The sequence below is a fragment of the Leopardus geoffroyi genome, chromosome A2, assembly GCF_018350155.1.
Source record: "Leopardus geoffroyi isolate Oge1 chromosome A2, O.geoffroyi_Oge1_pat1.0, whole genome shotgun sequence".
Classification (NCBI taxonomy): domain Eukaryota; kingdom Metazoa; phylum Chordata; class Mammalia; order Carnivora; family Felidae; genus Leopardus; species Leopardus geoffroyi.
The window spans coordinates 6,668,504-6,956,861 of record NC_059331.1 but is presented as its reverse complement, the minus strand read 5'-3'; the positions used below and the strand labels follow the sequence as shown (position 1 = coordinate 6,956,861).

The 288,358-nt window shown below is 44.8% G+C and overlaps 12 protein-coding genes and 1 pseudogene across 14 annotated transcripts; 8 read left to right on the top strand and 5 right to left on the bottom strand.

Moving 5' to 3' along the window:
• Positions 1–6,862: 6,862 nt before the first annotated feature.
• LOC123604888 (olfactory receptor 7G3-like) lies at positions 6,863–11,079 on the top strand. Its single transcript, XM_045491043.1, has 3 exons — positions 6,863–7,152; positions 8,637–8,694; positions 10,093–11,079. Exons 1-3 carry the CDS (start codon positions 6,863–6,865, stop codon positions 11,077–11,079), a joined length of 1,335 nt encoding a protein of 444 aa, XP_045346999.1.
• A 3,812-nt stretch (positions 11,080–14,891) lies between these two features.
• Positions 14,892–16,750, top strand: LOC123604887 (annotated as a pseudogene).
• Positions 16,751–20,507: 3,757 nt separating this feature from the next.
• LOC123607374 (olfactory receptor 7G1-like) lies at positions 20,508–21,464 on the top strand. Its single transcript, XM_045496547.1, has one exon. The coding sequence runs from the start codon at positions 20,529–20,531 to the stop codon at positions 21,462–21,464; it is 936 nt and encodes a 311-aa protein (XP_045352503.1). The 5' UTR covers positions 20,508–20,528.
• A 7,320-nt stretch (positions 21,465–28,784) lies between these two features.
• Positions 28,785–29,756, top strand: LOC123607371 (olfactory receptor 7G1-like). The gene has a single exon (XM_045496543.1). It carries the CDS (start codon positions 28,803–28,805, stop codon positions 29,754–29,756), a length of 954 nt encoding a protein of 317 aa, XP_045352499.1. The 5' UTR covers positions 28,785–28,802.
• A 9,926-nt stretch (positions 29,757–39,682) lies between these two features.
• On the top strand, positions 39,683–40,636 carry LOC123607375 (olfactory receptor 7G1-like). Its single transcript, XM_045496548.1, has one exon. The coding sequence runs from the start codon at positions 39,701–39,703 to the stop codon at positions 40,634–40,636; it is 936 nt and encodes a 311-aa protein (XP_045352504.1). The 5' UTR covers positions 39,683–39,700.
• A 6,080-nt stretch (positions 40,637–46,716) lies between these two features.
• LOC123607373 (olfactory receptor 7G2-like) lies at positions 46,717–47,676 on the bottom strand. The gene has a single exon (XM_045496546.1). It carries the CDS (start codon positions 47,653–47,655, stop codon positions 46,717–46,719), a length of 939 nt encoding a protein of 312 aa, XP_045352502.1. The 5' UTR covers positions 47,656–47,676.
• A 10,799-nt stretch (positions 47,677–58,475) lies between these two features.
• On the bottom strand, positions 58,476–59,414 carry LOC123607377 (olfactory receptor 7G2-like). The gene has a single exon (XM_045496551.1). The coding sequence runs from the start codon at positions 59,391–59,393 to the stop codon at positions 58,476–58,478; it is 918 nt and encodes a 305-aa protein (XP_045352507.1). The 5' UTR covers positions 59,394–59,414.
• An 11,667-nt stretch (positions 59,415–71,081) lies between these two features.
• LOC123607378 (olfactory receptor 7G2-like) lies at positions 71,082–72,005 on the bottom strand. The gene has a single exon (XM_045496552.1). The coding sequence runs from the start codon at positions 72,000–72,002 to the stop codon at positions 71,082–71,084; it is 921 nt and encodes a 306-aa protein (XP_045352508.1). The 5' UTR covers positions 72,003–72,005.
• A 5,905-nt stretch (positions 72,006–77,910) lies between these two features.
• On the bottom strand, positions 77,911–78,849 carry LOC123607364 (olfactory receptor 7G2-like). Its single transcript, XM_045496534.1, has one exon. It carries the CDS (start codon positions 78,847–78,849, stop codon positions 77,911–77,913), a length of 939 nt encoding a protein of 312 aa, XP_045352490.1.
• A 20,576-nt stretch (positions 78,850–99,425) lies between these two features.
• LOC123607362 (olfactory receptor 24-like) lies at positions 99,426–100,367 on the top strand. The gene has a single exon (XM_045496533.1). It carries the CDS (start codon positions 99,426–99,428, stop codon positions 100,365–100,367), a length of 942 nt encoding a protein of 313 aa, XP_045352489.1.
• A 23,548-nt stretch (positions 100,368–123,915) lies between these two features.
• Positions 123,916–125,146, top strand: LOC123607361 (olfactory receptor 24). The gene has a single exon (XM_045496532.1). The coding sequence runs from the start codon at positions 124,160–124,162 to the stop codon at positions 125,144–125,146; it is 987 nt and encodes a 328-aa protein (XP_045352488.1). The 5' UTR covers positions 123,916–124,159.
• A 57,794-nt stretch (positions 125,147–182,940) lies between these two features.
• LOC123607344 (mucin-16-like) lies at positions 182,941–280,955 on the top strand. 2 transcript variants are annotated; one of them, XM_045496495.1, is made up of 56 exons: positions 182,943–187,697; positions 189,665–189,769; positions 192,999–193,109; positions 209,355–209,900; positions 211,790–211,903; positions 215,473–219,396; positions 220,515–220,639; positions 220,734–220,801; positions 223,208–223,380; positions 226,280–226,315; positions 226,521–226,586; positions 227,246–227,370; positions 227,467–227,534; positions 228,790–228,962; positions 231,399–231,434; positions 231,679–231,744; positions 234,990–235,114; positions 235,209–235,276; positions 238,259–238,431; positions 239,049–239,084; positions 239,287–239,352; positions 243,974–244,095; positions 244,452–244,519; positions 246,388–246,560; positions 246,894–246,929; positions 247,160–247,222; positions 248,730–248,854; positions 249,068–249,135; positions 251,231–251,403; positions 251,534–251,569; positions 252,038–252,162; positions 252,596–252,663; positions 253,254–253,426; positions 253,543–253,578; positions 254,083–254,118; positions 255,673–255,797; positions 255,892–255,959; positions 256,416–256,588; positions 256,875–256,910; positions 260,465–260,589; positions 260,682–260,749; positions 262,662–262,834; positions 264,390–264,425; positions 265,567–265,632; positions 266,996–267,117; positions 267,205–267,272; positions 267,431–267,603; positions 268,857–268,987; positions 269,332–269,399; positions 270,178–270,326; positions 271,412–271,575; positions 271,897–271,964; positions 276,292–276,458; positions 278,073–278,114; positions 278,317–278,396; positions 280,802–280,955. In XM_045496495.1, exons 1-56 carry the CDS (start codon positions 183,251–183,253, stop codon positions 280,895–280,897), a joined length of 14,151 nt encoding a protein of 4,716 aa, XP_045352451.1. In that variant the 5' UTR covers positions 182,943–183,250; the 3' UTR covers positions 280,898–280,955. The 2 variants fall into 2 exon arrangements, with proteins under 2 accessions (XP_045352452.1, XP_045352451.1); XM_045496496.1 differs by lacking the exons at positions 270,178–270,326; positions 278,073–278,114; positions 278,317–278,396; positions 280,802–280,955 and having other exon boundaries at positions 182,941–187,697; positions 276,292–276,402.
• A 2,137-nt stretch (positions 280,956–283,092) lies between these two features.
• LOC123607370 (methyl-CpG-binding domain protein 3-like 1) lies at positions 283,093–284,973 on the bottom strand. 2 transcript variants are annotated; one of them, XM_045496542.1, is made up of 2 exons: positions 284,849–284,973; positions 283,093–283,846 (listed from the first exon to the last, which is right to left on the bottom strand). In XM_045496542.1, the coding sequence occupies exon 2, from the start codon at positions 283,823–283,825 to the stop codon at positions 283,238–283,240; it is 588 nt and encodes a 195-aa protein (XP_045352498.1). In that variant the 5' UTR covers positions 283,826–283,846; positions 284,849–284,973; the 3' UTR covers positions 283,093–283,237. The 2 variants fall into 2 exon arrangements, with proteins under 2 accessions (XP_045352498.1, XP_045352497.1); XM_045496541.1 differs by lacking the exon at positions 284,849–284,973 and adding an exon at positions 284,433–284,842.
• Between the last annotated feature and the right edge of the window lie 3,385 nt (positions 284,974–288,358).

The window sequence follows — 288,358 nt, the reverse complement described above, 5'->3', positions numbered from 1 at the left end:
AATGATTACCAAAGTAAGTTCCAATAACATCCATCCTCACACATGGTTACACATTTTTTTTTCTTGTGATGAGAACTTTAAAGATAACATTTTTATATTATCTATGATATAAATGAAAGACCTGGATTAAGGCAAAAATAGGAGGGATCTTTGCTACTGGATAAACAGGGTTAATTTCCATTTCCAGAAACTGCAGTAAGAAAGGAAAAATTATGGGAGAGAAAGACACTGATGGGATATGCATTAAGGAAGTAAATAAAAGGGGAAATGGATCTATCTATGAATCTAAGCACAGAGCTTCACTATAATGACTTCCATGGACAATTGAAAAATTTTGGAATTAATTATCCCCTTTCTTTTTATTCATTATGTGTTCAAAGAGTGTTAAGCAGAAAAGATCATGTATGTATATTTTATCTTTATTTTTTGCTATTTATTTTTTAAATTTTTTAATTTAATTTATTTTTTAAATTTACATCCAAGTTAGTTAGCATATAGTACAACAATGATTTCAGGAGTAGATTCCTTAATGCCCCTTACCCTTTTAGCCAATCACCCCTCCCACAACCCTCCAGCAACCCTCTGTTTGTTCTCTATATTTAAGAGTCTCTTATGTTTTGGCCCTCTCCCTGTTTTTAAATTATTTTTGCTTCCCTTTCCTTATGTTCATCTGTTTTGTCTTTTATTTTTTTATTAAAAAATTTTTTTTTTTAATATTTATTTATTTTTGAGACAGAGACAGAGTATGAGCAGGGGAGGGTCAGAGAGAGAGGGAGACACAGAATCCGAAACAGGCTCCAGGCTCTGAGCTGTCAGCCCAGAGCCCGACGCGGGGCTCGAACTCACGGACCGTGAGATCATGACCTGAGCTGAAGTCGGACGCCCAACTGACTGAGCCACCCAGGCGCCCCTGTTTTGTCTTTTAAAGTCCTCATATGAGTGAAGTCATATAACTTTTGTCTTTCTCTGACTGACTAATTTCACTTAGCATAATACCCTCTAGTTCCATCCACGTAGTTACAAATGTCAAGATTTCATTCTTTTTGATTGTTGAGTAATACTCCATTGTACATCTTCTTTGTACATCTTCTTTATCCATTCATCCATGGATGGACATTTGGGCTCTTTCCATACTTTGGCTATTGTTGATAGCACTGCTATAAACATGGGGGTGCATGTGCCCCTTCAAAACAGCATATCCGTATCCCTTGGATAAATAGCTAGTAGTGCAATAGCTGGGTCAAAGGGTAGTTCTATTTTTAATTTTTTGAGGAACCTCCATACAGTTTTCCAGAGTGGCTGCACCAGTTTGCATTCCTACCAGTAGTGCAAAAAATACTCTCTTTCTCTGCATCCTCGCCAACCTCTGTTGTTGCCTGAGTTGTTAATGTTAGCCATTCTGACAGGTATGAGGTGGTATCTCATTTGTGGTTTTGATTTGTATTTCCCTGATGATCAGTGACGTTGAACATCTTTTCATGTATCTGTTAGCCATCTGGATGTCTTCTTTCAAAAAGTGTCTGTTCATGTCTTTTGCCCATTTCTTCGCTGGGTCATTTGTTTTTTGGGGTGTTGTGTTGGTAAGTTCTTTATAGATTTTGGATACTAACCCTTTATCCTATATGTCATTTGCAAATATCTTCTTCCATTCCATTGGTTGCCTTTTAGTTTTGTTGATGATTTCCTTCACTGTGCAGAAGCTTTTTATTTTGATGAGGTCCTCATAGTTAATTTTTACTTTTGCTTCCCTTGCCTCTGGAGATGTGTTAAGTAAGAAGTTGCTGTGGCCAAGGTCAAAGAGGTTTTTACCTGCTTTCTCCTCGAGAATTTTGATGGCTTCCTGTCTTATGTTTAGGTCTTTCATCCATTTTGAGTTTATTTTTGTGTATGGTGCAAGAAAGTGGTCCAAGTTCATTTTTCTGCATGTCGCTGTACAGTTTTCCCAGCACCACTTGCTGAAGAGACTGTCTTTTTTCCGTTGGGTATTCTTTCCTGCTTTGTCAAAGATTAGTTGGCCATACATTTGTGGGTCCATTTCAGGGTTCTCTATTCTGCTGCATTGATCTGAGGGTCTGTTCTTGTGCCAGTACCATACTGTCTTGATGAATACAGCTTTGTAGTATAGCTTGAAGTCTGGGATTGTGTTGCCTCCTGCTTTGATTTTCTTTTTCAAGATTGCTTTGGCTATTCAGGGTCATTTGTGGTTCCATACAAATTTTAGGATTGTTTGTTCTAGTTCTGTGAAGAATGATGGTGTAATTTTGATACATATTGCATTGAATATGTAGATTGCTTTCGATAGTATCAACGTTTTAACGATATTTGTTCTTCCTATCCAGGAGCATGGAATATTTTTCCTTTTTTTGTGTCTTCTTCAATTTGTCATAAGCTTTCTATAGTTTAAGTGGATAGATTTTTCACCTCTTTGGTTAGACTTATTCCTACATATTTTACAGTTTTTGGTGCAATGGTAAATGGGATCGATTCCTTGATTTCTCTTTCTGTTGCTTCATTGTTGGTGTATAGGAATGCAACTGATTTCTGTGCATTGATTTTATATCCTGCAACTTTGCTGAATTCATGGATCAGTTCTAGCAGATTTTTGGTGGAATCTTTTGGGTTTTCCATATAGAGTATCACGTCATCTGCAAAAAGTGAAAGTTTGACCTCCTCCTGGCTGATTTGGATGCCTTTTATTTCCTTGTGTTGTCTGATTACTGAGGCTAAGACTTCCAATATTATGTTGGATAACAGTGGTGAGAGGGACATCCCTGTTTTGTTCCTGACCTTAGGGGGGAAGCTCTCAGTTTTTCCCCATTGAGGATAATATTAGCATTGGGTCTTTCATTTATGGTTTTATAATCTTGAGGTATAATCTTTCTGTCCCTACTTTCTTAAGGGTTTTTTATCAAGAAAAGATGCTGTATTTTGTCAAATTCTTTCTCTGCATCTATTGAGAGGATCATGTGGTTCTTGTCCTTTCTTTTATTGACTTGATGAATCACATTGATTGTTTTTTTTTTTTTTTAAATTTTTTTTCAACGTTTATTTATTTTTGGGACAGAGAGAGACAGAGCATGAACGGGGGAGGGGCAGAGAGAGAGGGAGACACAGAATCGGAAACAGGCTCCAGGCTCTGAGCCATCAGCCCAGAGCCCGACGCGGGGCTCGAACTCACGGACCGCGAGATCGTGACCTGGCTGAAGTCGGACGCTTAACCGACTGCGCCACCCAGGCGCCCCTCACATTGATTGTTTTGTGGATATTGAACCAGCCCTGCACACCAGCGTATAAATCCCACTTGGTCGTGGTGAATAATTTTTTTTTAATGTATTGTTGAATCTGGTTGACTAGTATCTTGTTGAGGAGTTTTGCATCCATTTTCATCAGTGAAATTGCTCTATAGTTCTCCTTTTAGTGGGATCTTTGGTTTTGGAATCAAGGTAATGCTGGCTTCATAGAAAGAGTTGGAAGTTTTCCTTCCATTTCTATTTTTTGGAACAGCTTCAAGAGAATAGGGTTAACTCTTCCTTAAACGTTTGGTAGAATTCCCCTGGAAAGCCATCTGGTCCTGGACTCTGTTTTTGGGAGAGATTTTTGATTACTAATTAGATTTTGTTACTGGTTATGGGTCTGTTCAAATTTTCTATTTCTTCCTATTTCAGTTTTGGTAGTTTATATGTTTCTAGGAATTTGTCCATTTCTTCCAGATGGCCCATTTTAATGGCATATAATGGGTCATAATATTCTCTTATTACTGTTTGTATTTCTGCAGTGTTGGTTGTGATTTCTCCTCTTTCATTCTTGTTTTTATTTATTTGGGGCCTTTCCTTTTTCTTTTGAACAAACTGGCTAGGAATTTATCAATTTTGTTAATTCTTTCAAAGAACAAGCTTTTGGTTTCATTGGTCTGTCTACTTTTTTTTTTTTTTTTTTTTTGATAGCATTGATTTCTGCTCTAATCTTTATTATTTCCTGTCTTCTGCTGGTTTGGGAGTTTATTTGCTGTTCTTTTTCCAGCTTTTTAGGTGTAAGTTTAGGTTGTGTATCTGAGACCTTTCTTCCTTCTTAGGAAGGCCTGGATCGCTATATACTTCCCTCTTATGACCGCCTTTGCTGCATCCTAGAGGTTTTGGACTGTGATGTTATCATTTTCATTGGCCTCCATGTACTTTTTATTTTCCTCTTTAACTTCTTGGTTAGCCCATTCATTCTTTAGTAGAATGTTCTTGAGTCTCCAAGCATTTGTTACCTTTCCAAATTTTTTCTTGTGGTTGATTTCGAGTTTCATAGCGTCGTGGTCTGAAAATATGCATGGTATAATCTCGATCTTTTTATACTTGTGTAGGGTTGATTTGTGTCCTGGTATGTGATCTATTCTGGAGAATGTTCCATGTGCACTGCAGAAGAATGTATATTCTGCTGCTTTAGTATGAAATGTTCTGAATATATCTGTTAAGTCCCTTTGGTCCAGTGTGTCATTCAAAGCCATTGTTTCCTTGTTGATTTTCTGTTTAGATGATCTGTCCATTGTTGTAAGTGGGGTGTTGAAGTCCCCCACTATTATGATATTATTATCAACGAGTTTCTTTATGTTTGTGATGCATTTATTTATATATTTGGGTGCTTCATATTTGGAGGATAAATGTTTACAATCGTTAGGTCTTCTTGGTGAATAGACCCCTTAATTATGATATAATGTCCTTCCTCATCTCTTGTTACAGTCTTTATTTTAAAGTCCAGATTGTCTGATATAAGTATGGCTACTTTGGCTTTCTTTTGTCTACCATTAGCAGGATAGATGGTTCTCCATCCCCTTACTTTCAATCTGAAGGTGTCTTTAGGTCTAAAGTGGGTCTCTTGTAAACAGCATATAGATGGATCTTGTTTTCTTATCCATTCTATTACCCTATGTCTTTTGATTGGATCATTTAGTCCATTGATGGTAAGAGTGAGTACTGAAAGATATGAGTTTATTGTCATTACGTTGCTTGTAGAGTTGGAATTTCTGGTGGTGTTCTCTGGTCCTTTCTAGTCTTTGCTGTTCTTGGCCTTTTTTTTTTTTTTTTTGGTTTGTTTCATCTTTTCTCCCCTCAGAGAGTCCCTCTTAAAATTTCTTGCAGGGCTGGTTTAGTGGTCACGAACTCCTTTAATTTTTGTTTGCACAACTTTTTATCTCTCCTTCTATTTTGAATGACAACCTTGCTGGATAAAGAATTCTCGGCTCCATATTTTTCCAATTCAGCACACTGAATATATCCTGCCACCCCTTTCTGGTCTGCCAAGTTTCTGTGGACAGGGCTGCTGCAAACCTGATTTGTCTTACCCTGTAGGTTAAGGACTTTTTTCCCCCTTGCTGCTTTCATGATTCTTTCCTTGCTTGAGTATTTTGTGAATTTGACTATGATATGCTTTGCTGATGGTCGGTTTTTGTTGAATCTTATGGGAGTCCTCTGTGCTTCCTGGATTTTGATGTCTATGTCTTTCCCCAGGTTAGGAAAGTTTTCTGTATGATTTACTCACATAACCCTTCTACCCCTTTTTCCTTCTCTTCATCTTCTGGGACCCCTACGATTCTGATGTTGTTCATCATCATTTTTAATGAGTCACTGATTTCTCTGATTCTTAAATCGTGCTCTTTTGCCTTAGTCTCCCTCTTTTTTTCTGCTTCATTATTCTCCATAAGTTTGTCCTCTATATTGCTGGTTTGCTGCTCTGCCTTATCCATCCTTGCCACTGTGGCATCCATTGGAGTTGCAGCTCAGTTATAGCATTTTTTATTTCATCCTGACTAGCTTTTACTTCTTTTATCTCTGCAGAAAAGGATTCTAATCTGTTTTTGACTCCAGCTAGTATTCTTGTTATTGTGATTCTAAATTCTGGTTCAGACATCTTGCTTGTATCTATGTTGATTAATTCCCTATCTGTCATTTCTTCCTGCTCTTTCTTTTGGGGTGAATTCCTTCATTTCATCATTTTGAGGGAAGAAAAGGAACTAATAAGGTAAAAAAACTAATATTAAAAAATTAAAAACACACACACAGAAAAAAATCAAATAAATGTTACTAGATCCTGGGTGGTTTTGGTCTGGTTATTGGAAGGAGCTTGACAGATTAGAGAAAAAAGGGGGAAAAACAGAAAAAAAAGAAAAACAAGAAAAAAAAGGAAAACATTTGAAAATTTGAGAAAATGAATACAATAAAATAGAATAAAATGAAATGATGGAAGTAAAATAGAATTTGAAAATTTACAAAAAAGTAAAAAATATGGTAGAAAAAATAAAATATTTTAATAAAAATTGAAAATAAAAATAAATTTTTTCTCTTTCTGTACTCAAGAAAAAGAAATGAAAAGAAAAAAATAAAATTGAATAGATAGACCAAGACTAAAATATGATTGAAATTACATCGTTTTCTCCTAAAAGTCACTATGAAGCACTTTATAGTCCGTAAACTAAGCAGGTGGAGAGACTTGTGGTTCCTGAAGAGCGAGGTTGACCCTGTTGGGCGGGGCTTGGTGTAACGGCTCCGTTCTCCAGTAGGTGGCGCTGCTTAGTTTACTGGGGCGAATTGTGGTAGGTGTGTGCGCGCATGCGCGGGAGGGGTGAAATGGCGTCAGGCAGCTACCCGGGTTCTAGTATCGGAATGCTGTGTCTCCCGAGCAGCAATCGCGCACCTGTCCTTTGTCTTTGGCTTCCATCCACTCCTCGCTCTTTCCCTGTCCGTGAGCAAGCCATCAGGCTGCAGGCGGCACCTCCCTGCTGAGTTTTATCTCAGATGCGGCTTTGTTTCCCAACCCCTCACTTCTGAGGGGCTGCGGTTTTGTCCCGCTCACACCTTCTGGGGGAGGGTCTCACCGAGCAATGGCCGGTGCCGGTCGCACCCAGCACCGTTCGCGGGACTGTGCCGCCTCCGATGCCCAGAGACTGGCTGGGCGCCACCCGGCCCCGGAAAAAGCTCCCATGATCTGTAGCAGCAGCATTTCAGGGATTATGGAAAATCGCGACACGCGTCTGGCACCAGGTTTTCCCTTAACGCCCTTGTTCCGGCACCAGCGAGTGTGGTTGTTCTCCGGTCTGCTGGCACCTTTGCCTGTGTGGGGGCCGCACAGCCTCTACCGGCTGTCCTCCCAGCAGAGGAACCGCCTCTCCCCGTGTGGCCCGAAGCCCCCCGGACTCCACTCTGCTCCTGGGGATTCGCCCTTCCCACCAGAGCACCCCCAGGTATGGAACTGGAGAGTTTCAGACTCTGCGCTCCCCCTGTTTGTAGATTCGTAGTGGCATTTAAACCCTCTCCTTTCTCCCTTTTTAGTTCAGCCCCTGCGGCTGTTTCCACTTTTCCACTTTCTCTCCAGCTGCTTTGGGGGGGGGGTACTTTTCCCATACTCTCCCCCCATCTCTGTCCTCTCTGCACAAGCAAAAACAACTCCCTGCCCTCTGCGGCTTCTCTCTCCCCCAGTTCACTTCTCCATGTGGTGTACCTGCCGAGTTCTGAGTTCTGTGGTTCAGGTTGTGCAGATTGTTGTGTTAATCCTCAAATCAGTTTTCTAGGTGTGCAGGATGGTTCAGTGTTGATCTGGCTGTGTTTCATGAACACAAGATGCAAAAAAAACCTTTCCTGCTCTCTTTTATTTTTATTTATTAATTTTTTGGTGCAAAAAGGTGATTAAAAAATTCTTTTAATGTTTATTTATTTTTGAGAGAGAGAGAGTGTGAGCATGGGAGGGGCAGAGTGGGAGGGAGACAGAGGATCTGAAGCAGGCTCCAGGCTCTGTGCTGACAGCAGAGAGCCCGATGTGGGCTTGAACTCATGAACCATAATATCATGACCTGAACTGAAGTCGGATGCTTCACACTGGCTGAGCTACCCAGGTGCCCCAAAAGGTGATTTTATTAAAGCATGGAGACAGGACCTGTGGGCAGAAAGAGCTGCCCATGTGTGTTTATTTTAGAAATTACCAGTGAGGAAGAGGTAAGAAGCTTCTACAATTGTCATTTTTTTCTCCTGAATAGAAAGATAATTAGATAAAACACACTCAAATGTTATCTTTTACATGCACCATATCACACATTTTGCATTTATTATTTTAAATCCCAACATTACCCTGAAAGTGTAATTATCCAGGTGTATTTGCTTCTATTTCCTTCTTTTTCTTCACCAGCCTTTCTGGGGGCTCGAATGTTCAAGAGGCCTCCATATCAGGCAGGGTTAGCTAATTAAGAGATACTTTCTCTTTAGGACTATGAGGATGCACGTTTAACAATTTTATTTATTTGCGTAAGACCCCTTATATATCATTCTCTCTCCCACTATTCTGTTTAAAAAAAAAAGGGGGGGGGGCGCCTGGGTGGCTCAGTCGGTTAAGCGGCCGACTTCGGCTCAGGTCATGATCTCGCGGTCCGTGAGTTCGAGCCCCGCGTCGGGCTCTGTGCTGACAGCTCAGAGCCTGGAGCCTGCTTCGGATTCTGTGTCTCCCTCTCTCTCTGCCCCTCCCCCGTTCATGCTCTGTCTCTCTCTGTCTCAAAAATAAATAAACGTTAAAAAAAAAAAAAGCTTCACTCTAGCTTCAGAGAGGAACATTTGAGAAAATTGCAGCAATGTATTTTCCCAGCATACGTATTTTTCTTTCCCCTGTAGGCTAAGAATCAAGGAGTTTGTGAAACATTTTAGATCCACTGCTACCATGAGTAGCAAGGTCACATATTCCAAATGAGACAACTGCAAGACTGTGGGCCCCCAGCAGCCTGGTTCCCTGAGTGAGTGTGGCACGGGACCCCTGTGCCCAGTGTCTGTTAAAATCAATGACATATGCGCAGCTAATTCGTGACAGATTCACACAAGCCTCCCTCTGATCTGGCAGCATTTTCTAAACGTGGTTTCAGGCCCTGCAGATGTGCTCTGTTTTGATGTTAGCCAGTATACCCTACGAGGGAGCACACAGGCATGGGAAACTGAAGATCAAGGCATTGACGAGTACAGAGCAACTTTCATGCCTAACCCGTTAAGGGAGACCTGAATCTGTGAGGTTCATTTCAAAAGGACTCAGGAGGCAAGTTGAGGAGTGTTGACTGACCAAAGATGGTACATGATATACAATGTTCATTTTTGGATAATGCTGAAAAAGTTTATTGTTTGAACAAGTGATGAATGCAGGACTCAAGATGTATCCTGCCTTCTAAGAACACAACCCTCAGGGGACCACCTATTTAATTAGGGAGCGTTACTCTTTATGGAAGTATTTTAGCCAATAAATGAAGACAGAACTAGAATGTCAGCTTTCTGTAACTCCCAGCGGATTAGTGGATCCAGACAATAGTTATTTCAAGAAGCAAGACAGTATATATGTAAAGACATATGTTTGCATCCCCCCCCTCAAAAAAAATTGAGCCTAAATCTAATTAGGCTTCTAGACTAGAGGTAGGCAGACTTTTTCAGAAAAGAGCCAGATGGTAAATATTTTAGATTTGTAAGCCTCTGTCACAAGTACTCAACTCAGAGGTAGCATACAAGCTACATGGATGAGGTATAAATGAAGGTTATGTTCCAATAAACCTTTATTTACTATATCTTGCCCATAGGGCTGTATTTTCTCAAACTGTATTCCAGAGTACAACCTCAATGATTTTATTCTAATTTTTTTTAACGTTTATTTATTTTTGAGACAGAGACAGAGCATGAGCGGGGGAGGGTCAGAGAGAGGGAGACACAGAATCTGAAACAGGCTCCAGTCTCTGAGCTGTCAGCACAGAGCCCGACAAGAGGCTCAAACTCACGGACCGCGAAATCATGACCTGAACCGAAGTCGGCCGCTTAACCGACAGCCACCCAGGCGCCCCGTCAATGATTTTATTCTAGAATTATTTACTTGGAGGCATCTTAACAGGACTTTTCAGTCCTCTTTTCTACTCGTTAAGTACCTCTACTTGACAAAGAATTGATAGAATATAAGAACTTGGGACAGGATGGTGTGTGTGTGTGTGTGTGTGTGGGTAAGTGTTGAGGGAAATGCAAAGCAAGAAAGGGAGAGGAAAAGAGATGGGAGACAGGGACGCAGGAGAAACAGATAGATGTATTTAAGAAAGTTTCTCTTAAGTTTTGTTTTCTTGTCACCTCCATCTTTTCTATCAAACCCCTCAGGAACGTGAAATCGGGAAACTTCTCAGCTACTACAGAATTCCTCCTCCTGGGACTGTCAGAGGATCCACAACTGCAGCCCCTGCTATTCTGTCTGTTCCTGTCTATGTACCTGGTCTCTGTGTTCGGGAACCTACTCATCATCCTGGCCATTGTGTATGACTCCCACCTCCACACCCCCATGTACTTCTTCCTCTCCAACCTGTCCTTTGTTGACATCTGTCTCACCTCCACTACCATCCCAAAGATGCTTGTGAACATCCAGACACAGAGAAAATCCATCAGTTACACAGGCTGCCTCACCCAAATCTGCTTCGTCCTGACTTTTGCTGGATTAGAAAATGGAATTCTGGTAATGATGGCCTTTGATCGATTTGTGGCCATCTGTCACCCATTGAGGTACAAGGCCATCATGAACCCCAAGCTCTGTAGGCTGTTGGTTCTGCTGTCTTTCCTCATTAGTGTTCTGGATGCCCTTCTCCACACTTTGATGGCACTGAGTCTGTCCTTCTGCACAGACCTGGAAATTCCCCACTTTTTCTGTGAATTAGCTCATGTCCTCAAGCTTGCCTGTTCTGATATCTTCATCAATAACATCCTTGTGTACTTAGTGACCAGCCTGTTGGGTGTTGTACCTCTCTCTGGGATAATTATCTCTTACACTCAAATTGTCTCCTCTGTTCTGAAAATCCCATCAGCTAGTGGAAAGTATAAGGCATTTTCCATCTGTGGGTCACACTTAATAGTTGTTTCCTTGTTCTATGGGACAGGTTTTGGGGTATACCTGAGTTCTGCAGCTACTCACTCCTCCCGGAAGAGTGCAGTAGTATCAGTGATGTATACCGTGGTCACCCCCATGATGAACCCTTTTATCTATAGTCTGAGGAACAAGGACATGATGGGGGCTTTGAGGAAGTTCATCTCTAGAATATCAGCTTCCCATTAATGTGTCAGCTGCTTTGGGCTTACACACACTGCTGCAATTTGACAGAGAGAAATAATGTGCGATCCAGAAAGCCTGACCAACATTGAATATGTGAAACCAGAGGTCAAGTGGTGAGGGTAAGAATTTTGGAATCAGACCAGCTGGGTTTGAATCCTACCTCTGCTGAAACATAGCCATGTGACCTTTGACAATTTATTTTAACTCTCTAAACTCGGTTTCCTCATCCATAAAATTGGCATGATTATATTAGTTTATATTTGGAGGGGGTGTGAGATACTTCAACTCAATCAGTGAGGATGCATGCCTTCAACTATAATAAAGCAAAATTCTCAATTCCAATAGGGTCAGATGAATAAAACAATTATCTTTCCTTACAAAAACTTCAGGGATGGGGCGCCTGGATGGCTCAGTCTGTTAGGTGTCTGACTTCAGCTCAGGTCATGATCTCCCTGCTTGTGAGTTTGAGCCCCGTTGAGTTCGAGTCCCGGGTCGGGCTCTGTGCTAACAGCTCGGAGCTTAAAGCCTGCTTCAGATTCTGTCTCCGTTTGTCTGCCCCTGCCCTGCTCTCTCTCTCTCTCTCTCTCTCTCTCTCTCTCTCTCTCTCTCCTCAAATATAAAAATAAATAAATAGATAAAACTTCAGGGATATTGTAGGTCCAGGCAGAGAACCACAGGGCTGCATTTCACTCTGCCATGGGTTGGCTTTTGCCTACAGTCGTCTTCCTGGTGGTTCCTGATGCCTGCAACAGTGCAGAGACCTTTCAGACCCAGAAACGAAAACCAACAGCCTCTCCTTGGGTTTCTTTTCAACACAAACATAATCGTTCCAAGGAGACATCCAGAAGGCATTGTTTTTATCATGAGCCCAAATTGAGATAAGTGTCCTGTATTCGTTTCCTATTGCCATTGTAACACCTTACCACAAGCTTAGCAGCTTAAAACAACACGAATGAATTCTGTTGCTGTCTGAAACCAGCTACATGAGCTGAAGTCAAAGTGTTAGGTTCCTTGTGAAAGCTCTTTTGAGAAAAAGCTATCATTTAATTGGTACAGAATTTCTGCTTGGGATGATAAAAATGTTCAGGAGACAACATTGTGAATAGTCTTAATGCCATGGAATTGCACACTTAAAACGGCTGAAATAGTAAATTTTATGCTATACATATTATACTACTACTCCTCCCCCCCAAAAAAATTCATTCCAATGTACCAAAGCGTTAAACACAAGAATCAGAGGGATTAAATATTTCAGAAGATGATATAAGAAAATATTTTTATTACCACAGAGAAATTAAGCATTTCTTAAAAGAATGAGCACAATCCAAAAGGTAAAGACGAAGAAATTCAAGCACTTTGGGGCACCCGGGAGGCTCAGTTGGTTAAGCATCCTACTTTGGCTCAGGTCATGATCTCGCGGTTCGTGGGTTCGAGCCCTGCGTCGGGCCCTGTGCTGACAGCTCAGAGCCCGAAGCCTGCTTCAGATTCTGTGTCTCCCTCTCTCTCTGCCCCTCCCCAACTCACGCTCTGTCTCTGTCTCTCAAAAATAAATAAATGTTAAAAAAAATGTTTAAAAAGAAATTCAAGCACTTTACAAATGAGCCACTAAAGTGACTCATTAAATGAAAATTCAGAAATGTTCTTTCAATATCACAAGAATAAAGAAGCAGGGAAAATAAACTTCCCCGAAATATTTCCTGATGAGATCTTGCTCACCCTGCCAATATCAATATGATTTTAATAGCACAGACACACCTATTAATATATTCCAGCACAATAAAAAAATCAATTCTTTTCTTCCCTCCCCTGGTAACCACATTCTACTTTCTGTCTTTATGAATTTGCCTATTCAAGGTACCTTAAACTAAAATTATACAATATTTGTCCTTTTTTATCTGGCTCATTTCACTAATGTTTTCAGGGTTCATCCGTATTGTAGCACCTGTCAGGATTTCACTCCTTCTTATGGCTGAATTATGTATATATGGTTCACACCTACAATTCTCAGGCTTCCTGATATCATTGATTACATACAGATGCCATTGGTTCTATCTTAAATTTTTTTTTAATGTTTTTTCATTTTTGAGAGACAGAGACAGATTGTGAGCAGGGGAGGGACAGGGAGAGAGGGAGACAGAGAATCTGAAACAGGCTCCAGACTCCAAGCTGTCAGCAGAGAGCCCCATGCGGGGCTTGAACTCACAAACTGTGAGATCATGACCTGAGCCAAAGTGGACCCTTAACCAACTGAGCCACCCAGGTGCCCCCATTGGTTCTATCTTTAACAAAAGGAACACTGGGGGCGCCTGGGTGGCGCAGTTGGTTAAGCGTCCGACTTCAGCCAGGTCACGATCTCGCGGTCCGTGAGTTCGAGCCCCGCGTCAGGCTCTGGGCTGATGGCTCAGAGCCTGGAGCCTGTTTCCGATTCTGTGTCTCCCTCTCTCTCTGCCCCTTCCCCGTTCATGCTCTGTCTCTCTCTGTCCCAGAAATAAATAAATGTTGAAAAAAAAAAAATTAAAAAAAAAAAAAAAAAAAAAAGGAACACTGGAACTCAGCCAAGGAGGGCATGTCCACATTTGCAAGCTCTGTGATATAGATGTGAGCAGAAACAGTTAGAGAAATGAGTGGTGAACACCTAGACTCATAAGATCAACCATCTGGAATTCCTCATTTCTATTGTTTTAGTCTTAAGAGAATTTGCACTGCCTTGGGATCAGAATGACAATATAATTGTTTGGCTAATGAAGAGCTTTGGGTATTGATCCTCCAGAGGCACAGAGACTATAAATTGTTACATCCTCACTCAACAGCCCTGCCCCAGTAAAGACACAGCATACCTGTGTCTCATCCCAGCAATGATCCCTTTTGCCCAGGGGCCTGGTGCTTCAATTGGTCCCTTTCCTCTTCCTATGGATAGAGCTCTGGTCTCTATCATTCAACACCTAGCAGAGACGACCTGCATTATTCCACAGTGCTGTCACCTAGGTAAACCGATGTCCCATAGTGTTTAGAAATGAGGGCATGTATTTTACTACGTTTATCCAGCAGAAACTTTGAGAAGAGTACATACATAAAAGGATTAAAATCAAGATATCTGTTTGCCTCCTTCCTGTCTTCTATCTTGTTGACATGTTCCCTTGTATCTTTCCTCCAATCCCCAAATAGTTATCATTCTGCCAGTCCCCTATTCTCTCTGTATAAGGAAATACTATTTTCCTTCTCAGTAAGAACATGCTCATTTGCAAATACGGTGATTGTTACCAAGAGGTAGCTTGGGCATTTTCCCTCTTTTAATTCCTTATCTCTTTGCCAGGCTGTGAGGTCTCTGTGGAAGGAGCTGGAGATCCAGATAGACTTATCAGTCTGATTACCTGTTTCTTGTAATAAAGCTATCAAATGGTTTTGTATTTTATTTTACTTTTATTTTTTTTTAACATTTATTCATTTTTGAGAGACAGAGAAAGAGCATGAGCGGGGAAGGGTCAGAGAGAGAAGGAGACACAGAATCCAAAGCAGGCTTCAGGCTCTCAGTTGTCAGCACACAGCCCAACGTGGAGCTTGAACTCATGAATTGTGAGATCACGACCTGAGCCAAAGTCAGATGCTTAACCGACTGAGCCACCCAGGTGCCCCCAAATGTTTCAAATGATCAGAACAGAATGAGTAGTGTAATTTTAAAAATGACAACTCCTCAACTCTTTCCAGAATTCACAAATGTTGACTCGTTGCTTTACTAACTTTAAATCTTTCTTCAAAATAACAAAATAATATGCATAAAGAAGGCATCTCTCCATTTAAGTCTTTCCTTTCCCAACATGGTGCTTGCATTTGGTGATACTCCTGCTTGCCCAGGAATCAACATTTCATTGCCTTGTTACCACATCATTTCCATCAGATTCATCAGCAATGTGGAACTCAGAAATGAAACAAGCATTCTAGAATTTCTTCTCATGGAAGTGACAGAGAATCCAGAACTGCAGTCCCTCATCTTCAGCCTGTTCCTGTCCATGTATCTGGTCACCATCTTGGGAAATCTGCTCATCATCTTGGCTGTTAGCTTGGAATCCCACCTCCACACCCCCATGTACTTCTTCCTCTCCAACCTGTCCTTTGCTGACATCTGTCTCACCTCCACTACCATCCCAAAGATGCTTGTGAACATCCAGACACAGAGCAAATCCATCAGTTACTCAGGCTGCCTCACCCAAATCTGCTTTGTTTTGGTTTTTGCAAGTTTGGACAGTTGTATTCTTTCAGTAATGGCCTATGATCGCTATGTGGCCATTTGTCATCCACTGAGGTCAATGTCATTATGAACTCCCATCTCTGTGGCCTTTTGATTCTTCTTTCCCTGTTTATTAGCATCGTGGATGCCCTGGTGCACAGTCTGATGGTGTTGCAGCTGACCTTCTGCACAGACCTCGAAATCCCTCTCTTCTTCTGTGAGGTTGTTCAGGTCATCAAGCTCGCCTGTTCTGACACCCTCGTCAATAACATCCTGATATATTTTGCAACTAGCCTATTCGGTGGTATCCCTGTGTGTGGAATCATTTTCTCTTACACTCAGATAGTGTCCTCTGTTTTGAGGATGCCATCCGTGGGCAGAAAGTATAAAGCGTTTTCTACGTGTGGGTCTCACCTGTCAGTTGTGTCTTTGTTCTATGGGACAGGTTTTGGAGTCTACATTAGTTCTGCCCTTGCTGACTCTTCCAGAAGTGCTGCAATGCTTTCAATGATGTACACTGTTGTCCCTCCAATGATGAACCCTTTCATCTACAACCTGAGGAACAGGGCGTGAAGGGAACCTTGAGGAAACTGGTAAGTAGAACTTCTCTTCTGTGACTGTGTTATCTGCGTGGACTGGGGTTTCTAGAATGAGTCAAGGTGACAGAAATATTGGGTGAGCCAGAATGCCTGATTCTTGCATCCCCAAGTTCTTCTAAAATGACTATAGAACACGATGGGTAGTTTCATCTTAACTTTGGGTTGAAACTTTATTCGTTCTTTGTACAATTCTGTGATGTTTCAAGAATGAGTTCCATTGTCAAACTCAGTTTCTTTGGTCAGGTCCGTAAAGCTGAACCCAAGGTAGGGCATTTAGTGATTTTGTTTGAACACTCAAAGAAAAGAAGTTGGATGGATCATGGAGAGGATCCAAATAAGTCTGTTGTCATAGAGACAAAATTCTGCCAATTCCATAGATTATTATGCTTTTTGAACTGCGCCTCGAAAATAAGCCTGCTGTGAAACACAGGAGGAGCTGATCTTTTATACCTAGTTTGGCAATTGCCTGAGTGATCACTGGTAAACTGTATCTGTGCAAAGACACTATCAGCATCTATTACACTCAGTTTCATCACCTGTAAAATCGCTATAATCTGATTATCTCAGTGGTTTGAGATGATAGTGAAATGATTTATCTTAATTAGTAAACAAAACAAAACAAAACCCTTTGTTCCTGCTAAAAGAAAGTAACTGTGCCTCTAAAAGACACAAGCAATAAAGAATGTTATATATATATTTTTAAGTTTTTATTTTAATTCCAGTTAGTTAACATATAGGGTTATATTAGTTTCAGGCGTACAATATAGTGATTCAACACTTCCATGCATTACCTGGTGCTCATCATGAGAAGTGTCCTCTTAACCCCATCACTCATTTCACCCATCCTCGCCCCCCCACCTCCCCTCTGGTAATCATCAGCTTGTTCTCTATAGTTAATCTATTTCTTAGTTTGCCTCTCTCTCTTTTTTTCCCTTTGCTTGTTTGTTTTGTTTCTTCAATTTCACATATGAGTGAAATCATACAGTATTTATCTTTCTCTGACTGAGTTATGTCACTTAGCATAATATTCAAGTGCTCTGAATGGCAAGATTTCATTCCTCTGAAGCAGGCTCCAGGCTCTGAGCTGTCAGCACAGAGCCTAATATGGAGCTCGAACCCATGAACTGCAAGATCATGACCTGAGCCAAAGTCGAAATTGTGAATCTTGCCATTCATGGAGCCCTTGAATATATGATATGATATGATATGCTATAAAAAATATAATAATATATATAATATACCATGTCTTTATCCATTAGTCTATCAATGGACACTTAGGCTGTTTCCATAATTTGGCTATTGCAAATAATGCTGCAATAAACATCAGGGTGCATGCATGTATCTCTTTAAATTAGTGTTTTTGTATTTTTTCGGTAAATATCCCGTAGCACAATTACTGGATCATGGGGTAGTTCTATTCTTAACTTTTTGAGGAATCTTCATACTGTTATCCACAGTGGCTGTACCAGTTTGCATTCCCACCAACAGTGCATGACGGTTTCTTTTTCTCCACATCCATGTCAATGCCTATGGTTTCTTGTGTTATTGATTTTAGCCAAGGAATGTTATATTATTTTTTTTAATGTTTATTTATTTTTGAGAGAGAGAGACTGAGCATAAGTGGGGGAGGGGCAGAGAGAGGGAGACACAGAATCCGAAGCAGGCTCTAGGCTCTGAGCTGTCAGCACAGGGCCCGACGCAGGGCTCGAACCCACAAACGGTGAGATCATGACCTGAGCCGAAGTTGGACACTTAACCGACTGAGCCACCCAGGCGCCCCTGGAACGTTATATATTCTTAAAAAAATTTTTTTTAATGTTTATTTATTTTTGAGAGAGACAGAGACAGAATGCGAGTGGGTTACACTCTGTGTCAGAGACACAGAATCCAAAGCAGGCTTCAGGCTCTGAGCTGTCAGCACAGAGCCCAATGCAGGGCTTCAACTCACAAGCTGTGAGATCATGACCTGAGCCGAAGTCGGACGTTCAACTGACTGAGCCACCCAGGCGCCCCAGGAATGTTATATATTCTTGATAACTACTTCAGAGGTAGGGAATATAGAGGAAAAATTATTCATTTTTTCATATGGTGATTGTGTCTAAGGCTTGTTTCCATCACGGGCACTGATGGCTGCAACAGATACAGGCATCTTATCCAGATACGATGCCCGAAGACAGACATCCGTCGAACTCTGGCTCTAGTGTTACTTGACATTGCCTGGAATCATCCTGAATATATCCCCTTTAATCTATTCCCTGAGAATAGGATTGTATGCCATCCACTTAATGTAACCTTGGTGTGGCAAAAATAATTACTGATTGTATGAAATGTAACTCCTGCTGATGAGTCTACCCTCAAAAGCATTGTAAACACTTAGGACAACGCATGACGTGTAGCAAGTACTCCACAAGATTTAACTGTTATCATTGTGTTCCATATTTTACATGGCTTAATATAGCCTATATATTCTTTTTTTTCTTTTTGAAATTATAGCCTATATATTCTTAAGTCTTGTCTTCTCACATATTTTTACCGCTGCCTTTAGCAATTTGCTTCATTTTGTTATAGTTATTGTGGCTTTTTTTTTAATGTTTTTTTTTATTTATTTTTGAGACAGAGAGAGACAGAGCATGAGCAGGGGAGGGGCAGAGAGAGAGGGAGACACAGAATCCAAAGCAGGCTCCAGGCTCCGAGCTGTCAGCACAGAGCCCGACGCGGGGCTTGAACTCACAGACCGCGAGATCATGACCTGAGATGAAGTCGGACGCTTAACCGACCAAGCCACCCAGGCGCCCCTATAGTTATTGTTTTTTTTTTTTTAATTTTTTTTTGATGTTTATTTATTTTTGAGACAGAGAGAGACAGAGCGTGAACGGAGGAGGGTCAGAGAGAGAGGGAGATACAGAATCCGAAGCGGGCTCCAGGCTCTGAGCTGTCAGCCCAGAGCCCGACGCGGGGCTCGAACCCACAGACCGTGAGATCGTGACCTGAGCCGAAGTCGGAGGCTCAACCGACTGAGCCACCCAGGCGCCCCTAGTTATTGTTTTTTAATGTTTATTTATTTTTGAGAGAGAGAGAGAGAATGAATGAATGAATGAATGAATGAATGAATGAATCTGAAGCAGGCTCCAGACTTTGAGCTGTCAGCACAGAGCCTGATGTGGGGTTCGAACCCACGAACCATGAGATCGTGACCTGAGCCAAAGTCGGACACTTAACCGACCAAGCCACTCAGGCACCCCTCTTTAATTTCTTTCATAAGTATTCTATAGTTTTCAGAGTACAGATCTTTAACCTCTTTGGTTAGCATCATTCTTACGTATCTTACTGTTTTTGGTTTTAAATGTATTATTTATATCAATATATACGAAGTATACTTTCACAACTAAAATTGGTATCAGACTTACTGATGTCATTCTTTGGATAGAGATCCCTTCATTAATAGCTAAAAAAAAAAGCAGACTGCATTTCAATTAGTGAAGGATGGTGTACCTATATTTGCAAAGGATTGAAATGGAGATGAACAGACCCAGATGGACATGGTGTACACCTGGTCTTATGGGGTCAAGAAAGCACCGTCTGTAATTCCACCGTTCTAGAGTCTTGGTCTTTAAGGATTTACACTGCCCTGGGATCTCTGTGACACTAAAATTTCTTGGTTAATGAGGAGCTTTGGAAATTAAACCTCCAGGGATACAGAGACTGCAACCTGCCTGTGCCCACCTCGTTCAACAATTCCTCCCATGAAAAGTAGTAGCATAGCTGAGTCTCCTCCCATAGATGATCTGTCTTGTTAGGAGCTTGGGTCTCACTCAATCCCTCTGCCCTTCCTGAGGGCAGACCTTCCATACGGTACATCAGAGATGGCAGTCATCCTTCCACTATGATGCCAACCAGGTAACCTAACGCCCCTTACTCAATGTTTGGAAATGAGGGCAGGTGTCTGACTACAGGTTCATCCAGGGGAAGCTGTGAAGAGAGCACACACACCACATGATTGAAACCAACTCACCCAGGGTCCTCCCGTTTGTCCGTTGTCGTCTTCACGTGTTTCCTCGTGCTTTTTATTAATGCTCCATTTACTAATGTCATATTCACTCTCGAGTGTGGCCAGGACCATTTCTTCCTGAATAGAAATCTGTCTTTCAAAAAACATGATGACTGTTATAAAATTTTCTGACATTTACTTGCAGTTTAGAAGTGGTAAGAGGGCAGGAAGTTTGGAAAAGTTCACCTTGACATATGTGTGTATTATCTCAGTTGCCTGCCTATGACATCTCTGGGGATCCAGACAGACTCTTAAGCTGCCTCACCAGTTTGTTTCTCTTTATAAAATCACCAAATGTTTTAATAAACAGAACATCATAAACAATGTAGTTGGAAAAAATGACTACCTAGTCACCCTTTCCAGACTTAACAATTGTTGATGCTCTACAATATCAGCTTCAGTCTTTTTCATTTTTAAAGAAACAGAATAATACACATACAGAAGGCACCCGTATCTTATTCCTCTCTATTAGTCTTCATCCCATCCCAAGATGGTTTTTGCCTCCAGTGATGCTCCTCCTGCCAATCTTGGAAACACACATTTGATTAAATCTATCTTTTCCATCAGATTAATCACCAATATGGAATCTAGAAACGACACACATGTTTCAGATTTCCTTCTCATGAAAGTGACAGAGGATCCAGAACTGCAGTCCCTCCTATTCAGCCTGTTCCTGTCCATGTACCTGGTCACCATCCTGGGAAACCTGCTCATCATCCTGGCCGTCACCTCGGACTCCCACCTCCACACCCCCATGTACTTCTTCCTCTCCAACCTGTCCTTTACTGACATCTGCTTAAGCACAACCACGATCCCAAAGATGCTGGTGAACATCCAGGCCCAGAGTCAGAGCATCACTTATGCAGGCTGCCTCACCCAGATCTACTTTGTTCTAGTTTTTGCTAGTTTGGAAAGTTTCCTTCTTGCGGCAATGGCCTATGACCGCTATGTGGCCATTTGTCATCCACTAAGGTACACAGTCATCATGAAGCCCTGCCTCTGTAGTCTGCTGATTCTACTCCCCCTGTTCATTATCATCGTGGATGCCCTGGTGCACAGTCTGATGGTGTTGCAGCTGACCTTCTGCACAGACGTTGAAATCCCTCTCTTCTTCTGTGAGGTTGTTCAGGTCATCAAGCTCGCCTGTTCTGACACCCTCATCAATAACATCCTGATATATTTTGCAACTAGCGTATTTGGTGGTATTCCTTTATGTGGAATCATTTTCTCTTACACTCAGATAGTGTCCTCTGTTTTGAGGATGCCATCCGTGGGCAGAAAGTATAAAGCGTTTTCTACGTGTGGGTCTCACCTGTCAGTTGTGTCTTTGTTCTATGGGACAGGTTTGGGGGTGTACATTAGTTCTGCTTTTACTAACTCTTCCAGAAACACTGCGGTGCTTTCAATGATGTACACTGTTGTCCCTCAAATGATGAACCCTTTCATCTACAGCCTGAGGAACAGGGACATGAAGGGAGCCTTGAGGAAACTGATAAGTAGAACTTCTCTCCTGTGACTGTGTTATCTGTGTGGACTGGGGTTTCTAGAATGAATCAAAGTGACAGAAATATTGGGTGATTCTGAATGTCTGATTCTTGCATCACCAACTTCTTCTAAATTGACTAGGTAACATCATGGGCAACTTGATTGTAATTTTGGGTTGAAATTTGATTTGTTCTTTGTATAGCTCTGTTGTATTTCAAAAATAAGTTTTCATTCCTAAGCTTGGTGTTTTTGGTAGGTTCCTCACAAGCTGTCCCAAGGCAAGGGTTACACTGAAATGTTAAAAGAGAAGTGGGAGAAGTTGGATAGGTCAGGAAAAGGATCAAACAAGCTTGTGTTTTATAGCAGAGATTTGATTCTGCCTAATCTCATGGTTAGGGCCATGTGGATTATACTCCAGAGACAAACCAATTGTGAGACATGGGAGGAGCTGTTCTTTCATACTCCAGTAATTCCTAATACCTTGCACTGGTAAACTGTGTCAGAGCAGGGTAACATCAACATTCACTATACTCAGTTTTATTGTCTACAAAACTGTTATGTGATTATCTCAGTGGTTCGAGATTTTGGTTACACCTTTGATCCTGATCAATGAGGAAGCCATCGTTTCTACTATGACAAAGTAATGCTGATTGTAAAATGCCAAAATAATAGGGGCGCCTGGGTGGCGCAGTCGGTTGAGCGTCCGACTTCGGCCAGGTCACGATCTCGCGGTCCGTGAGTTCGAGCCCCGCGTCGGGCTCTGGGCTGATGGCTCAGAGCCTGGAGCCTGTTTCCGATTCTGTGTCTCCCTCTCTCTCTGCCCCTCCCCCGTTCATGCTCTGTCTCTCTCTGTCCCAAAAATAAATAAACGTTGAAAAAAAAATTAAAAAAAAAAAGATATTTGTATTTCCCTGATGATGAGTGATATTAAGAAATTTTTCATATGTCTGTTAGCCATCTGGATTACTTCTTTGGAAAAATGTCTATTCATGTCTTCTGCACATTAAAAATTTTTTTAAATTTATTTAAATTCAAGTTAACATACAGCATAGTATTGGTTTTAGGAGTAGAACCTAGTGATTCATCACTTACATGTGTCAACCAGGACTCATCCTAACAGGCGCCCTCCTTAATGCCCATCACCCATTTAGCCCATCCTCCCACCCAGCTCCCCTCCAGCAACCTTCAGTTTGTTCTCTGTATTTAACTTCTCTTATGGTTTGTCTCCCTCTCTGTTTTTATCTTAGTTTTCTTTCCTTTCCCCTATGTTCATCTGTTATGTTTCTTAAATTCCACATACAAGTGAAATCATGATATTTGTCTTTCTCTGACTAACTTATTTCACCTAGCATATTTTTAAATTGGATTATTTTGGGGGGGGGGTGGAGTTTTATAAATTCTTTACATATTTTGCATACTATCTCTTTATCAGATATGTCCTTTGTAAATATCTTCCCCCATTCCATAGGTTCCCTTTTAGTTTAATTGATTGTTTCCTTCACTGTGCAGAAGCTTTTTATTTTGACAAAGTCCCAATAGTTTATTTTTGCTTCTGTTTCCCTTGTCCAAGGAGACATATCTAGAAAGAAGTTGCTACAGCCAGTGTCAAAGAGGTTGCTGCCTGTGTTTTCCTCGAGAATTTTTATGGTTTCAGGTCTCATATTCAGGTCTTTTATAATTTTGAATTTATTTTTGTTTATGGTATAAGGAAGTGGTCTAGTTTCATTTTTTTGCACGTTGCCATCCAGTTTTCCCAACACCATTTGTTTTTTCCATTGGATATTCTTTCCTGCTTTGTGAAAGATTAATTCACCATATTGTTGTGGATTCATTTCTGGGTTTTCTATTCTTTTCCATTGATCTTTGTATCTGTTTTTGTGCTAGTACTGTACTGTTTTGATTACTACAGCTTTGTAATGTAACTTGAAGTTTGGAAATGTGATGCCACTGGTGTTGCTTTTCTTTCTTGTTTTTCATTTTACAATCAAAAAGAATGAAATCTTGCCATTTGCAACTACATGGATGGTACCGGAGGGTGTTATGGTAAGCGAAATTAGTCAGAGAAAGACAAAAATCATATGACTTCACTCATATGAGGACTTTAAGAGACAAAACAGGTGAACATAAGGGAAGGGAAACAAAAATAATATAAAAATGGAGGGGGACAAAACAGAAGAGACTCATAAATATGGCGAACAAACAGGGTTGCTGGAGGGGTTGTGGGAGGGGGATGCGCTAAATGGGTAAGGGGCACTAAGGAATCTACTCCTGAAATCATTGTTTCACTCTATGCTAACTAATTTGGATGTAAATTTTAAAAAATAAAAAATAAAAAAATTTTTTTTTAAATTAAATCCAAGTTAGTTACAATATAGTGTCATATTGGTTTCAGGAGTAGAGTTTAGTGATTCATCACTCACATATAACATTCAGTGCTCATCCCAGCAAGTGCCCTCCTTAATGCCAATCACCCATCTAATCCATTGCCCTACCCACCACTCCTACAATAACCTTCAGTTTGTTCTCTGTATTTAAGAGTCTCTTATGATTTGCCTCCCTCTCTGTTTTTAACTTATTTTCAGAATTCCTTTGGCTATATGGGATCTTTTATGGTTCCATACAAATTTTAGGATTGTTTGTTCTACTTCTGTGAAAAAATGCTGTTGATATATTGATAAGGATCGTATTAAATGAATAGATTGCTTTGGGTAGTATAGACATTTTAACAATATTTGTTCTAATCCATGAGCATGGAATGTCTTTCCATTTCTTTGTGTCTTCAATTTCTTTCATCAGTATATTATAGTTATAAAAGTCTAGGTCTTTCACCATTTTGGCTAGGTTTATTCCTAGGTATCTTGTTTTTAGTGCAAAACAAAATTGTAAATAGGATCAATTCCTTATTTTCTTTTTATGCTGCTTCATTATTGCTTCATATAAATGCAACTGATTTCTGTACATTGTTTTTGTGTGCTTTACTGAATTTGTTTATCAGTTCTAGCACTTTTTTGTTGGAGTCTTTTGGGTTTTCTGTTTAGAGTATCATGTCATCTGCAGATAGTGAAAGTTATTTCCTCCTTGCTGACTTGGATACCTTTTATTTCTTTTTGTTTCTGATTGCTGTGGTTAGGACTTCCATCACACACAAAAATAAACTGGATTGAAGAACTAAATGTGAGACCTAAACCCATAAAAGTCCTGGAGGAAAACACAGGCAGTAACGTCTTTGACAATGGCTGTAGCAACTTCTTTCTAGGTATGTCTCCTGAGGCATGGGAGACAAAAGCACAAACAAACTATTGAGACTTCATCAAAATAAAAAAGGTTCTTCATAGCAGAGAAAACAACAGAACTAAAAGGCATCCTATGGAATGGGAGAAGAGATTTGCAAATGACACATCTGATAAAAGGTTAGTATCCAAAATATATAAAGAACTTATAAAACTCAACACCCAAGAACTAAATAATCCAAACAAAAATGAGCGGAAGACATGAATAGACATTTTTTCAAAGAAGACATCCAGATGGCCAACAGACACATGAAAAGATGCTCAATATCACTGACCTTCAGGGAAATACAAGTCAAAACAACAATGAGATGTCACCTCACACCTGTCACAATAGCTAAAATCAGCAGCACAAGAAACAGGTGTTGGTGAGGATGTGGCGAAAGAGGAACCCTCTTGCACTGTTGGTGGGAATGCAAACTTTTGCAGCTACTGTGGAGAACAGTGTGGAGGTTCTCAAAAAGTTAAAAATAGAACTGCCATATAATTCAGCAATTGTACTACTAACAAAAATACAAAAAATACTAAACCAAAGGGATTCATGCATCCCAATGTCTATAGCAGCATTATCTACAATAGCCAAATTATGGAAACAGCCCAAGCGTGCATTGATTGACGAGTGGATAAAGAATACAATGAAATATTACTCAGTCATAAAAAGGAATGAAGCATTGCCATTTGCAACAATAGGGATGGAGGTAGAGAACATTATACTAAAGGAAATAAGTCAGTCAGAGAAAAACACCATATAATTTCACTCATGCGGTTTAAATTTTTTTTTTTTTAATGTTTGTTTTTTTTTTATTTTTGAGACAGAGAGAGACAGAGATAGACAGAGCATGAACGGGGGAGGGTCAGAGAGAGAGGGAGACACAGAATCGGAAACAGGCTCCAGGCTCTGAGCCATCAGCCCAGAGCCTGACGCGGGGCTCGAACTCACGGACCGCGAGATCGTGACCTGGCTGAAGTCGGACGCTTAACCGACTGCGCCACCCAGGCGCCCCTAATGTGGTTTAAGAAATAAAACAAATGATGGGGCACCTGGGTGGCTCAGTCGGTTGAGTGTCTGACTTCAGCTCAGGTCATGATCTCGCAGTCTGTGAGTTCGAGCCCCACATCAGGCTCTGTGCTGTCAGTTCGGAGTCTGGAGCCTGCTTCGGGTTCTGTGTCTCCCTCTCTCTCTGACCCTCCCCCCACTTGTGCTCTGTCTCTCTCTGTCTCAAAAATAAATAAAAACATTAAAAAAGAAATAAATGAGCAAAGGGAAAAAGGAGAGAGGCCAAACGAAAAACAAACTCATTTATTCTGTTTTACTTTTCTTCTTTTAAAAATTTAAATCCCAGTTAGTTAACATATAGTGTAATAATGATTTCAGGAATAGAATTTAATGATTCGTCACTTACATATAACACCCAGTGCTCATCCCAGCAAGTGCCCTCCTTAATGCCCATTGCCCATTTACAAACAACAAACCTTCAATTTGTTCTCTGTATTTTAGAGTCTTTTATGGTTTGTCTCCCTGTTTTTATCTTATTTTTGCTTCCCTTCCCCTTTGTTCATCTGTTTTGAAGAAACAGACTCTTAACTATAGAGAAGAAACTGGTAGTTACCAGAGAGGTGGTGGGTGGGTGGGGCTGGGTTAAACAGGTGATGAGGACCATGATGAGCACCAGGTGATACATGGAATTATTGAATCACTGTATTGTAAACCTGAATCTAATACAGTACTATATGTTAACTAACTGAAATTTAAATAAAAACTAAAAAAAAAAAATGGGAAAAAAAGAGTCTCTTCAACAAATGATCCTGGGAAAACTGGGCAGCCACATGCAAAAGAATGAAACTGGACCCCTTGTACACCATACACAACTTTCATGATTTTTAAGTATGCAATTTAATGGTAAAATTACATTCACAATATTGGGCAACCATTGCGTCTATTTTCACAGCTTTTCAGAATCAAACAGAAAATCTGTAGCCATTTAGCAATAACTCATTCTAATGTCACACAACCAGCCCTTGACAACCTCTAGTCTACTTTCTGTCTCTTATGATTTCTCCTACTCTAGATATTTCATATAAGACACATCATAAAATACATGTACTTTTGCATCTGGCTTATTTCACTTAGCATGATGTGTTCAAGGTTTGTCCATGTTTTAGCATGTTTCAGAACTGCATTCCTTTTTTTGTTGCTATATTTGTTTTATTTTTATTTATTTTTTAATTTATATTCAAGTTAGTTAACATACTTGGGGAGTAGATAAAGAAGATGTGGTATATATACACAATGGAATACTACTCAATGATGAAAAAGAATGAAATCTTGCCATTTGAAACAACATGGTTGGACCTAGAGGGTACTATGCTAAGTGAAATAAGTCAGTCAGAGAAAGACGTATATCATATGATTTCACTCATATATGGAGTTTGAGAAACACAACAGATAAACATACGAGAAGGGAAGGAAAAATAAGATAAAAACACAGAGGGAGAAAAACCGTAAGAGACTCTTAAATACAGAGAACAAACTGAGGGTTTCTGGAGAAGAGTTGGGTTGGGGGGATGGGTTAAATGGGTGATGGGCAGTAAGGAGGGCACTTGTTGGGATGAGCACTGGGTGTCTTATGTACGAGATGAATCACTGGGTTCTACTCCTGAAGCCATCGTAACACTGTATGTTAAATAACTTGAATTTAAATCTAAAAATCTTATTTAAATATATACATATAATATAGCATAAAATATATAATATTTAAGATATATTAAAATATATATAATAGATATATGAACTTGCACACTGTATTCTTACATCCCAAATAGGTACCAAAATTCTTGATGCCATTGATTAGAGAGCAATGTCTTTGTCCACAACTAAGACAAGAAGACTCTTATCCAATTAGAGAAGGATGGTGTGTCATTTACCAAGCATTTGAAATGGAGATGAGCAGACATAGGTGAGGAAAATTACATGGTGTGCACCTGGACACACAGGGTCAGGGAAGTCCTTCCTTCCAGAGTTTTGGTCTTGAAGGATTTGCACTGCCCTGGGATCTCAGTGACAATAAAATTGTTTGACTAATGAGGAGCTTTGGAAATTGAATCTCTAGGGATACAGAGACTGCACTGTGCATGTGACCACTTATTCCAGCAATCCTTCCTATGAAAAGTAGTGGCATATCTGAACCTCCTCCCATAGATGATGCATCTTGCTCAGGAGCTTAGGTCTTATTCAGTCCCTCTGCCCTTTCTGAGTACAAATCTCCCAGATGGTGCATTCGAGGGTAATGTCAATCATTATTACACTGTGATACCAGCCAGGTAACCTACATCAATGTTTGGAAATGAAGGCAGATGTTTTACTACAGGTTCATCCAAGGGAAGCCATGAAGAGAGTACATGTATTAGATGATTAGAACCAACTTATCCAAGGTCCTTCTGCCTCTGATAGTCTTCATATGTTTCCTTGTACTTTGCACCAATACTCAGGTGTCTCCATTAATTAATGTTGTATCCACTCTCTAGTATGGCCAGGACCATTTCTTCCTAAGTAGAAATCTGCTTTTAAAAAAAAACAAAACAAAACAGGATGACTGTTAAACAAGTCTGTGGCATTTACTTACAATTTTGTGGCAGTGAGAGGGCAGGAAATTTGGTAAAGTTTACCTAATCTTCCTATTCTTGGTTCTCGACATAATTGTATATTATCTGAGTTGCTTGCCTCCGAGGTCTCTGGGGATCCAGACAGAATCTTCAGCTGCCTCCCCAGTCTGTTTCTCTTCATAAAATTACCAAATGTTTCAAATAATCAAAATGGTATATTTAGTGCAATATTTGAATTGGCCTCCTCTTGATCCTTGTGGGAAATAACAATGGATGACACTCTGGTGTATCAGCTTCAGGTTCTGTTAAAGGAACAGAATCACATGCATACAGACGGCACCTTCTTCTTAATCCTCTCTGTTAGTCTCTGTCCCATCCTAAGACAGTGTCTGTCATTGGTGATGCTCCTCCTGCTGGTCTAGAAAACACACATGTGATTGTGTTGTCACTCCACCTTCTCCATCAGATTCATCGACAACATGGGACCCAGCAACAAAACAGCAGTTTCCGAATTCCTTCTTATGCAAGTGACAGAGGATCCAGAACTGAAGCCCTTTCTCTTTATTCTGTTTCTGTCCATATACCTGGTCACCATCCTAGGAAACCTGCTCATCGTCCTGGCCGTCAGCTCAGACTCCCACCTCCACACCCCCATGTACTTCTTCCTCTCCAACCTGTCCTTTACTGACATTTGTTTAAGCACAACCACAATCCCAAAGATGCTGGTGAACATCCAGGCCCAGAGTCAGAGCATCACTTATGCAGGCTGCCTCACCCAGATCTACTTTGTTCTAGTTTTTGCTAGTTTGGAAAGTTTCCTTCTTGCGGCAATGGCCTATGATCGCTATGTGGCCATTTGTCACCCACTGAGGTACACAGTCATCATGAACTCCCACTTCTGTGGCCTGCTGATTCTAGTCTCCTTGTGCATTAACACTGTGGATGCCCTGATGCACAGTCTGATGGTGTTGCAGCTGACATTCTGCACAGATGTTGAAATCCCTCTCTTCTTCTGTGAGGTTGTTCAGGTCATCAAGCTCGCCTGTTCTGACACCCTCGTCAATAACATCCTGATATATTTTGCAACTAGCGTATTTGGTGGTATTCCTTTATGTGGAATCATTTTCTCTTACACTCAGATAGTGTCCTCTGTTTTGAGGATGCCATCCGTGGGCAGAAAGTATAAAGCGTTTTCTACGTGTGGGTCTCACCTGTCAGTTGTGTCTTTGTTCTATGGGACAGGTTTGGGGGTGTACATTAGTTCTGCTTTTACTAACTCTTCCAGAAACACTGCGGTGCTTTCAATGATGTACACTGTTGTCCCTCAAATGATGAACCCTTTCATCTACAGCCTGAGGAACAGGGATATGAAGGGAGCCTTGAGAAAACTCATGGGTAAGATACCATTGTTTTTTCAGGAGTGTGTTGTTTAATTTCCCTATACTTGTTAGTTGCCATTTTTCCTTCTTATTTCTAGCTTCACACTGTGATGGTCAGAAAAGACACTGTACGATTTCAATATTTAAATTTATTGAAACTTGCTTTGTGGCCTTGATATGATCTATCCTGGAGAAGAATGGGTCTCGTACTGTGGTTGGATGGAATGTTTACATATATTGGTTTTGTTTGTTTATACTGTTTTTCAAGTTCTCTCGTTGATCTATCCAAGGGCACTAACCTTTGTGGAAAGTGATGTATTGAAGTCTCTAAGTATTATTGTGGAAATGTGTATTTCTTACCTCACATCTGTCATGTTTGCTTCATGTATTTTGAGGCCCTGTTGTTTAGTGTATGTATGTTTATAATTGTTATATCATCTTGATTATAGACCTTTTAATCCCTGTCTCTGTGTATCTATTTATTTTCCATCTTATTTTCTTTGTTAATTTTAATATTTTTGACTTAAAGTCTATTTTTCTTCTCTCATATTAGTTCTTTTTTGGCAACGAATTGGCTGGAGTCTATTTTTCTATTTTTTCATTTAAAACCTATTACTGTTTGTGGATCCATAGTGAGTGTCATAAACAACCTATATTCACATCATGTTTCCTTTTTTTTTTAAATTTTTATGTTTATTTCTTTATTTTGAGAGAGAGACAGAAAGAATTGGGGGAGGGCCAGAGAGAGGGGGAGAGAGAGAATCCCAAAGAGGCTCTGTACTGTCAGTTCAGAGCTCGACATGGGGCTGGAACTCACAAAGCATGAGATCATGACCTGAGCAGAAACCAAGAGTCTAATGCTAAACAACTGAGCTACCCAGATGCCCCATTCACATCTTGTTTCCTTTATCTTTCTTCCAATCTCTACCTTTTGATTGGAGAGTTTAATTACTTACTTTTAACATACTTATTGATAAGGAGATACTTAATTTTTCCTTGAAAAATTTTATTTTATTTATGTCTGATACCTTTTTATGTTCTCTATTTCTTCCATGATTGCCCTCCTTTCTTCCTTGTTGATTTATTGTAGAAATATTTTGGGATCCATTCTCGTTGTCTTTTTGGAATATATCCAAATAATTGTCTTTATGGTTATCATGGGCATTACATTTTATATGCTAAATTTATAAAAATATAGTTTGAATTCATGCCAGTTTTATTTCAATAGCATGTAAAACCTCTGCTCAAAACCTCTGCTCTTATATTGCTTGGTCCTTTCTTCTTTGTGTCACAAATTAAATATTTATCCATTGTTGCCAATAGTATAGATTTAAAATGTTTTACATTTTTTTTTTACAAACAATGGGAAATAAAAACTGGAATTATTAACCAAAAATACAGTACTGTTTTTTATTTGTCCATGCATTTATCTTTATCAGAAATCTTTATTTTTTTCATACAGCATTGAATTACTGTGTAGTGTCTTTTCATTTTAACCTGAAAGAATCTGTTAGATATTTTCGTAGAGCAGGCTTAGGGGTAATGAACTCTTTCAACTTCATTATTCTGAAAATGTTTTACTTCTCCCTCATTTTTGGAAGAAAAATTTTGTTAGATATGAAGTTGTTGGTTGACAGTTTTTTTCAGCACTTTAAATATGTCATCCCAATGCCATCTGGCCTCCATGGTTCTGATGATAAATTGGCTGTTCATCTTATTGAGGCTCTATTGTATGTGCAGAGTTGATTTTCTCGTAAGTTCTTGTACGTGATGAGCTCCTTTCAAGATTCTCTTTTTCCCTTTGGCTTTGTCAGTTTGATGATAATGAGTCTTGGTGTTAGTATCTTTGAATGATCCTCCTCGGAGCTCACTGGGTCTCCTAGATTTGTGGGTTCATTTATTTCATCATGTTTGGGAAGTTTTTATTCATTTTATCTTCAAATAGTCTTTTCACTTTCTCTTCTCCTTCTGGGACTCCCATAATGCATATGTTTTTTCACTTGATGATGTCCTATAGGTCCCTTAGGGTCTGCTCACTTTTCTTCCTTCTTCTTTCTTTCTGCTTTTCAGAGTCAATAGTATAATAATAGCTCCGGCTATCCGAATCTCCTCTTTTTCACAGTTTTATTGAGAAATAATTGACATACATCACTGTATAAGTTTAAGGTATACGGCAGGATGGAGTGCTTTATGTATATTGTGAAATGATTAGCACAGTAGGTTTAGTTAACATCCATCATCTTATACAGACATAATAAAAAGGAAAGAAAAATATTTTCTCCTTGGGATGATACTTCTAAGGATCTACTCTCTTAACAACTTTCCTATATATCATATAGCAGTGTTAACTATAGTCATCATGTTGTGCATTACATTTTTCACACCTATTTATCTTATAACCAGAAGTTTGTACTTTTTGACTGCCTTGCTCCAATTTTCCTCCACCCCCACCTCTCACCTCTGGTGACCACAAATATGATTTCTTTTTCAATGAGTTTGGTGTTTTGTTTAATTTTTTAGATTCTACATATAAGCGAGATCATACCGTATTTGGCTTTCTCTGTCTGACTTATTTCATTTAGCTTAATACCTTCAAGGTCCATCCATGTGTGTCCATTAATGGATGAATGGATTAAGAAGTTATAAGATACATATATATGACACACACACACACACACACACACACACACACACACTGGAATATTACTCAGCCATAAAAATGAGGAAATCCTACTATTTGCTCTTTAAAAAATTGTTGAAAGTGGCAGTAGTCTTTATAGGGACTTTCCTAGAGTGTATTTGCAAAGACTTTAATTATTTTTTTTAATTAAAAGATTAAAAAAATTTAATGTTCCTTTTTGAGAGAGAAGAGAGAGAGAGAAAGAGAAAGAGAGAGTGCACGCGCACAAGCGGGGGAGGGGCAGAGAAAGAGAGGGAGACACAGAATCTGAAACAGGCTCCAGGCTCTGAGCTATCAGTACAGAGCCTGAGCCTGGTGTGGGGCTTGAACTCAGGAATGGTGAGATCATGACCTGAGCTGAAGTCAGATGCTTAATGGACTGAGCTACCCAGGCGCCCCTAAATATTTTTTTTTAGTTTATTTATTTTTGAGAGAGAGAGACAGAGACAGAGAGAGAAAGCGCGCATGAGTGGGGGAGGGGCCGAGAGAGTGGGAAACACAGAATCTGAAGCAAGCTCCAGCCTCCAAGCTGTCAGCACACTACACTGATGTGGGGCTGGAACTTGTGAACCACGAAATCATGACTTAAGCCAAAGATGGATGCTTAATCGATTGAGCCAACCAGGTGGCCCGCAAAGAGTGTAATTCTTACTGTATGTGGTCATTGAAATCTATATTCCTTCTTTTGTTCAGCTAGTGCTTTGACAGATTTCCTTAAATGCCAGGAGTGATACAAACAAACAGCTCTCTCGGTCTTTGTAGATTGGATCTGTGCTGCAGTACTCTTTCAACACTTAACCAGGTTTGCACTGAATGTAGAGATCAATGTGAAAGTTTAGGATCTTCTTCTCTTTCAGAGTATATGTCTTGCCATGGCATGCATGTGGCTTTCTAAATTCTTCCATATACTTGTTTGCATTTAAAAAAAATGTTTATTTATTTATTTTTGAGAGAGACAGAGAGAGTGCAAGCAGGGTTGGGGCAGAGAGAGAGGGCCTAAGCAGGCCCTGCACTGTCAGCGCAGAGCCTGACACGGTTTGAACTCACGAACCATGAGATCATGACCTGAGCTGAAATCAAGAGTCAGATGCTCATCCAACTGAGCCACCCAGGTGCCCCTACTTTGTTGCTTTTAAACATTCTAGTTTCCTAAAGAAAAATTCTCCTGTTTTGCTCTTGGGCTTAGCAGAACTACATTACGTTTTGACTTTAATCTTTTACCATAGGTGTGTACAGGCCGCTAGTTTGTTTGGTGGTGTTTTTTTTTTGTTTTTGTTTTTGTTTTTTTAAGCTCAAAGAATTTTATTTTATTTTTTAATTTTTTTTTCAATATATGAAATTTATTGTCAAATTGGTTTCCATACAACCCCCAGTGCTCATCCCAAAAGGTGCCCTCCTCAATATGTTTGGTGGTGTTTTTGAACCATGCCTACTATCTTTCCAGCCTGAGGTCAGTCCTTGTGTCAGTCCTTCAGGTAGCTCCCAGACCAGTCATGACAGACATACCGAATGATTTGAAAAAAGGTCTACTCTGCCTCTTCACAATACCTGGACCCAGGTCTCGTACTGAGAACACGGGCTGGGACCTTTTCTGAACTGACTCTTGTCATGCCGGGGAAGGGGAGGGCAAGGACAGGTAAAAATGACACAACACTTTTCTCCCAGTTAGAAATTGCTTTTTTCTTCATTGAGCACTCACTTGGTTGCCATAATTTTTTTTTTTTTTTTTTTTTTTTTTTTTTAGAGAGAGAGAGAGTCCTAGCAGAGAATGGACAGAGAGAGGGAGAGAGAATCTTAAGCAGGCATCATGTCCAACATAGAGCCCAGTGTGGGGCTTCATCTCATGACTGTCAGATCATGACCTGAGCCAAAATCAAGAGTTGGACATTTAACTGACTGGGCTATGCAGGTGACCTGGTTGCTATAAATTTTGACTATTTTCAAGAGCTTTGTCAAAGTTGTGCCAATTCTGCTTGTTTTTTTTTTTTTTTTTTTTTCCAGTGTTTCTGTGAGAGGACAAGACCTTTGGGCTGCCTAATCTGCCATTTTGCTGAGGTTACTTTTCCATGCATAGTTCATTTTGATTATAGGGGATACATTAGAAACTACTGAATATAACATGTAGAAACAGACTACAATGAGCCATACATATAGTTAGTCTTTAGAATTTGCTTTTTAGGGTATACTGTATTATCATGCATATTATCTCTTGCATTTTATAGGTTATCTATCTACCCATCCATCCATCCATCCATCCATCTATCTTATCTATTCATCTCCATATAATATACCATATTTTTGAGTTTAAATGTCCTGTCTGTCCTCCTTAGATTGTTGCCATAAAGGGTGCCTTTGAATGTACCTTAGAAAACAAGGCTAGAATCCAATTACAGAAGGGAACTGCATCCATGTATAAAAGAATCTTGAAATGGATGTGAAAAGAAATAGGTGGACAGACAAGAATAACAAACATTTGGCCTCCTGGGATGAGGGAATTAGTCAGTTGTAAGTTGTTCCTTCTCTGAGCCTTGTTCCTTACGGATTTTTGCTACCCTAGGATCAGCAGAATAGCAAAAGAATTTGACTAAGGAGGAACTTTGGATATTGAACCCTGAAGGGCCACAGAGACTACAAATTGTCTGCCTGTGGCCACTCTGCTCAGGTCACTAAGTGGCACACGTGAGCCTTTACTCAGGGACCATCACTTTTGCACAACAGTCTAGTTCATTCTGTGTTTTCATTCTCCCTGAAAACAGGGCTTCTAATGATCTCCTTTAGTATCAAAGGGAAAGCAATGCTGAATGCCATTCCTTAGGCCTGGCGGCTAGGTACTCTGAAGTTCCCTAGTCTACGGTTTTCACCTAGGGAGAGGTGCTTGTCTACTAGTCCTTCGGGGCTGTGGATGGGAATATGCTGAAGATGCCCTGATCATATTCACCTGTGAAGTGACTAATTATTCATCATCTGACATAAATATGTTCTTTTGCAACAATACCTAATAGATCTGCTCATTTTCTACTCTGAACCCTAGGGGCTTTTTTCCATCCTCAGGAGAAAATTTCCCTGGCACAATTTTGTGGAAAGGTCTAGAATTCTCTAAAATGTGTCTTAATTTCAGACACAGAATTGAAGTGGATGGTCAGCATATGTTTTTCCTTCCATGTCTGTTTTTTTTATATCCCTTTGTAGGGATGACCATTGGTCTTGACACTGGTGCCTGTCGATGAGGATTCTGACACAGGAGATGGACCAGGATAAATCCTATAAACTACAGTGGTTCACGAGTTGAGGCCCCACATCCGGCTCTGTGCTGACAGCTCAGAGCCTGGAGCCTGCTTCGGATTCTGTGTCTCCCCTTCTGTCTGCCCCTCCCCCACTCTTTCTGTCTGTTTGTCTCTCTTAAAAATAAATAAAAATATTAAAAAAGGTTTTTTCAGTTTATTTATTTTGAGAGAGACAGTCTGAGTGGGGGAGGGGTAGGGAAAGAGGGAGAGAGAGAATCCAAAGCAAGCTCTGCACTGTCAGCACAGCCCCATGTGGGGCTTGAACCCACGAAGCCCTGAGATCCTGACTTGAGCTGAAACCAAGAGACGGTTGCTTCACTGACTGAGCCACCCATGCACCCCTGATGAACCTTTTTAAAAAAGTAATCTGCACACCCAGTATGGGGCTGGAACTCACAACCTAGAAATCAAGAGTTGGATGCTCTACCGATTGAGCCATCCAGGCAACCCCTGATGAGTTATTTACCCTGAAAGCATCATTAGAGAAATTTTTCTAAATCATTGCCTCATAAGAATTATAGACAATATATGGATGCACCCAGGACTGAGCCAGTTAAAGTCTTCCCTGTTTGGAAGAGTCTACCATCAATATCCTAAAAATATCTCCTCTTAATCCAGGAAATGGGAGTGTCCGAGAGTTGATGCTGGTGCATATCTTCTGAATACATTCAGGAGGCTCTGCCCAAAGCTGCCTGACCCAAGCTTTAGTGGGGCTCAATCAGAAAGAAAAAGGAGGAGAGCCTGGCTGGCTCAGTTGGTAGAGGATGTGACTTTTGAGGTTGTGAGTTCAAGCCCCATGTTGGGTTGTAGAGATTACTTAAAAATAAAATCTTAAAGAAAAAAAGAAGGAGGATTGAACTTGCACGGATGGGTTTTTTATAGTGTAACCATGACATAATCGACTAATTAATTTCTAAAAGTGCTTTATTTTAGAGATGATTGACATGTAAAAAAGCTATACATACTAACATATACAACTCAATGAGTTTGGGATAAGTGTACACTCATGAAACCATCACCACCATCAAGACCATAAACATATCCATCATTTCCCCAAAGTCTCCTTCCTTCCTCCCTCCCTCCCTTCTTTCCTTCCTTCCTTCCTTGCTCTTCCTTCCTTCCTTCCTTCCTTCCTTCCTTCCTTGTTCGTTCTTTCTTTCTTTCTTTCTTTCTTTCTTTCTTTCTTTCTGTAGCTATCCTATCATGTGTAAGGTGATTTCACGTTGTAGTTTTGATTTGCATTTCTCTAATGATGAGTGATTTTGAGAACCTTTTCTTATACTTGTTGGCCATTTGTATGTCTTTGGGGCAGAAATGTCTTTTTAGGTCTTTTGATCACTTTTAAATGGGATTGCTGTTTTTTGCTATTAGTTTGGTTAGTAACCCCTTAGCAAATGTATGATTTGCAAATATTTGTCCGATTTTGTGGGTTGTTTGTTCATTTTGTTCTTTCTTTCCTTTTGCTGTGCACGCTGTTTAGTATGATGTGTCCTAGTTGTTTATTTTTACTTATGTTGCTTGTGCTTTTGGTGCCCACAAACCCATTGCCAAGGCCATGCCAAGGGGCTTTATCCTTATGTTTTATCCTAGAAGTTTTACAATTTTAGGTCCTCTAAGTCTTTATAGTCCATTCGAGTTTATTTTTTTTAATGAAAAAAAATTTTTTAGTGTTTATTTTTGAGAGAGAGAGAGACAGGCAGACAGACAGACAGAGTGTGAGTGGGCAAGGGGTAGAAAGAGAGAGGGAGACACAGAATCTGAGGCAAGCTTCAGGCTCCAAACTGTCATCACAGAGCCTGACGCGGGGCTCGAACTCATGAACGGTAGAGATCATGACCTGAGCCAAAGTTGGACGCTTAACCTACTGAGCTACCCAGGTGCCCTGTCCAGTTGATTTTTTAAAAATATGTATCCCTTTATTTTACTTTTTTTAAATTGGAGTATAGTTGACACACAATGCTAGGTTAGTTTCAGGCATACAACATAATGATTCAACAAGTCGATAAGTCATGTCATGTTCACCACAAGTGTAGCCACCAGTTATCCTGATACCTTGCTATCAAAATAACATTGACTCTATTCCTTATTCTGTGCCTTTATTCCCATGACTTATTCATTCCATAACTGGATGCTTGTATCTCCCACTCCCTTCTCTCATAAATAGAGGAAAAAAGATAAGGAAGATGTGATATACACTCACAATGGAATATTAGGCAGCCATAAAAAATATGAGATTGTGCCATTTGAGACAACATGGGTGGACCTAGAGGGTATTATGCTAAGTGAAATAAGTCAGACCCAGAAAGACAAATACCATATGATTACATTCATAATTTTTTTTTGTAGGGTTAAGATATGCACCCAATTTCATTCCTGTGCATTTGGATATCCAGTATTTTTTTTTTTTAATTTTTTTTTCAACGTTTATTTATTTTTGGGACAGAGAGAGACAGAGCATGAACGGGGGAGGGGCAGAGAGAGAGGGAGACACAGAATTGGAAACAGGCTCCAGGCTCTGAGCCATCAGCCCAGAGCCCGACGCGGGGCTCGAACTCACGGACAGCGAGATCGTGACCTGGCTGAAGTCGGACGCTTAACTGACTGCGCCACCCAGGCGCCCCGGATATCCAGTATTCTTAACACCATTTCTTGAAGAGACTACCCTTTCCCTATTGAATATTCTTGGAACCCTTGTCAAAGATTAGCTGACTATATATGTGTGAGTTTATTTATGGGCTCTCTGTTCTGTTCCATTGGCCTCTCTGTTTTTATGCCAGTATTCTACTGTTTTGATTACTATAGCTTTGAAATATAGCTTGATATAAGGAAGTGTAATGGCTTCAGCTTTTCTTTTCTTGCTCAAGATTGCTTTGATTATTTGGGGTCTTTTGTGGTTCGATATATATTTTAGGATTTTTTTCCCATTTATGTTTATATATTGTATAGTGAATGGTATATATCCAGCCTCAGATTTAAAAAAAAAAAAAAAAAGGCAGTCATCCTGGATTCCTATCTCTGGAATCTTGGCCTTGAAGGATTTGTACTGCCCTGGATCACAGTGACAGCAAAATTACTTGGCTAATGAGGAGCTTTGGAAATTGCATCTCTAGGGATACAGAGACTGCAATCACCCTGGGACCACCTGCTTCAACAGTTCTTCAGAAAAGAAGTAGCACATCTGAGCCTTATCTCATAGATGATCCTTGTTTCCCTGGAGCCTGAGGGTCACTCAGTCCCTCTGCCCTTCCTGAGTATACCTTCCATATGGCACATTCAGAGGAGATGTCATATTATTCCAGTACAATACCCACCAGGTAATCTAATGACCCTTCATCAATGTTTGGAAATGAGGGCAGGTGTTTTACTATAGTTTCATCTGGAGGAAGCTGTGGAGAACATATGCATCAAAGCCACCCATGGTTTTCCTGCCTGTCTGTCATCTTCCTTGTGCTTTGCACCAATACTCAAGGACCACCGATTTACTAATATCATATGAATGTTTACTACGGCCAGGAACATTTTTGTACTGAGTAGAAATATGCTTTCTTCTCTAACAGGTTGGCTGTTATAAAAGTATTTGCAATTGGTGGTGGTGGGAGGCAGGAAGTTTGGTAAAGGTCACTTTATCTTCCCACTCCTGGTTCTTGACAAAATTATGTTATCTCAGTTGCCTGCCTCTGAGGTCTCTGGGGATCCAGACAGTCTTTAACTGTGACCCCAGTCTGTTTCTCTTCATAAAATTACCAAATGTTTCAAATAATCAAAATGGTATATTTAGTGCAATATTTGAATTGGCCTCCTCTTGATCCTTGTGGGAATTAACAATGGATGACACTCTGGTGTATCAGCTTCAGGTTCTGTTAAAGGAACAGAATCACATGCATACAGACGGCACCTTCTTCTTAATCCTCTCTGTTAGTCTCTGTCCCATCCTAAGACAGTGTCTGTCATTGGTGATGCTCCTCCTGCTGGTCTAGAAAACACACATGTGATTGTGTTGTCACTCCACCTTCTCCATCAGATTCATCGACAACATGGGACCCAGCAACAAAACAGCAGTTTCCGAATTCCTTCTTATGCAAGTGACAGAGGATCCAGAACTGAAGCCCTTTCTCTTTATTCTGTTTCTGTCCATATACCTGGTCACCATCCTAGGAAACCTGCTCATCGTCCTGGCCGTCAGCTCAGACTCCCACCTCCACACCCCCATGTACTTCTTCCTCTCCAACCTGTCCTTTACTGACATTTGTTTAAGCACAACCACGATCCCAAAGATGCTGGTGAACATCCAGGCCGAGAGTCAGAGCATCACTTATGCAGGCTGCCTCGCCCAGATCTACTTTGTCCTGGCTTTTGGTGGTTTGGAAAGTTTCCTTCTTGCGGCAATGGCCTATGATCGCTATGTGGCCATTTGTCACCCACTGAGGTACACAGTCATCATGAACTCCCACTTCTGTGGCCTGCTGATTCTAGTCTCCTTGTGCATTAGCACTGTGGATGCCCTGATGCACAGTCTGATGGTGTTGCAGCTGACCTTCTGCACAGACATCGAAATCCCTCTCTTCTTCTGTGAAGTTGTTCAGGTCATCAAGCTCGCCTGTTCTGACACCCTCGTCAATAACATCCTGATATATTTTGCAACTAGCCTATTCGGTGGTATCCCTGTGTGTGGAATCATTTTCTCTTACAGTCAGATAGTGTCCTCTGTTTTGAGGATGCCATCCGTGGGCAGAAAGTATAAAGCGTTTTCTACATGTGGGTCTCACCTGTCAGTTGTGTCTTTGTTCTATGGGACAGGTTTGGGGGTGTACATTAGTTCTGCTTTTACTAACTCTTCCAGAAACACTGCAGTGCTTTCAGTGATGTATACTGTTGTCCCTCAAATGATGAACCCTTTCATCTACAGCCTGAGAAACAGGGACATGAAGGGAGCCTTGAGAAAACTTGTAAGTAGGACACCTCCTCTGTGACCATGTCATTGGCATTGGACTGGGATTTCTGGAATGAGTCAAAGCGACCAAAATATAGGGTGAGACAGAATGTCTGAATTTTGCATCATCAACTTCTTCTAGAAATACAAGGTATCATAATGGCCATGTGCATTAGGAGAATGAATTTGCACTTTATCTAGCTCTGTTGTGTTTGGCAAGTGATTTCAAATCTCTAATCTCAGTTTCTGAGTTATATTCCCCAAAAGAAGAACCTGAGTCAGGCGTTCTTGTGGTAGTGATTTTGTGAGGTTTGTTTTCAGAAGAGAAGTGGAATAAGGTGGATAAGGCAGGGCAAGAATCTAAATGAGGATGTGGTGATTCTACCCAATTCCAGAATCATACTGTGAGAATTGAACTTCAGTGTCGGGACTCCTTGGAGGCCACATGTGGAGATTTTTACCCCAGTTCAGTGATCACCCAGTCCAGTCACTGGAAACTGTATCTGTGGAGGTCAACCTCAGCTTCCACTATGCTCAGTTCCATTAAATATACATTGACATTATTAGGTTATCTTAGTGGTTTGATATGATAGGGGATAATTAAACTTCATTAGTGAGGAAGTCTTTGATTGTAATAAGAAAAAGATCCCCTGATTCTAATATGCTCAAAACATGAAGTTTTTTGAGGTGAAGGATATGTTAATTAACTGTCTTGTGGTAATGAGTACTCAGTGTATACGTATATCAAGTCACCACCTTGTACACCTTAAATTTACCCAGTTTTGTTAATTATATCTCCATAAAGCTGTACAAAAGAGATGTTTCGTTGTAAGGACTTCAGAAGTAGGAACTGGACAATAAGTCTTCATTCATTGCTCCACATGGTGGCTTCCTCTTAGGTCTGGCTCCCCTTGTGGTCCAGATGGTTGTAACAGATTGAAGGGATCTATGGAAGAATGCATTTAGAATCTGGAATATGAGCATGTTTCCTAAAGTTTTCTTGTTAAAATATATACAAAATAGTATATAAAATGTACCTATAATTAAAAAAAAAATAGTAGCCTAGTGAAAGACATATACCTCTCACCCAGGTGAAGAAATAGTGCCACAAAGAATCCACTTGATGGTGTCCCAGCCACATTACCCTCTCTCTCCCCAGTGACAAGCACTGTATTACATTTTGTATTTATTGTTTTGGTTGATGTTCTTCTATGAGGTTGAATCCTATGAAGTTGTCAGTATTTGATCATATTTGCCCTGTAAAATGGGCAATGGGATTCAATGTTATTATCACCCATATGTATCCCTATCCATTTTGTCAATTTCCTTCTTTTTGAACAAGTTAAAAGTTAAATTTTAATGTATGCGTTTTGTGTCTTGATTCCTTTTCTATCTTTGTGTTTTCAAAGTGATTTTAGCAGTAATTTATTTTCATCTCTGTTATTAAGTGTCTGTGACAAGATAGGTATTCTTGTGAGGTTGAAAGATGTTTTGGTTGGTATTGTCTTCATCTATAAAGAAAATTGCTTTTCAAATCAGTTTGAATATTATCATAAACTTTTTTTTTTAATTTTAAATGTTTATTTTTGAGAGACAGAGACAGAGAGACATAGCATGAGCAGGGGAGAGGCCAAGGAAGGGAGACACAGAATCTAAAGCAGGCTCCAGGCTCTGACCTGTCAGCACAGAGCCCAACACAGGCTGGAACTCACAAACCATGAGATCATGACCTGACTTGAGCTGAAGTCAGACGTTTAACTGATTAAACCACACAGGTGCCCCTGAATATTATCATAAACATTTAATGGAGGAGAAAAGAATGTTTTATATTTGGAATAGATTATTATGTATATGAATATACTTCTTCTCCTTTAGATATTTCTTTTTTTTAAGTTTATTTATTTTGGGGGGGGGGAGGGCAGAGAGAGAGGGAGAGAGAGAGAATCCCAAGCAGGCTCCATATGGTCAGTGCAGAGCCCAACACAGGACTTGATCCCATGAACCATGAGATCATGACCTGAGCTGAAATCAAGAGTCAGATTTTTAACCAACCGCACCACCCAGGCACCCCTGGATATTTCTAAAGACTTTTCCTAAGTGATTGAATCAGTTAACAAGCTCACCAAAATTTCCTGGTGATGCATATCATCACCTGCATGTTTTCATTTATACTGATAATCTAGTAGGCATAAAATTCTTTTATTATTTGGCATTTCCCCTATCAATGAGGTTGAATATTATTTCATATATTTATGAACCATTTATTTTTACTCTCTGTTAAATATCTGTTTATGGGGGCACTTGGATGGCTCAGTTGGTTGGGCGTCCAACTGCAGCTCAGGTCATGATCTCGCGGTTTGTGAGTTCGAGCAGTTCGGGCAACCTAAAACACGCCACCAAAAATTTGCTAGAACTATATGTCTTCCTTAGAAAATATCTATTTAGTTCCTCTGCTAAATTTTTATTTTTATATAAATGTTTGTTTTGAGAAAGAGAGAGAACAAGCAGGGAAGGGGCAGAGGGAGAGGGAGAGGGAGAGGGAGAGGGAGGGAGAGAGAGAGAGAGAGAGAGAATGAGAATCCCAAGGAGGCTCCACACTGTCAGTGCAGAGCCCAACTCAGGGCTTGATGCCATGAACGGTGAGATCATGACCTGAACCAAAATCAAGAGTCGGATGCTCAACCGACTGAGCCATGCAGGCGCCCCTTCTCTGCCCATTTTTTTTTTTAATTTTTTTTTTCAACGTTTATTTATTTTTGGGACAGAGAGAGACAGAGCATGAACGGGGGAGGGGCAGAGAGAGAGGGAGACACAGAATCGGAAACAGGCTCCAGGCTCCGAGCCATCAGCCCAGAGCCCGACGCGGGGCTCGAACTCACGGACCGCAAGATCGTGACCTGGCTGAAGTCGGACGCTTAACCGACTGTGCCACCCAGGCGCCCCTCTCTGCCCATTTTTAAATCACAGTGTTTATTTTTTTTATTGAGTTATATGTTTTTTAAAATATATTTTGGCTATTAACCTCATCAGATAGATGATTTATAAGTATTTCATTCCATAGGTAGGCCTTTCATTTTGCTGTGCAGATGCTTTTTAGTTTGATGTAGACACACATTTATTTTTGCAATTGTTGCTTATGTTTTTGGTGTCATAACTGTTGCCCAGACTAATGTCAAGGAGATTTTCCCCTATGTTTTCTTCTAGGAGTTGTATGGTTTTAAGGACTTATGTTTAAGTCATTAATCCATTTTGAGTTAATTTTTGTGAGTGATGTAAGATAGGGGTTCAATCTCATTCTTATGCATGAGGATATATAGTTTTTCCAACACTGCTTACTAAAGAGATTATCCTTTCTCTTTTGAGTATCCTTGACTCCTTTGTCAAATACAAGTTGATTGTATATGTGAGGGTTTATTCTGGGTTCTCAGTTCTGTTCCATTGGTCTATGTGTCTGATTTAATGTGAGTATCACACAGCTTTGATCACTGTAAGTTTGTTGAATAGGTTGAAATCAGGACATCTGATGCCTCCATCAGAATTGTACAGAAACCAGGGCACCTGGGTGGCTCAGTCGGCTCAGTGTCTGACTTCAGCTCAGGTCATGATCTCACAGTTCATGAGTCTGAGCTCTGTGTTGGGCTCTGTGCTGACAGCTCAGAACCTGGAGACTGCTTTGGATTCTGTGTCTTCCTCTCTCTCTGTCCCTCCCCCACCTGTGCTCTGTCTCTCCCTCTCAAAAATAAATAAAACATTAAAAAAAAAAGAAGTGTATAGAAACCATTTCAGGCTTCCAGAGGAGCCCAATCAGGTTATAGATGCAGGCTTATTAGAGCCCATAACTTGGGCAACAGTTGGGGAAGTATGCAGTCAAACACATTACAGGAGAAAAGCGGGAGCCTTGTGTTTTCGCATCTTCCCTCTTTGCTGAGCCCAGGGGTATAACCACAAGAAATACTCATGTACCTGTGTAAAAACTGCCCATTGGTTTCCTGTGGTATCTGGGGACTTGTAATGCCAAGCCACATTGCTCTCAGAGCTAGATGATTTGGGAGCCAGTCCCTAAGGTTTACCATAAAAGTTGGTGCCCTATGTGTGTGGTCCTAACCCTTCACTCCTCAGGGATAAGCTGAGTCTGGGATTCTCTCCTGGTTGTAAGGTGCTGTCCCAGGGGGTGGAGTCGATGGTGTGAGCATACCTCAGCTTTTCTTACCTGTTTCTATGTAGGTCCTTTCTCAGTCCCCTGATATGTACGAGCCACCCAGCCAGTTTCTGAGTTTCTCTGAAAGGAAATTAATCTGTGTGTACCAGTATGGTCAGTGTAGGAACCTCGTATTCTGCCATATTGCTGATGTTGGTGAGAATTCATTAAGTTTAAACTTCTAATAAGGTCAATATAAGGTCAAATTTATTTAATTCATAGAATTGGGCAATGTTAAGGAGTGACAAAGACACATTAGGGTCCCATAAAAATGACAGTTTTGTGGGACAAGAATGATCAAATACTGGAAATCAAATACTGGCTGCATGAGGGGTGCCTGGGTGGCTCGGTCGGTTGAGCGTCCAAGTCTTGGTTTCAGCTCAGGTCATGATCTCACAGTTTATAGTTTCGAGCCCCCTGTCAAGTCCTCTTCTGTCCCTCCCCTGGTCACACTCTTGTGTGCTTTCTCTCTCTCTCTCAAAAGAAATAAATTAAAAAAATACTGGCTGCATCAATGTAATATCTGTCTCCACAGTCACATTGCTTCTTCCTTTCTGTGTCTCCTTCACTCCTATCTATTTTATAAGGAAACGTATCATTTATGGTTAGGACCCACCCATTTAATGCAGTATACATACATCTCTTGCAAAGGCCCTTTTTCCAAATAAGTACGTTCATCCTTTCATTATATACAAGTTACTTTACCTTTTTTAAAATGTTTATTTATTTTTGAGAGAGAGAGAGAGAGAGAGAGAGAGAGAGAGAGAGAGAGACAGAGCTTGAGCAGGGGAGGGGCAGGGAGAGAAGAAGACCCAGAATCTGAAGCAGGCTCCAGGCTCTGAGCTGTCAGCACAGAGCCCGACATGGGGTTTGAACCCATGAACTGCGAGATCATGACCTGAGCCGAAGTTGGACGCTTAACCAACTGAGCCACCCAGGCGCCCCCATTATATATGAGTTACTAATCACAAATTAAGGGGATTGGGATATTAGCCATATTGGACTGAGGGCCACCATTTAACCTCCACCAGATGTCTTTTGGTTGACTCCATCAAAAGGCCTATTATCATCTGACCCTGGGAAGGACAATTTTCTGTCTCTGGAAATCAGGTACAAGTATGGCATCCAGATTTGCTGCCACTATCTTGTGACTTGAAGAGAACCAGTCCTAGGACAAAGCCACCAAATGGAGAAGCAGAGTGAGGCCTACTCCCCTGTTCCTGTGCATTCCCTATCTCTAAAGTCCTAGTAATGACAAACGACTGTTTATCGTTTGACCATATTAGAGACAGGAATTTTTTCTTATTAGAACCGAAGACTTCCTCACTGATGAAGTACAAATAGCTCATAATTATTTCAGGCTGAGATGATATCATCATACCAATTTTATAGATAATAAAACTGTGTATAGTGAATGCTAAGATTGCCTCAAAAGAATACAGTCTACCAGCGAATGGTCTCTATGGTTACTAAATTGGGGTGTAAAAGGTGAACTCCCTTGCCTCACTGTAGGCCTGACTTTGGGTTTCCACTGACACATTCTATTGTGGGATAGATGGAAGCCAGTGTCTGGATCCGATCACAGCTGCACTTCTATCCTGTCTCTGAGCTATCCATATTCTACAGCTTTCCTTTTTCTGAGAATCATCCATATAAACATTATAAAACTTTAACTTCTGCCTCAGGTTCTGCTTCTATGGAACTGAGAAAAAAATTGAGGAATTGCAATAATTGGTCAAACATAACAAAGCTAAATAAACGTAAAAGTCAGGTTTCAATCCCAAGTCAAAATGTACTTGGCTGTTATGTTATCTAGTCATGTTAGAGGCATTTGATGAAAGAAGAATCTAGCATCCGAGTCCTCATATGACTCCTATAACTTTGATTTATTCTACACACGCAGCCCAAAGTGGATGGCACAATCACAGAAGAGAAGGTATCCTACTGACAAGTTTCTTCAAGACACCCTGCAGGTCACTGTTCCTCAGACTGTAGATAAAGGGGTTCATCATTTGAGGAATGACAATGTACATCACTGAAGCCATGTTAGTCTCCCTGGAAGAGTCAGTAACTGCAGAATTAATGTACACTCCAATACTTGTCCCATAGAACAAGAACACAACTGACAGGTGAGACCCACAGGTGGAAAAAGCTTTATACTTCCTGCCCGCTGATGGCATTCTCAAAACAGAGGAGAAAATTTGAGTATAAGAGAAAATGATTCCAGAGAAAGGAACACCCCCAAGTAAGCTAGCCATAAAATATACCAGGATATTATTGATGAGGGTGTCAGAACAAGCAAGCTTGACCACCTGACCAAGCTCACAGAAGAATTGTGGGATGTCCAAGTCCTTGCAGAAGGAAAACCGTAGCACCATCAGACTATGGAGCAGGGCATTGGCACTACTAATGAACAGTGAGAGCACCATCAGCAGACCACAGAGTCGGAGGTTCATGATAACGGTGTACCTCAGGGGATGGCAGATGGCTACATAGCGGTCATAGGCCATTGCTGCGAGAAGAAAATTTTCCAAACCAACAAAAACCAAGACAAAGCAGATCTGTGTGAGGCAGCCTGCATAAGTGATGCTCTGATTCTGTGCCTGGATGTTCACCAGCATCTTTGGGATCGTGGCTGTACTTAAACAGATGTCAGTAAAGGACAGGTTGGAGAGGAAGAAGTACATGGGGGTGTGGAGGTGGGAGTCCAAGCTGACGGCCAGGATGATGAGCAGGTTTCCCAGGATGGTGACTAGGTACATGGACAGGAACAGACTAAAGACTAGGGGCTGCAGTTCTGGATCCTCTGTCAATCCCAAGAGAAGGAATTCGGAAACTCCTGTTTTGTTTCTGGGTATCATGTTGTTAATGAATCTGATGGAAAAGATGGAGTGAAAATAAAATAAGATGAGTGGTCCCCGACTGAGTGGCATCAGCATCAATGGGGACCTTGTTAGAAATACAAATACTGGTATCACTCCAGACATGCTAGTGATAAACTCGGAGGTGAGGACCAGCGACTGATGTTTTGGCAAGCTCTCCGGATGAATTTGACATATGCCAAAGTTTGAGAGCCAGTACCTTCTAAAAAATGAAAATGGGGGCACCTGGGTGGCGCAGTCGGTTAAGCGTCCGACTTCAGCCAGGTCACGATCTCGCGGTCCGTGAGTTCGAGCCCCGCGTCAGGCTCTGGGCTGATGGCCCAGAGCCTGTTGCCTGTTTCCGATTCTGTGTCTCCCTCTCTCTCTGCCCCTCCCCCGTTCATGCTCTGTCTCTCTCTGTCCCAAAAATAAATAAAAGTTGAAAAAATTAAAAAAAAAAAAACTGTATTGATTTTAAAAAATACAGGGGCGCCTGGGTGGCTCAGTCGGTTAAGCGTCCGACTTCAGCCAGGTCACGATCTCGCGGCCCGTGAATTCGAGCCCCGCGTCAGGCTCTGGGCTGATGGCTCAGAGCCTGGAGCCTGTTTCCGATTCTGTGTCTCCCTCTCTCTCTGCCCCTCCCCCGTTCATGCTCTGTCTCTCTCTGTCCCAAAAATAAATAAACGTTGAAAAAAAAAATGAAAATGAAAAAAAATCTATTTAGAATCAATGTGAGTATTTCAATCTTTCCCTCTGCTAATTTTTCCCTCTATCATCTTCTTCCCTCTTTTCCCGCTATTGGCCCTTATATCACCAGCTCTGTTTCGCACACTGTGATAAGTGTGAATAAGAATCGTGCTTCCTTCAGAAGTATTTCTTGCCTTTGAACAAATAGATGAGAATAAAGTTATCCAATCTCTCCTGCAGAGTATGCTTCCCAAACTTTGACATGCTCAGAATCATCTGAAGGTTTGTCAAATTACTGATGACTTAAATCATATTATTGCTCCATTCTCCCCTGGGGACACTCAGGTGAGACGAGATTATATCATGGATGTGAAGTACACAGTGTGTGGAAAAGACTAGATCTGAGTTCAGGTTGTCTGACTGCTGATTTGACGGTCTTTTTTTTTTTTTTAATTTATTTAAATTCCAGTTAGTTAAATACAGTGCAGTTTTTAAAAATTTAAATCCAAGTTAGTTAACATACAGTATAATAATGGTTTCAGAAGTAGAATTCAGTGATTAATCACTTACATATAACACCCAGTGCTCATCCCAACAAGTGCCCTCCTTAATGCCCATCATCCATTTAGCTCAATCTCCCCACCCGTCTCTCCTCCAGCACCCTCAATTTGTTCTTTATATTTAAGAGTTTCTTATGGTTTGCCTCCCTCTCTGTTTATGTCTTATTTTTCATTCCCTTCCCCTCTATCTGTTGTGTTTCTCAAATTCCACATATGAGTGAAATCATGATATTTTTCTTTCTCTGACTGACTTATTTCACTTAGCATAATACACTCTAGTTCCATCCATGTTGTTGCAAATGGCAAGATTTCATTTTTTTGATTGCCAAGTAATATTCCATTGTGTGTGTGTGTGTGTGTGTGTGTGTGTGTATCACATCTTCTTTAATTATTCATTATTCATGAACATTTGGAGTCTTTCTATACTTTGGCTATTGTTGATAGTGCTGCTATAAACATTGGGGTGCATGTGCCCTTTTGAATCAGCAAATCTTTTATTCGAATCAGCAATATTTTATTGCATTTCAAATACAGTGCACTATTAGTTTCAGGTGCACGATACAGTGATTCAACATCTCCTCATAATACCAGGTGCTCAACACAAGTGCCTTCCTTGATCCCCATAACCTATTTGACCCATCCCCCCACCTCCTCCCCTCTGGTAACCATTAGTTTGTTCTCTATAGTTAAGAGTCTGATTCTTGGTTAACCCATATCTCTCTTTTTTGCCCTATGCTCATTTGTTTTGTTTCTTAAATTCCTCATATGAGATGAGTTGAATGTCTTGACCAATCATTGTTAATGCCTCTGGATGATACAGCATTAGCATTCTTAAACCATCTCTCATGTTTCATAATTGCCTTTTAAAATTTTAATATTTTCCTTCTGAAAAATGCCTCAAATCTTTTCCCTCAGCTATAAGGCATCTCCACCTGTACCCATGAAATAGAGTAGCAGTGTGAAAAAGTACAGTAGATCATGGCATCCATTCAAGTATATCCTCTGCACCTAAGCATAGATTTTAAAATGTTGCTTATAAACCTAAAACTCATAGGACTCCTCCATGGACATGTTAGTCACCTGTGTTAGTGACTCATTCTAAGAGAAACTGGACAACTATGTCAATGATGTTCTCCATCCTAAGGGGACTTTTCCGACCAAGGTGATAGGTAGGGTAACATTTTTTTTTTAATTTTTTTTTCAACGTTTATTTATTTTTTTGGGGGGACAGAGAGAGACAGAGCATGAACGGGGAGGGGCAGAGAGAGAGGGAGACACAGAATCGGAAACAGGCTCCAAGCTCTGAGCCATCAGCCCAGAGCCCGACGTGGGGCTCGAACTCACGGACCGCGAGATCGTGACCTGGCTGAAGTTGGACGCTTAACCGACTGCGCCACCCAGGCGCCCCGGTAGGGTAACATTTTTTAAAGAACAGCTAAATGAGAGAAAAAATCAAATGCATAGACTCTTAAGGAAATAGAGGGAAATCACAGCAGTTATTGACCCTTGGAAGACAAAGACTTTCAAGAGAGTACAGATTTATAAGATACTCGTAAGATAATCAAGTGCCCTAACAGAAATGTTTCTGTAAAGCAGTCATTCTCCCTTGCCTGGGGGAGACAGAAGTGGTCATGACAGCCTTTATCATTTGGTGTGTTACTTAGACTCAAACATTCTGAATTTAATCCAAACCACCACTTGCTTTGTGAATAGGGAAAATTGTTCAACGGTATGAGATGCCTTGGTGTCCCTGATGTAGAGTGGAAATTGTCAAAGTCTTATGGGGATGCTGCAGTGATGAGCAATGCATAGAAAACAAGCAGCCAGCACAGCACTGAGTATAGGGGACCCTCCTAATAACATTTCCTATTGTGTGTGTGGTGTTTGGTCCATGAACAACAGCACCTGGAATATTTCAGTTCTCAGAAGGAAGCAGTGGGGTGGGCAACAGAGGAAAGACAATAAAAAAAAAGAGTACATCCCTAGCATGATAACTGCAAATTTCAGGGAAGCATTTATGAGCTGAACCTCTAGCTGGGAACCTTCATTGTGTGGAAAAGGTATGAAATGAACACGAATGATATCAATATTCATTTGGCATGGACAGGTGATGAAATATATAGCAATTAAAATGAATTAAATAGTAAAATGAATCATATTTATAAGTTGAGAAAAAATAAAAACCTATATATTATGCTAAGTGAAATTAGTCAGAGAAAGACAAAAATCATATGACTTCACTCATATGAGGACTTTAAGAGACAAAACAGATGGACATAAAGGAAGGGAAACAAAAATAATATAAAAGCAGGGAGGGGGACAAAACAGAAGAGCTCATAAATATGGAGAACAAACTGAGGGTTACTGGAGGAGTTGTGGGAGGGGGGATGGGCTAAATGGGTAAGGGGCGTTAAGGAATCTGCTCCTGAAATCATTGTTGCACTATATACTAACTAATTTGGATGTAAATTTAAAAAATAATAATAAAATAAAAGCAAAAAATGTAAAAAAAAACCTATAAAAATTTATATGACAGAAAGTCTATAGCATGAGAAAACATGAAATATATATTGAAATTTCTCAGGTAGTAATCCATAATAAAAATAAACCCAAGCAAAAAATAGCAGAGATAACAACAAAGGTCCAGGTTTCCCACTGGTTGACATCATTAAATTTAGACACTTTACTGTCCTCATTCTAGGTGTTTTTATTGTAACATAATATAGATATAGGTGAAACCCCCACGTCATAAATCTGCACCATCAAATCTTGATTCTTTTCCTTCCCCAGGGGAACCACTACACTCACTTTATATACATTATTCCCTTGTGATTTTTACTATGATTGGTATTATCATTTTATGAAAATTACATTCTCTTGCATTTTAAAAGCTTCATATAAATGGAACCATACAGCCCATACCATGTAAAATGAGCATTCTTATGGAATTTATTTTCTGATTATGTTGGTATATTTATTACTATTTATTTCTCCATTCCCTATCAGATAGATATGATGTTAATGCCTTTTATCCTATACCTGTTTATGAAAACATGTGCAATATAAAGCCATGCATGGGGGGATGACATCATATTCAAGATTGTATTGTCTCTGAGAAGGGGAACAAAGAAGAACTGGGTAGGGACGTCTGGGTGGCTCAGTCGGTTGAGCGTCTGTCAACCTAGGTCATGATCTTGTGGTTCCGAGACCCACATCGGGCTCTGTGCTGACAGCTCAGAGCCTGGAGCCTGTTTTGGTTCTGTGTCTCCCTTTCTCTCTGCCCCTCCCCCACTCACGCTAGGTCTCTCTGTCTCAAAAATAAACATTAAAAAAAATGAAAAGGAGGTGTATAGAAAGAGGTGCTTTCTTTTGGCGTGTGTGTGTGTGTGTGTGTGTGTGTGTGTGTGTGTATGTGTGTGTGTGTATAACTTTATAAAAATGACCTGAAGCCAATACAGCAGAAAGTCAACATTTAAATGTTTACTAATTCTGGAATGAGTTGAAGGGTGATCATATGTTTTTTATTGTATATCTCTGCTATAGTTATATAAAATGATTGGTAATTTTACAGAGAAATATGTGTACTAGGAAGGTAGCCAGCTATATCTTTGTATCTTGTCTCTCCTTTGTGTCCTCAAGGAAGCTACAGGGATAATACACCCTTCTATGCAATGGTATATCAAGAACCAAGAAGGCAAATAAAAGGAAAAGCTGACCAAACCCATTCCCTACAACCACCACAAGAATTCAAGTAAATGTCAGAGAGTTTATAATAGTCATCTTGTGTTAAAAAGAGCAGATTTCTAAACCATCAAAATCCTAGAGAAGAACATAGGCAGCAACCTCTTTGACCTTGGTGGCAACTTTGTACTAGACTCGTCTCTGCAGGCAAGGGAAACAAAAGCAAAAATGAACTATTGGGACTTTATCAAGATAAAAGGCTTCTTGCACAGCAAAGGAAACAATCAACAAACTAAAAGGTAGCCAATGGAATGGAAGAAGATATTTGCAAATGACACATCTGATAAAATGTTAGTATCCAAAATCTATAAAAGAACTTACCAACCTTAAACTCAAAAAACAAATAATCCAGTGAAGAAATGGGCAGGAGACATGAACAGACATTTTCCCAAAGAAGACATCCAGATGGCTAACAGAAACATGAAAAGATGCTCATCAGGTAAATACAAATCAAAACCACAATGAGATACCACCTCATACATGTCAGAATGGCTAAAATCAACAACACAGGAAACAAGTGTTGGTGGGGATGTAGAGAAAGAGGAACTTCTTACACTGCTGGTGGGAATGCAAACTGGTACAGCCATTGTGGAAAACAGTATAGAGGTTCCTCAGAAAGTTAAAAACAGACCTACCCTATAACACACTAATTGCACTACTAGGTATTTACCCAAAAGATACAAAAATATTCATTTGAAGGGGCACATGCTGAGAACAGAGGGTTGCTGGAGGGGAGGTGGGGGGGAGATGGGATAAATAGGTGATGGGTATTAAGGAGGGCATTTGCTGTGATGAACACTGTGTGTTATGTGTAAGTGATGAATCACTATATTCTACTCCCAAAACCAATATTACAGTATATGTTAACAAGAAATCTAATAAAAATTAAAAAAAAAAAAAAGAAATTGAAAAAAAAAAAAAAAAGAAACCACAAAAGGACAACAAAAGTTACTTGTAAGCTTATACCTACAGGTGACTTTTCTTTACATTAGTATTACACATGCTGCTTTGTTTTTTTTTTTTTTTAATTTTTTTTAACAACTTATTATTGAGAGACAGACACAGAGCATGAGCAAGGAAGGGGTAGAGAGAGGGGGAGACACAGAATCCGAAGCAGGCTCCAGGTTCTGAGTTGTCAGCACAGAGCCTGACGCGGGGCTCGAGCTCACAAATCGCGAGATCATGACCTGAGCTGAAGTAGGACGCTTAACCCACTGAGCTACCCAGGCACCCCTACCCATGCTGCTTTGTAATTTACTTTATCCACTTGAAAGTATATCATGATTTGCTTCACATGTCAAATGTCCTTTTACATTAAAAAAAGCGGGGGGGGGGGGTGAGATTTCCACTCAGGAGGGAAACAGGTTCAGTTATTTTTTATTGTTCTGTCATTTTTAAGAGGGTTTCGGAGACCAGCAGATTGAGAATTGGGCGAGTGATCGGTACAAAGATAGATGGGAACTAGTCAACAGGAAGTCAAGCTGGAGTGCCATTGGACACTCGGTTCCCATCATTCCATGCATGCACACGCCTCATTGCTTCTTCTGGATGAATCTAGTAAAATACCTGTCCTCCTTACAGAAGCATTAACTAAGGGACTTTCATTTACCTGGCTGGCATCAATGTGGAATGATGTATGACATGTCACTGAGATACAAAGATTGAAGATCTGTCTTCTGGAAAGGCAGAGAGACCAAGTAAGGCAATGGGCTTGTGGTCAAGAAAGATCATTCCTGGATGGAACCTCAGGTGTGCTTCTTCCTGACTAGGCAAGGGCTGTTGAAAGAAGCTGTCACAGGCTGGCACTTTACAGTGTTGTATCTCTGGGGATCAATATCCAAAGCTCCTCATTAGACAATACTTTTAATGTCATTCTGATCCCTGGGCTATGAAAATCCTTAAAGACCAAGACCATAGAATAGAGGAATGCATGATGGCTAATCCTTGACCCTATTAGGCCAGGTGTATGCCCTCTATTTTCTCTACCTGCTCATGCTCACCCTCATTTGAAATACCTTGTGCACATATACACAGAATCCTTTTCTAATAAATTCTAGGTTTCTTTTTTTTACAGTTACAAAGAGAGGCATCACTATGTGATTAATGATGTATTGAAACCTGATTCCAGGGGCGCCTGGGTGGCGCAGTCGGTTAAGCGTCCGACTTCAGCCAGGTCACGATCTCGCGGCCCGTGAGTTCGAGCCCCGCGTCAGGCTCTGGGCTGATGGCTCAGAGCCTGGAGCCTGTTTCCGATTCTGTGTCTCCCTCTCTCTCTGCCCCTCCCCCGTTCATGCTCTGTCTCTCTCTGTCCCAAAAATAAATAAACGTTGAAAAAAAAAAATTAAAAAAAAAAAAAAAAAAAAAAGAAACCTGATTCCAATTTTAAGTGTGCAAATATTGTTTATGTACTGGGTATAAATACCATATTTGTGATTATAGTTAAGATATTGTAAAATTCAAACTCCTAGGCATATTTCACCTCTAGAGTCACTGAATGTTTCCTGTACCTTTTTTCCTTTTCTCCGTATTTTACATGGCAGCTTCTCATCTATCCTTTGTGATCCTTGTAGCTGCGATCAATGTAGATAGGCTTCATCCTCTCCTTTTAAACTTTCATAATCACTGGTTCCAATTCCACAAATGGGTTCAATGTATATTATTCTTCACACTGGGAGATTTTGGATTGAATTATGGTTCTTCATTTTTTTTAAGTTTGTTTATTTTTGAGAGACAGAGAGAGACAGAGCATGAGCAGGGGAGGGGCAGAGAGAGAGAGAGAGGGAGACACAGAATTCGAAGCAGGCTCCAGGCTCTGAGCTGTCAGCACAGCAAAGACAGCTGTGACAAAGACAGCTGTGACAAAGACAGCTCAGCAAAGACTTAGCTGAGGTCAAAAAATGATAAAGTTTCCCACGTACCACAAATAAACAAACAAAAAAACCATAATTGGTAGGTGGGCTGGAGCCAAGCAGTTCTGCTGATTTATGTAAACAGGTGAGTGGATACTAACTCTTCTGGGTAATGAGGATTAAAGAATGAAACTGGGTCCCAATCTTACACCACTCACAAAAGTCAATTCAGAATGGATCAAAAACTTACACGGAAGATCTGAAACTGTAAAGCTCTTAGGAGAAAATGTGAAGGATAACCTCACTGAGGTTGGTCTTGATGATGATTTTTTGGACTTGACACCAAAAGCAAAGGCAACAAAACAAAAACAAACATGTCAGACTATATCAGACTTAAAAGACTCTACACAGGAAAGGAAACAATCAACAAAATGAAAAAGCAACTTGTGGAATCCAAGAAAATCTGCAAAGCTCATATCCAATAAGGGGTTGATATCCCCACTATATAAGGAACTCATACAACTGAATGGCAAAAATACAGATAATCTGATTTAAAATAGGCAAAGGACCCAAATAGACAGCTTTTTAATTAATTAATTAATTTTAATGTTTATTTACTTTTGAAAGAGAGAGAGAGAGCACAAATGGGGGAGGGACAGAGAGAGAGACAGGGAGACACAGAATCCAAAGCAGGCTCCAGGCTCTGAGCTGTCAGCACGGAGCCTGACACGGGGCTCGAACTCACAAACCATGAGATCGTGACCTGAGCTGAAGTCGGATGCTTAACCAACTCAGCCACCCAGGCGCCCCTATTTTTTATTTAAATTCCAGTTCGTTAGCATACAGTGTAATATTAGTTTCAGGTGTATAATTTAGTGATTCAACACTTACAGCTTTTTTTAAAAAAAAGACATAGAAATTGCCAAAATGTACATAAAAAGGCTCCCAACATCACTAAACATAGGGAAATGCAAATACAAACCTCAATGAGATATCACTTTATACCTGTTAAGATGGCTATGACTAAAAAAGACTAGACAACAAATACTAGCAAGTACATGGCAACCATTTTACACTATTTATGGGAATATAAACTGGTACAGCTGCTATGGAAAACAGTATAGCAGGTCTTCAAAAAAATTAAAAATAGTCATAAAGAAGACCCAAATAAATAGAAAGAACACTCTATTTTCGGATAGATATATACAATAGCATAGAAATGTCAATGTGTAGGGCACCAGGATGGCTCCGTGGATTAAGTGGCTGGCTCTTGGTTTTGGCTCAGATCATGATCTCATGGTTCATGAGTTTGAGCCCTGCTTTGGACTCTGCACTCATAATGCAGAGCCTGCTTGGGATTTTCTCTCTCTCCCTCTCTCTCTACCCCTCCCTTGTTCGCTCTGTCTCTCTCAAAATAAATAAATGTAAAAGAAATGTCACTTTGCCTTAAATACCTTTATAGATTAAATGGACATTCTGAGATGTTACTGTATTTGAGGGACTGATTTTATTTTCTAATTATACTTTATACTTTTATTTTTTATTTATTTTTTTCAATATATGAAATTTATTGTCAAATTGGTTTCCATACACCAAGTGCTCATCCCAAAAGGTGCCCTCCTCAATACTCATCACCCACCCTCCACTCCCTCCCACCCCCCATCAACCCTCAGTTTGTTCTCAGTTTTTAAGAGTCTCTTATGCTTTGGCTCTCTCCCACTCTAACCTCTTTTTTTTTTTTTTCCTTCCCCTCCCCCATGGGTTTCTGTTAAGTTTCTCAGGATCCACATAAGAGTGAAACCATATGGTATCTGTCTTTCTCTGTATGGCTTATTTCACTTAGCATCACACTCTCCAGTTCCATCCATGTTGCTACAAAGGGCCATATTTCATTCTGTCTCATTGCCATGTAGTACTCTATTGTGTATATAAACCACAATTTCTTTATCCATTCATCAGTTGATGGACATTTAGGCTGTTTCCATAATTTGGCTATTGTTGAGAGTGCTGCTATGAACATTGGGGTACAAGTGCCCCTATGCATCAGTACTCCTGTATCCCTTGGGTAAATTCCTAGCAGTGCTATTGCTGGGTCATAGAGTAGGTCTATTTTTAATTTTCTGAGGAACCTCCACACTGTTTTCCAGAGTGGCTGCACCAGTTTGCATTGAGGGACTGATTTTAAAATTTATATGAAAGAGCAGTGGAGAAAGAATACTTGACTTGATGAGAGAGAAGAACAAAGTAGAGTAATTGCTTTCACGTCTATCAAGATTAATTATGGAGATACAGTAACTAAAATGGTGTGGTTCTGGCACAGACTGAAAAGCAGAACCAATGAAGCCTGCACACGTGAAGATTTATTGAGGACAGAAGCATTGGACAATTTACTTATGACAATGTGCTTTTGCAGGGGAAGGATGGTGTCATTCAACAAAAGCCTTTAGCTTGTAGGACTCAGAATATTTAAACAAATTGGTTAGCAGGAAGCTGGCACCACTGGAGTTCTTGTTATATAAGATTATCAGGATAATTGGTAAAGGAAAGGCGACCTTAATTTGCCAAATTCCTTCTCTTTCCTAAATTCACATAGGCTGATTATCTCACGCTGAGAGACTAAGAAATCTATGCTTTTCTCTCTACCTCCTTTTAAAATTATATGTTTAAGGTGCACATAATGATTTGATATACAATGGAATGTAATGGAATTATTACCATCTGCTTTGATGGTTCCAAAAAAAAAAAAAAAAATCAAGCTCAGAGTGTCCACATAAATTTTCAAAGATAAAAAAGTTAAAGAAAACAAAAGTTGTTTTTCAAACTAACTTGAGCTACTCTTATGGTATTTAACCACTGAAACTTAAGAACATAATGAAGGAAGGGTCAGACAATCTGACTCTCCCAATATTCCTGCACTTTGGCTCACCCTAGAAGCCCAAGACCAAGACAGGTGGTAACACAATAATAAAAAAGGAGATGTTTCTCAGATCAGTTTCCTCAAGGCTCCCTTCATGTCCTTGTTCCTCAGGCTATAGATAAAAGGGTTCAACATTTGAGGGACCACGGTATACATCACGGAGGCTACTGCAGTATCCTTGGAAGAATGAGTAACTGCGGAACTAATGTACACCCCAAAAGCTGTCCCATAGAACAAGGAAACCACGGAGAGATGAGACCCACAAGTGGAAAAGGCTTTATGTTTCCCCCCAGCTGATGGCATTCTCAGAATGGAAGAGACAATTTGAGTATAAGAGAAAATAATCCCAAGGAAAGGAATACCACCCAAAATGCTAGTCACTAAATACACCAGGATGTTATTGATGAGGGTATCAGAACAGGCGAGCTTGATGACCTGAGCAAGTTCACAGAAGAAATGAGCAATTCCCAGGTCTGCGCAGAAGGAGAGTCGCAGCACCATCAGACTGTGGAGTAGGGCGTCTGCAATGCTGATGCTCAGGGAGAGTAGAATCAGCAGGCCACAGAGGTGGGGTTTCATAATGACTGTGTACCTCAGTGGATGGCAGATGGCCACATACCGGTCATAAGCCATTGCTGCAAGGAGAAAGTTTTCCAAGCCTGCAAAAAACAGGACGAAGCAGACCTGGGTGAGGCAGCCTGTGTAACTGATAGATTTGCTCTGTCTTTGGATGTTCACAAGCATCTTGGGGATGGTGGTGGTGCTGAAACAGATGTCAGTGAAGGCCAGGTGGGAGAGGAAGAAGTACATGGGTGTATGGAGATGGGAGTCAGAGCTGATAGTCAGGATGACAAGTAGGTTCCCAAGCACAGTGGTCAGATACATGGTCAGGAATAGCCCAAAGAGAAGAGGCTGCCATTCTGGATTTTCTGAGAGACCCAGGAGGAGGAATTCTGTTACACCTGTTTGGTTTTCTGGTTCCATGTTCTTGATAAGTCTGATGGGAAAAATACAGGTGAGACAACACATAACAGAGAGGACACATAACAAGGATGCCTTATTTTAAAGTTTGTTTATTTAGAGAGAACGAGTGGGGAAGGAGCAAAGAGACAGGAGGACAGAGGATCTGAAGCAGGCTCTGTGCTGACAGCAGAGAGCCTGCTGTGGGGCTTGAACTCACAAAATGTGAGATCATGACCTCAGCTGAAGTCAGATGCTCAACTGACTGAACCACCCAGGCACCCCAGTGATGCCTTATTTTAGAAAATCCTGACATGAATCGAATTGAACTCAGGCTTCCAGACTTTGGAGCTGAACTCATAACACCATATGATGCAATCTCTGACTAGTGCAGATTTAGGTGTCCTAAAGCATTGATCAGACTTCATCGCTTGCCTTTTGGAAGTTTCCACTGGCATAAGACTGCAAGTGCTTTCCTGGTGCTTTAAGCTGTTATGGTTACTATTTTAATAGGATTCACTTTTCTCCTAACATTAGAGTATTTAAACACTCGCAGGGTGCCTGGGTGGCTCATTCAGTTAAGTGTCTGACTCTTTTTTTTTTTTAAGTTTATTTATTTTGAGAGAGCGAGAGCAGCAGAGGGACAGAGAGAGGAGAGAAAGAATCCCAAGCAGGCTCCTTGCTGTCAGTGCAGAGCCCAACGCGAGGCTCAGATTCACAAACTGTGAGATCGTGATCTGAGCTGAAATCAAGACTCAGACACCTAACCAACTGAGCTGCCCAGGCGCTCCAAATATCCAACTCTTGATCTCAGCTCAGGTCATGATCTCATGGTTTTCAGGATCGAGCTCCAAGTCAGGCTCTGCTCTGACAACGCAGAGCCTGCTTGGGATTCTCTTTCCCTCTCTCTCAGTGCCTCCCCCGCATTGCCTGCGTGCTTTCTGTCTCTCTAAATAAATAAATAAATAAATAAATAAATAAACGTTAAAAATGTTAAAAAAAAAAACAACCCATTCTTATAAGGTGATACATAACACATCTCTGTTTTTTTCCCCCAAACTGAGGAATTGGACGAAGGAGGAAATGCATGGGGGCCTTGAAAGAGAGAGAGAAAAAAAGCAAAAACAACAATTTGTTAGTATGTTAAAAGCAGAATCCTGGGATGACAAAGGTAAAATCTACGGGCACTAATGTTCAGGATGTTTGACAGGAGTATTGCTGCAGTAGTGAGAAGAGGAAGCAGATTGTCAAGTTAGCCCTAAGAGGGGAAAAGGAAATCAAGAAAGGTATATCTGGATGCCTCAAACCCCTTGCTGGTGGGACTTAAAAAGTTTAATCAATATAAATGGGAGCTTAGTTTTAGGAATGACTTACCTTCCCCCACCAGGGACAGGGACAGGGACACACACACACACACACACACACACACACACAGCAACAGCATATGAAATAAATACATGTACACTCCTTAATTGCCAGTCACATTTTTACATGCAAAACAATGGGAAAAGACTATAAACAAATTCCAATTTTAGAATAACAAGTGTGATCATTATCTTCATTAATAAGCAATTACTTCTAAATCAACTTTGACTGTTTTCCTTTCCAAGGTACCTTCTTGAGATCAGTGCCTTCTTTCGTTTTCCTCTTTTTATGGTAGCTTATGGACCACCCAGGCACCCTTCGTTTCCCTCTTTTTTTGTTTGTTTAAATACGAAATTTATTGTCAAATTGGTTTCCGTACAACACCCAGTGCTCATCCCAACAGGTGCCCTCCTCAATACCTATCACCCACTCTCCTCTCCCTCCCACCCCCCATCAACCCTCAGTCTGTTGTCAGTTTTAAGAGTCTCTTATGTTTTGTCTCCCTCCCTCTCTAACCTCTTTTTTTTTTCTTCCCCTCCCCTATGGTCTACTGTTAAGTTTCTCAGGATCCACATAAGAGTGAAAACATTCCCTCTTTTTATGGTAGTTTATAGAAATAATTAATCCCTTCCTACTCAGCAGTTTGATTTTCTGTTGCTTTTTGACAAACGACAACTCTGTCTCTATTGTAAAACAGATCATTTTAAGGAAAGACATGTTGAAAATCAATGACAGAAATTTAGATCATCCTCTTTCTATGTCTTTTAGGCCCCATCAAGGTCTGGGTCAGGCAGCATTGGCCAGTCGTTTCCAAAGGAATCTTTAGTTTATGTATCAGGAAGAACTCAATGACACTCCTATTTCCTGTATTATAGTGAGTTCCTGAGAATGATGTTATTGGATTACCTCAAACAGACAAGACATAATTGGCTATGTCCTGGGTGCATCAATGGACCTGCTAGATACTCTTATGAACCAAAGTTTTAGAAAAAGTCTAAAAAGTTTTCTTCTGTGAACAGTCCATTAACATACTATTGTTTAGAACTGAATGGCCCTAGGTAATCTCTGTCTCACCAATGAGAAAATATGAGCCCTTAGCATGAAGTCATAAAAACAAGCAACCGAGAGCATCCAGCAGTATTTCAGTTCGGACACATCTAAGTTTAATTCTGTCTCCAGTACTTGCTTTGTAAAGAAGGGCATTTTGTTTTTTCAACTGTGTGAGAAGACTTGGTCTCATTTGGATAATGTGAGACACTGTAAAACCTTATGGGAATGTTGCAAGAATTAGTAATGAGTAGACCAAATCACCAAGCACAGTGTTTGATATTTGAGACACTTTTAATACTTCCTATTGTGATTTGGTTCTGTCACAGACACAAGTGTACCACCTGGCATGATTCATTATAAAAGGGAAGTGATAGGTGGGACAAAGTGTAGGAAGAGAGGAGAAACAAAGGATATCTTTAGCATGGCAACCATAAAATTCAGGGAAAAATGGATGTGTTGAATCTCTTTGTGGAGTAATTGCTTACGTAGGGAAACAGAGGTGAACAATCTGAATGGACATCAATGGTTAATGCTCATTTCTCATAGACATGATAAAATGTATAGCAAATAAAATGAATACATTAGACCCAGATGTATCAACACAAATAATAAAAACTCCAAAGAGAAAGTAATTTTCCTAACAAGACCTATATCATGATCCAATTTAAGTGTTTTAAATAACACTAATCTTAAAACTTTAATTTCTTATTATAAAACATTTCAAGTATACAAAAAATATAGAGAAAACAAAGTCCTGGGTATCCACCACTAAGGACCACTAAATTAAAATGTATTGCCATATTTTAGTAAATATTTTTAAGAATTAAATTAATACACATTTATTTTCCTGTGTCCTCAATAACTTTTCCTTGCCCAAGGGAATCACCATATTGAACTTAGAATTCATTATTCCCTTGTGGTTTTAATATTTGAATAAAAATACATAAGCTTTTGTTTTGTATTTTAAACCTGACATATTGCGTTTGATTTTTGTTTATTTTTTAGGAAGTTTTTAAAATTTTAGAGCAAGAGAGCACATGTGCGTGAGTGGGAGAGAGGCAGAGAGGGAGAGAGAGAGAGAGAGAAAGAACCCCCAAGAAGTCTCCCTGCTCAGCACAGAGCCCATTGCAGGGCACAGTTCCATGACCCTGAAATCACAACCTCAGCCAAAATCAAGAGTCAGATGCGCAACCGACTGAGCCACCCTGGCACCACTACAGTTTGCTTTTAAAAATAATACATTTAAGGTCTTGGTACTTTTTTCTCTGGTTTATTAACTTTAACTATCTTACTTTATTCTAATGTCTTATTACATCACAATTTAACTTTTTTCCAACTGAGAAGCATTTTATTGTTGCCTTTTATACACCCCCCCCCCCCCACGCACACAATGTGTAAACAATTTAAATAACATGTGGAGAACAACCAAATTCAAGACTGTGGTTGCCTCTGGGAATGGAGGGGAACAGAAAGGGTATGCTGTCTTTATTTATATTATTTTGTTACCTTTTAAAGGTTTTTTTGTTTGTTTTTATTCCAGTATAGTTAACATACAGTGTTGTATTAGTTTCAGGTGTACAATTTAGTGATTCAACAATTCTACACATTACTCCGTGCTCATCACGATAAATGTACTCTTAATCTTCCTCACCTATTTCACACAGTGCCCCCAACCCCCGGCCACGTCCCTCTGATAAACACTAGTTTGTTCCATGTTATTTTGTTATTCAAGAAAAGAACTCTGTGTGAAAAATAGTATGGATGTTCCTCAAAAAGTTAAAATAGAACTACCGTATGATACAGCAACAGAGCTACTGGGTATTTACCCAAAGAATACAATAACACTAATTCAAAGGAACACACACTCCCTTTGTTTATAGCAGCATTATCTACAATAGCCGAAATATGGAAGCAGCTCAAATATCCATCAATTGATGAATGGAGAAAGAAGAGGTGGTGTATATGCCTACAATGGAATATTTTACTCAGACATAAAAAAAGAATGAAGTTTGCCACTTGCAACAACATGGATGGAACTAGAGGGTGTTATGCTAAGTGAAATAAGTCAGTCAGAAAAAGACAAATGCCATATGATTTTATTCATGTGGAGTTTAAGAAACAAAACAAATGGGCAAAGGAAAAAAAAATAAGAGAAAAAGGGAGAATAAGAAACAGACTCTTAACTATGGTGAACAAACTGATGGTGAACAAACTGATGGTTACAAGAGGGGAGGTGGGGGTGGTGGTGAGTGAAATAGGGGGTGGGGATAAAGGAGTGTCCTTGTGATGAGCACCAGGTGTGGTATGAAATTGTTGAATCACTAAATTGTACACCTGAAACGAATATTACACTGTATGTTAACTAACTGGAATTTAAATAAAAACTTAAAAGAACTCTGGTGGCAAAGTAATCAAGTCTTACTAAATCTCGAAGCATGGGTACATGCTTATTTGTTTTATTATTCTATGCTCTTTTGTCTTTTAAGTATTTCATAGATTACTAAAAAGAAACAGGTAGGCTGTGGTGTAGTTTTGGGATCTGCCTCATTCTCTACCTCCTCTTTCTCAGAATACTTACAACAGGAAACAGTGTCAAAACCAAATATTTCTTCTAGAAAGGAGTATCATGAGCCAGGAGTGGAAAGGAAAGGAGAGGCTGGCCATACATCTCTGTACTATGCCGAAGAAATTTTTAAAAATGTTAGAGAATTCTAGAATTGTATTCAAAATTGAGCAAAAGTAGATTGCTCTTGAGAATGGAAAAAGTACCAGGAATTTAGGATCGGAGTCGGTGATTAGCAGGATGAGAGATGGTCAAGCATTGGTGCAAAGGTGCAATCAGACAGGTGGAGAAGAAGATTGATGGACCATTAGGGAGGCACCTCAGAGGTGGCCCAATTCCCCTCATCTTCTGCGCGTTCTCATCTCAAAATCGCCAAATGGACCTGTAAACAAAGAACTGTCCTTATTGTAAAACATAAAGTAGGGGACTTGAGATTACCTGGGTGTCAACAGTAAGGAATAACATTCAGTTCTTCCTTGGGTGTGAAGAAGAAAAACGAAAGGCCTGTTCTCATTGAGCACAGAAAGATAGTGAAGCACTGGACTCCCGTGCAGAAATAATGGACCCTGAGACTAGCCCCGGGTGGGTGTGGCTGTTGAGTGGGGTGGTCACAGGCAGACTATTTGCAGTCTCTTTCTCCTTTGGGGGTTCAATATCCAAAGCTCCTCATTAGCCAAACTCTTTTACTCTCATGTGATCACAGGGCAGCACAAATCCTGGAGGATTGAGGCTCAGAGATGAACTCTGTTTTGTCTGATGCTCTCACTTTGAGTGGTCAAACATATGCTATCTTCTTCCTCCACAGTTCTTGGCTCACATCCATTTCAAGTCACCTACACACCCAAACACATCTTCCTTCTGTTATTAGATTCTAGTCTTTTTTAAAGGTCTGTTTGTTTTTTTCATGTTTATTTATTTACTTTGAAAGGTGGGGGAGGGGCAGAAAGAGAGGGAGAGAGAATCCCAAGCAGGCTCTATGCTGGGGACAGCCTGACACAGGGCTCTGTCTCACAAACCATGAGATCATCACCTGAACTGAAACAAAGATCAGATGCTTAACTGACTGAGCCACCCAGGAACCCCTAAAGGTATATTTAAATTCAACCCTGTTTTAATAACAATCTCAAGAAGACTTACACATACTACATTTGAGTTAAAAACATATAATTTCATTCCATGGATAGATAAATATTACCTGGATTAATACATGTGATAATGTAGGAAATATGCCCTAAAAATGCAAACACTAAGGGCTAATGTTATGTATGGCTCATCGAATGCTGATTTCACCTGTGTATATTATATTTAGCAGTTGCTGATATAGTCTATGTACTCAAGTGTAACAGACATTTGTTCTCTTTATAAAATTTCATTACCAACTTTTCCCAATTCAATATTAATGGCTTAAATACACTTTTTTTTTTTCACATCAAGGACCATGGGTTAAAATTATGGTTCTTGGCTATCCATATTGTTGCACTAAATTACAAATTATCAGACTAGCAGTCAATCTGTGATGCCATATGGCTCTGAGGATGTAATTGTTAAGATTTGGGGACTGTTTATTTGTTGGGGACAAGAAATTTTATTTTAGCTGTTAGGATACAATTTTTTTTTTTTAAAGTAGGCTTCATGCCCAACACAAAGCCCAAAGTGAGGCTGGAACTCACAACCTAGATCAAGACCTGAGCTGAGATCAAGAGTCGGACATTAACCGACTCAGCCACTCAGGCACCCCATGTTATGAGACAAATATTAAGACATTGACAGAGACAAGTGATCAGAAGCAACAGCCCAGATATGAACGGGCAACTTTTTTTTATTGAAGAAGTGGGCTTACAGTGAATGAATGAACTAATTAAAAGGTACAGGGACATAAAATGAATTTAGCTACTGATATCACATCATAGTCAAGGTCAAACTCCAGGTGGGTTCATGCCTCAAATGTACAAGCCAAAGCTATAAATCCTTTATTTTGAGGTAAGTATGGGTTATAGAAACAAGACTATTGAGAACAAACCACTCAAGAAAACATTGACAAATTCAACAGTAGTAAAACTAAGCATTTATGTTCATCCAAAACACATTGCAACTTATTTACAAAATAAAGTACAAAGTTTTTGAAAGAAATTTTCAATGTATGTAACTAAGAACAATTTACCATCTCAATTAAATAAAAACTCCTATGAACTAATAAGAAAAAAGAGGTAGCTCAATAGAAATACTATAAATAGATATTTCACAGAAGAGGAAAAAGAAATGGCCCATAATAAGTGAGTGACAAGATACTCTCTCTCAGAACAAGAGAAATCTAAATTATTGACATAATGTTTTATACAACCACTAGATTGTTAGAGTCGTGTTGGGAAGTGATGTGGATCTCAAGAAACATCATATGAGAATTAAAATTGACTCAGGGGCGCCTGGGTGGCGCAATCGGTTAAGCGTTGGACTTCAGCCAGGTCACGATCTCGCGGTCCGTGAGTTTGAGCCCCGCGTCAGGCTCTGGACTGATGGCTCAGAGCCTGGAGCCTGTTTCCGATTCTGTGTCTCCCACTCTCTCTGCCCCTCCCCCGTTCATGCTCTGTCTCTCTCTGTCCCAAAAATAAATAAACGTTGAAAAAAAAAATTAAAAAAAAAAATTGACTCAACCACTTTGAAAAACTTGTTTGAACCACCCAAAGGAGAATAGGCCCTTATATCCAATAACTTGGTTCCTAGTATAAAACTTTCCCTCGTTTTTGCCAGGAGATACGTATGAGATTATTCAAACTGTGGTATTCATAATAGTGGAAAACAAGCTACCAAATGTTCCATCCATGTAGGAATGGACTACTATTTTGTGATATCATCCTTCACAATGTCAAATTATATGATATAGAAAGTGAATAAATTAGTGCTATACCCCACAAAAGGTTTGAAACCCAATGGCAAAATGATGCAAAAAATAAGACACAGAATTCAAACTTAAAGACTAAACTTTTAATAAGTTCAAAAAGAGGCAAATTTATTTTAGAATATAGTTAACAAATGGTATAGGGATATATACAGGGTGATAGAAAGACTCAGTTGAATCCTATGAATATGTCTGTGTGTAGAGGAAACATGACAAAATACAGGCAATTTCATAGAATTCAATGGACTAAAACATTAAAGAAATGGTGCATATAGAATTCAGAATAGTGGTTACCTCTGGGATGGGAAAGGTGATGTGACTTGGAAACTCTTCGAGTATATTCTTTTTCTTTTTAAAAACATTTTTTTTAACGTTTATTTATTTTTGAGACAGAGAGAGACAGAGCATGGATGGGGGAGGGTCAGAGAGAGAGGGAAACACAGAATCTGAGGCAGGCTCCAGGCTCTGAGCTGTCAGCACAGAGCCCGACGCGGGGCTCGAACTCACGGACCGCGAGATCATGACCTGAGCCAAAGTCAGATGCTTAACCAACTGAGCCACCCAGGCGCCCCTCTTCAGGTATATTCTATGCTTTAACCTGGTAATGGGTATTATGTTTTCATCATATTACCATTTAAGAACTATAGATGTATTTTATATGCCACTTCATCTACGATGTTTTAACGAGTAAAATTGAAGTAAGGTCTTTCATATTCTGAAATACAAATATTTTCTTCCACGTTCTTTTCATATTTATGTCATGTTTCTCAGACTTTGGAGTGTATCAGAAATTTACAGAGTACTTATTTACAAACTCATCCTTTCGATGTCTCTCCAGTGATACAAAGTCAGTAGTTCTCAGAGGCAGATCAGAAATCTGCAGTGTGGACAAGTGCCTCAAACCATCCATCTGTGCAGATGTCCTGTGGGTGTCAATGGAGAGAGTTCTGCATTAGAAGACTCACCAGGGCAGCAGGCAGGGAGCTGTCCCCCAGCTGTGGTGCTGACACAATACCTCCTCAAGGAATGGCACTCCTTTGGTTATCCTGGGAGACCTCTGTCCTTCTCCCCTAATACACACATCCATAAAGATACTTCTGTCTGATGGCTCCACATTTTTGTACTTGTGGAAAAAGTGATGGCCCCTAATGCTACCAACTTCTTTTCTCCTGTCTTATTTTACACTCAACGTCTTCTCTGCAGAAACACTGTTTTCTTCATAATAACGCATGATAATGTTTTGCATAAAAGCCCTAATTTAGCAGCCAACTCTTTAAGACTTCAGTCATTGCATCAATTTTACTCAGTCATATATCTCTGTGTGGACCCCTCCTGAGATGAGTGAGAAATACTGCATGGAGAGGTAACTAAAGAAATAAATTAAAACACAGATAATTCTTTCATTTTTTTAAGGTACATTCTTAATACATCAAAGAGGGGCACCTGGGTGGCTCAGTGGGTTAAGCGTCTGACTCTTGATTTCTGCTCTGGTTATGATCTCAAGGTTCGTGAGATGGAGCGTCGTGTTGGGTTCTACACTGACAGTGCAGAGCCTGCTTGGGATTCTCTCTCTCCCTCTCTGCCCCTTCCCCTCCCTCTCTCTCAAAATAAGCAGGCTTTTTATTTTTTTTTTTATTTTTTTATTTTTTAAATTTTTTTTTTCAACGTTTATTTATTTTTGGGACAGAGAGAGACAGAGCATGAACGGGGGAGGGGCAGAGAGAGAGGGAGACACAGAATCGGAAACAGGCTCCAGGCTCTGAGCCATCAGCCCAGAGCCTGATGCGGGGCTCGAACTCACGGACCGCGAGATCGTGACCTGGCTGAAGTCGGACGCCCAACCGACTGCGCCACCCAGGCGCCCCAATAAGCAGGCTTTTTAAAAAATAAATAAATGAGAAGGAATCGAAGCAAATAGAGTGTCAGAAAAAAAGATGAACACCCATTATCCTACCTACTCAATAATTAATGATTATATTGCTCAGACCAGAAAAGCTGCAGTAAAGATAAACAAATATAAATGTAGAAACAGGTGGCAAAAAGATGTGAGTTCAAAAGGATTATTAAACTTACGAATACAGATAAGATATGAAAAACTATGATACCAGTTAGATGCTGTTGAGTTCCCCAGTATGTCAGGCATCGTATTAGGTGCTTGTAATAGTTATGACAGTTGATTGTCCAACAAGAATTAACCTCAGTCAGTCTAAGGCTTTGATTTTAATCATTTCTCCCACACCAGTAATTAGATTAAGAAGGAGCATATGATTCTCTTCTCAGCGATGAGACTTAAGGGGATATCTTGTGAATGATGCCATGGAAAGACCAATTATCAAATGGCTCAGGGAAAGACAGTTTTCTGTCCCTGGGCATCATGCTGAATATGACACCTGTGTCTGCTGCCACCATCTGATCTTGAATGAAGCCACTTCATCTAAAGCTAAATAAATTCCTACTCTCCCATCCATGTACATTCCCTATCTCTGAAGTCCCTGTACAAAAAATAGCTCCTGGAGAACCTGAGTGGCTCAGTCGGTTAATATTCTGGTTCTTGATCTCGGTTCAGGTGACAATCTCATGATTTGTGAGATCAAGCCCCAAATGGGGCTCTGTGCTGACAGCGTGGAGCGTGCTTGGGATTCTCTCTCCCTCTCTTTCTGCCCTTCCCTTCATGCTCAAGTTCTCTCTCTCTCTCAAAATAAACAGTAAACTTAAAAAAAGAAGAAGAAGAAGAGGGGTGCCTGGGTGGCTCAGTCAGTTAAGCGTCCGACTTCGGCTCAGGTCATGATCACACAGTTTGTGAGTTTGAGACCCACATCGGGCTCTGCACTAATAGGTCAGAGACTGGAGCTGGTTTAGGATTCTGTGTCTCCCTCTCTCTCTCTGCCCCTCCCCCAATTATACTCTGTCTCTTGCTCTCAAACATAAATATTAAAAAAAAATTTTTAGGGGCGCCTGGGTGGCGCAGTCGGTTAAGCGTCCGACTTCAGCCAGGTCACGATCTCGCGGTCTGTGAGTTCGAGCCCCGCGTCAGGCTCTGGGCTGATGGCTCAGAGCCTGGAGCCTGTTTCCGATTCTGTGTCTCCCTCTCTCTCTGCCCCTCCCCCGTTCATGCTCTGTCTCTCTCTGTCCCCCCAAAAAATAAATAAACGTTGAAAAAAATTTTTTTGAAAGAAGAAAAAAGCTAACTTTCTTGTTTGAGAATATTAAAGAAATTGTTCTTTTTATTATAAGAACCAAAGACTTTCAGTTTCAAGTTCACATATCTCACAACTGCCTAAAACCACTGAGATAATCAGATTTCACTGATGCTACAGATGATAAAACTGAGTTTGGTGGATTCTTATGTTGCTCCAGAGAGATAGAGTTTGATAGAGACAACTCTCAGTGATTACTGCGTGGGAGTAAGAAAGGCCAGCTTTCTTGCCTCACGGTGTATGCCTGTCTGGGGGAAGATTCTCACGGTCCTAGCTGTGGGATAAGGTGGAAGCTACTCTGTACCTGTAACCATGACGTTGCATATACCTTTTGCCTGCCCTATCCATCTTCTCCCACCTTATTCTGAACATGCTGTCCCCCAAAATCACTATAACAAGATCCCAGGATTCAGGTTCTCCCTCTATGGAACATGACCCAAAAAACTGAATTTAGACACTTGAAATCACTTGTCAAACATCACAAAATCAGATATGAAGCCCAAGATGATGAGGCCGTCATGTTATCTAGTCATTTTAGATGATCTTGGTGATAGATCTGAAACACCAGAATACCTTTTACTTTGACTCATTCTAAAAATCTGACCCAAATATGATGACAGAATCATTAAATAAAAATTATCCTACCTGATGATTCTTCTCAAGGCTTCCTTCATATCCCTGTTACGCAGGCTATAAATAAAGGGGTTCATCAATTGAGGAACCACAGTGTACATCACTGAAGCTACTGAAGTCTTTCTGGAAGAGTCAGAAACTGCAGAACTAATGTACACCCCTAATCCTGTCCCATAGAACAAGGAAACAACTAAGAGATGAGACCCACAGGTGGAAAAGGCTTTATAATTTCTGCCAGCTGATGGCATTCTTAAAAGTGAAGATAGAATTTTAGTATAAGAGAAAATGATCCCAAAGAGAGAAATACCACTCAGTGTACTAGCCATAAAATTAGCCAAGAGGGTATTGATGAAGGAATCCGAACATGCAAGCTTGATGACCTGTGCAAGTTCACAGAAAAAGTGGGGGATTTCCAAGTCAATGCAGAAGGACAATTGCAACACCATCATACTGTGGAGGAGGGCATCCATGATGCTAACATACAAGGGGAGTAGAATTAACAATCCACAGAGGCAGGGGTTCATGATAACCGTGTACCTCAGTGGGTGACAAATGGCAACATAGCTGTCATAGGCCATTGCTGCAAGGAGAAAATTTTCAAAACCAAGAAAAACCAAGACAAAGCAGATCTGCGTGATGCAGCCTGGGTAACTTATGTGCCGATTCTGTGCCTGGATGTTCACCAGCATCTTTGGGATCGTGGTTGTGCTTAAACAGATGTCAGTAAAGGACAGGTTGGAGAGGAAGAAGTACATGGGGGTGTGGAGGTGGGAGTCAGAGATGACAGCCAGGATAACGACCAGGTTTCCCAAGATGGTGACCAGGTACATGAGCAGGAATAGGCAGAAGAGTATGGGCTGCAGTTCTGGATCCTCGGTCAATCCCAGAAGAAGAAACTCTGATACATCCGTTTGGTTTCTGGGTTCCATGTTGTTGATATAAAATATTGGGTGACAAGAGAATAAAATGTATGGTCACTGGACCAACAGCAGCAGTACCTGGGAATTTGTTGGAAATTGCAATTTTTGGACTCCAGACTTATTGAGGAAAAGCTCCAGGGTGGGTTATCACAGTCTACTTTAACAAGCTCTCCAATGATTCTGACATATGATATAGTCTGAGAACTGCTGTTCTAGAAAAATGTTTATCTATATTGTGAACCTAAATGGATATTTGAATCTTTCCCTCTGTGTATTTCTCCCTGCATCCTTCTTCTTTCCCTCATCTTCTTCCCTCCATTCAGTTAATCAGCCAAAATTCTAATGAGCAATGAGTGTCTAACACATTGTGTCAAGAATGAAATGGAGAAGACATGGCTTTATTCCTTTAGAATTATTCTACACCTTCAAACAATCAGAAATATAAGAATAAAATTACAAAATCAGTCTCATCTTTAGGGATCTTCTTCCCCTAATACAGTAGGTGACGTATGATCACAAACAACAACAACAACAACAACAACAACAACAACAACAAATAGCCCAAGCTAAGTGGGAGAAAGGATGAAATGCATAGACAGATAAAAATAATAGCAATTTGTCTTTGGAAGACAGACTCATAAGATGACACTGGCACCAGGCATCCTAAGAAGCATGTCCCTGTGCAACAGTGGTTGTCTTTTCTTGTGGGACACAGTGGCCATCAGAGGATCAATCACTTGGTATAATACTTAGATCCACACACTCTGAACTGAATCCAGGCCCCAGTACTTGCTTTGTGAATAGGGAAAAGGTTTTAATTGTATTAGAATCTTGGTATTCTTGTGTGTATAGTAGGAACTATCAGAATACTTTATGGAGTTGTTGTGATGATCAAAAATGAATAGGCTTAAATCAGTCTGCACAGTGTTTAGCTAATGAGACCCTCATAGTGACATTCCCTATTGTGATTTTTTTTTCTGTCATAAACAATAGCATCTGGCATGTTTCACTCCTAGGATGGGTTGGGGCAAGTTGAGGAAAAAGAAAAGTAAGAAAACATCCTTAGTGTGATAATTGCAAATTTCAGGAATGGGTTTACATGCTGAAACTCCCTTTGAGAATCTTGATCATATTACAGGGGAAAGGGGGGAATATCAATATATCAATGTTTATTTGGCATGGACATAAAGCAATTAAAATAAATTAAATATTAAAAGAAATTGGATCTGTGAATCAATATAAGAAATGAAAACCAACAAGAGATAAAATTATTCATATAAAATACCATAAATATATACACACATATCATGTACATATACACACATACAACATGAAAGCATGCTTGCGGGACACCATTACACTGGTGTTTCCTCTGTGAGGGGGAAATAAGGGGTACAAGAAAAGAATGCCTTCTGCATTTACATTATTTTGTTAATTAAAAAAATAGACATGAGATGATATAGTAGAATGCCAACATGTGTTAATTCTGGAAATGGGTTAACGGTAGCATATTAAATTTATTGTTATAATATCTATGCCATTCTTATAATTTAAAATGTATGGTATTTTTATAAAAAGGAATGCGCAGATGAAGGAGATAGCCTGCTCTGTCTGTCTGAGTCTACACTTCTTTTTTCTAGGTCTTCACAACCAGGCTACAAATATAACACCAAGATTCTTCTGTATAACGTATGGGAGTTAAAATGAAGCTGATATCTCTCCCTTCCACCACCAAAGGATACAAGTAAGTGTCAGAGAATTTCATAATAGTCATCATGTTTGTGAAGGGGAGGATTTAAGCTCATGAGCAAAATGGTTCCTGCCATTAAATAGACGGAATAGAAAACTAGCAGAATAAGAGCCTCATTAGCATTGTTGAGGAGGTACAAAATAACATGTCAAGATGATGATATTCAAGCAGGAGTCCCATTGGGGATTTAGTACCGGTCATCTTAGGCATGGACTCTCCTCATGGCTATGCAGGGTTACAACTCTAGTAAACACCTTCCCTCATGTCCAAAGCATTGTCTAAGGGACTCTCTGTTACCTGGCTGACATCATTGCTGGATGACATTTGAAATCTTCTCTGGATTTGAGTGATGGGAACAGAAGGTCTGTCTCTGATAAGGGCAGAGTGATCGAGTGAAGCCCCGCGTTTCTAGGCGAGTGGGATCATTGCTGGGAGGTGCCTCACGTGTTGCTTCCTGACTGGGCAGGGCTGTTGAGTGAGTTGGTCATAGACAGACTATTTGCAGTCTCTGCATCCCTGAGGGTTCAATATCCAAAGCTCCTCATTAGACAAACACTTTTATTGTTATTTGGATCCCAGGACAGTGTAGATCCTTAAAGACTAAAACTGTAGAAGAAAAGAATTCAGGATAGTTGATCCCTGACCCCGTGAGGTCACACACACACACACACACACGCCATGCAGCTCTCTCCATCTGTTCATGCTCACCCCCATTTCACATACTTTGCATGTGTGGACACACCATCCTTCTCTAATTGGATTCCTGTCTTTTTTTTTTTTTTAACGTTTATTTGTTTTTGAGACAGAGAGAGACAGAGCATGAATGGGGGAGGGGCAGAGAGAGAGGGAGACACAGAATCAGAAGCAGGCTCCAGGCTCCGAGCCATCAGCCCAGAGCCCGATGCGGGCCTCGAACTCATGGACCGTGAGATCGTGACCTGAGCTGAAGTCGGACGCTTAACCAACCGACTGAGCCACCCAGGCGCCCCGGATTACTGTCTTTAAATTTTTTTATGTTTATTTTATATGAGAGAGAGAGAGCACAAGCGGGGTAGGCGCAGAGAGAAAGATGGAGACAGAATCTGAAGCAGGATCCAAGCTCTGAGCTGTCAGCACAGAGCATGATGCGGGGCTCGAACTCAGGAGCCATGAGATGATGACCTGAGCTGAAGTCGGATGCTCAACCAACTGAGCCACCCAGGCGCCCTTGGATTCCTGTCTTTAGATATAAGCAAGGGCATCTCTATCTAATTAGTGATATCAGGAAACCAGATTCTAACTCTAAGTGTGAAAACACAGTTTATATATGTGGGTATAAAAATATATATTTATAAATACAGATAAGCTACATAAAAATGCAAACAGTGATGATTTTTTCCAAGAGTCATTGAATGTTTCTTGAACATTAATTTTCATTCTGTATATTTCATATGGCAGATTTTAGTCTATAATCTGTAAACAATTTTGACTGTGATCAATAGAGACAAGACTTTAGAATTTCATAAACAACATTTTCAATTTCATCATGATGGTTTCAGTGTACATTTTTTTCACATCAGTGGATCATGGGTTGAAATTATGACACTTTTTAAAAAATAGAGTTATGGGAAATTACGATGTCATGGAGAAGGCAATAGTATGCTGGTTCATCTATATTCTCCGTGAAATGAGTGTGATTTCAGCCATAATTTAATAGGTAAAGATGCTGCTTCATGTTAACACTTAATTACAAACTTTCCATTATTTAATGAATTTAATATATTCATGCACTTATCAATTTATTTTTATCACATGTTAACTTTTCTATATAACTTCATTTTTAAATCAATAGAGTTCTTGCTCTAGTATTTGAAACCAACATGAGACAAGGTGGCATTTGAATGTCATCCCTTGGGGCACCTGCATGGCTCAGTTGGTTAAACATCTGGCTCTTGATTTCAGCTCAGGTCAGGATCTCATGGTTCATGAGTTCAAGCTATGCCTGGGGTTCCCCACTGACGTGCAAAGACTGCTTGGGATTCTCTCTCTTTCCCTTTCACTCTGCCCCTCCTCTGTTTGCACATGTGCGCGCTCTCTCTCTCTCTCTCTCTCTGTCTCTCTCTCTCAAAATAAATGGGTGAACTTAAAATAAGTAATTTCTTAAAAAAAAAAAAGAGAGAAGAGATAACATGTTGGCAAAGGTGTGGAGAAAAGGGAACCCTTGTGCACTGTTGGTGGGATGCAAATTGCTACAGCTACAATGGAAAACAGTATGGAGGTTCCTCAAAAAATTAAAAATAAAGCTACTATATGATCCAGCAATTCCACTTCTTGGTATAGATCCAAAGGAATTAAGATCAGGATCTTGTAGTGATATCTGCTCTAGCATGTTCACTGCAGCATTATTCACAATGGCCAAGTTATGAGAACAACCTAAGTGTCAGCAGATGAATGGGTAAAGAAAACATAGTATATATACAGCAAAATATTATTCAGCCATGAAAAAGTAAGAAATCCTGTCTTTTGTGACAACTTGGATGAACCTTGAGGACATTATGCTGAATAAAATGAGTCAAACAGAGAAAGACAAATACTGTATGATGTTATATGTGGAAAATCTAAAAGAGTTAAACTCACAGAAACAGCCACCAGGGGCTGGAAAGTGGGGAAAATAGACGTTGGTCAAAGGATATAAAACTTCAGTTATAAAATTAACAGATTCTGGGGATCTAGTATAGATCATGATAATTATAGCTAATAGCAGTATATTATATACTTAAATATTGATAACAGAGTAGAATCTTAAATATTCTCACCACTAGAGAAATGGTAATTAAGTGCCAGGATGGAGGTTTTACCCATGCAATGGTATAAAATCTGCACATTGTATACCTTAATTTTACACAATGTTATATATAATTATATCTCAGTAAAGCTGGGAGAAAATGACCAAATACTGGAAATTAAATACTGGCTGCATAAATCCAATTTCTGTCACCATGGTTGCATTGCCTCCTCTTTTTTTCTGGGTCATTTCCATTTCTGTTTATCTTATAAGGACACATGTGATTCTATTTAGGGCTACTCAGAAAATAGGGGAATAAGCTAATATACAAAGACTCCAAATAAGTACAATTCACTCTTTTATCACAAAATGTTAATACGTTAGAGGACTAAGACATGGACAAATTCTGTTGAGGACCACCATACAACCTGTTGCAGTTGTGGTTCTAGTTGACTCTTCTAGTTGACTCTGTGGAAAATTCTATAATCATCTGACTCAAGAAAGGACAGTCAGAGTTCTTTCTCTGAGAATCATGCCCAAATATGACATCTCCATCTGGTGCCACTACCTCATGACCCTGAGGAGAACCAATCCTAGGTCAATAGAACCCATGGAGGACTGAATGAATCTCTACTACTCTGTTCCTGTACACTCCCTGCCTCTAAGTGCCTGTAATGAAAGATAGCTCTCTATATTGTTGGTAATATTAGAGTTAGGGATTCTTTTTCTTATTGCAACTGAAGATTTCATCACTGATAAAGTTTGAATATCTCACAATCATCTCAAACCACTGAGATAATGTAATCACATAATTTTCATAGATAATACAATGAAATATGGTAGGTGATGAATTTCCTCACAAACGTACAGTTTACAGTCAACAAATTAATTACTAAATAGGTGTATAAAAGGTCAATTCCCCTACTGTATTATAGGTATAACTCCTAAGTGCAATTGCCATGGCCCTACATTGAAATCAGGTGGAAGCTAGTCTCTAGATATGACCACAGTGTTGCTTCAATAGTTTCCCTGTCCTATATACTTTCTTCAGTATTCTTTCTGACAGTGATCCAAAACAAAACAAAACAAAAAAACAAAACAAAACCGAAGAAACCGAACCCAAAAAACCATTATAACTAGAACCCTTGCCTCAGGCTCTGCTTCTGCATAAAACCCAAGCAAAGAAGCTGAATTTAGAGAATTGAAATCATGTGTCAAACATCATAAGACTAATCAAAAAAAGCAAAGTATGTTTCAACCCCAAGTTAAAATTAGCTTGAGCAATCTGTTGCCTGGCTAGCTTAGAAGAATTCGGTGATGGAAGAATCAAGAATTATGGCTCATCCAGGATTCCTATCCCTTTGCCTCCTTCTAGAAACCCAAGTCCAAAACATATGGCACAATCACAGCAAAGAAGGCATCCCATTGATGAGTTTTCTCAAGGCTCCCTTCATGTCTCTGTTCCGCAGGCTATAGATAAAGGGGTTCATCATTTGAGGAACCACAACATACATCACTGAAGCTACTGCAGTCTTCTTGGAAGAGTCAGTAACTACAGAACTAATGTACACTCCAACAACTGTTCCATAGAACAAAGAAACAACTGACAAGTGAGACCCACAGGTGGAAAAAGCTTTGAGCTTTCCCCCTGCTGATGGCACTCTCAAAACGGAGGAAACAATTTGAGTATAAGAGAAAATGATTCCGGAGAGAGGAATACCACCAAATAGGCTAGCTACAAAATATATCAGGATGTTATTGATGAGGGTATCAGAACATGCGAGTTTGATGACCTGAGCAAGTTCACAGAAGAAGTGAGGGATTTCCAAGTCCTTGCAGAAGGATAACCGTAGCACCATCAGACTATGGAGCAAGGCAACCACAACGCTAAAGAACAGTGAGAGTAGAATCAGCAGAACACAGAATTGGGGGTTCATGATAACGGTGTACCTCAAGGGGTGACAAATGGCCACATAGCGATCATAGGCCATTGCTGCAAGGAGAAAATTTTCAAAACCACCAAAAGCCAGGACAAATCCAACCTGGGTGAGACAGCCTCTATACGTGATGCTCTGATTCTGTGCCTGGATGTTCACCAACATCTTTGGGATCGTGGTTGTGCTTAAACAGATGTCAGTAAAGGACAGGTTGGAGAGGAAGAAGTACATGGGGGTGTGGAGGTGTGAGTCAGAGCTGATGGCCAGGATGATGAGCAGATTTCCCAGGATAGTGACCAGGTACATAGACAAGAACAGGCAGAATAGGAAGGGCTGCAGTTCTGGATCATCTGTCAATCCCAGGAGAAGAAATTCTGAAACACCTGTGTGATTTCTGGGTTCCATTTTGAAGAATCTAATGGAAATGGAAAAGATGGGTTAAAAATTAAATAAAGTGAATAGTCCCTGGATGAGCAACAGCAGCATCATCTGGGAAATAGTTAGAAATGCAAATTCTTGGTATCACTCCAGATACACTGCTGATAAACTCTGAAGTAAGGACCAGCAATCTAAGTTTTAACAAACCCTCCAGATAAATTTGATATACACTGAAGTTGGAGAGCCAATGCTTAAACAAAAAGAAATCTTTATGTATATGGTGAACCCAAGAGAATATTCAAATCGTTCAAATCTGCTAATTTCTCCCTTCATCATCATCTCTTACTTTTCTTTGCTCCACTCAAAGTTTTGCTTTGATTTTTATTGATCACCAACTCTTTTTCACACATTGTGCCTAGTGCTAAGACTGAAACAAAGAATAAACTATGGCACATCCTTCAGAAATATTCCTCATCTCAAACAAACAGAAAGACGAGAATAAAGTTATCCAATCTCTGTTAAGAGTTTGGTGTCCAAGCCTTGGAATGCCTCAGAATCAACTGAAGGGTTTGTCAAATTACAGATGAGTTACATCGTACCATCACTCCATTTATCTATAGGAAAACTTAGGTGGGGTGAAGTACACAGTGCCTGGAAAAGATAAGATGTTAAGTGGTTTGACAGCTCAGCTGACTGTCTAGACCAATTATTGGTAATGCCTCAGGATAATACAGAATTAGAATTCCTAAACCAACACCCAGATTTCATAAAACTTCCTTTAAAATCTTAATGTAGTCATCTTGAACAATGCCCCAAATCTTTTCCCTTGTCTACAGCACATGTCCATCCCTACTCATGAAGTATGGTATAGTAGGTGCACGACATCCATCCCAGTATCTGCTCTGTACCTCAGCAAAGATTAGAAAATGTTGCCTATATGGGTGTCTGGGTGGCTCAGTTGGTTAAGCGTCTGACTTCAGCTCAGGTCATGATCTCGCGGTCCATGAGTTTGAGCCCTGCGTTGGGCTCTGTGCTGACAGCTCAGAGCCTGGAGCCTGCTTCAGATTCTGTGTCCCTCTCTCTTTCTGCCCCTACTCCTGCCCACACTCTGTCTCTGTCTTTCTGTCTCTCTCAAAAATAAATAAACATTTAAAAAATTAAAAAAAAAAAGAAAATGTTGCCTGTAAACTTGAAGCTGATAATCCCCATGAAAACACTACTCACCTGCACTAGCAATTAATTCTAGGAGAAGCTAGGCAAATATCAGTGCATTCTCTACCTTATCCTAAGGAGACTTTTTCCCTAGGTGATGGGGGCAGGCATATCATTAAAAAACAAACAAACAAACAAACAACAGCTAAATGAGAGAAAAAGCATAGGCTTCTAAAAAATGGGTGAAAATAGGGGCACCTGGGTGGCTCAGTTGGTTAGGCATCCGACTTCAGCTCAGGTCATCTCGCAGTTTGTGGGTTCGAGCCCCGCGTTGGGCTCTGTGCTGACAGCTCAAAGCCTGGAGCTTGCTTCGGATTCTGTGTCTCCCTCTCTCTCTCTGCTCCTCCCCCACTCCTGCTCTCTCTCTCTCTCAAAAATAAATAAAGCTTAAAAATTAAAAACAAATAGGTGAAAATAGCAACAATTATTGGTCCTTGGAAGACAGAGAATTATAAGCTAAAACAGACTTATATGGTACTTACAAGATAATTGGGCATCCTTAACAAAATTGCTTCTGTAAAGCAGTGGTCAAGATGGAAGTAGCCATGACAACCTTTATCATTTGGTGCATTACTTAGACTTAAACACTGAATTTAATTCCGATCAGTACTTGATTGGGGGTAGGGAGAATTGTTCACCTGTATGAAAAGTCTAGTGTCCTCATTTGTATGATGGGAACGATCACAAAACCTCATGGGGAAGTTGCAGTGATGGAAATGAATAGAGACACATCTGACACAGTACTCAGTGTATGGGACCCTCATGCTAATATTTCCTATTGTGCGTGTGTGTTTTTTCCTTCCACGAACAACGGCACCTTGTATATTTCAGTCCTCACAAGGAAGCAGTGGGGTGGGGCCAGTTGAGGAAAGACAACAGAAAGGAAGAACCCTAGCATCATAACTGCAAATTTCAGGGAAAAGATTATGAGCTGGGGACATTTATCGTGTAGAAAAAGAATGAAGGAATCATCAACCATATCAATATTTATTTCAGATGAACATATGATGAAATATATAGCAATTAAAATAACATGATAAAATGTATTAGATATACAAATTAGTATAAATAATGAAAACCTATAAGAGAAACATTTTCAAGGGACAAAGTATACATCATTAGAAAAAAATTAATTTATTTTGTACTGTCGTAAGGAATAATCCATAATAAACATAAACTTAATGGTTTTTGTTTTTATTATGGATTATTCAAGTGAAAAAAAGACCCACAGAGATAAACGAAGGATGGTACCCACCAATCAACAGTATAAAATTCATACACATCACCATCTTCAATCTAAGTGTTTTTATTGCAATAAATATTACAATATTATAAATATGTGAAGCCCCACATCATGTATTTGAACAATCTTGATTCTTTTCTTTCCCCAGGGGAGTCACAACATGAACTTCATATACATTATTCCCTGGCATTTTTTTACTATAATTTGTATTATTGTTAATATGGTAACATAAACAACTACATTATTTTCAATTTTGAAAGTTTATATAAACAAAACCATATAGTACATGTCATTTACATTTGGCATTCTTATGTAATTTATCTTCTTTATTATTAAAATATTTAACCTCACTTTATTAATTTTAATTGCCAGAGAGTAATCCACTGTATTGTTATGTTATGATTTATTTCTCCATTCCCTAACTGATAGGTAATATGGTTAATGCCTTTTATCCTGTATATGTTTATGAAGACACGTACAATATAAAGCCATGTCCATCATATTCAAGATGATGTTGTCTCTGAGACGGGAGTAACAAGAACTGAGAATACAAAAGAAATGGCTTCTGTAAGCATATTATGTCATTAAAAAGACATGAACTTTGTACAGCAAAATGTCAACATTTGTTGATTCTGGAGCGCATTGGAGGGTGTTTTAAAATGTATTGTACTATCTCTGTTGTTCTTCTTTAAAATAATTGGTAATTTTATAAAGTGAGAGAGGTATATTAAGAAAGCAGCCAGCTAGACCTCTCTGTCTCCACTTTCTCCCCACCGTCCTCAAGCAAGCTACGGGGATAATAAGATTCTTCTGTGGAATGGTGTATCGAGAACCAGGAATGCAAATAAAAGGAAAGGCTGACCAAAACCCTTCCTCATGACTACCACAAAAATTCAAGTAAATTCCAGAAAGTTTCATAACAGTCATCTTGTTTGAGAAGGGACAGATTTCTGCTCAGGAGAATGACGGATGCTGCCATTTTCTAGGGAGATTAGGAGGCCAGCAGACTGAGAACAGGGTGAGTATCGCTGCAAACATAGATGAGAACTTGTCAGCAAGAAGGCTGGAGTGCCATTGGACACCAACACTCCGTTCCCATCGCTTCATGCATGCACACCCCTCATTGCTTCCCCTGGATGAATCTGTAGTAAAATACATGCCCTCCTTACAGAAGCACTAACTAAGGGACTTTAAGTTACCTGGCTGGCATCAGTGTGGAATGATATCTGACATATCACCTGAATATTGAAGACCAGAAGATCTGTCTTCTGGAAAGGCAGAGACACCAAGTGAGGCAATGGGCTTGTGGTCAAGAAAGATCATTACTGGATGGAGCCTCAGGTGTGCTTCTTCTTGACTAGGCTAGGGCTGTTGAATGATGTTGTCACAGACTGACTCCACAGTCTCTCTATATCCCTGGGGAATCAATATCCAAAGCTCCTCATTAGACAAATATTTTTAGTATCATTATTCTCACCAGGCTGTGCAAATCCTTAAAGACCACCACAGGAGAGGAAAGTAATTCATGATGTCTCATCCCTGATCACATGGGGCCAGGTACAGGTACACACCATGCTGTTCTCTCCACCTGCTCAATGTTCACCCCCATTTCACATACATTCATGTGTAGACACACGTCCTTCTCTAATTGGACTCCAATCTTCAGGTTTTAGAAATAGGCAAAGGCATCTCTATCTAATTAGTGACATCAGAAAGACAGATTCTAACTGTGAAAACATAGTTTTATATGTGGGTATAAAATATATATTTATAAATACAGCTAAGCCATGTAAACATGCAAACGAGCAGTGATGATTTTGTCTAAGAGTCATGGAATGTTTCCTGAGCATTCATTTTCATTCTGTATATTTCATACTGCACATTTTGACCTGTATTCTCTAACAATTCTGACTATGATCAATATAGACAAAACCTGAGAATTTCATAAACACCATTTCCAATTTCATCACTATGGTTTCAGGGTACATTTTCCTTCACATTCATGGATCATGAGTTGAAACTATGACACTTATTTTTTTTTCACTCTGCTACTCTTTTAAAAAGTTTTGCGGGGGGCGGGGGAGTGCCTGGGTGGCTCAGTCGGTTGAGCGTCCGACTTCGGCTCAGGTCATGATCTCATGGTCTGTGGGTTCGAGCCTTGCGTCGGGCTCTGTGCTGAGGCTCAGAGCCTGTGCTCAGAGCCTGGAGCCTGTTTCGGATTCTTAGTCTCCCTCTTTCTCTGACCCTCCCCCGTTCATGCTGTCTCTCTCTGTCTCAAAAATAAATAAACATTAAAAAAAATTAAAAAAAAAGTTTTGGGGGTACCTGGGTGGCTCAGTTAGTTAGGCATCTGACTTCAGCTCAGGTCATGATCTTGCAGTTCATGAGTTCGAGTCCCATGTCGGGCTCTCTGCTGTCAGCACAGAGCCTGCTTCAGATCCTCTGTCCCCCTCTTTCTCTGCCCCTCCCCAAATTTAGTTCTCTAAATAAACAAACAAACAAACAAACAAACAAACAAACATTTAAATGAATAAGTAAATAAATCATTAAAAAAGTTTTTATTGGGGCACCTGTACGGTTCAGTTGGTTAAGTGTCCTACTCTTGACTTCGGCTCAAGTTTGTGAGATTGAGCCCTGCATGGGGTTCTGTGCTGACAGTGCAGATCCTGTTTGGGATTCTCTTTCTCCCTCTCTCTTTGCCCCCACCCCACTCACATTCATTCTCTCTCTCTCTCTCTCTTTCTCAAAATAAATAAACATTTTTGGGGGCACCTGGTGTCTCAGTCGGTTAAGCGTCGACTTTGGCTCAGGTCATGATCTCACGGTTCATGGGTTCGAGCCCTGCGTCGCGCTCTGTGCTGACATCTCAGAGCCTGGAGCCTGCTTCCAATTCTGTGTCTCCCTCTCTCTCTGCCTGTCCCCTGCTTATGCTCTGTCTCTCTCAAAAATGAATAAATGTTTTAAAAAATTTTTTTTTAAAATTTTAAGTTTTTATTTAGGAGAGGAGTTAAGATGGCAGAGAACTAGGGGAACCCTGGGCTTTCCTAGTCTCAAACACAGCTGTATTGAGTCAGATCATTTGGGGCACCCAGAAAATTGATCTGCAGACTGGCAGAAGGATCTCCACAGCTGGAGGGAGACAGTGTAGCAGGTGCAAGGTGAGTGGATGTGAGTTGGGGGAGAGAAAAATGGAAGTGCTAGGAAGGGGACAGAGTCCTTTTCGTGGAGAGACAAAATGGAAAGAAAGAGAGAAGGGTTAAGAGAGTATGGCATCAGGGTCGCACCAGAGGAAAACCTCTCTGGACCACGGACTGGGGGAAGAGAGAAGTACTGAGTGTTGAGGGGTTTGTTTGTTTTCTGTTTTGGCAGATAGTGTTTTGAGTTCAAACACTGTTTTGGAAGTGCTCAACTTTATCACGAGGAGAGCTGTGGCACGCCCTCCTGGGGAGGAGAGAGCTGGTCCCAGAGTGCATAATGTAGGGATCTCTGGGGCACATTGAGAGAGAACATTCCCCTTCCTTGAGTGCTTTTGGAAGAGGGTATATTGCCTCCCCAAGGACAAAAGACCCTGCAGGTGCCAACAAAAGGGTTTTCATCAGCAGGGGACAGAGGCATACCCAGAGAAAATATAACCTTTGCTGCTTTTAGCTGTGCTACACCATAGATTCCACACACTGTGCAGGCATGGGACTGTTTTTCAGGAATGAAGGACTTCAGACACAGCGTGGAGATGCTCTACGTCAGAGGAGGGGGTGGGTCCGGGTGGTGTCGGGTCCTTTAAGACTTCAAGTTTTGGGTGGCTCAGTTGGTTGAGCGTCTGACTTCAGCTCAGGTCATGATCTCACGGTTCGTGGGTTCGAGCCCCGCGTCAGGCTCTGTGCTGACAGCTCAGAGCCTGGAGCCTACTTCGGATTCTGTGTGTGTGTCTCTCTCCATCCCTCTCCCCCTCATGCTCTGTCTCTTTCTCTCAAAAATAAATAAACGTTAAAAGAAAAAAAGACTTCAAGTTTTGAATCCCAGCTGCTCACCTAAGAAAAAGCTCATCAAGGGACGCCTGGGTGGCTCAGTCAGTTGAGAATCCGACTTCAGCTCGGGTCATGATCTCGTGGTCCATAAGTTCAAGCCCCACATCAGGCTCTGTGCTGACCGCTCGGAGCCTGGAGCCTGCTTTGGATTCTGTGTCCCCTCTCTCTCTGCTCCTCACCTGCTCGTGCTCTCTCTGTCTCTCAGAAATAAACATTAAAAAAATTTTTTTAAAAAGAAAAGAAAAAGCTCATCACAAGTGCCCTCTTTAATGCCCATCACCTATTTAGCCCATCCCTTCGCCCAACTCCCTCCAGTAACCCTCAGTTTGTTCTCTATAGTTAAGAGTCTGTTTCTTGGTTTGCCTCTCTCTCTTTTTTAGTCCCTTTGCTCATTTGTTTTGTTTCTTAAATTCCACATATGGGTGAAATCATATGGTATTTGTCTTTCTCTGACTGACTTTTCTCACTTAACATTATACTTTCCAGCTCCACCCATGTCATAGCAAATGGTGAGATTTCATCCTTTTTTTTTTCTTTTATAATAGAGTTATTAGCAATCTCAAGGTCACTGGCAAAGCAATAATATGTTGTTTCATTCATACTCTAGGTAGAATGAGATTTTAGTCCTAATTTAATAGGTGAAAATGGTGCTCCTTGTTAATAATTACATACTTTTCTTCAGTTAGTGAATTTAACATGTCGAAAAGAAAATAAAGAAGTACAGAATTCTGTACCCTTAATGCAAAATTAATATTTTAAACACATTGCTCGGTCAAGTTTTGTTGAATTAATGCTATTTGACAGGAAGGATTTGACAAATTAACTTCTGCCCTTCAAATCCTTCCTGCAATCTGTAGCAGAATCCATTGCAAATGTTGCCAACGTCACCAACCCACAGAGCTTCATGGCCCTCAGTCACCTCTGTGTCAATGCCGTTGACCAAAACTGATGAAGGTTCTTCCCAGAGCATCGTGTTGATCTCCAGAGCAGATGTTTATGTCGTGAGTCATGCCGTTGCAAGTGTCAGAAATGCTTGTGGCTAATGTATTTTCTTCTTTTTTCTTTCTTTTTTTTTTTTTGAAAGGAGCAAGTTTTTTTATTGTTTTTTTTTTCCTGTAACCAATTTCATTTTATTTTTTCTAAACTTATTTATTGTTCAATTTACATCCAAGTTAGTTAGCATATGGTGCAACCATGATTTCCGGAGCAGATTCCTTAATGCCCCTTACCCTTTTAGCCAATCACCCCTCCCACAACCCTCCAGCAACCCTCTGTTTGTTCTCTATATTTAGGAGCCTTTTATGTTTTGTCCCCCTCCCTGTTTTTATATTATCTTTGCTTCTTTTCCCTTATGTTTATCTGTGTTGTATCTTAAAGTCTTCATATGAGTGAAGTCATATGATATTTGTCTTTCTCTAACTGACTAATTTCACTTAGCATAATACACTCTAGTTCCATCCACGTAGTTGGAACTGGCAAGATATCATTCTTTTTGATTGCTGAGTACTACTCCATTGTGTGTGTATGTGTGTGTGTGTATACCACATCTTATTTATCCATTCATCCATCAATGGATATTTGGACCTTTCCATTCTTTGGTTATTATTGATAGTGCTGCTATAAACATTGGGGTGCATGTGCCCCTTTTAAAAAACATACCTGTATCCCTTGGATAAATACCTAGTAGTGCAATGGCTCGGTCGTGGGGTAGTTCTATTTTTAATTTTTTGAGAAGACCTCATACTGTTTTCCAGAGTGGTTGCACCAGTTTGCATTCCCACCACCAGTGCAAAAGAAATCCTTTCTGTCTGCATCCTCACCAGCATCTGTTGTTTCCTGAGTTGTTAATTTAGCCATTCTGACAGGTTTGAGGTGGTATCTCATTGTGGTTTTGATTTCTATTTCCCTGATGATGAGTCATGTTGAGTAGTTTTTCATGTGTCGGTTGGCCATCTCGATGTCTTCTTTGGAGAAGTGTCTCTTCATGTCTTTTGCCCATTTCTTCACTGAATTACTCATTTTTTTTAGGTGTTGAGTTTGAGAAGTTCTCTATAGATTTTGGATAATAACCCTTTATCTGATATGTCGTTTGCAAATATCTCCTCCCATTCCATCGGTTGCCTTTTAGTTTTGCTGATTGTTTCCTTCACTGTGCAGAAGTTTTTATTTTGATGAGGTCCTCATAGTTCATTTTTACTTTTGTTTCCCTTGCCTGTTGAATAAGAAGTTGCTGCGGCCAAGGTCAAAGAGGTTTTTGCCTGCTTTCTCCTTGAGCATTTTGATGGCTTCCTGTCTTACATTTAGGTCTTTCATCCATTTTGAGTTTGTTTTTGTGTGTGGTGTAAGAAAGTGGCCCAGGTTCATTCTTCTGCATGTCGCTGTCCAGTTTTCCCAGCACCATTTGCTGAAGAGACTGTCTTTATTCCATTGGATATTCTTTCCTGTTTTGTCAAAGATTAGTTGGCCATATGTTTGTGGGTCCATTTCTGGGTTCTTTATTTTATTCTCTTGACCACCTTTGCTGCACCCCAGGGGTTTTGGGCTGTGGTGTTATCATTTTCATTGGCCTCCACATATTTTTAAATTTGCTCTTTAATTTCTTGGTTAGCCCATTCATTCTTTAGTAGGATGTTCTTTAGTCTCTAAGCATGTTATCTTTCCAAATTTTTTCTTTGGTTTATTTCAAGTTTCAGGGTTCATCCATATTGTATCATGTGCCAGAACCCCATTCCTTTTTATGATGTAGCAATAATCCATTATATGTACATACACTACTGGGCTGTCCTTGTGTGTTAACAGATGCTAAGTAGCATCCCTGGCTTCTACTTGCCAGATGGCAGGAGCACTGTTCTCAATTGTGACAACCAAAACATTGCCAGATATCTGCTGGAGCACAAAATCATCCTGATTCAAAACCACTATCTTTGATTTTTTCTACCTTAATTCACTAGGGAGATATACATTCAGGAATGACATTCATATTTAAATAATAGAAACATCATTACTGAGGCCTAGCTGACAATTTCAATATGGCACTCCACTGAGGTCATAATGTCTACCCAAGCCTGACACTCAGGTAAACTCCTATTCCAGGTGTAGAATTCTTATCAACTGGGGTTCTCAGGGACCGGGGTTCCCCCTTGTAAATAGGCAAGAGTCACCCACGTACTGATCATGTTCCAGAGTTTACCGTCAGAGGGTGCCCACCCTTACTCATCTCATTCCACATGCCTTCGTGCACCTGTAGTCACATAGTAGGTGTTGTCCCAGCACAGAACAGACAAACTCCTTCTGTGTATTTGTACACAATTCTCCACAGTAAAATCTGACTCATAATTGTGTGTCTAATGGGATACCATTTTCTTCTAAGGAAAAGAAAATTATACCTATATCTGTATCTATCTATATCCATTTCTCTCTCTCTCTCTCTCTCTCTCTCTCTCTCTCTCTCTCTCCCCCTCTATAGATAGATAGATAAGGTCAAAGCAGCCCTGGGCAAGAAGGATCAAATCGACTTCCCCTTTATGAATGCCAATAAGAAACACCAAGTCAATCAACCATAGTAAATTCCCATAAAACCAAAAATTTTGTTTGATTTTTTAATCTCATGAGAGGCAGAGTTCCCATCCTGCTAATGCTTTTTTGTCACTTTTTATTTTGAACTATTTTTCGACTCACATAAAAGTTGCAAAAACAGCACCAAGAGCATTTCAGTGTCCATTTCCCAGAGCTCCCCTTGATGGTGACATAATCTTTCATAATCTTCGTAAATTACCCAAACAAGGAAACAGACCTTAGAGCAATACTATTAACTAGAACTATATGCCTTACTGGGATTTAACCTGAGTTCCCTTTTGGAAACACAGAAGAGGCAAGGCTTAATGCATTCACGCTGAATCAGATCGGAAGCCTTTGTCTGATCAAAGTCTTAGTTCATTCAAAGAGGACATAGCCATAGTTGAAAGTATGAATAATCTATCCATTTCCAGGCTCCATGTGTGCCAGTCTGCATTCATAAAAAAGGACATCACTCTAGGACACCCCTTTTTACATTAATCCACATGCATACATGCATGTCTTTTCTGTCTCAATTGCTCCAGGCTGCAGCTCTCAGGCCTGGCTGCACTTTCCAACCTCTCATAGTGCTTTTGAAAATTCCAGTGCATGAGACTCCTACTAGAGCAATTATGTTAAAAATCTCTAGAGGTCAGATTTTTAAAATTCTCCAAGGATCCCAAACCACAGCCCAAGTTGAGAATCTCTCTCACAGATTTTGCAATAAGACTCAAATTGACAGGATCACAGGCTAACCATAAGCTGTAGTGGGAGACAGCCTCCCCACTGAGTTTCACATCAAGGCTCATTTTAATTTGTGTGGCTGAGAGCTGAAGGGACCTGTCCTCTACTGCCCTCCAAGATCATCATGAACAGCTGGCCAAGAAAGAAAGAGGACAGAGAAAGACCACAACCAGAGGCCACTTGTGAGCTAATGTCAAGGAGAAAAATTTGACATCACATCATTTAAAAAATATCAGAAGACATTAAAAAAAATTCTCTACTGGTCTAGTCTTTAGGAGTGGTCATATTATAATCAGACCCAAAGGAAGAAAGTCAACAGAAAGGGCAACAGAAATGCCCAGCAAGGGAGTTGAACCTCCTCGTTTACAAATGTGATTACCAGATGGTAAATCTGAGAGCAGATTTCTGTAACATCCAGTTAGAATACATAGGACTGGAAACAGCATACTGCAGGCATGCAAAAAATGACTTAGTCCCTTGAAGTTAAGACTACAAACCAACTGAAATAACTTACTTATCAAGACTACTACTAGGCTCGTTAAGATTCACTTCCACTCTGTGTTGTGACCGTCATGCAAAACTACTGTGTTATAAACTGCCCTATCCTAACCAGTCCCTTGCCTTACAAGACCCCAACTTGAAATCACCCACCCAGCCTAAGACCCTACAAAGATCCTTCCTTGATTTACCCCTGTTGGACAGTATTGAGATCCTCTCAAGGTGGTGTTTTCCTTTGCTGTGGTAGATCTAATAAGCTCAGCAGCTTGTTTCACAGCATTTTCAGGTGGTGTTTTGAAGAGTCAACTGTTGACAACAGCTTCAAGATTCATGGTTACATCGCACTTTAAAAGTCCACATGGGGGAAGAATGATGTCAGCAAGATGCAGCATAAGGGTCACTGGTGATCATCTGTTCCCAGAAACATCCTTCAAAACGATGAAGCACACAGGAAAATACCTTCAGGAGATCTAAGATTCAGGTGAGGGATTACAGCACAGAAATAAGAGAAGATGCATTGAAGCAGATGGGGAAAATCAGTTTCACATTGCCTCAGCAACCCTCTCCCAAGACCAGGCAGCACAGATGGACAGAGACACCTTCCTGGGGTGCAGGGAGAGAGAAGTGAGCGCCCTCTTTCACCATGTACACCGGCACCAGGGTAACTCTCACGGATCCAGGCTCCTGGCCCACCTCAGCGCCAGGTCAGCCCCTGTGGACCTAGAATCTGAACCAGTTTCCATAAGCCGAGATTCCTGGAGCACCCCAGCACTCTGGCAGACTGAGGCTCTAGGCAGGTTCCCAGGCACTGAAGCTCCTGGCCAGACTAGTGCCAGGTCAGCTATTATAGACCCAGATTCCTGGCTCACTCCATGGCCAAGCTGAATCGTGTGACCCCAGGTCCCTGACTTGCCCCAACACCAGGCCTGCCCCTGTGGACCTAGAATCCAGACCAGCTCCCATGGACCCAGGCTCCTGACACACTATGGCAATGGACTGGCCTCTGTGGCCCCAGACTCCAGGTAGGTACCCACAGACTCAGCTTCCAGCCTTGCCCCAGGACCAGATCAGCCCAGACTCCCAACTGGCCCTAGCACCTGGCTGATCCTTGTGGCCTTAGGCTCCAGATTGGCTCCCATGGACTCAAACTCTGGTCTTCCCTGGTGCCAGGTTGGCCCCTGGACTCCCAGACCAGGTACCACAAACCCAAACACCAAAGCCACTTCAGTAGTCTCTGATGCCTGTTTGGTCTCCATGAACCCAGGATCCAAGCCCAGTCATATGGACTCAGGTCCTAAGCCCAAGTCTGTGAATCCAGGTTGGTCCCCATGTATCCAAGCACTGGACCCCTGTCCATCTGGCAACCCAGGTAAGACTGCCTGCTTGAGAACTCCAGTAGCAAGCATGTAAAAAAGCCAGTTTTGTTGGTCAAAAATAGTGGAATGTTGGCAATTTCATATGACTCAGCCTAGTATTACGTTCTCTACTTTTGTCTATGGTTGGCTGATTTCCATAACTTAAGGTTTTTAAAAACTGGCACTTAATGTATCAATCGGTTCCGTGGGTGTTTATTGAGCGGACATATGACCTGTGATTTCTGGCAGTGATCTCCTAAAACTGAATTCCTAAATATGCAAAGATAGAGACTCCCACAGATGCCACCCTGGGACCAATATTCAGAGCAAGGATCTGGCTGCAGACCCATGCAGCCAGCCTCTTTCTTGGCGTGTGTCCATCAGGTGAGATTCCACTTGCCCCCTTAGCAGAACTGGAAGGCAGCCACGGTGTCTTTACAGACAGCTGCCCTCTTGGGGGTAAGTGGGGCCGGAGGTAGTCTTTGTTTCTTGGTGTGACATCACTGGGTGAATGTGCGGAGGTGTTTCTTGGTTCTTGAGCTGATGAGGGACACTGGCTTCAAAGAAGAGTGGACACCTTCTCTAGGGGAAGCCCTTGACCTTGGAGAGATCCCCAAGGAGAGGGTGAAGAGCCATTGGGAAACCTACAACTTGCACCTAGTTGCCTCCTAAAGACCTGAAATAGTCAATACAGGCGTCCTACTTCCATATCCCAGCCCCCACAGGAAACTGAGGTATTCAGGGAACAGATGTGAAATTGGACAATTTGTCTAACAAGGAGCCTTGGGAATTGACTTCTCATTGGCCCAGAAATTGTAAATATTCCCTCTGTTCTTACAATTCATCCCCACCCTAGTTTGTCTTCTTTGGGCCAGGTGGATACCTACCTGTGCCTCTGTGAGGCATCCTCTTTGTCTCCGGGATCTGGTCCTCTTTGGGCAACAGAACAAGGATCTCTATTGACCGTCACCAGGGAGGAAACTGAGCCAAGTTTGCCTCAGTGATAATGTCAAGAAGAGGAAAGATATCCCAGTAAGTGGGCTTGGAGGACAAGGAGAGAGAGCAAGAGAGAGAACCTTGATGAATGTTGGCAAAGTGAGTAGGTGGCAGCCTTTGTGTTTCCAGAAACACTGGGAGATTTTACGTGGCTGAGTTCACTCATTTCCCAGGCCAGAATTCAATAACCACACCTATCTACCTAGCTCAACCTCATGCAGCTATGATGCCACCAATCTCTTTCCAAAACCAGCGATTTATAACACAGTTCCTAGTATCTGAACCTGATTTTCCAAGCCCACTTGAACACCTTGAAGAACAGAGGCATTCCCTCTAAGACATTTGTATTATTCCCACCACTGAGTCCTTGAGGCCCTTGGATTTCTTGATGTTTTCAGGCTGAGAGGCCCTAGAAACAAGTCCGGGGATTCATCTAGGGTAGGATTTAGGCCTACTTGAGTAGAGCCTAACCAAGAAGACGAAGGGAGCACATGAGTCTCCCAGTTCCCGAGACTTAAAGTTTTCCCAAGAGCTTTGGACAGACAAGGAGGGACAGAGTAAGTGGGTGATAGCCTAGGTGTGCAGGACAGAAGAATGTGAGATGAGCACATTGATTCAGTTAGTAATTTAATCTATAGGGTACTCACTAGCTCCTTTTGGTGTTAAAAAAATACCTGAGTCTTTTAGCCAAATTATGATACCATGAGGTAGGATGTTGTCAGTGCCACAGAGTGGCATAGCCTCTGATCTGATGTCAAAACACAGAGTAAGAAACTACCTTTGACATGGGGGCTCTGTAGCAGTGAAATCTGGTGGAGGATGGTCAGGGGGCCAGGGAACTCCAGGAAGAGAGAATATAAAAGGACAGTGTGCCTCAGTGGAAAGGCTGTGAGCTTTGGACTCAGGAAGACATATAGCAGAGCGAAGCTCACCTTTAGGAGCTGTGGGAGCTACACCTCCTTTCTCCTCTTTGGGCCTCAATGATCACACCTGTAAAAATGGATCATAACCCCTTCCCCATGGTTTGTCACTAGGATGATATGTCATATATGTAAGTATCTATCCTAGTGCTTGGCACATATTAGGAACTTATTAAATGATTTGAAATGTGAAGAAGCATGGAGACAGAAATAGCAGGGAAGGATGGGATTTTAATAAAGGGATTGACCTACTGTCCCCCAAATCTGCTGCAAAATATAATTTTAGGAGGGCAGTAGTAAATAAAGTGAGAAGTATAGATTTGCATGGGTGTCTGAACCTTAGAAGAAATAAACACTTCTTCCAGACATCATGGACTGACTTCAGTAAGAGAACAGTTTCACTTGTGGGCGGGGGTATGCTGGAGCATGCGGTGACCCGGGGTCTAGCCGTGTGGGGCGCTAAGTGCAGGGGCTTGTGGTGGCTTGGACAGGGTTGTCTTTTCAGCCCAGACTGCTGGGACCCACAGCATTGACACCTGTGTGGTGGCTGGTCCTTGGTGAGTGCTGCAGGGAGGTCCACAGTGGCTGCAAGGGCTCTTGGGGTCCTCAGCAGTGCTTTCAGATCCTTCGGCTAGGGAACTCAGCAGGCAGCAGGGGTGGCTGGAGCCAGTGAGGTGCATGCACTTGGCTATGGGGACCAGGGGCAGGTGCCTATATATGGCAGGGGCTGGTTGCAGACACACATGTAGTGGGGGCAGGGGGCAGGGTAGCAGCAAGGGCTGAGGCCAGCTATGGACTCACTGGCAGCTTGTGGAGGCCCTGGCTATTGGCGTGCTTTCCCATGGCTGCATACATGGAGGCCAATAATGGGTAGCAGGCCAAGAGCTTGTAGGTACACAGCTGGGGTGGCTAGTCCCAAGCACGCACATGGTTGTGAGGGTCAGCAGGAGAGTCTAGTCTGGCATCTTGCACTTGTGCGGCTGCAGAGGCCTGAGCTGACTGCAGGTGAGGTTCCTGGGCTCTTGCCCGGGCAGGGAGGGACCCAGGCAGCTGGCTTCCATGAATGGAAATCCCTGTGGGGTGAAAGCTGGTGAAATCTTCGGGTAGTCCTGGCAGCTGTGCTTATTTACCATTGATTCCTTCTTCGGGGGTAAAATCTGCTGAGTTTAATCTGCAGAGCAGATCACTGGGAATTGTAGTCACTTATACTGTGGGGCTGCTTTTCTTCCTTGTTTTCAGCTGTCTCTATACATTTCAGCTTTGTAGGGTTTGGGGAGGGAAAAACCAAAGCAAGTCCTTTACGCGATGCTCCAGAAGGCTGGAGAAGCTGGCTGCTCGCCCGACTCCTTCTTTACTGGTAAGGGGATCTCTCTCCAGCTGGGAATGTCCCTCTTGATGCTTACCACTGCTAACTTGGGGGATAGGATAGTGCAGGCAAAAAGATGCTGTCTGTCTTCTTCTCTCCTGTGATTGATCTCCGGTTTTGTGTTCCACTGTGTTGCGAAAACTCCTTGAGTGGATTCTAGAGTTCTCCCAGAGCTTGTTTTTATTCAATAGCTGGCTAATTGTTGATCTTTGCAGAGGGGCAGAAAGGCTGGGTCTTCTATCTTGCCATTTTGGTCCCTTGTGCTTCTTGGCTGATTTTAGTCAACCTGGGATGACTTAAAAATATCCTTTAGCTGTGGGGCGCCTGGGTGGCTCAGTCGGTTAAGTATCCGACTTCGACTCAGGTCATGATCTCACAGTTGTGGGTCTGGCATCAGGCTCTGTGCTGACAGCCCAGAGCCTGGAGCCTGCTTTGGATTCTGCGTCTCTCTCTCTCTCTTTCTCTCTCTCTCTGTGTCCCTACCCGGCTCACGCTCTGTCTCTCTCATGCAAGGACAAAAATAAATATCCTTTAGCTGTAATGACTGTGACCACGACTATAAAGGCTTTCAGTGAGATCTATGAGTCTTTCTAGCAAATTAATGAACCGCAGGGGGCTTGGGGACCCCCTTGAAACTTGCAGTTGGGGTCAGACATGGGAATGATCTTGTGGACTGTGTTGTCTTTAATTATGTAGTGTGCCAACTCCCCACAGTCAGTGTCAGAGCGGAATTCACTAGAATGACCCAAACTCACTGAAAAACATTCATCCTTCCACTTTGACTCTTGGATGGCCTCAGGGTCACCCTGTGTGTGGAACCGAAGCTGTGCTGTAATCAGTTATTAGAGGTAAAAGTTATCCATAGAATTTAAAAATGATGGATCTAAATCCTGAGGATTGGCTCACTGAATGCATTAGGAAATATAAGCTAACAAGAAATTAGCAAGTTTCCAGGCAATCACTTAGTTACTATTACCTGTAATAGCTAAAATGTAGTTGAAGGACAATATTGGGGCAGATCCTGACTCTGGTCCAAGTTTGAATATAGGACAAAGGGAAGTCTGCGTACACAGCTGGTGAATAAGACGGATTTGGTGACTGAGGCTCCAGATGGCTGTTGATAGGACACTTACTCTGCACTGGGCTTTTCATACCCAGTGGCAGATAAAAATGCTCAAGATACTATGAAAGGGCTGAATCAGAAGACACTGTATCACTGTGGACCACTTAGTCACATCCGATCAAGGAGCACACTTTCATCCTCAGAGTAGTAGTTTGGGGGAGCATTGCAATGAACATTTGAAACAGCGTTGTCTAAAACAGGAGAGATATAAAGGCATGATGTGTTGGCTTACATACCTTTACAAGCGTGATACCACACTGAACCTGAGGGTGCCCAGGAATACCTTCACCAGATAAACCCCTGCACTTATCTAGGGGATCTGGGTCAGTAAGTTCGGGACAGGATGGTGTTGTGGCTATGCATCTTCCTTACATCTAGGAAAATTGGGGTAGTCGAGACAGCCACTAGCTCTATACCCGTATAACTTCATTCCATACAAGTGGGGGCAGACTGAGGGGGAAGCACTAGGTCGAATATTTCTGCCCACCATGTGGACCAGCAGACTGACAGAACAAAGGTGTGCAAGGTTGGGCGAAAGGAAGTGATAAATGGGAAAAAGGAGGAACAGTTATTGAGGGTAGAGGGATACATAGACTAGGCAGTTAGGGAAACCCAATATTCTACTGGTGCCTTGACGCAGGCTCTGAGCAAAGGATGATATTGTTTCTTAGCTCAGTTATAGAAGATGCTGAGGTCACCCCTCCTTTTGGAACCTGACCAAGTCAGATGGAAGGCTGCCAGTCTGAATGGCATTGCTCTGGGTGACATTTTGGTTATACGATATGAGAATGGACTGGACTCATTGTTAGTGACTGAGTGCAACTCTGGTAATGTTCCCAGTGTCTTTGACTTGTATTTTTCAGTTTGTATCTTCTAATATCCTGCAATATATTATAACATTAACACTGTTAGTAAGAATATAATACTGATATTGATGGCTTCGCGTATTGGGAAATTGAGTTAAAATCCCCCTCATTATGAATACTAATGGAAAATGGTCTGAGGAAGAGCCGATTTTAGTAATCATCAATTACTTTCTATGCTAAATAATTCACAAGCTTATCATAATGTATAAATAGAGGTAGATCAAGCGACAAAAATACAACAATGGATGTAATGGCTTTATAGGGTGGATTACTTATTTCTTCAAATTTATCCCTATCCGTACTGATAGCAAGAAATGTTAGGCATATCATCATTTTGCTATAAGACAGCCTTAGATGGGGCGCCTGGGTGGCGCAGTCGGTTAAGCGTCCGACTTCAGCCAGGTCACGATCTCGCGGTCCGTGAGTTCGAGCCCCGCGTCAGGCTCTGGGCTGATGGCTCAGAGCCTGGAGCCTGTTTCCGATTCTGTATCTCCCTCTCTCTCTGCTCCTCCCCCGTTCATGCTCTGTCTCTCTCTCTGTCCCAAAAATAAATAAACGTTGAAAAAAAAATTAAAAAAAAAAAAAAAAAAAGACAGCCTTAGCCAAGGACAGCGGTGTTTGCCTGTGTGATAAGAATTTATCCCTGCTCAAAAAATTTCTGGGATGTATTCTCTAAGCCCTTTGAATGTCATGCCTTGTAAGAGAGTCTTGGTTTGTCTGGAGATCTTGAGTCACATTTGTTGTGATTTGAGGTGGGGATTGGCCCTACCAGATAGTCTTAGGGAGGAAATGGCCACAATAGGTAGTAATAACACGATTTCAGGAGGGGACTTGGGTCACATGGTATCAGCCAATCTTCAGAGGACTGGAGCTTAGAGACTGATATGAGGGACGAGGACAGGCATTTGTTCCCACGTGATGGAGTCTCCGTAAAAATTCCAAACACTGAAGTTAAGGAGAGCTTCCCTGATTGGCAATATTCTGTGTGTATTAAAGACGATGCCGTCTTGACTCTGGTGATAGTTGACGATGGAGGCTCAATATTTGGTATTTTACTGGGCTCTGCCCTGTGTGCTGCCTTTACTGGTTGATTTTAATCTGCACCCTTTAGCTGTAACAAACTACTTTTTAATTGAAGGATAGTTGACATGCCATGGTACATTGATTTCAAGTGTACAACATAGTGATTCAACAATTCTATACATTATTCAGTGCTTACCACAATAATACAGTTACCATCTGTCACCATACAAAGTTATTAGAATACGATTGGCAGCTGTAATAAACTCTAACTGGGAGGATAATAATTGTAACCATGAATATAACATCTGTGTGTCTTTCTAGTAAATTATGAAATTGTGGGTTGTTAGGGAGCCCCTAAACATGCAGTTAGTGTCAGAATGAGGGCAGTCTTGTGGAATGAGTTCCTTCCAACTTTATAATGGGCCAACTGTCACACTCTGATAGCATTTGGTGATTTCCATGGTGTAAGTAAGATCACAATGATCAATTTTAGACTACTGACATTTTTTTTTCAGAGTTTATTTTATTTTTTTTCAATATATGAAATTTATTGTCAAATTGGTTTCCATACAACACCCAGTGCTCATCCCAAAAGGTGCCCTCCTCAGTACCCATCACCCACCCTCCCCTCCCTCCCACCCCCCATCAACCCTCAGTTTGTTCTCAGTTTTTAACAGTCTCTTATGCTTTGGCTCTCTCCCACTCTAACCTCTTTTTTTTTTTTTTTCTTCCCCTCCCCCATGGGATTCTGTTAAGTTTCTCAAGATCCACATAAGAGTGAAACCATATGGTATCTGTCTTTCTCTGTATGGCTTATTTCACTTAGCATCACACTCTCCAGTTCCATCCACGTTGCTACAAAAGGCCATATTTCATTCTTTCTCATTGCCACGTAGTATTCCATTGTGTATATAAACCACAATAGACTACTGACATTTTAACAAAATTTATTAAAGTTTAAGTATCTACTCTTGTGAGACAATAGAAATAAACTTCAAAACACCTTTCCTGTTCCAGGTGGTATGATGAAAATCTCTTTATTTCCGATTTATCCATCATACCAAGTTAGAAGTTACATACTCTAGGTTCTTTATTTTAGTGGTTTCACAAAATCTTTTATCATATGTGTTTGACAAAGAAGGTCCAAAATACTCGATATTTCTATTCTCCTGCAAAGCAATACAAGAACATTGTAATTTTTCATTCTAATTACCTCTATTATATGCTCTGTTATTGTTGCTTAATATTTTAATTCACCTTGATTACACACATTTTACAATTATTACTTTACAGACTTGGTGTTTTGTTTAAATTTTTCCTACACATATACCAATTTCTTAGTAAACCATTGCTTCTTGGACATCACTTACTCTGTGGATTCCATTTATTTTAGCCTGACGCATATTCTTGAGTAATTCTTTCAGCAAAAACCCATGCATGCTGTCCTCTCCCAATCTGTATCTGAAGTGGCAACACCCCAGTCAAGGTCCTTTGAACGGAGTCTTCAAACCTGTGTTGTTGTAATGTATCAATTGTTCAAGGTGCAAAATATATATAAGCTACTATTGTAAATAACACAGATAAGCAATTGGTTACAAGCTCATCTAAACTTCTGGACTCATCTCCATGGCATTCATGTAACTGCCCCCTTTCAATACTTTCAGAGGAATGATACCCATGGGACCAAGGAACCGAACCAGCGCATTAGAATTCATCCTCCTGGGGCTTTCAGAAACTCCAGAGCAGGAGAGCCTCCTCTTCTCTCTGTTCCTCTGCATGTATGTGGTCATGGCCATGGGAAACCTTTCAATCATCCTGGCAATCAGCTCAGACTCCCACCTCCACACCCCCATGTACTTCTTCTTAGCTAACCTGTCTTTGGTTGATTTTGGTCTGGCCACCAACACAGTCCCCAAGATGCTGGTGAACATCCAAATCAGGAGCAAGTCAATCTCCTATGCCTGCTGCCTGACCCAGATGTACTTTTTCCATTTCTTTGGCATCATGGACAGTGTCCTGATTGCTGTGATGGCTTATGACAGGTTTGTGGCTATATGTCACCCCTTACACTATACCGCCATCATGAGCCCACGCCTCTGTGGCCTGCTGGCCGGTAGCCCATGGGTGTTTTCCTACTTTATATCCCTCACTCATATTCTCCTGATGGCTCGTCTGGTTTTCTGTGGGAACAATGAGCTACCTCACTACTTCTGTGACCTCACTCCCCTTCTCAGGCTTTCTTGCACTGACACGTCTGTGAACAAGATCTTTGTGCTCATTGTGGCTGGGCTGGTGATAGCCACGCCTTTTATCTGCATCCTGGCCTCCTATGCTCGCATCATTGTGGCCATCATGAAAGTCCCTTCTGCAGGGGGCAGGAAGAAAGCCTTTTCCACCTGCAGCTCCCACCTCTCTGTGGTTGCTCTCCTTTATGGGACCACCATCGGGGTCTATCTGTGCCCCTCCTCTGTCCGCACAGCTGTGAAGGAGAAAGCCTCTGCTGTGATGTACACTACAGTCACCCCCATGCTGAACCCCTTTATCTATAGCTTGAGGAACAGAGATCTGAAGGGGGCCCTGAGGAAGCTTGTCAACAGAAAGGTCACTTCATCTTCCTGACCACAAGGACACCTGGAAACTTCCAGGAAGTAGGATCTCAACATCTAGGGTCTTGGGCACAAGTATGGAATTGCACGGTTTGGGAAAACAGCCACTCTGGAGTTTGAGTTGTAGAAGTTTCCAAGGAAATCTCAAGATGGCCCTATTACTCTATGTTCTCAATTACTGGGACAAGTAAGGATGTGTCAAGATCAGTCTAGCCCTACCAGATTGGATTTGTCCTGATTCAAAATCCAGTTAGCTTTCCACAAATATTTATTGAGTTCATGTTCTCAACTTGATATAGGTGCTAGCCAGGGAGTGGTGAGGAGACACAAGGTTCCTATAGTGTGGAGTTTATAGCTGCATGTGGGAGATGACACTGGACACTAACTATAATAGAACGAAATACGCACACGAGGGCAAGGATAGGACAGAGTAGGAACACCCAACAGAGTCTGGAAGGGGGGATCAGGGAAGGTTCCCTAAAAGAGATGATCCTTCACTTCAAAGGATAAGATGATGTTTTTCAGGCAAATATGAGGAGAAAGAGTATCAGGAAAAAAAAAAACAGTATGTGAAAAGACGAGAAAGCAAGAGAAAGTGAAAGTGAAATATCCAGCTATGGTGAATGACTTGGGTCATGCCAGATCGAGGACTTTGGGACCAACTCAAAGTTTTGCTTTTTCCAGAGAACCAGGCAGTTAATTGACTTCCAGGGACCAAAGTCAGGGAGCATGTGAATGAATCATGCCCCCTCTGCCCTTCACTCTTATTCTGTCTTCTGGAGGAAAAAGATGGTATGAGCTAGATAAAAGTTGCACAAGTCACAAGGGAAAAAATTCAGGCCATGCATTAAGGAGATGAGGAATGGTATAAGTCTTTCAATGAGAAAAATGCCAATCAATTGAATCATGAATGTCTAAGCCAAAAGGAAGCTAAGGCATATCTCCATCATCATATATGCCTGTGGAATGCATAGGAGTAGTAACACTGCTTACAACAGAAGTGAGAGCTAATTCATTATGAGTTTATCTTGTGCCATACACCGTACTATGTTTCTTTTCTTTGTTTCATTTAGTCATTCTAAAGCCCCTATGAAGGTAATACATTTCTTTTTTTTTTTTTTTTAATTATTGGGTAGTAGTGCTAATACTCATATAGAGATTTACAACTGAAGTGAAATGAGTGGTGCCTTTTCAGGGGCCAGAAATTTTCAAATGGTGCTAAGGAGCTGACATCATCTTAAGCTGAATGGCTTTGAATGATCACACATCCAATTTGCCTTTGGTACTTCCTTCCATGAAAATTAAATTAGAATTTCTCAGTTGAACAAACAGATACCAGACCTGGTACTGTTATGGCAACTATTAGGGAGAGCATAGGTAGAAAAATCCATTTAGTGGGGGAATGTCCTAATGGATAAAATACAGAATTTAAAAATTTTGGAGTTTGCAATGGAGTACCCATGCATCTGGTCATGGAATGTTTTGGATAACTAAAAACACAGGTGAAAGTTGATCCACAGCCTCTCCCTTCCTAAGTTTCCTTCCGTTCTCTTGCCACATGCATGGAAGTAATCACAGTGTTGGCTGGGAGAGAGCTGGAATTTTCAAACTTGGAAGACTATTACAACCTGGGACTCAGAATATTTGTGAATATTTCTCTCTGATACAGAAAGATATGGCTTGAGCTAAAGCACTGATTTGACCCCCTCCCCTTCTATGGAATGAAAGATTCATTGGCCAATAAAAATCTCTTAAGGTTTTGTTAGCTAAACTGTCTTCAATTGTTTTATGTTAAGACATAAAAAATGCTGATTCAAAGGGGCACACATACCCCAATGTTTATAGCAGCACTATCAACAATAGTCAAATTATGGAAAGAGCCCAAATGTCCATCAGCTGATAAATGGATAAAGATGTGGTATGTGTGCATGTATGTATGTATGTATGTGCGTATGAGTGTGCATGTGTATATACATATACATGATGGAATATTACTCAGTGATCAAAAAGAATGAAATCTTGCCATTGCAACAACGTGGATGGAACTAGAGGGTATTATGCTAAGTGAAATAGGTCAGTCAGAGAATGACAAATATCATATGATTTCACTCATATGTGGAATTTAAGAAATTAGGAGGAGGGAAGGAAAAATAAGACAAAAAGAGAGAGGGCACCAAGCCATAAGAGAGTCTTAAATACAGAGAACAAACTGAGGGTTGCTGGAGGAGAGTTGTTGGGGGGATGGGCTAATGGGCAGGAGCATTAAGGAGGACATTTTTGGGATGAGCAGTGGATGTTTATATGTAAGTGATGAATCACTAAATTTTACTCCTGAAACCAATACTACACTATATGTTAACTAACTTGGATTTAAATAAATTAAAAAAAAAATTTTAGGGTCTTCTGGGTGACTCAGTCCCTTAAGCGTCTGACCTCAGCTCAGATCATGATCCTGCGGTTCATGGGTTTAAGCCCCATTTCAAGCTCTGTGCTGACAGCTCGGAGCCAGGAGGCTGCTTCAGATTCTTGTTTCCATCTTTCTCTCTGCCCCTCCCTCACTTGTGTTCTTCTCTCTCTCTCTCTCTCTCTCTCTCTCTCTCAAAAATAAACATTAAAAATTTATTTTTTATTTTTTATTTTATTTTTATTATTTATTTTTGAGAGAGAGCAGGGGGAGGGGCAGAGAGATAGAGGGAGAAAAGATCCCAAGCAGGCTTCATGCTGTCAGCACAGAGCCCAATGTGGGGTTTGAACTCACAAACCGTGAGATCATGACCTGAGCTGAAATCAAGAGCTGGACATCAACTGACTGAGCCACCCAGGCACCCCCCAAATTTTTTTTTTAAAAGGAGATTGCATCCTCTGGGCAAATATCTAGTAGTGCAATTGCCCGGTCATAGGGTAGCTCTATCTCTAAGTTTCTGAGGAGCCTCCACACTGTTTTCCAGAGTGGCTGCACCAGTTTGCATTCCTGTCAACAGTGTAAGAGGGTTGCCTTTTCTCTGCACCCTCACCAACATCTTTTGTTTCCTGTGTTGCTAATTTTAGTCATTCTGACAGGTGTGAAGCGATATCTCATTGTGGTTTTGATTTGTATTTCCCTAATGATAAGTGACACTTTTCATGTGTCTGTTAGCGGTTTATGTGTCTTTGGAGAAATGTCTGTTCATGTCTTCTGCCCATTCCTTCACTGGATTACTTATTTTGAGTGTTGAGTTTGATAAGTTCTTTATAGATTTTGGATACTAGCCCTTCATCTGATATGTCATTTGCAAATATCTTCTACCATTCCATTGGTTGCCTTTTAGTTTTGTTGATTGTTTCCTTTGCTGTGCAGAAGTTTTCTATCTTTATGAAGTCCCAGTAGTTCATTTTTCCTTTTGTTTCCCTTGCTTCCAGAGACACGTCTAGTAAGAATTTCTTCAGCTGAGGTCAAAGAGGCTGCTGCCTGTTTTTTCCTCTAGGGTTTTGATGGTTTATTTTCTTACATTAGGTCTTTCATCCATTTTGAATTTTTTGTATATGGTGTAAGAAGGTGGTATAGTTTCATTCTTCTGCATGTCGCTGTCCAGTTTCCCCAGCACCATTTGTTGAAGAAGCTGTCTCTTTTCCATTGGATTTTCTTTCATGCTTTGTTGAAGATTAGTTGACCATATAGTTGTGGGTCCATTTCTGGACCCCATTTCTGGGTTCTCTATTCTGTTCTATTGATCTATGTGGTGTTTTTGTTTTTTTGTGTGTGTGTCAGTACCATACTGTCTTGATGATTACAGCTTTGCAATACAGCTTGAAGTCCAGAATTATGATGCATTCCACTTTGCTTTTCTTTTTCAACATTACCTTGGCCATTCATGCTTTTCTTTTTCAACATTACTTTGGCTATTCAGGGTCTCTTCTTGTTCCATACAAATTTTAGAATTATTTGTTCTAGCTCTGTGAAAAATGCTGCTGTTACTTTGATAGGGATTGCATTGAATGTGTAGATTGCTTTGGGTAGTGTAGACATTTTGACAATATTTGTTCTTCTAAAATACTGATTTGAAGGGGCACATGTACCCCAATGTTTATAGTAGCACTATCAATAATAGCCAAATTATGGAAAGAGCCAAAAGGTCCATTGATTGGTGAATAGATAAAGAAGGTATGGAGGGAATATATATAAGATGGAACACTACTCAGCTATCAAAAGAAAGAAATCTTGGCATTTGCAAAGACATGGATGGAACTAGAATGTATTATGCTAAGTGAAATAAGTCAGTCAGAGAAAGTCAGATTTCACTTATATGTGGAATTTAAGAAACAAAACTGTTGAACATAGGGTAAGGGGAGGAAAAATAAAATAAGATAAAAACAGAGAGGGAGGCAGCCCATAAGAGATTCTTAAATATAAAGAACAAACTGAGGGTTGCTGGAGGGGAGTTGGGAGGTGGGCTAAATGGGTGATGGCATTAAGGAGGACACTTGTGATGAGCACTGGGTGTTATATGTAAGTGATGAATCACTCAGTTCTGCTCCTGAAACAAATACTACACTATACATTAATTAACTTGAATTTTAATAAAATCTTGGAAGAAAAAAAACTTAATAAGAAGATTGAATTGGTAATCCAAAATCTCCCAAGAAAGAAAAGCTTGGGACCAGATGGCTTCAGTGGTCCAAACTTGTAGAGACGAATTAGCACCAGTACTACTCAAACTCTTCCAGAAAGAGGAGGAACACTTCCAACCTCGTTCTGTGAGGCCAGCATTGCCCTGGTATCGAAGCCAGGCAAAGACACTGTAAGAAAATAAAATTACAGACCAACCTCCTTTATGAATACTAATGCAAAAATCCTCAACAAAATACTAACAACCCCCAACATAGTGACAGAATTGTACATCACGACCAAGTGAGGTTGATTCCTGGAATGCAAGAATAGTCCAACACAAGAAAAATCAGTCAATGTATATAGCACATCAATAGAGTGAAGGGGGAGAAACACATGATTATTTCAATTGTTGAAGAGAAATCACTTGATGAAATTTAACAGCCTTTTGTGCTATAAATACCCAAGAAACTAAGAATGGAAGGAAACTACCTCAATACAATAAAGGTCAGACGTTAAAAAAAAATAAAAGAAAAAACCCAACAAATATAGCTGACACCATACTCAATGGTGAAAGACTAAAAGCTTTTCTTCTAAGATCAGGAATAAAACAAGAATGCCTGATCTTATCACTTCTTTTCAACATAATATGAGAAGTCTTAGCCAGAGCAATTAGGCAGGAAAAATAAATAAAAGACATAAAAAATGGAAAGGAAAAAGTAAAATGATTTCTGTTCACAGATGGTTTGATCTTATATGTAGAAAACCCCAAAGATGTCACACACACACACACACACACACACAAGCTAATGAATTCAGTAAAGCTAAACACACTAGAGCTAATAAATTCAGCAAAGCTATACAAAGTTGTACAAAGGATATAAAATCAGCACACATAAATCAGTGTGTATCTACACACCAACAATGAACCATCTGCAAAGGAAATCAAGAAAATAATCCCACTTACAATAGCATCAAAAAAGGATACAATGTAATGCTTAGGAATAAACTTAACCAAGGGGCAAAAAATTTATATACTGAAAACTACAAAACATTGTTGAAAGAAACTGAAAAAGACACAGATAAATAAGAAAAACTTCTGTATTCACAGATTGGAAGACTTAATATTGTTAAGATGTCAGTACTACCTAAAGCAAGTGACAGATTCACTATGCCATAAAATCCCTATGCAAATTTCAGCAACATTTTATGCAGAAATAGAAAAATCTACCATAAAGTTCATATGGATTTCAAAGACTCTAAATAGCCAAATTACTCTTGAAACATAGGAACACACTCAGAGGCCTCACACTTCATGGTCCTAAAACTTACTACAAAGCACAGTAATCAAAATAGTATGGTGCTAGCATAAATACAGACATAGAAATTAATGGAATAGAATAGAGGGCCCAGAAATAAACCCTTGCATATATGGTCAAATGATTTTTGATGAAGGTGGCAAGACAGTTCAGTGGGGTAAAGGACTATCTTTTCAACAAATGGTGTTGGGAAACCAGAATCCACATGCAAAAAAACTGACCCCAAATGGTGGGCCCCTACCTTCCACCATATACAAAAATTAACTTAAAATGGATCAAAGACTCAAACCTAAGAGCTATAGCTATCGAATATTTTGGAAGAAAACATAGAAGGGAAACCTTAAGACATTGGATTTTGCAATGATTTCTTAATTATGGCATCAAAGTCACAGACAACAAGAGAAAATCCAGATAAATTGTCCTTCATCAAAATTTAAAAACTTTTGGAGCTTTCTGAGTGGTCTGTATGCCCCAAAGGTACCACAAGGGAAAGCTAGTGGGAGCTGCTGCCTTGTGCCCACTGGTAGATCTGGGTCACTGTGGTCTCCTGCTCCACCTGAAACTTCCAAACCTTATGGTAATGTCTCTTAGATCAACTCTAACTCAGAAAGGGATTGTGGGAGACCTGATTCGGGGTTAGACACTTTAGACACAGTGGGAAATCACCCCATGAAGCATTGCTGTGTTCTACTCTTTTACTGAAATCATGTACATGTGTGTCCCCATACGTAAATGTGGTTGCCAGTGGTTAAATTATGGGTTTGATTACATGCAATAAATATAAAATTTGTATATAGAAAAAATTTTTTTGAAAACTTCTGCACATCAAATGACACTATCAACAGAATGAAAAGGCAACTGATGGAATGACAAAAATGTTTGCAAACCATGTATCTGATAAGGGATTAGTATCTAAGATATATAAAGAACTCCACGTCATCAACAACAACAGAACCAAACGATGCAATTAAAAATGGGAAAGGGTTGGGCGTCTGGGTGGCCCAGTCAGTTAAGCATCCGACTTCAGCTCCGGTCATGATCTCACAGTTTGTGAGTTAGAGCCCCGCATCGGGTTCTGTGCTGACAGCTCAGAGCCTGGAGCCTGCTTCGGATTCTGTGTCTCCCCCTCTCTCTGCCCCTTCCCTGCTCACTCTCTGTGTTTCTCTGTCTCTCAATAATAAATAAATGTTTAAAAAAAATGGGAAAGGATTTAAATAGACATTTTTCTAAAGTCGATATACAAATGGCCAATAAGCACATGAAAAACTATTCAGTATCATTATTCATTAGGAAAGTGCATATCAACCCCAGTGAGATACCACTTCACACTTATTCGGATGAGTATTATAAAAACAAACAAAACAAATAGAAAAAATGTTTTGGCAAGTATATGGATAAAGTGGAACCTTTGCTGGTTAGAAATATAAAATGGTGTAGATGTTATGGAAGATAGTAAGGCATTTCCTCAAAAAATGAAACCTAGAATTATCATATGATCCAACATTCCACTTTTGGGTATATGCCCCCAGAAATTGAAAGCAAAGACTCAAATACATCTATGTTCATAGCACCATTATTCACCATAACTACCCAAGTGTCCATTGCTGCTACAACATGGATGAATCTTGAAGACATTATGCCAAGTGAAATAAGCCATACACAAAAATCCAAATACTGTGTGATTCCACTTATATGAGGTGCAAAGAGGAGTCAGATTCATAGAGACAGCGAAATGGTACTCCCAGTGGCTGGAGGGAGAGGGGATGGGGAGTTAGCCTTTAAGGAGACAGGGTTTTAGTTTGGGAAGATGAAAAGTTCTGGAGATGGATGGACGGGCACCTGGGTGGCTCAGTCAGTTAAGTATCCAACTTCGGCTCAGGTCCTGATCTCACAGTTCATGAGTTCGAGCCCCACGTCAGGCTCTGTGCTGATAGCTCGGTGCCTGGAGCCTGCTTTAGATTCTTCGTCTTCTTCTCTCTCTGACCCTCTGTCTCTCTCTCAAAAATAAATAAACACTAAAAAGGTTAAAAATGGTTAAAGTAGTAAAGAGAGAGAGATAAAATCTTTTCCTTTAAGCAGTGAGAATATGAGTGATTTTACTTTCTCTTTTGTGCCTTCCCGTGTTTTCCAAGTTTCCTTCAATTAACATTCTTGCTTTGGTAAAAGAAAGAAGCATGGATGCATTTAAAAAATACATTTTAAAGGATGTTCAAGAAAAATAAAGGCTATTTTGAAAGTTGACTCTTATCAACCACGTCTAATGGCAATAGCATCAGGGAAAAAAAGAACAGGGGAACCGAAATCATATTTTAGAGGCAATTTATAAGGTGACTTTAGTGAGTGGAATACTGTCCACCTCCCTTCCCCGAAATTCATGTCCACCCAGAATCTCAGACTGTGACCTTATGAAGATTAAGACTTTTTTTCAGGTGAAATAAAGGTAAGGATTTTAAGATGAAACCATTTTAGGATTAGCACTAAATCCAAAAACTGGCATCCTTATATAAGGAAGGGATACCTTTGAGGCACACAGAGCAGAAGGTCATGTGAGGACGAATGCAGATCTTGGGCTTATATAGTCCCACTCCAAGGAATGCCAAGGGTCTCCAGCTGCCAGAAGAAGTTAGGATAGAAGCAGAAAATGGATTCTTTCTCAGTTTCCAGAGGGAACTAAGCCTGCCCAAACCTTGATTTTGGACTTCTGGCCTCCGAAACTATGAGAGAATAAATTTTGGTGTTAAAAAAAAAATGTTAGGGGCGCCTGGGTGGCGCAGTCGGTTGAGCGTCCGACTTCAACCGGGTCACAATCTCGCGGTCCGTGAGTTCGAGCCCCGCGTCAGGCTCTGGGCTGATGGCTCAGAGCCTGGAGCCTGTTTCCGATTCTGTGTCTCCCTCTCTCTGCCCCTCCCCTGTTCATGCTCTGTCTCTCTCTGTCCCCCCAAAAATAAATAAACGTTGAAAAAAAAATTTAAAAAAAATGTTAAAAATACAGGGGTTCAAATAATGATTGAAAAAAACCCCACACTCATTGTCACCTGTGGAAAATGTTAGAGGGCCAAGAAATTATTTTGAAAATCAATAAATAGATGGAAATAATATTAAGATTCAAGCATTTTTTTTTTTTTTTTTTTTTTTACCAACACTCCTCTACAAATAGTACCTCAGACTGACCAGAGACTTAAGGAGGGGAAGTTTATTTTTGTAGTATTCCAGCTCATAAATGAATGTCTGGTAGACATTTATTTGCAATCTTTCATCAAATATTGTGTTTAGACAATGAATCTCAATGACTGCAGATTTCGCAAAAAGAGAGACAATGGAAAATATGTGCCTCGTCCAGCATTACACTGTTTGTAGGGATATAAACTGGTGCGGCCACTATGAAAAACAGTGCAAAGCTTCAAGAAATAAAAAAATGGAACTACGGTATGATCCAGCCATCTCACTTCTGGGTATATGTCCAAAGGAAATGAAATCAACTTGAGGAAATACCTATATGCCCATGTTCACTGCAGCATTATTCACACTAGTCAAGATAAGGAAACAACCTAAGTTGCCCATTGACGAATGAATGAGGAAAATATGGTGTGTATATATTCAATGGAATATTATTCAGCCTTAAAAATGAAGGAAATCCTTATACTAAGTGAACTAAGTCAGAAAAAGACAGATATCATATGTTTTCACTCGTATGTGGAATTTGAGAAACTTCACAGAAGACCGTGGGGGAAGGGAAGGAAAAGTGAGTTACAAACACAGAGGGAGGCAAACCCATAAGAGACTCTTAAATACAGAGAACAGACTGGTGGGGGGCTGGGGGGCAGGGAAAATGGGTGATTGGCATTAAAGAGGGCACTTGTTAGGATGAGCATTGCATGTTACATGTAAGTGATGAATCATGCGAATCTATTCCTGAAGCCAAAACTATACTGTATACAGTGTATGTTAGCTAACTTGACAATAAATTACTTTTTTAAAAAAACAGTAAAAAAAAAAAAAAATGAAGGAAATCCTGCAACAACTCGTATTGTTTGCAAAAATACGAATGAATGGAAGGAATTATGCTAAGTGAAATGAGACAGTCAGAGAAAGACAAACATTGCATGGTATCATTTGTATGTGAAATTTTCTAAAATTTGAATTCATAGAAACAGAGAGTAGAATAGTAGTCTCCAGTGGCCAGGGGGTGGGGGGAAATTGGGATCAGGTTGGTAAAAAGATAACAAATTTTCAGTTATAAGATGAATAACATCTGGAGATATAATGTATACCATGGTGACTGTAGTTAATAATACTGTACCACACCATTGAAATTTGCTAAGGTAGTAGAATTGTTCTCACTAAAAAAAAAAGTAAACCTGTGAGGTGATGGATATGTTAATTAACTTGATTGTGGGGATCCTTTCACAATGTATGTGTATATAAAACCATGACTTTGTATGCTTGAAATATATCACAAAACAATTTTATTTGTCAATTATATCTTAATAAAGTTGGAAAAAAATATGCCTTCTGAGGAAAGTCTAGCAACCACCTATGGAGTATCCTTCTTCCCCAATATCAAGCCTGATTTTGATTCAAGTGTATACATCTAAACATAAATTTATAATTACAACCATTGCGAGGCATATTTGAGACCATACCATACAAATCAACCAGTAAAATCTAGACCACTTCAACAGATAAATTCCAAGAGGGCATAAACAAGAGGGAAAGAAATCCTAGAACTTAAAAGGGAATTGAAGCAGCAATCAATTAAAAAAATTTTTTTAATGTTTTACTTATTTCTGAGACACAGAGGGAGACAGAATGCGGGCAGGGGATGGGCAGAGAGAGAGGGAGACACAGAACCCGAAGCAGGCTCCAGGCTCCGAGCTGTCAGCACAGAGCCCGATGCAGGGCTTGAACTCATGAAAGGTGAGATCATGACCTGAGCCCTAAGTCAAATGCTTAACCAACTGAGCCATCAGGCGCCCCTAGACAGCAATCAATTAATTGGAACATATGGGTATTTTGGGATTCTAATGTGAAAAACATGATAAAAAGCTATGAGGCAATTTGGGTAATTTGAATATTTGAGGATATATATTATTAATATTTTAAAGTAAAATAACAGTATTGTGTTTATTCTTTTAAAAAGAAGGTTTTTTGGAGCGCCTGGGTGGCTCAGTTGGTTGGGCGTCCGACTTCAGCTCAGGTCATGATCTCATGGTTTGTGGGTTCAAGCCCCACGTCGGGATCCGTGCTGATAGCTCAGAGGCTGCAGCCTGCTTCAGATTCTGTGTCTCCCTCTCTCTCTGCCTTCCTACGCTCGCACTGTCTCTCTCTTTCTCTCTCTCTCTCTCTCTCTCTCTCTCTCTCTCTCAAAAATAAATAAACATTAAAAAAGGTTAAAAGTAAAAGATTTTAAAAAGAAGGTTTTTTGGGGGTGCCTGTGTGACTTGGTTAAGCTTCTGACTTCGGCTCAGGTCATGATCTCATGGTCTGTGAGTTCAAGCCCCGCATTGGGCTCTGTGCTGACAGCTCAGAGCCTGGAGCCTGCTTCAGATTCTGTGTCTCCCTTTCTCTTTGCCACTCCCCTGCATGCATGCGCTCTCTCTCTCTCTCAAAAATGAATATTAAAAAAATTTTAAATAAATAAAAGAAGGGTTTTTTTTTTTAAGAGACATATCGAAATCATATGATATATGGGATTTGCTCTGATATAATTCTGGTTAAGAGCTCAAAGTAGAATACAGGTGAACAAGACTCTGAATCAATAATCATTAAAACTGAGTGACAAATACACGTGGTTTCATCACATTAAGCTGATCCATGAGAAAAATTGCCCATCTTCTTGGTCAAAAATGGTAGAATGTTGGCAATTTCGTATGACTCAGCCTAGTATTATGTTCTCTACTTTTGCCTGTGGTTGGCTGATTTCCATCACTTAAGGTTTTTAAAAACTGACACTTAATGTATCAGTTGGTTCGGTGGGTGTTTATTGAGCGGACATATGACCTGAGATTTCTGGCAGTGACCTCCTAAAACTGAATTCCTAAAAACGCAAAGGTAGAGACTCCCACAGATGCCACTGGGACGAATATTCAGAGCAAGGATCTGGATGCAGACCCATGCAGCCAGTCTCTCTCTTGGCGTGTGTCCATCAGGTGAGATTCCACTTGCCCCCTTAGCAGAACTGGAAGGCAGCCACGGTGTCTTTACAGACAGCTGCCCTCTTGGGGGTAAGTGGGGCCGGAGGTAGTCTTTGTTTCTTGGTGTGACATCACTGGGTGAATGTGCAGAGGTGTTTCTTGGTTCTTGAGCTGATGAGGGACACTGGCTTCAAAGAAGAGTGGACACCTCCTCTAGGGGAAGCCCTTGACCTTGGAGAGATCCCCAAGGAGAGGGTGAAGAGCCATTGGGAAACCTACAACTTGCACCTAGTTGCCTCCTAAAGACCTGAAATAGTCAATACAGGCGTCCTACTTCCATATCCCAGCCCCCACAGGAAACTGAGGTATTCAGGGAACAGATGTGAAATTGGACAATTTGTCTAACAAGGAGCCTTGGGAATTGACTTCTCATTGGCCCAGAAATTGTAAATATTCCCTCTGTTCTTACAATTCATCCCCACCCTAGCTTGTCTTCTTTGGGCCAGGTGGATACCTACCTGTGCCTCTGTGAGGCATCCTCTTTGTCTCCGGGATCTGGTCCTCTTTGGGCAACAGAACCAGGATCTCTATTGACTGTCACCAGGGAGGAAACTGAGCCAAGTTTGACTCATGCCTCAGTGATCATGTCAAGAAGAGAAAAGATAGTCCAGTAAGTGTTCTTGGAGGGTAAGAGGAGAGAGTGACAGAGAGCGAGAGAGAGAGAGAGAGAGCGCGCGCACGCAAGACTGAGCAAGAGCTTGAGAGCCCTTGGAGAGAATGTACACAGTAGAAAGAGAGGACAGACACTGTGTCCTCAGAGAGTGAGTGATTCTACCGGGCTCTAGATAGCACCTAGGTCAGAAGCCTGAATCCAGTGGCCACCCATGCATCTGCTCAATGTAGTCCGGCTGTGATGCTAAGCAAGCCCTTTCCAAAGCCCATGATTTGTAGCATTATCTTTTTTTTAATGAATCTATAAATTTTATTTAAAAATATTACTCAGAAACTTATATACACTCCAGTGAGATATTAGTACTGTATGAAACTTTACAGTTTGATCATCAGAGAAATTGCCTTCAGGAATAGATGCATTTTATAAAGCTCAGATTTTTATAATTCTAGAGGCAAGTGTAATTTACTCATCAAGCATCTAACAATTTCAAGTATTAAGGGCCTTTAAAGCTCACATCTGCTGGAAATTTTATAATTAAAAATCCCCAATGAAGAGAGGCAGCTTCTTACAAATAAATATCTAGTTTTTGCTGTTAAACTAATACTTTATTTTGATTTGCTTACAGATTTTAAGTTTATTAGTTTGAGGTTAATTTTATTAAAAATCGTTTATCACTATGAAGTTTTAAAAATACCTTTTTGTCCATTAAAATTTTCACTTTTCTGGTTAAGCACACTTCAGATATAAAAGTTATCAAACTTCCCCAAAATACTTTGGAACTGTTGCTACATAGATGGACAGTGTGACCTTTAAAGGATCATCTGTATTTGACATAACTTATATGATCAAATATTAATTTTGAAAGGTTATCAAAAGTTAGGTACTGCGTTAAGAAAAGAATCTATCCCAAAATGTGAATCATGAACTTGACCGTGATTCAAATTAATCATTTCACTTATTTTAATATACAGGTTTGAATGAAAAAATGTTTGCTAAATGTGATTAATGTTCTCCCCATATTTAAGAAATACAATATTTCAAACTTTTTTATAGTATGCATATTAATACATCACATTTTTTTCAAAATTTAGGTTAAACCAGTAATTCAAAAAGGCATTAAACCCCTATTGAAAACTAAATTGAAACTTTAATTCATGTTGTTTGGGTTAATTAAAAAAAAATAGTCATTGAAACTCTTGAGGTTTTCAAATTCAATAGCTCAATGATAACTGTTTCTTTAGGCAGACAGTTCTTTGAACTGGAGACTTTAGGTATAAGGAGTCTCCCTTCTCCTGCAACAAGCATGAAGCATAATCTTAGTATGTGGACCTGCTTTCCCGAGCCCAGTTGAGTATCTCAAAGAAGAAAGTGTTTCCACCAGGCTCTGTTGGCGTAAGTTTGAGTTATTTCCATCACTGAGCTTCTGAAGTCATTGGAAATCCCTAATCTTTCCCAATTGAGAAACCCTGGACACCAAGCTCTGGGGCTCCATGTGGGATACGAGCTGTGTGCTTCCTTGAGTGGAACTCCATTAAGATGATTAGGGAGCATGTGAGACTTCCAGTTCCAGAGACTTAAACTTTTCCCAAGAGTTGTGGAAAACAGCAAGTGGCAGGATAAGTGAGTGAGAATTTGGTGGAGGATGGTACGGGGGCCAGGGAAAGTCAGAAAGCGAGAATGCAGAAGGGCAGTGTGGCTCAGTAGAAGGGCTGTGAGTTTTGGACTCAGGTGGACACGCACTGGAACCAAGCTCATTTAATAACTGTGGGAGCCTCACAGAATTCTCCATGCTGGGCCTCAATCATCTCATTTGTAAAAAGGGGAGCATAATCCCTTCCTCACAGTTTGTTGTTAGGACAACATGTCATATATGTAATATGTCTACTATAGTGCTTGGCACATACTAGGGATTCATTAGGTAATATGAAATCTGAGGAAACATGGAGACAGGAAATGATGGGGAAGGAGGGGTGGTGAGGGGGATTTGCATATTGGTTACCCTCCCCCCTCCAATCTGGTATACAACATGATTTTAGGAGGGCAGTAGTAAATACAGCAAGACATACAGGTTTGCCAGAGAATCAGATTTCTTTCATGTGAAGGTAAACATTTGGATTTTGTTTAGTGGACAACAGTGTTTCGTAAAGTCTTTTGTGTAGATAGCAGAATTTCCAGGGATCACTGCCTGATTCAGCTGCATTTCCTGAGTACTTTTATAATTCTCAGGGCAATTTTCTATTATGTCCATTTCCGCATAATTTGATAAATGCCTCTCGAGTCTGTTTCCTTTATTAAACTGTGAATTTATCCATTCACTTCAGATTCTTGAAATACAGAGATCAAGAGTAGAGGCTGTAGATTCAGACTGCTTGGTTTAGCTCTGCGACCTGCTGTCTTTGAGACACCATTTGATTTTCTTAATCTCCTTGTGTCTCCATTTCCTTATATGTGCAACAGAACCCGCCTCAGTGGGTTGTTGTGAGTAGCAAATTGGCAAAGAACTTAAGAGCAGGGTCTGGCCTTATTGGAGGCACTCAAAATAAAAGAAAATTATTATTTAATCATGCACATATTGAGCAATTGTGTTTATGCCTCCTATATCTCGGATAAGATGCTGGGTGCAAAAATGAACAGACATACAGTCTCTGCTCTCATGTCTTAGGAGGGCAAGGTCTGTGTCTTTTCACATCTTTGTCCCACCACTCAGCCCAATCAATAATTGTTGATGGAATTGGTAGAATAAATGAGTGAATGAATGGGAAAGTGAATAAAAGTGATGTGGTCAGAGGTATACTTCATGAGAATTTATCTGGCAGTGACTTCAGGATGGTTTGGAAGACGGAGAATGGATGCATAAGGACTAACTAAGAACCAGAACTTGGATTAAGGCAACCCAGAACTAATGGAAGCCTTGATTTACTCTCAAGTAATGGCGGGAGGAGGAGGTAGATGGAAAACGACTAGAAGAATGGAACGTTCAACTTCTGGAAGATGTGGTGGCTCATTGATGAGTTGGCTTTGGCAGTAGAAGCAATGAGGGAGGAAGAGTCAGTTTCGGTCACAGTTGTCTAGAAGGACGGTGATTTCATTCACAGAAAGAGAGGCTCTAGCAGAAAATAGACTTTATTTTTTATCTAAGGAACTTGCCATGCAGGATGAAAAAGAAAGGGATATCACTGCTTATTATAACTATTCTATTCTGTGTCAGACACTGTAGATAATTTTATGTGCATGTCTCATTTAATCCTCGACCATTACCATCATTCCCTTTTGACAAAGACAGTGAGGTTTTAGTGGCTAGGCAATTCACTCAAGGTCACTTAGCTACCAGGTGGTGAGCCCAGGAACCATCTAGGTGTTTCTTTTTTCAAAGTCCTTCCTTTACATATCAGGTGATGCTGCCTGATGTTGACGGAGACCATACTGTGATGCTGAGCGCTGCTTTGGTCACTTTTCATGGTCTACCTCGCTTCAGCTTCTAAGAAAACTCAGAGGTGGGTATTATTTCTCCCAAGTGTATAAAGATACAGAAAAAGAAGTTTAGAGAAGTTACTGGTCACTTGGTTTAGAAGCCAGGGTTTTAATTCTAGTCCATCTGGATCCAATTATCGGCATGCTTCCCATCATTCCACTCTACATTCATGCAAATTTTCCAGATGAGTTGGCAGGCAGCAACTCAGGTCTGGGTATTGGAAGCCTGGAGTTGTAAGTCTGAGAATCACCTCTGAAAACTAGCAGACCCTCTACAAAGAAAGTTTTGAAAACTTGGATCCTAACTTGGAGCTGAGGACGTTTTATGAAACCCCTGAAATAGTATGCGAAGTAATGTCAAGGTATATATTTTTGGGGGTGGGGGGTGGGGGAAGGCCTATAGTTTAGCAGAATCTCCAAAGGATCGTGGGACCAAAACTGTTAAGGAAAAGAGAGCCAAAGTGAGAGCACTTAAGATCTACCCCCTCAGCAAATTTCAAGTATATAATATGGTATTGGTGCACATTAGATCCCCAAATCTTACTCATCTTCTGCCTGTAAGCTTATACCATTTGACCAGTAGCTCCCCAGTTCCCCAAGCCCCTGGGAACTAACCACCACTCTACTGGCTGTTTCTATGAGTTTGACTTTTTTAAAAATTCCCCATATAAGTGAGATAATACAATATTTGTCTTTCTCTGCCCGGAATATTTCCACTTAGCATAAAGTCCTCTGGGTTCATCCATGTTGTCACAAATGACAAGATTTCCTTTGTTCTTGTGGCTGAATTTTATATATATCCTACAGCTTCTCTATTCAGTCCCCATTTATGGACACTTACGTTGTTTCCACATCTTGGCTATTGTGAATAATGCTACGATGAACCTGGGAGAGCAGATATCCATTTGAGATACTGATTTGGTTTCCTTCAGATACATACCCAGAAGAGGGATTGCTGGATCATATGATAGTTCTGTCTTAATTTTTTTGATGTTTTATTTATTTTTGAGAGACAGAGTGCAAGTGGGGGAGGAGAAAGATAGAGGGGGACAGAGGATCCAAAGCGGGCTCTGCACTGACAGCAGCAAGCCCAAAGCGGGGCTCAAACTCATGAACCATGAGATCATAATCTGAGCCAAAGTCAACCAACTAAGCCACCCAGGTGCCCCTCTATCTTAATGTTTTGAGGAACCTCCACACTCTTTTCCAAAGTGGCCACACCAATGTACCCTTCTACAAAAAGTGTACAAGGATTCCCTTTACTCCATATCATCACCAACAGTTATTTTATATTGTCTTTTCGGTAAAAGCCATCTAAAAGGTGTGAGGTGATATCTCATTGTGATTTTTATTTGTGTTTCCCTGATATTGAACACCTTTTCATGTACCTGTTGGACATTTGTATCTCTTCTCTAGGGAAATGTCTATTCAGTTTCTTTGCCCATTTTAATCAGATTATTTGTATTTTTGCTATTGAGTGGTGTAAGTTCCTTACATATTTTGGATATATCCTCCATCAAATATATGGTTTGCAGATATTATCCCCCATTCCATAGGTTGGCTTTTCCTTTGGTTTATTGTTTCCTTTTGCTATAGTCTTGCCTGTTGATTTTTGCTTTTGTTTCCTATGCTTTTGGTGTCATTTATTTAAAAAAAAATGCTAAAACCAATATCAAGGAGCTTTTTCCCATGGTTCTCTTCTAGGAGTTTTATGGATTCAGATCTTATATTTATGTCTTTAGTACATTTTGAGTTATTTTTTGTGAGTGGTGTAAGATAGGAGTCTGCGTTCATTCTTTTGCATGTGAATATTCAGTTCCCACAACACCATTTATTGAAGAGACCATCGTTTCTCCATTGTGTGTTCTAGGCACCCTTGTAAAAGATCAGTTCACTGTCTGTGCATGGATTCATTTCTGGCTCTTTATTCTATTCCACTGATCTCTATGTCTGTTTTTATGCTGGTACCATACTGTTTTGATTACTAGAGCTTTGTAATATAGTTGAAGTCAGGAAATGTGATGCCTCCAGCTTTGTTCTTTCTCAGGATTGCTTTGTTTTTTTGCATGGGGTGGGGGGGTCTTTTGTGGTTGCATACAAACTTTAAGATTGTGTCCTTTATTTCTGTGAAAAATGCCACTGGAATTTTGATATTGATTGCATTGAATCTGTAGCTCACTTTAAGTAGAATGAACAATTTCACAATATTAATTATTACGATTGGCGGGTACAGGATATCTTTCCATGTATTTGTGTCTTCTCCAATTTCCTTCATCAGTGCTTTATAGGTTTTGGTATATAGATCTTCCACCTTTTTGGTTAAATTTATTCCTAAGTGTTTTACTTGTTTTGGATGCTATTGTAAATGGGATTGTTTTAATTATTTCTTTTTCAGATAGTTCATTGTTAGTGTATAGAAATGCAACTAATTTTTGTGTATTTATTTCATATCCTGCAACTTTACTGACCCATTTATTAGTTCCAACAGTGTGTGTGTGTGTGTGTGTGTGTGTGTGTGTGTGTGTGTGTGGTTTTTTAGGAATTTCTATATATAAGATCATATGCATGATTTTTTTTCCTGATTTTATTGAATTATCTTTCTATAGCTCATTGAGCTTCCTTAAGACATCTATTTTTAATTCTTTATCAGGTAGATCATAGATCTACATTTCTTTGGGGTCACTTACTAGACAATTATTGTGTACCTTTGCTTGTGTCATGTTTTGTTGATTTTTAATGTTCCCTGAAATCATGCATTGATGCTTTTCACATCTGAAGAAGCAGTTACCTCCTCCAATCTTTAAAGACTGGCTTTGGGAGAAAAATCTCTCTTTTAACCCTCCCAGGGATTCTTAGGCTCTTCAACGGATTCTTAGACCTTTTCAATAAATACACCTGCTTCACACTTCTTGTTTCCTACACTGGGTGGAGGGGACATTCTTAAGATTGTTTGCCTTCTCTTGATTCTGAAAAGCCAGGCCAGGGGCTGACAGCCTTCATTTTATTTTCCTTAGAGCGGTGCCCTGAAATGCCCAAGTTTGTGTGCTTTCTCTCAGTTCCTCAGAGTTGGACTGGTTTTCTACACTTGCCCACTAGCCCTCTGCAAGTGCCCACACTTGCTGCCCTTGGAGGCATACATGCACAGGGAGCCAGCCATGGCTTGGTTGGTGTTCCTGGGTGAGGCACACATAGCACTGGGAGTACCTGCTGGAGACTTGGGGGGGTCAACAGGTGAGAGGCATTCCCAGCGGTGTGTGGGCTGGCTTCCTGATGGAATCTGTGGAATCATTAGCAGGATCTGTGTCCCTTCAATGCATTCCAAGCCCTCCCTGCTCTGCTCCCAGCCTCTCCCTTCCCTCAGTCATGAAGCTCACCTCAGTGTTCTGTATGGGGTGAGAAAAAGATGGGTCTCTTTGTCAGCATCCTGTACAGCTGGGGGTGCTCAGACATTCCCTCACACACTCTCACTTTCCCCCATGGGAAAAATCAAGGGCTGAGGGTATTTCCTTGGCACTGAGCTGTGCTGCCTTGAGGGATGTGTGATGTTGCTGAAGTGAAGCTGTCCTTCTTACCCCCTTCAAAGTGCCAAACCTCAGGTTGATTTTGCTTCAGTTGTGTGCTGGAACTTCCCCGCTGGACCCCGAACTCGTACACGCATACTCTCGTTGATGGGTAATCGTCAGACTTGGTGTTCTTTGTGGGGGATAGAAAACCATTCCAGGGGCGCCTGGGTGGCACAGTCGGTTGGGTGTCCGACTTCAGCCAGGTCACGATCTCACGGTCCGTCAGTTCGAGCCCCGCGTCAGGCTCTGGGCTGATGGCTCAGAGCCTGGAGCCTGTTTCCGATTCTGTGTCTCCCTCTCTCTCTGCCCCTCCCCCGTTCATGCTCTGTCTCTCTCTGTCCCCCCAAAAAATAAATAAACGTTGAAAAAAAAAATTAAAAAAAAAAAAAAAAAGAAAACCATTCTGACATCGCCCAGAAAATGGTCATTAAAGGGATACAGGATTATGAACTGAGCACATATGATCATGTAATCTGTCCAGGTGTGTAAGTCTTCTCTTATGACTTTCAATAGTTTTAAAGTTTCAAGCTTTCTTTTCTACATTATGCTTTTAAGAACATGAATTTACTTCTACGTACTGGTTTAGCTGCATCTCCTTTGATGAGGTAGGTTTTTTTAGTATACTTGATACACAGTGTTATGTTAGTGTCAGGTACACAACATAGGGATTCAACTTCTCTAGACATTATGTTATTCTCACCACAGGTGTAGCAACCATCTGTCACCATACGATGCTGTTACATCATTGACTGTGTTCCCTATGCTGTGCCTTTTATTCCTGTGATTTAATTCATTCCATAACTGGAAGCTAGTATCTCCCGCTCCCATTCACCCGTTTTGCTGATTCCCCCCACCCTTCCCTCTGGCAACCATCAGTTTGTTCTCTGTGTTTAGAGTTCTGATTTTGCTTTTTGTTTGTTCATTTGTCTTTTTTTTTTAATTTTTAAAAATTACATTTATTTATTTTTGAGAGAGAGAGAGAGAGAGAGAGACAGAGACAGAGTGTGAGAGGGGCAGAGAGAGCTAGAAGGAGACACAGAATCCAAAGCAGGCTCCAAGGGTCTGAGCTGTCAGCACAGAGCCCGACATGGGGTTTGAACCCACCAACTGTGAGATCATGACCTGAGCCAAAGTCGGACACTCAACTGACTGAACCACCCAGGCGCCCCTGTTCATTTGTCTTTTTTAAGATTTCACACATGAGTGAAATCATATGGCATTTGTCTTTGTTTGACTTATTTCACTTAGCATGATACACCCTAGGTCCGCCCATATTGTTGCAAATGGCAAGATCTCATCCTTTTAAAAGGCTGTGTAATATTCCATTATGTGTATCTATATTTATATGGATGTAGATAGTTAGGTTTTTTAAAAAAACTATTGGGGCGCCTGGGTGGCGCAGTCGGTTAAGTGTCCAACTTCAGCCAGGTCACGATCTCGCGGTCCATGAGTTCGAGCCCCGCGTCGGGCTCTGGGCTGATGGCTCAGAGCCTGGAGCCTATTTCCGATTCTGTGTCTCCCTATCTCTCTGCCCCTCCCCCGTTCATGCTCTGTCTCTCTCTGTCCCAAAAATAAATAAACGTTGAAAAAAAAATTAAAAAAAAAAAACTATAAATATTACTGGTTTCAATGGTGATGTCTTCTTTGATGCATACATTATTTTAAAATGTGCTTTTAATATTTCCAAACATGTAGGAAGAAGTTGATTATCTTTTATTAGTGATTTCTAACTTTATTACATTATGATAATTGAACAGGCTCTGTTTGATATGTATTCTCTGCTATTAAGATTTGCTTTATGGCCTAGTTTTTACAGATATATGTCCTTGAAAATGTGGATTCTCTAATAATTTAATGTAGTGCTCAAATCAAGCTGGTTAATTGCATTGTTCAAGTTTTTTATACCCTTACCAAAATTTTACCCCCCTAGTCTATCAATTACTAAAAAAGATATGACAAAATATCTTAATATGATATGATTTATCATTTTTTCCTTACATTTCTGTTAGCTTTTTTCTTTATATATTGTAAGTCTATGCTATTAAGTGTATATTAGGAGTTATTTGGTTTTTTTTTTTTCCTTTTCTGGTGAATTGTTCCTTTTATTATTATATAATGACTTTCTTTATCTCTTTTAATGTCTTTGCCTTAAGTACATCTTATCAGTAAACTACTCGTCTTCATTTGTGTTAGTATTTCTTCATATACTTGTATTATTCCTTTATAGCCAACCTTTCTGTGTCATTACAGTTTAGGTATATCTCTTGTACACATGAGATAATAGAATTTTGTTCCTTTGTCCAATTTGAGATTTTCTGTTTTTAAAGATTAAAGCCATTCAAACATTTATGCATGACTGATGAATGGATAAAGAAGATATATATACACAGTGGCATACATATACAATGGAATATTACTCAGTGATCAAAAAGAATGAAATCTTGCCATTTGCAACAATGTGGCTGGAACTTGAATGTATTATGCTAAGTGAAATAAGTCAGTCAGAGAAAGACAAATATCATATGATGTATGTGAGTTTAAAGAACAAAACAGATGAACATAGGGGAAGGGAATGAAAAATAAACAAAGATAAAAACAGAGGGAGGCAAACCATAGGAACTTCTTGAATATAGAGAATGAACTGAGGGTTGCTGAAGGGGAGTTTGAGGGCGATGGGCTAAGTGGGTGATGGGCATTAAGGAGGGTACTTGTTGGGATGAGCACTGGCTGTTATACATAAGTGATGAATCACTAGGTTCTACTCCTGAAACCAACACTATACTGTATGTTAACTGACTTGAATTTTTTTTTAAAAAGCACTCCGTTTTTTATTTTATTTTATTTTAATTTAATTTTTTTAACGTTTATTTATTTTTGAGACAGAGAGAGACAGAGCATGAACAGGGGAGGGTCAGAGAGAGAGAGGGAGACACAGAATCTGAAACAGGCTCCAGGCTCTGAGCTGTCAGTACAGAGCCCGATGCGGGGCTCGAACTCACCGACCGCGAGATCATGACCTGAGCCGAAGTCGGCCGCTTAACCGACTGAGCCACCCAGGCGCCCCAAAAGCACTCAGTTTTTATGCACACACACACACACACACACACACACACACACACACACAGAGCCATTTAACACTTGTAATTACTTATATATTTTGTGATTTTTTTTTACTTTTTTATATTTCCTTTCCTGACTTAAAGTAGTTTGATCAAAATCTCTTCAATTCTGTTGTGTCCCTACTATAACTTACAAATTATAAATTCTGTATCCATTATTTTAGTGGTTACACCGAAACTTAAATCATGTAGAAAGTCCAAAATACTCAATATTTCTCTTTTCCTGCCACTCAATACAAGGACCTTTCAACTGTTATTTTAATTCCGCCTCTTGAGTATTTATAATCGTTACCTAATATCTTACTCCTTCCTTTTCATACATTTTCTTCTTCCTTTTTTCTTCTCTTCCTCCTCCTCCTCCTCCTCCTTCCTCTTATTATGATTTTAAATATTTTTAAGTTTATTTATTTTTGAGAGAGAGAGACAGAGCACAAGCAGGAGAGGGGCAGAGAGAGAGACACACACACACACACACACAGAATCTGAAACAGGCTCCAGGTTCTGAGCTGTCAGCACAGAGCCTGACACTGGGCTCGAACCCACAAACCACGAGATCATCACCTGAGCTGAGGTTGGACGCTTAACTGACTGAGCCACCCAGGCATCCCTTATTATTATCTTAAAATTCAACATTTTATTTTTTCTGCATATAAACAAATTGCTTGGCTGTTCATTGCTTCCTGGATATTGCTTATTTTTAATTCAATTTGTTTTATCCTGAAGTAAATCCCTTGGTAGTTTTTTCAGTAAGTTTTCATGTATGGTATACTCTTAATCTTTCTCTGAAATGAGAATATCCTTGGGAGGGTCCTACTACCAAACCTTGACATATGAGTTGCCGTAAACTCTTCATCAACAGTTCAAGATGTAACATGTTATACGTAGTCTGGATGGGAAATTGGTTGTAATCTCACGTGATCTTCCAGAATCATTTCTGTAGTATGCATGTAACTTCTCCTTTCAACACCTCCAGAGAAATGATACCCATGGAACCAAGGAACCGAACCAGCGCATTAGAATTCATCCTCCTGGGGCTTTCAGAAACTCCAGAGCAGGAGAGCCTCCTCTTTGCTTTGTTCCTCTGCATGTATGTGGTCACAGTACTGGGGAACCTGCTCATCATCCTTGCCATCAGCTCAGACTCCCACCTCCACACCCCCATGTACTTCTTCTTAGCTAACCTGTCTTTGGTTGATTTCTGCCTGGCCACCAACACAGTCCCCAAGATGCTGGTGAACATCCAAATCAGGAGCAAGTCAATCTCCTATGCCTGCTGCCTGACCCAGATGTACTTTTTCCATTTCTTTGGCATCATGGACAGTGTCCTGATTGCTGTGATGGCTTATGATAGGTTTGTGGCTATATGTCACCCCTTACACTATACCGCCATCATGAGCCCACGCCTCTGTGGCCTGCTGGCAGGTGGCCCATGGGTGTTTTCCTGCTTCATCTCCCTCACTCATATCCTCCTGATGGCTCGTCTGGTTTTCTGTGGGAACAATGAGCTACCTCACTACTTCTGTGACGTCACTCCCCTTCTCAGGCTTTCTTGCACTGACACGTCTGTGAACAAGATCTTTGTGCTCATTGTGGCTGGGCTGGTGATAGCCACGCCTTTTATCTGCATCCTGGCGTCCTATGCTCGCATCATTGTGGCCATCATGAAAGTCCCTTCTGCAGGGGGCAGGAAGAAAGCCTTTTCCACCTGCAGCTCCCACCTCTCTGTGGTTGCTCTCTTCTATGGGACCACCATCGGGGTCTATCTGTGCCCCTCCTCTGTCCGCACAGCTGTGAAGGAGAAAGCCTCTGCTGTGATGTACACTACAGTCACCCCCATGCTGAACCCCTTTATCTATAGCTTGAGGAACAGAGATCTGAAGGGGGCCCTGAGGAAGCTTGTCAACAGAAAGATCACTTCATCTTCCTGACCACAAGGACACCTGGAAACTTCCAGGAAGTAGGATCTCAAAATCTAGGGTCTTGGGCACAAGTATGGAATTGCACAGTTTGGGAGAACAGCCACTTTGGATTTTGAATTGCAGAACTTTAAAAGGAAATTTCAAGATGGCCCTATTACTATGTTCTCAATTACTGGGACCAGTAAGAGTCCTTTTGGATATGTCTGATGTTGCCTTCCCGGGAAGATCAGTCTAGCCCTACCAGATTGGATTTGTCCTGATTCAAAATCAAGTTAGCTCTTCACAGATATTTAAGTATGTATTCTGGACTTGATGTAGGTGCTGGCCATGGAGTGGTGGAGTTTATTGTTGCATGTGGGAGAAGATACTGGGAACTAACTATAATAGAATGAAATACGCACACGAGGGCAAGGATAGGACAGAGTAGGAACACCCAACAGAGTCTGGAAGGGGGAATCAGGGAAGGTTTCCTAGGAGAGATGATTCTGCACCTCAAAGGATAAGATGATGTTTTTCAGGCAAATATGAGGAGAAAGAGTATCAGAAAAAGAAAAAAAACCCAAGTATGTGAAAAGATCAGAGAGCAAGAGAAAGAGAGAGAAAGATACGTTTTTGAAGTGAAAAACCAGTTATGGTGAATGACTTGGGTCATACCAGATCAAAGACTTTGGGACCAACTCAAGAGTTTTGCTTTTTCCAGAGAAGCAGGCAGTTAATTAACTTCCAGGGACCAAAGTCAGGGAGCATGTGAATGAATCATGCCCCCTCTGTCCTTCACTCTTATTCTGTCTTCTGGAGGAAAAAGATGGCATGAGCTAGATAAAAGTTGCACAAGTCACAAGGGAAAAAATTCAGACCATGCATTAAGGAGATGAGGAATGGTATAAGTCTTTCAAAGAGAAAAATGCCAATCAATTGAATCATGAATGTCTAAGCCAGAAGGAAGCTAAGGCATATCTCCACCACCATATATATGCCTGCGGAATGCATATGAGTGGTCACACTGCTTACAACAGAAGTGAGAGCTAGGTTTCTAGTTTTCCTTGTATCTCGTTATCATGTTCCTTTGCACTATCTCATTTCTCCATTCTATAGCCCCTATGAAAGCAATATGTCTCATTTACGTCTATTGTGAAGTAGTTCTAGTCTTTATACGGAGATTACAACAAAAATGGAATGAGCAGTGACTTTGGGCTCTGTTTCTGGGCTGACTGAGCAGTGAATGGGGCCAACATTTTTCAAGCGGTGCTAAAAGGCTGACGTTATCTTAAGTGGAATGACTTTGAATAATCACACATCTAGTTTGCTTATGTTACTTTCCTTCCAAGAGAATTACATTAGACTTTCTCTGTTGAACAAACAGACCACCAGGCCTGGCCCTGTTGTAGGCTGGAAAGATGATGCTTTCTGGGAATACTGTGGTGAAGAAAACTCAGAACTTAAGGATATTGGAGTTTGCATTGGGCAACCCATCATTCTGGTCAGGGATTTTCTGGAATAACCAAAAACTAGGTGATGGCTGAACCACAGCTCTCTCTCCTTGTAGATCCCCTCCCTCCTCCTGCCATATGCATGCAAGTGGTTACAGTGATGGTTGGGAGAACGGATGCAAAGGGGAATGCCTGGTGCCAATAAAAACGTCTTAAGGTTCTGTCAGCCAAACTACCTCTGTCTTGTTTTATGTTAAAAAGTTAAGGCCTCACCTCCAGGAGAGATTTATCCTGGTAGTCCTGACAATATCAACTTCCAACATTTCCTGGCATCAACATGTGTTTAATTAATTCATTCAACAAATATTTACCAAGTGGCCTTTGTACCAGCTGTTATTCTAAGCATGGGCAATAGAGCAGTAAGCAAGACAGAAAAAAAAAAAGCCATTTCCTATGACTGCAAGGTTTAGTACAAAGGATATTTTTAAGGAGTGGAACTGTTCTGTATCCTGATATCAGAGCAATGGCTTTGAAGGTATGAAAAACTTTAAATGGTGTTCTATTTCCCCAGACCCCAAAAATCTATACATGGGATGAAATTCCAAGAACCATGCACCAGAAAAAAAGTTAATTTTACCGAAATGATTTTTTAAATAAAATTAAACACTAGAAAACAAAGCAACCATTCCCATTTCAGCAGAGAAAATAATAAACAAAGAAATAATCAATGTGCCAGATAATTACCAATGGTGAGAAGGACTTCAGAGGTATAATGGAGGGCATGTGACAGAGACAGATGAGGGGGGTATTTTATTTTATTTTATTTTTTTTTTTAATTTTTTTTTCAACGTTTATTTATTTTTGGGACAGAGAGAGACAGAGCATGAACGGGGGAGGTGCAGAGAGAGAGGGAGACACAGAATCGGAAACAGGCTCCAGGCTCCGAGCCATCAGCCCAGAGCCCGACGCGGGGCTCGAACTCACGGACCGCGAGATCGCGACCTGGCTGAAGTCGGACGCTCAACCGACTGCGCCACCCAGGCGCCCCGAGGGGGGTATTTTAATATGGGCATTTCTGAGGGCATTCTGTCTCTGTGAAGATGACTTCTGAGCTTAGACCTGAATCAGGCCAAGAAGAATGTATTCCCATGAAGAAGGTGGGAATAGTGTGTCAGAAGAGGGGAACTGGACACACAAAGTCAGGAACAAGTTGGTATTCAGTTTTAAGGAGATGTTTATGTTTTAAAAATGTATCTAGATTTGTCTAAACAAATTAGATTTTCAGGAACAAAATCCTACAAGCATCATATAACTTGGCTTCAAACAACCAACAGTTATTATCCTGTGATTTCTGTGGGTCAGGAAATTGGGAGTGGCTTAGCTCAGTGACTTGGCTCAGGGTCTCTGATAGGGCAGTAGCCACAATGTCAGTGGGGACTGTGGTCCTGTCCTGTCTTGACTGGATCAGAGGATCTGGTTCCACCGTCACTCTGAGCGGATCTCCGTTCCTCACTGATCAAAGACAGCAGTTCCTGGACATTTGGATCTCTCCATAGTGGAGTGAGAGAGAGAGAGAGAGAAACAGAGGGGGAGAGACTGAAAGGGAGACAGAAAGAGACTGAGAGCGAGAGAGAGACAGGCAGAGAGACAGAGAAGGAGAGAGAAACCGAGGGAAGGGGAGAGGGAAGGAGGGAGAGACAGAGAAAGAGTGGAAGAAAGAGGGAGGGAGCAGCAGGGAGAAGCAATAGGGAAGGAGAGAGGGAGGGGTGGAGGGAGCAAGGATGAGGGAGGATGAGTAAGAACGAGTACAATACGAACAAGATGGAAGTCACAGTCTCTATAACCTAATGCAGAATGACTTCTTCTCATTTTTGCTGTATTGCATGTGTTGGAAGTAAGTTGCACGTCCAGCCCACGTTTGAGGAGAGGGTATTACACAGGCGTGAATGCCATGGGGCAGGAGTCTTTGGGACCCTAGCCATCTTAGAGGCCGCCTGACCCACCAACGTCCTCCCAGCTGCTGCCTTTCCAGGCGATCTGCCCACAGTCCAGTTCATGGGATGTTGATGAACTTCTCAAAGGTGGGCGTTGCCCCCATCTGGACACTGAAATCATGCAGTTCCAATGTAAAACACACGGGGGCAGCAGAGACACCCAGCTGGGATGCCTCATCCTCCCACCTGGGCAAGAACTGAATTTTACAGGGAGCCTCTCTGTACCAGGCACAGACCTCCTGCTAATCCTGGTTCCTGACCCCCACCTCAGCCCCGTCACCACAGGGAAGCCACAAACCCGCGGCTTCCTGAAGGCATCCCAAGAGTGCATTAGGAGAGTGGCCTTAGTTGTTTCAAATTCCCCATCCATCCCACCCCCAGGACTCACTGAATCTTTGCTCTCTTTTCCCACCCCACCCAGGAGTGAGGCTGTCTGGGGCCCAAAAGCGGGGGGGAAGGTCCACAGGCCTTTGTTCTTTCTGAGGCAGGGAGAGAAAGACAGAGGTGGTGGGGGGAGAGAGAGAGAAAGGTACCGCAACTGTGATCAAAAATAAAACAAGAAAGGGGCGCCTGGGTGGCGCAGTCGGTTAAGCGTCCGACTTCAGCCAGGTCACGATCTCGCGGTCCGTGAGTTCGAGCCCCGCATCAGGCTCTGGGCTGATGGCTCAGAGCCTGGAGCCTGTTTCCGATTCTGTGTCTCCCTCTCTCTCTGCCCCTCCCCCGTTCATGCTCTGTCTCTCTCTGTCCCAAAAATAAATAAACGTTGAAAAAAAAATTAAAAAAAATAAAACAAGAAAAACAGCATGTGTGTATGGAGTCCCAAGTTCAAAGGCAGACTTGGGACAGGTGGGATGTAGGTCTACTTCACCTGAGGGGCAGGATCAAGGCGGGATTAGAGAAGAAGGCCAAGGGGTAGGCAGAGAGACAATATTGACAGAACTCTTGGAAGTTTAGGACGCTTAACATTCCCTTCGCAGATATCCCTTGGGTGCCTATGATGTCCCTAGCAAGTCTCAGGCCTGGGGATACAATGGATTAATTGGTGGCCTGCCAATCTCTGCCCTTCAGGAGCTAGCATTCTAGTATCAGAGTCCATGAATAGAATTAATAAGCACATCAAGGAAGATGGGAGATCACATTTATTTGAAGAACAGAATATGGGTAAGGGTGGAGGGGTATATTACAGTTTTCTTTTTAACAGCTTTATTGAGATATAATTCATATATCATACATTTACCCATTTCAATGGTGAAAATGAAAAAAACAAAGTATGTAATTCAGTGGTTTTCAAGGTTCACAATCAATTTTAAAACATTAAAAAAAATTTTTTTTTTTAAAAAGGTGGGGGGGGCGGTGCCTGGGTGGCTTGGTCGGTTAAGCGTCTGACTCCAGCTCAGGTCATGATCTCGCGGTTCGTGATTTCCAGCTCCGCGTCAGGCTCTGTGCTGACAGCTCAGCTCACTTTCCATCTTCTGTCCCCCCCCCCGCCCCTCCCCCACTCTCTCTCTCAAAGATATATAAACATTAAACATTTTTTTTTAACATTTTCATCACCCCAAAAGAACCATCATACTTAATCGCAGTCCTCATACCCCATTTCACCCCTACTCCTTAACCCCCAGCCCTAAACAACCACTAATCTATTTTTCGTCTCGACAGCTTTGCTGATTCTGGACATTTTGCATACCGGAATGTAGAGTGTGTGGTCTATGTGACTGGCTCCTGTCACCAAGCGTAGTTTTCTTTTTTTAATTTTTTTTTCAACGTTTATTTATTTTTGGGACAGAGAGAGACAGAGCATGAACGGGGGAGGGGCAGAGAGAGAGGGAGACACAGAATCGGAAACAGGCTCCAGGCTCTGAGCCATCAGCCCAGAGCCTGACGCGGGGCTCGAACTCACGGACGCGAGATCGTGACCTGGCTGAAGTCGGACGCCCAACCGACTGCGCCACCCAGGCGCCCCACCAAGCGTAGTTTTCAAGGCTCATCAGTGTCGGAGCATAGATCAATACTTTATTCCTTTAGGTGGCCAAGTAATATTCCCTCATATTGGATATATGGGCAGAGACACCACATTTTGTCTATGCATTCATCAGTTGTTTCCACTTTTTGGCTGTTATGAATAATGCTGCTACCGGCTTTCGTGTACGAGTTTCACACAGACAGGATTGGAGGGTTTTTCATTATTTTTTCTATTGAGATATAATTGACTTACAACATTATATCAGTTTCAGGTGTACCACACGTTACGATATTTGTAGATATTGCAAAACGATCGCTACAATCAGTCTAGTTAACATCTGTCAGCTCACAGAGTTACAAAACATTTTTTTCTTTAAAAAAATTTTTTTAATGTTCATTTATTTTTGGGAGAGAGAGAGAGAGACAGAAAGTAAGCAGGGGAGGGGCAGAGAGAGAAGGAGGCACAGAATCCGAAGCAGGCTCCAGGCTCTGAGCTGTCAGCACAGGGCCCAACGTGGGGCTCGAACTCACGGACCATGAGATTGTGACCTGAGCCAAAGTCGGATGCTCAAACACTGAGCCACCCAGGTGCCCCCCAAAAAACTTTTTTAAATGTGTATTTATTTTGGGAAGAGAGAGGGAGTTTGAGTGGGGGAGGAACACAGAGAGAGAGGGAGACACAGAATCAGGAGCAGGCTCCAGGTTCTGAGCTGTGAGCACAGAACCTGCTGCAGGACTCAAACTCATGAACCAAAGCATGAGGTCATGACCTGAGCTGAAGTCTGACAGAAGCTAAACCGACTGAACCACCCAGGTGCCCCCACAGGACTCTAGTTGAAACTAAGTAGTTAGGGAAGGCCTCACTGAGAAGGTGGCATTCAATTACTCATTGCAAAGGTGAAGGGTGGGCCCATTTGGATGGGCACAGGGACAGCCAGCTCAAAGGCCCTGAGGTGACAGCAGGCTGGCCCATTCTAGGAATCACTGCGTATAGAGATTGGACCATGTTAACACAGTTAAATAATGGGTCAGTGGAGTTTCCACCCTGGCTGGGGTCAGAGCCAGCTGGGTGGGGGCGGAGTGAAAGCTGGAAGACCTGTCCTTTAGAAAGTGAATCTGGGGGCGCCTGGGTGGCGCAGTCGGTTAAGCGTCCGACTTCAGCCAGGTCACGATCTCGCCGTCCGTGAGTTCGAGCCCCGCGTCGGGCTCTGGGCTGATGGCTCAGAGCCTGGAGCCTGTTTCTGATTCTGTGTCTCCCTCTCTCTCTGCCCCTCCCCTGTTCATGCTCTGTCTCTCTCTGTCCCAAAAATAAATAAACGTTGAAAAAAAAAATTAAAAAAAAAAAAAAGTGAATCTGGTACCCCGCCCCCTCCCCGACCTGAGCTCCCCGCAGGGAGTTGGAAACAGCTCACCACTCCCCCGCCCCCACCCTTTTCAAAGCCTGAGCTGTAAAGACCTCCTTCCCTATGGAAACCCCCTCCCCAGCAGAATGCAGATCTCAGGTGTCATTAACACCGGATTTGTTGAACAAGTTGAATGAGATCAGATTTCCCTGGTAGGTCTGATGTCATTGAGGAAGGGATCCCACAGTCTGTCCTGCTGGTTTCTGTCCCCAGTGCCCCACAGACCTAAAGAACAGTCAGTATTCACCGTTGACAGGCTTTCACTTGCTACCTTGGGGTCAGGGAAGGGGCTGAGGCTTCCTCAAAGTCTATGAATAGGTTTCAACTATCAGGAGAGGGTTAGAGAACAAACTGAGGGTTGCTGGAGGGGAGGTGGGTGGGGGGATGAGCTAAATGGGTGATGGGCATCAGGAGGGCGCTTGTTGGGATGAGCCCTGGGTGTCCTATGTAAGCGATGAATCACTGTATGTTAACTAACTTGAATGTAAATAAATTTTAAAAATTTTTTTAACGTTTATTTATTTTTGAGAGACAGAGCATGAGCAGGGGAGGGGCAGAGAGAGAGGGAGACACAGAATCTGAAGCAGGCTCTAGGCTCTGAGCCGTCAGCACAGAGCCTGATGCAAGGCTTGAACGCACGAACCGTGAGATCATGACCTGAGCTGAAGTCGGACGCTTACCTGACAGCCCCCCAGACACCCACCCCTTAAATAAATTAATTAAAAAGAAAAAAAAAAAAGGTTTTGGCAAACCTAAGGAATGTCCTCCAGGGACAAAAGGTGCAGGAAAGGGAAGAAGCTTTTCCTTTAGAACAGAGTGGGGTTCCCTAGGACACAATGTGCATGGTGCTGCTTAGCTGATTAGCAGTAAGGTGTGCAGCCCCCTCCCCAGGCTTTGGGAGGGAAGGACAGTGGGACAGTGGGGGGGGGGGTGCAGAGAGTGTCCTAGACCCTACTGAGAATCAGACAGCGGCAGCCAGGAGCCTCCTCCCTGGAGAAATGCACGGCCGTAGAACTTGTGACATTTCAGTGGTTTTTCAGGGCAGACTCTGGGCTTCAGCTGCCTGAACTAAAATCCCAGAACTGCTCCTTGCTAGCCGGGTCACCTTGGGCAAAGTCCTTACCTCTGTATGCTTTGGTTTTCCCTCTATAAAATGGGGAAATGGTGATAATCTTTTCTGCCTCGTTGGAGTATTAGATGATTAAACACGACAAGGCATGTGGAGGGTTTAGGGCAGCATATGGCAACCAAAAGTACTCAATTATCGTTATTATTACTGATGAACCCCCTCTGTCAGTTTTCTAGGGGTACATGTTGCTGCTTATGTCCTTAAAGATGCACAGGTTTGGGGAGGGCGATTCAGAAAATCTGTGGTTATTCCCTTATTTGGCCTCAGGCTGATTTCCACGGAGACCAGTGGTGAATCTAACAGGTGCCTGGAAGCAGGAAGTTAGGGGACACCTTAAGGGCAGCAGGAGGTTGTGGTTTGTGGGCTTTGGGGATGAGGGCGAAGATTCTAGAGCGGACCCCCTTCCTCAAAAGCCTTGGGAGCCTAAAGTCTCCAGCAAACACCATGTGGTTAATGAATTTTCTCCTCTTGTGGGAATAAAATCCAGCAAGACTAATTGGTAATGTCTGTCTGGGCCTGAGCAAATGAAAAGTGTGGTGTGTGAGACAGGCCTCATTCATTCCTTTACAGAGCACCCATGAGGTCCCGGAGAACGTGCTAGGGATAAACAGGGCCCTGTTGGGAGCGGTGCCCATGGCCTGTGCAGTAGGGGTCCCTCAGCCCAGCCTGAATGCGGTGGGGGGGGGGGGTCACGGGGAGAGGAGGCAGAGAAGGCTTTCTGGAAAGATTGTCCCCTGAGCTGGGTTAGCCAGCTGAAACGGGGAGGGGCGGGCACACGGAAAGGGCATTTCGGGCGACGGTGCACACGGAGGCCAGAAATGGCACTGGCTTTGTCTGGGAAGCTGGTAAAAATGCCAATAGAGTCTACAAGACAGGTGACTTAGAAATTTCTAAATATGTTAATTTAGCTTTAAACCTGCAAAGAACATAGGTGCATAGGTGCTTGTGGGTTTTGCTCTCTGCAAAGTGTAAGCCTCTGGAGGACAGGAATGCTGTCTTGCTTCCTCCTGTAACACCAGCAGGGAGAGCTGGACCCAGGCCAGGGGTGCTGGTAAAGGCTTAACAGCTAGTTCTTGGGGCATTGGGGAGGGATCCTGATTTCTAGTTCCCGTGGTTTAAATATTACCGTCCCTGGCTGATTTCGCATGACCATTGTGACACCACTGAATGTGGGGGTGGAAACGGCTATGCAGGAGCATGGAATTCGCACCATAAACGTCCAATATAGACTTAACATCAGGGTCATGTAACAGCAACATGTAGTAACAACATACAGTGGCAAAATGTGGGAAGTGATGAGTTTTGAGTATTTATTTATTACTTTTCTTTTTAATAGACTATATTTCATTATAAGTTTATATAATTTATTTTTTAATGATGCCTATATTTAAAAACTTCACTCACAGGGACACCTGTGTGGCTCCGTTGGTGAAGCATCTGACTCTTGCTTTCAGCTCAGGTCATGATCTCACCGTGGTGGGATCATGCCCAGCGTTGGGCTCTGCAGTGGGCATGGAGCCTGCGTAGGATTCTCTCCCTCTCTCTCTGATTCTGCCGCTCCACCCCCCCTCTCAAAAAATCAAAAAATAAGACACCTGGGTGGCTCAGTTGGTTAAGCATCTGACTTTGGCTCAGGTCATGATCTCACGGTTTGTGAGTTCAAGCCCTGCTTTAGGTGAGCACGATTTCTCTCTCTCCATCCCTCTTTCTCTCTCTGCCGCTCATGGGACTCTCTCTCTCCCTCTCTCTCTCTGCAGCTTGCTCACTTGCGCCTTCTCTCTCTCAAAAATAAAATAATATAATAATACAAAATTAATTAAAATCTTCACTCACAAAACTGACAATTCGATAATCGCTCTTGTGAGCTGGGACGAGCTGTCTCCAGAACACCAGCTCATAGCAGATGTTTGATAAATATTTGTTGAAAGGATGAATTAATTTACCAAAGTAGTGCATGCTTGCTGAGAAACATCCAGACGATACTGAGGCATGTTTAGGAAGAAGTGAAAACCTTCCCTTCATCATGTACTGGGGTGGCCACAACACTTTGTTGTGGATCTTCCTGGATGTTTTCTATTCACAGACATATACATAAAGGTCAGTGGATGATGTTCACTTTGTTTTATTCCAGTGGATTCTTTTTTTTTATTTTAATTTTTTTTAACATTTATTTATTTTTGAGACAGAGAGACAGAGCATGAACGGGGGAGGGCCAGAGAGAGGGAGACACAGAATCTGAAATAGGCTCCAGGCTCTGAACTGTCAGCCCAGAGCCCAATGTGGGGCTCAAACCCACGGACCATGAGATCATGACCTGAACCAAAGTCGGACGCTTAACCGACTGAGCCACCCAGGTGCCCCTTGTTCCAGTGGATTCTTATCAAACATGTGGGTTTCCTCTCCCCCTTTTAATTCTATTTTTATTATTATTTTTTTATTTTTAAGCATTTGTTGTTTCTTTAACAACGCACCCTGGAAATTATTCTGGTTAGCCCACCACGATCTACCTGTCTTCATATTTGCTGCTTCCAGAATCTTCCATCAGGTGGATCGAGCTCTGCTGACTAGCTGTGTGCGGCCTCTGCACCCTTGAAATGCGACTACTAGGCTGCAGAACTGAACTTATAATTTTGTTTAATTTTAACTTAAATTTGAAAACCGTGACTCTCAATTCAGTGATTGGAAAACCTCAAAGTACATTTGGAAACAAGTTGGGTATCGGCATCTGCTTTTTTAGCTGTAAATTTCATGAAGCTTAAATACAGATCAAGTGATTTTGATGAAAACTTAGCATGGGAATTGAGGTGTCCTATACATGTAAAATACCACTGGATTTTGAAGAACTGAGTGTGAAAAAAATGTAAAATATCTCAATAATTTATGTTGATTATAGTTGAAACAGTAATATTTTTCATTGAGTTCAATAAAACTCAAGGACTTAAAGATAAAATTAATTTTATCTGCTTCTTTTTATTTTTCAAGGTATGGCTACCATACCCATGAGTTGCCAATAAAACTCAAGGACTTAAAATTAATTTTATCTGTTTCTTTTTATTTTTCAAGGTATGGCTACCGTACCCATGAGATGCCAGTAACACCTTCTCCTCCAGTTGTGATAATCAGAAGTGTCTCCAGGCACTGCCAGGTATCCCCTCCAGACATTGCCAGATGTTTCCAGAAATTACCCAAAATTGCACATGCATGTGCACACACACACAAACTCACACACACAAACTCACACCATTGAGATCCATTGCTCTAGGCTAAATAGGGCACCTTAGTTCATCAAACTCTTGACTTCTGTGGTAGGAATGATCTTTACTTTGCAGATAGGAAATTGAGGCTCAGAGGGGTTAAGTGACTTGCCCAAAGTCACACGGCAGGATTGGAACCCAGGCCTTCTTGCCCTAGTCCACAGCCCTGAGCATGGCCTTGGACACTGCACCCCACTTTGCTGTCACTAGCGCAGCTCTCCAGAGTGAGTGTCATATACCAAATTCTCTGGGCACCCGGCCAGGCCCTCTGAGGCACCAGCATTCACTGGCCATGTGCCTATGAGCTCTGAGCATCAGTTTCCTTACGTGCAAAATGAGCTCGCACTAAGCCCTGCCTTCCCTTGGTGCGATAAGAATCAAATTATATTCCTAGGAATAAGGGCAGGAAGGGCAGAGTTCAAGGTTTCTCACTTACTCCTGCTTATATTTACTGAAACACACTCACAGAACAGGCCTGCTATGTACAGGCCAGTCCTAACTGTTTCACATAGCTTCCCTATGAGGCGCTATCTTTCTCATCCTTATTGGCAGGCTCAGAGAAGTTGAGTAACTCACCCAAGGTCACACAGGTATCAAGGAGCCAAGTCAGGATTTGAACTCTGTCATTACCTCCAGAACCTTCACTCTTAACCACTGGGCTTACCTGGGGGCTGGTGTGTGTGGCAAACATATCAGCATCTGGGGACACAGACCCAAACCTGGAGAATCCGTTCTCTCTTAGCCTGACCCTGGGGTCCCGGTTCTGCTGGACCCAGACCCGGATCCATTTATATCTTGAGGAGCTGAGCAGGGTCAGACCCCCTCCCCTGCCCTCCTGGGCATTTCCCTGGTCACATGGGAGGAGACACAGGAGCTTAAGGACAATGGGACAGCTCAGTTACTAAAGCCACTTCTGGGCAGGGTTCCTGCATTCCCCAGGTGGGGAGAGGGAACTGGAGGACCCAGGAGCCAAGATCTCTGCTCAGATCTTCTGGGCTCTGGGTCTGGGTCTGGTTTGGCTACAAAACTTACCCATGTTGAGGGATACTAGTTGCCCCGAACCCCAGGGGGCCGCATTTGAAAAAAGGAACCTGGTAGGCAATTTGTAATCCAAAGGAATCAAGTGCCTCCTCTGGGTGGTCCTCCCTGACCACCCCCCTCACCCCCATGTCAACTCCATTTTCACTGAATATTTCCATCCATCCCTCCATGTATTTATTCACTCAGCAACCACATTGTATATTGCTGGGTGCTAAGATGAGCACATTCCCACCATAGGGCCTTTGCACTTCCTGCTCCCAGCAATGCTCTCCCCCAGGCATTTTATGCGTTTGCATCTTTCTCTGTATGTATCATAGCCTCAGCTGCCATCCCAGATCACCCTATCTAAAGTTCCCCTCTGCAGCCCTCCTGCTTCGATGAATCACTGTCTCCTCCCCCAGGAGGGGGATACCACCAGCCATTGGCCCAACAGAACCCCCATCCTGAACTCCTCCTCCTCCCCTCTGCCCACCTCATCCATCACCCCCCCCACCCCCCCACCCCGCCAGGCCCTCTCTGTCTCACCCACCTAGCTCTGTTCCCTGTCCTCTGTCCCCCCCACTGTGATTTAAATGACACTTCCCGAACTTAACTCCAGCAGCCCCTCACTGGATTTCCTTTTCCAAACCTTCCTTCATAAGACCATAAAGGGCTTTTTCTAGAATCCCAACCTCACCCTGCTACTGCTCTGTTCAAAAGTCCTCAGCACCTGTCCAGAGCCTTTGGAACAAAATACAAGTCTTCTGCCCGGTGTACTGGCCCTTCCTGATCAGGCTCCAGGTGAGAATTCTGCAGAGCCCAGCTGTCAGGAGACTCTCTGGTCCCTGTGCCCATTCTAGCCCTGACCCTCGCTGGCTGGCTTAGCAGCGCGAGTTAGTCTGCACGTTTCAGACAGAGCTTCACGGCAGCCCTAGGAGGTGGGTACCTGCTAGTATCCCCATTTTATTGGTGGGGAGGCTGAGGTTTACAAAGGATCGAGCTGCCTGAGATAACGCAGGCCCTCTACACCTTCTGTTCTGTTCTGGCAGGAAAGGAGGACACAGGACTGCGATGAAGTGCACGTTCTCTGGCAGCCTGCGTTCAGAGCAGCTGTGTGACTTTGGCAAGTAACTCAACCTCTCTGTTCTTAAAATGGGGTCTTCAGTTACACAGGTTTGGAAAATGCTAGATTTAATAGGATCGCTCATGAGAGCTGACTCATTCTTTAGGGCTGGAACCCACAGTGCCTGGGACCCACGATACCTTCAATGGCTCACAAAAATGTTTTCATCTTGTAAAATCAGAAGGGAGGGGCGCCTGGGTGGCTCAGTCAGTTGAGCATCTGACTTCGGCTCAGGTCATGATCTCGCAGTCCGTGAGTTCAAGCCCCGCGTCGGGCTCTGTGCTGACAGCTCGGAGCCTGGAGCCTGCTTCAGATTCTGTGTCTCCTTCTCTCTCTGCCCCTCCCCTGCTCATGCTCTGTCTCTCTCTCTCTCTCTGTGTCAAAAATAAATAAACATTGGGGCGCCTGGGTGGCGCAGTCGGTTAAGCGTCCGACTTCAGCCAGGTCACGATCTCGCGGTCCGTGAGTTCGAGCCCCGCGTCGGGCTCTGGGCTGATGGCTCAGAGCCTGGAGCCTGTTTCCGATTCTGTGTCTCCCTCTCTCTCTGCCCCTCCCCCGTTCATGCTCTGTCTCTCTCTGTCCCAAAAATAAATAAACGTTGAAAAAAAAAATTTTTTTTTTTAAAATAAATAAAATAAATAAATAAACATTAAAAAAATCAGAAGGGAGAAAAAGATACTGCGAATGACATTTACCTTTATACCAAAGCAGTTGAAAGATATAATTAAAAAAAAAAATTTTTGTTATTGGAGGAGGGGGCTGAAAGGCAGAAGTTCCTGTGGCCCCTGAAAGTCATGACGTTGGGTATGGGGACTGCACCAGGGAGTCACTGCCTGGGGCAGCCTTTTCCGACCCCCGAGGCGAGCTTGTGACCTCCCCCTGCCTCCCTTGCCCATGGGTCCCTGTCTTCCTGGGAACCACACAGGCTGAACCAAGGGCCCAGGGAGCCAATCGGGGCCTGGGAACAGACGAAGGGGCCCTTCCCAGCCCCACCCAGACTCAGAGGGATTAGGCCAGCTGGGCATATGATACCTGCGGGAGCTCAGCCACCTGGCCGCTGGGCCCCGGAGTAGGGGTACTGGTCATGTCAGTGGGCTTGGCTTGGAGGCTGCACCAAGGACAAGGAGTGGCCCCCACGCTTTCCTGATGCCTTGAATGGCTGGCCCATGGCAGGGCCCCCCTGGAGGCCAGCATTGGCTCCTGGTACTGCTGGCACTCAGATCCCTGCTGCCCACAGGTAAGGGCCTCTCCTGATCCTGATCCTCTGGGAAAGAGGGGACATGGGTGCAGAAGGGCCTGGGGCTCATTCTCAGGCGGCCCTGAGCGTCAGCGGCTCTGGTCTCCCTTTGCTGTCTGGTCTCTGCCCAACCTCTTCCTCTCTCATGTTTCCAAACACCTCACCAAGAGACCACTCTCCCTCCCTTTCTCCCCTTACTCTCCTGCTCTGTACCTGTCACTGTATTCCACCATGACTTATTTACTTGTTTGTCTATCTCCCCTTCTAGCCTGTGAGCCCCATGAGGGCAGTGACACTGTTGTGTTCACTGATTTGCCCCCAGTGCCTGGAATGTTGCCTGCACATAGTAGGCCCTTCGTAAATATTCATCTCACAACCTAGTTTAGTCTGGCTGGAGGTGGGAAGCATGGTGGCCGAAGGCTTGGGTTGGGCGTTGAACCCACCTTCACCATTCACTGGCTGTGTTTCCTGAAGCCGCTTGACTTAGCCCGTCTGGGACTCAGTTTTTCCATCTGTAAAACAGACATGATGGTGAGAACAGCACAGTTTGTAGGGCATGTTAGGAGGACTCAGTGGGGTCATGGAGACAATATCTGGCATGGTGAAAGGTCAGTGAGTAGATGCAGTACTATCGTGAAGGGGAAAGGGCATGCATGGGTGGAGAGGGGGCTTGGGGCTTGAGGCTTGAGGAGAAACAGCCCGTAGGATTTACGATCACACATGGAGCTTAGAGATGTGGTTTATCTGATGACCCCATTCTAATGAGGAGAAAACTGAGGTTTAGGGAGGTCAGAATTTGCCCAGGACCACACGGCAGGAGAGGCGGGGCCAGGTCACCCAGTTACTCGATGGACATTTGCCTGCTGAGTCCCTGCTGGGCACCTTTGCAGGCTCTGAGGACACAGCCAGCCCATGACCCTCACAACAAGGGCAGTCGGAAAGATAAGCGTTTTGGAAGTTGTCAGAGTTTTCTGGGGCCGTCATAGCAAAGTGCCACAGTTTAGGCAGTTGAAACCACAGAAACTTACTGTCTCATAGTTCTGGAGGCCAGAAGCCTGAGATCAAGGTGTTGGCAAAGCTGGTTCCTTCTTAAGGGCCTCAGAGGGAGAAGCCGTTCTAGGGCTTCTAGCTTTGGGTCGTTGGCAGGCAATCTTCAGCATTCTCTGGTTTCTGGAAGTCTCCCTCCAACCTCTGCCTTCAGCTTTTTACTTTTTAAATTTTTTTTAATGTTTATTTATTTTTGGGAGAGAGACAGAGACAGAGATGGAGACAGAGAGACAGAGTGTGAACAGGGGAGGAGCAGAGGTATGCTGAGTGTGGGGTGGGTGGGGAGCCTTCCCCAAGGAGGAGGGGTTTCTGGTGAGCCCTAGAAGAAGGCTTGGCTGGCAGACAGCCTCTTTCACTGGCCCAGCCAGAGGCAGGTGCTAGGGGTCCCAGTCCTGGGGGGTGAGATTTAAGTCAAAGGAGTCTGCCCACCCACCACCCCCAGGACCCACATTTGCAGAGAGAGAGATGAAGTGAGGGAGAGAAGGACCCTCTTTACTCCAGTGGTTCTCAGACTGGAGGGCGTGAGAGCCACCAGAGGGCTTTTTATTTTTTTAATGTTTATTTTATTTTTGAGAGAGAGAGAAAGACAGAGTGTGAACGGGGGAGGGACAGAGAGAGGGAGACACAGAATCCGAAGCAGGCTTCAGGCTCTGAGCTGTCAGCACAGAGCCCGATGCAGGGCTCGAACTCGTGAACCGTGTGATCGTGACCTGAGCCAAAGTCAGACACTCAAACCTACTGAGCCACCCAGGCGCCCCACCCTAGAGGGCTTATGAAAACACAGTTTCTGGGACAGTAGGTCCAGAGAGGGGTGGCATGGTTTACAAAGAATTAGCCCTCTACTTCACATCCATTCAGATGACTACTCTAAAAATAAATATATACATTATAAAAGAAAAAAGTGTTCCTAAGGAGAATCTGGAGTCCTTGTGCTGATGAGAATGTAAAATAAGGTGGCCACTATGGAAAATGGTATGGTGGTTCCTCAAAATATTGAAACTAGAATTACCATATGATCCTGCAGTTCTTTAATTTTTTTAAGTTTATTTATTTATTTTGAGAGAGGCAGAGACAGAGACAGCATAATCAGAGAAGGGGCGGGGGAGAGAGAGAGAGAGAGAGAGAGAGAGAGAATCCCAAGCAGGTTCCACACATCAGCACAGAGCCCAACGTGGGGCTCAAACTCATGAAACTGTGAGATCATGACCTAAGCCGAAATCAAGACTGATGCGTAACTGACTGAGCCACTCTGCAGACAGTGAAAGTTTTACTTCTTCCTTACCAATTTGGATACCTTTTATTTCTTTTTCTTGTCTGATTGCTGTGGCTTGGACTTCTAGTACTATGTTAAATAAAAGTTATGAGACTGGATGATGTCTTTCAATTTTTTACTGTTGAGTATGTTAGCTGTAGGTTTTTCATATATGGACTTTATTGGGTTGAGATATGTGCCCCCTAAACCTAATTTGTTGAATGTTTTGTCGCAAATGGATATACTTTGTCAAATGCTTTTTCTGCATCTATTGAGATGATCATATGGCTTTTATCTTTTCTCTTGTTAATGTGATGTGTCATGTTGATTGATTTGCAAATATCGAACCACCCCTGCATCCCTGGAATAAATCTCACTTGATCATGGTGAATAATTTTTTTCATGTATCATTGGATTCAAGTTGCTAATATTTTGTTGAGGATGTTTGCATCTATGTTCATCAGAGAGACTGGCCTATAGTTGTCTCTTTTTTTGTAATGTCTTTTTCTGGTTTGGGTATCAGGGTAATGCTGGCCTTGTAGAATGAATATGGAAGCTTGCTTTCCTGTTTTATTTTTTTTGAATAGTTTGAGAAAATAGGTATTAACTCTTCTTTAAATGTTTGGTATAATTCATCTGTGAAGGCATTGGGTCCTGGACTTCTGTTTGTTGTGAGTTTTTGGATTACTGATTCAATTTCATTGTTAGTAATTGGTCGGTGAAAATTTTCTATTTCTTCCTGATTCCATTTTGGAAGGTTATCTGTTTCTAGGAATTTATCCATTTCTTCCAGGCTGTCCAATTTGTTGGCATATAATATTTCATAATATTCTTGGGGCACCTGGATGGCTCAGTCAGTTAAGCATCTGACTTCTGCTTAGGTTGTGGTTAGTGGTTAGTGAGTGGTTAGTGAGGTTGAGCCCCCTGTTGGACTCTGTGCTGACAGCTCAGAGCCTGGATCCTGCCTCAGTTTCTGTGTGTGTGTGCCTCTCTGCGCCTCCCCTTATCATACTCTGTCCCTCTCTCAAAGAATAAATAAACATTAAAAAGGTATATATATTCTCAGGGCACCTGGGTGGCTCAGTTGGTTAAGCGTCTGACTTCAGCTCAGGTCATGATCTCGCAGTCTGTGACTTCGAGCCCCATGTTGGGCTCTGTGCCGACAGCTGGGAGCCTGAAACCTGCTTCAGATTCTGTGTCTCCCTCTCTCTCTGCCCCTCCCCTGCTCATGCCCTGTCTCTGTCTCTCTCTCAAAGAATAAACATTAAAAAAATTCCCTTACAATCTTTTATATTTCTGTGGTGTCAGTTGTTATTTTTTCCTTTTTCCTTTTTGATTGAGTTCTCTTTCTCTCTCTTTTTTTAATTTACAAAATTTTTTTTTAATGAGACTGGCTAAAGATTTATCAACTTTGTTGATCTTTTGAAAGAACCAGCTCCTGGTTTCATGGATCTGTCCTATTGGTTTTTTAGTCTCTATTTCATTTATTTATTTTTCCAATCTTTATTATTTCCTTCCTTCTATTGGCTCTGGGTTTTGTTTGTTTTTCTTTCTCTGGTTCCTTTAGGAACTAAATACTACAATACTACAAAGCTATAATATTACAAAGCTGTAGTAGTCAAGACAGTATGGTTCTGGCATAAAAATAGACCCATAGATCAATGGAACAGAACAGAGAGTCCAGAAATAAGCCTGTGCTTTTATGGCCAATTAATCTATGAAAAAGGAGGCAAGAATGTATAAAGGGAAAAAGACAATCTCTTCAGCCAATGGTGCTGGGAAAACTGGACAACGACATGCAAATAATGAAACTTTGCTGTGTGTGATGATATGGACAGAGCTAGAGGGTATTATGCTAAGTGAAATAAGTCAGTCAGGGAAAGACAAATACCATATGATTTCACTCATATGTAGAATTTAAGAAACAACAGAAATGAACAAAGAAAGCAAGAGACAAACAAACAAAAACAACAACAACAAAACAGACCTGGGGCGCCTGGGTGGCTCAGTGGGTTGGGCATCCGACTTCCGCTCAGGCCATGATCTCACAGTCCATGAGTTCGAGCCCCGCGTTGGGCCCTGTGCTGACAGCTCAGAGCCTGGAGCCTGCTTCGGATTCTGTGTGTGTGTCTCTCTCTGCCCCTCCCCCGCTCATGCTCTGTCTCTCTCAGTCTCAAAAATGAATAAATGTTAAAAAAATTAAAAAAAAAAAAAAACACCAGACCCTTAAATACAGAGACAAAACAGGTGGTTGTCAGAGGAGAGGTGTGGTGGGGGATGAGTGAAATAGGTGATGGGGATTCAGAGTGCACTTAACTTACTGTGATGATCGCTGGGGAATGTATAGAAGTGTTGAATCACTATATTGTACACCTGAAACTAATATAACACTGTATGTTAATTGCACTTGAATTTTTTTTTTTAAAAAAAGGAGGGAAATTCTAACATGTGCTGCAACATGGATGGACCTTGAAGACACTGTGCTCAGGGAGATAAGACACACAACAGGGGGGTGCCTGGGTGGCGCAGTCAGTTAAGCGTCCGACTTCAGCCAGGTCACGATCTCGCGGTCCGTGAGTTCGAGCCCCGCGTCAGGCTCTGGGCTGATGGCTCAGAGCCTGGAGCCTGTTTCCGATTCTGTGTCTCCCTCTCTCTCTGCCCCTCCCCCATTCATGCTCTGTCTCTCTCTGTCCCCAAAATAAATAAACGTTGAAAAAAAAAATTAAAAATAAATAAATAAATAAAAAAAAGACATACAACAGGACAGGTACTATAGGAATGTACTGGGGCACCTGGGTGGCTCAGTTGGTTGAGCGTATGGCTGAGGTCATGATCTCACGGTTCGTGGGTTCAAGCCCCGTGTTGGGCTCTGTGTTGACAGCTCAGAGCCTGGAGCCTGCTTCAGATTCTGTGTCTCCCTCTCTCTTTGCCCCTCCCTGTTTGCTCTCTGTCTCTGTCTCTCAAAAATAAACAAACATTTAAAAAAAAATTTTAAAGGAATGTACTTACATGAAGACCCTACAAGGGCAACATTCATAGAGACAGAAAGTAGATGCTGGGAGCCAGGGGCTGGGCTGGGGGGATGGGGAGTCAATACTTAATGGGGGCAGAGTTTCAGTTTGGAATGACAAAAAAGTTCTCGAGATGTGGATGGTAGTGGTGTTTGTACAACTATATGAATGTGTTTAACACCATTGGACTGGACACTCCAACGTGGTTAAGGTAACAAATTTGATGTCATGTGTATTCTACCAGAATTGCTTTTAAAAAAGGAATTAGTCCAGTGTCTGCCATATTGGTCAAAACTAAATGTTAGCTTGTGTCGAGAAGGTGGACATCATTCCATTGTTATTAATACTGGAGTTTGAAATGGTGCTAACCCAGTAAGCACAAGCAATCCCAAAAGCATGGTGGTATTACGATTAACTAAAACTGTTTGCTTTGTGCTGGGATTTGTGCTAACTAAGCCTTTTGGCCCGTTAGTCTTGCCAATGACCCTCAGAAACAGGTGTTATCATACATAACTCTGACTTACCAAAGGGGAAACACAGATACAGAGCAGTTGAATGCCTCGTCCAGACCTGCACAGGATTTGAACACAGCATTGATGTCAGAGCCCACTACGTTGCTATGAAATTATAACAAACTGGGCCATCCTGGCCGGCTGTATAGCTTAGAAAAAAGTAGGAAGTGACATGCAGATTTGGGGGAAATATAATTTTAAAAACCCCATTAAATCATAAGCATTAAACCAGAATGTGGTACACTTAACAGGCAATCAGCTCAGAGATTGAATGCATGGCAGAAAGGAACTCTACCTTTCTACAGAGCCAAAACATGCAACTATTACCCAGATGGTTTCAAGAAAAACAATAATTAGTCCTCAAGCCAGAAGACTTGAAACACCATTTATTACACTTAGGTCACCTGAGATTCACCCTGGTAACTGGGGTGACCATCTACACTCCCTGACTCTATCCACAACAAAGCCAAACTTCTATCTTAATGACAGGACGTGATTTTGAAATTTGGAGCAGGGTACCCACTGAAGGTAGTCTCCTACCCTCCCACAAAGGCTGGGAGACAGGGAGATTTAAGCCTCTTATTTATTTATTTTTTTAATTTCTTAATGTTTATTATTTTTAAAATTTTTAAATGTTTTTATTTATTTTTGAGAGAGAGAGAGAGAAAGAGAGAGAGCATAAGCGGGGAAGGGGTAGAGAGAGAGGGAGACAAAGAATCCAAAGCAGGCTTCAGGCTCTGAGCTGTCAGCACAGAGCCCGACGCAGGGCTTGAACCTGTGAACTGCGAGATCATGACCTGAGCTGAAGTCAGACACCCAACTGACTGAGCCACCCAGGTGCCCCTAATGTTTGTTTATTTTTGAGAGAAAGAGACAGAGCGAGAGTATGGGAGGGTCAGAGAGAGAGAGGGAGGGAGACACAGAATCCGAAACAGGCTCCAGGCTCTGAGCTGTCAGCACAGAGCCCGACGCGGGGCTCGAACTCACGGACTGTGAGATCATGACCTGAGCTGAAGTCGGCCACTTAACTGACTGAGCCACCCAGGTGCCCCTTAAGCCGCTTTTTTTTTTTTTTTTTTTTTTTTTTTAATGCTTTGTTTATTTTTGAGAGAGAGAAACAGAGAGTGAGCAGGGGAGGGGCAGAGAGAGAAGGAGACACAGAACTAGAAGCAGGCTCCAGGCTCTGAGCTGTCAGCACAGTGTCCAAGGCAGGGCTCAAACTCACAGACCGTGAGATCATGACCTGAGCCAAAGGTGGATGCTTAACAGACTGAACCACCTAACTGCTCCAAGCCTCTTATTTTTAATTTTTATTTGCCCTGACACAGATAAACCCAGGATATAATGTCAAAGGAATGTAACACAGAAGCAGAGAGAGGGGCGCTTTGCCTTGTTTTTGTCATCCAGGGGATGGCAAAAGAATTCACAGGAATTAGGTCTTACAGGAACAAGAGTGAAAAGGGCCTGGGGTGAGGGTAACTGGAGCCTGAAAGGCACCTGGGATGCTTGTAGACCACGTCCCACTCTCATGGTTATGCCCCCAGGTTCCTGTCCTCCAGATAAAATGCTAACTTCTCACCATGTGTGTCCTATAGTCGGGTCCATTCTGCTCTTCTGTCCCTCAGCTCCTTCCTGCAGCTACATCTGGAGAGGTTTGGGCCACAGGGCCTTTGCACTTGCTGCCCATTCTCCCTGAGTGCTCTCTGTCGTTCTCCCCGAGGCTGGTGTAGCTTATCAGAAAAATAATACAGGAAAATACCCTGTTTTAGAGTCTTGAGGGCATTTAAATATCTGAAATTACCTTGTTTGCTTAATGATTCTGTTCCCTGCACTAGACTCTACGTTCAGTGACAGTGGTGAGCTGCAGGGTGGTAAAGAGTGCTGGTCTGAGGCCACACAGCCTGAGGCACTGTTGATTTCCTGAGGTTCAGATCCTAGCTCTGCTGCGTGACTTGAGCCCTCCCTGAGCCTCCACCAATGGGGAAAACCAAAGAGCTTCAAGAAGGATTAAATAAACAACTGCTAGGACATGTAGGTGACACAGAATAGGGACCACAAAGGGGTTTGCTGTTTTTGTTATTATGATAGTAATAATGATCGTCTACAGGAGCTTCCCCCTTATCCGCGGTTCTGCTTCCCGAGTTCCTGGTGGGCAACCGTGGTGGGGAAGCAGATGATCCCCCTTCTGAGGAATGGTTGGGAGGCTGTTGTGGCCTGCCCCCTGCCCCCGCCCGCCCCCCACCTCTGCATCTCATCAGTATGCATTTTATCATCTCCCATCATCACAGGAAGAAGGGTGAATATAGCACAATAAGATACTTTGAGAAAGAAACCATATTCCCATAACTTTCATTACAGTATATTAGAATTGCTCTGTTTTATTAATGTTGTTGTTAATCTCTTCCCGGGCCTCATTGATAAATCAAACTTTATCATCGGTGGGTGCGTCCGGGAAAGCACACAACACGTATAGGGTTCGGTTCTATCTGTGATTTTGATGTCAGGCATCCGCTGGGGGTTTGGGGACATGTCTTTCCCACCCCCCACACACCCCTCTTCGCCCCCCCCCACCGGATAAGGGGGGACTCCTGTCATCTTTAGCTTCTAGCATAGAATTTAGCACACATTAGACACTTGGGGCACTTTTATTGGATGGGTGGACAGGTGGTGGGCAGGTTTCTGAGCTAAGGACGGTACTAAGCCCTTTCCACACTCCTGACGTGGTTTCTATCAGGGAGCCTTGGGTGGAGAGGGGATGGGGGTGGGGGGGCTGCGCTGGGCTGGGCTTCTCATACCCCTAGCTCCCAACCTCCCCACTTCAGAGTTCAAAGGTCATATCAAACAAATGGAGAGAAACACTGTCAGGAAGGGAAATCTCGTGTGTCTTTGAGGAGGTGAAATCTTGAAAACCAAGTTTGCTCTTCAAGGAGCCCCCGCTGACTCAGCTCTCTGCTGCCTGAGAGAGAGAGAGAGAGAGAGAGAGAGAGAGAGCGCGCGCGAGCACAGCCCTCGGCTCACAGCCAGAAAATTACCATCATAAAGCTTCTATTTGTTCTAGCCCTTTTTATTCCCCATAGATTTTGGAAGGAAGAGAAGGCTCCCTGCAGTGCAAAGGGTTGGAGGGGGAAGGGGGGGCCCCCCACTTGTGTCAGTTCTATCGTTTTTTCCCAGGGCTGCTTTTGTGGTCTGGCAGCAGGAAATTATGCAGGAGGTTGCCTGCAGCTCTGCAAGCCTCGTGACGGATCCTGTTTGGTTAGGATTAAAGAGTGTCAGGACTGCTCGGCTCAAGCCTTTGGAAGACGTGCCAAGAAGTCATTTATCTCCTTCAGGCCTCTAGGTGTGTCGGGGCTCACGAGTCAGCGAGAATGAAGAAGGGACGACCACAAATAGGGGCTTGTGGTCTTTCCCTTCGGGTGACAGATAGGAGGCGTGACAAGTATAAAAGGGGAGAGATAGAGACAGAGACACAGAAAGATACTGAGAGAGAGAGAGAGAGAGAGAGAGAGAGAGAGAAGTGAGCTACCTGTTTCCCTGCATTTCTGTCCCATTCATCAAGTGCCCACTTAGTCACAAAATGTGGCACAGAGACAGGCAGCAAATGGACCAAGATATTTAGATCAGTTGCTCTCAAGCCCGACTGCATATCTGAATGCTCTGGAAGCTTTAAAACACAATCCTGTGTCAGCACGCCGCCCCACGCTGGTATTTTTCTTTAAAAAAAAAAAAAAAAAAGCTTCAGCAGATTTTTAAGAGGGGTCAAGACCCATTGATATACATCAGAGGTTTCCAAATGATGACCTAGGGCTTGACTCAGGCCTAGGGAGGTGTTTGTATTGCTACACAGTGTCTTAAAAATATTTGTATTTATCATCAATATTTTATTTATTTTAATTTTTTTAATGTTTATTTATTTTTGACAGAGAGAGAGAGAGAGAGAGACAGAGACAGAGCATGAGCATGAGCATGAGCAGGGGAGGGGCAGAGAGTGAAGGAGACATAGAATCTGAACCAGGCTCCAGGCTCTGAGCTGTCAGCACAGAGCCCAACGCGGGGCTGGAACTCACAAACCGCGAGATCATGACCTGAGCCAAAGTTGGATGTTAAACTGACTGAGCCACCCAGGTGCCCCTGGGATCAGAATTTCTATTTGTGTAGTTTTGTAGTTGAAAACAAGGCTCAGAAGGATTTGACAACTTGCCCATGGAAATGCAGCCAGTAGGTGATAGAGGGGAGCTTGGGGGTTTAAGTCTGGGGGGTCCATACCACTCTTTGGTAGGCTGAAGTGTTTTCAAGGAAGGAGAGAGGAGTAGGGGAGAGCATTTGGGCATGGCTAAGGGGAGGCGGATGATCCAGGGTGAAGGGAGAGACAGGACAGGAGACAAAGATTGGAACAGAAGCCCTTTTTCATTCTACAAACATTTATTGAGCACTTACTGTGTGCTAGGCACTGCAATGGGGATGCAGTGTTGAGCAAAATGGACATCACCCTTGCCTTCTTGGAGTTGATGTTCCAGAGGAGAAGGGGCCAAGAAACAAGTGAGGATATGTATCATGTCGAGGGTACTAAGTGCTATGGAAAGAAGAGAAGAGAGAGAGTGGGTGACGGGGGTGGCATGGGGGTAGGGGTGGTCCTTGAAGAAGTGACATCTGAGCAGATGAATGACTGAGGGGACAGTGGGACCATATAGATATTTGGTGAAAGGATGTTCCAGGCAGTGGGACAGACAGTGCAAGGGCCCTGAGGCAAGTGTGAGTTTGAAACAGCACAGAGATCAGAGTGGCTGACTGAAGGGGAGAGAAGGGATTAGGGGAGGGACATGAGGCGGGGTGGGGGGACATATCAACAGGTCCTCATCAGGACTTTGGCTTTTTCACTGACATAAATGCAGGGCCATAGTGCTTTGGCTGATCGTGCTCTGTTCTTATTTTTAGCAACCTCCTTCTGGCTGCTGCTGCGTGACAAACAGACCAGCAAGAGGAAGGGGAGGAAGGCAGGGAGGCCGGTCGGAGGCTACTGCCTCATCCGGGAGAAAGGTGATTGCAGGAGACTAGGTGTGTGGAGAGAAGCCGTCCACTTGTGGGTGGATGTTAAAGACCTTGAAGGGTGTGCTAACAGACTGGCTTTTGGGAAAGGGGGCAAATGCATCACAATTCAGGGGATTCAGGTGGTTGAGAATGGAAATCAACAGTGCCACAAATTAGTATTTACAGAAAGGTGTCGGGTGAAAACCCACAGTGCAGAAAAGGAACAGCTCATGCTCTGTATCACTTTCACAGAAGTAGGGAAAAGGCTTTGCTCTGGGGAGATGGGAAATGGCCTAAGTCTGGGTCACATGGTCTGACAGCCTTTTGGACAGAGAGAGGGAAAGCTCTGGGACCAGGTCAGTGTGGTGGGTGAAGAGCTGGGGCATTCTGGACCGTCTAGGGTGTGTGGGGTCGGGGAGGGGTCGGGTTAAGAACGACAACACCAGCTGCCCTTCATCAAGCGCTAATTAGGGTTGGCCCATTCATGGAAGGATGTCAGGAAGACATTAGCTCATTTAATGCTACCCCCGAGCAGTATGGGAGCCACACTCATTTCCATCTTCCGGATGAGTAAACTGAGTCAGGGCACGTAGGAAGTGCACCCAAGTTAACAGCCTCTCTCTGGCCCAACAAAACAGATATGAATCTGGAGCGATGGAGGTGGGGGGCAGGGGAACAGAGAGTAAACAAAGATGCAAATAGATAACGTCTGGTGCAAGTCAGGGATTTGGAAGGAAAGAGAAGTGGGTGGTGAGTGATGGAACAGACCTGGAATGAAAGCAGAGGAACCACAGAGCCACGGGATTTCTGACACGTCCTGCCTGAAGGTCTGCGGCCGCCGGCAGGTGCTAGCTCCTGGCAGGAGGTAAGGACAGAGCTGGTCCTTAGGGTGAGTGGGGCTTCACACCCAGTAGAGAACAGAGTGGAAAGATCCTTTCCTTCTGGCAGTGACCCAGTGCTCTCGGCTTGCTGGGGGCCGGTCCCTCTCTTGCCAGCTCACCTGGTACCCCTCGCTCCCCCCGATGGCCCTTGTGTTCTTTCTGGGCTGCCCCTGAGGTTTGGGTCCACTGGCGAGAGCCGCAGGGTCCGCCCCGGCAGCCTCCAGCTTCCAGTGGCCACTCCACACTTGCTGGTCCAAACTGAGAGGCACCAGAAGCGTAAAGCAAAGGCTTAGTTAAAAAAAAAAAAATAGAATGAAGGAATGTAAAACTTCTCGCTGATATATTTTTTAATGTTGTTTATAAGGCAAAATGATAATGTTTGGGGAGCATTGCATGTGATACAATACAGCGTTAGAATTAACATCTTCTAGGGGCGCCTGGGTGGCTCAGTCGGCTAAGGGTCAGGGTTCAGCTGAGGTCATGATCTCACGGTTCGTGGGTTTGAGCCCCCTGTTGGGCTCTGTGCTGACAGCTCGGAGCCTGGAGCTGCTTCGGATTCTGTGTCTCCCTCTCTCTCTGACCCTCCCCCATTCTCTCTCTCTCTCTCTCTCTCTCTCTCTCAAAAATAAAAAAAAAACATCAAACAAATTTTTAAAAAAGAATTAACATCTTCTGTTTCTTTTTCTTTTTAAAAAACGTAGCTAACAGTGACAAAGACTCTCTCCTTGACCAAATTGTTGTCAGACTCTTCTCATCAAGGCCTTGACCTTAGCCTTCTGCGTCCACTCTGTCCTTGATCAAGCCTGCCTACCCCAGTCTGAGCAAGAACACAGCTAAGTCAGCTTATGGAGAATCCCCCCATCCTTCACATCTTATCAGCTTCCTCATCCTTCGATGTGCAAATCCTTGACCTGACTTTAGTGGCAGAGTGGGTCAATTTAGTGAGAATCCCCAGCTCTGATGTCTGTTTTTAGTCACATTCCATGCACAGACCCCTCACCCTGCCCCTTGGCTGTAAATCTCCACTTGCTCTGGTCTATGCTGAGTTGATGTCAGTCTCCCTCCCTTGCTGTGATTCCTCTACTGCAATGGTCTTGACTTAAGTCTTCCTCACCATTGCAACAAATGTCAGAATATTTTGTCCTTTAACCATAGAGAATTTAAAAATCATCTACACGGCTTGCATTGGTGGCTCACATTATATTCCTAGAGAGCAGCGCTGCTCTGGGATTTGGCACAGAATCCTCCCCTCCTACCCCCGGGTGATTTTCCTACACCTCCTGGATCTCCTTTCATTGCTGACTATGAGCTTGTGTTTCTTCCTTCCATCCATCAGTCTACCTCTCCAGTCTGCTCAGCATCCCTAGCTAAAGTTAATGGCTGGCACACTGAGTTTTGAAGCATTGCTCATTTATTCATTCATTCTGCCAGTGCTAAAAACAAAACAAAACAAAACATTTAATGACCTGAGAGTATGGAAAGGAAGACGTTATTCAAAGGGGTGGGGGACTATCAAGGTAGGTATAGGGACCATCGTAGTGGGATTTTCCAGTTGGGGAGAGAGATTGGGCTCAACTCTGAAAACTTTACACATAGAGTTGGCATTTACAGAAATCAGTCTCTCAGTCCTTAGGTTTGCATGAAACTTTCTATTTTCTATCCTCAGGTTCCATTTCAGATTGAAATTCTTTCACGACTTCCAAATGGAGAAGTCAAGCGTATAGTTTGATACAGGAGAATGGAGCTCAGTGGAGACTCGGTAGCAGAGCTTAGGGCTAAAGCCCCTCCCTGGCCCACCAGACGTGTGCACCCTGCCCTGAGCCCCATCTCCCTTCATCTGTCATCCTGGCTCGCTCCAGCCCCAGTGTCCCCTTTCTGTTTATCACAGAAATGTGACATAATGTCCATAATGGCTTTTTTTTTTTTTTCCTGGCTCAGGATTTAGTGAAAGATCATGCATTTCATTCAATTGTCATGCCAATTTATTCTCCTTTAATCTAGAATAGGGTTCATTTGACTTTCATGATATTGACATTTTTGAGAGATCAGGACACTTGCTTTGTAGAAAGCTCCTCAATGTAGGTTGGGCTAATGTTTCTTCATGATGAGATTCAGGGTATGCATTTTGGTGGGTACCATAGAAGCAATGCTGTGTCCTCCTCAGTGCATCATATCAGGAGGCACGGGATATTGGTTTATTCCATTCCTGGTGATATTAATTTGGACTTCCTGGTTAAGGTGATATCAGCCTAGTTTCTCCACTGTCAATTTACTATTTTCCTCTTTGTAATTATGAGTAATGTATGGGGAGACTCTCTGAAACCATGTCTTGTACCTCATTAAATCTTTACCCACTGGTTTTAGCACCTGTATGGATCAAAGTTCTCCAGAAAAACAGAATCAACATAAGAACCAGTGTTTCAGCTTCAGACTGAAGGCAGGAATGTCCCAGTCCAAAGGTAGTCAGGCAGGAGGAATTTTGTCTTAGTTGGGGGAGTGTGAGCCTTTTTGTTCTATTCAGGCCTTTGGCTGATTGGATGCAGCACACCCACATTAGGGAGAGCAATCTGCTTTACTCAGTCCACCATTTCAAGTGTTAATCTCATCCAAAACACCCTTACAGGATAATGTTTGACCAAAGGCTTGTGCTCCCTGCAGCCCAGTCAAATTGACATGTGCACTTAAGCATCACAGCATCCATTGGTGATTCCTGCTGAATCAGTTATTCCCATGATGGTTGCAAAATGTTGATTTTCTAGCTCTGTCATTACTTCAACATTTATTCACTGGCATGCTGCTATAAGGGCAGCTTTCTCCTCCCTCATTGAGTTATTTGTTTATGTAGATGCCCAAATTATCCCAGGCTTGGCCAGTGGGGGAAGCTTTTTTGTCCTATCGTGGTACCCTATTTATCTCTGAGCATCTTCCTTATTTTCTGGTACAAGATATTCCAGGCTTTTTATATATTTTCCAAGAGAGAAATCTTTGTTTTCTTCAGTGATGTTTATTTTTCAATTTAATTTGATTTTCTTTAGAGAGAGGGTGCAAGTGAGTGAGGCTGGAGAGAGAGAGAATTCCATGAGGGGCAGAGGGAGAGAGAGAGAGAGAAGTGGGGCTCACCTGAGGCAGGGCTCATGCTCACCCAAAGCGGGGCTTGTGCTCACCCAATGTGAGACTCGAACTCACGAACCATGAGATCATGACCTGAGCCAAAATCAGATGCTTAACAGACTGAGCCACCCAGGCACCCTTCAGTGATGTTTAAATGTTTAAAACAGGGCCTGGTACACAGTGTGTGGCTATTCAATGTGTGTTGGTTGAAAGAATGAATGAATGAATGAATGGTCCCTGGCTAGGGCTTGAGAGGCATCAGGACACCCCCTGCTTGTCTACACTCTTGGTGTATATTTATGTATATTTGTTTCTTCACTAAGGTCTAGATGTATCAATGGGTAGCTAGGGGTGTGTGGGGGTGTATCTATGAATTGGTATGTGTCGATATGTACACTTCTGTATGTCTTTGTGGCTAAATCTGTGGGCAGGTCAGTTGGTAAGTGGTGCTACTGTCTTTCAATTTGGGGATCAGTTCCTGGTGCTGCATGTTTGTGGGTATATGTTCAGGGAGCTGCGGGTGCTTGTATATTATTTATTTTTAAGACAGAGAGAGACAGAGCCTGAGCAGGGGAGGGGCAGAGAGAAAGGGAGACACAGAATCCAAAGCAGGCTCCAGGCTCTGAGCTGTCAGCACAGAGCCCAACATGGGGCTCGAACTCACAAAACGTGAGATCATGACCTAAGCTGAAGTCGGATGCTTAACTGACAGAGCCACCCGGGTGCCCCAAAAACTTGTTTATTTTTAAAACTGAGATATAATTGACATACACCATGATTTTAGTTTCACATGTACAACATAATGACTCAATATTTGTATATATTGCAAAATGATCGCCAAGAAGTCTAGGTAACATCCATAATGAAACATAGTCACACGTTTTTCTGTGATGAGAACTTTTAAGATCTAGTCTCAGCACCTTTCAAATATACAATACAGTACTGTTAACTGTAGCCACCATGCTGGAAATTATGTCCCCAGGACTTATTTAGTTAAGGGGAAGTTTGTACCTTTTGACCTGCTTTACCCATTTTGCCCTCCCCCGAGCCCCTACCTCTGGCAACCAGCAGGCTGTTTTCTGTACTTATGAGCTTGTTTTCTCTTGTTTTTGGATTCCACGTATAAATGAGATCATACAGTATTTCTCTTTCTTTGTCTGACTTATTTCACTTAGCATTATACCCTCTAGATCCATGCATGTTGTTGCAAATGGCAAGATGCCATTCTTTTTTATGGCTGAGTAATATTCCATTGTATATATATACCGCATCTTCCTTATCCATTTACCCACCAGTGGACAGTTAGATCGCTTCTGTCTCTCGGCTGTTGTAAATAAGTCTGCAATAAACATGGGGGTGCAGATATCTTTTCGAGTTAGTGTTTTTGTGTCCTTTGGATACATACCCAGAAATGGAATTGTTGGCTCATAGGGTAGTCAGATTTTTTTTTTGAGGGACCCCCACACTGTTTTGCATCGTGGCTGCACCAGTTTGCATTCTCAGCAACAGTGCACAAGGAGAACCTGTTTACTTTTGCTTTGTTGGCATTATTACTGCTATCTATTGCTATGTTTTTTTAAAAAAAAACGTGGCAGCTTAAAACGACAAACATCTTTGGCTGAAGTGAGAAGTCCATGTGTCCACGTTGTGTTGACTGAATCTGCGGTCGTGTAAAGGCTGGGCTGGGCCATACCTTCAGGATGGCTCTCTCTTCTGGGTGAGAGCGTTGCTGTCCCCTTGGTGTGGCTTTCCCCAGCACGGCGGATCGTGGGATCGAGCCCCACGTCAGGTTCTGGGCCACCGAGCATGGAGCCTGCTTGGGATTCTCTTTCTCTCTTCCTCTGCCCAGCTCCCCACTTGCTCTCTCTCTCACTCTCAAACACAAATAAATAAACTTTGAAAAAAAAGTCGCAGGACCACGCCCAGATTCAAAGGGTGGCGAAATAACCTCCACCTGTTAACGGGAGGAGAGATTTGCGGCCGCCCCACCCACATCGGTTCTTGACGTGACCACACTTCACCAAAGTGACGATGCTTCCTTGATGTCCTCTTACACCCAGTCCACGCCCAAATGTCCTGGTCATCTCTGATAGGCTCCCCCCCCCCCCAGTTTCTTTTTAAAATTTTGACTCCTGTAGTTAACATGCTAGTTTTAATATTAGTTTCAGGTGCACAATTTAGTGATTCAACACTTCCATTCATCACCCGGTGCTCATCACGAGTACACTCCTTAATCCTCATCCCCTATCTTTTTTTTTTTTGAAAGAGAGAGAGAGAGAGAGAGAGAGAGAGAGAGAAGAGGTGCAGAGAGAGAGGGAGACAGAGAATCGCAAGCAGGCTCCATGCTGTGAATGCAGAGCCTGATGCAGGGCTCGAACTCACAAACTGGGAAGACATGACCTGAGCTGAAATGAAGAGTTGGACACTTAACTGACTGAGCCACCCAGGTGCCCCAATCTTCATCCTCTATTTAACCCATCCCCCCACCCACCTCCCCTCTGGTAACCATCAGTTACTCTGTAATTAAGAGTGGGCTTCTTGGCTTGCCTCTTTTTTCCACACCATGATCATTTGTTTGGTTCTTAAATTCTACATATGAGTGAAATCATACGCTATTTGTCCTTCTCTGACTTGTTTCACTTAGCACACTACTCTGTAGGTCCAGCCATGTTGTTGCAAATGGTAAGATTTCTTTCTTTTTAAAATTTTTTTTTTTCAACGTTTATTTATTTTTGGGACAGAGAGAGACAGAGCATGAACGGGGGAGGGGCAGAGAGAGAGGGAGACACAGAATCGGAAACAGGCTCCAGGCTCTGAGCCATCAGCCCAGAGCCTGACGCGGGGCTCGAACTCACGGACCGTGAGATCGTGACCTGGCTGAAGTCGGACGCTTAACCGACTGCGCCACCCAGGCGCCCCAAGATTTCTTTCTTTTTTATGGCTGAGTAAAGAAAAAAACCTTGCCATCTGCAACAATGGGATGGAAGAACACACACACACACACACACACACACACACACACACCCCACATCTTCTTTATCCATTCGTCAGTCTATAGACACTTGGGTTGCTATTGTAAGTAATGATGCTAAAAACATACGTGTGCATGTATCCCCTTGAATTAATGTTTTTGTACTTGTTGGGTAAATACCCAGTAGTGCTATTGCTGGGTCATAGGGTAGGTCTATTTTTAACTTTCTGAGGAATCTCCATGTTGTTTTCCAGAGTGGCTGCACCAGTTTGCATTCCCACCAACAGTGCAAGAGGGTTCCCATTTCTCCACATCCTCTCCAGCATCTGTAGTCTCCTGATTTGTTCATTTTAGCCACTCTGACAGGTGTGAGGTGACATCTCATTATAGTTTTGATTTGCATTTCCCTGATGATGAGTGAGTTGAGCATTTTTTCATGTATCAGTTGGCCATCTGGATGTCGTTTTTGGAAAAGTGTCTATGTTTCCTGACCATTTTTTTTAATTGGGTTTTTTGCTTTTGGGTGTTGAGATTTATAAGTTCTTTATATATTTTGGATACTAGCTCTTTATCAGATATGCCATTTGCAAATGTCTTCTTCCATTCCATAGGCTGCCTTTTAGTTTTGTTGATTGTTTCCTTTGCTGTGCAGAAGTTTTTATTTTGATGAGGTCCCAATAGTTCGTGTTTGCTTTTGTTTCTCTTGCCTCCAGAGATATATCTAGAAAAATGTCGTTATGGCCAATGTCAGAGACATTACTGCCTATGCTGTCTTCTAGGATTTTGATGGTTTCTTGTCTTACATTTAGGTCTTTCATCCATTTTGAGTTTATTTTTGTGTATGGTGTAAGAAAGTTGTCTAGTGTCATTCTTCCGCACGTCGCTGTCCAGTTTTCCCAGCACCATTTGTTGAAGAGATTGTCTTTTTTCCACTGGATATTCTTTCCTGCTTTGTTGAAGATTAATTGACTATATAGCTGTGCATCCATTTCTGGGTTCTCTATTCTGTTCCACTGATCTATGTGTTTGTTTTTGTGCCAATACCATACTGTCTTGATGATTACAGTTTAAAGTCCGGAATTGTGATGCCTCCTGTTTTGCCTTTGTTTTTCAAGATTGCTTTGGCTACATGGGGCCTTTTGTGGTTCCATATACGTTTTGGGGTTGTTTGTTCTAGCTCTGTGAAGAATGCTGGTGTTATTTTGATAGGGATCGCATTAAATGTGTTGATTGCTTTGGGTAGTATAGACATTTTAACGATATTTGTTTTTCCAGTCCATGAGCATGGAATGGTTTGTTTTTTTTTTTCCATTTCTTCATGTTGTCTTGCATTTCTTTCATCAGGGTTTTATAGTTTTCAGAATACAGGTGTTTTACCTCCTTGGTTAGGTTCATTCGTAGGTATCTTATTATTTTGGGTGCAACTGTAAATGAGATCATTTTCTTAATTTCTCTTCCTGTTGCTTCATTATTAGTGTGTAGAAATGCAACAGGTTTCTGCACGTTGATTTTGTGCCCTGTGACTTTACAGTTGGTTTCTTTGAATAGAGGAACACAAGGTCCACCCATCCGGTGGGCGTTTTTCCTGGGTCTTCACTATGTTACAGACCTGGGGTGACTGTGGTCTGTGAGGTAGCCTGAATACTTACGAAGAGTCCTGCAGGTCTGTTTCTGATTGTGTGTTTCCTGGGAGAGGATGCAGTTGTAGAGGCAGATAACAGTGGCAGTATGTTTCTAGGTGGGTGGGGCAGGGTGGTCAGTGGGTTTGCATGAAGATCCTGTTGAGGTATGTGAATGAGCTCCCATGTCCCTGAGGGAGCATGCCAGTGAGGGGTGAGGACCCGACAGTGGCCGAGCCTGGGTGTGTACTGCCAGTTTGGAGTGGGTGAGTCTGGGTGTGGATTGTCTCTAACCGCAGGTCAGTTTGCTTTAGTGACAGGTGAGTGTGGCTTTAAACAGAAGGTATCTAGAGGCAAAGACAGTTGACATTTCTCTTCCAGTTTTTTTCCGGGGAGGCTAGTAGTTGAGGTCCCAGGAAAGGTCCTGAGTCTCAGTGACTCTGGCCAGCTGAGGACCCTTCTGCTTGGGACAGGTGTCCCGGGAAGCTGGGTGCTGACCTTGGCTCTATCCCCAGGGCCAGCCACACTCAGAGAGAGACACACACACACACAGAGAAAGAGAGAGAGAGCTTAGTTTGCTTTAAACCCAATCATCCGCAAACGCGATTGTGTTTTGTTCCACACCTCACTGTTTCTCCCACCGGATGCTCACAAATGTTTCCCTCTTGGTGTGTTATGGGGCTCAACATGAGGACGATCGAGATCCGCCCTGGATGGAAATCTGTAGGGGAAAAGACAGACAAGCCCAAACATGTTGTTCGACTTCAACCTTTCTCTGTCCAGGCCAGACAGTCTTGGTATCTTGGTGCAAGGGTTCCTTCCTTGAGGCGGAGGGTGGGGGCTGGTCTCTGCCCCTCAGGTACTCCCTTTCCCACAGACTTCACCACTAATATATGAGGGACGTTGGGGCCAGGACAGTAGCTAAGTGCCCTGACTTTGCAGCCACATGCTCCGGATTCAAATCTGACTCAGCTACTCACTAGCTGTGTTACAACAGACATGTTACTTAACCTCTCTGTGCCTTGATTTGCTTCTGTGTAAAATGAGAGTAATTATAGTATGATACTGTCCGATAGAAATATATTGCGGGGCGCCTGGGTGGCTCAGTTGGTTAAGCGTCCAACTTCAGCTCAGGTGATGATCTCATGGCTTCGTGAGTTCAACCCCCCACGTAGGGCTCTCTGCTGTCAGCAAAGAGCCCACTTCAGACCCTTTGTCCCCTCTCTCTGCCCCTCCCCCACTCACATTCTTTCTCTCTCTTCAAAAATAACCTTAAAAAAAAAATATATATATATATATATGTATATATATATATATATATGTATATAGTGAGCCCGTGGCCCTTGCAGAATTTAGGCAAGAGGCGAGGTCAGGGTTTCAGCCCCGATTGGACTGATTTTATTTTATTTATTTATTTTTTCAACGTTTATTTATTTTGGGGACAGAGAGAGACAGAGCATGAACGGGGGAGAGGCAGAGAGAGAGGGAGACACAGAATCCGAAACAGGCTCCAGGCTCTGAGCCATCAGCCCAGAGCCCGACGCGGGGCTCGAACTCACGGACCGCGAGATCGTGACCTGGCTGAAGTCGGACGCTTAACCGACTGCGCCACCCAGGCGCCCCCCGATTGGACTGATTTTAAAGCCCGAACCTAATTCTCGGAGTGGCCGGGAGGGAAAAGGCAGATGCACCCCTCCCCCCACAGAAGTGACAGCCCTGCCGAGCTCCCCAAGTAACCGGAAGGGGGTTCTCTATGACACCCGCCCCAGCCTGGGGCCCGCTACCCGGGGGAGAAAGGCCTGGGCGCTGCGGCTGTTGGTGACTCTGATTTTGCTACGTCTCAGTCACCGTGAGCCTCCCCTTTCTCCCCACACCCTGGAAGCCTTCGGGTTCGTGGTTCTTCCCTTTCCTGGGCTTTACGGCTTTCCGGAGCTACAAGGGACCTATAACATTGTGTAAGTTTAAGGTGCACATGTGCTGATTTGATACATGATGTGCTGCAAAACCGTAAAGGCCCAGCCTCAGCCAGCACCTCCATCACGCCGCGTGGGGCCGTTTCTCTTCTGCGGTGAGGTCACTTGAGACCTACTCTAGCCAGAAAAAAAAAAACAAAAACAAAAAAACCCCCAAAAACCAAAAACCAAAAAACAAAGGATCTGATTGAAAAGGGGGCAAAGAAGCTGAGCGGACATTTTTCCAAAGAGCGCATACGGATGGCCAAGGCACGTGAAAAGTTGCTGGACGTAAGTCATCGACAGGGAAATGCGAATCACAACCACAATGAGGGGTCACCTCACACCCTACAGCTAAGTGTTGGGAGGATGCATGTGACCCTCAGGGGACATTATCTGTCCCCATTCCTTCTGCTTTCTCAAGAACCTGGACCCTGGAGAGGGGGCATTATCTTGTTCCAGGAACTGTACTTCCAAAGTTAGTTTTTTTGAAGTTTATTTAATTTGAGAGAGAGAGAGAGAGAGAGAGAGCACAAGCGGGGGAAGGGACAGAGAGAGAGAGCACGGAGAGAGAGAATCCCAAGCAGCCTCTGCACTGTCAGCACAGAGCCCGATGTGGGGCTCAAACTCACAAGCCACGAGATCATGACCTGAGCCCAAGACGGATGCTTAACCGGCTGAGCCACCCAGGCGTCCCCAAAGTTTAATGTTTAAAACGGCTTCCACTTCGAATTGGGTTTTACAGCTTCTCGTTGTCTGCAGAACCCAGTAACTTCCCAGGCCTGTGTGTGAGTCGCTTATCTCCCGGGGAGGAAAGTGGTGGGACGGTCCCCTGGTAGGAAGGGGCCACGGCGGGGGGGATGGACGCGTTGTTCTAGAATAGGTCCTTTCTTCCTGGGCCGCCAGCCCCGAGCCAGGTGGGTGGCTGTCCTGTCTGGGAAATCCTTTCCCTCTGGTTGCAGGGAAGTAAGTCCCGCTGACTTGGAGACGTGGGCCCCAGATCCGTTCCTCACAAGGCCGCATGTCTGCTACCTGGAGGGCCTCCTGTTTCTGCAACTCTTACGCCTTCCCGCGGATGTGAACATACAAGAAACAGCGTGCTGACACGGTGTTGTGTGACCCTGGCACGTCTTCCCCGAGCTTCGCTTTCCTTCCCTGTGAGGTGTCCCTGGGTAATGCCCATCTACCTCGCTGGGCGGCTGTGACGATTATTATAATTAAGTGATAACAGTGACCTCTGCCCAGCTTCTGCTCTCCAGCAGGTACCGCATCAGAAGGCTGTTTAAAATTTTTATTTATCTTTATTTGCTTTTTTTTTTTAATTTTTTTTAACGTTTTATTTATTTGTGAGACAGAGAGAGACAGAGCATGAACGGGGGAGGGGCAGAGAGAGAGGGAGACACAGAATTGGAAGCAGGCTCCAGGCTCTGAGCCATCAGCCCAGAGCCCGATGCGGGGTTCGAACTCGCAGACCGCGAGATCGTGACCTGAGTTGAAGTCGGACGCTTAACCGACTGCGCCACCCAGGCGCCCCTATTTTTTAATGTTTGTTTTAGTTTTGAGAGAGGGAGAGACCGAGTGTGAGCTGGGAGAGGGGCAGAGAGAGAGGGAGACACAGAATCTGAAGCAGGCTCCAGGCTCTGAGCCGTCAGCACAGAGCCCGACGCGGGGCTCGAACTCGTGAACCGTGAGATCATGACCTGAGCCGAAGTCGGATGCTTAACCGACTGAGCCACCCGGGTGCCCCACAGACTCTGCCTTTTAGGAAGTGATTCCCAAGTGGACTCAAGTTTGAGAAGCACTCCCGTTAATATTAACCAATACTGACAAGAGTTGTCATAAAGGGTAGGAGCCAGCACCATCAGTGCATGCTGGCGATCCAGTAAATGATAAATGATAGTGCCACCGTGTTCCGTGTGTATGATTGCAGCTTCCAGAACGGGGCTGATCCTGGGCTAGCCGTTTGTTTGCAAGGAACTTTTGCAACCAGGGGTTATTTGTTACTCGGGGACTGTTCACAGAGGAATGCTTCTTCCAAGATACATTTGCGGCTCAGAATGTTCTAAGTTACCAAAGAGGTAACACGGGCTCTCCCCCATCTCTGTGTTCTTTATACATTTCAAGAGAGCCAGTGCACCCTGGCTGGGGTTCTCCTGGTCCGGCCCCACCCGAGCCCTTCCTGGCAGTCCTGCCCAGCTGCCTCTGTGGTCACTTGAGATTAGCAGCCTGTCACGGTGTTACCTGAGCCCGCTGACACCCACAGGTGTGGCCAGGAGACCATGAAGAACCGTAGGGCATGATGGTCACTAGACCAAGCGGACGGCGGGAGGGAGTCCTCCTGGCAGGCGGGATGTGCCCCCCAGCCTCCGCGAGGGGTACAGGAAGTGCAGGCTGACCCCCGCCCGCCCAGCCAGCAAGAGCTGGGCAGGGTTGTGGTGCCGGACGTGAGGGCACGTGGTTCTAGATCCCACTCTTACTTTGTTTTCTAACTCAAAGCATCAAGCAGATGCGTCTCCTTTGCAACAACTTCATTCGCTCACTCACTCAATTGGCAAGTATTTATTGAGCACCTGCTTTGTGGCCATGCTCGTGCCGAGTGCGAAGGGTACGCAGCAGGCAATGCAGTTAAGGTCTCTGCTCTCACGGAGGCAGAACATCTAGAAGGTTACAAAAAAGCGAACAGAGGTCCGGGTGAGCAAGGGGCTGGAGGCAAGTACAGGTCAGGTGGTCACCTAAGAGGTGACATGTGAGCTAAGACTGAAAGGGTGAGAGGGATCTTGCAGGGGGAAGGGCATTTCAGGCAGAAGGAACAGCCTCTGTGAAAGCCGTTCTTGGGAGAGAATATGTGCGGCCTGTCCGGGGGCTTTAAGAAGGCTGGAGTGGCTGGGGTGTGCGAACAAGGAGTCAGAAGAGGTCAGCAAGGTAGGCAGCGGCCAGCTTGGGTGGGGCGTTTGTATCAGGCATCTGTTGGTACGTGACAAATTACCCCACCCCCAAACTTAAAGGCTTGAAACATTTGTTACCCCAGTTTCTGTGGGTCAGGGATCTGGGTGCAGCTTAGCTCCTCCATCGGGCTCCCACAGGCTGTAGTCAGGGTATCATCTCAAGGCTCAGCTTGGAAAAGATTTGCTTCCAAGCTCACCGTTGGCAAGATTCAGTTCCTTGTAGCTGTTGGATTAGGGACCCTCAGTTTCTTGCTGGCTTTTGGCAGGAGACCACCCTCAGTTCCTCACCCCACGGTCCTCTCCCACATGGCCATTTGCTTCATCAAACATGCAAGAAGAAAGGCAGCAGAGAGGGTATGACAAGAGAGAAGCCATAATCTTGTGTAACCGAATCACCAAAGGGCCTACTGTCACACTGGCCATATCCTGTTCATCAGAACGGACTCGTTAAGTGCAGCCCACATCCACGGGGCTCCACAGGACGTGAGGGGGGTCATTGAGGGCCACCTTTGATAGTTGCCTACCGCAACTTCCTCAGCCAGTGTGTGGCATTTGGATCTTAATCTGGGTGCAGTGAACTGAATAGACACATGTACTATTTTGCAATCTGCCTCTGGTTGAAGAAGAAGCAAGAGATTGCATGTTGGAAGGGACAAGACTTTGTAGCTCTAGCAGTCAGAAGGAAGTTATCAACAGAGGGAAGTTGTCATGATTGATCATGAGAGTTGGGATTACTCATGCGAGTTGAAGAACGTAGTGAGCTCACCATCACTGGAGGCATGCAAGGAGAGGCTGCAAGTCTCCACGTGGGGAAAGTTGCAGTGGGGCCTTATAGGTTAGGAAAACCCAGGCATTTCCACGTAATTAGAATCTGTCCCCGTGGCACTATCGAGAAGACCACTCTTAGGAAGTTCCTTCCTGAAAGAAAACAGTATAGTACTGAATCCCTCAGTGATCACCTGAGAGGCCTCAACCTGAGGTTTGTGCCCCTTACCCCCACCCTTGCATATCGGGGCTCAAGGTCCCCTCAAAGATTCCCTCCCAGACGTGTCACTGTGGCCACCTCCTTGGAGGAAGGTCCTTGGAGCAGGACATAGCTGCAGCAGGACATCTCAGCTGCAGGATCGTGGGTGCTTTTCTTGGCCCATTCATCTATGCTAACAAACACGCAGTGAAATACACTGCGGGGAGTGCACGTGTGCAGGCTCTGGGCTTGGACCTGCCCGGGTTCAAATCCCGCGTTGGCCTCTGTTTCACTGAATGAGCAAGTTGAATGATTGCTCTGGGCTGTGGTTTCCACATCTGTGAAAAGGGCAAAATAGCCCGTGACTCTGAGATTTTTGCTGTGAGGTTTAAAGAATAAAACAGGATCCTGCTGGTAAATGCTCAAAAAGGGTGCTGGTGGCGATGGGGACAAGGGCTGCTGGCCTATCTGTTGGTTCATCTACGCACATAGCACCCCCCCCCCCGCCCCCCAACTGGCGCTGTGAAGTCCCTCCCAACCAGCCCATGATGTACGAGTTTCCTATGGCCACTGTACCAAGTCACCACAAACTTAGTGATGGGCAGAATCGGTTCCTTGCCTCTTCCAGCTTCTAGAAAGTTGTCCACATTCCTTGGCTCACAGGTCCACCCTCTGTCTTCAAACCAACAAGTGGAGCGGCTTCAGATCTGCCTCTGACTCCGCTTCCCTCATCACATCTCCTCCTTGGACTCTGACCCTCCTGTGTCCCTCTTAGAAGGACTCTGTGATGACAGAGGCCACCGGGTCATCCAGGAGCACCTCCCCATCTCTACCTCCTTAAAACTCAAGTACATCTGCAAAGTCCCTTTTGCCACCTAAGGTCACGTTCACGGGTCTGGGAATCAGGATACAGACATCGCGGGGAGGTCATCATTCTGGGTCCACCTGGGTCCATGGCTTCTGGGCCCTACCAGCTGTCTCTCCAGATTCTCCCTGGGCCTTTCTCCCCCAGAAGGCAACTTCTGTCCCAGCTCACTCTGGCCTCTGGTCTGGCATACCATGCTGTCTGCCTACCCGCCCCTCTGCCTTCCTTTTGTCCATTACTCACCCTTCAGGTCTCGACCCCCACCCCCGGGTTTCATTCAGCAAGCCCCAGGCTAGATTAAGTCCCCACTTGCAGGTCACCGGATGTCACAGTGGCGAGCATGCTATTCCTTCTTGCCTGCCTCCTTCAGTCACTCTAAAGTCCCCCTAGCAGTGGGGCTGTGGATCTTGGTCCCTGCTTCCCACTCCTACCTGGCCCAGTACCTGGCACATGGAAGCTCCTGGCAAAAACCTGTCAGGTGTTTTTTTGTTTGTTTGTTTTTCATTTTATCTTATTTTCATTCCAGTGCAGTTACCAGCCAGGGTTATATTAGGCTCAGGTGTACAAGATAGTGATTCCACACTTGCACACATCACCCAGCGCTCATCATGACAAGCGCACGCCTTCATCCCCATCACTTATTTCGCCCAGCCCCCCACCTCCCTCTGGGAACCATCAGCTTGTTCTCATAGTTAAGAGTCTGTTCCTTGCTTTGTCTCTCTCTCTCTTTTCCCCTTTGCTCATTTGGCTTGTATCTTACATTCCACATATGAGTGAGATCATATAGCATTTGTCTTTCTCTGACTTATTTCACTTAGCATTGTCCTCTCTAGCTCCGTCCATGCTGGTGCATCTGTAGAGGAATGGATAAAGAAGATGTGGTGTATGTATACAACAGAATGTTATTCAGCGGTAAAGAAAACCTGTCAGTTTGAATTGAATCTTCGCCCCCTGCCCTCTCGCCCGGCTTCCTTGTTGCTATTTACAGGTGTATTCCTTTCCTAGGCTTCCTTGTTGCCCTGCTTCCTTGTTGCTATTTACAGGTGTATTCCTCTGGTAGGGCTGACTTGTAACAAAGTGTCACAAACTGAGCGCCTTCAACAAGAGAAATGTATCACGCTTCTGGAAGGTAGAAGTCCCCCGTCAGTATCCATGTGTTGACAGGGTTGATTTCTTCCGGGAGCTTTGGGAGAATCCATTCCCCCCCCAAGGGATTGCAGAAGGTGTCTTGTCTCACTCATGCTCCCAGATAAGCACGGTTAGTGTCATCTCTTGGTGTCGCTCGCTTGTTAAGGGGCACAAGACATCACATTTCAGCCTCAATAGCAATGTGGTGAGGTAGGTGCTGTCATTGCCTGTATGAGATGCACAGGAAGAGAGGTCATTGTCCAATATGACCTGACAAGTGGTAGAACCGTGATTTGAATCCTGTGTCTGACTCGAGCGCTGGTACCTGTAAACTCACCTCGATAAATCACCACTGCAAGTTGATGAGAGAGAAAGCAGGTTCAGAGGGAGAAAAGGCACCGCTAGGCCAGAGGTGAATCTGACCCCACAGCCTTATAGACTCCTATTTTGTCCTTTTTTAAGGAATTAGAACTTAGGCACATCGACAGCACAAATTTAAGCGTACATCCCAAGGCATTGTTTTCCATCATCTTGTTGTGAAAAATGTCAAACTTGAAAGAATATTGCTGTGGACTCTTTAATACCCACTGTGTAGATTCTACATTCACATTTTGCCTTGTTTGCTTTATCTCATATCCATCCATCTTTCTATCCACCTTATCTAACCATCTTATTTTTTATGCATTCCAAGGAAGCTGTATTATCAGTACTCTCCCTCCATAAATAGTTCACCATGCAGAGAACTAACTAAAGTTTAGTATTTGTGTGTAGATCTTTATCTTTAAAAAAAAATTTTTTTTAATGTTTATTAATCTTTGACAGAGAGAGAAAGAGAGAGACAGACCATGAGTGGGGGAGGGGCAGAGAGAAAGGGAGACAGATTCTGAAGCAGGCTTCCATCTGAGCTGTCAACACAGAGTCCAATGCGGGGCTCGAACTCACGGACCGCGAGATCATGACCTGAGCCGAAGCCGGACGCTCAACCGACTGAGCCCCCCAGGCACCCCTAGATCTTTATCTTTTGATACAAAATTTACATCAATGAAATGTACAGATTTCAGGTATTTTTTTAAGGTTTTATTTTCATTTCATTATAGTTAACATACAGTGTTAGTTTCAGGTATACAGTATAGTGATTCAGCATTTCCACATAGTACCCCATGCTCATTACAACAAGTGTTCTCCTTAATCCCCATCACCTATTTAACCCGTCCCTCCCACCCCCCTCCCCTCCAGTAATCGTCAGTTCCCTATAATTAAGAGTCTGCTTCTTGATTTGCCTCTTCCCTCCCATCCCCCTTTAATCGTTTGTTTTGTTTCTTAAATTCCACATATGGGTGAAATCATGGTATTTGTCTTTCTCTGATTTATTTCACTTAGCATAGTACTCTCTAGCTCCACCCATGTCATTGCAGATGGCAAGATTTCATTCTTTTTATGGCTCTGATTAATATTCCATTGTATATATACACCACCTCACCTCTTCCTTATCCATTCGTCAGTCAACGGACAGACACTTGGGCTATTTCCATATCTTGGCTACTGTAAATAATGCTGCTATAAACCTGGGAGTGCACGTATCCCTTTGAATCGGTATTTTTGTATTCTTTGGGCAAATACCCAGGAGTGTAATTGCTGGGTCCTAGGGTAGTCCTATTTCTAATTTTTTGAAGAACTTCCATATCGTTTTCCTCAGTGGCTGCACCAGTTTGCGTTCCCACCAACAGCGCATGAGGGTTTCTTTTTCTCCACGTCCTAACACTTGTTGTTTCTTGTGTTGTTGACTTTCGCCATTCCGACAGGTATGAGGTGGTATCTCATGGTAGTTTTGGTTTGTATTTGCCTGATAATGAGTGATGTTGAGCATCTTTTCATGTGTTTGTTGGCCATCTGGATGTCTTCTTTGAAGAAATGTCCATTTAGGGGCGCCTGGGTGGCTCCGTCGGTTGAGCATCCGACTTCGGCTCAGGTCATGATCTCGCGGTCTGTGAGTTCGAGCCCCTCATGGGGCTCTGTGCTGATAGCTCAGGGCCTAGAGTCTGCTTCGGATTCTGGGCCTCTCTCTCTCTCTGCCCCTCCCCCACTCTGGCTCTGTCTCTTCCTCTCTGTCAACAGTAAATAAACATTTTTTTAAAAAATTAAAAAAAAATGTCTATTTGTATCTTCTGCCCGTTTATTTTTAATGTTTATTTTAGGGAGAGAGAGAGAGAGAGGGAGGGAGGGAGACAGAGTGTGAGTGGGGGAGGGGCAGAGAGAGAGGGAGACACAGAATCCAAAGCAGGCTCCAGGCTCTGAGCTCTCAGCACACAGCCCGATGTGGGGCTTAAACTCATGAACCATGAGATCATGACCTGAGCTGAAGTCAGACGCTTAACCGACTGAGCCACCCAGGCGTCCCTCTTCTGCCCATTTTTTAATTGGGTTATTTGTTTTTGGGTATTGAGTTGTATAAGTTCTTTATGTATTTTAGATACTAATCCTTTATTGGATATGCCATTTGCAACTATCTTTTCCCATTATGTGGTTGTCTTTTAGTATTGTTGATTGTTTCCTTCACTGTGCAGAAGTTTTTATTTTGCTGTAGTCCCAATAGTTTATTTTTGCTTTTGTTTCCCTTGCCTCAGGAGTCCTATCTAGAATCAAGGATAATGTGCTAAGTTTGGACAAATGCAACCCAAACTGCTATCGAGATATAGAACATCAGCATCACCTTAAAAAGATATAGAATATTACCTTCCCTTTTTCTTTTCTATGGAGGTACAATTTATACCCAATAAAGCCCAAAAATCTTAAGTGGATAACTCAGTGAATTTTTATGTGGACTGTAAGCTTTTAACCACTGAGCTGTAGAAGTCGTGACTACGTCTCTTCTTGATTTTGTCTTTGGGCTGGATTCTTTGGCATTGATATAAATCTGTGGTTCTCAATTAGGAGCGATTTTTTCCCCCACAGGAAAGTTGGCAGTATCTGGAGATATTTCACTTGGCACCACTGTGGGGGGAGAGAGAGGGGAGAGGGTTGCTACTGGCATCTGTGGGAGGAGGTCAGGAATGTAACATTTCCTACAGTCTAAAGACAGTCTTCCACGGCTGAGGATTATCCACCCCCAAATGTCAGTAATGCCAAAGTGGAGAAACCCTGGTAATAATAGGCCTCACATCCATCTATCTGTCCTCCACAATCACCCAGATCTGTTTTGGATGTGAGATGGAATCAGCTTAGACCCCATCAGGGGGGTCCTGTGAACCATATACAAAGAACTACCCACTGAGGTCAGAAGGAGGATGAAGCACCAAAGAGGTATAGAAAACACAGGGCAAACTGAAGGCTGATGGGAGTGGAGGGTGGGGAGGGGCGGAGAAAATGAGCGATGGGCACTGAGAAGGGCACTTGTTGGGATGAGCACTGGGTGTCGTATGTAGGTGGTGAATCACAGGACTCTACTCCTGAAGCCAAGATTACACCGTGTACGTTTTATATTCGCCAACTTGACGATAAATTATTAAAAAGAAAACCACAGAGCAGGTGCAGTGGATAGGTAGAAATTTATTTGCTTTTCCAGCCACGTCTGTCTCATTCATCTCTTTATCCCCAGTGCTTAGTGTCTGGTGAGTGGTCAAAAAAAATGAATGAATCAGTCAGCAAACTTTTGTTTGTTTGTCTGTTTTTGTTTTGCAAATCTCCTGCGTGTATCTGGTACCCTATATGGTATTCATGAATCTGGGAGCTGTAAGAGATAGCAACACAGATAGAAGATCATATGGTCAGTCTCTCTCCCAGAGGAAGTTACAGAATGGTGGGGGTGGGGAGTAAGCATTCCATCTGTGGGAAGCAGGGGTGCTTCATGGATCACGGTCATGTAAGCAAAGCCTCTGAAAGAATGTGTCAGGTGCAGACTGGGAGACCATCCTGGCAGAGGGAACAGCCATGGAGAGAAGCCATGTCAGACGTGGTGGGGAAGGATGGGTTTTTGGCAAGGCAGAAGCGCTGGCGTATGGGGAAATCGAATAGGGCCAGGTCTTAGAGCAAGGTGGGCCCGGGAGCCAGGTTGCAGAGTTTGGACTTGATCCTGAGGGCGATGAGAAGCCTCCCAAGAATTTAGACCAGAGGCGGGGCACGGCCAGTTTGCATTTTTGAAAGGTCACTGGGTAGTTGGGTGGAGGGAAACGCAGGGACGGGGGCATAGGATGAGTAAAGAGACTGTTTCGAAAAGTCAGAGAAGACAAGGGGTTGAACTAAGGTGGGGTGGCTGGCAGAGAGTCAAGAATTACGTAGAAGTTTCCGCAGTAGGAAGGGAGGGGCCCGGGACAGCGTTTCACAGAGTGTGCCCCCAGAAGGCTGGTTCCAAGGCTGCCGTGACCTCGCATAGCTGAACTAAATGGAACAGGATTCCCTGCTCAGCCCCAGTGAGGAAATCTTAGCACTTTAATTCCTTTTTTTAATTCAACAAATGTTTGAGGGTCTGTTGTATGCCACTCATGGGGATACAGCCATGACCAAGGCAGACCCAGCCCCTGCCCACCAGGGGAAATAGAGGCAAGTGAACGCATGAATGATAAAATAGAGACTCAGAAAGCTGGCATGTGCTAAGGAGTAAATAAGGAGGATGGCAGGTGGTGAGTGACGGAGAGGGCAGGGCAGTTTGGGGTGGTGAGGGCAGACTTCTCTGAGTGGAAGCTTGAGGAATGAGATGGAGCCAGTTGTGTAGGAAGCCAGGCAGAGGGAAGAAAGAGCATGTGCAAAGGCCCTGAGGTGGGCAAAGCTATCACGTGTGCAAGTTCCAGCACCGAGGCCAGCGTGATAGAGCGGAGCAGAGAGAGGGGAACATCCAGAGGTGGCTGGAGCCAGACCCCAGGGCTCGGAGGTCACAGTGAGAAATTCAGACTTTGCTCCAACTGCAGTGTGAGGGCCTTGGAGGGCTTTGAACACGTGAGCTGTAGAGAAGGATTTGGAGGGAACAGGAAGGCAGGCAACCAGCCCAGTGAGCAGGGCGCTGTCGCTGTCCATGTGAGAAAAATAGTATTCAGACAGGCCTCAATTCAGCACCGCACTCTGCCGATCGTGGTTTTGAAATTGTAAGTTAATTTTTTTTGTTTAAAAAAATTGTTTTTAGGGGCGCCTGGGTGGCGCAGTTGGTTAAGCGTCCGACTTCAGCCAGGTCACGATCTCGCGGTCCGTGAGTTCGAGCCCCGCGTCGGGCTCTGGGCTGATGGCTCGGAGCCTGGAGCCTGTTTCCGATTCTGTGTCTCCCTCTCTCTCTGCACCTCCCCCATTCATGCTCTGTCTCTCTCTGTCCCAAAAATAAATAAACGTTGAAAAAAAAATTTAAAAAAAAATTGTTTTTAATGTTTATTTTTTAGAGAGAGAGAGACAGAGACAGAGACAGCGTGAGCGGGGGAGGGTCAGAGAGAGAGGGAGACACAGAATCCGAAGCAGGCTCCAGGCTCTGAGCTGTCAGCACAGAGCCCGACGCGGGGCTCAAACTCACGAACCGCGAGATCATGACCTGAGCCGAAGTCAGACGCTCAACCTACTGAGCCACCCAGGCGCCCCCACGTCTTCTTTATCCATTCATCTATGGATAGACCGTGTTGTTTGGCTATTGTCAATACAGCTGCTACAAACATAGGGGTGCATGCCTCCCTTTTTCTACTGTCCTGACCGCCATACTGTTTTCCACAATGGCTGCGCCAAAGTACGTTCCCACCAACAGAGCACAAGGGCTCCCCTTTCTCTCCATCCTCACCAATAGCTGTTGTCTTCTTTTTGATAGCAGCCATCCTAGCAGGTGTGAGGAGATATCTCATTGTGGTTTTGATTTGCGTTTCCCTGATGATTAGTGATGTTGAACACCCTTTCACGTACCTGTTGGCCATTTGGGTGTCCTCTTTGAGATTATCTCTCACTTTTTTTTTTTTTATTTAATTTTTTTTTTTTTTCAACGTTTATTTATTTTTGGGACAGAGAGAGAGACAGAGCATGAACGGGGGAGGGGCAGAGAGAGAGGGAGACACAGAATCGGAAACAGGCTCCAGGCTCTGAGCCATCAGCCCAGAGCCCGACGCGGGGCTCGAACTCACGGACCGCGAGATCGTGACCTGGCTGAAGTCGGACGCTTAACCGACTGCGCCACCCAGGCGCCCCGAGATTATCTCTCACTTTTGATGCCAAATGTCCCCCGGGGTGGGAGGCATAACTGGCCCCGACTGAGAACTGCTGCTCTAGAAGTTTCCCTTGTGCCCCTTTTCCAGGCACTATTCCCATCTCCAGAAAATTATTTTGATTTCTACCCCCATCCATTAACTTTGCCTGTCCTTGAACGTGTCGTGAATGGAAATGTATAGTGCCTCACTGCACGGTCTTGTACGAGTTATATGGTGTCTTTGTGCCTCAGTTTCTTCCTGTGGGCAATGGGTCAATGACCACATCACCTCATGGAGACACCATGAGAACCAAATGAACCATTGGGGTCCATGAAAGGCAGGGCTCAGAGAAAACATTGCACAAATGCTACTTGTTAAATGCTGTGATTTAATGTTAGCACCCTTAGTTCCTGGCACCCTTCTTCCTGGTTCCCTGATGCCTGGCATACAGTAGGCGGCTAGTAAACATTATTAATATTGTTGTCATTGCCTTCTAAGCTGGATAATCTGGCATTCTTCTGCACGGAAACTCCCTTCTCAAACATCCCTGATACCTTCTTCTGAGCTTCCTTTTTTATGATATTTGTCTGGGGAAGTTCTCCCTTGTCCCAGAAATCCACCTTCCCTCTGGTTCAGTGGTGACACTGTGGGTTTCTTTGCTCACTTCTCTGACTGACGACCCTGTCTCTGCCACTAGCTTCCTTCCCTCTTTCCCCGGCCAGTCCAGCTACAGCGGGAGACAGAGGCCGTTTTGCTTCGTCTCTCATACTGCCGTTCTCTCCACGCACCCACGGAAAGGTGGGCAGAACTCTGGGAGAGGAGAGCACCCAGAGGCCGGCCCTGTCCATCCCTAATCTCCAAGCGGTCCTGCTGACATATCTACACACCCTCAGGGGCGGAGAAGGGCACATAAGTTCCACCCCATCCCTGTCATTGGTGCAGGAACCACCCAGCTGGGCAAGACAGAAAAAAGAGAGGTGAAGTCATTTATAGTAAAGATGATTAAGATTCAGCAATTCAGGGGCACCTGGGTGGATCCGGGGGTTAAGCATCTGACTTCGGCTCAGGTCATGATCTCGTGGTTTGTGAGTTCAAGCCCCGCATCGGGCTCTGTGCTGACGGCTCGGAGCCTAGAGCCTGCTTCAGATTCTGTGTCTCCCTCTCTCTCTGACCTTTCCCCGCTCATGTTCTGTCTCTCTCTCTCTCAAAAATAAGTGAAAATATTTTAAAATTTAAAAAAAAGTACACACACAAGCCTGAGCTGTTCTAAGCCTACACACAAATTTTCCATTAACGGAACTGAGGATTGGGCTTTTAAATTAAGATGAAATGAAATGAAAGGTCAGTTCCTCATTTGAACTGGCCACCTTTCAGGTGCTCAAGAACCCCCTGTGGCTCACCGTGGGTGGCCCTATCGGGCAGCACAGGCATAGCACCTGAACATTATCCCAGAAGCTTCTGCTGGATGACAGAGCAGCCTTAGACCAGGGTTTCTTATCAGTGGCACTATTGAGATTTGGGACCAAATAATTAGTTGTCGAGGGGGCTGTCCTGGGCACCATACGGTGTCAGCCAGCATCCCTGTCCTCTCCCTGCTGGAGAGGACTCCCCTCTCTAGTGTCATGACAGCCAGAAATGCCAAATGTCCTCTGGGGGAAAAAAATCACCCCTGGATAAGAAGCACTGCTCTAGATCAAAGCTGAGTTCAAATCCTAGCTCTGCTGTGCTATAGCTCAGTGACTTCGGGTAAACCCCCAAGACTTGGTGTTTCCATGGAGCCATGGAACCATAAATAGCAACCCCTTTACAGAATGGCTGCGAGGAGGAAACCCAGCCTCAGTGTCCTGCTGGTGACTGGAAGCCATGCCGAGCACATAGCTGGGGGTTCGGTAAACAGTGACGCCATCACCCACTGCAAATCTGGACGCATTAACCCCCGTGCGCCCCCCGGAGAGCAGGGCAGCTCCTGGACCTTGATGGTGCTCGGGAATGCTCGTCGTCACATCCTAGAGAAAGAAAATTTGAATTGCTTAAATGAGAAGAGTTTGGGGGAATCCAGGGGCCTGGGGTGTGGTCCCAGCTCTGTCACAAATCTGGTGCTTTGGGGTGCCGTTTGCCCCTCCTTGAGGTGGGGGGGGGGGTTTATACAGTGATCCCCTTCCAACAGGACCCACTGGCTTGGCCTCTGTTTCTCTGTGATTGTTTTCTTAAAGAAGGTGCTTGAGTAGACAGCCCAGGTGGTTTCCTGCTCCCCCCTTCCTGCTGCCTCCAGTCTTTGCTAACACTGTGTCTTTTCTCTGGAACGCTCCCTTCCCCTCTCCCTACCCTGTCTGGCCCAGCTGACTCCAGCTTATTCTTCAGGTCTTGGTGTAGGCGGCATTTCCTCCAGGAAGACTTCCCTGATTTCTTGCCCCTTCTGAGACGGGTGTCTCTTGCCAACCTCCATTCCAGCTTGATCACCTGCACTTGTGTGTGTCCATCTTGGCCAGGCTGCGTGCCCAGAGTGGAGTTGGGGCTCAGGGTGCACCTGTCCCAGAAGTACGTGAATGGGAGCTGGACGAGAAGACAGGAGAGTAAGGTTAGCAGGAAGTCACATGGAGCATGGAAGGATCTGGGGGTTTCTGATGAGTCTGTCCTGGCCACAGGTCCATGGAATTTGGTGCCGGATACAAGATGCAGGAGAGATGTGAGGCCCCGTAGGGCGTCCACCGCTCACAGGTTCATGGAGTTTGGCTCTGGATAAAAGATTCAGGGGAGATGTGAGGCCCCGTAGGGGGTCCACTGCTCACCACCGTCACACCAGGCACCGGCATGTACCTTCCCCTCCATGAGAAGATAAATTCACCCATCAGACTGTGAGAGTCTTGAGGGGTGGGGTCTCCCAAGTGCGAGACAGAGGAGTGGGAGAGGGGGGGGGCACTGACAAAAGGAGTATGGTACCTAAGGAGGGCTGCCCTGGCCGTCGGTGCTGGGCAGGTGGCAGGGGAGAGGCAGTTTCTGGCACGGCTGTTGTACAGCCTGAGCCCTCAGCCTGGGGGTGATAAGAAGCCTGTGGACGCGGTGGGCTTTTCAAGGAGGAGGCAGAATTCCAAATCCCCCACCTGCCTCCCATGCCAGCTCCTCAGGCCCCCGGCAGGAACAGCCGCAGGGCTCGGCTCTGGGGTGCGGGACCGCAGACCCCGTGATGGCCACGTGGGGCAGAGCGGGGGGGCAGGGGTGGTGTGGATGGAAGAGGCCCAGCCCTCGGCCCCCCTGGCAGCCGGGGAGTTCCCGCGTGGGAACGCAGTCTCTCCTCTCCACTCCCACACATTCCAAAATGCTCCGAGCCAGCCCTGCCTCCCCCGGGGAGGGTCCACCCAGCTCCAGTCTGCTGGTACCAGGTCCTGAGCGGGAAGGTGTCCCGTAGACGCCCGGGGCTTCAGAGAGTGCAACAGGTCCATGCCTCGGTCCCTGCCCTCCTTAAGCCACGTGGACCCATGGACAGCAGACTCGGGAGCCAGGCTTGGCGGGGGGGGGGGGGCGGGGGTCCCCTCCTGCCCCTCCTCACAGAGGGTGTCGGTCTGCAGGTGTTAGTCACTACGCGGGCACCAGATAATGCCAGCCGACCTTTGCCAGCAGCGAACCACTCTTCCCCCAGGGCAGGCCCTGCCCCTCTCGGGCAGCTCAGCAAGGCGTGTCCTCAGCACCCTCCCAGGAGCCGGGCCCGGCCGGCCGGGCCGGGCTCAGTCACCGGGACCTGTTGAGGGGGTGAGGAGCACAGCCCGGGGCGGCCAGGCAGGAGCATGGGCTGGGAGGGCCCGGCACCCCGGGGGTGCCAGCGCAGGCGCCTGCTGGTTCTGGCCGTCAGCCTCCTCCTCACCTGCGGGCCAGGTAAGCCGGGCTGGGCTGGGGCCAGTAGAGGACAGAGCAGACGTGACACGTGCCTCAGGCTTCCAAGCCCCTCGCGGTCGGCGGAGGTCTTCTGCTTTCTGGCAAAGGCCCAAGTCACAGCCGGCCAGATGAGGCTGCGTGTTCCGAGCTGACAGGCAAGTTCACCGAATCCCTATGCCACGAATTCGATATCTGCCGGGCTCCGTGTGGGGACGGCCAGCCGTCCATTCCTTCATTGACGGGCTCGCTCACACCCTCACTGGCTGGGGGGCTGGTTCTGTAGACACCCGTGCCTGGCTCTCAGGTGGGAGATGACCCAGTCACAGCTTTGGGCTTCCGGAAGCTCCGGGCTGCTGGGCAAGGCGGGCGGCTGCCCGGTCATTAGGGGTGCACGGTTGAGCAGGAGCCCTGAGGGCAGGGAGTTTCCCTAAACTGCAGGGTGGCATTGGGGTCGGCAGGGATTTCTACGGGCACGATCAGTGGGAGAGAGGGAAGGGCAGGGAGAACTGCGTGTGCAAAGGCCAGGAGGCAGGAAGCTGCCAGGTGTGTTTGGGTTAGTTCGGTGTGATGTGAGTGTATTTGGGCTGCATGATAGGGGGATGCGCAGGGGAGGGGTGGAAGCCGGAAGGCAGCCTGTGAGGTTTCGGGGAGCTGTGTTCTTCGATCCCAAGGGGTCTTTGCAGGTCTGTTGGTCATTTTGGAGGATTAGCTTGGGCCCTTGCTGCCTCGAGGAAGCCCACCGGCCTCGGGGAAAGGCAGGGGTCCAGCTTGGTGTGTTTGCATGCTGTGGGGGGAGGCCAGACTCTCTCCTCTACAGAGAGAAGCTCCAAGGTTCTCCACATGTGGCCCCTGGGCTGTCCAGACCCCCGGACTGTTTTACACCAGCCGCTTCCTTGGGCAGGCAGCCTGGGCTTTCTAGCCAAACCTCTGGTGTGCAAGGCATCCAGAGGCTGGTAGAAGGGGGCATCTGCCCTATGCCAGGTGCCTAAGTAGCTGTTCCTTTATTCGTCCCAGGAGAAAGGACCGTCCTCAACATTTAGCTGGGAAACAGAGGCCACCAGGGCCAAAGGGCAGTCGAGAGGGCCTTCCCCATCCTAGAAGGGCATGAGACCCTGGACACTGGCAGCCTGGGAGCCGGCTCGCCCTTCCCTCACCCAGGCCAGGCTGCCCTGAACAGGTGGGGAAGGCTCCCCAGCCCCCCAGCCCTGAGTCACTGAGGCCCGGCTCTGGCCCCAGGGAAGAGCTTTGTGGTTAGACGTCATTGTGAGGCATCCACACAATGACCTGAATGGTGGGCGGGTTTGTACAGGACAATCCCACCACCTCCGATGGGGCGTGTCCCCCTGAGCTGTCCCCAAAGCACATAGCCACAAACAGAGGCTGTTTAACAACTTTTGTCCCCAAGGTTCACTCTGGGTCTGATGCAGGGGGCTGTTGGAGCTGGGTAGACTCCTGCTTCTGTCCCAGGGAGTACTGGTCACCTGGACTATGGGTTGACATCCCTCCCCACTGCCCCATCATTTCCATAGTACCTGGGACACATCTCATGGCAGGGATTCCCCTGGAATCAATCCAGACACCCTCCAGGACTTTTGACTTAAATGCCGGAAAGGACTCCCTTAATCCCTGGGCAGAGGTGAAAAGAAATCTAAATCTAGCACTGACAGGCTTTGTGTTCTTGGGCCAGACACTTACCCTCTCTGAGTTTCCAACTCCTCAAAGAGTGATTTTTTTTTTTTTTTTTTTACAAACTCCAGAGCTGGAAGAAAAGCATTCCTCACTCACCTCTCCCACTACGTTGGACCCCATCCATATTCTTCCTGTGCTCTCTCCCACCTTGCCCCTGGGGCTGAGACACCCCAAGATCCCACGGGACCTTAGTGACCATCATCTTGTATTGTGCACATCCTGAGCGCCAGGGTTTTACCTGCATTATCTCGATTGAGCCTGCGTGGGTGAGAACAGGGCCACTGCTACCTCCCATTTGATGGAAGAGGAGACAAGCTCGGAGAGGTTAAGACTTTTGTTTAAAGCCACACAGCAAGGGTCCAGATCTCAGTGTCTGGATGATTCCTAAGCCCTGACTTCACCCTCTGCCTGGGAAGAGGGTTGACAAAGATCACTCGGGTCCTGGGAGTTTCCCGGCACGTGGGTACCTCCCCCAGGGGAGATGAGCGCTTCTCCTCTGCTGACCCCTCCCAGCAGGGCTCCCCAAGGGCCAGCACAGCATAGAACATACAACGCTCTCTCCGTGCTCTGCTGAATGCCTTCCTGGATCCCTGGACAGTGGCCAGAGGGTATTTGGAACTCAGATGTGGGCCCCTGAGTCTAACCCGCTCTGGCCAGAATTTCAGCTCATTTTTCACCACTTATGACTCATCTCCCAGAAAAGAGGAAAGATTTGTTCATGTTTCCCCATGGATCCAGCCAGGTGGGGCAGCTTCGGGCTTCTTCATGTCCAGCTTGTCACTGGATGTTCCTGGGGCTTCTCCCAGGTGGCCTGAATGAGCCCCTCCCACCTTCTGGGAGAGTCAAGGCCAGACACAGTGGCTTACACAGGGCCCCACCCACTCTTGACGGTAGATTCAGTGGTCCAGGTTACCCTCCCCATTTCACAGATGAGGGGACAGAAGCTCAGAAGAAGGTCCCCCATGTGGCTGGGGGGTGGGGACAGCTGTGCCTGGAAGCCAGGGTGTCTGACTCTAAGCACCACACTCTGCATCACCTGCCACTATTTAGATCTGGCTTCTGGATGTGGGTACCAGCCTGGGTACCCGCCTCATCTTCTGGCTCCCTGCTCAGACCTCAGAGCTGTCCCCAGAGGCCTTAGTGCATCACAGGCCAAGGGTTGCGGGGCCATGAATGCTGAGTCAGGAGGACACATTCCAGGAGGGCGACCAGCCAGCCATCCTGGTTTGCCAGATACTGAGGGTGTTCCTGGGATGTGAATCTTTAAGCACTAAAATTGAGAAAGTCCAGGGCAAACCCCGACAGGTTGGTCACTGTCCGTCCTGGCCCCTCTCCTGTACTCACTCTGTTCCTGGCACATCTCCTCTGCCTCACCCATGAATATTGGCTTCCCTGAGGACAGGCAGGAGGGAGAAAGCCTGGCCCTTATCCCTCCCCCTCTGACCCTCCTGACTGCCAGTCTACCTTCTCTGTCCACATCCGCACTCGGTCCCGGAGGCAGGGGTGCCAGTGGGTCTCAGCCCGGACCTGGCCATCAGCTCTGGCACACACAGAGGCAAGTTCCCTGCTGCTGGGGCATCTGGTGGGATGTCCCCTTGGTGGGAACCAGTGTAGACAAGAATAGGGAGTTTGAGGCTGGAACTCTATCTGGGTTCTTCATGCCGCCCACCGCTCCTTGACCCTGGGCGATGGGTCTTCCCCATCCCAGAGTCTAATTTGTTCCCTATATTTGAATGGCAAAGATGCCACATAGCAGGGCAGTTAGCAGTACAGACACTGGTGCCAGACGGCCTGGGTTCAAATCCTGCCTCTGCCACTTCCTGGACAAGTGAGGTAACCTCTCGGAGCCCCCAGACTTGCATCTAGAATGTGAGAATAAAAGTGTGATTGAGTAGATGTGAAATCTAGATTAAGTTAGATGATGCCTCCAAAATAGTGGTTCTCACCACAGTGTGATGTTGGCCCTCTGGGGACATTGGCAATGTCCAGAGATATTTTTCGGTGGACAACCAAGAGGGCAGGGGCTACTGACATCTGGTGAGTAAAGGCCAGGGATGCGGCTAAACATCCTGTTCTGCGTCCTTCCAGTCCATCCGTTTTTGCAGGAAGACTGCTCAGTGCCTACCGTCCTCTGTGCTGGGCTTCTCGAGCTGGGGGCTGTGCCTCCTTGGGAATACTGGTCCCATCCACTTCTGTCAAGTCCTCTGGGATCATTTGTACCAGTTTCTGGCTTCTGAGACCTGCCACTGAGACCTCTCTGTGCTCCAGTCCCCCAACCTGCCTCCATCTCTTTAATTGCTTATAAGATGGTAACTTGACCTACTCGGTCCTAAGGGTTCCTTGCCTTCTAGGTCCAGCAAGCTTTCACAGTCCTGATCTTTACTCTGTTTTGAGACTTCATTCCTTACCAATTGGAGGACAGAAAGCCTGTGTAGTCTCAGCTTTTGGACTTTATACCAGAACCTTCTCAAAAAGAACTCTCCGGAGAAAGAGTGAGCTGATGAATGTACCTTTGATCCTTATACCTTCTGTTGCCTCATGTAGAGACCATAATGCAAAGCTCAATTGAAGGAGGGAGTGGAGGGGTAGCTGGTGACACTCAGGTATTGGAGAGAGCTGTGTGTACCGCGGACTATGAGAAAAAATGATCTTGGGGCGCCTGGGTGGCTCAGTCGGTTAAGCGTCTGACTTCGGCTCGGATCATGATCTCACCGTCTGTGAGTTCGAGCCCCATGTCAGGCTCTGTGCTGACAGCTCGGAGCCTGGAGCCTGCTTCGGATTCTGCATCTCCCTCTCTCTCTGCCACTCTCCTGCTCATGCTCCGTCTCTCTTTCTCTCTCAAAAATAAAACATTAAAAATTTTTTTTAAAAATTTCTTCAGGTTGAGGGCTTAGTCCTATCAGACTGCCCCCCTGCCTGCTCCCCCACACCAGATTCCAATTGCAAAGCCCAGGCTGTTAGCTGTCCTTCTGACCAACCTGCTACAAATCAGAGGTTCCAGTGACCCCGTCCAACTCAGGATGCCAAATGCAAGACCAGGTGGCTGCTTGTACTTCTGACCAACTGACTGTAAATGAGAAGTTCCCACAACCCCCTCCTTGGGTTCCATTAATTGGCTAGTGCTGCTCACAGAGCTCAGAGAAACCATTTACTTACTAGGTTACTGGTTTCTTATATAAGGATATAATTCAGGAACAGCCAGATGGAAGAGACACAGAGGGCAAGGTGTGGGGAAGGCTCAGACCTTCCATGCCTTCTGCAGGGGACCACTCTCCCATCCCCATGTGCTCATCAACCCAGAGGCTCTCCCAGCCTGCCCTTTGGAGGCTTTATGACACAGAAATGATTAAATCACTGACCATTGGTGGTTGAACTCAACCTCTAAACCCTCTCCCTCACCCTTTGAAAGTTCCAACCCCCTAATCACCTGGTTGGTGCTCTTCTCTAGCCCTCATCTGCCGCCATCATTAGGTGTGGTCCCAAACTCACCTCATTAGCAAAACAAAAGACACCTTTATAGCTCCCTTCACTTGGGCAACTCCAAGGGTGTTAGGAGTTCTTTCCCAGAAGCAAGAACAAAGATCAAATATATACATTTCTTATTACAAATCATAATATCCCAGCTTCAAAGAAGACCTTCCAGAGGAGGAGATGATTGAACTGTTTTTAAAAGTCACTTTATAGAAGAAAAAATAAATGAGCAGTGATATTTATTCTCCTTCTCAGACTTTCCTGAAAATTCCAGTGGAAGTAATGTGGGCTCATTGTAGAACACTTAGAAAATTCAGTAAGGAGAAAACACAAGGTTGAACTGAATCTTTTTTTTTAGCTTTTTATTTGAGAAAGAGAGTGTCAGTGGGGGAGAGGGACAGAGAGAGGAGAGAGAGAGAAATCCCAAGCAGGCTCCACACTGTCAGCATAGAACCCAACATGAACTCAATCCCACAAACTGTGAGATCATGACTTGAGCTGAGATCAAGAGTCGGACGCTTAACCAATTGAGCCACCCAGGAGCCCCTGGACCCCAGCCTCTTGACCAGACCATTGGCGTCCAGTATTCTTTGCAGTGGGGGCTAGCCTGTCTTATGGGGCTGGTAGCCGCATTCCTAGCCTCTGTCCACTAGGTGGCACCAGAGCACCACTCATCGTAACAAACCAAACCTGTCGTCCCTTTCTGGAATATTCCCGGGGGGGGGGGGGGGGGGGGGGGGACATCAGACCCGGTTGAGAACCAGCGCCAGAGGGAGAGACAAGGTGGATCGTTAAGGACACGACAGGCAAACGAATAAGATTTGAAGGAGGGGACTGATACGGTCAGATTTTTATTTTAGGGAAATTCCTGTGGTTGCCACATCCTTTCAGAAAGGCTGCCCGATTTCCCCCAAGCTCCCACGTGCACAGGGGTCATCTGGACCTAAGTGTGTCCGGCACAAGTGCAGAGATCCCAGTTACATCGCCCACCAGAAAAAACTGCAGGGAGCCCAGTGGAGGATGCCAGCAGCCGGCTTGGCTCTCCGAGGGCACATCTTAGACCCGCGTCTGAAAGGCAAATGCTGACGCATCCCTGCTTGGCCCCATGGGCCTCCTTGGGTCCAGTGCTCCTACCCTGTCCTGTAACACAGCAGGCAATAGTGCTGAAACCACCCGGGACACGCACGTTACCAGTTTATTAGGTGAGGTTTCTGCAGCTGTGGCTACAGTGGACAAAAGTGCCCTGTCTTTTACTTCCCCAGCTGAGACCGCGACCAGTGTCTCTGCTCCTGGAAGAGAGAACAGTCTGACTATCACCACAGCCTCCAGCCCTGACAGCAGGGTGACAGGTGGGGCTCCGGTGTCCTCATCTGACCCAGAGGGGGAGCTCAGAAGCACGGCTGCCGGTGGGAACTCTGAGCCCTCCAGGGCACCCCTCTCCAGCACCCCAACAGCCGCATCACAGACCCAGGCAGCCTCCGTTCAGGACGCGAGTGAATCCCAGCACACACGCTGGACAGAGACAGATCCTGGGGGGTCCTCAAGCATCGTGGCAACCTCTGTCAGCCCTTCCCTCACTTTGGAAGTCACTGCAAAGAGCAGCCCCTCCAAAGGAACTTCACCCCAAGAAACCTCGACAGACACACTCTTCACAGAAGCCACAGGCGGCCCAGCCACCGATCAGCTGACTGTCCCCAGTGGGGTGGGAAACAGCAGCACCAGGAGGAGTTGGACCACAGCCCACCTCCCCACAGAACATACAGCTTCATCTGAGACACTCACGGGTTTGACTCAGACCATGAGAAGTGCCCCAGTCACTCCAGCCGAGGTGGGGACGGCTGGCAATCTAAGTACTCCGGGAGCCACACGCTTGCCCTCCAAGACGGTCTCTTCTACTTATCCCGAGACGTCATCTAGAGAGACTCCAGATTCTGGGGAGCAAAGGAGCCCAGGACTGCCTCGGTCCAACACGGAACATCACTTTGCCTCCCCTGAGCTTGGTTCTGAGGGAGACACCACACTAACCCCCAGTGTTTCCCTGCTGTCACCTGCTTCAGATCTGGGTGATAAAGTGCCAGGCTCCAGCACATCCTCAGTGCAGACAGTTACCTCTTCCACGACCACGGGGATCCCGGGGAGCCCAGAGAGGACGGAGCCCAACTCAGCTGTCACGCTTCCCATAATGGCAAGTAATCCAGCGGCAAGTGCTGGGAGGGTCAGAAGTGCCACCTCTACCCTGGCCCGTCCATCTCCCCCAGGGGAAGAGACAGCAGGGAGCGTGCTCCCCCTCAGCACCTCCCCCGAGACCCCAGACCCGCCCAGCCTCCCCGCAGCCGGGACTTCGGCTTCGGAACCGTCAGGTGGCCCTGGAACCCTCAGCATCACCAGTGTGTCCGGAATGAAGACTTCATTTTCTCCACCCCCCTCCTCTGCCTCAGAAGAGACCAACACCCTTTTATTTACTACTGGAGAGGATTCAAAGAAACCTTTAAATCCATCTGTGTCTCCACCTGAGACCTCTGTTTCCAGAGACAAGACCACCTTGGCCTTCACCTCTGTGCCCACGCAAGCCCTCTCAGCCGTGGACTCCTGGGCTACACGCTCAGGTGAGTACCGCTCATCCCATATAGCGAATGCCTTCAGGACCACAAACAGCACCTCCATTGCACAGTCAGCCAACGCCACTCTTCCTAAAACTTCTCGGTTGACGAGGACCCCTGCCTTTATTTCTGCAGCCGCCATGTCACAGACCAACACTGCACTTCATAGCAATGCTTGGCCGGAGGCCAGTCCCAAATTTGCAACAAGGTCGCCTCCGGCACGAAGCACTGTGTCAGCGACTGCCCCTCTTCTCTCTGCGGCCGGCGTGGTTCCTGGATTCAGTTCCCTAAAAACCAGCTCCACGGAAGGAGTGTCTGTGTGGCAGCCTTCAACAGACAACCCAAGAGGTCCAGCCACCGTTCCTTCCAGACCTTCCACCAGGATGCAGCCCACAGAGGGAAATGGTGGGGAAAGGAAGTCGGGAACAACCCACCCGCCCATTGGAACCGCATCTCCACCTGAGACATCCACACATGCCTCCCTGGCCAAGGAAAGCCGTTGGGTCTCAAGGAGTGCATCTCAGTCCACTGGCGCTTCCAGCTCAAGGACTCTACGAAGGACAAGCCACTTGGCTGGCCCCTTGTCTGGGGCCCCCTATGATTTGTCCTCTGGGGGGCTTACAGTTTCTGGGGATGAAACCAGCCCACCTCTGACTCCAGAAACAACTGCAGTTCACTCGCCTGATAACTCGTCTTCATTTGCTGCTTCTGTTGCCCCAGTCCCAGTGGCCACCACATTTTTAGCCCAGAAGGTCACCACAAGCACTGTAGCCAGCACAGCTGAGGCTAGTAAATGGGACATGCCCATATCTTCTAGGACTTCCTCATCACTTAGCGACTCCCCAGCCAGTGCAGACACAGGGAGGGGCGTCTCTGTTCCCCTGGCTACTCCATCGTCAGCCCCGTCAGTGGAGCCATCAGAAGAGAGCGTCGCTATCTCTGGCACCCGCCCAGAACCAACAGACTCACCCGGCGTCCTCCTCAGAGAGGTGCAAACCAGTCCAGAGAGTCACACGCCCCTTGTCTCACCCTCGGTGAAGGCCACCACGGCTGTATCAATAGCAAAAATGGAGACTGATGAAATCTCTTACTCTTCTGGGTCGCCACCTGTGATGTCACTTCCCGGAAAGATCGGCACCAGTGGTACCCGGGCCTCCGCCACATACGTCCCCCCTCCGGATCCCATGGTGACACGTTCAGCTCAGGTCTCTTCATCCCATTTGGTGAAGGAGCTCAGAACCACAGACACTTATGCAAGAACAGAGTCCGCCAGCCCAGCTGCTCATGCTGGAAGTCCTCAAATCCCAAGGACACCCAGTCCCACTAGCCCAGACAGGATGGCAGGGGCCAGCACAGACACAGCTGAACGCTTCACTGGATCCCAGGGCACAGATCCGGCAGAAAAATCCCCTGGCTTCGGGACACGGTCAACCCTAGGACCAGTGTCTGTCCTGGCCTCTGCCTCCCCTTCCTCTGGAAGCAGCACATTGGAACTGACCTCTGATGCCTCAGGTGAGTCCTTGACCCTGAGCACCAGTAACGAGAGCACAATCACTTCTTGGCTCCGGGCTCTCAGTACGTCTCTCCCCATGGTAACGTGGCTGAGTACCAGCTCAACAGAGGAAAGCGCCTTAAATGCTCCCGATGCTTCAAGTCCAAGTTCATCCAAGACATTTGCTACATTTACACCTTCTGTACCTTCCCATGAACTTGCAAATCCAGGGGTAGACACCACTGTTCTCCAAAATACAGATTCGACCACCGTGGGCACGAGTGGGAACTTAATTCCCCCCACAGCCACAGCTTCCCACCAGCTCAGCATGAGTCCGTCCGCCTCGTTGATTCATTCACCCTCAGATACTACAACCGTAGCTATCACAGCCTCAGGGATGAGGGACAGCACCGATGTTTCTGCTTCCAGATTTCCAGGCCTCTCCAGCACAGAAGCCGGGCAGAGCTCATCTTGGCCCCTCCCCATTACCTCTCCATCAACAGAGCCCACATCCCCAGCAGCACTGACCACCTCAACACCCAAGAGAAGACTCACATCAGAGGCAACAAGACCAGCCGGCTCCGTGTCTCGAGACGAGACGAGCTCACCCCCAAGGCGGACTGCAGAGGTTCAGAGTCATGCTGCCATGGTTAGCTCTGTGGAAACCAGCAGGGGGGTCGCTCAGATGTCTGACCGTGGAAAAACCACAGTCAATCTGAGAACAAGTTTAGTTGCCCAGTGGAATTCATCTCTGCCTTTAACACACAGCACTTTGGGGGTCCTGGCTTCATCTGAGGCCACCACTCCTGGAAGGCAACGTGGCCCCTGGTCAGAATCATCAGTGACCACAGAGAGAGTTGGGCCAGAACCCTCTTCTTCAGTCTCCTCTGTGTCCCCTGAGGTGACCACTGCCTTGGGCTCTGCCCCCACAATGCCGGAAACTGTGGGCTCCACCTCATCCGTCCCTAAGTTTAGGGAAATAACTACTGAGAAGGCATCAGCTCCCTCCCTGGCCTCTGTACTGCTGGGTGGAAGCTCTCCCCCATCTCCCCCAGAGGCCACATCTTCCGTGGGCACCGGGGAGGGCGCAGGGACAAGTCCACTCATGTCACAGGCCAGCTCATCTTCCGGAAGGGAAATTGACTCCTCTGCTCACTCATCCTCCAGCATCAGCCACAGTGCTGATTCTTTTGATCCATCCGCCAGAGGAGTGACCGGGGCCTCTCCCCTAGACCCCACGGCCTCGAGCTGGATCTCCTCATCAGCACTTACTGACTTTCAGGCACAGACAAGCCAAACTTCTCCCAAGACTCTTTCCTCCTCAGGGCCAGAGCACACCGGCCTGGGAGAGGAGAGTGGCCTGGCCAGGACCTCATCAGGAACATTTACCTCTTCTGAAGCCAAGGGAGAGCCCTCCTGGACATCTGTCTCTGTACCGTCAGAGGCTCCACCTGACAGAGGTGAGACTTCTGGGTCAGACCATGTGTTCCTGATCTGGATAGCTTGCCCCCATCCATGAGTAAGGACCTGCTCTTTCTGCCCTCTTGGAAATGGCCTTGTTTTCCTTGGTTTGGTCACTGAAGATGGTAAGAAATCTCCTCCCCTTTTTTTAACAGGATATTTGACTTGTCTTGCATCAGGATTCCGGTTTCAGGGAAATGTCCAATTGGCTAGGGGGCCACTAGAGCCCCTGGGTCTGGTTTTCTACCGGTAGTATGGGGTTGCCCTTCTATAGTGTGCAGTGTAGACTTCCTGATGAATCTCACATTTTTTAAAAACTTTTTTTTAATTGAGGTAATATACAGTTCAGTGGCATTAAGCACATTCACACTGTTGTGTAACCATCCCCATCATCCATCTCCAGAACTTTATCTTCCCCAACAGACACTTTATTCCCATTAAACACTAAGTCCTCTTTTTCCCCTTCTCCTAGCATCTGAAATCACCATTCTACTTCTGTCTCTGTGAATCTGACTATTCTAGGTACCTTATATAAGTGGAATCATGTAATATTTGTCCTTTTGTGTCTGGCTTATTTCACTTAGCATAATGTTTTCAAGGGTCATCCATGTTGTAGCTTGTATCACAATTTCTTTCCTTTTTTTAATGTTTATTATTATTTTTTTTTAAGGGAGAGAGAGACAGAGCATGAGCAGGGGAGGGGCAGAGAGAGAAGGAGACACAGAATCTGAAGCAGACTCCAGGCTCTGAACTGTCAGCACAGAGCCCGGTGTGGGCCCTAAACTCATGAACTGTGAGATCATGACCTGAGCCAAAGTTGGCCGCTTAACCAACTGAGCCACCCAGGCGCCCCTCTTTCCTTTTTAAGGCTGAATAATAGTTCATTGTAGATATATAGCGCCTTTTGCTTATTCATACATAGATGGACATTTGGGCTGTCTCCATGTTTTGCCCATTGTGAATCAGGCTGCTGTGAACATTAGCGTACAAATATCTATTTGAGTCCTTTTGATTCTTTGGGGAAAAATACCTAGTAATGGAATTGCTACATAATATGGTAGAATACTAAATTCTTACGTTTAGATTTTGAAACTTCTTGAGGTCACCTGTTCTCACCCAGATAAGAATCAGCCCATCATGACTAAGCTTCCCTAGGTATCTCCGATTGATGGTCCATCTCTAAGACTAGTGGGAGGGCGCCTGGGTGGCTCAGTCGGTTAAGCGTCTGACTTCGGCTCAGGTCATGATCTCACAGTCTGTGATTTTGAGCCCCGCGTCAGGCTCTGTGCTGACAGCTTGGAGCCTGGAGCCTACTTCAGATTCTGTGTCTCCCTCTCTCTCTGACCCTCCCCTGTTCATGCTCTGTCTCTCTCTGTCTCAAAAGTAAATAAACATTAAAAAATTAAAAAAAAAAAAAGACTAGTGGGAATAGAAGTATGTGGCTTCTGTGTCTGTCTTGTCTCCCTGAGATGACTGATCACATCACCTTGGTCATCACTGGTTATAAAACAAGCAGGTTCCTATCAGGAATCTGACAGCCTTTCCTGACACTATCTGGCATATGCCCTCCTCTATGTCCTATTAGGATATCTGACTTGAAGTCACCTGGACAGACATCTGCCTCACTCTTTGACAAGCCCATTTTTTATGGACTAGACCAGCACTTTGATGTGATGTCCGTGATCCCAGACTTTATGTGGATTCTGTTGATTCTGGGACTAGAGAGAGAAGAGGCTCAGTTATTGCCCATTGATATCTTATTTCATCGTGCTTGTTCACAGCACAATTCTCACGCAGAGCTGGTGTTCCAGTCCCCCAAATCTGTGTTCTCCTGTCTCTAGCCTTTGAATAACATCTTCTTATAAATAAATGTCTTTGTTTCCAAACTGGGCACATATTAGTTTTTCTCAGGTGCCTTCCCTCTAAACTGACCAGTATCCATCCAACCCACCTGTCTCTCCTACAGGCACTGATGGGACTGTGGTGTCCGTTACTCACTTCCCCACATATGAAAGTTCCTCATGGCTGAACAGTGACCCTTCAACACCTGTGACAGTGGTTGATTCTGCAGGTATGACAGCTGCTGCTAAACTTTGTCTCTCTAGGAACCATGTTTTCTATTCTCTGGTAAGTTGTGTTTCTGCTAGAACTAGCCTGAGATGTTGGTACCACCTGGATTTCTCCTAAAAAATGTAGATCTCTTGGCCCTATTTCTCCAACATGGGACTTAAATATCTCCAAGGACGCAAGAGACCATTCAATGTTCAGGACGTTTTCATTAGTAGATGGCTCTTATCAAAAGAGGTCCAGAGCTAGCATGATAAGGATTGGTCAGGGGTGGTTGATAGTTCCTGGAATGAGCCCTACATGAGAAAAAGCCACTATCTTGGAGGATGTGATACCATGAGCATGTCAACTCTGTGTCCTGGAGGCTTTCCTGAAAAGGAAATGGTTCTCTCTTGTCAGGTAGAAGCGATAGAGGTTTAGAGACTGACCTATCATTTTATAATCTAATCTTCCCTGCCCTTAGATTCTCTTTAAAGGCCAAATAAGAGTTTCCAAAATAAGAAATAATAAGATAATATACATATTAAATTATGCCCTAAATATTTAGAGATAATATCCAGTAATCCAGGGCTTCAGGTGGGGAAGCAGGGACCACAGGCACTTGGTAAATAAGGGTCAGATATGGGGAAGGAGCAGTAGATATAGAAAAGGAAGGACAGACTCTCCCCCATTGGTCAGAAACAGGATTTGTTAAATGTTCTCTCCAAGCAAACTCAAAGAGATCAATCTAATAATCATAGAAACCTTACCATAATCACTAATACTTCCTAAAATCATGAGTACACGTTTTAACAATGGAGGGCTTGGGGGGACAACTACACTGTATCATGTCACAGCTTCTCCTGGTGGCCAGCAGATGACCACTATGTTTGCTGAGACTTTAGGAATGAGTCAGACTGCTGAAAGCCCTGAACTGACAACTCTATACATTTCCATTGCTTCTTCTGAGAAGCCAAGCACACAGCCTGATGTAAATGGTCCCTTTCTCTGCCAGGCCCTGTATATACCTTGATCTTGACAACTAGTGCATATCCATCATCTGCAACTATTACCAGGTCAACTTCTCATAGAGACACAAGTTCTCAGGAACTCATTCTGGAGCCCAAAACCAGCCCATCCATCTCAGTATAAGCCTTCTCTTCAGGGTCCAGGACGGGTAAGGTCGAGCATCTTTGGGTGGTCAGCAGCACAGGAGTGGCCATCATGTCCTTACCAGCACCAGTCCTTACCAGCATGGAAGGCAAGCAGAGCCCTCCCTCAACTCTTCCTACAGCAGTCACAATGTCAGGGCATAAGTACCCAGTAGCAGTGACCCCTCCTGAAGGAAATCTGACTCTGAGTACAAGTTCCAAGGGACAGAACTTGAAGTCTCCTACACTAGAGATGACAGTGTAAACCATTTTCTGAAGTGAGACACCACTGACCACTGAGATGACGGGGTCACTCACCAGGTCTAGTGAAAACCAGATCGCCGGTGGGTGTGAGCACAGAAATTGGGAGGAGTTCTCCAAGTTGGATCAGTACCTCAGTGGAGACACTGGCTGCTTCTGAGACCACTACAGACACAGAGGGAATTCATCCTTTTACAGTTTTACTGGTAGACTCTGTCTGGGCAACCAGTTCTGGGGCTGGTCATGTTCTCCTGTTCCTACCCACTCACAATCACACAATGTCACGCCACCAATGGTTACAGCCTTCATTCCAGAGGCAACCAACCTTTACACTTCAGCCTCCATTCTTCCTAAAACTGCAAGGACTGGGGAAGAATCTGGTTCCTCACAGACTCTTGGACTGAGGGACACTAGTATTTCTCAGGATTCTAGCACAGCCACAGACATAAAAGCATGATCTTTTCCCAAATGTTCAGTGATGCTACTATTGAAATCACTGGGACTTGAGTTTGCTTCCCAGTAAACTGTACCTATCCCAGGCTTTACTCAGTCAGTAGGTGACACTGGCATCCCCTCGCCTCACATGGCTGATTCTTTACACATGACCTTCAACACACCAACAAGCCCGTCTAGGACTGCAGCAAAGAGCACTCTTACTCTGGACACCATGACCACAGCCTCCTGGGAAGGAACCCCTCTTCTGAGACTCAGTTTTTCACTCTCAGAGATGACTACTCCTATGAGCAGAGGGCTAGAGGCTCCATCATAGACAAGACTTTCTTTTTTGGAGGTCTTGGAGGATCTGGAGAAAAGACCAAATCCCTGTCCCCTCTGGTACTTATTCTAAGCTCAACTTCAGCTTCTTATGTTTCTTCCAAGGCAGAGAAATCCAGAACCCCTAATTCTCCTTCACTTGCCTCTGGAATGACACTGTCTACATTATTCACCAACATTCAATTCCAGAAAACCACAGTTTTCCCAGGCACTGGCTCCCCAGAATATCCTTGGTGCCTGAGCATTACTGTGGGAGAATACAGGACCCTTAAGGTGATCTCTGTGGCCAGGCCACCAAAGGCCACCACATATGGTGTAGTTGTGACTCTAGCTGCTGAGGAGAGCTCCTCTGATGTAGAGCCCAGCTCAGCTCCATGTGTTAATACCTGTATCCCATTTACAAGTAAGAACCTAGTTCCTGACTTCTCTTGCACTGGGCATTCTGAGATTTGGTGGATACTATTCAAAAAGGTAAAGAGAGGATTCCTGCTGAGAATGTCCATCTGGTTACACGTATCTAGTAGGATCATTCTACTTTCTCTATGTAACTAGTGACACTTTTAGCATCCTTGAGTCCAAATTCAGTTCCTTCCAGTCTGAGCCTACCTTTACCCTCCCCAGATGTGAAGTCTGCATGATGATAGTTATAAAAGAATGATAAAGGGAAATAAGAAAGTGCATAACCAAGACATATTGTTTGCATATGTTTGCTAATCTGATATAATAATTCATGATATAATCCTTATTTTACTTATGGAGAGTCTAAAGCATGGGAGAGAAAAATCAACCAATGGTGAATTCACATAGGTGCTAGAGACAGACTACTGCCAAATGCTTTTGCTTGAGGCCAATCAATTCAGCAGTCCCACCATCAACAGGAAACTCTTCTATAATTATGATGTAAGACACCTTATCAGTTTGATTTCGTGCCAAGAGAGTCAGTCCTCACCATGTGCCTTCTCGGAGACAGATGAGGACATGCTGAGTCAGTGCCTAGTGAGAGCATTTCTTGTGTGTTCCCATCTTGAAGGAAAGCTAGGCTGACGCATCAATCCTCTTTTCCTTCAGGTCCTCAGGAGCCTGTGACAACCACCACTGGGGAGCTGAGTGAGGGGACGTATGGAGGCACCACGTGGTCAACGGGTGGCCCCATGTCTCTGGTGACTGTAGGCAGACTGGGTATGTATGATCCTCTGTGTACATTGTGCTTAAGATTGGTCTCTGGACTAAAATAATTGATTTCCTGAGTCCCAGGTTCTAGTACATAATCAAAACTTTCTGCTGTTGTACCCAGAGGCTATTGGTAACATTTTAAGTGGAGATTTATTGACTTCTAATATGACTTGCTTCTCCTTAGTAATTTATATGTTCAAGAGCCAATCATTTCAGCTTTAGGAACAGATATAATGTCTCTACAAAACAGCTGACCAATTGTGAAGGGCCTTCCTAATTCAGATACCATCACTAAGGTCAGGGATTGCCAAGAACAGGGAAAGGTAGACCTGAGATGCCATTGGTTTATTCTACGTGACAATTCATAATTACAAAATGATTATAACGCTGTCCACTGTTACAACGTTCTGCAGGTGAGAGGAGGTGTCCATTTAAGGTGCTAGGTGGATGAATGCAGCTGTCCTGATTCCTGAAAGCAATACTTTGACGTGTCTTTGTATGCTAGAAGGCGGAAAGTTTCTTCATTTCACCTAATTAGAGGTGAAAGAATAAGAAAATATATAGGAAGTAAGGTGCCTTAACCTACCTCTTCCCTTAACCTGTTAAAAACCAAGCCACAGAAATTTTCATTAGAATCACAGTTTTGAGGTCTAGGGGATAAAGACAGATATTAGACTAAAAGAGATTGATTGAGAAGGCTGGACCAAGGTGGAAAAATGGAGAGGGAGAGTTTTTCTCCACCAAAAGTTGGGAGAGTTTTTCTCTATTCCTGTGTGGAATCTTTACCCTCCACTAAGACATGAGATGTAGTATATAGGTCTGCATGGAGGCCACACTGATATAAAAACCTAAGATGCCAGAGGGAGCTCTGAGAGCCAGTAGACCAAGCTCATGTACCTAACATTGGGCACAGGGTTGGACAATATGATTCCTGCCATCTAGAGGAACATATTATGTGCAGATTTGTAAGGAGAGAGGAAGGAGAATCAAAATCAGAAGAGCCCCATTTTTACCTCCTTGCAAACTTCCTAACTGAAGAGCTGTTTCAGTCACAGGCCTGCCCACAAGAAGCCCAGGAACATCTGAAGATATTCTAAATCCAAGCTCCAAGGAGCCCAGCAGCAGCCACAAGACCAGGATCACTGTGGGAACTTCTCTTAGGAAGACTCCAAAAGAGACTGCCCCTGTGGATACCACAGTGGGACTGGCCACCCTTCAGTCCCTGAACACAGGGAGTGTCAGCACCAAACTCCTTCCCTTGCCCACAGGAAACATGATGACAGCAGAATCATCCACAGAAATGGCAGTAGTTACAAATAACATCTCACACTCCACACATCCGGCTGAGGCCTGGGCTAGTACTTATTCTGGGACACCAGAAGGGACAAGCCAGTCAAGAGGAACAATGTCCTCTTTCCACCCAGAATCAACTTCTGTAGGTGCCACAGGGAAGGTTCAGCAAGTCAGCTCAGGCTTGACTTCAAAGACAACTGAAATGGGCTTATCCACACGGTTTGGCTCCACTGAGGGGACGGCAGTGGACACTCATTTCCCCTTGAGCACATCTTCCACTGGTCTTCAAGACTCTGCAACAAGTTTAGTTATCTCCAAGGTAGCCACAGGCTCAGTGGCAGATAAATCTGAACTTAAAACCATGCCGTGGGTCAGCACCGTGGTCATTCCTTCCACGGCCTTCAGTACAAAGGCAATGGCAGTTGAACGACAGACAGGTGGATCTGTGGGGAAGGCTTATTCATCTGGCCCATGGCCAAAGCAGATACCTGGGAGTGACCCAATGTCGAGTGCCTCCCCTGTGAAGCCAGACACAGCTACCACCACCCTCACAACCCACATTCCTCCAACAGGACCTTGGACTTCTGACAGGTCAGAAGGCTCAGCCACTATCAGCCTCACCAGTATGGCAGAAGAGACAACTGGTTCCTCTATATCTGCTACTTCCCCTTTGGTGGGGCCCAATTCTGAGTCCATCACTGGACTGGAGACCACTGAAATGGCATCTCCACCTGGGGTCCCTTCTGTGACATCATATCCGACAGAACTAACAAGCAAGGGTGGGGCTCTCACCTTGGTGATCATCACCTCCAGCCCCAGGGGAGCAAGGTCAGTTTCAACTATAATGACTAGCCCGGAGAGGAAGTCCAGGGCCACAGGCAGCACCCAAGCACCAGGGACCTCTCCATGGACTGTCACAGACACAGCTGTCCAGTCACATGTCACTGGTTTGCCCAAAGTCAGTTCTACAGGGAGGACACTTTCCTCCTCAGCAGTGGCTACTGGAACAGCTGAACAACAAACAAGTGTATCTGTGGGTGCGGCTTATTCATCTGCTATCACACGGTCAGACAAGACAACTGGGAGTGATCTGATTCATGGTGCATCTCTAGAAGCCACAGACACATTGCATCTCACCTCCAGAGAACAAACCACATCTGCAACTCTGACCTTTAAAAGCCAAGCCATCAGCAGCCCTACCAATGATGCTTCAGGAGGAAAAATGAACTCTTCACCATCTGGTGTATTTCCTTCAATGGAGTCTAAGACTCTGGTGGCCGTCACAAGTGTAACGACTAGTAAGGCTGCCTCTATGACTGAGCAACTGTCACAGACCTCATTTCCTGCAGAAGCGAGCATGATGAGTACGACCACAGCCCCCCCTCCACGTGTCATCACCACTATCACCACTATGGGAACCAACTCAGTCCTGACTACCATGTCCAACCCAGAGAGGAGAGAGAGCACCCTGGCTACAGAGACCAGCACATCTGCCACGGAGCATCCTTCCACCTGGTCATCCACAACTGCTTCTGCCCCAACATCAGGCTCCTTGGCTATGAAAGACATAACTTCAATTTTGAAAGTCACAGGTTCTCCCAAAACAACTTCTGCAATGGGCACAACTTCATCCTTAGCATCAAGCACGGAATCAGGCTCTTTATCTACTCCCCATGGCATTATGACTGTTACTGTAACCAGCCCAGCCAGTCCATCTTCTCATGCTTCAGCTGAAGATATGAGGTCCACAAATATGAGAACATTGACTCCTTCAGACACAACTGCATCTATGCCCATTTCAACTTCTAGTATCGAGAAGATGAACACCTTACTTCCTGACATTTTAGACACAAGTCGGACTACCAGTAAAAGAAATATGGAAGTTCTGCCTGGTTCAATGGCTTTCACTGACCATCCAAATACAAAGACTGACCCCAATATCCTCCTATCCGTTTCACTGCCTGATTCTCTGCCCACACATGACTGGACTACTGGGAAACCTGTGTCACCAGCCACAACCACTACCTCCACTCCTCAAGGGGACACAACTCAAAAATTCAATGTAATGAACACGATCAGACCAACTACCTCATACATACCATTCTTTACAACGGAAACAGGTATAGCCCCTTCGCTCAGTTACACTCCTACAAATGAAGAGAGAAGAACAGAGAAATACACCAATGACAAAATATCTACCCCAACACTTCCTCAGTCCATGAGGTCATCAGATACCACCAGGGGCCGTATAATGAAAGTTGTGACAAATGGTGAAAAACTAACCATGAGTGAACAGAATGGTACTACTAGGACTACAACTGAGGGCACGCTAGCCTTGGGTACCTCAGCCATAGCATCAAGGGCAGAGATGCACTCGGCTGCGACTCAGGGTTCTAGACACTCAGAGACGACCACTAGCATGGACAGACATTCAGAGGATGTGTCACACCCAAGCCCTTCCTCTGAGCAGGACATCAGCTCTCCATCTTCCCTGGTGCCATCTTTACAAGTTACGTCCTTGACTTCTGCAGTGTCCCCCACACTGCCAGCCAGTAGTTCTTTTCCTTCTGACTCTGTCACCTCACCTCTCACGACTGGCCTGCCGAGGACCCACATCACATGGGGTACGAGCTCGGAAGGTGTGAACAGTTCACCCTCAGGTCTCAGTCAAACCTCAGTCAATGTATGGACCCCATCTGAAGCCTCCTCCACTACAGAGGCCATTCACCCTCCCGAAACCACAGCAGTGACCCACATGGGGACCCTCAGTACTGCATGGGAAGCCCACTCCTCAGCCCCAGCCGTCTCAGAGACAGCCACTGGCACAACTCCGATTGAGACCTCCCCCACTGGTGGGACCACAATGGCTGTCACACCAATGCCTGGCTCCTCTGGAACCACGGAGACTGAGACACAGCCAAAGTCCTCCCTGGCCCCGCAACCACAGGAAACCATCACATCCCAGCACACCACCTCAGCTACAGAGGAAATTACCGTCCCTTCCGAAGTGTCCACTGGTACTAGGTCTGAGGTCTCCAGGACAGTGTTCATCTCCCTGAGTGGAACCTCCATCCCTGTCCCTACTCGGGCCACAGTGTCACCAGGCATCCCCGTGGGAATCAACACCAGGCTCTCTACCTCACCAGTCATGGCAGAATCTTCACGTATAGCCAAGACCACTGAAACCATTCCCCCGGAAGCTATATCCCAGGGCATGCTAGCCTGGGGCACATTAGCGACAGCCTTGGAGCCTCATACGCTCTCGGCTGTGACTCAGGGTTCTCCACCTTCAGACGTGACCACTAGCATGGACAGGCGATCTGAGGGTGTGTCACTCCCAAGCCCTTCTTCTGAGCAGGACGTCAGCTCTCCATCTTCTTTGGTGCCTTTACATGCCATGACCTCGTCCTCTGCAGTGTCCTCCACTCTCCCAGCCAGTAGTCCTTTTCCTTCTGACTCTGTCACCTCACCTCTCACCGCTGGCCTGCCGAGGACCCACATCACATGGGGTACGAGCTCAGAAGGTGTAACTAGTTCACCCTCAGGTCTCAGTCAAACCTCAGTCGATGTATGGACCCCATCTGAAATCTCTACCACTACGGAAGCTATTCACCCTTCTGAAAACACAGCAGTGACCCACGTGGGGACCCTCAGTTCCACATGGGAATCCCGCTCCTCGGCCCCAGCTGGCTCAGAGATAGCCACAAGAATGTCTCCGATCAAGACCTCCTCCCTCGATGGGGATGCCACAGCTTCCACACCAACGCCTGGCCTCTCTGGAACCACGGAGCCTGAGACACAGTCACAGTCGTCCATGGCCCCGGAACCACAGGAAACTGGCACATTCCCCCATACTATCTCAGCCACAGAGGACATGAGCATCTCTTCCAAGGTCTCCACTGAGTCTAGTGCTGGGGCCTCCAGGACAGACGTCATGTTCTCTGGCAGGACATCCACCCCTGGCCCTGTTCAGCTCACAATGTCACCAGACATCCTCACAGAAATCAACACCAGGCTCTCTACCTCCCCTGTCAAGGCAGAATCTGAACCTATAACCATGGCCACTGAAACTGGTCCCCCAGGGACTACATCCCAAGGCACACTAGCCTGGGACACATCAGACACAGCATCGGGGGCACAGACACACTCAGCCGTGACTCAAGGTTCTCCACACTCAGAGATGACCACTAGCGGGGACAGGGTTTCTGAAGATGAGTCACCTGCCAGCCCTTCCTCTGAGCAGGACATCAGCTCTCCATCTTCCCCGCTGCCTTCTTTACAAGTTATGTCCTTGACTTCTGCAGTGTCCCCCACACTGCCAGCCAGTAGTCCTTTTCCTTCTGACTCTGTCACCTCACCTCTCACCACTGGCCTGCCGAGGACCCACATCACATGGGGTACGAGCTCGGAAGGTGTGAACAGTTCACCCTCAGGCCTGAGTCAGACCTCAGTGGAGATATGGGCCACGCCTGAAGCCTCTACCACTACAAATACAATGCCCCCTTCTGAAAACACAGCAGTGTCCCAGGTGGGGACCCTCGGTACCTCAAGGGAATCCCACTCCTCGGCCCCAGCTGGCTCAGAATCAGCCACAGGCACATCTCTAGTCAAGACCTCCTCCCTCGATGGGGACACCATGGTTTCCACTCCAATGCCTGACCTGTCTGCAACCACGGAGATAAAGGCACAGTCAATGTCGTCCCAGGCCCCAGAACCACGGGAAACTGGAACATCCCGCCATACCAGCTCAGCCCCAGAGAAAATCACCGTCCTTTCTGAGCTGTCCACTGGTAATAGTGCTGAGGCCTCTAGGACAGCTGTCATCTCCCCTAGCAGGACATCCATCCCTGGACCTGGTCGGCCAACGTTGTCACCAGACATCCCCACGGGTATCAACAACAGGCTCTCTATCTCACCTGTCATCGCAGAATCCTCACCCATATCCAACACCACCAAAACAGTTCCCCGACCGACTACATCCCAAGGCAGTATAGCCTGGGACTCATCAGCCACAGCTTCGTGGGCAGAGATGCACTCAGTTGTGACTCAGAGTTCTCCACACTCAGATGGGACTACCAGCGTGGACAGGGTTTCTGAGGATAGGTCACGCAGAAGCCCTTCCACTGAGCAGGACATCAGGTCTCCATCTTCCCCGGAGCCTTTCCACGCCATGACCTCGGCCTCTGCAGTGTCCCCCACATTACCAGCCACTAGCCCTTCTCCTCCTGCTTCTGTCACCTCACCTCTCACCCTCAGCCTCTTGAGGACATGGGGCATGAGCTCGGAAAGCATGACCAGTTCAAACTCAGGACCGAGCAGCATCTCAGTGGAGATCCAGGCCACATCTGAAGCCTCCTCCACTACAGAGGCCATTCACCCTCCCGAAACCACAGCAGTGACCCACATGGGGACCCTCAGTACTGCATGGGAAGCCCACTCCTCAGCCCCAGCCGTCTCAGAGACAGCCACTGGCACAACTCCGATTGAGACCTCCCCCACTGGTGGGACCACAATGGCTGTCACACCAATGCCTGGCTCCTCTGGAACCACGGAGACTGAGACACAGCCAAAGTCCTCCCTGGCCCCGCAACCACAGGAAACCATCACATCCCAGCACACCACCTCAGCTACAGAGGAAATTACCGTCCCTTCCGAAGTGTCCACTGGTACTAGGTCTGAGGTCTCCAGGACAGTGTTCATCTCCCTGAGTGGAACCTCCATCCCTGTCCCTACTCGGGCCACAGTGTCACCAGGCATCCCCATGGGAATCAACACCAGGCTCTCTACCTCACCAGTCATGGCAGAATCTTCACGTATAGCCAAGGCCACTGAAACCATTCCCCCGGAAGCTATATCCCAGGGCATGCTAGCCTGGGGCACATTAGCGACAGCCTTGGAGCCTCATACGCTCTCGGCTGTGACTCAGGGTTCTCCACCTTCAGACGTGACCACTAGCATGGACAGGCGATCTGAGGGTGTGTCACTCCCAAGCCCTTCTTCTGAGCAGGACGTCAGCTCTCCATCTTCTTTGGTGCCTTTACATGCCATGACCTCGTCCTCTGCAGTGTCCTCCACTCTCCCAGCCAGTAGTCCTTTTCCTTCTGACTCTGTCACCTCACCTCTCACCGCTGGCCTGCCGAGGACCCACATCACATGGGGTACGAGCTCAGAAGGTGTAACTAGTTCACCCTCAGGTCTCAGTCAAACCTCAGTCGATGTATGGACCCCATCTGAAATCTCTACCACTACGGAAGCTATTCACCCTTCTGAAAACACAGCAGTGACCCACGTGGGGACCCTCAGTTCCACATGGGAATCCCGCTCCTCGGCCCCAGCTGGCTCAGAGATAGCCACAAGAATGTCTCCGATCAAGACCTCCTCCCTCGATGGGGATGCCACAGCTTCCACACCAACGCCTGGCCTCTCTGGAACCACGGAGCCTGAGACACAGTCACAGTCGTCCATGGCCCCGGAACCACAGGAAACTGGCACATTCCCCCATACTATCTCAGCCACAGAGGACATGAGCATCTCTTCCAAGGTCTCCACTGAGTCTAGTGCTGGGGCCTCCAGGACAGACGTCATGTTCTCTGGCAGGACATCCACCCCTGGCCCTGTTCAGCTCACAATGTCACCAGACATCCTCACGGAAATCAACACCAGGCTCTCTACCTCCCCTGTCAAGGCAGAATCTGAACCTATAACCATGGCCACTGAAACTGGTCCCCCAGGGACTACATCCCAAGGCACACTAGCCTGGGACACATCAGACACAGCATCGGGGGCACAGACACACTCAGCCGTGACTCAAGGTTCTCCACACTCAGAGATGACCACTAGCGGGGACAGAGTTTCTGAAGATGAGTCACCTGCCAGCCCTTCCTCTGAGCAGGACATCAGCTCTCCATCTTCCCCGCTGCCTTCTTTACAAGTTATGTCCTTGACTTCTGCAGTGTCCCCCACACTGCCAGCCAGTAGTCCTTTTCCTTCTGACTCTGTCACCTCACCTCTCACCACTGGCCTGCCGAGGACCCACATCACATGGGGTACGAGCTCGGAAGGTGTGAACAGTTCACCCTCAGGCCTGAGTCAGACCTCAGTGGAGATATGGGCCACGCCTGAAGCCTCTACCACTACAAATACAATGCCCCCTTCTGAAAACACAGCAGTGTCCCAGGTGGGGACCCTCGGTACCTCAAGGGAATCCCACTCCTCGGCCCCAGCTGGCTCAGAATCAGCCACAGGCACATCTCTAGTTAAGACCTCCTCCCTCAATGGGGACACCATGGTTTCCACTCCAATGCCTGACCTGTCTGCAACCACGGAGATAAAGGCACAGTCAATGTCGTCCCAGGCCCCAGAACCACGGGAAACTGGAACATCCCGCCATACCAGCTCAGCCCCAGAGAAAATCACCGTCCTTTCTGAGCTGTCCACTGGTAATAGTGCTGAGGCCTCTAGGACAGCTGTCATCTCCCCTAGCAGGACATCCATCCCTGGACCTGGTCGGCCAACGTTGTCACCAGACATCCCCACGGGTATCAACAACAGGCTCTCTATCTCACCTGTCATCGCAGAATCCTCACCCATATCCAACACCACCAAAACAGTTCCCCGACCGACTACATCCCAAGGCAGTATAGCCTGGGACTCATCAGCCACAGCTTCGTGGGCAGAGATGCACTCAGTTGTGACTCAGAGTTCTCCACACTCAGATGGGACTACCAGCGTGGACAGGGTTTCTGAGGATAGGTCACGCAGAAGCCCTTCCACTGAGCAGGACATCAGGTCTCCATCTTCCCCGGAGCCTTTCCACGCCATGACCTCGGCCTCTGCAGTGTCCCCCACATTACCAGCCACTAGCCCTTCTCCTCCTGCTTCTGTCACCTCACCTCTCACCCTCAGCCTCTTGAGGACATGGGGCATGAGCTCAGAAAGCATGACCAGTACAAACTCAGGACCGAGCAGCATCTCAGTGGAGATCCAGGCCACATCTGAAGCCTCCTCCACTACAGAGGCCATTCACCCTCCCGAAACCACAGCAGTGACCCACATGGGGACCCTCAGTACTGCATGGGAAGCCCACTCCTCAGCCCCAGCCGTCTCAGAGACAGCCACTGGCACATCTCCGATTGAGACCTTCCCTACTGGTGGGACCACAATGGCTGTCACACCAATGCCTGGCTCCTCTGGAACCACGGAGACTGAGACACAGTCAAAGTCGTCCAACATTCCAGCACCATGGGAAACTGGCACATCCCCCTATACCAGCTCAGCCTCAGAGGACATCAGCATTGCTTCCGAGGTCTCCACTGGGACTAGTGCTGAGGCCTCCAGGACAGACATCATATTCCCCAGCAGGACATCCACCCCTGGCCTTGTTCAACTCATGATGTCACCAGACTTCCCCACAGAAATCAACACAAGGCTCTCTACCTCCCCTGTCATGGTGGAATCTGAACTTATAACCATGGCCACTGAAACTGTTTCCCCAGGGGCTATATCCCAGGATACAGTAGCTTGGGACACATCAGCCACAGCTTCGGGGGCACAGACACACTCAGCTGTGACTCAGGGTTCTCCACTCTCAAAGATGACTACTAGTGTGGACAGAGGTTCTGAAGATGAATCACCCACCAGCCTGTCCTCTGAGCAGGACATCAGCTCTCCATCTTCCCTGGTGCCTTCCCCTGCCATGACCTGGTCTTCTGCAGTGTCCTCCACACTGCCAACCATTAATCTTTCTCCTGCTCCTGTCACCTCACCTCTTGCCCCTGGCCTGCTGACCCACAGCATGTGGGGCATGAGTTCAGAAGGTGTGACCAGTTCATCTTCAGTTCTAACCAGCACAGTAGTGGATATCCAGACCACGTCTGAAGCCTCTACCACTACAGAGGCCAGTCGCCTTCCTGAAAACACAGCAGTGACCCACGTGGGGACCCTAACTTCTGCATGGGAATCATACTCCTTGGCCTCAGCTGGGTCAGAGACAGCCATAGGGACATCTCCAGTTGAGTCCTCCTCCTTTGATGTGGATGCCACAGCTTCCACAACAATGCCTGACCTGTTGGGAACCACAGAGACTGAGATACAGTCAATATCATCCCTGGCCCCAGAACCACGGGCAACCATCATGGCCCAGCACAGCAGCTCAACACCAGAGGAAATCACTGTCCCTTCCAAGGTGTCCACTGGTCCTAATGCTGACACGCCCAGGATACCCATCATGTCCGCAAGCAAAACGTCCATCCCTGGCCTTGTTCAGCCCACGATGTCACCACACTTCTCTACAGGAATCACCACCAGGCTCTCTACCTCATCCATCATGGCAGAATCTGCACCTATAAACTTGGCCACTGAAACTGTTCCCCTGGGGGCTACATCCCAGGGCACAGTAGCCTGGGACACTTCAGCCACAGCATTAGGGGCACAGACACACTCGGCTGTGACTCAGGGTTCTCCACATTCAGTGGTGACCTCTAGTGTGGACAGAGGTTCTGAGGGTGAGTCACGAGTAAGCCCTTCCTCTGAGAGAGACATCAGCTCTCCATCTTCCCTAGTGTCTTTACCTGCCATGACCTCATCCTCTGGAGTGTCCCCCACGCTGCCACCTAGGAGTTTTTCTCCTGTTCCTGTCACCTCACCTCTCACCCCTGGCCTGCTAAAGATCCCCAGCACATGGAGCACAAGCTCGGAAGGTGTGATCAGTTCACCTTCAGGTCTGAGTCAGACCTCAGTGGAGATATGGGCCACGCCTGAAGCCTCTACCACTACAAGGTCTATCCACCTTCCCGAAAACACAGCAGTAACCCATGTGGGGACCCTCAGTTATGCACTGGAATTGCATTCCTCAGCCCCAGCTGGCTCAGAGCCAGGCACAGGGACGTCTCCAATTGAGACCTCCTCCCTCCCTGGGGATGCCAAAGCTTCCACACCAATGCCTGGCCTCTCTGGGACCACAGAGACTGAGACACAGTCATTGTCACCCCTGGCCCCAGAAACATGGGAAACGGTCATGTCCTGGCATACTAGTTCAGCTCCAGAGGCTATCAGCATCCTCTCTGAGGTGTCCACTGGGACTACCACTGAGGCATTCAAGACAGATGTCATTTCTTCTAGCAGGACATCCATCCCTTTCCCTGTTCAGACAACAATGTCACCAGACATCCCCACGGAAGTCAACACCAGGCTCTCTACCTCCCCTGTCATGGCGGAATCTGAACCTATAACCATGGCCACTGAAACCGTTCCCCCAGGGGCTACATCCCAGGACACAGTAGCCTGGGACACAACAGCCACAACATTAGGGGCACCGACACACTTGGCTGTGACTCAGAGTTTTCCACATTCAGTGGTGACCTCTAGTGTGGACAGAGATTATGAGGGTGAGTCACCCACCAGCCATTCCTCTGAGCAGGACATCAGCTCTCCATCTTCCCTGATGCCTTTACATGCTATGACCTCAGCCTCTGCAGTGTCCCCCACACTGCCAGCCAGTAGGCCTTCTCCTCTTGCTCCTGTCACCTCACCACCTCTCACCACTGGCCTGCCAACAATCCACAGCACGTGGGGCACGAGCACAGAAGGTGTGATCAGTTCACCCTCAGTTCTGACCAGCACGTTAGTGGACACTTGGGCCACATCTGAAGCCTCTACCCCTACAGAGGCCATTCACCCTCCTGAATACACAGCAGTCACCCATGCGGCAACCCTCCGTTCTGCCCAGGAATCCCACTCCTCATCCCCAGCCTCATCAGAACCAGCCACAGGAACATCTCCAATCGAGACCTCCTCCATCAGTCAGGACACCACGGCTTCCACACCAATGCCTGGTCTCTTGGGAACCACAGAGAAGGAAACAGTGTCATCGTCATCCCTGGCCCCGGAACTGTGGGAATTGGACTCCTTTCGGCACACCAGCTCAGCCACAGAGGAAATCACCGTCCCCCCTGAGGTGTCCACAGGTTCTAGTGCTGAGGCCTCCAGGACAGACGTCATCTCCCACAGCAGGACATCCATCCCTGTCCCTTCTCAGCCCACAATGTCCCCTGACATCCCCATGGGAATCAACACCAGGCTCTCTACCTCCCTCATTGAGGCAGAATCTGCACATATAATCATGGCCACCAGAACAGTTCCCCCAGGAGCTACCTCCCAGGGCACACTAGCCTGGTCCACATCAGCCTCAGCCAGGCGGTCTCATATACACTCAGCAATAACTCAGGGTTCTCCACGCTCAGAGGTGACCACTAGCATGGAAAGAGTTTCTGAGAATGAGTCACACACAAGCCCTTCCTCTGAGCAAGACATCAATTCTCCATCTTCCCTGGTGCCTTTTCATGCCATGACCTCAACTTCTGCAGTGCCCCCCACGCTGCCAGCCACTGGTCCTTCTCTGGTTCCTGTCACCTCACCTCTCACCCCTGGCCTGATGAGGACCCCCAGCACGTGGGGCATGAGCTCAGAAGGGGTGACCAGTTCACCCTCAGGTCTGACCAGCATCTCAGTGGTGGAGACTCGCGCCACGTCTGAATACTCTACTGCTACAGAGGCCATTTCCCATGCCGAAAACACAGCGATGACTCACACGGGATCCCTCAGTTCCACATGGGAATCCCACTCCTCAGCCCCAAATGGCTCAGAGCCAGCCACAGGGATGTCTCCAGTCGAGACCTCCTCCCTCAGTGGGGACACCCTGGCTTCCACACAAATGCCTGGCCTCTCTGAAACCACGGAGACTGAGATACAGTCAGCGTCGTCCCTGGAACCACGGGAAACCAGCACATCCTGGCACATCAGCTCAGCCACAGAGGAAATCACCGTCCCTCCTGAGGTGTCCACTGGTACTAGTCCTGAGGCCACCAGGACAGCCATCATGTCCCCCAGCAGGACATCCATCCCTGGCCCTGGTCAGGCCACAGTGTCACCAGACATCCCCACAGAAATCAAAACCAGGCTCTCTACCTCCCCTGTCAAGGCAGAATCTGAACCTATAACAATGACCACTGAAACTGTCCCCCTGGGTGCTACACCCCAGGGCACACTAGCCTGGGACACATCAGCCACAGCATCGGGGGCACAGACACACTTGGTTGTGACTCAGGGTTCTCCACGCTCAGAGATGACCGCTAGCGTGGACACAGGTTCTGAGGATGCGTCACCCACCAGCCCTTCCTCTGAGCAAGACATCAGCTCTCCATCTTCCTTGATGCCTTTACCTGCCATGTCCTCGATTTCTGCAGTGTCTCCCACACTGCCAGCCACTAGCCCTTCTCCACCTGATCATGTCACCTCATCTCTCACCCCTGACCTGCTGACGATCCCCGGTACATGGGACATGAGCTTGGAAGGTGTGACCAGTTCACCCTCAGGTCTAAGCAGCACATTAGTGGACATCCGGACCTCATCTGAAGCCTCTTCCACTATAGAGGCCATTTACCTTCCTGAAAACACAGCAGTGACCCACGTGGGGACCCTCAGTTCTTTAGGGGATTCCCACTCCTCTGCCCCAGCTGGCTCAGAGACAGCCACAGGCACGTCTCCAGTTGAGACTTCTTCCCTCCATGGGGATGCCACAGCCTCCATGCCGATGCCTGGCTTCTCTGGAACCACACAGACTGTGACATTGTCAATGTCATCTCTGGCCCTGGAACCATGGGAAAGTGGCATGTATCCCCACACCAGCTCAGCTCCGGAGGAAAGCACTGTCCCTTCCAAGGTGTCCACTGGTATTAGTCCTGAGGCCTCCAGGACAGCCGTCATCTCCCCTAAGGGAACATCCATCCCTGTCCCTATTTGGCCCACAGTTTCAAAAGACTTCACCTCGAGAATCAACACCAAGCTCTCTACCTCCCCCATCATGGCAGAAGCTGCACCTAAAACCATGGCGACTGAAACTGTTCCCCTGGAGGCTACATCCCAGGGCACATTTCCTTGGAACACATCAGCCACAGCCTCAGGGGCTCATATGCACTCGGGTATGACTCAGGATTCTACAGGAGCAGAGATGACCACTAGTGCGGACAGAGGTTCTGAGGATGAGTCACGTACCAGCCCATCCTCTGAGCAGGACATCAGCTCTCCATTTCCCCTGGTGCCTTCCCACGCCATGACCTCAGCTTCTTCAGTGTCCAACACACTGCCAGCCAGTAGTCCTTTTCCTTCTGACTCTGTCACCTTACCTGTCACCACTGGCCTGCTGAGGTCCCACAGCACATGGGGTATGAGCTCAGAAAGTGTGACCAGTTCACCTTCAGGTCTGAGTCAGACCTCAGTGGAAATACAGGACACGTCTGAAGCCTCTACCACTGCCAAGTCCATTCACCCTCCTGAAAACACAGCAGTGACCCACGTGGGGACCCTCAGTACTGCATGGGAAGTCCACTCCTCAGCCCCAGCTGGCTCAACAACAGCCCCACGCATGTCTCCAATTGAGATCTTCTCCGTTGATGGAGACACCATGGCTCCCACACCAATGCCTGGCCTCTCTGGAACCATGGAGACTGACACACAGTCAACGTCGCCTCTCGCCCTGGAAATGAGGGAAACCATCATGTCCCAGCCCACCAGCTCAGCCCCAGAGGACATAAGCATCCCTTCTGAGGTCTTCACTAGGACCAGTGCTGAGGCCTCCAGGACAGACATCATGTCCCCCAGCAGGACATCTGTGCCTGGCCCTGTTCTGTCCACAATGTCACCAGACATCCCTATGGAATTCAACACTGGGCTTTCTACCTCTTCCCCTAGTGTTGATATTGGAAAAGTCACCATCATCACCAAGAAAGGTACTCTATGGCTGTATCATAGGATACCCTTACCTTGGACACATTAACTACAGTTGGTGGCTGAGTGACTCACATTTTAGTGGGTGAGAGAGGATCCATAGCACGCAGATTGTTGCAAGGATACATTAAGCAAGAGTTTCTTTTCTTTTCTTTTCTTTTCTTTTCTTTTCTTTTCTTTTCTTTTCTTTTTTCTTTTCTTTTCTTTTCTCTCTTTTCTTTCCTTTTCTTTCTTTCTTTCTTTCTTCCTTTCTTTCTTTCTTTCTTTCTTTCTTTCTTTCTTTCTTTCTTATAAACCCTGCTTTTGCTTTTTTGGTAGTGTTCCATGCTTCACCCTTCCTTTCTTTAGATTCTTTCACAATAACTGATATTAGAAAATTATTTCCTATTCCTCTCACCTCACCTCACATTTCTAGCTCTGACAGAGTTTTATTAGTCATAGTCGTGGGATCTTTAATCATTTTATCTCCATTATGGAAGAGCACCTCCTTTGAAACAATGGCCACCCTTGACATTACTGTAAATTAAAAGAATATAAGTTTCTTTTCACAACTATAGTTGTAATTAACGTGTAGACTAGCTTTTCTGCAATGTGGCACCTTTCTCTGTCCTAACGAGCCTTGCAGAACCTCTTATCCAATGGGCATTATCTGTTCCATGGAGGAGACTAATATTTCCACTCCAATACTGATCTTTGGCCCCAGAACGTTGAGGCAGGGCCACTTTCCCATCTCTCTCCTGGACTGCAGGAGACATTCATAGCCCTAGACTCTAGTTTATAGTCACCTTTAAACACACCTTTATCTCCTCTGTCCACTAATGTTTTTCTGTTTTGTTTTATTTTGGAGACAGAGAGGGAGAGAGAGAAAGAGAGAGTATGGACAAGATCAGGGGCTAGGGGCAGAGGAAGAGAGAGAGAATCTCAAGAAGACTCCACCCTTGTCACAGAGCCTGACATGGGGCTCGATCCCACAGCCCTGGGATCGTGACCTGGGCTGAAATCACAAGTCAGACACTCAACTGACTGACCCACCCAGGTGCCCCTCTCCACTCATACTTTCAAGGGTTCCAAGCCTGAAGTCACTGGGAAAATATGAGTTTTGGACCAGCCTTCATCTTGGCAGTGTGATGGAATTCAGGTGGATCTCTCTCTCTTACGCATCTCTCTCTTTCGCAGGGCCTGCCAGTGTAACCTCCTTCCCAGAACCCAAGCTTTCTGTGTCTGTATCAGAAAGGACTCATCACCTGAACACAGTAATGCTGTCTTCAGCTGAGACCCTTTCAGCTGACACAGTGGCACCTTCTCTGTCAGCAGCTACATCTGGAGTCCCAGGTGCCAGCTCAGCCGCCTTCTCAGCCAGTCCATTATTTTGGACGCAACCAGGCCCTAGAGATGCTCTGTCCACTGTGGCAGACAGTCTACCTTCATCAGTTTCAACGCCTTTCCCCTCTTCGGCCTCCACTACCACAGATGTTTCAACCAGCCCAGTCCCCCAGGGGAGCACTTCCTCAACAGCTACCCCGCACACGGTGGCCACCAACACTGGGACAGAGGGCAGCACTGCTGAAGGACCCTTGGTTGTGGCCAGTACTTTGGAGACATGGACCAAGCCAGTCAGGACATCTTTATCATCCAGTGTGGATACCAGAATGACAGAGCAGATTCACTTAGGAACAGAGACGAGGGCTTCTCAACTTCCTCCACACTCAACACAGCTGACAAGTAAGGACCCACTGATCCCGTACTCCCATTATTAGGGTCTCATAGGAAATGACTCTTTTCCTGAGAGGTATAAAGGAGTTATTTAGGAGTTTATTACTGCACAGAAATTCTTTCAGCAAACATTTGTTGATCTATCCTCAGTTCTAGGCACTGGAGAAGCAAATATAAATAAGCAAGTCATTGGATGACTACAGTACCATGATAGATGTTTTAACATTACTATGATTATGACAACGATAATGCTAATAACAATAGATTTTTATTTCTTTAATGCTTATTTATTTTTGAGAGAGAGACACACACACAAACAGGGGCAAGCAGGGGAGAGGCAGAGAGAGGGGGAGACACAGAATCTGAAACAGGCTCCAGGCTCTAAGCCGTCAGCACAGAGCCCAACGCAGGGCTTGAACCCACAAACTGTGAGATCATGACTTGAGCCGAAGTCAGACACTCAACCAACTGAGCCACCCAGGCACTCCAGTAATAATAGATTTTCCTAGGGCACTTATTCTATGTCAAGGCACTGTTTTATTAAGTTACATAATCCTCAGGCGCCTGGGTGGGTTCAGTCGGTTAAGCATCCGACTTTGGCTCAGGTCATGATCTCGCAGTTCGTGGGTTCCAGCCCACGTCAGGCTCTGTGCTGACAGCTCAGAGCCTGGAGCTTGCTTTAGATTCTGTGTCTCCTTTTCTTTCTGCCTCTCTCTCTCTCTCTCTCTCAAATAAATATAAACATTAAAAAAAATTTAAGTTATTTAATCCTCATTCCAACACACCTTTTTTAAAGAAAAGATGATTATAAGCTCATTTTACAGATGAGTAAACCAAGGCACAGAAGGTTAAGTGATTTGCTCAAGATCACAAAGCTAATAAGTAGTAAGAACTCAGACTATATGGCACTAGGAATCTATGCTTTTAATTATTAGTCTGTGCAGCAGTGGTCAGGAGGGAGGAGAAAAAGAAAGAGATTCTGGCATCACAGAAGCTATAGGAGGGGAGAGTTTTAGGAAGGAAAATTGTCAGTCCCATCAGATGCTTGATAGTCAAGTTGAAATGAGGTGAGTCCTTTGACAATGTGTGGGCCCTCAGGGACTCTAATGAAGGGAGTATGAACGAGTTGAATAGAACTAGCAAAACAGCTAAATTACACATAGATATAGGCTCAATATCCCCCTTTGAAATGATTATGTTTTTATATTAAGGACAGAGTCAAACACAAGGGAAAAGTGAAGAAATTGATGAGCAAATAAAAGATGATGGAACAAAGTATGTATGGGATGTGGGAAGGACTTGGGGCCTAGGAAGAGGTACACCCCCTCCAAGAGATCTGAAGATGAGGAAAGGAACCTCTTGGGGATTCCATTCCTCTGAAAAGTTGAATTTGGCCCCAACTTTTGTTTGGGAGACAGGTGCGCTAACCACTTTAGCACCTGCTTTGATGGACAACATCTATAGGAGGATGACTTGGTTACCTCTCAATTCACAATAAAATTGATTGGTACATTGACAAGTATTGATCCGGGTCTTAAAACATGGCTCAGTAGTTGAGTCATGGGTGTTCAGGAAGCAAGGGATAAGCAGGATGGTAAGAAGGTAGAAGGGTGGTTGGAGGACTAGAAGGATCAAAGGAAGAATGGAAAAATGGATAAATGAAAGAAGGAAGGATGGATGGGTACATATAGCAATGGTACAAGGAAAGATGGACAAATCTATGGGTGGATGAATGGGCGAATGGACAGGGCTGGTCACTCGTGGCATATAGCCCTGGCTCAAGTCCTGGACTTGAGAAGAATTGAGTTGTATAGTCAATGAAGTGGATTCATTTGAACAGTGCTCTCTCTCTGGATGAGATGAATTAACCCAGGTTTCTTCTCCACCCTCACCCACAGGGACTGATGGCGTCGTGGAGCGTATTACAAAGATACCCAATGAAGCAGCCCATGGAGGTGTCACAGGACCAGTCCATGTACATGTGGCACCCACATCATCTGCCAGTCCTACAGGTAGGTTCACCTTTGCTTACTTCCCTGTAATCCCACTTGTGACTTTATTTCCTCTTCCAGAGAGATGAAATGTTTCTTAGGAGAAAGAATAATGTGGGGTGGTCATGGGCTTCCCTGTCTTAGCTGGATCTTTGTCTAATTGTTACCAGGTGGATGTTACCACTTTTCTTTTCCTCATAACATGCATAGTGAGTTTAGTTCAAGGGTGGATATGCCAATCCCCCAAATATGACCCAGTGTAACTTAATTCTGAAAATGCGTATTGATCACTCTCTCTGTGTTAGAGACTGTGCTATAAGCTGAGGATGTGCAGATGAGAATCCTTGGGCACGGTATCCTCAGAGCTCTCAGACCCGCGGGGAAACAACAAAGGAACAAAATTCCTGTGATGCAAATGTAAATGTATGCAATGAAGATGTATTTGAACTATAGAAGGAAGGCTTCATGGGGGGGATAATATTTGAACTGGGTTTGAAGGGATGACTAGGGATTTACCAGAAAGACAAAGGGAGTTGATGAAGACATTCTGGATAGAGGGAACAGCCAGCCACATGCAAAAGCACAGAGAGGGGTAAAACTGGAAATATCTTGGAGGAACAAATAATTCACCTTTGCTAAAGTGTGAGGTAGAAGGATGGAGTGGTGGGAAATGATCCTGGAGACAGCAACAGAAAACAATATTCAGGAAACCTTCTAAGGCTTGGTAATGCTTGGATACCCTTTAACAAAAAGGCAAAGAATTTTGTGGCAAAAAAAAAAAAGTTTGGTGAATATATTGCTCCTTCCTAAAGAACGATAGCATGCATAAATATATTAAAGGCTCTGAGAAATTCTACTGTAAAGAAATTCGTTTGGCTTTATTCAACCTAGGGTTTTACACCATTATTGACTGTGGAATCTTTCCCTCTAAAAGGCACCTGTTAACATTTCTCAGTATTATTGTTCTGTCTGAGAGTTTAAGAGGTGCAGGTGTATATGGCAAGGGGTCCTCCTCATTGTGTGGTTAAAAGGTAAAGCTCCCATACCCATTAAGCTGTTCCCAAGATTTTTGGAGACCAGTCTATTTTACCAGTACATTTTGGAGTCTTTTTCCAAGATGCAGGCTTTGGACAGAGTCACTCCTACCCCCCAGTCAGGTTATTAGTCTTATCCTGTGACCAGGCATCTTTGATTCGGTACCCCCAGAAGCAAATTTGAGTTAAGAATATGGGACAGGTGGTTTGTCACAGGTGGGGGATGGTCCCAGGAAGCACCGGAGAAGACCAGGAAGGGAAGTCAACACAAGGTGCATTCATGATCAGGCCACAGCTACGGGCCACAGCGTTGGTCCCATTGGGGAGCTCTGGGAGACAGCCTAGAACATCTCAGTGTTGTCTAATCTGAGGAATGAAGCAGCTGGGGCTTTTGTCAGCCAACTTCCTTCTGTCATTGGCTGTGGGATGCTTGACCCTGCGGTTATAACCCTCAGCACTTCCAGCCTGCCCCGCACCCCAACACACACAGGCTGAGTGAACACCCTTAGGTGTGGAGTCACAGAGGCTGCATCAGGATCCCATCGGGGTCACTGTGTAGGGTATAAGTGGGGCATTGACAGGATTGACTATGTCGGGTCACCAAGAAATGAATCACTGGGTTTCATTCAGGTGGTGACCAGTATTTAGATGGCAAAGCTTCTGAGGAATAGCTAACCGTATTCACTGACTGCTTTCAAAATAGAGCGGGGTTTCTCAGCCTCAGTCCCATCGGGCAAATAATTACTTGCAGGCTGACCTGTGCACTGTGGGATGTTTAGCAGCATCCTTGGCCTCTACTCACCACATGCCAGTAGCACCCTCCACATATACACAGTAGCGATGACCAAAAAAGGTCTCCTGACATCGCCAAGTATCCCCCGGGAGCAAAATCACCCCCAGGTTTGAGAACCACTGAACCAGAGAACTCTTGTTTAACCTCTCCGGATGGACATTTTCTCCTTACGTCCTTCTCTTTTCATCCTGGCTCCCACAGGATCTTGAACTTCAGTTAGGGAATCATAGATTTCAGTGCTGGAGAGTGCTGGTTTAGCACTCAGGCAGAACGATGTTCAAATTTCCACACCAGTGGCCAGCAGCTGTGTGACCTTGGCAGATGATGAGCTCTGAGTTTCTGTCTTTCTCTTCTACGAAACTGCAAGAACAAAATAATGTATATTAAGTGCTCTGATGAGGATCAAAGAGATAAAGCACGCTAGGTGCTTGGCAATTGTCCCTCCCCACGCCCCTCCTCATCAACACCAAATACATATAAAGCATTTTAGTATATCCACTCCCAGAAATGTGGGGTTTTTTTTTAGATGGTCTTAGTAAAAGAGGGACATGGCTCCCCATCAGAGTCCAAATCCCTTTTATTTTGTTCCTGGACCAAGTCAATGGGCTTTGTGGTCTTTCTGGAGAAGCCTCCCGATGGTCCTCCATCCTTCCCTCAGACCATTTTTTGAGGCCCCAGTCAGTAGCTGCTGTCTTGGCCAATGCAACTTTACTCGTCATCAGAATCTGCTTAGCTGACTGAGCCACCCAGGCGCCCCATTTGTCATCAGAATCTGAATTCCAGTCACCTTGGCCAGCTTTGGTCTAGCATGGTTTCTGGCAAATTCCGACTCAGCAAACATTTATTTTGTAGTGGATACACAAAAAGTAGTAAAAATAGCAGTAATAACCCCAGTGATAGGAGGTAATAGTAGCCGAAGTAATGGTAATAATAACCATGGTAATAGGTGGTAATAGGAGTTAACAGCAGTGATAGCAGGTAGTAGCAGTATTTGAGCCAGGCACCGTGCTTGGTGAATTTTTATCAGTATTCTGAGATGGCCACTGTACTTATACCTACTTTACAGATGAGAATATGGAAGTCCAGCAAGGTTTGGTAACACATCCATTTAGTGGGGGAGTCGGAATCTGAGTGCAGGACCACCTTCTAACGGAGCCCAAGCTCTTAAGCACAATGATACCTGATCTCTCTCAAGCCAGAGAAGACATCTCTCTTTGCATACCTCCATCTATGTATCCATTCATTCACTCGCTCATTTATTCAGCAAATATTTGTGGGCACCTACTGTATGCCAAGCAGTCTTCTGGCTACGAATAGCTCTTACCAAGCCGACCGTGAGGAGTGCCACTGTGCCGATTCAGACATTAGGATAAGGAAAGATCGAGAAGGGAAAGATGAATTCTGACATGGATTTGTAAAGGTAGGTTCATGCTAGGGTTTGAGGAAGGGCAGAACGTAAGGAATCTGATGAACGATGGATGAGGCAGACAAGAGAAACAGCCTTAAGAAAAGGCTCAGGGGCCGGAGAGTACAGAAAATGTTTGGGAACAAAGAGTGGTTAAGAATTCATGGAGTTACAATGCCACACGAGAAAGGGAAGGTGCGGGGATGCCTCTGACAATTCCTTCTCCCGTTCCAGAAGCATATACCCCAGGCAGAGACATTTCTCTCCGTTTCCTCATGTGGAGAAAAAAGTAGCTAGTGCCAGTCCAGTAAGCGGCAATTGTTTTGTGCAAACTATGTGTCCATCCCCCAATTCACAGGACTACAAACAGACTGGATGGAGAGAGCAGAGACCACAGCTCTGAAGACCACCTCTACAACAACTCTGACCACTACTGTCTCTACCCCCGCTTCGGGAACATGGACTCTCCTCAGGACGTCAGGCAAGGTGACCAGCACAAGCACAAGAGGAACGGTCATTTCAACCCCAGATATTTCCTCTGATGTTCTACAGATGACCGCCTCATTGGCCACCATACCTGGAGCAGAGACCAGCACAGAAGTTCCCAGGACAACCCCATCTGTTTTCAATAGAGGCTCACAGACTACACCCTCACTGGTCCCTAGTTCTGATGCAGAGAATGGTCCAGCTTCTCCAACTCTGGCTGTTTCCCTTGGTGAGCCAGAGACCACAACCTCACGAGCCTTTCATTCTGCAGAGACCAGCTTGACTGGTTCCAGGGCAACCTTGAGTGTTTCCCACAGCAAATCAGACAGCACACCCCCAACAGCTACTGGTTCTGGGGAAAAAGTCAGTTTAGCAGTTCCAACTCTGACTGTCTTTCCTGGTGTACCAGAAATGGTGACCTCACTGGTAACTAGTCCTGGGGCAGAGATGAGCACAGTTATTTCAACTCTGACTGACTCCCAAGATGAACCAGAGACCAACACCTCATGGGTCACCCAACCTGGGGCACTGAGCAGTTCATCTATTCCAGTTCCAAGTGTCCCTCCTGGTGAGCCAGGGCTGGTGACCTTAATGGATACTAGTTCTGGAGCAGAGACCAGCCCAACTGATCAAACTGCGACTACTTCCCCTGGTGAGCCAAATGCAGCAGCCTCATTGGTTACCCATCCTGGGGCACAGACCAGTTCAGCCATTCCAACTCCAGCCATTTCCCCTGGTGTATCAGGAGTGGGAATCTCGCCAGTTACCAGTTCTGGAGCAGAGACCAATACAACTTTTACAACTCTGACTGATTCTCCACATGAACCAGAGACAACAGCCTCATGGGTCACCCCTCCTGGGACAGAAGCCATTTCCACTGTTGCAACTTCAACTGTTTCCCCTGGTGAGCCAGATGCAACGGCCTTGTGGGTTCATTCCACAGAGAATAGCACACCTGTTTCCAGAATAACTCCAAATTTTTCCCAAAGTGAATTAGACAGCATACTCTCAATGGCCACCACTCCTAGGGTAGAAGCCAGTTCAGCCATTCCAACAGTGACTGTCTCATCTGGTGTGCCAGCTACAGTGACCTCCCAGACCACTAGTTCTGGGACAGACACCAGTACAACCTCCTCTACTCTGACTGAATCCCTGTATGGATCAGACACAACAGTCTCCTTGGTCACCCATCCTGCAGTGTCCAACCCAACGGTTCCCAGGACAACCCCCAGTGTTTCCCATAGTGAATCATATAGCAAACCCTCAATAGCCACCAGCCTTGAGACAGAAGCCAGTTCAGCTGTTCCAGCTACACCTATCTCCCCTGACGTACCAGATATGGTGACCTCACAGGCCACTAGCTCTGGGACAGATGCCAGTATGGTTATTTCAACTCTGACTCTTTCTCCTGGAGAACCAGCGAACACAGTCTCATGGGTTAATCATCCTGGAGCACAGACCAGTTCTTCCATCCCAACTCTGACTGTCTCCCCTGGTGTATCAGGAGTGGGGACCTCACTGGTCACTAATTCTGAGGCAGAGACCAGTACGATTTTTCCAACTCTGACTGATTACCCACATGAATCAGAGATAGCCTTACGGGTCACCCATTCCTCAGAGACCAGCACACCTGTTTCCAGAATAACTCCAAATTTCTCCCATAGTGAATCAGGTACCACATTCTCAACAGCTACCACTCCCGGGGCAGAAGTCAGTTCATTTTCAGCTACAACTATCTCACCAGGCATACCAGGGTTGGTGACCTTAGTGGTTACCAGTTCTGGGGTAGAGACAAGTACAACTTTTTCAACTCTGGCTGATTCTTTGCATGAACTGGAGGCCACAGCCTCATGGGTCACCTTTTCAGAGAAAGCAGCCAGTTCAGCTATTCCAACTCTGCCTACTTCTTACCCTGAGGAGCCAGATACAGCAGTCTCATTGGTCACCCATCCTGCAGAGACCAGATCAACTATTCCCAAGACAACACCCAATTTTTCTTACAGTGAATCAGATACCATACATTCAATAGCTACCAGTTCTGGGGCACAGACAAGTTCAGCCATTCCAACTCTGACCATCTCCCCTGATGTACCAGAGGTAGAAATCTCACTGGCCACAAGTTCTGGGCCAGAGACAAGTACAACTTTTACAGCTCTGACTCTTTCTCCAGGTCAAATGGAGACCACAGGCTCATGGGTCACCCATTCTGAGACAGAGTTCAGTTCAGCTGTTCCAACTCTGCCTGCTTCCCCTGGGGAGCCAGATACAGTAGTCTCATTGGTCACCCATCCTGCAGAGACCAGCCCAACAGTTTCCAGGACAACTCCCAATGTTTCCCATAGTGAATTGTATACCACATACACAATGGCCACCAGCCATGGAGCAGAAGCCAGTTCAGCTGTTCCAACTCCAACTGTCCCCCCTGGTGTACCAGATATGGTGACCTCACAGGTCACTAGTTCTGAGAAAGATGCCAGTACACTCATTCCCACTCTGAATCTTTCTCCTGGTGAGCCAGGGACCACAGCCTCAACAATCATTTATTCTGAGATCCAGACCAGCTCAGCCATTCCAGCTCCACCTGTTTCCTCTACTATGCCAGAGCTGGTGACCTCACTGGTCACCAGTTCTGGGGTGGAAGCCAGTACAATGTTTACAACTCTGACTGATTCCCCACAAAAGGCAGAGATGACAGCCTCGTGGGTCACCCATTCTGGGACAGAAACCAGTTCAGCTGTTCCAACTCTGACTATTTCTCCTAAGGAGGCAAATACAACAGTCTCATCAGTCACTCATTCTGAAGAAACTAGCCCAACTGTCCCCAAAACAACTCCAGTTTTTTCCAAAGGTGAACCAGACACCACACAGTCAATAGCCACCAGCCGTGGGGAAGAAACCAGTTCAGTGGTTCCAACTCCAACTGTCTCCCTTGGTGCACCAGATATGGTGACCTCTCACGTTCCTACTTCTGAGACAGATGCCAATGCGACTATTCCAAGTCTGACTCTTTCTCCTGGTGAACCAGCAACCACAGGCTTATTGGTCACCCACCCCAGTGCAAAGACAAGTACACATTTTCCTGGTTCAACTGCTTTTCCTCATTTACCAGAGACCATAGCCTCACTCTCTGTCCAACCTGAGCTAGAGATGAGTACAGCTCCTCCAGTTCGGACTGTTTCCCTCGGTCTACCAGAGACAACATCCTTCACCACATCCATGACGGAGACCAGCAGAGTTGATCTGGGTCCAACAGTCTCACCTGGTGTTCCTGTAGAAACAGCCTCACTCTCCACCCATCTTGGCACAGACATCACAACTATTTCAACGTCAACTCTTTCCCCTGTGTTATTGAGGACCACAGGTTTATTGGCCACCAGCCCTGCATCAGAGGCCAGCACAGGTGGCCCAACTTTGACTGCTGGTGTTCTTGGGCCTGTCAGTACCCCTGAAACCACTGGTGAGTCTCATACCTTAACTTCCTGGAGCACAGAACCCTCACCACCTGTGACCTCAATTGAACTCCTGGAATTGTCCAAGACTGTGACAGGGGACACTGCGACCTTGATAGCATCAGAGACCCCAACACCACCTAAAACCAGTCACAGAGACGGATCGAGTCCAACTGCTATCCTGAAAACCACAACTCCTGAGACCACTAATTTAGCTGCAACAGGCTCAGGCCCCATCATGGCAGAGACCGCAGCCACATTCAATACATCTGTGGCAAGTCCCTTTGTCCCTGAGACCTCAGCTGGGATGTCCACCTTGACCTCTCTGAGTGTGACTTCAGAAACAAGTAAGAATGACTTTTTTTTTTTTACAGTGGTAAAAATGTGTATGTAATATAGAACTGGCTATTTTAACCATTTTAGATGCATAATTCAGTGGCATTAATTTCATTCGCAGTATTATATGAATATTGTCCTTTTTCCAAGACCTTTGATCACTCCCAATAGGATCTGTGTCCCCATTAGCATTAGCTTTCTTCCCCCACTCCCCTCAGCCCCTGGTAACTCTAATCCACTTGTGTCTTCTTGAATTAGCCTACTTTAGATATCTCATGTACGTGGAATCACACAGTGTATTTGATTTTTTGTGTCTGACTCATTTCACTGAACACAGTGTCTTCATGGTTCATCCATGTTGCAGTGTGCATCAGAACCTCACTCCTGTTTATGGATGGATGACATTCCATTGTATGGATGGGCCACATTTTATCTGTCCATTCGTGTATTGATGGACACTCATGCTGTTTCTACCTTTTGGCTACCGTGGATAGTGCAACTATGCACGTGGGTATGCACAGATCTGTTTGAGTCCGTTTCCAGTTCTTTGGAGTATGGTCGTGTGGTGTGCTAGTTCGTTAGAGCAATAGCAGTGAGGTATCACACACCGGCTGCCTCGAATGGTAGAAATTTATCAGGTCTGGAGGCTGGAGGGGAACCCCAGGAGAATGCATAGAACGTGAACTTTGGAGTCCTCCTCTCTGGGGAGCGGGTTAGGGAGCTGGGATATGTATCCGCCAACCCCCATCAATCATTGCTAGCAGGATGCTCCCTGGGGCCTGTTCATTCCCCTGCAACAAAGAGATACAGGTGCTATTGCATGCTGAAACGGTAAGAGCCAAGGGGAAGTGGCAGGAGGGTGACCAGCTTGGTTTTCCCAAGTCTATATCCCTTTTCCAGCTGGAAGTCAGCATCCCAGGAACCCAGATGGTCCTGGAAAAACTGGGATGGTTGGTCACCCTATGTGGGAGGGTCTTAAATGGTGACATGATGTGTTCTCAAAAAGGACAGCTTAGGCCAAGCTCCGGCTAGGTGCTGGAGTTAAGGTGTGTCCTCAGAGCCTCACCTCCCACCCCCAGCCCAGGCCTGACTCGGGACTGACCTCATTTTACTCTCTCCACCACCACAGCTACAGCCCCTTTCTTGATGCCTTTTACTGTCAACTTCACCATCACCAGCCTGCACTACACCGAGGACATGGGGAACTCGGGCTCTGAGATATTCAATGCCACTGAGAGACGCCTGCAGCACCTGGTGAGAGCCCCCCACCAATGCTCATCTCATCCCAAGCCCTCCACACCCTGCCATCTTGGCCCCTCCGGCTCATCACTCTCTCATTTGTTCCCAGCTCAGGACTCTGTTCCAAAACAGCAGTGTTGGTTCCCTCTATGATGGCTGCAGGCTGACCTTGTTCAGGTGAGTCTTCTTCCAAAGCACCTACAGATACCCCGATCCTCTCCCTTCTTGGTCCTTCACGTCTCAGTCAACCACAGCCTTGGGCCTTTGCCAAGAGACAGTATATCATAGTGAATCCAAAGTTTCTAGGTTTGAACCTTGATCTCTCACTTGTTAACTGTGTGACCTTGGGCAAGTTGCATAACCTCTCTGTGCTCCTACAACCAAGTGTTATAGACTAAAGCCATCCTAAATGAGCTCCACCCACCACACCTGCCCCCATCTCCCCATGAGATGGGGGCATCAATAAGATGATATTGCCCATACAACATGCCACCAAGAATCTACGTTGGTACATGTTTTCGTTCATCTCATCTTTACAACACGATTATTATCCCACATTGCAGAAGAGAACACTGAGGCTCAGAGTAGTCAAGTACTTGAGAGGAGCCAGGATTTGAACCCAGAGTTTCCAGTTCTTGAGTCCCTCTTTTTTTTTTTTTTTTTTTTTTTTAATTTTTTTTTTCCAACGTTTATTTATTTTTTTTGGGACAGAGAGAGACAGAGCATGAATGGGGGAGGGGCAGAGAGAGAGGGAGACACAGAATCGGAAACAGGCTCCAGGCTCTGAGCCATCAGCCCAGAGCCCGAAGCGGGGCTCGAACTCACGGACCGCGAGATTCTGACCTGGCTGAAGTTGGACGCTTAACCGACTGCGCCACCCAGGCGCCCCTGAGTCCCTCCCTTTAACCACGATACAGCAGTGTTCAAGGTCATTGGGCTCAACAACCTACATCCTTAAAAGTACTCAGAACTCCAAAGAGCCTTTGGGCTTGGGGGTTGTATCTGCCCGTATTTACTGGATCCAAAATTAAGACAAACACTATATTAATACATTCATTTATTTAAAATAACAAACCTAGGGGCTCCTGGGTGGCGCAGTCGGTTAAGCGTCCGACTTCAGCCAGGTCACGATCTCGCGGTCCGTGAGTTCGAGCCCCGCGTCGGGCTCTGGGCTGATGGCTCGGAGCCTGGAGCCTGTTTCCGATTCTGTGTCTCCCTCTCTCTCTGCCCCTCCCCTGTTCATGCTCTGTCTCTCTCTGTCCCAAAAATAAATAAAAACGTTGAAAAAAAAATTAAAAAAAAAATAACAAACCTATTATGTGTTAACACAAATAACATTATTTCTATGAATAATAGCCATGTTTCCCCTCTCCCCTCGCCCCCCCCAAAAGCATAACAAGAAGAGGACCATTGTTTACATTTTTGTAGATATTTTTAATGCTTGTTTTAGTAAAAGACAGTAGGCTGTCTGCTTCTGCATTTTTTAAAGTTTATTTATTTATTTTAGTAATTGGTACACCCAACACGGGGCTTGAATCCATGACCCCGAGATCAAGAGTCATATACTCTTCTGACAAAGCCAGCCAGGCCCTCCTCTGCTTCTGCATTTAATCTTTTACAATATTTCATCTCATAGCCTGTGGAAAAAAAATTTCACTGTGTACTCCTAAGAGAATAAAAGTGAAAATAACGTCTCGGTATGAATACGAAAATATTTTTACTTGGTGGGCTCCCTGTAAGAGTTTGGGAAGCCCAGGAGTCCCTGAGCCACACTTTGAGAACCACTGCCCTACCCTAGATGAGCATCAAATGGGAATGCTTTGACTAGCGTGGGTAATAGCGAGAACTCCCAGACAAGGAAGAGAGGGGATCTCTCTTCTTGTGAAGCCCTCAGTCTGGATGAATCACTATAGATGCAGCTTAAATTCAGGACAAAAGTATTTTTGAACCACATTTCCCCTTATTACCTCTTATGTCATTTTCTCTGTTTTTGTTTTCCTCAAAATTTGGTTGTCTGCCCCAAAGGTGTTCCCAAGGGGTTGGCCTCAGCCTTGGGGTTCACCAACTTGAAACAAAGTCTTCCCTTCAGGCTCCATGATGGCTGTTAAGACAGAGTCACAGCCAGACACAGAGGTGACTCACTCACCTCCTCCAAGGTCTTCAGTCATGCTGCCTGGGTTCAGGATTCTCATTTCCTCCCTGGGAGCTCCACACCCCCAATCCCATGGCCCAAGCAGGACTCAGCTCTTACTGGAGGGGATGTCACCTGTACTTACCTTCTTGAGTGGACAGGGACTGTACTGGCTGCTGGTAGTTGAAACAATGAGCATGAACCAGTAAAGAAAAGATTGGGGAGCAAAAGCAGAAGACTAGGTATGGAGCAGTCCTGGAGAACACTACATTTCAGAAGGTGAGGTGGTCCCCATATAAGACAGAAAAAGATGTGTTTGAGAAAGTAGGTGAAACCCAGAGAAGAGTGCTAACATAAACATCAAGGGGTACAATTGAAGGAAGGAGCTGTCAAGAGTAGCCAACTCTCAAGTGTCTTTGCATGTCCCTATTCCCGTGCCCTTCCTTCCTCAGGGCTGAGAAGAATAGGACAAGCACCAGGATAGATGCAGTCTGTTCCTACCGCCCAGATCCCACCGGCTTCAGGCTGGACAGAGAGCGGCTCTACCAGGAGCTAAGCCAGCAGACCCATGGCATCACTCAGCTGGGCCCCTACACCCTGGACAGGAACAGTCTCTGTGTCAATGGTGAGAACCTCTACTGCTGTTGGGGTCTCCTCCCGAGTCCCAGATGGGGTCTCCTTGCAGTGCAATTTCTCAGTACCCGGGTTCATAGTTCTGGGCCAACCTAGAATTTCCATGGGGGAATTCTCTTTCCTCAGAACACCTACAGAACTTTCTTCCCTCCCTCCCCACCTCTCTCCCTCCCTCCCTCCCTTCCTTCTTTCCTTCTTTCCTTTCCTCCTTTCTTCTTCTTCTTCTTCTTCTTTTTTTTTTTTTGGTAAAACTAATATTTAATAACCTGTCATTTTAAATATTAGAAACTTTGGGGCGCCAGGGTGGCTCAGTCGGTTGGGCATCTGACTTCGGCTCAGGTCATGATCTCACGGTTCATGAGTTTGAGCCCCATGTCAGGCTTTGTGCTGACAGCTCAGAGCCTGGAGCCTCCTTTGGATCTGTGTCTCCCTCTCTCTCTGCCCCTCCCGCCCCCCTCTCTCTCAAAAGTAAATAAACATTAAAAAAAAATTTTAACTTTAGAAACTTTGAGAACAAAACGTTTTTTTTTTTCTTTTGGAAAATTCTTAGGACTTGCACTTGCCTTTTTCTCATCACATTATTTATAATACAGAGCACATCTTTTTCTGTACCAGGGTGAACTGTCATATCGCTTTCTAAGTTTCCATCAGATTCTAGCATTTTTCCCTGTGTGCTTTCAGTGTGGTAATTTATCTCTGAAAATTTCATTAATGTGAACTTTTGTCTGTGGATGCTACCTCCTTTAGATATTCTCACCTTTTCTGTCACAGCTTTTCTTGTGAATGCTGATAAATCTGTCGCCACTACAGTCTTCTGGTTGCATAAACGGAGCCTCTCCAGTATCAGCAGCGTGAACATCCATGTTCGTTTAATTCTTCTCTAAGTCCTACTATTATTTGTTTTTATGTTTTTAATTTAAGTTTTTATTAAAAAATTTTTTTAAGTTTATTTATTTTTGAGAGGGAGAGACCAAGTATGATCAGGGGAGGGATGGAGAGAGAGGGAGACACAGAATCCGAAGCAGGCTCCAGGCTCTGAGCTGTCAGCACAGAGCCTGACGCGGGGCTCGAACTCAGGAACCACGAGATCATGACCTGAGCCAAAGTCGGACACTTAGCCGACTGAGCCAGACAGGTGCCCCTAATTTAAGTTTTTATTTTAATTCCAGTTAGTTAACATTACAGTGTTACATTCGTTTCAGATGTACAGTATAGTGATTCAAACTTACAACACCCTATGCTCACGGAACAACTTCCAAAGTCTGGAAATAAAGGCTCTCTCCGTAGCTTCTCATTGCAGTGACCTTTCACAGAAACCCAACGTCAGAGAAGGAAGAGGACAAAGCAAGCCCGCAGTGCCTGTTGACGTTAACTCCTCCCCAACAGGCAACGAGTTCCCAAAGTGGGGACTGATCCACTTTTTTCTCTTTGTTATAACAGCTTGTGGCCCTTTACTCATCCTCCAGGGGCCAGGCAGAACTACAATCCACCTGAGAAGCAAACAATAAAGCTGTTAGCAATGTTTTTAGCAATAAATCCCTCTGCATCAACGTTCTTAGCAACGAAACCCACAGTAACGCCTGCACTAAAGGCTAATATTTATTGAGGGATGCCTGTGATCTGGAACATTGTGTGTATTGTGTCTTACTAATCCTGTCCAGCACTCTGTGAGGCATTACGTACATTTTACAGAGGAGCAAACAAGGATCAAGGAAGGACATCTATTTATCTCAAGATCAGAAACCTTATATAAATGGTAACATCATGACGCAAACCCTAAATTGTCTCTAAGGCCCCCAGAAGGGACCCCAACTACAAGGCTACACTGCAGACTAACCCAGCTAGAACAAGCCTCAAATCTCAGGATGGGAAGGCATATCAAGGAGCCTCTAACACAACAATTTAAACTAAAGCTCAATCATGTCCCCTGTGGATTGCCTTTGACATTTTCTTTCTATCTGGATTAAAATCTGTATTGTATTTCAATAGTCTTTGAGAGTTACTTAAAGCTGTCGTTGACAGTGTGGGTTTGGGTGATTTACAGGTCTTTCTTTAAGTGCTGGTCCTGTTTTTTTGCTCCCCCTATAGCCCTGAAGTGTCTGTTTTTAGCATGGAATTTTTAAAACCCTCACCTAAGCTTATTGTAAAGGTCAACTGGGATAAAACCTGAGTAACGTAAGTAAAGCACAGGGCTCCCTCTACTGGGTCCAGTCTCAGAGAAGAGTTTCATTTCAGACCATCAGATATAAAAGTCAGACTAGTCAGACCATCAGATATAAAATAAGTCTAAGTTTTACTTGCATTGCTTACCAAGCCTCAGAGAGGATCCAATCCATGACCCAGAACCATACTTGTTCAAACCCTCTTTTCCCCACTCCCTCTTATTCTCCAACTTGATGCTTTCTGGTTGACTCCCCAGTCTGTCTGTCTATCTCACTCTCTCCCTCGTTCAACATTACAGAAATCCAGGAACTGTGTCAAAAATCAAGCTGTTTCTGAAAACCAGAGAAGTAGGGAAAACTCAGAGATCAAGGACAAAGTTATATTTAATTGGTGGAGAAAACACAAATAAGGCTGGAAACACATAAAGCTGTTGTTCCTATGACTCATCTGATGAGGTTGCTGTTGCTTCCGGCACCTCATGAACCCCCCACAAGGTGGGGGGGTATTTTGATTATTGTGGTCTTTGTGGTTAATGATACAGAGGATGAAACAGTCCTGAGCATTGGAGTACAAGGCAGTTAACTCATAAAGAGCAGCCATCGTTATCTTTGATGCGTCTCAGAGGAAGCACTGGAGAAGGGTCTGTGTCCATGTTTCAAGTCCTACCCCTCACCCTTTTCTCCACCTCCTCCCATTGACTTCCTCTTCCTCTCTGGCTCTCTCTGCAGGTTATAACCATCAGTACTGGACCCCCACCACCAGCAGTAAGTCACAAGGGCCCAGATGTCCCTGCGTCCCTGGGACACTTCTTCCCTGCACCCATTCCCAAGGGAGAGTACCCACGTATCCCACTCCCAGATTCTCAGCCCCAGAGCAGCTCCAGACCACCAATTAGAGACACAAGTTCCCATCAACAGCCCTGTCCTCTTACTGCTTCATGATTTATGTTGATGTTGTGTTTTCTTTCAGCTCTGGTGACCTCCACATTTTCTCCAGGACCGTCGATATCTCTGCCTCCCACCCCCAGCTCTACAGGTAGGAGTCTGATCTCTGAGTCCCATGAAACTTCAACTCCCATTCTGGCTGATCTCCAGCCTGTCTCCTGTGCTCCCCCATCTCTGGCCACACCAGCCTTGTTTCTGTTTCAGGGACCAAACATCCTCCCATCCTCAGAGCCTTTGCTCTTATGTAATGGGAACTCAGCTCTGTTCCTGATTTCCCTTTGTCCTCCAGATTCAGCTCAGCTGGCTTTTGCTCAGACTTCCTCCTATAAAGTAGCATCATGTCCCCATATCCCACACACAGGTGGGATCTAATCTCTATCTCTATGATCGTTTCCTTCATGGAAATTACTACCGTTTGGCTTTCTTGACTTCTCAAGAAATTTGTGGCCCATGATCTGAGCACAAAAGGTCTTGGTGCCTCCTCTTGCCACCAAAATGTCCGTGACAGGTCAGCCTTTGGGGACACTCTGGGATGAGAAGATTGAGGTTTCCTTTTGAGCTGACAGGACACATCTAACATGGAGGTCCTCCCTTGGCTGGCCGAGGAGGGAGGTATCCCAGATGGGATATCTCAGGCCTCACCTACGGGACACTATGGACAGAGAGATGGCACTAGTCCCTTCCCCCTAATGTATAGCTCAGGCCTATAACTGTGATGGGTCTCCTCTCTTTCCTTCCCTCCGGCTGCAGTTGTGGGCCCAGCCCTGGTGCCATTCACCCTCAACTTCACCATCACCAACCTGCTCTGCACCCCAGACATGAGGTACCCAGGTTCCATAAAGTTCAACTCCACTGAGAGGGCCCTGAATCGCCTGGTAAGAGCTCAACAATGCCTCCCCTAGCCTGCCTTGTCCTTACCCCACCCAGTCACCTCAGCCCCTCATGCTCACCTCTCTCTCCTTCCTCCCCAGCTTGGTCCCTTGTTCAAGAACACCAGTATTGGCCCACTGTACTCTGGCTGCAGACTGACCTTGCTCAGGTGAGACTCCCCTCCCTCACAACGGTTACAGGCAAGTTCACCTGGCAGTGAGAACCTAAATATGGCAACTAGAAGATGCATAAATGGCTTCAAATGGAATTCCAAGAATTCAGATGGAAGGCATCCCCTCTGGCTGAGTGTATCGGAGAGGGCTTCCTGAAAGAGGTGGCTGTCCAATAAAGGTCTTAAATTACTTGGATAAGAAGAGCCATGGAGCATTCACACTCACTGGTCAGAAATGAAATGAGGTACCTCAGGCCATGCCCTGTGACAGGTGCTAAGGGCACCTAGAGATTGAGTCATCGACTCTTCCCTCAAGGTACCCACAGTATGGAGAGGACAGCAGCCATATGAACTTAAACATAATAGTAACAGGGTTAGTACAATGATAAAGCACTACATGGAAGCCATAGGAGCCTGGAGGATGGACTTTTAGCTGAATGTGGGGGAGTTGAGTGGAAGCAGTCTGGAGAAGGTGATGCCTGAGCTGAATGAGCATTAGCCAAAAGAATTGCCAGAAGACATTTTGGCAGAAGTATTTCAAGGGTTGGCATATCTCAGATCAGGCAGGGATTCATGGAGTTTTAAGCAGAGCCTTGATGTAATGTCATTTATTTTAAGTAGTACACAGGTAGATATGGGTATGGGAAAATTTGATGTGATAATGGGACAGGAGGTGGGGAAATCAGTGAGATGTTGGGCTCACCTAGATGTTGCTTGGATGGGGGGACCAAGGACAGGGGTGGTCCAGGATGCCTCCCACATGTTTGGTTCTGGCCCCAATATGGAAACATGGCAGAAGGAGGAGACTCTGTGTTTTTAGGGGGAATTAATAAACTTAATCTGGGACAAATGGAATATAATAAGTCTGAAGGACATCCTTGGGGCTGTTGGTGACATGGCACAGAGCTCAGGAGAGGGGTCTTAGCCAGAGAGTAAGATTGGATCCCATGAGAATAAAGCTGATAGCTGAACCAATGAGTATGAACCATATGACTCAAGAAGAATGAGTCTAAAAGAATAGAAGTTGGCTGAGGATGAAGCCTTGGAGATTAACCACTTTAAGGAGTAGGAAGATACCTAGATGAGAAGGTCCCAGAAAAGAATGTGCGTGAGAAACCAGACAAGACCCGGTAAAGAGAAATGTCATAAGGCCAAGGCTGGGGGTGGGGCAGGCTGAAGGCAAGAGGTGAACAAAGTATGTAACTCTCCCACATCTCAGGATGTCCCTATTCCTACGTCCCTACCGCCCTAGGACTGAGAAGGGTGGAACAGCAACAGGAGTGGACGTGATCTGCACTTATCATCCTGACCCCATGGGCCCTGGGCTGAACAGAGAAGAATTGTACCAGGAGCTGAGTCAGCTGACCCGCGGTGTCACCAGGCTGGGCACCTACACCCTGGACAGAGACAGTCTCTATGTCAATGGTGAGTGTCTGTGATGTAGTTGGGATCTCCCAGCCCCATGTTTCTCTCTACCAGTGCTCCTCAACTGGGGCGATTCTGCTCTCCATGGGACATTTGGCATGTCTGGAGATATTTCACATCATACCTGGAGCGGTACTAATGACATCTAGTAGGTAGAGGCCAGGGTGCTGCTAAACATCCTACAGTGCACAGAGCAGCCCTCCACCATGAAGAATTATCTAGACCAAAATGTCAATAATGATGAGTTTGAGAAATTGCTGTATACAAATTGATCGTTCCAATGCAAACCTAGCATTTCCTTGGAGACTCATTTTTGAATGCCTAACGCATCATGGGAAGCTGATTTCCTTTCCCTTTTCACCTCCTGGAATAACATTTTTCTTCCTCATTTTCACTGCTTCCCATAAGAGCCCAACATGCAGACTCTAGGAAAAGAAGTGGGTGATAAAGAAGTCTGTGGTTAAATTTTCCAAATGGGCAGCAGGTGACCATTTCAGCCTTCACCCCATTTCATTCTCTCACAATGATGACCAATTTACTAAGTGCCCACAGACCAGTCAGTATGACACAGTCTTCATGAGATAACATCACACTTAGCAAATAGTCTATGAATAATATCTACTTACACAACACCATTAGCAACAATGCCCCTAACAGCAATGCTAATGCTGAGAATAATAAGTACAATTGCGGCTAACTCTTATCAAAAGGTTCTTAAGTGCCAGGAATTGTGATAAAGTCTTTTATAGGTATTATGTCACATTGATCTTACTCAAAACCCTGTGAGTTGTTACACTCATTTTTATGGAGAGAGCCATCATGCTTTCAGACAGGAAGTCATTTCCCCGAGATAATCCAGCCATCATGCCTGACAGGGTCAAGACTCAAAACAAACTGGAGATTGAATCTAAACTCCAAGTTCCTAACTACAAGACAACACCACAGACCATCCAGATAGAGAAAGCCTCAAATCTCAGGATAGGAAGGGGCATAACTGATCTCTAGACTAACAATCTAACCTAATGCTTGGTTAGTTATGTCCCCTCTATATCAACTTGGATATTCTTTTTTTTTTTTTTTTTATGTTTTTATTTATTTTTGAGACAGAGAGAGACAGAGCATGAACGGGGAGGGTCAGAGAGAGAGGGAGACACAGAATCGGAAGCAGGCTCCAGGCTCCGAGCCATCAGCCCAGAGCCCGACGCGGGGCTCGAACTCACGGACCGCGAGATCGTGACCTGGCTGAAGTCGGACGCTTAACCGACTGTGCCACCCAGGCGCCCCAACTTGGATATTCTTAAAACAGTGGTTGACAGTGATTGGCAAGGGACAGATCTCTGTTTTATGTGATGCTGGGCAAGCCATGCAACCCGTCTGGGCTTTTTTTTTTTTTTTTTTTTTTAATTTTTTTTTTCAACGTTTATTTATTTTTTGGGGGGACAGAGAGAGACAGAGCATGAACGGGGGAGGGGCAGAGAGAGAGGGAGACACAGAATCGGAAACAGGCTCCAGGCTCTGAGCCATCAGCCCAGAGCCCGACGCGGGGCTCGAACTCACGGACCGCGAGATCGTGACCTGGCTGAAGTCGGACGCTTAACCGACTGCGCCACCCAGGCGCCCCCCATCTGGGTTTTAATGTCCCATTTACAGAATGGAATAAACATATATACCATGCAGGATTTTCCTGATGGTCAAATGAGATAGTTCACAGGAATAACCCAAGTAAATCATGGGGCTCCTCTGGGTCCAAAATGACTCCCACCCCTCACAGAACATCCAAGGAGATGATCATGACCCAGAGAAACACTGATGAAAAATTCTCTTCTCCCCAATTCCTTTCAGACTCCAATTTTTATGCCATCCATCTGACCTCCAAGTTTCTTCTCACGTTCATTATCCTAGCCCATTCCCAAAGTTTCTCTAATATTCCAAACCACATGTACATTCCCTCTCCTCCATCTTGCTTGCTTCCATAGACCGCTCTCTCTAATGGCCACAATTTTGTCACTTAAACACCACCAACCCCCCCCCCCGAAACTAAGCTAGAAAGATAAAGTCGTACTATCATAAAATTTTGTGAAGGGAAAGAAGCTGAGAGAGCAAGGATAAAGTTGTGGATAAGCCTTGGAACACTCTTGTTTGTAATTACATTACCTTGTAATGTACTGTTTAGTATTATTTCTGGTGCATAGTACATTCCCAATAAACAGGGGCAGTTATTATTATTGTATTTTTATTTTGGCAATAATAATGGGAACAATGTTCATCACTATTTTCAAGGGATAAGCCACATGAGGGCACTGAATGAAATGTAGGAGCCATTATTGTTCATTTATAAATCACAGCAAGTTTGCTAATGAATTTCATCTCTGGGTCTACTGTCTACCCCTTCCTTAGCTCTTACCCATTGTAACAGTCCTTTACTCTTTTCTGCAGGTTATAACCACCGGTACTGGAACCCTACCACCAGCAGTGAGTATTCAAGACCGAAATCTCAATGCCCACTGGACCCTTATTCCCCAAAACACATTCTTCTGGAGAGAAGCTGCCAATTCTCCTTCCCTAAGTGTCTAGCTACAGACTCAGAAGAGCCCCTAACCCACCCAGGGTCTTGCTCTGAGTCAAGACAGAAGACCAAATTCTAATGAATATCTTTAGTCCCCCATTCATTCAGGATGGGACTTTATAATTTTTCCCCTGTTCTTTTTTTTCTCAGCTCCAGTGACTTCTACATTCTCTCCAGAATCTTCCACATCTCAGCCCCCCATCCTCAGCTCTACAGGTAGGAGCCTACTCTCTGGGACCCATAAAACTTCAACTCCACACAGTCTGGTTCCTGTAGACCACCCACCCTCAGAATGTCCTACTCACTCCCTCCCTCACTCTCCAAACTTTGGCCACATCAGACACCGTTCTCTAGTGTCCTAACCTCTGGACTTTATATCAGCTCTTCCTGGAGATCCACTACACCTGGCACCTCATTGCTTTTCAGATCCCAGCTCAATCTCACCTTCTTTGAAAGACCTTCCTAGACCCTCTTATAGGAAGCAGCACATCTGAATACACACCTGGACCACAGGTTTTCACTATCCACAACCATGGGTATTTTCTGATGGAATTTACTGCTATTTGCTTTATTCAGTATTTATGTATTTGTCACCTTGGAGCTGAGCACCTAGTCAGCACTCACTTTATACTGATTGACTGGTTGAATGAATGAATGTAGCAATCTTGCGTATGTCCACATTTGTGGATTTTATTTGAACATCCAGAAAATCATTCAGGATCTTAGTCCTGGACTCGATTCTTGCTCTGTCTTCTCATCTGACCCAGATGTGGGTCTAAGGGCTCTTGAGTCTCCAGGAACCTGAAACAAGGGCTTGATTTATATCAGGAAACTTGTCCTACTCCAACCCTAAGATTTATTTTAAAATTTGAGTCTATAGGTAGTTTTCACACTTATGTCATGACCAAGACAGGGCATCCCCGACCTTTAATCCTGTCGTGTGCATCTAGAGTTATGGGATACAAGCCGGTGAGCTATAATTTGAATTCTGTCTTCTGGAATTCTGGGTTTTATGAGTCGAGACACTGAAAACTTTCCTCAAGCTTTAGACAGAATGCGCATTCTCCAGTCCCTACTGTTCACCCTGATCAACTCAACCATTTCTGTAACAGGCTTAGCTCCTACAAGCTTGGCATGTGCTACAGACCAAGTCATTCCATGACTGATGACATCATTTTTTCTGTAGATGCATTCAAGATTTCTTCTTCATCTTTGGTATTCAGAAGTTTGATAATGATGTATCGGAACATGGTTTTTCTTTGAGCTTATACTATTGGGGATTTTTGAAGCTTCCTGAATCTGAAAATGTATGTTTTCAAGAAATTGGGGCAAGTTTTAGCTCTGATTGCTTTTTTCCCCCAGTTATGCCAGTACCATTTATTTAAAAAATTTCCTTTCTCCATTCAATTATACAGGCGCCCTGGTTGAAAATCAATTCACCATAAATGTGAGGCTTTGCTTCTAGACTTTCAGTGATATCCCATTGATCTACCTGTCCGTCCTCATGCCGTACCTCACTGTCTTGATTACTGTAGCATCATCTACTGTAGTTTTTCTTTTCTTTTTGTTATTTATTTGGATTCCAGTTAACATACAGTGTAGGAGTACTTTCAGGTGTATAATTTAGTGATTCGACACTATGTGCAACACCCAGAGCTCATCTCAGCAAGTGCCCTCCTTAATCCCCATCACCCATTTAACCCATCTCCCCGCCCACCTCCCCTCTGCCAGCCATCAGTCTGTTCTCTATAGTTAAGAGTCTGTTCCTGCCTGGTCTCTCTCTGTCTCTCTCTCTCTCTCTCTCTTTCCCTTTCGCTCATTTGTGTTGTTTCTTTTTTTTTTAAACATTTTTTTTTCAACGTTTATTTATTTTTTGGGGGGACAGAGAGAGACAGAGCATGAACGGGGGAGGGGCAGAGACACAGGGAGACACAGAATCAGAAACAGGCTCCAGGCTCTGAGCCATCAGCCCAGAGCCCGACGCGGGGCTCGAACTCCCGGACCGCGAGATCGTGACCTGGCTGAAGTCGGACGCTTAACCGACTGCGCCACCCAGGCGCCCCTCATTTGTGTTGTTTCTTAAATGGTACATATGAGTGAAATCATATGGTATTTGTCTTTCTCTGGCTGACTTATTTTGCTTAGCATGATATACTCTGCTAAGTATGATAGCTCCATCCGTGTTGTTGCAAATGGCAAGATTTCATTCTTTTTTTTTCCAGTTTTTTAAACATTTTTATTTATTTTTGAGAGAGAGAGAGACAGAGTGTGAGTGGGGGAGGAGCAGAGAGAGAAGGAGACACAGAATCTGAAGCAGGCTGCAGGCTCTGAGCTGTCAGCATAGAATTCTAATATTCTGTGAATAATATTCACCTATTGTGAATAATGCTGCTATAATCATGGCTGTACAAACAGAAAGATACCTACTTTTGAGTTAAAAAGGTATTGTAGGGGCGCCTGGGTGGCTCAGTCGGTTGGGCAGCTGACTACAGCTCAGGTCATGATCTCAGAGTTTGTGGGTTTGAGCCCCGCATCGGGCTCTGTGCTGACAGCTCAGAGCCTGGAGCCTGCTTCGGATATTGTGTCTCCTTCTCTCTGCCCCTTCCCTGTTTGCTCTCTGTCTCTGTCTCTCTCAAAAATAATAAACATTAAAAAAATTTTTTAATTAAAAAAAAAAAAGGTATTGTAGCTGTGCTGTTCATTTGTGGGACTTGGGCAAAATTTACTTTCTCTGAACCTCAGTTTCCCAGACTGTAAAATGGAACTGGTAATACTTGACTCTGAGGATTGTGGTCAGGGTAAGCTGAGATGCCAGAAATGAAATGCCCAGTACAAAGGCTGGCCCCCAGTTGGTGCTCCTCAGATGAAATCTGTAAATGGTACTGTCACCCCGTTCAGACCTCTGGCATTCGATTCTTCACACCCTAACCCCAGAATGACCATACAGTGTTTTTGTGTTTGTGTTTGTGTTTGTGTTTGTCTTATGGGACACTTTTGACAAAGAGAGGGAGGGTTCTAATTAATATTTACATGCAAGCCACATGACTGTTCAGGGAAAACTAGGAGATGTGGTCAGTCCATGTAAAATCCACTCTTCAAAGACAGTTTAGTGAAACTGAGACAGGAGTCACTCTCAGGGGGAATAGACAGGCCCACTCAGTGGTTGCGAGTTCTCTCATGGTGAGGTCAGAAGACAATGGGAGACCTCCACTCCAGGGGGCAACAGAGCGATTTTGCTTCTTTTCCTCCTACCCAAATGTCCACCAACTGTTTTTCTTTAGACACACTGGGCTGAAGAGTTGAGGTTCTTTTTTCAGCTAAAATAATCCGTCCAGGCTGGAGGCCAAGTGTGGCTGGATGCAAGGGTGACACAGATACGGTGGCCACCCTTGGATCTGTCACCTACAGCCATCCCCACCAGAGAATCATAATGGAGCCCCTCTCGCCCTTTCTGGCTGCAGGTGTGAGCCTGTCTCTGGTGCCCTTCACCCTCAACTTCACCATCACCAACCTGCGCTACACAGAGGGCATGGGGCCCCCAGGATCTGAGCTATTCAACTCTGTAGAGAGGATCTTGAATCGTCTGGTGAGAGCCCCTCCAATGCATGCCCTCCAGTGCCTACTTTTGTCCTTCCCAGCCCCTCAGCCCATCCTCTTACTTCCATGTCTTTCATCCCCAGCTCAAACCCTTGTTCCAGAACAGCAGCATTGGGCCCCTCTATTATGGCTGCAGATTGACCTTGCTCAGGTGAGAACTCCAGAGTTCACATGCAGGCCATGTGCAGGGGGCAGAGGGACCACGAGCTGGACCATCATCCCAGAACAGATGACCACCAACTGCCAGTCTGTCTCACATTGCATTCCTAACCAGAAAATGCAGAATCCTCTTGGACTTCCCTTCCCAGGTGACAAGGTTGAACTTTTCCGAAAGATCTTTCTTCTGGAACTCATCAAGAAAACAACTGGTCAGTCGTGCTGGCTTTATCACAATGGAGCCATAGTTTTCAACCAAGAATGATTTCCCTCCCAGGGGATATTTGGCAATGTCTGGAGACATTTTTTGTTGTCAAAACTCAAGGGTGGGAGTTGCTACTGACATCTAGTGAGTGAGGCCAGGGATGCTGCTAAATATCCTACAATGCAAAGGATGGTCTCTCAGGGCCACGAACGATCTGACTCGAAATGTGCACAGTGCCAAGGTTGAGAAACCTTGCTCTAGGGGATGCATAATTCTCTCTCCTGCTTATGTCACATTTTTGATAATGATTGGCCTGCCTGTAACACCTAGCCAGCAGTGACCAAATCCTGCTTTCTGACCTCTCAGAGGTGGACTTGGGATCACTGAGTAGTAAAGTACAGTGGTTATATAGTGGGTTTTTTTTTTAAGTTTATTTATTTATTTTGAGAGAGGCAGAGACAGAGACAGCATGAGAAGAAAAGGTGGGGTGGGGGAGACAGAGAGAGAGAGGAAATCCCAAGTGGGCTCCACACTGTGATCACAGAGCCCAACACGAGGCTCAAACTCCTGAAACCATGAGATCATGACCTGAGCTGAAACCAAGAGTCGGGACGCTTAACCAACTTAGCCACCCAGGTGCCCCTATGCAGTTTTATTTAGAGTCTGACAGGCCTACCTCTCCTACTTCAAGGCTGTGTGACCTGAACAAGTTACTTAACATCTCTGTGCCTCTACCTTCTCACCTGTCAGCTGAAGTATCTCAATTCGCTTTCTTGTACAACAAAGTTAGCCCATGATTCTGCTGGAAGATTCTCCTGCCTGGGTTGGCTCAGCTGATGTCAGATGAGGCTCATTCCTGTATCTGCAGTCAGCTGCTGTTTGGGATACCTTGGTTCTCCTCCACATTGTCTCATCCTCCAGAAGGCTAGCTTGGGCTCATTCACACGCTCAGAGTTCCAAGAGCAGCAAGAAATGGCAAGCCCTATTGCACACGTGCCTTCCAAGCCATTGCTTGTATCTCATTTGTGAACGTGCATTGGCCAGTTCCAGTTCTATGGCCAAGCCCAGATTCAAGAGATGGAATCTCTTTGCTTCTTTTTTTTTTCTTAATGTTTATTTATTTTTGACAGAGACAGAGATAGAGTGTGATCAGGGAAGGGGCAGAGAGAGAGGGAGACACAGAATCTGAAGCAGCAGGCTCCAGGGTCTGAGCTGTCAGCACAGAGCCCAACGCGGGGCTTCAACTCCATGAGATCAAACTGCAAGATCATGACCTGAGCTGAAGTCAGACACTTAACTGACTGAGCCACCCAGGCACCCCGAAACAGACTCCACTTCTGACTGAAAGAAAGAATTTGTGGTCATTTGTGTGAGCATAGTGAGGTTTAAAATGAAAGGTGCTTAGTTAGCAAAGGAACTAACATATAAAGAACACACAGTAAATTATTCGTGACCTTGCCTAGACCTAGGTACTGAGATTAACTCTAGCATGTGGGAGCCCCCACATGTGCACTTGGCTCACCTTACTCTTTGTGTGAGATCTCCCAATCACTGATCTTTTGTCTGAGGATGGAATGCCCTCAGCTCCAAAGACACCACTGTCCTCCAGCCACAATGCTATGTCTTCCCCTTTCCACTGGCCTTAAGATTTCTCTGGCTCTCAGATACCACACAGCCTCATGCCCCTCTCCACCCAAGGCTGCCTGCTGACCTCACTGTTTCTTTGAAAAGGCTCAGTCTCTCTCACTGCAAGGTCCATTCACACCAAGAACTTTGGCCCAATTAATGCCTAATAAAAATGGCTGTCTTCTACTGAGCATTTACTAGTGCTAAGTGCTGTAGGGTCTGTCCTATTACCTCATTTGATGGATGAAAAAAACAATGAGCTACAGACAGGTTGAGAGACTTACTCAGAGTCAGCCAGCAACTGAGCAGCAGAGCTGGGGTTTAAGCAATTTGACGTTGCCTTTTCTTACCTTGTCTAAGTCCTCTCCATCATGCATCTGATGTTAGCATCCGTTTCAAGAATAAAACCCAGTGATTCATCACTTACATACAACACCCAGTGCTCATCCCAACAAGCGCCCTCCTTAATGCCCATCACCCATTTAGCCTATCCCCCACCCACCTCCCTCCAGCAGCCCTCAGTTTGTTCTCTGTATTTAAGAGTCTCTGGAGGCGCCTGGGTGGCTCAGTCGGTTAAGCGGCTGACTTCAGCTCAGGTCGTGATCTCACAGTCCGTGAGTTCAAGCCCCATGTGAGGCTCTGTGCTGATAGCTCAGAGCCTGGAGCCTGCTTCAGATTCTGTCTCCCTCTCTCTCTGCCCCTCCCCTGCTCATGCTCTGTCTCTCTGTGTCTCAAAAATAAATAAAAACATTTTTTAAAAAGTCTCTTATGGTTTGCCTCCCTCCCTGTTTTTATCTTATTTTTGCTCTCTTTCCCCTATGTTCATCTATTTTGTTACTTAACTTCCACATATGAGTGAAATCATATGATATTTGTTTTTCTCTGACTGACTTGTTTCACTTAGAATAATATACTCTAGCTCCGTTTTAAAGCTCAGCACAAGGCATCAGTATTTGGAGATGCTGCATATCCTCTGTGCTCAAGGACTTTGGTTGTCCTAATCATTTCCAACCCTCCTCCAGCACCAAGGCTGTTCCAGGTTGTCCACCAGCCCTTCTGCTTTCTCTGTCCCCTCCTTCAGTAGGGCTTTCCCGGGCTCCTACCTGGAGTCCCCACCTCCCCTTTCCTGTGTCTTTCCCTGCCCAGGCCTGAGAAAAAGGGAACAGCCACTGGAGTTGATGCTGTCTGTACTCACCATCCTGACCCCATGGGCCCTAAGCTAGACAGAGAGAAGCTGTACTGGGAGCTGAGCCATCAGACCCATGGTGTCACCCAGCTGGGCTCCTTCACCCTGGACAAGAACAGCCTCTATGTCAATGGTGAGCAACCTTTTTTGTAACCACAAGTTGAAGCTAAGAATCTGCCCCCCACCGCCCGCCCGCAAGGGATGTGAACTCTCCAGTTCATCATAGAACCCACCCTGTGTGTTATTCTCCACCTGCGTGATATCCCTTAATGAGTCAAGGACCCCCATAGACCCTCCAGTTTGCAAATCCTTTTTTTCTCTTTGCAGCCCTGCATTTCAGGGCTGTGATTTATATACTTGTCTGGGCCACAAAGTCTTTATCCAGACTGATAAAAGAGGATATCTCTCTGGCTAAAGTCAATGGCTATTCAAAGATCTGGCCATCTCTGTCCCTGTCAATGTCTTTCTCAAAATCCCCTCTGGAGCCTGAAAAGCACAGTTGACAACCCCATTTCTAGAAATGTTGGTGTATTTGTCTTCCCAAATAAATTGCAAGTTCATGAAGACAGGGGACTGAGTCTTTGATTTCTCAGCCTTTTAGAAACAAGGTAAAGTTACCCCTGAATCACAATTGTTGAACTGCATAGACTTGAAGTCTTAGTTGGGGGTAGGGACTGGTGGGCTTTGGGCTATACCATGGACCTCTCTTTCCTGCTTGCATCCCAGTTCTGTCTCCTTTTCTCATTTCAGGTTACACCCACTGGACCTCAGCCCCCACACCCAGTGGTGAGTACCCACAGCCCTGATGACTACATGCTGTGGACCCCTGGTGGACAGCCACTGATCCCCTGCCCCAGGGCCTGGGGAAGAGAAGTGGCTAGGAGACCTGACGGTCTTACCCAGTTCCCCCTACATTCAGTGGCTCTAGCTGGACAGGAAAGACGCCCTACTCTGAGTCCCCTTCTTACTCCAGACTATTCATCCTTAGCTCCTGTGACCCCTGTGCACTTCCCAGGGACCTCGATGGTGCCAGCCCACTTCTCCAGCTCCACAGGTAGGTGACTTCTCTCTCCAGCTCCTTGTGAGGAGTCTCAAATCTATATCTGGAAGTTATCAAGAAAAAAACGGGGAGCTACCATGGGCTCCCCTGCTCTGCTCTGACCTCCTCAAGAGCAGAGAACGTGTCCTCATCTGTCCAGCTGCATTGGCCTTAGACAATTGACCAGCCCTCTCAGTGCCTCAGCGCCCTCATCAGCCAAGTAAGAATAATCATGCCTCATAAGGTCATTGTGAAGGTTGAATGAAAATGTATGGAAGCACACAGCACAGGGACTACCAGGGAATTTAATACGATGGACATCACTGGGCACGTGACCTGTGCCAGGCAGAGGGGAGAAGATGCTGAGTCAGGTGTGGTCCCTCCCCTCACCAAGTTGACAGCGTACTAAGACTGGAATTGAATGTGCAGTTACAATTGATAATAATTGTAAAAGATAACCATGGGGCCCCTGGGTGACTGTCAGTGAAGCATCCAACTCTTTTTTTTTTTTTTAAGTTTATTTATTTTGAGAGAGAGAGTGTGTGAATAAGCATGAGCCGGGGAGGGGCAGAGAGAGAGAATCCCAAGCAGTCTCTACGGTGTCAGCACAGAGCTCTTGGGCCACCTGGGTGACTTAGTTAGTTGAGTGTACAACTCTTGGTTTCAGCTCAGGTCATGATTTCACAATTCATGAGTTCAAGCCCCACGTTGGGCTCTGTGCCGACAGTGCAGAGCCTGCTTGGGATATTCTCTCTCCCTCTCTCTCTGCCCCTCCCCTGCTCACGCTCACTCTTTCTCTGTCTCAAAATAAATAAATAAACATGAAAAAAATTTAAGATAACCATGTTATTCAGCACGTAAACATGCCACACTCTGTACTTCTGCTTTTTAGTTTTATTTTTCATTTTTTTATAGGAAAAAATTTTCATTTATTTATTTATTTTTAATTATTTATTTATTTTAACATAATTTATCAACAAATTGGTTTCCATACGACACCCAGTACTCATCCCAACAGGTGCCCTCCTCAATGCCCATCACCCACTTTCCCCCCTCCCCCCACCCCCCATCAACCCTCAGTTTGTTCTCAGTATCTAAGTGTCTCTTACAGTTTGCCTCCCTCCCTCTCTGTAACTATGTTTTTTCCCCCTTCCCCTCCCCCATGGTCTTCTGTTAAGTTTCTCAAGATCCACATATGAGTGAAAACATATGGTATCTGTCTTTCTCTGACTGACTTATTTCACTTAGCATAACACTCTCCAGTTCCATATTCACGGAAAATTGCAAAATATAGTACAGAGTTCCCTGTATGCTTCACTCAATTTCTCCTCAGTGGTTACACCTTCTGTAACTACAGTATAATATCAAAACCAAGAAATTAATTATGAAAATCCATAGACCTCAGATTTTACTAGTTTTACATGGATTTCTGTGTGTGTGTGTGTGTGTGTGTGTGTGTGTGTGTGTGGTTTTATGCCATTCTATTACATAGGCAGATTTTCATAAGCACTGCTACAATCAAGGCTCAGAACAGTTCTATCACTGCAAAGGTGTTTTAGAGGCATACCCACCCAGCGTCACTCTGGCAACCACTAATCTGTTTCTCATCTCTTTAATGTTATTATTTTGGGAATGTATTAATAGCATCATACAGCATGCAATCATTGGGGATTGGCTTTTTTTTAATCTTTTAAAATTTTGTTTATTTTTGAGAGAGAAAGAGACAGAGCATGAGCGGGGAAGGGGCAGAGAGAGAGAGGGAGACACAGAATCCAAAGCAGGCTCCAGGCTTTCAGCCGTCACCACAGAGCCCAACACAGGCTCGAACCCACAAACTATGAGATCATGACCTGAGCTGAATGAGGCACCCAGGTGCCCCTCAATGACATTGAGTTTTAATGACAACAGAACAGGGGTGCCTGGGTGCCTCAGTCAGTTAAGTGCCCAACTTCAGCTCAGGTCATGATCTCACGGTTGGTGGGTTCAAGGCCCGCATCAGGCTCTGTGCTGACAGTTCATAGCCTCAAGCCTGCTTCAGATTCTGTGTCTCCCTCTCTCTCTGCCCCTCACCTGCTCATTCTGTCTCTCTCTCTCTCTCTCTGAAAAATAAATAAACATTAAAAAAATTGTTTTTATTTTTTATTTTTTTTCACTGAAATCAATTTTATTTTTTTTATTTTTTTTCAATATATGAAATTTATTGTCAAATTGGTTTCCATACAACACCCAGTGCTCATCCCAAAAGGTGCCCTCCTCAATACCCATCACCCACCCTCCCCTCCCTCCCACCCCCCATCAACCCTCAGTTTGTTCTCAGTTTTTAAGGGTCTCTTATGCTTTGGCTCTCTCCCACTCTAACCTCTTTTTTTTTTCCTTCCCCTCCCCCATGGGTTTCTGTTAAGTTTCTCAGGATCCACATAAGAGTGAAAACATATGGTATCTGTCTTTCTCTGTATGGCTTATTTCACTTAGCATCACACTCTCCAGTTCCATCCACGTTGCTACAAAGGGCCATATTTCGTTCTTTCTCATTACCCTGTAGTACTCCATTGTGTATGTAAACCACAATTTCTTTATCCATTCATCAGTTGATGGACATTTAGGCTCTTTCCATAATTTGGCTATTGTTGAGAGTGCTGCTATACACATTGGGGTACAAGTGCCCCTATGCATCAGTACTCCTGTATCCCTTGGGTAAATTCCTAGCAGTGCTATTGCTGGGTCATAGGGTAGGTCTATTTTTAATTTTCTGAGGAACGTCCACACTGTTTTCCAGAGTGGCTGCACCAATTTGCATTCCCACCAACAGTGCAAGAGGGTTCCCGTTTCTCCACATCCTCTCCAGCATCTATAGTCTCCTGATTTGTTCACTTTGGCCACACTGACTGGCGTGAGGTGATATCTGAGTGTGGTTTTGATTTGTATTTCCCTGATAAGGAGCGACGTTGAGCATCTTTTCATGTGCCTGTTGGCCATCCACATGTCTTCTTTAGAGAAGTGTCTATTCATGTTTTCTGCCCATTTCTTCACTGGGTTATTTGTTTTTCGGGTGTGGAGTTTGGTGAGCTCTTTACAGATTTTGGATACTAGCCCTTTGTCCGATATGTCATTTGCAAATATCTTTTCCCATTCCGTTGGTTGCCTTTTCGTTTTGTTGGTTGTTTCCTTTGCTGTGCAGAAGCTTTTTATCTTAATAAGGTCCCAGTAATTCATTTTTAAAAAAATTATTTTTAAAGACAACCGAAAGAAGCTGGTTTTTCCTGCTTGCTTTAAAAATACTTTTGAATGAGGATATACTTGAGAGGACTTATTCATAAAATAAGTCTTATTAAATGAGTTAATTGGGGACAAAATTGTTAGCTGACAAATTGTTCCTCAGGCAAATTTTCAAACGTGGCATTGAAGGCTGAACCTGCCTGGGAGGGTCTTCAAAGGTGCCCTGGTAGGAGAAAGAAGCTGGCTGGAGCCAAGACAGTCTTAGGGTCCTTAGTTCTTGGTTCATCACCTGGTCTCATGTTCGTCCAACCTAGCCTAGGGGTTTTGAGGGATTTGGGCGTTGAGCAAAGAAAAAGATACGACCAGTAGATGGCAGTAGCGCACACAAACGTGGGTGGGCAGCACGGGTTTGCCTGCCGGGGAGGAACCTCTTTAAGAGGTTAGGGCATGAGGATCCCTCCTCAAAAGGGGAGCAGGGCAAGGGAACTCCCAGGGGAGGAGAGTGGTCAGAGAAGGCGTTCTCAGTGTACCTCACGTCACTCACCAGCCTGGTGGGGAGTCTCTGGGTTAGATAGCTCTGATGGGCAGCTAGTGGCTAGGCCCTTTGTAGCCACAGGGTTGGTCTTTTTACAGCTCTAAGTTGTTGGGTGCAGTTTCATGGGGGTGCGTGAAGCAGGCAGGCTCAAAGTGGCTTAAATCTGCCTGTTTGGGCTATGTTTAAAACAATTGGATATGAAAAATCTGAGTTTGGTCCTAGCAGGCTTTTGCGCTCATGGGTTCCCAGCCTGCTGTGAAGAATTAAATACCCTAGGAGCTAATGGGGGAAGGGAAGAGGGAAAAAAAAGTAGTTACAAACGGAGAGGGAGGGAGGCAAACCATAAGAGACTCTTAAATACAGAGAACAAACTGAGGGTTGAGGAGGGGTGGGGGAGAGGGGAAGGTGGGTGATGGGCATCGAGGAGGGCACTTGTTGGGATGAGCACTGGGTGTTGTATGGAAGCCAATTTGACAATAAATTATATTCTTAAAAAAAGGTCTACAGAGCAGCAAATAAGTGACCATGGTGAATAAACGGGGAAAGAACAAATACCCTAGTTGCTGACAGGCAGGCACCAGCTCTGGCTCATTAGGAAACGCCCAGACACCACCATCTTCAGTTTCCGTAGGTGGCCAAAGCCGGGACCACATGAAATAGCACATACCACTGCCTCCGCTCCATACCCCCACCTCATCCCCAGCCTCAGATGAACAGAGAACGATACCCAAAAACATCCCAGGTGAGGGTAGTCTCTCCCTGGCATCTCCAAGATGATAGAGTCCTCTGAGCAGGCTAGGGTCGTGTGTCCCAGTGGCCCATTGCCTTACAGCTGGTCCAGACCCGACTCAGTGCATAGCCTCTTCTCCTCCTTCCCCACTGCAGCTGCTGGTCCTGCCCCAGTGCCCTTCACCCTGAACTTTACCATCATCAACCTGCACTACACGAAGGACATGCAGCCAAGCTCGGCAAAGTTTAACTCCACAGAGTCAGCTCTACAACGCCTGGTGAGAACCCCCTGAAACCCATCCCTCTCTTCCAACGTCCTCCCCACCCTCTTTGAGTCTCCTTCCTATACTTCTGGAGGATACGGACGGCTGGAGGGGAAGACAGTTTCTAGGTTCAAAACTTGGATCTGCCATGGAGAAGTGATGTGCCTTCGGAGTAGTGATCTTGCCTTCTGGTACCATTTCCTCCTCTGTAAAACTAAGATCATAAAAGCATTGATCCCAAAGGGTTCTTCTGAGAGTTAAGTGTTGTATCGAGATGACTGGGGAGCTGCTGTTTTATTTTTGAATATGGTGTTTTAAAATGACGGTTGCTTTTACGTCTATTTTTCATTCACCCTCTTCCTCCTTCCCAGCTCAAGCCCTTGTTTGCCAACAGCAGCATTGGTCCACTCTACATTGGCTGCAGAGTGACCACACTAAGGTGAGACCTCTTCTTTTTTTTTTTTAATTTTTAAAACCATTGTTTTAATGTTTATTTATTTTTGAGAGGGACAGGGACAGAATGCGAGTGGGTTAGGGGCAGAGAGAGGGAGACACAGCATCCGAAGCAGGCTCCAGGCTCCGAGCTGTCAGCACAGAGTCCCATATGGGGCTCGAACCCATGAACTGTGAGATCATGACCTGAGCCGAAGTCGGACTGAGCCACCCAGGCGCCCCTGAGACCAAGACAAAGATGTCTTGCCTTAGGAGGCATAGTAAGGGATGGGCTGGTTGGGCTGGCCAGGGCCTGGCCTGGGGAAGGAAGTAGGTGCCGAGGGCACAAAATTTAAGGAGGTGCTCCCCCTCAGGTGCTCCCCCTGTGTCTGCACAGCCTCTGAGAGCAAGCACTCCCTTAAATGTTGCATCCAGGCACCTTGCGTGTCTCACACAGTTCCCAGCTCTGGTGCCAGCTCTCTCTAGGTCATCTTAAATCCAATCCAATCATCAAACTTGCAAGATCCAAACAGGTCACACTCGGACAAGAAATGGCATGCCAGCACGGCAAGCATCGGACCTTTCTTTTTTGTAAGAACCTTCTTGGAAGTCCAAGGACTATTCTTTTGGAATCCAGGTGATGGTTAATGTGCAAAGAAACGTAACTTCAGTGGATAGGAGATGGGGCCACTCTGGCTTCCATGTTCCATGTCTCAAAAGGTAACCAGTATCTCTTGTAACAGTCCTGACACGTTAAGAGGTTTACCATGCCTAAGGAAGCCCAAAGCGATAGCTTCCTGTCAGGTATTGTTGTCCATTTTCGGCCCTCCCAGAAAAGATGCAGGCCGTCAACAAGGGGTCATTTTCACCATAAGCAGCATCACCGGGAAACACGAGTGACATTGCACCTTTATCAAGTTTCTAGGAGACCAGAGCTAGAAGCAGCTTGGCTCCAGGTCGCTTCCATCCTGTTGAGGTGCAAGGGACACTCTGTCCCTCCCCAGTAATCTGGCAGTGCTAGCTGCCCTTCAGGGTTAATTTTTCCTGCTTCCTTTGCCGGGGAGCTGGGAATACAAGAAGCAGGTGGACGGTGGGTAGGGGGTCTTTGCTAGGCAGCATCTCATGCTCAGATGCTCAGGTCCAAAAGTTGGGTTGGATCAACTGCTCAGAGCAGAATACAGTGCTCAGAGCTGCTATCCAGCGCTAGGGACTGTAAATGCTTGGTTCTGTGAATATTTGTTAAACAATTAAACAGTTAATTAAGGAGTATCTGGCACCAAAGCTAGATATTAGTATCATTTCCAAACCCCATGACATTCTGAAATGATATTTTTAAATGTTTTTATTTATTTTTGAGAGAGAGAGAGAGAGAGAGAGAGAGAGAGAGAGAGCGCCCAAGTGGGGGAGGGGCAGAGAGAGAGGGAGACCCAGAATTTGAAGCAGGCTCCAGGCTCCAAGCTGTGAGCACAGAGCCCGATGCGGGACTTGAACTCACGAACCATGAGATCATGACCTGAGCGGAAGTTGAGTGCTTAACCAACTGAGCCTCCCAGGTACCCCCCCAACACCATGACATTCTAACAAAAGGGTTAGAGCATTATCCACACTGCAAAGATGGGAGAACCGAGTTAGACCCACTTATGTGGATTATTCAACAAGTGACGGAGCCAAGGTTTGAACCGATGGTCGTCTGACTCTAAAACACCCACTCTGGTCCTTTGTTGTGTAAAGATGCCCCTTCTCTTATGAGCAGCTCCTGTCTGGACAACAAAAAACAGGGAAGCAAGCATTCACATACAAGCGGGCTGACAGAATGATGTCCTGCCCGGGATGCCGCTCTGTCCCATACCCATGCCCAGGTCCTTCTCTCCCCAGGCCTGAAAGGGGTGGAACAGCCACTGGAGTTGACGCTGTCTGCACCTACCGACCTGGCCCTTCGGGTCTCCAGCTGGACAGGGAGCGCCTCTACTGGGAACTGAGCCGCCAGACCCATGGTGTCACCCAGCTCGGTTCCTACATCCTGGACAGGGACCGTCTCTATGTCAACGGTGAGCATCTGGTGGTGACAGGGGTCTCCTCCTGTACCCCAGATGGATTATTCTGTTGGTGCCCTGAGCTCTGGACAGAGGATACATCCCTGTCTGCCTCTAGACGCTTTTGTCCTCATTCTTCTTTTCCTTGTGAGATCCTCCTTCCCCACCAAGGGCTACATCACACACAGGGAGGTGGAGAGTCAGAGAAAGGTTATAGGAGGCACTACCCACCGTCTGGAAGGGACAAGACCTCCTGATGGAATCTGTCCTTCCAGCAGTGGCCCAGCCCCTTCATCCTTTGCTTAAACTTTTCAAACATCCCACCTCTCTCTTATCCACTCTCTGCAGGTTACACCAGATCACCACTGACCCCCATCCCCAGTGGTAAGTGCTTAAACCCTACATGGCTCTATGCCCCCACACCTTGTGGGAACAGCTGCTCCCTCTACCCTAGCCCAGGGCCTCATGGAGGAAGGAAGCCTTGAGGGGCCTGGTCACCCCCATACCCCTACCTCTACCTTCTGTGACTCGGGCTGGGTATCAAGGGCCCCTGTCTTCGGCATCTCCAAGGTTATAAGGCTGCATCTTTCTTATTTATGCTGTTTGCTTCTCAGTTCCTGTGATTTCTACACCCTCAGGAACCTCAGTAGCTCCAATCTCCTTCTCCAGCTCTACAGGTAAGAGCCTTTTCTCCATGTCTCCTTCCTTCCCACCCACGTGCCTCTGTGCTTAGCAATGAGAAGGGCAAAAGGTATGTGCAGGCAGGTCACAACAAGGGGAAAGTGTGGGGAGGATGATTTTTGGGGACCATGCCTTTGTAACAGACCAGTCCAACTCCATCCCTAGGTTTGGAGAGCTCTGTAACTCTGGGTTTTCAATCCCAGGCTAAAGCAGTGACGCCTTTTAATCCACTCTGCTTTCTGTGAAGGTGTTGTATCAGCTAGGTTTTACTGCATAACAAATGACCCTCAAATTTACTGGATTAAAACAATCACATACTGCTCTGCTCTCTAGTATATAGGTCAGTTGGACAGTTCCTTGGGTCTGAACCAGGCTCCCTTATGTATCTGTAGTCACCTGCCCGTAAGCTAGGTGACTCTGCTTCTGGAAGATAACTGACGGATGGCTGGGGTGCCTCAGTTCCCTTCATGTGGCCTCTCATCATCCCATAGACTAGCTGTGGCTTCCTCATATGGTGATCACAGACTTCCTAGAAGCAAGAGAGGCCATCCCATTGGCCAAAGCAAGTCACGGCCGAAAGTCAAGAAATAGGCTCTTGGCAGAAGGGGCTGCCACACCACACTGCCAGGGTGTAGAATCTGTGGTCACTTTTACAATCTACCTCAGGTGACCTGCCAGGGACCAACCAGTGACCGTGTTGGCCTTAGGGGACCCATGGGGGGTCGGTTAGTGAGATTAGATGCAGTGGTACATTCTGCAACAACTCTCAAAGTTTTACCTCCTGTTAGAGTAGAATGGAAATAGTCATGGGCAAATCCAGGACTAATTCCCAAAGGGCAGAGACGAAAGCAGAGAAAGCAGATGTAAGTAGCAACAGCAACAATGTCTACAAAGCAGTGACAGCACCATTCACAGCTTGTTTGTCACATCATGCAGACTCTGCTTTACGTGTATGATCTTCAACCCCAGCGGATGGACACTGCTCTTTCTCTGTTTGAGAGAGGCATAGACTGGTTCTTGCGGGGCTGAGTGTTTTTCTGAGGTCACACAGCCAGCAGATGGGCAGGACTCCTGTTTAAGTCATTCAAGCTCTAGAATTTGGGCTTCTGTCCTAAAATAGCTTTGTGGCTTTGGGGAAGTGACTTAACTTCTCTGAAACTTGTTTTCATCCTCTGTCAACTGGGACTAAGTAAAAGGATTCACTTCCAGGGTTTGTTTGAGGACTACATGAGATACTGGATGGAAAGTTCTGAGCACAGAGGAAGCTCTTACCAAACATCAGCTCTCATGATTGCTGTTATCTTTGTTGTGATTATTAACATCATTACTATTAGTAGAATAACAAAATAAAGTCTCCCATTTGGGGAGGAGATATTCTGAGCTCTTGAACTAGATGTGAATATACCGGGCACCAGGGATGTGGATCCAGACTCTATCCCACCATCCCTAAATCCAGCTTAGACAGTGGCTCAGGGCATGACTTTTCTCCCAACCTCACTGCAGTCTCCAGCCCTGACCTGGTTCCATTCACCCTCAACTTCACCATCACCAACCTGCGCTACACAGAGAGCATGCAGCTTATGGGTTCAGCCAAGTTCAACGAAATAGAGAAGGTCTTGCAGAGCCTGGTGAGAGCCCCGCCCACCTCATTCCTATACCACTTGCTGATGCCCGCCTACCCACTGACCCCAGCCCCACCTACCTCTCCCATGTCCCGCCTACCTCCCCCGTGCCCCACCCACCTCTCCCTGTCCCCCAACGGCTGCCGTCCCCACCCAGCTTGCCCCAACCCTGCCCTCGTCAAGCTCAGACCTTCCGCTCACCTCCCTCTCCTTCAACAGCTCAGACCCTTATTCAAGAACACCAGTGTCGGCCCCCTCTACTCTGGCTGCAGACTGACCTCGCTCAGGTGGGACCCCCAGAGAAGATGGCCCAGTGAGGCACAGTGGAGATTCTTACTATGGTCCTCCAGGGCTCACCCCTCACTTTGGCCTCAGCCCTTTCCAGCTCCCAACCTGGGGTAGCCAGTGTCCCTTGGGCTGCTGGCCCCCAGGCCCTGCTCCAGACCTTTCCATCCTCCTGAGTCTCAAATCTCCCATGCAATATTTAATGGGAACAAGATGACAAATCATAGCAGCTGGAAAGTTGCTGGAACCGAATTCCTTCATAAGGGACCCATCCCTGATCCTTCACAAAGGCTATGATCCCCAGTCCACCATGTCCACACTACATGCAAATATTTCTGAAGGCTGACACACAGCAAATACTTAGTCAGACATTGGAGTTCTTGGTGTATGGTCACTACTGACATTCTGGGCCAGAGAGTCCTTGTCATGGCTGGCTGTCCTCTGCACTGTAGGCCAGTTAGCAGCATCTTGACTACTCGATAGATGCCTGTAGTATCCCCACCCCAAAGTAGTGACGACCAAATCTGTCACCAGGCATTGCCAAATGGCTCCTGATCCAGAGCCCCCCAGGTTAGAGTCACTGGGCGAGATGCTTCCTGTCCATCATCTCCCTGGGCTCTCTTAATGTCACTGCTATTACCCCTATTTTATAGATGGGAAATCATGAAGGCACAAAAAAGCTAAGGAGCCTTCTCAGAGCCAGTGGCTGTCAAGTGGTGGGGCCAGGACTCAAGCCCAGCCTCCTCAGAGTCCATACCTGTTCCCACTAAGCTTGGTTTGCTTCTTTTCTTTGGGAAGAACCATGGGTTCCCTTCCCTTCCCCATAATCCCAGCCTTCAATTCCCTGCTCCCTTCCAGTGCAGACGTGTGCAACTCAGCCCCCTTTCACCGGGTGATGGGACTTCTGAGCATGAGGGGGCCCTCTCCATTCCAAGGTCCCCTGGAGGGTTCAGCCTTGGTGGGCATCTCCCCAGGATATCTCCATGGCTCCAAAAATAGAATTTGAGAAAGGATTGCCTCCCTGCAGTGCTAAGATAGAGAAGGATGGAATGAGGCCCTCTTTCTTGGGGTCTAGCCCAGGGTACTGATGCACCCACAGCAGAAGTGCCCTCCCACCACTGCCCTGGCGTTCTACAAATTTTCTTTGCATTCACAAGCATTGCTTGAGCACCTACTGTGTCCAAGCTCCATGCTGAGCTCTGAAATCTCCATGGAGGCCAAAGCATTGACTCTGCCGTCAAGAAGAGGGTACCACACTAATTATATGCAAACACATGCAAGCATATGCACACAAATTAATTGTATGTAATTATTATATGTGAATTATGTGATTAATGATATAAAAACACATAACTTAATGGTGAATAAAACAATAGTGGCAGATACTCCCCTAGCACTTCGGGATGTACCAGATACCGTTGTAAGCCTTATACTTACAACAACAGACTTAATCCTCACGAGACATACCTGGGTACCATGATTACACCCATTTTATAGATGGGAAACTGAGGCCGGGAGAGACTGTTGCAGTGCCGAGAGGTGGGAAGTGTAGTGGGTCCAGGAGGAACTGAAGTGGCAGCTCATACCTGGAGAGGAGGACTCGGTGGCCAGGAGACATGGCTCCGGGCCAGGAGGAGTGGTTCAGGGAGAGGGAGCCACAGCTGAGAGCCTAAGGTAGCCAGCATGCAGAGCAGACATTCTCACCCACAAGGGGGGAGGCGTGGGGTGGCCGTGAATGCCATGATGTGCATGTTGGGACAGCACAGTGGGGCTTCATCCACAGGCAGTAGGGAGCCGGAAGGATTTCAGCAGATTCCCAACAAAGGCAGATTCCCATTTTAAGTGAGACTCGGCAGTGTGACGATGGTGCATCATAAAACACAGAGGGGCCCGGTCTCAGGAGGCGGCCCCGGAAGGAACCATTTTCAGCATGTGGAGCAAATTCCCTCAGAGGTGGATGACGAGCATCTCGGGGCCTGTCGACAGGAACCGCACCGCTTCCTGGCTTTCCCCATGGTGCCCCCATAATGGTAGCCCTCAGGGACCCTCTGCAGATGGATCTTAACCTTCTGCACTGCTGTGTCCTGCCCTCCCCAGGCCCGAGAAGGCTGGAGCAGCCACCAGGGTGAACACAATCTGCTCCTACCACCCCGACCCTGCGGGCCGCGGGCTGGATAGAGAGAAGCTGTACTGGGAGCTGAGCCGGCTGACCCGTGGTATCACCTGGCTGGGCCCCTACACCCTGGAGCAGGACAGTCTCTGTGTCAGTGGTGAGTAGCAGCCACCTGCCCTTGGCTGAGCTGTCAACCTCACATTTCCCGCCCCCCCCCCCAACACCCAGGGCTTCTTTAGTCCTGCTCCACCTCAACACCTCCCCTCTCTCTCGCCCTCTCTCCGCAGGCTACACCCACCAGACACCAGTAACCGCCCCCAGTGGTGAGTACTCAGGGGTCTTCAGGAGCTCTCCCCACCCCCCCCCCAACATCAGGGAAGGAGGCTGCGGGCCCCGGCTCACACCTCCAGCTGTCAGGGAGGGAAGAGATCAGGGACACAGGCTGGGAAGTCACTGCAGTAAGACTCAGCTGTGCATCACCTCTGTGCTGTTGGCTGGACACAGAGAAATGGCCACCACGTGGCGGTGGTCGGGCGGACGGAAGGAAGTACCTGAACGTGGGCTCCAGTAAATAAGAATGTCAGGTGGTAAACTGTCTCCTGCAAATCACGCCCAGCTTCGCCTGCATCATGTGATGGTCTCGTGTCCACACCGCTGGTTCTGAGATTAGGTCCCCAAGGACCCTCAGCCCTTGCTACAGTCCCCAGTGAGACGGCTGCTATTCCCAGGCCCTGCCGCGTATCCATCCCGGGCCTGACAGCCTGGCCTCTCCTCTCCCTCCCCTGCTGCAGCCACGGGGCATCCCCTTGTGCCTTTCACCCTCAACTTCACTATCACCAACCTACCCTACGCTGAGGACATGCAGCCTCCTGGATCCTTGAAATTTAACACCACGGAGAGGTCCCTGCAGCGCCAGGTGAGAGCCCCGCCCACCTCACCCTGCCAGCCCCGCCCACCTAGTCTCCATCCTGCATTCTGGTGCCAGCCCCGCCCACTCCTGCCCCGTCCTCCGGGAGCTAGCCCCTCCCACCTCACTCTTGCCCCACCCACCGATACCCATCGTGCCCCTGCATCACAGATCATCTATGTTTTTTTAATATTTTTTTTACATTTATCTATTTTTGAGAGACAGAGGGACAGAGCACAAGTGGGGGAGGGGCAGAGAGAGAAGGAGACACAGAATTCGAAGAAGGCTCCAGGCTCTGAGCTGTCAGCACAGAGCCCCATGCGGGGCTGGAACTCACGAGAGCCGGGAGATCATGACCTGAGCCGAAGTAGGACACTCAACTGACTGAGCCACCCAGGTGCCCCACAGGTCATCTATTAAGTTTCCTTGCCCTCACCCACAGCTCGGACCCTTGTTCCAGAACACCAGTGTGGGCCCCCTGTACTCAGGCTGCAGACTGACCTTGCTCAGGTGAGACCTTACAATCCCTGGCCAGGGCTGCCTTAAGCGCTTTCAGACCCTAGGAGTTCCCTCTGCTTCCTTCCTGCCCTCTCTGCCCTCAGCAGAGGTGGAATTCAGGAGGCACTGGCTCCAGGATCAAGGCCTCTTCTGATTGTAACCGCCTCCCTCCCCCACTCCCCCAAACTGTTCCCAGATTCTGCAGAGCCCCTGAGTAGGATGGGGACCCTAGTCTGGTCATCCTTCTGAATTTCCTCCTGCCTCCATTTGACCAAAGAGGGTACTTCTTTGAGGTTTTCAGTTCTATCCCCAGGATTCCTCTCAAGACAAGCATGCCTTTTCCACTTGCTTTAATCCCCAATTCCAGCTCTCCGCCTGTCTCAAGTAGAAGCCCTCCCGTCCCCATGCCGTGAGGCTGCAGGTTTCAGACTTGCGATTTAATAAAAATCCTCCCACCCATTGACAGTGTGCATGGTCCCAGGCTGGCCAGAGGTGGGTTCCAGCCTCCTCGCTTCCCCTGGCCCCTTCCTGTCCCGCCCCAGGGGTCCCAGGAGCCCTGCCTGGGGACTGCATCAATTGTTACCTCTACCCGCCCTCCCCAGGCCTGAGATGGATGGGGCAGCCACTGGAGTGGATGCCGTCTGCACCCACCGCCCTGACCCCACGGGCCCTGGGCTGGACAGAGAGAGGTTGTACCAGGAGCTGAGCCAGCTGACCCATGGTGTCACCAGGCTGGGTCCCTACACCCTGGATCCCAACAGCCTCTACATCAACGGTGAGGGGCTGCCACCTGTGTCTGCACTTCTCCAGGCCCCACATCCTCCTCTCCATCCATTCCTCCCTTTCCCTCACTCCTCCCCCTCCTCCCCCTTTCTCCCTCGACCTGTGCAGGTTTCACCCACCAGACGCAGGCCACCACCCCCAGCAGTGAGTATTCAGAGGCTTCAGAAGTCCCTGCAAGCACGTGAGGCCCTGCCCTTAGAACAGAAGAGGCCAGGAGCCCACCGCCTGCCCTCCACACCCCTGCTCCACCCCAGCCTCGGGTGAATGGGGATCCATGCCCATTAGAGCCCCAGACACAGGCCCCCGGTCCCTGGCATCTGCAGGATGATGAGGTCCCCACCCCGAGCACCTGTCTCCTCCCAGCTTCCGGGATGACAGACTCTCCATCCGTGGTGCGGGCTGTGCGGGCTGTGGGTCTCCTGCTCGCTGTGGGTTCTGCAGCAGCAGGCGCTGCATGAGTTCAGACGTCCCCTGGGGCTCACATTTCCTGTGCTTTGGGCAAGGTTTTGGTCTCTCCGGAGATGTCTTCCCGATTGTCTTCCTTGTGAGGAATCATGGCTGGGATGGTCCAGCTGCCTGACAGCCAAGTTGCCCCTTCACGCAGGACCTCTCCGTTCCCCTCCTCCTCATCTTGCCTTGTCTTTGCAGGTCACACCCAACCGGCTTCAGCCACCACCCCCAACAGTGAGTATTTCCCACCTCGTGTGCCTGTGACCACCACCCTTCCCCTAAAGATGGGGGCTGCTCAGTCAGCCAGGCCTTCCCTCCTGTTCCCCCCCTTCTGGATGGGAAGTCCAGAGGACATGTGTGGAAATGTGGGCCGAGCTGGAGGTGACAGGAGCCGGCCCTCCCCCCAACACAACTGAGGACGATGCCCTGACTCCAGGCTAAATGGGCAGAGAGACAAGGACACAATTTATCACAGGAGCCACCACTGTTACCACCATTCCCACACCGATGGAGCACACCTCTGATAGCATCCCTTGTGGTTTTCTCCCTCCGCTGCTGTCACCTCCGCGTCCTTCTCTAGCTCCAACCCTCAAGCCCTCAAGTAGGAAGGTCCTACTGGTACCAAAATCGTTTCTACGAAATCCTTCATTCAAGATCACTTCTTCTCTCGTTGCTTATTCAGCTTCCCCAAGGAAACGCATCCATTCCCATGGGTTTCAGGGAGCATCTAGCTTCTGTGGGCCCAGCTGCTCAGAATCCAAATCTCGAGTCTAGCCCACTCCATGAAGCAGCTTCTGATGCTTGGTCCACCCACCCACCTCCTGGACATCACCGGGGCCCTTGGTCTCTGACTCTGAAGTCACAGTCTCCTCCCAAACTTGCTCCCTTTCCTTATTACCGAAGGCAGGGACATGGGTGTCAACCTTGGCCCTCCCTCTCATTCACCTCCCACATCCATCCATCCATCCATCACCAAATCATCTCTTCTCCCTTTGTAATATCTTGCAAGTCCTTTCTCTGTATCTGTGTCACTCAGCCTTGATTCAGGCCATGGGCATTTTTTTTTTTTTTTTTTTTTTTTGCCAGGACTAATGCAGTAGCCTCTTCTCTGACCTCCTACAGTCCTCTGCACAGCAGCTGCAGCGTCCCTCCCTCTGTCCACATAATTGCTGTCTTGTTGACGATCTTTGAATGACTACATGTCCAACCCCCTGAGCTGCATAGTCACTGCCCCCCCCCCTTTCTGGGCTCCCAGGACCCCTCCAGTCTCACATCTATACTTCCTCATGGCCACAATGAAAGCACTCAAGTCCCTTGAGTACAACTGCCCTGTCCTCCTGCTGGGCTTGTGTCCAGAGGCTGATTCTTCCGCTTGAGTGCTCTTCCTCTTTCTCAGCTGACTCTTACTCATGCTCTTGGTCACATCTGAAGTGATGCTTCCTCCTGGAAGCTGTCCTCAGTCATTTGTTGGATACCCCTCTGGAAATGCACAGCCTCCGGGCTCCCCTGCAGCATGATGGTCTGGCCACTCTCCTGGCCTCAATATTAGCAGCCTATGCCCCACCTTGGACCCGCAGAGCCCAGCACAGAGCCTCACACACATGAGACACCTGGTACACGCTCACTGAACGAAATGAGTGAAGAATTCCATAATGTTCTCTCCTTCCGCTTCTGCAGTCCATGGCTATACTTAGGTCCTCTGCCAGTACTCTACCGTTAGAGCTCCAGGCAACCTTGGCCCTTACCGTGGTCCAAGCTGGACATTTTTCTCTTCCTCCCTCACTGCAGCCACTGGCCCCGCTCTGGTGTCCTTCACCCTGAACTTCACCATCACCAACCTGCACTACACTGAGGACATGGGGCACCCCAGTTCCTTGAAGTTCAACTCCACCAAGAGGATCCTCCAGCACCAGGTGAGAGCCGCTCGATGACCACCGTCAGCGCCACCAATGCCCGCCCACCTAGCCCTTCAGCCCTTCTGCTCACCCTCCTCTCTCTCCCCACCAGCTCAAGCTCCTGTTCAGTAAGACCAGTGTCGGCCCCCTCTACGCTGGCTGCAGACTTGCCTCACTCAGGTGAGACCCCTGGGTGGAGGGATGTGTTGGGTCCAGTGGATCCTCACGCGCTGGCCAGCAGGGCTCAGTTCCTGGGCATGCCTTTGGCACAGCTGGCCTCCAGCACCCATCACAACACTTTCGTGCCTTCTTCATGCCCCCGGAGTAGGAACGCTCAAGACCTAGAAGTGAGGCATCGTGCTTATACTTACAAAATCCAGACGATCATCTGTTTTAGATGACAGCTTTCCTCTTGGAAGAACCACTAGATCTTGTCTGCCAATTCCAGTTAAGGTGTTTTCTGTTCTTAGTTGTGAGGGGGTCATCTCCAACAAGAGACACTTAGGAGAGCCCCTCTGGCCTTCAGAGCCAGCCCTTTTATACCCTCTCCGCCTCCTGCCTTCTACCTTCTTGCTGTCCCCATCCAGAAGGACCCCTCCAACAGTATTCAACATCCCCATGTCCTTCTTTCCCCAGGCTTGAGAAGGGTGGTGCAGCCACTGGAGCGGACATCGTCTGCACCGTCCACTCTGACCCTGCGGGCCCCGGGCTGGACAGAGAGCGGCTATACTGGGAGCTGAGCCGTGAGACCCATGGCATCACCCGGCTGGGGCCCTTCACCCTGGACAGGGACAGCCTCTGTGTCAATGGTGAGGGGCTGTGCTCCCGCAAGGGTCTCTTTCCCAGCCAGAGTTTGTGTTTCTCTAAAGGAAGCTGTGGCCCATCTCCTTCTCCTCTGCTCTGGGTTCATTCGGATGATGGTACCATGGGCTCCAGCCACCTCCAATCCTACTATTTGGACACCTCCTCCCTAAGCATCCCTCTTCTGCCTCTCCCTCTCTGCTTTTCCCACAAAGGCCCCTAAATCCTACCTTTCCCTTACTCCTTTATGCTCACCCCAACTCCCGCTCAGCTCCTCTGGCCTTCTCTCTGCAGGTTACACCTATGGAGCCACAGCCCCAACTACCACTGGTGAGTATTCCTTGCCCTGGCTTCCTGGGTCTCGTCCCCACTTTGGGATTGGGGAGCAGCTGTTGTCCTTTACCACCTGTCCTTGATGAGGAAAACAACTGGAAAGGACCCTCATTCATCCCTTCTCTCCCTGGGATCTGGTGGAGAGTCCCAGCCCAGGGCTAGAGCATCTTACACACAAGTCTGACCCTCACATGTTTTTCACTCAGGTTCTCCTAAAGCTGCCCTGGTACTCTTTCTTTTCTTTCTTTCTTTCTTTCTTTCTTTCTTTCTTTCTTTCTCTTAATGTTTATTTATTTTGAGAGAGAATGCACAAGCAGGGGAGGGGCAGAGAGAGAGGAGAGAGAATCCTAAGCAGGCTCCTTGCTGTCAGTGCAGAGCCTGACTTGGGACTTGATCCCACAACCTTGAGTCGTGACCTGAGCCCAAATCAAGAGCCAGATGCTTAGCCGACCGAGCCACACAGGCGCTCCCCTGGTTCTCTTCTCTTATCCTTTTACTCACCTCTCTGCTCATTGTTCTGAGTGTCTTGACATCAGAGTTGTGCAGTTGTTGGGTTTTCAGTGAACGCGTACTGAGGCTGGCCGCCTTGCAGGCACCGTGCTAAATTGCATACTGAATTAGCTCTGGCTGCCAAAGCTAAGTACCACAGGCTGGGTGGCTCAGAGCACAGAAGTGTATTTTCTCGCAGCTAGAACCTGGGGCGTGCCAGCAGGGCTGGGTTCTCTGGGGCCTCTCTCCTTGGCATGTGGGTGGTGACCTCTTACTGCCTCTTGGCATGGTCACTCCTTTGCACACACGTTCCCCATGTCCCTCTGTATCCCAATCTCCTCTTCTTATACGGATAGCAGCCAGATTGGATTAGGGCCCACCCCAACAGCCTCCTTTTAACTTAATTACCTCTCTAAAGACCCTGTCTCCAAATACAATCACACAGTGAGGTCCTAGGGATTGGAGCTTCTCAAATTTCGGTGGTTGGGGGGAGACACAATTCATCCCAAAGTACATGCACCTTATCCTTTCATTCTTGCTACAAGCATGCGACTTAGCTCCAATTTACAGATGAGTAAACCCAAGCCTAGAGAGGCTGCCAAGTCACACAGCAAATAAATAATAGAACCAGGAGTTCCTTGACTCCAAAACTCACAGTCTCATTCATCTCTCAGTTAATTTTTTTACCAAGACATACTGATTTTTGGTGCACACTTGTCTTGTTCAAGTTCATGGGCCAAACTCCCATTGCATCCCCAGCAAATCCTGGAATGAGGACCTTGTAGCTTTTTCAAGAGTTAAATGCCCTTGCATCAAAGGTGTGTTTTTACAACCCTCACAAACTCTTCATGGGTCCATCTCTGGTCTTTTACACCACAGTATCTTCATTTGCTCCTTCCAACATCAGCAGGGTTCTGGGTTCCTCCGGTCTAATGAGAACCATATTTCCCCAAATGATAGGAGGAAAAATAAGTTAAATTCATTCAATTGGCTGTGGTTTGTTTATCAGTATCCAGTCCTTGCAATAGATTCAGAAGCATTATAGTCTTAATTCAATGTACATGGAGGGAAGGCAAGATGGATGGGTGGAGGGATGGATGGAAGGAAGAAGTGATGAACAGAAGGAGGGAAGGAGAGAAGATGGATGAGCAGATGGAAGGAAGCAAAGATGAGTGGAAGGGGAAAAGGAGGGAGGAACCATGTCTAAATAGATGGAAAAAATAGACGTGGAAGGAAGCAAATATGGATGGATAGAAGGAAGAAAAAGGGTGGAGGAAGGAAGCAAGGAAAGGTAGATAGGTGGAAGAAAGTGGGGATACAAGGAAAGACAGACAGAAGGATGCATAATGCATAGAAGGTATGAATGGGAAGAAGGAAGGACTAGGAGTGATGAAGGAAGGAATGATGTATGCAAGGATGGTGGCTGGCTGGCTGGATGGGTGGATGGTCATGGGTGCACAGATGGATGAGTGAGTTGATGGATGGAGAGATGGAGGATGGATGGATAGAGAGACAGATGGATGGATGGATGGGTGAATTGATAGATGGAATATGGAGGATGGATGGATGGAGACTTGGATAGATAAATTCATGGATGGATGTCATGGGTGCATAGATGGATGGATGGATGTCATGGGTGCATGGATGGAGGGAGGAAAGGAGGGAGGGGTGGGTGGATGAATGGATGATGGAGAATGTATGAGTGGAGAGATAGATGGATGGATGTCATGGATGCATGGATAGATGCATGAGTGGGTGGATGAAGAGATGGAAGAAGGATGAATGGGTGGAGAGATGGATGGGTGCATAGACAGATGGTAGATGAAAGGAAAGAATGGATAGAGGGAGGAAGAACGAAATATGGATAGAAGGAAGGAAGGAAGGAAGGAAGGAAGGAAGGAAGGATGAATGCATGGATGAATAGAAAGTTGGAAGGAAAGAAGAAAGGAAGGATGGAAGGAAGGATAGACAGAAGGAAGCTTGGAAGGAGTGATGAACAGAAGAGAAGGAGGAAAGAAGGGAGGTCAGCTTTTCTTGCAGAGGTTTGTCCTAAACAGTTGATCCTGTGCTGCTCCCTGCTTATCTAGTCTGGAGTCAAACCACCAGGCCTCTGTTCTTACTTGCATCATATATTTATTTATTATACTTCTCCTGGGGTCTATGCAGGTCACCCCCACTATTGAACACTGGGCCAGCTGCATGTGTCTAGGCAAGAGCATATGTATTAGCAGGGGAGTTCATGAGCAAGGACTCTGGGGTCGGAGAACCTGGGTCCAAACCCTGACTTTCCCTCCCTCCAGTCATGTAACCCTGAGCAGGAGATCGTTTCTGTGCTGTGGTTCTCCTTTGTTTAGTGTGGAGAAGTCTAGTGCCCAGCTCATATTCATCTGGGTAAAAACTCCATTTGCAGTGAGTGATCAGGAAGTATTTGCTTATTTGTCTTCTATAATAAACACTCAAATAGGTGTTTACTCTGTGCCCAGCACTGTGCTTAAGCACTTTACAAAATTCGACTTGTTCAAACCTCATAACAACTTTTGAAGTAGGAATCATTATTATCTTACAGATGAGTAAACTGAGGTGCAGAGAGATTGGTTACAGCTGCTAGTTGTTTTTTTTTTTTTTCACAATGCCTAGAAGATTGGCATACCTGGGTGTTATAGAGAGACAGAGAGAGACAGACAGAGAGAGAGAGGAAAAGAGAGACAGAGGCACAGCGAGATAAAGAGATAGAGATGGGGGAACAGAAAGAAAGTGAAGGAACATGTCTGGGGTTATCCTTGGTCCCATATCAGCATGGTAAGCTGGAGCCTTTCCTTCTGGGAAAGAACAAAGCCACCAGCATTTCCACAGAACCCTCCCCTCCTGCACCTGGGTGGTAACACCATCTCCAGCCCCCAGATCATTAAGCCTGTCCTTCCTTGCTGCTGGAGTTGTCTCCATTAACACGTGGCCCTCGGGTTTCCTGGGAGGAGGACAAGAGGCCCTTGGAAGGCCCACTGTGGGTGGATGTTGGGCACCCGACCTCCCACAAGCCTTGGCTCTCTCTGCACTTACCACAGCTGGGGAGGCCCGTGAGGAGCTGTTCACACTGAACTTCACCATCGACAACCTGCGCTACTCAGCGGACATGGGCCGCCCCGGATCCCTCAAGTTCAACATCACAGATACCCTCATGCAGCACCTGGTGAGAGCACGACTTCTGCCTCTGTGCCTCCATGACCCCCTCTAGGGGCTGTCGCCACCTCTGACCACACTGGCTCTCTCCTTCCTCTCCAGCTGGGCCCATTGTTCCAGAAGAGCAGTCTGGGTACCCGATATACAGGCTGCAAGGTCACCTCACTAAGGTGAGAATCCCCCACCCACCATGGCCCACCGCCAAAGGACAAGGACTGTGGGGGCCACTCCCGGTTGTGGTGGGCTGTCTTGAAGGGTCCTTTTTGGCATCGTTTTTTTTTTTTTTTTTTAATATAATTATTGTCAAATTGGCTAACATACAGTATGTAAGGTGTGCTCTTGGTTTTGGGGGTAGATTCCTGTGGTTCATCGCTTCCATGCAACACCCAGTGCTCATCCCATCAAGTGCCCTCCTCAATGCCCACCGCCCATTTTCCCCTCTCCCCCACCCCCATCCACTTTCAGTTTATTCTCTGTATTTAAGAGTCTCTTATGGTTCGACATCCATTTTCTGATATTACATTGTTGTAATTGTCGTAAAATATCTATAGACATAAAATTAGCCATTCTAACCATTTTTGAGCATACATTTCAGTGGCATCTGTTACATGCATGATGTTGTCACCCTTCCCCACCATCTAGTTCTGAAACTCTTCATCACTCTGTACCCATTGGGCAATTACTCGCACTTTTCTGGGTCAGTGTGTGTTCTCTTGGCATTTATGAAGCCCTTCTCCATCTGTATTTTCATTCCACTGCCATTGGTGGTGTGGCTCCTCTGAGGCAAGTGGTGGGTCCCACAGTGATGGGCAGACACTGCCCCTGTGCTCATCTAATGGATAAAGCAAAAAATAAGTAGAAGGAGAGATATCTAAAGTGGTTTCAAATGCAGTAAGGTGATGAGCATAATATATAAGAGATGGGAAAACAGCTTTACCTGGGATACTCCAGCTCTTTGTGGTGGTGATTTCTCAGCTGAGTCCCAACTGGAAACAAGGATTTGGCCGTGAAAACTGTTCCAGGCAGAGGAAACAGCATGGGCAAATGTCCTCAGGTAGGAATGAGCTTGGCATGCTCAGTGAACAGCAAGGAGGCCAATGTGGCTGGAGCAGAGAGAGAGCAAGGGGCAGAGAGAAAGGAGGCAAATTTCCAGACATTTGGATTAGACCTTCCAGAGTCTTATCAGGAATTGTTTTTTTTTTTAATTGTGGTAAAGTACACATACCATAAAATTTACCATCTGAACCATTTTTAAGTGTCCAACTCAGTAGTGTTAAGTGTATTCATATTGTTGTGCAACCAATCTCCAGAACTTGTAAAACTGAAACTCTATACCTGTTAAACAGCAGCTCTCAGCTTCCCTCTACCCCCAGATGTTAACAATTACCATTCTACTTTCTGACTCTATGAATTTGACTACTCTGGGTACGTCATACAAGTGGAATCATATGATATCTGTCCTTTCATGTGTGGTTTATTTCACTGACCACAAAGTCCTCAAGGTCCATCCATGTTGTAACAGGTGTCAGAATTTCCTTCCCTTTTAAAGCTGAATAATATTCCACTGTATGGATGTGTCATATTTTGTTTATCCATTCATCAAGACGCTGGTTTTTACATGGAACAGGCAATGTGAGAGGTACTAGGGGTTCACTACAACAATGAGCTAGACTGTCATCCTATTTCCTGACCTCATGGAGGCCACTGTCTGGAGGGAACAGGAACAAATAATAGATGCTCACACTGAGGGCAACCAGGGTTGTGATGGGGGAAGCATGAGGTACTGTGGCAGCCAGAACCCTCTCCTGACCCAGCCTGGGAGGGTTTTTGGAGAAGGAGGAGGTATCTAAGTTGGAACCTGAAAGATGACCGGAAGTTACCCAGGTAAGGAGAGACAGGGAGAAACCTCCAGACAGAAGTCACAGCATGTGCAAAGATCCTGGGGTGAGAGAATGTGGCCAGGGGGAGAAAGTGTGAATGGTTCAAGAAGGCTGGAACACAGGATATGAGGTGTGCGGTGACCTCGGGTAGAGAGACGCCACGTGGGCTACAGTCCCCAAGCATCAACCTCTCCTTCCTCAGGTCTGTGAAGAATGGCGCAAAGACGAGGGTGAACATCCTCTGCACCTACCGGCAGCACCCCAGCAGCCCGGGTCTACTTGCGAAACAGGTGTTCCATGAACTGAGCAGGCAGACCCGTGGCATCACCCGGCTGGGCCCCTATTCACTGGACAAGGACAGCCTCTACCTCAATGGTGAGTTGTTCTCCACCCACCTCACTGCTTCAGCGTCCCCATCTCTGGAAACGTTTCCATTAACCACAGGTCAGTTCTCTAGCGGAAACCTTGGGACAGACTCAGGCGTGAACCTCAGCTCCACACTGACCCCCATCCTCCTACAGTCATTCTGCAAGGCTGTCCTTGATCACACCTATTTTACAGATGTAGAAATGGAGGCTCCGAAAGATTAAGTAATTTGTCCAAGTGGGTGTAGCTGGAGAGGGGTGAAGCCGGGCATGAGCCCCAGCAGTCAGCATCCAGTGCCTTTAACTCCTAGAAGAGTCTTTTGGGAGAGACATAGGGAAAGAAAATCCCACATCTGTCTCCCCTACCACCTTCTCACCCTTGACCATGGATGGTCTACTCTTCTGGGTGGGACCCCAATGCCGGAACTAAGGTGGGCGCTCTGAACATCTGTGGGGCCTGAGCTTTGGACACACTGGACATCAGCCTAGCATCCAGGAAGGGACAATGTTTAAGAGGGTGAGCCTTCTCTGGGGTTCTAAGAGGCAGAGCATGGCTGTAGTGAAGTTCATTGGAGTAACTCAGCTTCTCTCCTCTCTGTTTCCAACTTGGGAATGGAGTTTGGCAACTCACACTTTCTTGTCACCATTGCCACCTCAGGTGAGCGGGGGGACATCCTGGTCCTTTATAACACCCATTTTAGCAAAGAGGGAGCTGGTACAGAGAAAGGCATGTGCCCATGCCCACAGTAGGTTTATGGCCAGTCTGGGTCGTGGTGTTCCGGGTTCATATCTCTTCCCTTCGCCTTGGCCGTTGCAGAGGCCAGGGTAGGATGTTTCCTCCTGTAAACTGCACAAGTTTTGGCTCTCTCCCACTCTAACCTCTTTTTTTTTTTCTTTTTTTTTTTTCTTTTTTCCTCTTGGGATGAGCACTGGGTGTTGTATGGAAACCAATTTGACAATAAATTTCATATAATAAAAAAATAAATAAATAAAATAAAATAAAATAAAATAAAATAAAAAATAAATAAATAAACTGCACAAGTTATGTGCTTCTTCTTGCTCACTTGGTCAGTATTCGCCAGCATCCGCTAGAAGCTAGGCACTGTGCCTGGCACCAGGGACACAGACAGGAGGCATGTGCAACCTGTCCTAATATAAGCTCCAGAGGTGCAGAGACATGTTGTGCGGTGCTGTGTTCCCCAAATGTAATGGAACTTGGTACATAGTAGGTTCTCAATAAATATTTGTTGGATGGAGGGATAGATTGGAGGGAGGATGGAAGGGCAGAGGGTGGGATGAATGGGTACATGGGGGAATGAGTGTGTGAACATGAATGTGGTGAGAGTCTCACGGGGGCATGCTGGAGAGGTGGACAGGGAAGGGTTGTTTCTACCCGGAAGATCCTAATGGTAGAGATGACATTGGAGTCTGGTCTTAGAAGATGCATAGATGGTCACCTGGTACATAGAAAGAGAGGCATCCAGCTGGAGCACCACATGGACAAAGGCATGGAAGTCTGGGATTGTTCTTTCCCCTCCCCTCATGTGTGACATTTCTGTTTCCAGGTTATAATGAGCGTGGTCCAGATGAGCCTCCCACAAGTATGTATCTTTGCACCCCGTACCCATCTTGAGCCAAGCTTTTCTCCTCACTAACAAAGGGAGCTTGCCCGGTATTGGCTTTCTAAACTTTCCCATCTGGGTTGGAGAAAGAAATTTGAGCAAGCATTTCCTATAGGGATGGGGGTTGAGGTCAGATAACGACCTTGTAGTTCGTGCCTCCTGGAAACAAAATCTACAAGGGCCACAAGAGGGGCCTCAATATCAAGCTGCAAAATGTGGTGGCCACTTAGTGGTTTGGCCAAATTTTCCCATTCACTTAGCCAATGGTCCCTTCATCTATCTTTTAAGCCATCCATTCTTCCATTCTCCCAGTTATCCTTCTCTTAGACTTTTCCTTCCCTCCTTCCTTCCCTCCTTCTTTTCTTCCTTCCTTCAATCTTTCTTTCCTTCCTTCTTTCCCTTTGTCCATCAATCCACTAATCCATCATCCTTCCTTTCCTTCTTCCTTCTATTCTCTCATCCATCTATCCTTCCATCTCTCCTTCCCCCTCCATCCATCCTTCATTCGTTCTGTCCTTCATTCATTCTTCCATCTATACATCTTTCATTCTTTCCTTCCTTTCATCCATTCATCCCTCCATTCATCCTTTCTTCCTTTTCCCTGCTTCCCCATCCCTCATTCATTCTATCCTTCATGTATTCTTCTACCCTTCCTCCATTCTTTCCTTCCATCCATCCACCCATCCACCCATCCATCCATCCATCCATCCATCCTCTGCCTGTTCATTTTTTGTCCTTTCTGCCTTCTGTCCTTCCATCCATCTCTCTTACTTTCCTTCCATGTGTTTATTCTTGCTTTCCCTTTTACCCCTCATTTGTTCATTCTTCCTCTGTCCATCCAGGTATCCCATCTGTCTGCCCACCTTTCTTCCCATTTGTCTCTCTGCCTTCTTTGCTTAGTCTCTCTCTTGTTCACCTACCCTTACCCTCTTGGGTTCATTTCATTCATGGGCTCGCTCACCCCTCTGCTCACACAATTCTTCCTTCCCTTGCTCTCATTTATGGCACACCTGTGAACTCTTGTCTTGGGACCACCACTGCTGGAGTCCAGACAAATGTGGGGAGTTTCTCCCACTCTGTGGGGAGCTCTGTCCCCTCCTGATAACTGCCCTTTCCACAGCTCCTGAGGCAGCCACCACATTCCTGCCTAGTTCATCATCACCTGTGCAACCAGAAGCCACCACAGGTATTTAGGGAATCCTTTTTCTTTCCAAGAGAAACTTTACAGCCCTCCACCTCTACCAGCCAGTTGTAACACAGGGGCTGAGAAGCCAGAGTGTAAAATTCTGGTTTAGTACAGTCATGCCAATCCAAAGATTCTACTGACAATTCAATCTAATGCATACCTTCATGGAGCCCCCAGTATTGTGAGATCAACAGACCATTATAACACAGTGTGAAATGTTTTGGGGAGAGGGATCTAACATAATTTGGAAGGTAAGGAATTTCTGGAGAAATTTGCACCCAAACTGATTCTTTAAGAATGAGTAGGAGTCATCCAGGCAAATAGGGGATGAAGAGTTTTCCTGGTGTAGGGAATCTGATGAGCAAAGGCTCAGTGGCCGGAAACAGCATAGTATATGGAGAGACTTGAGAGGGATTTAGTTTGCATGAACCATGAACCTTAACCTGGAATAGATGGAGAAATGAAGCTGAAACACTGGCAAAAACCAGATTGGGAGGGACATTGAGTGTCAGGTCAAGAAGCTTGAATTTAACACTGAAGACCAAAGGAAGCCATGGGAAGTGGTGACTATACTGAGATTTTCACTTAAGAAAATTCTTCTAGGGTCTAGTCAGTTAAGTGTCCAACTCTTGATTTGAGCTCAGGATATGATCTCACGGTTCATTAGATCAAGCCCTTCATCAGGCTCTGTGCTGATAGCACAGAGTCTGCTTAGGATTCTCTCTCCCTCTCTCTCTGCCCCTCCCCCATGCTTTCTCTCTCTCTCTCTCTCTCTCTCTCTCTCTCTCCCTCTCTCAAAATAAACAAGCAGTTTAAAAAATTTTCTGGGACACCTGCATGGCTCAGTCCATTAAACATCCAACTTTGGCTCAGGTCATGATCTTGTGGTTCATGAGTTCAGGCCCCGCTTCAGATTCTGTCTCCCTTTCTTTCTCTGCTCCTCCCCTGCTCATGATCTGTCTCTCTGTCTGTCTCTCTAAAAAATAAACATTAAAAAAATAAATTAAAAATTAAAAAATTAAAAAATTAAAAAATTTTTCCGCTAGACTTCAGTGCAGAGAACATTCTTTAGATGGGGCATCCAGCAAGTCTGCTGGGATGTTGGTCCAGGTGAGAGAGGATAAGACTTGATCTGGGACAGGATAGAGAAAGGGTGTGGGAGGACCATTCTGTAAGTAGAAATGGTGTTACTTGGAGGGGAGAGAGAGGGAGCTAAGCAACGTGCTGGTTTTGGCTTGGGTGACCACATGGCGGGTGGTGGTGACACTGGAAGAGAAGATGACAGAGTAGGACGAATGCAGGATTTTGATTTGGTCTCAGGCCAGCTGTCAGTAGTCACCATCTCTCCCCCTCCTTCTCGTAGCTATGGGACACAACCTGAAGACCTTCACACTGAACTTGACCATCTCCAACCTCCAGTATTCAACAGACATGAGCCACAGCTCAGCTACATTCAACTCCACCAAGAGGACCCTGCAGCACCTGGTGAGACCCTCCCTGCTCCTAGCAGCTCCTAGTGGGATAAATCCCACCCAGCCCCTCCTGCTCACCCGCCTCCTCCTTCCTCCCCAGCTTGGATCCTTGTTCCAGAAGAGCAGCCTGGGCCCCTTCTATTCAGGTTGCAGATTAATCTCCCTCAGGTAGGACTTCCTCCTGAGCATTTGCCAGTAGTGACCATTTTGGTGACCAACCCTTTCAGTCTCCCCACTGACCTCCCATTTGCCCTTCCCTCCTTTTGGCCCCCATACTGAGGTTTCAGAACCTCTCTTTAAGAGTCCCCACATCCCTCTCTCCCCAGGCCTGAGAAGGATGGGGTAGCCACTCATGTTAACACCATCTGCACCTATCACCATGACCCCAAGGGCTACAGGCTGGACCGAGAACAGCTTTACTGGGAGCTAAGCCAGCTGACCCATGGTGTCACCCAGATGGGCATCTATACCCTGGTCAGGGACAGCCTCTTCGTCAATGGTGAGTGATTTATAGCAATCATTATTTGTCTCTGTTCTATTTTATTTCTTCCTTAACAAGTCAGCCCAAGCTCTGATTGAAGGACACCCTCCCCAAACTCTCCATGGAGAGAGTCTCTCCTGTTATTTCAGGTAAAAAGAGTGAAATTCTTTGACCAAATTAATATAAATAATTTTAATTTGCACTCCAAATGTCTGACTCGTAGATCTCTTGGGACAGGATTTCTTCTATACAAGGTTCCTCCATGCCAGTGGTCCTCACCTGGGGGCAATTCTGCCCCTCAGGAGACACTTGGCAATGTCCGGAGACATTTTGATCGCCACAACTGGGGGAGAGTGGTACTGGCACCTAGTGGCTCGAGGCTAGGGGTGTTACGAATGTCCTCCAATGATCAGGGATCCTCACTGCCAAGAGTTACATAGCTCCGAATATCAGTAGTTCTGAGAATGAGAAACCCTGCTCTACATGGGCCTCTGGTCCCTAGATGGGCACCAACTTATCACACATTATCACAATTATTTAATTATCCAACTCTACGAAATTAAGGTCTCGTAGTCTGGCGATACACCCTCAGTTCTTTATGTGTCGGTACATTGTCATCCCCAATGAGTGAGTAAATGAGTGAACAAATGGGAGATGAGTATCTCAGCCCCCATATTGGGGGATCCACTGTAGTTCACATTCACACATTCAACAGATGCATATACAATACTATTCTGTCCCAAGCCATGTGCTGGATATAGAGATGGAACTCACAGGTTCTCTCCCTGAAAACTAATAATCAAGAGAATGAATGTTATCTAGGGACACACAAACAAGGCAGGGACACTGTTATTAACAGGGTGCTGTGGAAGCACACAGGAGGAGCAAGTCAAGGAGGGCTTCTTGGAAGAGGATATTATGTACCCAGCACTGTAGTAGGTATGGGGACATGGCAAGAACAAGACAGATGGGTCCCTGCTCTCCTGTAGTCTCATCTCATCAAGGTCCTGAAACATGAGTAGGAGATTTCCAGAAAAAGAGGATTGAAAATATTCCAGGAAGCCGGAACTGCCTAAGCACAAGCAGAAAAGCTCAGCTCAGGAGAATCACTGGAAAATTCCAGTTTTCCCCCTCTTTGGGGTGACTTTCCACTAGGAACCCCCTGGCATGTGGGCCTGAATTTGGCTGATTCTGACAGCAGTCATCAGGCCTCTCTCTGTGTGAAAGGGTAAGAGTCTCCACCTCTCTTCTCTTCCTATCATTGGCTCCAGGCTATGCTCCCCAGAATTTATCTATTCAGAATGAGTATCAGCTGAATTTCCGCATCCTCAACTGGAACCTCAGCAACTCAGACCCTGCATCCTTGGAGTACACAACCCTGCTGAGAGACATCCAGGACAAGGTGACATCTCTCTCATCTTTCCTGTCCCTCCTTGCCCGGCCCCCCCCCCCCCCCACCATTCCTGTCTGATTCACATCTATTAAGTGTTTCAACTCCTCACTTTACCTAATGTGTTCTGGGTTCTCTCAGTTTCCAAAGGTTGTGCTCTGATTGCCTTCCCCACTTCCCAGATGGGCACACTAAGGCTCAGAAAGGGGAGTGGTGTGCCCAAGATCACACAGTGAGTTAAGGGGCAGAGCCAGGATTTGAACTCACGTCTCCTTTGTCCCAAAGCCTGTGTTCCTTCCATGACTCCAGGAGCTCCTGCCAGCCCCAGGCGATCTCCATCTTACCCTTTATTCTAGGTCACCAAACTCTACAGAGGCAGCCAGCTACAAGACATTTTCCGCTCCTGCCTGGTCACCAACTTGACGTAAGTTGAGGAGGTTGACAGCACTGGCTGAGTTGGCAGCTTGTGGCTCTGAGCTGCCATCCTGGCATACTCCTTGAGCTGGAAGTCACTGGCATGGTGCCCATGCTCTCCCATGTCCCTGTCAGTTAATCCTACCATCTCCTTTCATAGGTCTTTGGTTGGGGGGGTGGGAGGCAAGAAAAGGATTAACTTCCCGGGGCCACCAACTCCATTAACCACCACCTTCTCCTTTCTGGATGCTTTCAATAAATATCAGCCCAATAATAACATTTCCTATGGCCACACACCATCTATGACCATTTCCATTGTTCAGAGGGGAAGCTGAGGCTCAGAGAAGCAAAGTGAACAGTGCAAGAATTGCCCAACTTGGATTTTAACCCAAGTCTCTGAGGGATGGGTAGAGGAACTGAGACATCTACACTGGGGAGCAGGACAATCATGGGACACAGTGCCAACATTGAGTGTTTCCAAACTTCAGTTCCTTTGGCTTTAAGATGGGGATAATTATAATAATACCTTCCACCAGGGTGATGGTGAGGGAATGTGTATTCACTTCCTAGAGGTGCTCAATAGATGTTCATTAATTTTAGTTATTTGTTCTATTCCCAACTCCTAGAAACCTTGTATTTTTGATCAGGGTCTCTTCTCTAGCCTGAGGGAAGAGGAAGCCAGGTAATTTCTTACTTCTTGCCTGTAGGTCTTTGGCTCTATAAAACGGGAATTCAGGAGACACTGCTGGTGTTGGGTGCTGGCTAAGTTCCATGGTCTCTGTCCCTAGGTTGGACTCCATGTTGGTCACCATCAAGGCTCTGTTCTCTTCTGATGTGGACCCCAGTATGGTGAAACAAGTCTTTCTAGACAAGACCCTGAATGTCTCATCCCACTGGCTTGGTGCCACCTATCAGCTGGCAGATTTGCATGTGACAGGTGTGAGATTGTGGGGTTGGTTTCATGGCTTGAAGAAATGGGGCTTTGAGGAGGAATGGGGCTTCTCTGTAGCAGTGGAATGGATGGAGGCTCTGGAGGGGAAAGGGGGTCTTTCTGGAGGCCCATGTTGATGGACCATGGCAACGGGTCATCCCAACAGGAGGAGGAAAGAAAACATGCAGCAACTGCACCAAGGGGACAGTCATTTTTACATGTAGATATTTCTAACCCAAAGTGTGGCGTATCCTGCGTGTCCTTCTTAGGCCCTCCAGTTATGAGTCATGTACTGATTGATTGAAGGACTCATTCATGCATTCATTCAACAAATATGTCATGAAAGTAAATAGGTGCTGATGATTCACTGTGATAACTGCTGTAATCAGGTAATTTAAAGAGCCTTTGGGAACTCACAAGAAGAGACACATGGCCCATCTTGGAAAGTTTTCTGGAGGAAGTTATTAAAAAACTGAGATATGATGGCAAACATAGCCTAGCCAATGGGAAGAGGTGGGGAGTTGAGCTAGCTGTGTTTATAACCTAGAGGATAAAATATTTGGGGAGACTGTAAGGAGTTTGGTGTCACTAGAGCAAACACTTTGGCCTGAGAGAAGTGATAGGTAAGGCTATAGATGCAGGCAGGGACTTTCTTGGGTATTGGGATGGTTTGCAGAAGAACACAACACAGAGTTCTGCTTTAGAAAGCTCATCTTCTGAGTTCTGTGTAGAGAGTGGATTGGGAGGGGGAGAAGACCAGAGGCAGCAAGACACATTAGGAACCTAGGTCAACAAAGGGGTATGACAGATGTCCCCTGAGGTGATCGGCACCTACACTTGCCATCTGTGCGCCAGGGAAGCCCAGTCTCATCTTCCCCACATGCTAGTGAGCTCTCATAATGCTTGAGGAAGCGTTGGATGGATAGACAGATCAATGGATTCAAAGTGGCCAGGTAGATGGAGATCTTATGTATCCCACCTTTCAGAATCCAACTCAGGTCACATTGCCAAGAATAATTAGACTAGCTGGAATGACTTCTTTGCTTAAATCTTCACCTGTTGGGGACTTCTATACCTTCTTTTTATTGTAGAAGTGGAGTCAACAGCTCATCTACCAACAGACAGACCAACAAGCAGTCCCACCTCTCAGCACTTCCAGCTGAATTTCACTGTCACCAACCTACTCTATTCCCAAGACTTATCCCAGCCCAACACCACCAAACACCAGCGGAACAAGAGAAGTATCGAGAATGCGGTGAGAATGGGTTTGTGTCCCATGTAGAGACAGACCGATGGACGCTGGGTAGTCAGAGGGTGATTTTTTGTGACAATTCATCCATACAGGTTCTTTTGCCCATTTACAAATAAAGAAACAGGCACAGAGAGGTTCAGTAGCTACTCTAGGATCATATAGCTAAGTCACACCCTGGAATGGGGTGTCCTTTGGTGCACATACCTGGGCTACTATTTGTTGAGCTAATAAAAAGTAGATGGGGAAGTATGCTCAGTGGCTAAAAATTCTCTGATGCCACTGGGCCTGGAATTCTGATCAAGGGAACATCACCCTGTTTTTCAGCTCAACCAGCTCTTCCGAAACAGCAGCATGAAGAGTTATTTCTCTGACTGTCAAGTTTTAGCATTCAGGTGAGTTCCAACTCAGTACCTAATCACTCTGGAGACTCCCGCGGTCCTTTAAGTAAAAGTATCCCCATGTCATGGTCTCAGTTTCTAGTTCTTATGGAAGATAGCCCTACGAGTATAAAACTGTTACCTAAAAACCAGCTTGTTCCTAAACCAATGACGCCAACTGACTTAGAAACTCAAGAGAGCCAGTGTAGACCTCAGTAGACATGGAGGTGCCTGGTGCTGGGAGCCATGGAATATGGAGTGTAGCATCAATGAATGCCTTAAGAAATCGGCTGTTGGAGGGGCACCTGGGTGGCTCAGTTAAGCATCCGACTTCAGCTCAGGTCATGATCTCACAGTTTGTGAGCTCAAGCCCCATATCAGTCTCTGTACTAACAGCTCAGAGCCTGGAGCCTGCTTCGAATTCTGTGTCTCCCTCTCTCTCTGCTCTTCCCCTGCTCAGGCTCTGTCTCTCTCTCCTTCAAAAATAATTAAAACATTAAAAAGAATTTTTTTTAAGAAATCAGCCATTGGAGTCAGGATCCATAGAAGATGGGGGTGGGTAGAACCAGATGACTTAGAATCCAGCAGTCTAACCGTGTTACTCAGTAGTATAGCCACTAATCACATGAGGCAATCGAAATTGTTTATACATCTCTGGAGATATGATTCACCTATAAAATGCACCCTTTTGAAGTATACAATTTAGTGGTATGTTTATAGAGTGGTACAACCATCCCACTCTCTAACAGTAGGATGTTTAAAAAAAAAAAGTCCTGTCCCCATTAGCAGCTGCTACCTATTCTTCCCTCAGCCCCATCCCCTAGCAAACAATAATCTACTTTCTGTCTCTCTGGATTTGCCTATTCTGAACATTCCATTTAAATGGGTCAATACACTATGTGGTCTTTTGTGACTGACTTCTTTCACTGAGCATCCTGTTTTCAGGGTTGATCCATGTTGTAGCATGGATAGGTACTCTATTCCTTCCTCTGTGACTGAACAATGTTCTGTTGTATGGCTATGCCACTTTTCGTTTATCCATCCATTCACTGATGGACATTGGGTTGTCTCCCCCTTTGCCTATTATGAATAATGACCCTGGACCCTATTACGAATAATGAAAAACTTGTGTAAGTCTTTGCATCAGTTTGAGTTTGAAGTTCTTTTGGGCATATACATAGGACTGGTCTTGTAGGGTCATGTGTTAATTTCATGTTAACTTTTGAGGAACTACTGACCTGTTTGCCTAAGAGGCTCTAGCATTTGCCATCCCCACAAACAACGTGTGAGGGTTCCAAATTATCCAGGTCTTCACCAACAATTGTTATTATCCTTTTTTTACTCTAATCATCCTAGTGGATGTGAAGTGGTACCTCACTGTGGTTTTGATTTGCATTTTCCTAGTGATTAGTGATGTGGAGCAATTTTTCATGTACTATGGGTCATTTCTGTACCTTCTTTGCAGAAATGTCTATTCAGGTCCTTTACCCAGTTTTGCATTGATTTTCTTTCTAATTGTTGAGTTATAATTGTTCTTTGTGTGTTCTGGATACTACACCCTTATCAGACATATGATTTGCAAATATGTTCTTCCATTTTAGTAGGTTGCCTTTTCACCTTCTAAGTACTACCCTTTGAAACACAATCATTCTTAATTTTGATGACTCTCAATTTATCAATGTTTTCTTTGGTTGTTTGTGATTTTAGTCCCATATCTAAAAAACCATTGCCTAATCCAAATTCACAAAGATTTATTTACACCTAGGTTTTCTTCTAAGGATTGTATCATTATCTCTTACATTTAGGCATTTGATTTATTTTGAATTAATTTTTGTATATGTTGTGAGGTACGGGTCCAATTTCATTCTTTTGTATGTGGATGTCTAGTTGTCTTAGTACCATTTGTTAAATTTTTTTTTAACATTTATTCATTTTTGAGAACAGAGAGAGACAGAGTGCGAGCAGAGGAGGGGCAGAGAGAGGGAGACACAGAATCCAAAGCAGGCTCCAGGCTCTGAGCTGTCAGCACAGAGCCCGAGGTGGGGCTCGAACTCACAAACCATGAGATCATGACCTGAGCCGAAGTTAGGCACTCAACCGACTGAGCCACCCAGGTGCCCCATCAGTACCATTTGTTAAATAAACTATTCTTTCCCTATTATCTTGGCAACCTTGTTGAAAATCAATGTCCATGATTGCATGAGTTTTTTATGGATTCTAAATTCTATCCCACTGATCTATATGTCTATCCTTATACTAGTGGCAACTGTTTTTATTACTGTAGCTTGGTATAAGTTTTGAAATTGGGAAATCGAGTTCTCCAACTTTGTACTTTCTCCATATTGATTTACCTATTTGAGGTCCCTTGCAACCCCATATGGGTTTTAGAATCAGCTTATTAATTTCTGTAAAAGAGTCAGCTGGGATTCTGATAGGGATTGCATTTTATCTGTAGATCAGTTTGGGGAGTATTGACATTTCAACAATAATAAATCCCCAGTCTATGAACATGGGATGCGTTTCCATGTATTTAGGTATTTTAAAATTTCTTTCAACATGTTTTATAGTTTTCAATGTACAAATCTCACAATGTTTTGTTAAATTTATTCCTGCATGTTTTGTATTTTGTTCTTTGATGCTGTTATAAATGGAATTGTTTTATTTCATTTTTAAGAATGTTAATTGCTAGGGGCGCCTGAGTGGCTCAGTTGATTGAGCATCTGACTTCGGCTTGGGTCATGATCTCACAGCTCATGGGTTGTGCTGATGGCTTGAAGCCTGGGGCCTGCTTTGGATTCTGTGTCTCCCTCTCTCTGTGCCCTCCCCCACTCACTCTGTCTCTCTCTCTCTCAAAAATAAATAAACATTAAAAAAAATTTTTTTAAAGAATGTTAATTGCTAGTGTATATAAATACAATGATTTTTGTACATTGGTCTTATATCCTACATTCATGCTGAACTAATAGTTTTCAGCTATGTGTGTCTGTGTCTGTGTGTGTGTATTAGGATTTTCTATATTTAATAACATGTCATCTGCAAATAGAGGTAATTCTACATCTTTCCTTCCCATCTGATTTTTATCATTTCTTTTTATTGCCTGATTATTTTATTAGAATTACATCTATTAAAATGTAAATAGGACATGAAATGAAGGAAGACAACACTGTCTTGTCCCCAGTCTTAGGGGAAAACTTTCAGTCTTTCACCATTGAGTATGATTTTATCTGTGAGTTTTTCACAGATGCTATTTTTCAGGTTGAGCAACTTTACTTTCTATTCCTAGTTTGTTGGTTTTGTTTTTTTTTTTTTTAATCATAAAGGATGTTGTATTTTCTCATATTATCCTTTTAGATGTGTTGAGATTGGGTGGCATTTGTCCTTTATTAATATGCTCTATTCCACTGACAATTTTTTAAGATATTAAGCTAGCCTTTTAGCTAGAGGTGAGAGATTAAGGCCTGCTCAAATATTTCCTAGGTATTCACACAACCCCACACACTTGTGACTTTCTAGATCCCCACAAACACATTGGAGCTTTTCAAAACCCCTCAGGGACATCTCATTCCCTACTTTTTAAAAAGTTTTTGGCACACCTCTTGCCTGCCTCAACTGTTACTGCTTCCTCAGGCAGCTGCCACGTTAAACAATAATCATTGATTGTTTTGGGCAAGTGCCCTGGGAATAGGCTTCCCTGACCGAAAAAGTTCGGAATCAAATAAAGTCAAATCTTGAAAATGGGGCTTTCTAAAAGGAATCTCCAGACAGGTCAGATATTGAAAAGTCAGTGGGAATGGGTTGTTTTTGGGAATTCCAAACACATTATGGCTACTAGTCTGCTGGTTTTCACAGCTACCATGGTTCTCATACTGCTCGTTTTCAAAGTGTCTAGGGATATTGTGAGAGCAGCCTGGAAATAATGCAAGTTCTAATGCCATACAGGTTGCTCCTTTTACCAAGATTCAGCCATCTTTTCCGTCAACTAAATGATCCTCAGGTTATTGCAAACCTTTGGTTAATGAAAAGGTTGATTTTGGCCATTCTTGCCAGTGTTCTCAATGATTTTATGCATTTTTGGAAGTCCTTAGTCCAAATGTTTCAAATGTGTTCTCCCCATGGCTATTTATTTATTAATTCATTAAATTAAATTAAATGAGATATTCAGTTACTCGCCCATAGTACCATACTTTAAGTGTTCAACAACAACCTGAGTCTAATAATGACTGTATTTTGATATTTAGGCACAAATGTTTGTATCATTGCAGAAAGTCCTTTTGGACATGACTTCCTTCTAGAAGCAGGGTAGAATTCAAGATACCCTTGTTCATCCCTTTTGCTCTTCCAGGTCTGTCCCCGACAGCAACCACACTGGGGTGGACTCCATCTGTAACTTTTCACCATTGGCTCGGAGACTGAACAGAATTGCCATCTATGAGGAGTTCTTGAGGCTGACCCAAAATGGTACCCAGCTGCAGAATTTTACCCTGGACAGAAACAGTGTCCTTGTGGATGGTAAGGCATCCTGGTCATTGGGGCAGGAGTGGAGGGTTCCAACTTCCACACATGGGGCTCTTCCTGGGAATCTGGAGACCTGGGGTTAAATCAGCATTGAACTTTTTTTAGGCTGGCAGGAAATGGCATAGTTTCCCAGGCTTTATCCACCATCGAAGGAGAGGAAAGGACACCCGGTGGGATATTGGAGATACTTGCTCTCTCGGAGATAGCTCTGTGACTTCAGACTGGTCACTTCCCTTCTCTGGAATTCTGTCTCTCATCTCTGTACTGAAGTCACTTGGTGAGACAGTCAGTAAGGGCCTCTGGCTCCAAGCTGGTGTGTGAGCCAGCCTTGACGGACATAGGGGATGGACCTCTTTTCTTCCTGACAGGCTGTATAAAAACAGGCAATGGACCTGACATGGCCCACGGGGTGTCATTTGCCAAGTTTTGCTCTAGATCAGCACCATGCAGAACTTTCTGCAATGATGGATTGTTCTATATGTGTGCTGTCTAGTACAGCAGACATATGTGACCATTGAGTACTTGAAGTCTGGCTAATGCGACTGGCTTTTACAGTTCCTGAGTTTTAATGTTACCAAGGTACCATATTTTTAATTTTATTTAATTAAAATTATTTTTTTATTTTAGTTAACATACAGTGCAGTATTGGTTTCAGAAGTATAATTCAGTGATTCATCACTTACATACAATATCCAGTCCTCATTACAAGTGCCCTTCTTAATAGCCATTACCCATCTAGCTTATCTCCCAGCCACCTCCCTCCTTCAACCCTCAGTTTGTTCTCTCTCATTAAAAGTCTCTTGTGGTTTGTTGGAAAAAACAAAAAAAAAGAAAAATTAAAATTATTTTTAAGAAGCCACTTGTAGCTGCTCCATATTGGACAGCACATCTATAAGAAATTGGCTAGGGAGAGGGTGTATACCAGGGGGGCCTGAAACCTGCCCCCATGCCCAGTGGGTACTATGTGTCCCTACCCTCATGGGGTTTATGTTGCAGTTGGCAATAACAAGAATAGACAACTGAAAATTATAAATTATTTAATGTGAAATAATTCATACTTGGGAGTGGTAATCAGAGAAGCCTTTCTGGAGGAAATTACACTGCAGGTGAATCCTGGAAAGTGGGTATAAAGCAACTTGGTAAAGGAGAAGGGGGTGAATGTGTTTGTAGGCAAAGAAGAGAGCATTTGGGAATTTACAAATTTAGAGAGATCCCTTGGGCTTACCAACTAGGATGCCCCATTCTCCCCCAAACTATCATAAGATGGCTCAGCCCAATTTCAGTCCTCCATGTCCACTGGTATGAATTTGATTTAATTAATTACACCCCTGTAGTGTGATAATAGCCTTGGATTAGGTAGCCTTTTTAGAGAAAAATGGGTCAACATCATAATTCCTACTTCAACATTTCAGTGAAAATATGAAGCAAGGGTGGTGAGCGCTGATAATTTATACATTGGATGAAATAATGTTTTAATTGGGTGAAATATACATTGTTAAACCTAGGTGGTGTATGTTTATGATATTCTATGTTTCTGTGCATTTGAACAGTTTTATTTAAAAGGCATAAAACAAACTCACGTGCATTCTCCATTTCATTCACTTCCAGGGTATTCTCCCAACAGAAATGATGTCTTGACTGAGAATTCGGGTAAGCCTCAAAGAAGCTCCAACCCAGATTGGGGAGGGAACGCCTTGATGCTGTACCTGATCAAAGAGACCCATGTACCCAGAGTCATAGATGATGATAAAAGGTGGCCAAGGCGTGTCAGGGACTGTTAGGCACAATGCAGGAACAGCAGGAGCCCTGGGAAATGACAGGAGGAAGCTAACACCAGCCCTTGTCTCCCCAGACCTCCCCTTCTGGGCCATCATCCTCATTTGCTTGGCAGGACTCCTGGTACTCATCACATGCCTGATCTGCTGTTTCCTGGTAAGTAAGGAAGGGTTGCTTGTCTTTTTATCATTGGGTTGTAAGAATTCTTTATATTTTATAAATACATGTCATTTGCTGGGAATATGTTTTGTGATTTTTTTTCTCCCAGTCTGTTTGTGGCTTGCTTTTTCCTTCTTTTTTTTTTTTAATGTTTTTTATTATTTATTCTTGAGAGAGTTAGAGAGACAGAGCACTAGTGGAGGAGGAGCAGAGAGAGGGAGACACAGAATCTGAAGCAGGCTCCAGAGTCTAAGCTGCCAGCACAGGGCCCAATGTGGGGCTCAAAGTCATGAACCACAGGACCTGACCTGAACCAAAGTTGGACACTTAACCAAATGAGCCACCCAGGCACCCCAACTTTTTCCTTCTTTAAAACAACATTAGTCATTAGGGAAATGTAAATGAAAGTCATAATGAGGTATTGTGACACACAAGGGTGGCTAAAATTAAAAAGACTGACTATAATAAGTGTTGGTGAAGATGAGGAACAACCAGAACTCTCAAATAGTGAGAAATAGCTTGGATGCATCTTTAAAGGTCACGTACACCTACCCAGCCTTTCCACTCCTAGGAATTCATGCAAGAGAAATAATAAAATATCCTTTGGATAAATACCTAGTAGTACAATTGCTGGGTTATAGGGTAGTTCTATTTTTTTTTTTTTTTAGTAACCTCCATACTGTTTTCCAGAGTGGCTGCACCAGTTTGCATTCCCACCAGTCACGCAAAAGTGTTCCCCTTTCTCCACATCCTTGCCAACATCTGTTGTTTTCTGAATTGTTAATTTTAGCCACTCTGACAGGTGTGAGATGGTATCTCATTGTGGTTTTGATTTGTATTTCCCTGATGATGAGTAACGTTCAACATCTTTTCATGTGTCTGTTAGCCATCTGGATTTCTTCTTTCAAAAGTGTCTGTTCATGTCTTTTGCCCATTTCTTCACTGGGTTATTTGTTTTTTGGGGTGTTGTGTTGGTAAGTTCTTTATAGATTTTGGTTACTAACCCTTTTTCCAATATGTCATTTGCAAATATCTTCTTCTATTCCATTGGTTGCCTTTTAGTTTTGTTGATTATTTCCTTTACTGTGCAGAAAATAATAAAATAAAATAAAATAAAATAAAATAAAATAAAATAAAATCTATACCAAGTCATGTGCACAAATGTTCATAGTAACTTTTATTTTACTAGCCAAAAACTGAAAACAACCCAGAAGTCCATCAACAGGTGAATAGACAAACAAACCGTGATCTATCACCTGGTGGAATATTACTCAGCAATAAAAAGGAATGATTTATAAATACATGCACTGACATGCATAAATCTCAAAATAATAATGTGGAGGGAAAGAAGCCAGATAACAATGAATACATAGTTTATGATCCTGTTTATAAGCAAATTGTTGGATGTAAGCTAATCTATAGGGATATCAATCAGATCAGGGGTTGCCTGGGAATGAGAATGTGCTTGCAAATGGCAAGGAAGGAGTGATTACAGAGGGGCTCGAGGACACTTTTGGGGATGAGGAGCACTCCTTGTCTTGATTGTGGTGATGGTTCAAGTTATAATCAAAACTTATCAAACCATTTGCTCTACATGTATGTGGTTCATTGTACATCAGTTATACCTCAATTAAGCTAGAGGGCGTGTGTGTGGAAGGAGAGGAAGGGAGAGGGGGTGAATGAGTGAGATGGAGAGAGGGAGGGAGAGGGTATGAATGGGATATCAGAGAAAATGGTAGAAAAACAAAGTTAAAGGGAAGAGAGAAGATGAGAAAGAGATAAAAGAGAGACAAAGCGGGGCGCCTGTGTGGCTCAGTCAGTTAAGCGTCTGACTTCGGCTCAGGTCATGATCTTGCGGTCCGTGAGTTCGAGCCATGTGTCGGGCTCTGTTTTGACCACTCAGAGCCTGGAGTCTGTTTCGGATTCTGTGTCTCCCTCTCTCTCTGACCCTCCCCCGTTCATGCTCTGTCTCTCTCTGTCTCAAAAATAAATAAACGTTAAAAAAAAATTAAAAAAAAAGAGAGACAAAGCGGTGGCACCTGGGTGGCTCAGTCGGTTAAGTGTCCAACTCTTGATTTCGGCTCAGGTCTTGGTCTCATGCTTCATGGGTTCCAGCCCCACATCGGGCTCTGTACTGACAGTGAGAGCCTAATTGGGATTCTCTCTCTCCCTCTCTCTCTGCTCCTCCCACTCATTCTCTCTGTCTCTCTCTCAAAAATAAATAAATGAATTTAAAAAATTTTTTAAAAAAAAGAGGGACAAGGGAAAGGAAAAGAAGGAGTAAGAGAAAATTATGTCGAGAGAGATATAGGAGGCAAGCCTCTGTGGCTTTGGCCATCTCCATCCCCGGAGTCCCATGTAGCGGATCAGACCATTCTCATGCCCTCTCCTTGCCCCTGCAGGTCACCATCCACCTGCGGAAGAAGGAGGGAGACTACGAGGTTCAGCAACACAGCCTGGGCTATTACCTGCCACACCTAGACCTGAAGTTGCAGTGAGCTCTGCCTGCGGCTCCAAGGGAGCTTGGCTGGAATAGAATAAACCACATTGGTCGGACACAGCCTCTGAGCCCTTCTTGACTTGGCCCCTAACTAGTTCCCAGGGGACCAAGATGAAATGTTTCCCCTTTCACTAAGTCCTCAAAGGGCAACTGCAACCCTGTCTTTTGGTTTTATGCCATTTCGTCCCTCAAGGGCACTAGAACTGGCAAAAAAAAAAAAAAAAAAAAAAAGAGTCACAGACATTGTCATTGTATAAAATCAATATCCCACCTCAGTGTGAGGTTTCTCTTCCTAGAAACCTGGGAGCACACCTCCCCTTGCCTCTGTGCCAGCCATCACTGCCATCTCTGTTCCTCCATCTTGCCCCACCCCCAAAGTTCCCCTTACACCACCTCATTCCCTGAAGCTCAGGTGCACCAGGACTTCCAGACCAGTCTACCTCAGGGGCTCCTCTCCCATCATGGGTCCCCCACGATGGGAAATGGTCCAAGAAGGAAACGAGCGAGTCATAAATGACTCCATGATCAACTTTGGGACTTGGAGCTGGGATACTAGGTATCCAGAAAGCCTCAATCCCCACAGTAATACCAAGACTGGAGAGAGATCCAGAGTCTGCTTTGGATTTAAAGACAAATAAAGCTCATTGGGGAAAAAAATCTAAAGACAAAGCCAGACAGTCTTTCTTCATCCAACCAGATAGAGCAGGGGTTCCCCAGGAAGTAGCCTAGAGTGACCCAGGGTCAGGGAGAGCTGTGCTGTCCTGCCTTGGGTTCGTGGGAACAGATGGCCCAATCTCTACGCAGTTTGCAGACGATCACGGCTGAAGACACAAGGGCTGAGAAGTAACAGTGATACCACCATTCGTACTTCCTTGGTGTGAGGTTCACATCCTCAGTCCCAAGCAGTCTCTGAGAATGTCTTCTCTGGAGATTATAATAATAATAACAAGAGTCTCGTTACTGACTACTTAATATCTACTAAGCAACATGACTGGCAAGCTCTGCGTGCACGATCTCACTTAAACTCACCATCCTTGACAGCTGCACTCCCATTTTGTAGCTAATGATATGGACGCTTGGAAAGACTAAGCAGCGAGGAAGGAAAAAATTACTAAGAACCTAAATTAAACACTTCACCACACTATCTTTCAAAGAAAAAGATAAAAGCACTTTCTGAAATACAGACAGACTCAACGTTGACCTGCCACAGGCCTTCAGTGATAGAACCAGTAGAGAATGTTCATCAGGAAGCAGAAATGTGAACCCAGAAAAATGTAACAAGAGTCATGAGGAAAGGAGAGAAAATCAGTGTATCTAAGTCAGTTTTTAATTTTTTAATGTTTATTTTTGAGAGAGAGAGACATAGCATGAGTGGGGGAGGGGCAGACAGTGAGGGAGACATGGAATCTGAAGCAGGCTCCAGGCTCTAAACTGTCGGCACAGAGCCCAACACAGGTCTGGAACTCACAAGCAGCAAGATCATGACCTGGGCCGAAGTCAGATGCTCAACTGACTGAGCACCCCCCCCAGGTCCCTCAAGATTCAATCTTAAAATAACTCCTTTTTAGGGAAGATAGAAATACTACAAATATTCTGTTATTTTCTATCAATTCATTCTCAGAAATTGATGAATCCATGAGACAAAAGAAGTAATGATGGAAGGGATTTGAATATTGCCACAGGTTAGTTGGGCAAACAGACAATTAAATCCCCACAAGCAGTGGCTCACTGATAGAGTAAAGATGCTGAGAACAGTCCCTCTTGACATCATGATCCCCAAAATGGCACATCAATTTTCATGGATCAAATTTTCAACACGTACAGGTATTTAAAAAATGGGAAGTCTCTTATTTCTTCTTTCTGTTGACCTCTGAGTTCACATGCAACAAAGAACAGAAAAATAGAGACCTACAAACATATCTTCTTTGAGAGCATAGATATAACAGCTTTAATGAAATATTATGTTGGAATCTGTTGGAATATTACACAAAATTAACTAGGCAGGTTTTACTCTGTGAGGCCAGAACACTAAATAATCCCGTGACTTTGATAACTCGGTTGACTTGAAAATACAAATAAATGACACAGTAAAGAAAGTAAAGGAAGACAAGAGTACAATACAGAAAGGAAAGATATCCTTTCTCCCCTCACCAGAAACCCAATCTCGCAGCTTAAAAAAAATCACTGTCTCCATTGTGTCACACGATACAATTTAATACAAGGAAAGTATTGGTACATATTTAAGTTTCAGGGGCTCAGAGCACGAAGACACAATGGACACTGCAAAGAGACATTAATAAAGTGCTGTGCTGCATTCCATCTGCACAGGGCTCTCCTTTTATTCGTGGTGTTTTTCGAGATGTCCTTCTTGGCCCCTCACTTTTTCTGCCTCGCTAGCGAGTCTGTCTATAGCCAGTGCTGTAGCCAGCCTTTCTCTTGCCATCTTCACTTTCTTTTCTTGTTTCTTGATATCCTCCTCCGTCACCAGAAATTGTTTGCACATGAGCTGTGGGATACCCAGACCAGCTTCTGGAATCGTCTTGGCCAAATCCGAAGAGCTGGCAAGGATGGGCATGGGGCTCGAGTTCGGGCCACTTGCAAGAACACCTGGCAGATAGCCACCTGTGCACTGAGGTGCGAGTTTTTGCAAGGCTTTGGCAAGGTCCAAAGTGCTTAATGGTTCCCCTGTGCTGCTGCAGGCCTGGAGACCTTGCAGTCTCTTTTGCCAGCACACCTGTTGGGGCTTGTCCAAGGTTCCCTCCCAGTGATAGCATCTGACCTCGTTGCCAGGATGGGCTGTGATTCTGGTAACTGGCGTCTCAAATACGTAGCTGGACATCCTCAAAGGGATTGAGACACTTAAGCGAGACTTCAGTTTGGATTGGTTTCCACAATCATGTTGCTTCCTCTGTGAAGTCTTGACCATCACACTTCTTTTCCTTTTGCCCTATAAAAATAAGTCATGATATTGGATTAAAATGATAAAGGAGGCCTGCCTTCTTAGGAGCATTCTATTTGGTATCTTGTATGTCCACCTTCCTTCTCTACCTTTGGGGATAGGTCTGACCTGTGTCCTGGGACATCATCAAATAGATTTGTGTCAGAACCAGAAAGTTCAAGGTTAAAACTCAGGATCTACTCCAGATCGTTTCTCCTCCATGGTTTTGGAAGATGCTCTCTGTTATGATTTATTCTCACTTGTGCTTGTCACTCTCAACCACACAATTCCTGGTCCTCCCTCTCTGGACACACGGTTACTTAGTCTTTCTCTAAGTCTCCAACCCCACCATCCTTCTGTGTTATGTGACTATTCATTGGGTCACCCATGGACCTTTTTGTTTTCATAGCTCCTTCAGAGCTTAAACCAATAATGAAATTATCATCTGCCCCATTCTTAGCAACTCGCTCCTATATCCCAGACATTTACGTCAACTGAAATGGTCATGACCAAAAATAAATAATTCAGAAAACCTATTCACCCACCATAAATTCCTCATTTTCAGTTTTCACTCAAACACCCATACAATAGTTACCTGTTCCTCAAGATCGGAAGTGATGCCAGATCACCACATCTTCACCTTACTTTCTCCCCTATCCCTATCACTCCTGGATTCCATGGTCTATGATCTCAATAATTCCCTTGGAATAATCCAGAATTCTTTAACACTTGTCGTATCTGCCTTATAAAACTTCAAATCTGAAAGACCCTGTTTATCTGCTACGCTAGATACTGCTGGTCTTATGATAACTACTGAGAAGAGCACACATATTCTGGTACCACTATAAATCCAAAATCACCTGCCTCCCCTGCGAAGCATCCATAATGTCTGGAAATTTTACTTTATTTTCATGTGTTGGCATTTTTATTCCCTGTTTTTTCACAAGGCTTGTTTCAAACATTCCCTACTTTTCTTTCTGCTTCATACCTCTTCAAGATCCCCTAACTTGCCTGATATTTCGATAAGGCTCTTTCTATTCCTTCCCCTTTGTTGTGAGCTGCTGAGCAAAGGCCCTCTACATCATGTGCCTCTGGAGCCTCATCTTCAAGAACCTTCTCAGACTACCCCCACCCTTGTGTGTGCCCTCACCATTCTGTGGGTTTTGCCTTGGTAAGGTCACAATGACTCCTTTGTTACTAGGCCCAGTAGGAACTTTTCAATGTTCATATGACATGATCTTAAAGTGGAAAACTTTTAAGTATGCTTGCAGCAACTTACATACGGGACTCCTATTTCACAGCTGTGAGTCATTTACAATGTAAATATAGAGCAGGTACATCCGATAAAACTCAATTTACAAACTGAGGTTGTGTTGTGAGTGGAAAGTGCAAACTGGATTTCTGATAGCACACAAAAATACAGCTATCTCTATTAATTTCTACACTGATTGCATGCACAGATGAAAATATCTTGGCGATAATGTTTTAAAATATGCTATTAAGATTAGTTTCACGTGTTTATTTTTAGCTTTTTAAAGGTGACTGCTAAATAAAAATTTCAAGTCCGTAGTAAAGAGTGCTTAGCGGTCCTACTGACAGCACTTATTAAGCCATGTGTAAAAATAAAGCCCAGAGCAAAATGTCTGGGGAAAATTTTCCCAAGGAGAGGGGTCTACCTTGACCCCACAGCAAGATGTAGAACACACACGCACACACACACACTCCGAAGCAGACATCGGCCCCAGAATACCACCACTATTTCTCAAATGCCATGAGGTTTCCCTCCCACACAGTCCAAACTGGACTTGATCTCAAGAGAGACGTTGGAAGTTCACATAATTTACCAATTAGGAAGAGCCAAACCAGAGACTAAGCGTCAAGCCTTTTTGTGACTTGTCCATCCTTTGCTTCTCTTGTAAATTCAATAGGTTTGGAAATATTTTTCAGGGAGGGTCATTTTTAAAAACACACAGTAAATGTAAATAATAATTATTCTAGCCAATACTTGAAAATAAGAGGCTAGAATGCGAATATCATTAATATCAAATCACTACTGGGGGGGCGCCTGGGTGGCGCAGTCGGTTAAGCGTCCGACTTCAGCCAGGTCACGATCTCGCGGTCCGTGAGTTCGAGCCCCGCGTCGGGCTCTGGGCTGATGGCTCAGAGCCTGGAGCCTGTTTCCGATTCTGTGTCTCCCTCTCTCTCTGCCCCTCCCCTGTTCATGCTCTGTCTCTCTCTGTCCCAAAAATAAATAAACGTTGAAAAAAAAAATCACTACTGGGTTTGTGAGTCAGGGAACAGACGAGATTGGATTGACTTGGGCTCATTAGGCTGATGCTGATTGCGTTTGTTGACACAGAGAAGAAAACTTATAGTGTGCACAGTTAGCAGGGTCCAAGAAGCCCCAGTAATTCCTGGGTAGAATCAGAGAAGAGGACACAGGACAGAACAGGTATCTTACAGTGTGATTTTGCTTGGGAATATCAGTAGGATGCTGTGTGTGACATAGGTAATGCATTCATAAATGTTGCTCGTTCATTTACCCGTGGTTTGTTATTGAGTACTTTCTACATACATCAAGGCACTTGTTCCTGCCCTCTCGAGCTTACAGTCAGTGCCAGAAGAATTTATAAATGTTATGTATAATATACAGATATAGCACTTGAGATATGGTAGGTGTTCCAAGCATTTTTCAAACATTAACTCCTTTAATGGTCTCTATGACCTTACAAAGCAGGTACACGTGTTATTATGCCAGTGACAGATGGAGAAACAGACACAGATAAAGTAAGCCACTTGCCCAAGGTTGAAGATGTAGTAAACGGTAGAGCTGGAACCCAGGCCTGTACTGAGAGGTATTCTGTGCCATGTCCCCATCTTGTAATTCTCATCTCTGAGGTTATATATCAGACACACGGGCCACACGCCCACAGGCGTTGCAAATATTATCTTATATATCCCTGGTGATGTCAACAGGAAGTAGTTACCAGCATGAACCCCATCGTTGTTTTTTTTGTTTTTTTAAGTTTATTTATTTTTGAGAGAGAGAGACAGAGCATGAGCAGGGGAGGAGCAGAGAGAGAGGCAGACACAGAATTGGAAGCAGGCCCCAGGCTCTGGGTAAGGCAGGAAATGAGGGGAGGGAGTGCCTTCCTGGGCAGGAGCAGGCTGTTAGGTGTAGGAAACCTGGCAATCCATCAGGTTGATACCCCAGGTCATGGCTGGCAGGATGGAAAGGTGAGTTCTCTGTACCAAGCACCTCTACCCACATGTTCATCCCAACTCTCAAGGTGCCATCTTGTTCCCTCCCTGGCTGGAAGGTCTATGCAGATGCTCCTCTGTGCTGGGTCTTGGGAGCAGAACTGGTGGGCCTCGTTTCCTCCTGTGGTGGTGTTCACACAGGACACTGAAACCTCCTTCCAGTAAAACCTTTCAGGATTCAAATAGGTCCCAGTGGAAACAGGCATTCAGGTTTTATCTCCTAAATCTCTATCACATTTTTAGGCTTTTGAACAATAAACCACTCAGATACATTATATGTTTACTCATTCAGATCTTAGAAAACAAACTGTTTTACTTCTATCAAGAGATTTTCTCCTCTCCTTTTAAGAGTCCCTGTCTACAATTACCCTCGGCCATCAAGACTCACAGATAAGTGCTCTGTCTTGCATTAAGGGCTGTCCTCAAGGATTTTCCTACTAAATTTAGCCATGTTATCCATCTTTGAGTACATGGCAAGCATATCTTCTATTGCTTCAGTCACTCCTCTAGCCTGGAAAGCTCATTTCCTAAGAACTTTTCAGTCCACCCTTCATATATTTTCCATGTTTTGTTTCATCAACTGACAGTATAAACATTCATATTCGGGTAAAATATCTAAGTTATGCACGCTTTATCCATAAACTATTTAGAAAAGTTTTTAAATTTAAATTTTAGCTTCAAAACTTTTTTCTGAATTCAGACATTAGCCACATTTTAAAAGACATAAATATATTCTCCTTAAACAATTTTAAATAATCATTTTACAACTTACTTGAATGCTAACTTTATCAAATACTAAACTTCCATATATACAAGGGATTGTTTCTGGAACCTCCATATCCCTCTTCAATTTGATGGGGTTTTTCCTCCCACAACAAACTTTAGAGAATCTTTTGGTGTATTATTTCTCCATATCCTCCTTTGTGGTTCATTCCCCCCACCCCCAGAAAAGTCCTTCTCTTTGAAATATTTTGCTTCCTTGTGAATTTGAGAACATCTCCACCATCTAAAAGTTATACTATGGTTCTATTCTAACTTTATTACATTGAATCAAATATTTGGGGTGAAAATGAGCTCTTTACAATATTGTGACCATTGATAAATACAGTATATTTGTATTTAACCATTGATTTTATTTCCTTTTTAATATTTTATCATTTTTTAAATTATCCATCACATTTGTTTTAGAATGTATAGATGTTATTATTGTCACTGTTACCTTATTTCTGATTGCTTTGAGTTTATTTTCCTCTTTAAAAT

Coding starts and splice junctions, on each gene's coding strand:
- LOC123607370 (XM_045496542.1), bottom strand. CDS start 283,825: ATGGTCAAGACTTCACAGAGGAAGCAACATGATTGTGGAAACCAATCC.
- LOC123607364 (XM_045496534.1), bottom strand. CDS start 78,849: ATGGAACCCAGAAATCACACAGGTGTTTCAGAATTTCTTCTCCTGGGA.
- LOC123607373 (XM_045496546.1), bottom strand. CDS start 47,655: ATGATACCCAGAAACAAAACAGGAGTTTCCGAATTCCTTCTCTTGGGA.
- LOC123604888 (XM_045491043.1), top strand. CDS start 6,863: ATGGCCGGTGCCGGTCGCACCCAGCACCGTTCGCGGGACTGTGCCGCC. Junction 7,153..8,636: donor CAGAGGAACCGCCTCTCCCC/GTGTGGCCCGAA, acceptor TTTCCCCTGTAG/GCTAAGAATCAAGGAGTTTG. Junction 8,695..10,092: donor CTGCTACCATGAGTAGCAAG/GTCACATATTCC, acceptor GTTTCTCTTAAG/TTTTGTTTTCTTGTCACCTC.
- LOC123607361 (XM_045496532.1), top strand. CDS start 124,160: ATGCATGTAACTTCTCCTTTCAACACCTCCAGAGAAATGATACCCATG.
- LOC123607371 (XM_045496543.1), top strand. CDS start 28,803: ATGGGACCCAGCAACAAAACAGCAGTTTCCGAATTCCTTCTTATGCAA.
- LOC123607378 (XM_045496552.1), bottom strand. CDS start 72,002: ATGGAACCCAGAAACCAAACGGATGTATCAGAGTTTCTTCTTCTGGGA.
- LOC123607374 (XM_045496547.1), top strand. CDS start 20,529: ATGGAATCTAGAAACGACACACATGTTTCAGATTTCCTTCTCATGAAA.
- LOC123607344 (XM_045496495.1), top strand. CDS start 183,251: ATGGGCCTCCTTGGGTCCAGTGCTCCTACCCTGTCCTGTAACACAGCA. Junction 267,604..268,856: donor GGACAGCCTCTTCGTCAATG/GTGAGTGATTTA, acceptor CATTGGCTCCAG/GCTATGCTCCCCAGAATTTA. Junction 278,397..280,801: donor GCCTGATCTGCTGTTTCCTG/GTAAGTAAGGAA, acceptor TTGCCCCTGCAG/GTCACCATCCACCTGCGGAA.
- LOC123607377 (XM_045496551.1), bottom strand. CDS start 59,393: ATGGAACCAGAAAACCAAACAGGTGTAACAGAATTCCTCCTCCTGGGT.
- LOC123607375 (XM_045496548.1), top strand. CDS start 39,701: ATGGGACCCAGCAACAAAACAGCAGTTTCCGAATTCCTTCTTATGCAA.
- LOC123607362 (XM_045496533.1), top strand. CDS start 99,426: ATGGGACCAAGGAACCGAACCAGCGCATTAGAATTCATCCTCCTGGGG.